Source organism: Pseudonaja textilis, chromosome 1 (genome assembly GCF_049901715.1).
Source record: "Pseudonaja textilis isolate UNSWEBS1 chromosome 1, rPseTex1.2, whole genome shotgun sequence".
NCBI lineage: Eukaryota > Metazoa > Chordata > Lepidosauria > Squamata > Elapidae > Pseudonaja > Pseudonaja textilis.
Window position 1 is genome coordinate 262,695,078 of NC_141990.1, and position 241,434 is coordinate 262,936,511.

The 241,434-nt window shown below is 38.4% G+C and overlaps 1 protein-coding gene across 12 annotated transcripts; it reads right to left on the reverse strand.

Moving 5' to 3' along the window:
• Positions 1–1,363: 1,363 nt before the first annotated feature.
• On the reverse strand, positions 1,364–148,657 carry PHF21A (PHD finger protein 21A). Of its 12 annotated transcripts, none has more exons than XM_026707580.2 (18): positions 148,205–148,657; positions 83,160–83,201; positions 82,430–82,584; positions 74,743–74,775; positions 73,007–73,072; positions 30,395–30,580; positions 25,101–25,352; positions 23,855–23,944; positions 21,937–22,236; positions 20,472–20,570; positions 15,761–15,812; positions 14,776–14,855; positions 14,160–14,220; positions 11,261–11,421; positions 7,012–7,167; positions 4,967–5,042; positions 4,579–4,682; positions 1,364–2,926 (listed from the first exon to the last, which is right to left on the reverse strand). In XM_026707580.2, the coding sequence occupies exons 3-18, from the start codon at positions 82,481–82,483 to the stop codon at positions 2,669–2,671; spliced, it is 2,028 nt and encodes a 675-aa protein (XP_026563365.1). In that variant the 5' UTR covers positions 82,484–82,584; positions 83,160–83,201; positions 148,205–148,657; the 3' UTR covers positions 1,364–2,668. The 12 variants fall into 12 exon arrangements, with proteins under 12 accessions (XP_026563365.1, XP_026563382.1, XP_026563399.1 ...); XM_026707597.2 differs by having other exon boundaries at positions 23,855–23,941; positions 148,205–148,649; XM_026707614.2 differs by lacking the exon at positions 11,261–11,421 and adding an exon at positions 11,473–11,495 and having other exon boundaries at positions 23,855–23,941; positions 148,205–148,649.
• Positions 148,658–241,434: the final 92,777 nt, after the last annotated feature.

Genomic DNA, 241,434 nt, shown 5'->3' on the forward strand with positions numbered 1-241,434 from the left:
CTGAGGCACTGACTCAAAATTTTGTTATTCACGATTTACAGCATCTAAAGGAAGAGAATAACTTGCCGTGGGGGGATCCCTGTTTCAGCCTTTGTCACATTTAGCAGGAAGAGTAGTTCTGCCTTTATTCCACTTCCCTCTGAAGGACAGAAGGTGACCATGGATACCAAACTCCAACCAATTCAAAGTGAACTCAGGGACCCAGCAAATGGGAATAAAGTAACTAATATTTAAGATCTTGTTTGCTACTATCAGCAGAGAAAACTGGGCAATTTCACTCATTCCTTTTTCTCTAAAAGGTGTCTTTAACACAGGGCTAAAAACTTGCAACCTGTAAAGTCAAATTCAACTCATCACACGTGTAATCTCGCTTGCTAAAACATCCCAGGCAGGCAACAATAGGAAATGGGTTTATTAAATGGTTGGCTTACTAAAACACAAAATTTACAATATTTGCTCTGTGTATTCTTGTGATGATACTGTATACTCAGAGCAACTGTCAATCTGACTGAGTGTCTGTCTTTCATTTATACCCATTAATGACATATAATCTTTGGAAATATGCTAGCTTCACTACAAAATATCAAGAGTTGACATTTAACCCTGACATTTTCAAATGTAAAGCAAGTTCTGTTTGACGGGATTTTTTTTTCTTATTTTTTACTAATTAACTTGAGAATGAACCATCAGTTGCTAGGCCCTAAAAGCAAGAAGCCTAACTAAAAATGACTGAAACCTCAGGGATAAGAATGGAAGCCACAAAAAAAACAGAACAGCCACAATAACTAGCAAACTTGAAATGAGTATACAAATAAAGTGCATAATGATGCATAGATCTTTAATGTAGAATAAGCGCACCTGTATCATTAATGATTAGCAGAAATAAAGAGTTCTGCTAACATGTATCCAGATAACGTTTGGGCCAACATTGTCATGATTTAGTGACATGAGTTTTGCCACAAAAAACACGTTGGGTGATTGCACTGATATATACAAAACTGGCTATTTCAGGCTTACAGATTTGATGTCCAGCATCAGCCTTTCGATCATTGCAGGATTAGTTTGACAATTATCTTAAAAAGTAAGATAAGAAGTGTTATCCATCAGCTTAGGTGCTATATTGCAATAGAATAAAAATGATTAATGCTGTCAATGCTATTCTCTGTGCTTTTACAGAGAAGAGATCCCCTTAGTGTAAAAAAATGGTTTCAGCTCAGATTCAGTTTAATCGTGAAGGCTGTTTCAATGGCATGACAACATCAAGATATCCACTCCAAGGCATTTTCAAACTGAAACCACAGCATTATGGCAATACCAGAAATAAAATCTGTTTGTTTAAAAAAAAAAATCTAAGTACACAGAATTTACTCCAGTTCTGACACCTTTTTAATAGAAATCACTTGTTTAGGAAACAAATAGCACTTTTGTAATTTTTTACAATGTTTCTTACCTTGATCTTATTTTAAGTAACACTAGGAAGACCTCAATATCTTTTTTCTTTTTTTAATTTAAAAAAAGTTATTTTTCCCCAGATACAAAGATTTGCCCTTGCATAAAAAACAGTGCCCAAAACGATGACACACGGACTCACAAAGACTCACTGTATCTCACTGACACTATTACTTCTAATCTATACCATGCAAGGTCCCATCTACCTTTTTATTGGACTGTCAGCCTGAAAAAAAGAGTTTTTCTATTCCTTATATTTGTAACCAAAAGAGAAAGGAACAAAGGAAACAGGCATTTTACCTATTTGGGCAATACATTAGGGACATGTGCTGTGCTGTTTGGGATACTGCTTTTGCTGGACAAATGTACCAAAAAGAGAAAAAAAATTCTTTTCACTCATGGCCTGCTTTACAAAAATGCAGGCTGATCATGTTAGTCTCCTTCCAAGCTACCTCAGTAAAAGCTTCCTTCTTAACGTAGCAACTAAATCAACAATGCATTTCATTTGCATTTGAATATATTTTCTGAATACATTAAGAGAGAGAAAGAAGGGGGTGGGGGGTGGGGGGACAACCCAAAGTTGCCAGTCTTGTAATCTTCAGCCTTTTGGATACTTCCTGAAAAATCCTTTGTTGTGTTTTCTGTAAAAACAGTTGTAAATACTGCTTACTGGATAAGTTTTTCTCCCCTTCCCCATCCCCTTTTAGGATACTAGGATTTGTTAATTCTTATTTTTGCATTTTTGGTTTAGTAATATGGACAATTTAGAAACAGGAAAAGCTCACAGGCTCTTTGGATTTGAAGTTCCCCTAGCTAAACAAAAACTGGTCTATAGATAAGGTCTGAAACCTGCTCCTCCCTGCTCCCTGCCCCCAAATAAAAATAAAAAAACAAACCTATAGTGGCTGTGGAGGCTGCTGCAGGCACACTCTGGTGTAAAATATAGAGAGTAAATATCTTATTTAACTTGGCATGGTGCTGGCTAAGAACCTCCAGCTGGCACTATTCATGTAACATGGTCCAAACTTTGCACGTACACACAGAATAAGAAGGATCAATTGGCAAACTTAGTGCCGCCCGGCACGAGCATCTTCGCACTCTTTCTGGAACTAAAGAGTTTCTTGTACTTTCCAGAAGAAATCCATTTCCTTTTCTAGAGGGTCTCTTATGTTCTTCTGCTTTGCTGCCATCTCCTCTGGCTCCTTCTTATTGTGCTCTGTTATTTAGTCTCATTGCCCTTCTTACAGTTCACCATGCAGCTCTGGGAGGGGGAAGATGCTGGGGTGGAGGAGGTGGCAGCTGTCACATTACTGGCGGAGTCCATGCCATTGGAGATGGCTGCTGAACTGCCTTCAGAGTTTATGGATTTGGAAAGGTTGATGCCTTGGATGAGGTGAATTAACTGTTTTACCTTCTCCAGTGAACTGTGCATTTCCTTCTGTTTTGCCAGGATTGTGTTCTTCATTTCCATACATTTCTGAAGTGAATCAGAACATAAATCTTAGTGAGTACACTGATGAAAAAGCCTGCACTAGTACAAAAAAAGAAAGCCAAATGTGGAAGTGGTATGCAGAACTAACTGCATTTAGCTCAAACGGACTTACATTACAGAAAGATCTTTAAAAAAAACATTTTTGTTTGTATGTGGCTCTGTGTACATTTGATTTAAAGCTATGTTTATGCAGCACTATAGATATCAATAGAAAAAATACCATATTTAGTAATGTGAAATAATCAATCCTGGAATCTCAATTTTAAAAAGCAAGATGAACACTGAATTCTTCCCTTTGAATGGCTGAAATTTCTTTCTATCTATCGATGGCATATTTCTGATTTACCATATACACACCTTGATCCCACAGGAACAATCTCTGCAAGAAAATAAATTTCTATACAAAAGCTGCAAAGGTAGTATATGATTCATATTTCTATATTATGTCTAATCATTAGATGAACAGCTATCTGTTTTGGAGGGAAGAAGAGGTACAATCTAAATTTGGGTGGCTAGTACAAACATATTTTGTAGTATATCTCTGATTTAGAACATAAACTGATTTATTTCTCACAAGTTTCATGGAAAGGGAAATAACAAAACTGAAGACTTGGGCTGCTAGCAACTGCAAACAGATTCTATCTATCTGTCTGTCTATCTATCTATCTATCTATCTATCTATCTATCTATCTATCTATCTATCTATCATCTATCATCAAACTCATTGTAATTGCCTATCCCCTGTACCAGAACCCTGGGCATCTCACAGAATTTAAACATTTTAGCTTCAGACCATTGGAAGACTTGAAAAATCAGGTACAGCCTGTCATGAAGAAAATCTATGTGAATGCTAGGAGTCAACAATGACTTGATGGTACATAACTAATCCATTAATTTAACCAGAGTCTAATCAAGGTTCTTGTATGTGAAACCAATGTGTTTTCTTGAAATGGACTTCAAGATATTTTAAAATAATACAGACTATGATTTTCTTTGAGCCTATGAACTTCTTGTTAGCTAAATACATATCTTGCCTCTTCTCCAGGAACTGAAAGCAGCTTACATGAATTTTCCCTTTCATTTAGTATACAATGGTTTTCACTTGCACAATTAAGAGATTTAATATAGATAAAAACTGAAACTGAAAAACGTAAAACAGAATTTGAAACTGAATTGTATACAAATAATGAACGTGTTTGTTGAAATGTATAAATTTGGCTGAGTTTGAAAGAAAATAACAAATTAAAAGATGTGAGTTACCGAACACCCAAAATGTGATCAGGTTTGAAATGAGGGATCCTTGGTGTTCTCTAAGTTTTGTGTTCTTGCAGACATTTCATTACCCGAACTAGGTAACATCATCCATGCTAGTAGGGAGTGGGGGTTTGCTGTCATTTATTATTCTAGTGACTTGTCCTGTCAGTATTGGTAGGAGTGGTCTTGGTGAGGTTTTGGTTGGGCTGTTTAGTGTTAGCTTGTTTGGCAGTTCCTTGTTTGGGTTATTGCTCAGAGAGCATCAAGGACTCTTCATCTCTAGATTGATATGGGATAAAAATGAATAAACCCTCTTTTCATGGTTCTTAGTGAAAAGAAAGGTAGTACAAATAAATGACCACCTGGCAACGGTTAATACTTACTGTTATAGAATTGCTGAGTTGTTTGACTTTCTGTTCTAATTGTTCTCTTTCCTGCTTTAAATCTGAACTCCATTTTAGTAATTTCTGTTTTTCTTCTTCTTTTGCTGCGGAAGAGAGATTATTATTTGTACTATATAAATGTGCACTCTTATCGTTTTTTACACTGGACTACAAGCATTAAATGGTGGTGAGTGTGATGCTGCATTATTCCTGATATTGCAGACCGATTCACTAAAAAGATAATCCCAAATTGTCCTGCTAATTTGATTACTAGGGTTATCAAGCATTTGGTTATTGATTTGATTATTTTTATTTAATAACTGAATAGAACAAACATTCTGGTCATTTTTCAAAAAAAAAAAATCAAACCAAGGATTACTTAACTTACCTGTTTTGTATGCAATATATGAATGAACAATTGCTAAAGTCCCTGGCCATGGAATTGCTTCTTCTTTCTTAAGCATCTGCAAGAAAGGAGGGTGGACATTTGGCCGTCATAGTCTACTTCTAGGGAAGATTTAATATAGCACCTCAAACCATTTTCAATATGTACATTCATAGTTGTCTTCTTAGAATTGTTGTATAAAATTAAACAACTTTAATTTCTTATAGGATTTATTTCTAGGCCCAAGACAAGTAGTTGGATTGGGATGGCCGGAAGTTGAGGGTTCACTAAAGAAAAGAAATGAGCAAGGGTACCTGTAAGCACTAAAAGCATCTGGTTGCATAGTGGATGTAAATTCTGCGAAAGAATGCACAATTCACAAACTAAATAAATGTACTAAAATGATCTATTATTGTGTTTTGAAGAAAATAAAGGGATAGAAGATATAGTCTTGCTGCTATGAAGTTGTTAAAGAAGCTTAGATTATTGCCACTGCCCCTAAATAAAGACACATATTTTAAATACTTTGAATTATAAAACAGTCCGAAAGTAACAAAACAGTAACAGGTGGGCAGGAATTGTGTTAGTAAACATTAACCCCTAAGCGTGATAGTGAAAAGCATGCTTTGTATGACTCAACAACTGCTCTGCCAAGGAAGATAGTTTTTCCCCAAAAAACAAGTAAATAAATGCAACTGGGAGTATTGGTTAAATTTCTTAATAAAGCATTTAGGTGGAAAAAGACATCAACATTCTCCCCAAGCTAGTAATCATTTCATTTACCACATGCAAAAAAACTCCTCCACAGGCTTCTGGAAAAGGCCTTAAATAAAACACTCTTTTGTATTTTACCTCCCACAAAAGAGGCCAGCTAAATCACAGCCTCAGCAATTTCCAGTGAATCTAGAAATCTTTCCTGCTGTGAATTATATAACAACCAAACTGGAATGAAAAGGCAACATATCTGATCTTACATTTTCAGTAAAGAGGACACTGACTTTCTGACTCACAAACTGCCGTTTTAAGTAGCTCAAATACCAAATGCACTGGATTTTCAGAAAGTAAGTAGCATTACAATATATAAAAATGCCTTTTGTCAGGGCACTACATCTGACCCCTGTCCTCATCACATCCTGTGGAAAATAATTTGGCAGTCATTCAGGGAAGGGTGGCTTTCATTGCTGTGATACCAGCTTTTGGAAAACCATCTCCCTAGCCATAAAGCAAGGAATTACCTCACAACATATTTTTTTCATTTAATAGTTGCTTGTATTTTTAAAATCTACTATTATTTGTTATGTTTACTGAGTTTTATGCTATTGTGTACATATTTTAACCTGCGTATATTGCCTGGATGTTTAGTGCACACAGACACTATTAAAATTTATAAATGAATTGCGATGCATTTCTTAAACTGAAGTAGCAAATAGAGAAGGGAGTTTAGACACATCTGGATATCACAATCACTCTTTATTAATCTTCTTTATCCCATAATAGGATTTATATTTGCTTGCAACTATTTCTCTGCAAAGCCAAATACCATATGAAAGACGGGAAAAACAAAACAAAATCGAGAAATGTTTGGGGAAGTATTGGACATTTTGGTATGTGCATCTCCCATAAATGATCTTTGTTGTTAGATTATTGGTATGTTTGATTATATAGTTTTCCTACTGGCTTGAAAATAATGGATTTTATGACATAAAAATGAAAATATTAATTTGGGTGGGCAGGGGAGAAACACTTTTGGACAATGATGCAAAAGATAATTTATAGGTAAAAAAAACAGATTTGATCAATGTTTCTGACTTTGCCTTTGAGAACTAACCACAGTACTTATGTTATGACATAACAATGGCAGAAAAATACCCTATAATGTAGAAAACAGAGGCAAAATTCATTCAATTTAGCAATGCCTACTGATTTGTAGATAAGCTATGTATTATAGGCCAGTTCCTCTTACTCTACGTAAATCAAATGAAAACTTGTTTTTATCTGCTACAGACAACCTTCTTTGGTGCCTACTCTTTTGTGTGAAAGAACAATACCTGGTCTTGACATTTGGGGCAAATCCACATGCCCTTAGGAATTGTTTTCAGAGGTGGGTCTAGACAGTCCAAGTGATATACACGTGAACATGTATCACACATAAGTAGCTGGCCACTTTTCCTGCATACACTGCAAAAATCTTCATGGATATCACCCTATAAAAAAAGGAAAACAGGGAGAAAGGTTTTTTTAAAAAATATTTTCAATCTACATTAAATACATTAAATGAAAATAAAGTTTATGCATGAGAGAATCCTATATAAGACAGAAAACTACCCAAAGTATAATTTGTTCCATTTTCACCATAAAAATTATTAAGAAAATCTGTTACATCACTTAAGATACACCACATTTTCTAGTAGACTTGTAAAGCAAGAACATTATTTCTTTTGTTGCTAAGTAAATAAATTTAGCGTCAGGGTGAAATTCCATCAACTACAATTTTAAAGTATTGTAGTAGCAGTACATCAATGTAATATTAGTACCCGGATGATACTATTAATACTACTACAAAAATATTTCTTTTTTAAAGAATGAGGGAATATGTAATTTGCATACTAGAAGAATACATTTGCATTCATCCAATATGTTAGTTGCCTTCTCCTTCTTCAACCCTCCTCTGTTCTTCCATTATTTCTGACCCACCATCATCTGTTCACATCACATGCCCAAAGTACAGTTTGAGTGTTTCTGCTTGCTGGTTACTATAGAGAGTTGTTTTTATTTGGTCTGAGAGTGTTTGGCATTGTTGAAAGAACAACTATATATCTGTTGGTGTTTCCCACTGTTGTATTTATTTTAATTCATTAAAATAGCACATTACAATGTTGGCTTCTGACTTAAAAATATACTGCAGCAAAGTGGTACAAAGAGTACATGGTGATGTCAGTGTAACTCATTTAGAGCAGTTGCCATCAATCTTTTGGGCACCAGGATCTGTGGAGAAAGGTTTTTCTGTGGACTAGAGGGGGGTATGGTTTTGTGTGCTGCCTGAATCCCATGGATGGGGCTTCGCATGTTTGCATGGCCCATTTTTTGGCATGCCACGGACCAATGGCAGTCTATGGACCAGGGATTGGGGGCCTCTGATGTAGAGAAGCCATTTTATATAGTCACACAGGTAAGATTTTTGATGGAGGGGAACAAAATGACAATATTTCCGCTAAGTAGTATGTTAAACTGGATGGATGTGATCTGAAATAAGATGATAAGATCTGAATTATTTGAATTTGAATTATCTGAAATACAACTATATATAACTGGCTACAGAACAATGGCAAAAACATAGTGGACTGCAATATTGACTTAACTTATGAGGGTAAGCATAATTTAATTCTAATTTTTACCCCAGCCTTTCCTGTGAGAATTGTAGACAATCTAATAATCTAATAACAGAATATATTAAGTGCTCTGGCTTCACTTACATCAATATTCTGAAAATCAAATGTTTTCAGTTTCTACTTAAAGTATGGGACTTCCTTTTTCTCTTTTTGGCAGTCCTGTACATATCCTCCAACTTTTGAAGCAGAAGGGTTTTCATAAGACTGCAAAGGGAAAGGGAATCTATTCTACCCCTAAACTCATTTGCCTGAAGGTGTGTTTATGAATTCAGTCAAAGGACAGATCTATCTGTTTCTAGTTTAATTGATCTGAGACTTCTATGATAAATACATCTCAGCTGAAAAATGTGAAGCTGTTAGAGTTACTGATTTTGTGTTAATTGACCTTTACATCACAGACATTTTCATTTTAGCATATTGTACTAATAAAGTACAATAAAGATAAAGATTGAAAGAAGTCAAAGTAACAAGATCAGAAGAAGAAAAGATATTACTATAATATTCTTTTTGATGAGCTGAAGGCAATTCTGAAAAGTTGTTACAACTGAATCCCACTTTCTAAAACTCTTCAAATTTAGAAGTAAATAGTAAGATCTGTAAAAGTAGCCTATTCTCTCTAAAATCTGATATTCCGTAGGAACTTGAAGAGAGGTAAATAAGATGATCTACACTTGCAAACTGGTTCTGAATTATCTAAGTTATTTCACGTTAGCCTTAAAACAACGGTAAGCTACCTTTATTATGAGTAATGTATTAAATAATGACAGAATATCAACCATTTGGGAGATGGTATTACTCCCAAGTACTGGCTAATGCTTAAACTTTCTAACTGCATGAAAATCAATGCTTCATACTCTGGAGGTAACATCATTAATTTCCAGCATGAGTATGCTATCTTGACATATGAATTATCCTTGATGGTTCCACAAGTACAATATATCAAATGAGTGATGACTTCCTAGGGCTCAATTTAAGGAAGAAATATTCAGGGTGAGAGTTTCAAAGTTTAAAAAAACCTCTCAGGCCCATTCCTGATCTCCTCCAATCCCAATTTTAGCCGATTGAGCACAATTGAGCCCAAAATTTCCATTGCTAAGCACAACAGTTGTTATGCGAGTTTTGTCCCATTTTACAACTTTTCTTGCCACATTTGTTAAGTGACTCACTGCAGTTCTGGTGTGCCAGAATTTAATTTTATTTGAAGTAATGATAAAAGTGAGTTATATTTACTTTTTCCACATGTGAAATTTGCATTTATGTATATTTAAATTACAAAATGGACTACAAAATATAAATAGTATGTGATATTTGTTATATCCTATTCTCTATCAATATTATTGAAGTGAAGACCAAATATTTGTATGTTGAAATGTGTTAAAAATCAAGCTTCAGTAAAGTGTACTTATTTTTTCACATGACTATAAAACCTGCATTAGCTATTATTAGTACTATAAAGACATTATTGTATCACTTGAAGATTCAACACCACTTATAATGTAAATTTTTAGGACTCTAGTGGACAGTTACAATGCCTCCAGTCTGAAATGTGGTTAACAGAAGATGCAAACAGAACACACAAAACTGCTTTGTAAATACATAACAAACTCAGTCTAGGTGATGATGAAATAAAATAGGAACTGCATCGCTATAAAAAGTTCAAACTATTATCCAAAAACAATGGCAAAAAATTCACTGCTTTATTCAAAGCAGAAAATCTCAGGTAAGCATGCCATCTTTTCTTAATCTGTTACAATGTTAAGAAATATCATGTATGTATACATATAAGTCTTTATCAGATTTTCTTCTGTTTGTTCAAATTAATTTTCAGTATTGCCTTTTGGCAATTTAGAAGATTCCATCAATAATAACATTTGTTTAGACTTTCAACATGAAAAATATATTCTCTTTAGGATTCCATCTTAACTTTATCTTTTGTCCTATCTCATGATGCAGAGAATATGTCATTTAGTTGTTGACTTGGCTATTGCTGCTGCCACAGCAATGAAGATTTGTATGCTACAGAATTTCAAGCTGCTTATTTACTGAGTTAGATATACAGAAATATTCTCAAGACATATGATATAAAACGTAACTTATGCTTATTTAAGTGGCATATATCCATTATTTGGAATTTTGCAGCAACAAATAACTTATTTAAATTGGAAAAAACAAAGTAATAGAAAAGTAATGAAATCCGATTAAACATACGAATCCACAACTTCCAGTTCTAAGTTATTATCATGAGAACAAATGATAATAACTTAGAACTGGAAGTTGTGGATTCGTATGTTTAATATATCTATCTATCTATCTATCTATCTATCTATCTATCTATCTATCTATCTATCTATCTATCTATCTATATCTATCAGTGAAGGGTTAGAACAATTTTTACACAACAAAGCTATATCAAACAAAGGACCAATTTTACAGAACGCTCTGTACCACTGAAGGCTAAAGTAAGAGAGCAGAATCCATTATCCAGGAGTCTGTAAGGCACAAGATGTTGCCAACAGCCATTGAAACTACATGATTTGGTGAAGCCTGAGGAATTAATTCATCCCATTCCTGATGAATAATACTTATCATGATTTTATGATCTGAATATGACCAAAGAACCTTGATTTCTTTCCTGCCACTCCACTGCTAAAACATGCACACCAATGCATCAATCTCTCTGTGCATCTGAAAAGATGAACAGAGGGGAAATATCCTACAGATACTAGGACAGTATAGAATCCATCCACTCTAGGAAATGTGGCAAGGAGAGGGAAATAGTTATAGACTATGCAGAGTCCAGAAGAGGAGTTTTGGTGCAATTTAAAGTATTTCTTAAGAAAATGACTTCTGGAGCTTCTGCGCAGTAGCTTTGCTTCAAATGGTGTATAATTCAGCAAGAATTACTTACGTCCATGGAGCTGGGGCTGGGTAAGGATACAGGCTGAACAGTTGCAGGGAAAGTAAATGTCTCTGTCTTTTCATTTTCAGGGGAATCAGGATGACTGGACAGAGGGGATGTGGGGGTGAGAGCCCCAAATCCCAGCACAGTGTTGTATTTAGGTGGACGACCTACATATTAACAGAAGGAAACAAAAAGGGGAGGAAAATAATCTTACATACCTTTTGACATTGCTCCTCATTGGCTAGCATGAAAAAGGAAGCGATGAGGTACAGAGAGGTAGTTAGTATAATAGTCACAAGTGAAAGGAAGCCAAGATTCTCACATTAATTTTAAGACATTTACAAGAATAATTTCAAAAAGGATACTATGAGAAAAAACCCTGCAGTTTCTCAGAAAGGTAAAAGTTGCTACTCCTAACAATGGTATGTCATTTCAGTCTTAATGTTTTGAGTGTTCTATCTTTCCTTCCATATCAAGCCCCCAATTGACTTCTACCAAAAGTTGCCATGATCCATTACCCCTTAGATTGACTGAAATATCTTCATAATCCTTAAAACAGTACCTAGTAATACTTCATACATTTTCTAAGTCTCATTTCCTCTTTTTCTTAGAAATCTGAAATACTGAGATACCATTTGGAGGCTATCCATAACATTTTCATTTAGGCAATGATATTTATATTAGATCTGGAAAATATTTTGGTTTATTAAGGAATATTTTTAAAAATTATACAGCATTGAATCTAGACCAATCATAAATGTAAAGAGCACTTTTTTATTCATAAAATAACTATGACATAAAATTGCCTAGTAAATTATTATTCTAAAGTGAACTGTTATTCTAATTGAAAATATAACCCTATAGTTTTTTTTATAATAGTTTTCTGATGATTGATAAACAAAATTACAGACAAAAGACGGAAGCATGGAATTAAGCATTCATAGGTAACTTTTTAAAATTAAGCTGTACCAAACAGGTAGAGTGGTAGAAACAAATATAAAGGTTTCTTTTATATGATCAAGAACAAAAAGCCAAAAGCAATGGGAAAAATATCAATTCTACTTTACTTATAATGACATATTTTGGAAAAGAAAAAAAATTTCACAGTGGAACCTGCAATTGACTTTGAAACCTTTTAATCACTTATTTTCATATATTCAGTACATTCAAGTACACTATTAGAAGCACAATATCTCAAGTTCATCAATACACATTTTAATTACAAAATATTGTTTTAAAATTACAACTTGTATTTCAAGTTATCAATTTTATTTTTAAATAAGCTCAGTAGCAAAGGAATTATTAAAAAGCATTAACAGAATCAAATGTTATTTGATATTACATAATGCTCACTCAGCTCTATTGTGTAACTAATAAAGCACCCATCACACTGGATTACACTGGATTACATCAGCAGTATTTTATATCCAAAACAAAATCTAAATGCTTGAAGAAGCTTTTTCGGGCAAATTATCTTTTGAATTTTATAAATTCAAATTGGGAATGAGAATAACAAATATCTGGGAGGTAGCTACTTTCATGCTCACTCTTAACTCCTGTATTGAACCTGCCTACACAGGAAATCAGTCTTTAAAGAAAAGAGTTTGGGGTTTTAACTGTCAGAATGGGAGTAGTTTGTCTCATAAAGTAAAGGTATTAAAAAAAATATCTGCCAACACTGAAATGCCATTGTAAAAATTTATAATTATCCCTGTACCTGAAATACTGTGTATAGTTCTAATTATTATATTTGAAAAAGGTTATAATAAAAGTGGGAAAAGTATAGAAAAGGACAACTAAAATTATCAAGATGCTCAAGCACCTTTCTTCTTTGAAAAAAGTATAATATTTCAATTATTTTTAGCTCAGAATAAGGTAACTAAAGAGTGATATGACTGAGATGCATACAATCATGCTTGGCATAGAAAAATAAGGTATTTTTTTCTTTTTCTCAAAACTGGGAAACTTTTAGACTTAAGACACCAGAAATTGATTCCACTTTCTGTTTAGCATGATTACATCATCACTCATCTCAATTTTCATTTTTCTTTATGACCATATGAGACAATTTATTCACCAAATTATTCCATTATTCACCGTTTTCATAAATCCTCTCGACCTTGTTTTCTGTGGTTCCTTATATTAACCTCTTATTTTTTGCTAAATCCTTTATTTCTTCTTTGGTTCAATGCTATTTCTACTTTTTGCCTTTATTAAGAATTATAACCTTGGCTTTGACTAGAGTTGTTCTAATGCACATGTTATGTCATATGTATGTAATTATTTTAACAAGGAAACAAAAATACTGTCCTTCATAGAGCATGAGAGCTTTATTTTTTTCAGTTTTGTATTATTTTTTTTAAACGACTTATTGGTATTTGTGTTTGTGCTGTTAAGTATTGTGCTGTTAAATATATCAAGGTTTAGCAAATATCTATAGTATTTATATCTTTTTCCTATGCTGGGTATTTTGACTAAACAATGATTTGTAGGAAATATTGCTGCAATTCCTAAAGGTCAGCTAAGGAAATTTACAATGGACAAAAAGTACTTCTTCATACAGTCCAAAATTAATCTATGGAATTCATTATCAAAATATACAGTTAAGGATGCTAACTTGGGTAGTGTGAAAACAACTACTGTATTAATTTTGAAAATTCTACACTACATCTGTGTAAGGTAAAGGATACCCCCAAATATTAATTGAAAAAGAATAGCAGGAGGGGGGAATGTCTCCATATTCTTTTATGTGACTACTATGGAAGCATGTAGGTGGCCACTGTGAGAAACAAAATCCTAGATTATGACGGGACTTGTCAGAAAGCAGAAAAGCTATTCTTCTGTTTATATGATTATTTAACGTATTTGATTCACATATCATCCCTTCTCTTAATTAGAAATTTACCTCGTTTACGTGTCCCAGGATGCATTGTGCTGTTCAGATATGTGACCGCGCTCTTCTTGCGCTTTGTAAAAAATAGGAACAAAGTAATAAAGACTTTTTGTTAATTGAAATCTATAGAATCACTGATGCATATCCATATGTAACATAAACAAACATGCTTCACTACTAAAAATCATTTCTAGATTTGAGCAAGCTTTCAGTATTTTAAAGAATGCATTCATCATTGTTGTTAACTAGAACACCTACTCCAGAGAACTTGAACTTTCATGAAATCACCGACAGGCCATAACAGACCTTTTTCCACTAGCAACAAGACAATGATTTGATGCTAAATCTTCATCATTCAACAACTAGTCTATAACTTCTAGAAATATATCAGAGCAACTCAGGACTGTCTACATAGTTTTCTAGTGTCTTTGAGGGTGGGTATAGTTGAACTATTAGGCAAATGCTGTGGGTCATGGAAGGGCAATTGAGTCCTGGCAAGCAGAGCAACCCAAAACCACCCTGCTCCTCGCAGATGCAGTAAGGACAGCCATCATTCCTAGAAGTCATTTGCTAAACAGGCTCTTTTCAATCAGATTCTATTTCTAATGTATAAATAAGAGATTGCTACCTCAGGCTCAAAAACAGCTCCACTGTAAACTGGATTTGCTGTGGTTCTTCGTTTTCTTTCTTGTCTTTTACTTTGTATTTCTTGAGGAAAGAAATAATTTGGTTAGAAAATAAAAGCATTTCCAAGCACACAAGATTTTGTTTTAGAGTCTGAGAAACCAGGAGTCAGAATCTATCATTTCTGATCATCCTTGCACAAAGATAATCCAAAAGAAACAGCTGTATTACATAAAAATAGATTGAAAATATATCAGTACATGACACCAATTCAACTTAAAAGATTACAGCCCACATCTTCAGAAATCTAATTTTATATTTTTTATCAACTAATGAATCAAGAGAAATTTTCAAGTGATAATTAGTGCAAGATTCATTATAGTGTATGAATTTTTACCATGAATATTGCAGATTAATGATGACAAAAAGCATTAAAGTCAAAATCAACAGCTGCAGAGAAATGTAAAGACCTATTTAGTTGCTCAATGTATATTGCAACTCTTTTCCATGCTGTAAGTCTGTGACAGGTTACAAATCTATAAGGATTACTTTTTTAAAAAAAGTGCAAACACGTTCATAGAAAAATGCATCAATATATATATATATACGTATATAAACACTATCATTTAAGAGTAAATGAAATTATTTGTTAAAATATTTAATAAGTCTTAAAGAAACCCCTTTTATCAAACATATCTAAAACCTGATTAAGATTTAGTTATTAAATCAGTTTTTTAAAAATATATGTTGCATGCCAAAAGATAATAACTTTCTATTTTTAATCATGAGAAAATACATTTTATCATGTTTGAGATTTTCTTAGAATATGTTAAGCACTAGTTCTTTCTAGGTAGTATAAAACTTTTATTTTGTCTACACTCAAACTAAATCCCAAACATTTCTTTGAAAATAAACCCAATAATGTGAAATGAAACTTAACAGGTCTTGATTTTAAAAAAAGCAATGAAAAGGCTTGATTATCTTTTTACCTTCCAGATGATCATGCGTAACAAGTCCAAGAGAAACCATAAAGGCAAGTTTCTGAATTAAGAGAAACAAAAAATTGAAATCACACAGTATTACAGAAAATTAAATTAGCTAACAGTCATTTCTTAATACAAATGATTCAACAATATGCATCAACTCTTAAGTAATTTGGGACTCAGTGGTTTTGGCTGAGTTGTTTTTTCAAGATAGGTCTGGACAATTATCTTCTTCAATCTTTCTTTCTAATCATGAATTTGATTCTACCAGCTTTCAACTAAATCATAGTCTTCCAACATTCTAATTATTCTAACTTGTGTCCCACACTTTGTGTATTTGTGTAATGAAGCTGGAATACTTGGTCATACAACTTGATCTATTCCTTCTGGTATTTACATGCTCATTTTTAATACCACTACACTCTGCACTTCCTTACCAGCATCATACTATTTTCAATTATGTCCTCTCCTTCCCTATAGGATCCAGTCCTCCTGACCAAGGTCTCTTTCAAACTTATCCTCCCAGTTCTTATAACATGCAGCCTATCTTTTTGCCAGGAATCTGAAATAATGCATTCTAATATCAAAGAAACAGAAGTTTTCTCGTTGGTACCTAATCAGTATACTTAATTGTTCCTTTGGAGAATTCTCTTTCTACGCTATGTCCTTTTATAGGAAAGAAGGAAGAGAACACAAACTGAGCCCCAAGTAATGTTACTTTCCTATCCAGTGCTTGCAGTGATTCAAGATTGTATTTGGCTATGTATTTGTTCCCAAACAGATCAGAGGGAAGGGATATTTATCAATGGATTGGGAAGCTTTTTGTCACATTCCAAATGTGTGCCCAGAAAAGCATCACACTCCTCTTGACAGACTGGCTGGTTAACAGAGTACCACCACCATTTGTTTCCTGATCCCAGGGAAGAGGATGGCATCCTTCCTTTTGCAGAACCTGTAGCAACCCCTTCTTCAGTTCCTCAGATTTATGGTAGCTGCATTTCTTTCAATACAGAAATATAATAAACGGTGAAATTTTGGAATCTATTCTACAACTTTAAATTTTAAAAGCCAGATTGTTTTCCAATCCTCCCGTTTTGCTTTCTCTATTTTCCAGGGGGGTTCTTAATTCAGCTGTCTTTCCACAAGCACTTCCTGTGACCTATTTATGAACTCCCTATCTCCCCTGATAAGCTGGGAAGTGAAAATTTTATCTATAGTTCTTTCAACCTCTCTTCCGGGATGGTAATCTTTTTGCATTTGTAGCACTGGAGCTCTTGCCTTCAGAAAAGAAAACAAATATGGCACATCTCATACTGATCACAACAGTAATTTTCTGCCTTCCTATTCCTCTGATGAAAAAAAGAACAAACAACACACACCTCCTTGGTTCCAACACGCATCCTCCTTGGTTCCTATACAGGAATTCCCCCACCAATCTCCTGCCTGTCTGTTGCTGAGGAGCTGGCTTCCCCACAAACTTCCTCACAACTAGATCAACAGCAAGAAATGTCCAATCATGTCCAATTAGCAATCAGTAGACCAATGGACTATGAGAAAAAGAGTCAGCAGGAGCACCGAAGTGCTTTCAGAAGTCCAGTTGCCTTTTGAAAAGCAGCTTTGAAACAGCAATGACCTGGATGATTGAGAATCTCCACAGACAGTTAGCAGATGCAATCAATCACCAGCCTTTATCTTTTCTGGCTTTTTCTCTTTTATTCTGTCTCTCCTGTCTCTTCCCTATCTTTAGTCAAACTTAAATAGGCAAGCTCCTATTTATTTACTCAGTAAACTCACTCTCTAGGGAGCTGGCTTCCTTACATGTCATCTGAAGCTGCCCCAAATCACTCTCCGTAAAATATGTTACTATTCGAATTATACTATATTTTACATCCGTCTTGGGAATAAAGTAACAAGTAACACATTTCCCCAATTTATCCTAAGAAAAGCTGGGATAAAATGATATCTATAAAACAACATAAAATAATTTCAAAAATTAGAGTTAATATAAATGATAATGCTTTTTTAATTAATCAAAACTGTCACTATCAGAAATGTGTAGGAATTAACACCATAGTAGCATATAGTTCTTAAAATGTTGGGTTTGAATATGGTAATTTGAATCTTTGTGGAATTAAGTTCCTTAATAAAAGACATTCAAAATAACATAATTCCTGATAAAGCAGGAACACACATAGCCACATTGTTAATAGATTATTTTAAAGGTATTCCTTTAAAAGTATTCTTTTAAAGTCTTCAAGTCTATGTTTGCTTATTTATTTGTCACATGCAATATCCATCTTCCTTTCAGGAGCTCAAAATAATATACACAGTTCTCTTTTCTCCAATATTCCCCATGATAATCCTGTGAGATAGGCTAGACAAGATAATTACTAGGTCAAACTCAGTAAGAATCTGTCCCTGAGGGCAAAGTAGCACCAGTTTTACCCACACTACACAAATTCTCTGCGTTGTGAAGTATGCCTGGCAATTTCTCTCACTCTCTTACCCAGGGATACCGAGATACAACTGATGGATGCCATTTCCTGCTTTCCATGGTGACTATGGAACTGTCTATGGGACTTTGCATTACTAACCCAGGGCATACAGTTAGCATTACCACTGATTTTTCAGCCCTTTGAGTTAAGTAACATTTAGAAAATCCAATCATCGTAGGTAGGTCATATTTCTGGCAACTACCCTCCCTTGGAAGAATAGATATCCTATTAAAACAGTCCACTCCAAAAGATTTATGAAATTTGAGGAATTCCTCAAAATTCTGGGGAAGTTTCTAGCAGTTTGGATTGGTGATCATGTCAAAGGTCTTCATATAACTGTGAAACAAATGAAAAAAGACACCTCATCAACATCCCAAACATGAATCTAAGGTTATGGCAATTGAAGGGCAGTTCAAGAAAAAAAAAAAAATTGGCTGAAACACATTGTTGAAGTTGTGCAGGGAATTTGTAGTAGAGCATGGCAGTAACGATTAAATAATGGTGAAAATAGTAAAGAAAACTTATTTTATTAAGTCCATCATGTCCTCAACTAACTATCCACTGTTCCCTACCCCACCCCCAACTACAATAAAGCTTACTGTCATTTGCTCCTGTAATTCATTGAAGACCTGAGTGACACATTGGCTAGATATTTTAAAAATTGATTCTTTATACTAATAAAGAGTCAATTCAAAAACTCAAGAGTGCACACATTTCTTCAAACCACATCGACATCTGGTGAATTAGTATCTTTTCCAAGAAAAGTTTACAATATTTTTTCCTAACAATTGTGACATGATGTATCCCAAATTCTTCACAAAATTCCAGGATTTTTAAAATACAATTTATCAAAAAAACCTGGCATTTTAAAACTTTAACTCCCTTGCTGAAACCTTACTAATAATATTAAGAATATTCCACCACCATGGAATTATCAGAGACATGTCCAACACATATTTTTAACAGGTCTTCAAATATACTGCATATCCAATCTAGAAAAATAGATAACAACTACTTTTGAGATTTGCTGAGTTATCCCATACATGTGAAGAATGTTTTGATGAATTAATATTCTGTAAAGATTATGAGGCACATTTAACATCTTTTTAAAGTTGAGATGGCTGATTTCTTAAAATTGGAGTCTTTTATTTTTTATTCCAGATTTTTTAAAAATTCAATTTCTATATTATTCAATTGTTGGTTAACTTCTAAAAATAAATATTTTTGTTATAAGTTTAATATTTTATTTATACTTGCCATTTTAGTCTTTTTGGGCAGGTTGCATTCTTTTTATACTTCTCAGTTATAGAAATATGATTAATAATGAAATCCTTAATAATATGATCTTAACCCCATTTCAGCTAATATTTTCCAAAACTAAAATTAAACGTACAAGTACTTTCATCCACCATTTCTAAATAGGTATCAGTCCATAAAATCCTTCCTTCCTTCCCTTCCCTTCCTTCCCTAATCAACCAACCAACCATCCAACCAATCAACCAACCAAGCATAATATATATGTCACTTCAGAGAAAGTATTAGTATAATATTAAAAACAAAAATAAGTATCCTTTTTATAAAAAGATCAAATGTGAATCTCCTTCTCAATAAAATGCAAATAAATCTGGCTGCCGTTAATACTTGGAAATACACCTCAGTTCTGATTAAAAGTAGAACCTGCCAGGATTTAAAAGAAGCCAATAATAACTTCATGGTGGTAGCCATAGTATCTTAAGTATGGTGGCATACATTTTATTTTTATTTTTTTTAAAAAAGGTAATACATTTGCTCAATGCTACAATTAAAATTCTGCAAAATAAGAAGCCCCATTTTCATGTGTAATTAGAATTTCAAAGAAAGAACTTGGAGGCGGACCATTTTATTAAAATGTCATCAGAAGCTTATTGATTTGTTTAAAATATCTAGTTGGAATTAATACAGAGACATCTCTCTTAAATTTGTAAACTAATCTTGAAATTAAATTCATTTTCACCACATTTATTCTTCCCCATAAATTCATAAGTATTTTTAACTGTTAATATTACTGTTAATCTGAATTATACCATCGGTTGTAGTAATATATACCTCAAAGGCATTGTGGAAGCATTATTTTCAGATATTTAAGAGATTTCAGACAATAAACAAAACCCAAGTTTTTGCATATTAGCAACTGGTAATATATCAGATTATTTTCCAGAAAATAATATTTTAACTAGTGGTACCTGTGGGTTTTCTTCTCGTTTTGGCTTGGGAGGTGCAGGAGAGGTAACAGTATGAATCTCTGTTGGCTTCTCCTCCGTTTCTACTTGGGGCTTGACTGTCTGAAATAGAAATAACTGAATATATACTCCTTGATTTAGCATAAAACAAAACAAAACAAAAAAGCAATGCCTTTCATTAACCAGAATGACAACAATGAGGAGAAACCCTTAATTATGTGAAAATATCCCAAACAATAATTAGTTTTTCAGAAGACCACGCCCCCAAACTCCAATACTTAAGTAAAAGACCTGGGAAGCAGAACTATAGATGAGTTGGTATTTTAAAGAATGATCTCCTGAAAAGCTTGCTTAGACACCATTTTGTTAAGAACAAGCACTCCTCTTTGGGCTTTAGTATTAACATGAAATGTGCTTGAAAATTAGTTCTCCATGATTCCTGAAAGAGTGGGTTTTCCTGAAGTATACACAGTATATGGCAGAATCCTTTGCATCATAAGTTCCTCCACAATGACACAATAATCACTTTATGACATGGATGTGAAGTCATAAAATATTACCAATCATTTCCAAGGTGACAAAGATAATTTCAGTCCGCTATATGAGCAATACATGGAATATGGATATGGATTGGTTTGTTCTTAATAGTAAGCCACATTGTTGTTTGTTCCTTTTTGGTTTACTATGCCATACAAACTAATGTGCTATAGAGTTTTCAATAAAACATAGTTAAAATCTGGCTTATAATTATGGGTGAATATTGGCTATGTCTGAAACATCTGTATGAACTGGAGTTTATTCTAATGGTCTGGTTTGGCATGACTGTAAAACAATTGGAAACATTTGGTGCTATTTACTGAATAAGTCAATCATGGTTAAAGATATTAAAAATACAAGTTTCAAGTCTCAGTTAACACTAACAGTGGTTCTTTGTTAGTTCAAAATGGAAGGAAACACTACCCCTTCCCTTCTTTGCAAAGTACTAATTTGGCATATGCTGGTTTTGTATTTGTATTTTACTGTGACATATATGTTACACCTTCCTAAAAGAGATAAAAAGTAGATCATTTTTCTCATACAACAATGGAAAATTTGTCAAGCTTAAAAGCAACATTTGAGAATTCAAATTAGCAGGCTTCAAAATCAGCCATAAAAAGATGTGCTGCCAGGAAAATGATGATTACTTCTATTATGTTAGGGAAATACTCTTTCAACTATCCAGGTTGCAAAATATTTAAACAGCATTGAATAACCAATGATAAATTAGAGGTTGTTGTAAAATTGTTACCCTCATTTTGAAGTTAGATTAATTAGAAATGTTAGCAACATAATGGAAATTTTTTTTTTTTTGCTGAAAATGAAAATTGTATACTTAGGCAAAAAAAAAAAAACCCAAGCAAATGATAATAACTCTGATGGACTGTAAATAAAAATACAGACCGACCAAATAGCATTCCTCTAGCTGTACCTGCTTCTCAACATTTGGTTTGCTGATCTGTAGAGTCTGAGGTCCAGCAAGCCTGGCACCTGGGGCTGCTATAACAATGCTGGTGAGTTGTGCCATTGGAAAAGTTTTGGCTATGGTTGCTGTTTGCCCATTCACAACACGAACTGGGTGTATGGAATTCTGTGTAGAGGGTAAGGAGGTGGGGGTGAACTTTGTGGTCAACATCACAGGCCTCTGAATAAGTTGAGGAGCAGCAAGCATAGGAGGAGGTGGGGCTGGAGCTATAGGTATGTTATTCTGGGCAACTGGTTTTGGTCGAACCTAGAGAGAGATAGGCAGACAGAGGTATCAGACTATGTCCTACAAACATGACTTAGCAGACAACAGTATTTGTATTACATTAAGATACACATTAGCACAAAGCTACTTAATTTGAAATCTGTTTCAAACTTGGTTGATTCCAAATATAATGGCTGTAAATTGTACCAAAAACTGTTCCTTGTCTCTGCATCAGGAAGCTTCATATACTTATTATTCAGACTAAAGGGATAATATTACTTTATAAATTAGCTTATAATAAAAATTAGAGTGGTCATCTGATTTTTCAAGTCCTGATATGGTAGCATAGAATATCTTGAATTTCCAATGCTGTATTCTTTAAGAATATTAACAGTAAGAGGAATTATCTATGCAAAATAAATATCAATTAAATGCAGCTGCATTTATATTAACCCTACATCTCTTCATTAATTGAGAGAATTTATACATAGTTATTATTTTAAATGTTGAATCTAACATATTAGGATGTTAGATATATATCTTAACTTTATGCTTCAGAGATGGAAAACTGGTTCTCTAAACAGCAGGGAATGGAGCTGAAGGTGACAAATATAACATCAGGAGATATAAGAATCATTTATTGAAAGAAACAGTATTAGACATTCAAAGCACGGCATACAAGTTGTTATACATATGGCTACCAGTCGTGGAATGAAAAATTCAGGACAACTGTTACATTGCATCAAAACAATAAGAAAACTCTAGCTTTCTGCTGCAATCTAACAATCATCTAGATTTCTATATTACTTTTGCACATTTGCCTTTAAATAGTTGGGAGATAATCTATTTCAGAAAAAATTTTGCTCAACCAATCTTCCCATGACAAATTTGATCCTTTCTAGAAAACAGTAAGAGCAAATTGCACTAATTAAACTACAAACTCATCACAGTGGCAACAACTGGGTGGCAAACACCTTATTGGTTATACATTAGTATAATGAAAAGAAACCAAATTAAAAACACATGATGAATACAGAGAAGCAATTGGGGGCAATTGGGTACAGCTCAGCAACAAAAAGTTAATTCTATTCACAGTCTCAGCTAACTTTCTGACCTCCGAGCCAGGGAGAACTGCCAGATCTTAAGGGGTTTTTGAATGCCAGCAAGATTAGGGACAAAGTGATCTTGGGTGGGAAGGATAGGTTCTGAGCCAGAAAAGGCACAGTTCTGGTACCACCAGGTGACATTTTAATTGATAAGGCCTGAAGCATACCTCTCTTGTCAGTCCTTATGAAGTGTGCAGAAACAATTAGAACAAAACACTCCCATAAGATGGCAGAAAGGAGCTTTAATATAAAAGGATGGAGCTTTAATATAAAAAGGAACTCTTTGGGCAGAATTTATTGCTGAATACCATGTCTGAACTGCAAAAAGCCAACTCAGCAATAGATTGTAGCTACAATGCTAATTCACTGCTATCACCTCACAATCTGAATGGCACTCCTGGTCATTCAGATTCTTGTGGCCTGGATTTGACAACCCTAATTCTTATTAAATGTGTGAAATATCTAATGTTGTCTTTTTAAACCTCAAATCAAAGTCGTATCTCACTGAGTTTTACACAGTTTGGTTAGTTGGCGTCTATTCTGAACAGACTCACCTGTGGAAGAAAATTTGGACGAGGAGTAAGTCTGGGAGGAGGGATGAACTGTGGCACTTTGATAGGTTGAGGAGCTGTAGCTTGAACCTGCTAAACAACAGGAATGAGCTCAGGTGGTGATAAAACTAAAGCAGCTTTAAGCAAAGTATAGGTACGATCAATTATTTAAAAGTTTTATAACGGTTACCAGTTTTTCCAATATGAACTGATTCTGAAGAATGAAACTGTCTTTCTTATTTAGGAAGTATAAAGCTGGCCTTTTGCTGGTCTCATAAATATATAAACCTATGTTATCACTGTAAGACTGTACCAGTCATCTGAATCTTTTGAATTTTTATACATTACAGGTTGTTCTCCAGAATACAGTATCAGTCTTCTTACCCATTCAAATTGTATTTCACAAGATGTTTAAATATGTTAAGAACATAAGCATTCATATTCAAAGTATCCCAAACCACTGCTTTGCACAATGAATTATTTTTCCTTATTGTCCAGAAACACAATAATTTATTACTAGAATACGAAGGCTGTAAGTAGATTTACTTACAGCTGCATTTCTGGATTAATTCTCAAATGTTAACATTCAGATGCCTCGTATATTTAATAGTATACTGATAATCACTGTTATATTTCTAATCCAAATTGTATCTGTTTAAATAGCTGACTTCACATTTAAAATTAAATTTTACATTTTAATAGGTTTCAATTGTTTGACATTTTATAAACTGATCCTTGATCAAAATAATGCTTGTAATTGTTATAGAGTGAAAAAATGCTGGCAAGAACTCATTGTGCAAGGTACCATTTTATGGACCCAGTGGCAGTAATATTTAATGAAGTTAAACAAGCAATGAAATTGAAAAAAGTAAACTATGTCAGAAGTTATACCATTCAAATAAAGCGTCCCCAAGCATAAACTTCTACAATCAAAATTAAGGAATCTCTGTCCTTTTAGCAAGGAGATTAAGAATCATATAGAAACAATTTGATATCTTATTATTGGAACATATGTTAAGGATACATAATTGTGTAGTACTGTAATAATATTAATCAGCATTGGAATAGTAATTAAAATTGAATATTTCTAAAATAAGTGTGTTATCTAATTGTAATTTAAGCAAAGCATCAAAATATAAAGTATATTCTCCAAGTATGTAAATAATACACTCTATTCTCTGGTATACATAATTTCATATTATGATAAAATAAAGAATGGTTCAAGTGCTGAGCTACCCAGCTTGCTTACCAATGTGACTGTATTTTTTGCCACTATTTGTACTGCCTCTGTTCCTGGACCAGTGACCTTATTTGTTGTCTGGAGGTTGACAGGCGTGTTCTGTGCATCAGTGCTAAGGACAGTTTTCTGGCTGCTGTTGATGGCAGTCACCATGGCAATTGTAGGTCTTTGACCCACAACAGAGGCAGGCATGGTTGCTGTTGCTTTCAGAACAAGAGGTAGTGTCTTGGTGGTGATCATAGAAGCTGTAGTTACAGTTTTCTAGAGAAATAGAAAACATATTTTTTTCTGGAACACTGCACCATCCACTGAGAAAAAATTATTATTGAGAACTGTGAGAAAATAGAAGCAATACAGCACAATGGAGAAATTGTGGAAAATTTAAACATTGATATCCTTCTCCTGGAATCAATACATTTATTAATACTTTATAGCAAATCTCATATATACTTGACAACTAATCATACAGAAATATTAGGTCATGATTTGATCAGAGTTGATGAAATATGCAGAACAGTAATCAAGTTTTTGTATGCATCCTTCAATTTTTGCCTTTCCGCTCCTTGGAATATATCCTTACTATAATCTCTAGACTTTTTGAAAAGTGTGTCTCTTCTTAACTATTTATATTAGCAATATCCATAACGTTCAGTGCACAAGCTATCCTGTATATGGAACAGGTAGAACTGGGTGGTCCATGTTTGGAACAAAACATAGGTATTTTATCCAGACATGGACCCAGAACATATGTGTTCCAGACATAGGGCCTCTAGAATAAGATACAGAAGAGAAAAATGAAGCCATCAGTGTGTGGCAGCTAAGCAGAGATAAAGGTAAGGAAGGTGATGGGAATATCCAGAGAGGGTAGCAGGGCTAGTTGAGTATCTGTATCACATTCTTGAGTTCAAATTTGGCAATGACGGCTACAGGGAAGGAGAAAATGGGAAAGCCAGGTGAGGGACAAGTGGCCTGATCATAATAGGATGACAGCAGCTGCAGGGATGGAAACCAATGGGAAAAGGAGCAAAAAGTGGAATGGACCAGTCACTTATGCTGTGTTCAAATATAAAATGGTAGCAGGGAGTTGGGCTATGAAGATCCCTAGGTAAACTAGTACCTAGGCCATGAGGAGAAGAGAAGAGAGGGGTGAGCTATGTCAGTCTTGCTCTATTCCTAGAACTTTCTGGACTATTCTTGAAAAAAAAATCCAAAAATAACCAAAATGTTACACCTTTCCAGTTATTCTAGAGTGTGATGTACCTAGGACAATCCAGTCAAGCATTTATGACACATAATTTCTAATTTTGTGCAAACCTCTACCAATAGGCTTAATGCAACAAATATAGGTGTAAATGTGTATATGGAAATGTCACTGTATCTGTAGAATGTCGTAAAACTGTATTTGTTTTGAACCAATTTTTCAGTTCAAAGTTGGTTCAAGTAGAGTTAATAGGTGAAATTCAGACAAGAAATTCCCCCAAAATTAAAAGGTCATTATCATATATGATTTTCGGAAACTCCTAGTCATTGAGAATTGAAAAACAACAGCAAATATCATATGGGCATTTTCACTGGTGAAGTATTTTTATTTTAGCAGAAGTTTCTAAGTAAGTATCTAGTATTAGATTTATTGCTGCAGTATTATATTTTCAGTTGGGATAGGATTATTTTATCAAAGGGAAGCTGTTAAAGTTCTGAAGTTTGCAGACAGTACAACGGTCATTGGCCTCATTCAAGATGGTGATGGGAGGTTGAACAACTGGCCCTGCTGTGCAGCCGTAACAATCTGGAGCTAAATATGCTTAAAACTGTAAAGATGATAGTGGATTTTAGGAGGAACCCTTCTATTTTAACCCCTTCGTATGTTATGCTACAATTAACTAGAACTGGGACTTTCAAGATTTCTCACACCTATGCACAGAAATCCATAACTTTGCATTCCACTAAAATTTTGCTTTTCTCTAAAAACAGGTGCACACTTTTTCATATAGCATTCACATCAGATGTACCAGATTCCACTTATTATGCTTAATCTGATTTGTATAATTTAAATCATGTGTTCTTAATTAGCTACATCACAACATTAGAACCCAGATTTTTGGAAGCAATATGCTGACTATGTAAACCGCTTAGAGGGGGCTGTAAAGCACTGTGAAGTGGTAAATAAGTCTAAGTGCTATTGCTATTAATTATAAGTGGATCCTAGAGAGTAATATCCAAATGTAAGGAATCATTCCTTCCTAGAATTTGAAAAAGAAAATACTATTGGCATTTACTAGTCAAGGTTTTAGTAGCAATTATTAATACTTTAATATTTTAACATCAGCAAACTATGAATTTTCAGTACAGTCACAGTATTACAATTAAGAATTTTACAAATGTTGTAATTTTTCCTACTAGTGTTTCCTTCCAGTGCCTTTTAATAATTGTGCGCATCTTTAAAATACTCTAAAATTCTTTGCTAAGGCTACACCATACAAGTAGTTTCATAATGTTGTGAAAGAACTGATTTAATTCTCCCAAAAGACTTAAAAGTTTTAAAGAATAATTTGAGAAGCCCTGTGATGTATCAGAATTAAGTCCATATGCAATTTAGATAACAATTTTATTTCTTGGATTTTGATTAATTTAGTTTTGCTCTTATTAAACAAATATGTTTATAAGTTTAAGACTTTTAAAGAAGGTCTGCAACAGAATAATAAAAGAAAAAAATGTAGCAATTTTAAGGCAAGTTCACTAGAGGGCTCTTTAGTTTTAAATAACTTGTTTAAGCACATATTAGCTGAAAGTTAAACTACAAGGCAGAGTAAAGTTATTACAACTGTAATCTTTTAATAGTTACAGTTTTTAATACTAACTAATATAAACTATGTACGATTATTCAAAATGAACTTAAACAATGAAATTTCTATGTTTTACTTAATGTCAATTACTTTCAACAGCATATTAATCAAAACAGTCAGAAGAGCATCAGATAAATCTGCAATTAAAATTTCAAACCTGAAGTTAGTCTAACCAGTAAAATATCCACTTCATAGTAAAGGATTTCTAGAATTAAAGTTTGTGAATTAAATAGTATTTTTTTCTTGGTTTACCAACAGTGTATTATTTGACTATTTTTTTCCAATAATTTAATGGGACACTGATATGCTGTTACCAAAGGAATAATTACCATAAATTCAAGTCCTGCCTTATCCATGAAAGCCAATTGGGTGACTTTGGGCCAGTCACTCTCTTTCAGTGCAACCCACCTCACAAGGTTGCTGTTGTGAGGAAAATAGAGAAGGAAATTGTGTTGGATATGTTTCCTGCCTTGAGTTGATAATAATAATAATAAAGGCAGGATATGAATAAATAAAAACATTTTAATTTTTCTTATATTCCAATTGGCCAACAGTCAAGAACAGTCTTTCTATTTTACTAATGATAATGATAACTTTCCAGATATCAGAGTCTGAATTAGGGATATTTTATATGCAAATTATCCTTTATTATAAGTAGCAGAATAAATAAAGTTACACAGCTGAATGGAACAACTGGTTGCCCCCAGCCAGCTCTCCATGGGCAACTCACCACAGGACAACTCACTATGGGAGAATGCTGGAGGTGAGGGGAATCTCCTCCTCCTCGCTCTCCCTCTCTCTTCCTTGATCTGGCTTACCACCCCCACCAATACCTCCTGAATTCTGTAGCAAAAACTCCTGTGTACCAAAGTGTGTCTCTTTCCCAAGTGATCTTTTTTCTTCCCCTTGCTGCTTTGTCCTCCCCGATTTTTCCCTCCAGTCTGAGCTAATATTGGAGAATACTAGAGAACTATTGGAGGAGGAGGAAGTTTCCCTTGCCTCCTGCATTCTCCCATGGTGAGCAAGTTGTCCCATGGTGAGGTGGCTAAGGTGAAGTGACGGAAGGTGAAATGACGGCAGCGAGCTAACAGCAGTGAACCAGCGGTTGCAAGTTGTCCTGAACCCATTACATATAGGGCTTCTGATATTTGCAGCTTACTCTATTTAATACTATTTGCAATACATCAGGGCCATTAAAAAAACTACAACTCCTTTGAGGTTCAATTCATTGCCTTTTACCATGACTACTTAGAGAGCAAAATAATTTTTAGTCAAGCATTGTCTTTAGCATTCTAAATTCTTATGTTATTTTGGTAAGAATAGAGAATTTTAATCCAAAACTACTTTGTACCATTACATCTTCATTATAATGTATTATTTTAACCAAGTTCTTTAATTCCAAGCTATATATACTTGAGGATAGAAATGCATGTATTTCCTGTTGACATAATCTTCTCAACTTTTATCACACAATAAATTTGCCAAAAATGTTTCTTTATGAAAATTCTTAATTTACTTTATTTAGTTCACAAACCTGCCTTCACCAATTTGACTACAGTTCATTCATAAAATTTGTACTACTCTTATTGTAATATTAGATATTGGTTCAAAACTGAATTTCAAGAGAAGAAAACACTTGTCTTTATTGCTTACATAAAATCGGTGTCAGAGTATGCAATGAGAAAATGTAATCCTCAGTTTGAGAAGTTATAGTATTGAATGTGTCAACATTTTATTAAAAATGAATGTAAAGGTCAGAATTACTACATGTCCACCATTTAGACACACAATCTTTTATTGGGCAAGGCAAAAGAAACTGCTTTCCACTATGTTATTTATAGTCACTTTTGGAATAAATGTTTCTCCGCCATTTATGAATGGCAATTAACATCATTCAACCTATAAATGGTAGAACTTCTTCTAACCAATAGCAACAAGAAGGTTTTTCATGCAGAGGTTACATTTTGCAGCAGCATTTGTAAGATTGATGGGTAACTACTTTAGTTTATATAATTTAGATTTATTAGAAAATATATGGTTGCTTATAAGTTGAAATCATAAAATTATTCTGCATATATCTTTATTTACAATTAATTATACATTATTTCTGTATTTTAATTGCCATCCACTGAAATAAATAACCTGAACTGATCAAAAATCTCTAAATAGTTCAAGATCCCTGGATGTCATCTGAAATAAAACCAAATAGAAACAAGATCAGTATTAGTCAAAGATAGAGAGGAAAATGACAGAAGATAAGGACCTTTGCTTTTACTTAAAGATTTCTGATAGCATTACCTGATCCTATAAACATTCACTCACTCCCCCAGGTCAAAATGATTTAGTTTCTAGTAAATGTTTCCTCATCATCACCTAGACTAACATTGATTTTATACAGTGATGAATTTCAGCCTAAGAAATAGCTTTCCAAAAACACAGTCATTAATTCAAACACTTTACCTGTGATCCAAGCAGGTTTGGAGAGGGTGCAGTGGTCTGCTGCTGTGGCTGCTGTGGCTGCTGCTGTAGAGGCTGTGATGTTTGTATTTTATTTTCTGTCTGTGCCAATGGCTGTATTTGAAACTTACTATCAGGCTGTTCCTGCTTTACCATTAAATTCTTCCGCAGTTGTTCAACGACTCTTTTCTAGCAAGAGAATACAAACAAAAATAGTATCATATATACTTTTTGCATTACACTAAAATACATTTCAATATTTCGTTTCAAAAACAGATAGAAATAATGTAATTGGTTGTAAGATGAACTTTGTTTTAAGGTTCTATTTTAAAAAGTCAGTTTTGTATTCATATTATTAAGTTCATTTTAATTACTATTATATGTATGTATGTGTATCTGATTGTATTACCACTGTTTATTTTTATCGCTGTTTGTTAAACTCACTATCTTTAAAACATTTGATTGAATAAATTTCATACTAAATAAAAATAAAGGAAGCAAATTCATTTTTGAGAAATCAGCAAATTTAAGGAAGGATAACATATCAGTAAAATCAAAAGTTGTGGGCAATTTAATATTCAATACTACCAGCCTGCCTTCAATCAAGGACCTGTATACTTCACGAGTCAAAAAGAAGGCTGTGAAAATATTTACAGACCCCTCACATCCTGGTCATAAACTGTTTCAACTCCTTCCCTCAAAAAGACACTGTAGAGCAGTGGTCCCCAACCTTTTTGTACCAGGGACCAGTTTCACGCAGAAACACTTTTTCAAGGACCGGCGGGGGGACGACACTTTTTCAAGGAGGGGGGGGGGAGGAGTCCGAGTTTGGTGGTTTGCTTGCAGACGCTTCATTACCTGACTAGATAACATCTGATGTTGTTACCTAGTCAGGTAATAAAACGTCTGCCAGCAAACCACCAAGTTCAGGGAGGCTCAGGACAAGTCCCTGCAGGATGGCTGAGAAGCCCCGTCTCTCAGCCCTGCCTCCCTCAGCCTCATCCCTCAGGTGTCTCCCTCCCTCCCTCAGCCTTATCCCTCAGGTTGCCTCGTTCCTCTCTCAGTCGCTCTCTCGCTCCTCCACCAGCCCAGGAAGAAACTGCTTCAAAGAAGCCAGCAGGGTGGCTTTTCCTGTCGCCGCAGCTCCTCCGAAGCGCCCGTTCACCCCCACCCCACCGCCCGCGGTTCAATCCAGTGCTCCGTTCTGCCTGCCTGCCTTCATTTCTGGTTGTTTCGGAGCAGCTTCGGCTGAGTAAAAGAGGCGAGTAGTTATTATTCTCAGCCAAAGCTACTCCGAAACAACCAGAAACGAAGGCAGGCAGGCAGGCAGAACGAAGCACTGGATTGAACCGCGGGCGGCAGGGTGGGGGTGAACGGGTGCTTCGGAGGAGCTGCGCCGACAGGAAAAGCCACCCTGCTGGCTTCTTTGAAGCAGTTTCTTCCTGGGCTGGTGGAGGACCGAGAGAGTGACTGAGAGAGGAACAAGGTGGGAGGAAACCGAAGCCGCTGAGCCGGAGAGCAGGACAGGCTTTGGTTGCTTTCTCCCTCCCCTTCTTTCATTTGTGTCCTTGATCCCTGATCCCAGCAGCATTCACCGAAGGTGAAAAAAACCGCCATTTTTATTTTATTTTTATTTTCTTTGCGGCCCGGTACCAAATGATCCACGGACCGGTACCGGTCCGCGGCCTGGTGGTTGGGGACCCCTGCTGTAGAGCACTGCACACCAGAATAACTAGACACAAGGACAGTTTTTCCCCAAACGCCATCACTCTGCTAAACAAATAATTCCCTCAACACTGATCAACTATTTACAAAGTCTGCACTACTATTACTATTAATCTTCTCATCACTCCTTATCACCCATCCCCTCCCACTTGTAATTGTATTAGTGTAACTTTGTCGCTTGTATCCTTACGATTTATATTGACTGTTTCCTAGTATGATTTGATTGCTTATTGTACCCTATGACTATCATTAAGTGTTGTACTTTATGATTCTTGACTCTTGAAGAATGTATCTTTTCTTTTATGTATACTGAAAGCATTTGCACCAAGACAAATTCCTTGTGTCCAATCACACTTGGTCAATAAAGAATTCAATTCAATTCAATTCAGACAGCTCTCCCCCAGAAACTATTGCTCTTTCACAGCTCAGACAAAAATATGGAGCCGAATGAGGGCATTCATCATTCAAACCTTTCACAAACTTTTATAACAAATCAGTTAAGTGTTATAAGCAACAACAGTCTTGGGTTATCATAATATCTAATTCCTGCATTACGGGAACTCTGTGTATTGCTAATATAACAGAATGTTCTTTCCCAGTTTGGGGTGACCTCCAATCCTATAATCAAAACTATTCATGATGTTCTGATCTTTATTCCACCAAGACTTTTCCACATGCATAGAAGTGGTGCATGTTTTAGACTGCATCACATTTTCTCGAGTTTAATTATTTCTGTCCTTTTTAAGCTTGAAGAACATTAACAATCATTAAAATTTCCACTGATTTTGTTAGCCCCTTTTCCATCCAAAGATAGGTCATTTGTGGTATTCTGATAGAAATTACAGTTCTATCGTTCATTTCACACAAACTTTATTTTTTGTTTTCTGTGAGGGTAATACTTTGTACAGTAATTCTTACAAGCCAATAGACACATGTCATTTATTTTTATCAACTCAAGTTCTAAATGTATTTGCCCAGAGATCAGGACAATGAAGTCCCATATTCTTTATTTAGGCATTCAAATACTGATGCATTGTTTACTGTTTCTTTCTGAAGTACAAAATGATGATTCAGCAAGTATAAGCAGGAATAGAAGGATCATTTTTCAGGAAGCAGAGTACCATAAGGAAAATAACAGAACAGAAGCCAATTATACATGCCAAACTATTACTCTTAATTATTCACAGCAGAAGAATATATGCTAGTTTATCTGGCTAGAGACTAGTATTCAAGAGATGCTAGGCTTGAACGTTCCCAAGCTAGACTGTAATAAAAAGAATCAATCAATCAGAAGAGAGGTTAGGAAGAAGAAAAGTCAAGTATGCGGTTTCAATTTTACAATTCTTTCTGGCTTTCTTCCTCAAGAAACGTATGGATTAAAAACAAGCAGGAGTGGGCTGCTGGGGGTTCACAAGAGCCTCTAGCTAAAATTCTGCACAGTTCGGAGAACCTCTAAATCCCATTCCTGGCTGGCTCCGCCCCGCCCAGGAGTCCCCACACAGCCCATTTTGGATGCAGGGTGCGCATGGAGGCTTGGGGAGGGTGAAAAATGGGCCTCATAGAAGTTCAAGAAGGCTGGAAATGGGCCCATTTCCAGCTTCCAGAGAATCTACGGAGCTCAGGGAGATTGTTTTTGCCCTCCCAGAGGCTCGAGGAAAACCTCTGGAGCCCAGGGAGGGCAAAAGCAACCCCTCACTGTGGTGCAGGAGGCCACGCCTAACATAGCCACGCCCAGCCAGCAACCGGGAAGAGAATCTGTTGCTAAAATTTTTGAAGCTCACCCCTGAAAACAGGGATGAAATTTCTGTAAGCTTTCAGTTTTTTGAAAATAGGTTTTACCTACATTGTGAGAAAAAAGATGTTGTTCTCCGTTGCTCTTTTTGTCTTTTTTAAAAAGTTTTTTTAAAAAATTGGTAAAATACACTTCCTACTGTCTTCCATTTATAAAAGGCCAGATACACAAATGCAAAAATTGAGTTTATTTTAATTACTTCATCAAATTAATGTAGTTACGCAACAAGTCTATAATCCAAGAAATAGTGTTTATGTATATATGTACAATGAGCCTGGTGGTGCAGTGGTTAGAATGTAGTATTGCAGTCTGTCTCTGCCCACTGTCACGAATTCGATCCTGAGAGGCTCGAGGTTGACTCAGTCTTCCATCCTTCTGAGGTCAGTAAAATGAGGACCCAGATTGTTGGGGGCAATATGCTGACTCTGTAAACCACTTAGCGAGTACTGTAAAGCACTGTGAAACAATTTATAAGTCTAAGTGCGATTGCTATTGGTATATATACACCCAGATTTTATTGATGGTCAGTAGAAATTTTAACTATCTGAACTTTTATTCCAAGGAAACTAAATGATCTTATAATTATTAGAAATTCTGAAACCATATTTCTAAAAGTGATATTGCTTATACCGGTATTCATCTTCAATTTCAGCAATTAAGAATATAACTAACACCAGAAAAGAGCATCATGAGAATACTATAAAACAAATGTCTGCAACACTATATAGTCCAACTAGGTATTTATAGGATTGTCTACTCCAACGAGAACTGGCCCAACAAATCAGATCAACTCGAAAACTTATTAATCCCACATTATTAGTGGTCTGAGGAACTGAAGCCAGAAAGTATTGTGCTTCAGTGGCAGTGCTAATACTCTGAAACAACTTGGCAGAGATAAAGATGGCCCCCTCCTCCTTGCTGATTTACAGAACTTAGCAAAGGCAGAATTTGGAGAGCCTTCCCCTGGTTTTATTATGCCATCTTTAACTTTTATTTAATTGTTTGGCTAATGTTATTGTTACTCTTTTGATGGAAGGTTTGTATATTGGATGTTTTAACTAGTTTTATTTTCAATATAAGCTGTTAAAGCTAGAGTAGAATAGAAATATGTAAAATAAAAATACATAAATAATTCAATGCAAGTATACTGTTCAACTTGTACAGATGTCCTACAAAAAGTCTGCAACCCAGGTCAAAAATGAGATTCAAAGCTTTGCTAGTACAAGCACAAATGCACAATCTGCTTTATTATTTCAGTAAAAATATCCTTCAAGTCAAGCTCAATTCCTATAGCTACATAGACAGAGACTTGGTAATTCCATCCAGTCTTCTTGGGGTCATTACTCTTAATAAAGTAATTCTATTTACCTATGGATTTGACTGAATCTATTACATATTTCTAATGCAAATGTACATCCTATTTTGCCTTTTGGGGAGGATGTATTTACAATCTCAGTTTCTGATATTTGTTTCTAGTTTTATCCAAGCTGCTGTTTATATATTTGTTGTTATGCTATTTAGGTTGTGTTTTTCTATTGTTAGAATCATGTCACTAAAAAGATCAATCATACAAATCAAAATATATAAAAAGGAGTACTGCATTCTTTGTAATCCTGTATCTAATATTTTGCCAGGAGTATTGGTCCATTTTTTAACTTAACCAGTTACTGTGGATCCATTTCCTCTAATATATCTTTGACATATTATAAATCAATCATTTTCTGTTTTGGTAAGCATTTCCACTTTCAATCACTTTTTTCCAAGTTGAAGCATCACCACAACACTTATCTATATCATCCTGCCATCCCACTCCATTAAGGATCATTCATACTTTCCTTAAATCTAGAAGCTCTATGCAATTATGCTTTGGCTCTGGATACAGAAAATATATTGTATTTTTCACACTTTCCTCCAAAAAAGTGGGTGAAAATGTCTGCTGTTGATTGGCTGATCAGTCTTCCAGAATACCGCCAATCAGCTGTTCTAGGTGACGGGGATCACCACCGATCACCACTACTGCCAATCGCCGCCAATAGGCAGTTGCGAAAGGCAACGGCGAATGGGCAAAGGTGAATGGCGAAGGCAGCGGCAATCCCCTCCGCCTAGAACAGCTGATTGATTATATTCTGGGAGGCCGATCCAACCGCCAATCAGTGTTCCCTGGAGGCAGCAGCAGCTCAGCTCAGTTGACCGGTGGGAGGCACAACAGAGCGGACCCCTGATGAGACACGTGCTGGGGCTGCAATAACATGCTGAAGCTGATCAGGCTGTTTGCTGCAATGACACTAGCCAGATGAATACTGGAGGGATGCTGGGAGGCAGAGGTAGATTTTTTTTTTCTTGTTTTCTTCCTCTGAAGCTAGTGTGTGTCTTATGGTCCGGAGCGTCTTATAATGCAAAAGATACGGTACTTCAAGACATGTGATACAGCCATGATTTATAATGATCAAAGAATTATAATTATATCCTATGGAAATTAATAATTGCACACAATAGCTAAGGAATATAGCAGAGCTATCCTGAATTTATTTGTATATTTACAGAACTGCCCATCCCACAGTATTGAGCGCTTAATGACTGTTTTCATTTTATCTTTTATTTTGAAGGATTTAACATATTTTTTTATCCTTATTCTGCCCACTTTTTGTCAACAGAGCCATTTTTGCAGGTAGGCCTTCAGCACTAAACAAGACTTGCTTTGATTCTCAAAGGCTGCTAGTCTTATGATTAAGCATTACGTTCTGTTCAGTGGTATTCATAGGGATAGGGAGAAACCTTCACGTTAGCTCCTGGGGAGTGGCACTGTTGCCACTTTACTGTTGCCACTAATACCTAATCTACGAAGTCATGGACACTGTGTCTTGGAAGAATGAATGGCTTTCTCAGCTAGAACTGTCATAAGGAGGAAGTATTGATTTCATTTGACATCTGATGGAGCAAAATGTTTCTGAATGCCAACATTGATCATATAAAAAAAATGTCTTAAAAGTAATATAATATGGAATTGCCAATGTAAGAACTTTACTTCACATACTCTTGTAAAAAAATAAATACTACATAGCAGAATGCAAACTTTCCTATCAAGTCCACCAATAGCTCATAGAACAATTGTTTGACAGTTTGACTGTGACAATTATAGACTGTGGAACCTCTGCACTAGGGCTTAAAAAAGATCAAGTGCTTGTCACTCTCATAGCAGGTATAGTGAGATAGAATGTGTGAACAGTCTATTTTTCTTTATAATTACACTCCATTAACCTTCTACATGAGAGTTCCCTTGTGCTTTCATACCAACAGCACCAACTGCCCATTTCTGATAAGGTTGTATGGAGTTTGCAAGAATGGGAAATATAACAAAAAAAAAATCACTTCAATACTGAACATAGGCTAAGCACAATTCTATAATTTAACAGCAGATGCGCTCATCTTAGAAAAGATTTAAGGGAATCTTCTGCTACCTACTTTTCTGTAAAACCTCAATACATATAAAACAAAATATAAAATAAAATTACCTGTCATATTGAAATAATGACTGTGATCCATTTTCATTGCAGAATCCTTCCCAAAAGCCCATTCAGCATGATCACAGCCATTTATACAAGAAAAGCAACAAAGGATACGAGGACACAATAGAGAATAGTTCATATACACAATAATAAAACAACCCTGGTTAAATGCTATTTTTTTCTTGATGCTAATCTACCTATAATACTCAGGTTTCTTGTAAATGAAACAATATTTATTTTGATTTCAAATCACCAACACCCCTTTGGTAATACTCTAAATAAAACTGGAGCAAAGTAATTTCCCAATCAACCTTTTTAAAAACAGAAAGACAATATTCTCTGAATGAATGTATGTCCCGTTTAGAACATGGGAAACATAAATAAGTTTTCCAAGCTCTTTAAATCAAGTATGGCTAGATCCTCAACAAGTCCTGCTTTACTCCTTACTGTGTCAGTGGGGAGAGGACGTTCCTGGGGGGATGAGCAAAGGAATCAGGAATATTTACCAAGAGTTTTTTATTCCCAAGGCATGAAGGTCATCATAGCTACCTACCTTAAGCAAGCAGGTACCTATATTAGGCAGTAGAATTATAGGTAGATACAAGAAGCAGATAGCATTAATGGCAATGGCATCAATTCATGCCAAATGGGAAAAGGCATTAGTAAACTACTACTGTATATTATTTTACCCCAAAACACATGGATTTCTAATATAAAATAATTGACAATGTAGTGCCAGGTGACCAATCTCCCATGTTTAATGGCATTCAACATGCTATTGACCAAGACCTGAGCAACTTTTGCAGTACTGATGCTGTTTTTGACATGGCTAGATTAAAGCCTTCTGTATGATGTTGCCATACAGGGAAAAAAATCCAAAGCTGAAAAGATAGATTTATATAAGAACATGGAATATAAGAATAACTCAGAACAATAAAATATGAAATGAAATAACTACAAATTGATATCTTAGGCATCATTGAATTGAGATGGACCAGGAATGGACACTTTAAAGTCAGATCACACTGTTTATTACATGTGACATGAAAATTAAAAAAGGAAAACCGTTTTTATAGTTAGGAGGGGCACAACAAGAACAATACTTAGCTACAATACAATCAATGACCAAATAAGATTGATTAGACTATGAGGACAATCCTTTAATACGGAAATCATTCAATTTTATGCTCCAATCACCAATGCAGAAGAGGAAGTTGATGCATTTTATTATCAAGTTCAATTTGAAATCAACAGAATATGCAAGTTCATTGAAGATCGAAATGCCAAAGTTGGAAACATTAAAGAGAAAAATGTTGCTGGATCTGAATGATCTAGGAAACCAAAAAATAAAAACAAAACACCAACTTACCATTTCTGCCATTACAATGATTCCTTTATAGTTAACGCTGTCTTCAAATATTAAAAAAAAAACACTTCTGTATATGGACATCAACATATGAAGTACATAGAAGGCAAACTGACTATAGATGTTACTCGGCAACCATACTGGGACCAGCAATTCTGTTGTTAAGTCCCACGAGAGCTAAGTAGAATATCATGACTGCAACAGGCTTACAATCTTATTTCTCCTTTGGTTGTTAAAACAAAGCAGTCATTAAATGAGCTATCACAGGGACTGTCATGTGCAATTTTGCTCCTGCGTTCTACCCAACTTTCTCTCCCTGCCACCCCAATCCAGATCCAATAGGACCTGCAGTACTTGGGCCTGCTTCCCATTCCTCCTAGAACAGCCACCATTTTCCGCACTCTAACAATTCCTTATAGAAAATGGTGGCTGCTTTCGGACCTTTCTGTTCTGATTAGCAGGCTGTTGGGAGACTGCAAACCTCTCCTGGCTCAAGCTAGGCTTTGGGAAGCCAGCACCTGCATGTGAAAGTGGCAGCTTCAGGAAGAGCTTCCCAAACCTTCCCTATGTTTTAACCTCCTCCCTTGCTCAGAACATCACATTTCTTCTACTAAAATAAAAAAGCTGGGAGGGACATATTTCTTGATCTTTTCCCCTGCTCCCAAATTAGATAACAGAACTAAACTCCACACCTATGCCCTCCAATCTCTATCTCTTTAAACCTTATCTTAACTCCAGGCTGAAGTGTAGACAAATGGAAGCAAGAAAGCAAGGAAAATCTTTCTGTGGCTTTTTGCCCCGAGCAGCTGCAGAAAAAAATTCATCTCGAAAAGTTTAGCAGGCTACAACATATGTGCAGCAAAATGAAAGGCACTGTGACCTCGCAAAGCTGCTTTGCTGTTTCTGTGATTGCCTGAAGGACCCATCTAGGACTCTTCTTACAATGTCATTCGTCATAGATTACCAATAGAGAATATCTTTTTAAAACTGTTAATTGAAAGGACAACTATCAGGTATTTAACTTCATTCTGACAGAAAAACAATGCCTTGCTGATAATTTCTGTGAAGCCAATGTGTTATAGAATACAATAGTCTGAAGCTACTATGGCTACATTTTTAAAGAGTTTTTTTTTTCTTGTACGTATGTGTAGAAAAGCAGCAATCAGTATGAGATGTATATTCACTTGTTTGCCAGTGTCTAGCAGGCAGTATTTCTGCAATGTATTTCTATTTTGCCTTCCCTTAAGAAATCCCAAGGTTACACCAAAATATGCATACCTTTATAGGCACTAAAAGAGACTTCCAGGCATATGATTAATGGTGATCTATATAGAATCTCAGTTTAGCTGACAATTGTCTTTTCTTTTTCCTTAAACTAACTTTAAAGCATATCAGACAAAAGATGCTGAAAATGGGGAATAAACCCCCTTTACAAAAGACAGAGGAATTATATCCAAATCCCAAAGGATAAAGTAACTTTAACCCTAAATTTCTTTAATGTGTAGTTCATATTTCTTGGGGATAGGACATATCTAGAAGCCCGTCTAATGAATACAGCACTTTTGCCTCCTTTTGTGAAACGAAGCAACATTTAGATAAGACCAATACTGTTTAATTAGACCCAGAACACACAATCTGTAACCAAATCATGTTACTTTTCCCTTTACAGCATTTCCCCAATATTCCTTCAGCAAACATGGTAGATTTCCTTATCATCTTTTGCTTAGATACCAAAATTCTCTTCTTTTTACAATCGTTTTTTAAATAATTTATTTTGGCTCACCTCACATTTATGCAGTGCTCTATTACCAATACTCCTCACTTCTTATTACACTGATAAGATTATGTTTTCTAATCTTCAAAACAGTACAAGGTACTTGCCTTAGGCAAGATTCCACCTTTTTCAACATCTACATTAAATCAGTTTGTAAAATTATCCTGAGATTTTGGCTGAAGTACAATCAATATCCTTATAACGCATGGCTCTATTTCACATTGTTATTTGCACATCTCAAGGAAGTACGGAATTCATGAACCAACATCTAGGGACTATTTTATGATGGATAGGGTCAATGGAAAAGTGACAGAGCAACTGATATGAAGAATTACTCTAGACAACTAAATCACTAAACTATTATTCTAAACAAAACTTTACTTTTAAATAAAAGTTTAAAACCTTAGAATTGCTAACTAACCGGCTGCAAATTCTGGAAGAGGGCAAATGATGGAAGCAGCACTGTGCTGCATTGCAAGCTGTGTTCTTTTTGTGTATATGACATCATACTCACGTACAAAAGAGGAGAAACTTGCACTGCAACACTGCTTTTGTTATTTCAGCAGAAGTGAGGGATTCTGCAGATGTCTAACGGGGAATCTCACGTATCTCTTGTGATCAGGTGCACTTTTCATATCTCACCTGTGGCCCTTTCCTCAGTTATTTGTGTACTAGTAATCATGCTAGACTAGTGAAAGACTCTACACAGGACTGATTTTGAAGAAGTGGTGCAGTAAAAAAGCCGCAGTGCCATACAACAATAGTGTTGCTGGTTGTGTATTGTCCAGTAGACATCTGAATATAATTCAAAGTGTGCACTTATAAACTGATAAAACCTTTTAGGATTTGGCACATATGTATCCCTAACTCTGTTTCAGCAAGAACCAATCCATACAGTGTATTCAGCCCCAAGGGGCTTTCTAAGAATTTTCCACAAAGAAGGGGGAGGGTTGGACAGAGAGAGAAAGCACACAATTTTTCCTGTAATACACCCTCTTGTGTGGAAAACCTAACCTCTAGAGATACAGAAACTATAATCTCTTATAGTATTTTGGAGGGCAGTCAAAACAAGTCTTCCACAAAACATTTGACACCTGAATAATATAGGAATTGTTCTAACATCAGGATTATGTTGTTTCTTTTTCAGAGGAAGTGTTTTAATGCTTTGTTTTTTATAATCTTATGTTGTAATCTGCCTGTATGGACTCACTAATCTAGAAATATTGTAATACTTTTTCAATTATACAGAATATGACCTATATGTTAGAGGCAAAGAAGTGTATTTTCCACAGAAAATCCTATGCAAATAAATATGATTTCAACTAGGGTATTCATCTCAATATCACCAGTCTTCCTAAAAATTTAATCTATACTATATGATGTGAAAGTAATAAATCTAACTTGGTTTGAGGTCTGAAACATCCATTGTAAAAAAAAATCCCTAAAAGCTTTGATTTGTAGATAAAAAATATTTTTATTCCTATATTGGAAACTACGTTGGACAACAGGCAATGTAATAATATGCAACTACAATGTAATTTCACTCTTTTAATTTTATTTTTAATTACCTGAAGGGCAGACATCATACAACTTTAAAACTGCCAAATGTGCAAAAAATGGAACATTTTAATCACAGAAAACTTTCTGGCCCATCTCTCCAGCTGGTGTTTGAGTTGAAAATGTCCAGTACCAATTTAAGAATGCTGTTTCTTACCTTTAAAGACTTAAATGGGTTGGGGTCCAGAAACACTTTTCACTTTATCAACTTGGCCACTTTTTAAGATCAGGAGCAGAAGCTTTCCCCTATATCCTTGTGTGAGGTAATTCCACTGTTTTAAAACAAGACAGATAAGTTTTTCTACAAAGGCATATTTATGGAATGCTTGCCATGTGAAATATGTTGAGTTGCATTTCTGAGAAGTTTTAAGAAATTCATAAAGACCTATTAAGACAATTTCCCCTGAGCATATTCCACTTTCTACTTTAATTAGATGGTTTTTAGTATGTTGGAGGATTGCTTTTAGTTTTATTATATATTGATCTTTGTATTTTTAGGTTTCTGTTTAGAAATACTTTAAAGAACAAGCTGATTTAAAAAAACAGCAGTTAAGATTGTCTTCCTTCATCTAGAGCAGGGGTTCCCAAACTTGCAACTTTAAAACTTGTGGACTTCAACTCCCAGAATTCTCCACCTAGCTATGAGGACCCAGATTGCTGATGGCTATGCTGGCTGGAGAATTCTGGGAATCGAAGTCCACAAGTCTTAAAGTTGCCAAGTTTGGAGACCTCTGACCTAGAGGGAAGAAATGTGTGAAACCTGAAGAAAAAGCTCTATAAAAGACATAAGGTATTTTAAAAACCAATCAATACACACTCAAGAAAAAAGAGTTTTTCATTTCCACTGCAGACTTGCATACTTTGCAATGCTAGGTCATCCAAAAGACCCCACTATTCCAAAACATGTCAGGTGTGGACAGCCGTTATCAAAACACTATCCAGCTCTCTATTAAGAGAACTATATGACCAACACAGAAATTAGTGATCATCTGGCTCCCCACACAAAGTTAAGAATCCCTTATCTTCATACACTGTGCTGGCTCAGCATACTGTTTTGGAGATGAGCAAGCTGTTTAGAAAAGACATTTTTAGTCTATATTAGCAATTCACTTTAAAAAGCACAAAGGCAGCTGAGTCAGTCAGCATTCACTCGTAAGTTACAGCAATTCTCTATCATGGAGACCAAACCTTAATATTCTCTAAAATAATGCTGAATCCACAGACATATACAAAGATGGGAAGTTGCATAGTATCTTGTGATTACATCTATCAGGTGGACAGTCTTTTGAATGATTACAGTAAGAATATTTTCTGTTGTTAACATAGTGAAGAAGCTTTTTTTCCCTAAAGAATGCACTAGGAATGCATAAACACTAATTAAATTCACTTAATTTTCAACAATAAAATTGCTCCCACATTTTACTGCAGGATAGCTGATACAGAATACTTTAAGCCAGCTTTCTCTGGTGTAATATTCTATAGAAGTGCTTCATGTTACTTATCAATAAGTATCATAGAATTATAAAGTGGGCAGGGTCACTTAGATGACAGAGTCTAACCCTCTGATTAATGAATTATAACGGGCATTAAATTCATTATTTATTGCTATGATCTATTATACTGCTTCACTCATATCAAATCTAATCAGCCAGCAAGTTACATGGTAAAGGTTACATAAGAAAAAAAAAGAACAAGAGTATCTTCTAATACAGTGTAATATCCATCATCCTACATTTATCTCAGAACTGTAAAAATAAAATTCAAAGCACTCCCAGAGTAGCCAAGTCTTTAAAAGTCTCCAGAAGAATCTTTGAGAATTAGCATTCTACAGGAGGGGAGGTCCTGGAAAGAATGGGTGCTTCAGTATTTTTTTTACTTGAATATCCACATAGTAGGGATTATCTGGAGACCCAGTATTTATGCAACAGGGAGGCATATTCTATCAGATACAGCCAGTATTATAAACCAGCCCCATAAATAACACATCAAAATAAACTAGTAGATAATCCAATGTCATAGCTGTAGCATCATGTGATGTTATCAAGCCTACCGTTACAAGCACACAAGCAGCCACATTTTTCAACAGCCTAATTTTATGAGCCGTGTTGGTGTAGTGGTTAGAATGCAGTATTGCAGGCTAACCCACTGCTCACTGCCAGGATTTCGATTCTGATTGGCTCAAGGTTGACTCAGCCTTCCATCTTTCTGAGGTAGGTAAAATGAGGACCCAGATTGTTGGTGGCAATATGCTGAGTCTGTAAACCGCGTAGAGAACAACGTAAAGCCCTGTGAAGCAGTCGGTATATAAGTGCCTTTGCTATTTCTAGGTGGTCTTCAAGAACAATCCCATTTATAGTAGATCTAGTTACAATAATCTAAATGGGAGTTGATAATGACAAGAATTACTTTTCTCAGTGCATCTCATTCAAGGCATTGACATACCAACTAAAGCTGGCAAGGGCCACAACTGTTACCCACTCTTCTAGGTGAAGCCATGAATGCAGGAGAACATCAAGATTTGCTCTTTTAGGAAGCTCAATCCCATCTGCGCATCAAGTCCAAATTAAACTGAGTCTGAACTTGTTTTTCTCGATCCAGAGAGGACTTGTTTAAAGACTGGAATGCCAAAGTTAGAAATAGTAAAGAGGATAATATAATCCAAATGTATAGCTTAGGAAACAGAAATGAAGCTACAAAACAATTATCAGTTTCTGTCAATCCTATGGTTTCATCATTTTAACACTGTTTTCCAACAACTAAAACACTGCCTGTATGCATGGACATCAGTAAATGGGATGTACAAAAATCGGATTGATTATATTATTGGTATAAAAAAATAAAAAATCTAAGTTACAACACCAAAGATGTCACTACAGATTGACCATGGAACAACTCACAATCTGCTCATATATAAATTCCAAGCTAGAGAGGAAGAATAAAGCCAACCAGTTTCCATGAAATGATTCTGATCATATACCACAATTTTTAAGGAGAACATTTGAGTTGTTTCAATTACTGAATGACTATATATAGCAGCATTATATATACTTGCATAATTATTGATATACCACTATAGGAATCATGGAATAAAATCAAACAATTTGTTAGGGATGAATGTGAAAAGAGGATAACAAACACCAATAGATAAAAGAGAGCAAATAATGGAACTTGCTAAGAAGAGAAATCAAAGTCAAGAAAGGCAGCGATCTTAGGATATAACTTAACAAAGCATTTCAGAGACCCATTAAAACAGAAGAAAACCACTATTACAACTTCAGTAAAAATGAAAACCAGAATATAAGAGCAATTCTGCTGGGTTAAAACAAAACAATTTGATGTTACACAAATTCTCGCAGCAGCCTAGCAAATTGTAATATTCCTGGCTCCACCCATGTTGGACTGATCTCAATGAAAACACAAGCAAACTTTTGAAAAATTGGAAAGATTAACTACAAAGTACACTCTCTTAAGCTCATAAGCGCCAACACTGTTAAATTGTCTCAAATAAAATGAAAAATGTTTTTAAATTACCGTTGTCTTTCAAAATACGCTTACACGCTAAGATGCCAACTTTCCTTCCATTTGTCTCCCAGAAGCAAGCAGATGACAGTAGTGTGCCCAGTGTTGACCACACTGCACTATATTTATTTGGGTTAAGCCTCCACCTAACAAAATAAAGAAAAGCTGCTATACAGTAGGTGAGCAAATGGTAACTTAATCTACACACATGAAATCACCTGATTTCCCATCAGTAGAACATATATTGCCAAATATAGAAAATAATTGTACTTTTGATTGTATCCATCAATATAGAAGTTGTGTGATCTCTCACTGGATATATAGATCAGGAAACTAAACGACCATGCATAGATGATACTTGTTAACACTGGCTTACAGAATAATTTTAAATGTAGAGTGTATATTTCATAGGATAATCTTTATTTCCCAGTACATTTAAGTTAACCCCCTTTATGTAAAGATATATATATAAGTAGTTTATTATCTGCAACCATGTTTATAAAGTGGAAAACTGTGAACTGATAAAAAGAAGGGAGTTGTAGGAGAAAAAATTAAGATGTAATTTTTTTTTCTTCCATTCAATCTCCAGCAATCTCCAATTATTGGAGACTGCTTAGACCAGCCTCTGACATTTTCCTATAAATGTTTTTCAGAAATTGTTTGCCATCATCTCCTTTCTAGGGCTGAGAGAAAGTGTGTCTAGTCTAAGGTCACCCAGCTGGTTTATGCCTAAAGTGGAACGACCGAAGAACTCACGGTTTCTCAGTTTCTAGTCTGATAACTACTATATCAAAATGATTCTCAAGGTATAAACAATTTGTGTTATTATCTATCTTTTGTTCATTGGCAAAAGGGGGGAATGGGGGGGGGGGGCTGAGAAACACAGTAGGTTTCAACAAATATTAAGCAAGTGGTTTATGTGTTGGGGCTTTCTTTCCTCTCCTCTCCAGTTCCCATATAGAAAATCATATTTAGTAGCAGTATAGTGCAGATGTTGTTGATATATGATCAATAGCATTATATCACTGGATATACTAACCTAACATAATCTTTTGTCCATGAATTATTACAAACTTGCAAAGAAACTATGAAAAATGTTCAGAAATAGTTGCTGAGATTGCCATCTAGTGGGTTTTTAAAAGATTTTCAATCAAATCATGTAAATTACTAAAGAAGAATGAAAAATACTAAAGATTGAATCTCTTTCATTATGCTATTATATTTCCATCAGAATTAAGTTGCTGTGATGAATGCTGTATTAAAACAAAATATTCCTAAAAGAGAGAAAACAAACTCTTTGGAAAAGGTTAATCATTTCATATGAGTTATAATATGGCCAGCAACAGTTACACCAAATCAGGTACATATGCTGCTTGGATGAGCAGTGAAACATTTCAAACCAACCAAAAATAAGTCCAGTTGCCATGACTCAATTTCCAAACAACTCGACTTGGTTGACTAAGAATTTTCTTCTTTTTTTAGTACAGTATATTTTTATTATTATTATTCATGAATATTTTGAATACAGTGTATTGTCAGGGCATATCATTTACAGAAGAACGAAGAAAAAAATGAACAGAAATATTAATACATACAGGTGAAACTCAAAAAATTAGAATATCGTGCAAAATTTCATTTATTTTAGTAATGCAACTTAAAAGGTGAAACTAATATATGAGATAGACTCATTACATGCAAAGCAAGATAGTTCAAGTTGTGATTTGTGATAATTGAGATGATTATGGCTTACAGCTCATGAAAACCCCAAATCCACAATCTCAGAAAATTAGAATATTACATGCAATCAATAAAACAAGGATTATACATAGACCAATATCGGACCTCTGAAAAGTATAAGCATGCATATGTACTCAGTACTTGGTTTGGGCCCCTTTTGCAACAATTACTGCCTCAATGCAGCGTGGCATGGAAGCTATCAGCCTGTGGCACTGCTGAGGTGTTATGGAAGACCAGGATGCTTCAATAGCGGCCTTCAGCTCTTCTGCATTGTTCTGTCTCATGTCTCTCATCTTTCTCTTGGCAATGCCACATAGATTCTCTATGGGGTTCAGGTCAGGCGAGTTTGCTGGCCAATTAAGCACAGTAATCCTACGGTCATTGAACCAGGTTATGGTGCTTTTGGCAGTGTGGACAGGTGCCAAGTCCTGCTGGAAAATGAAGTCAGCATCCCCATAAAGCTCATCTGAGGAAGAAAACATGAAGTGCTCCAAAATCTCCTGGTAGATGGCTGAGTTGACCCTGGACTTAATGAAGCACAATGGACCAACACCAGCAGATGACATGGCTCCCCAAATCAACACAGACTGTGGAAATTTCACACTGGATTTCAAGCATCTTGCAGTGTGTGCCTCTCCATTCTTTCTCCAGACTCTGGGTCCTTGGTTTCCAAATAAGATGCAAAAGTTGCTCTCATCAGAAAAGAGGACTTTGGAACACTGAGCAACAGACCAGTTTTTCTTTAGTCCAGGTAAGATGCTTCTGCCGTTGTTTGTTGTTCAGGAGTGGCCTGACAAGACGAATATGACATTTGAAGCCGATGTCTAGGATCTGTCTGTGTGTGGTAGGTCTTGATGCACTGACTCCAGCCGCAGTCCACTCCTTATGAAAGTCCCCAACACTTTTGAATAGCCTTTTCCTGACAATCCTCTCCAGGCTGCGGTCATTCCTGCTGCTTGTGCACCTTTTTCTTCCACACTTTTCCCTTCCACATAACTTTCTATTAATGTGCTTTGATAAAGCACTTTGGGAACATCCAACTTCTTTTGCAATTATCTTTTGAGGCTTTCCCTCCTTGTGGAGGGTGTCAATGATGGTTTTCTGCACAACTGTCAGGTCAGCAGTCTTTCCCATGATTGGGATCCCTGCTGAACCAGACTGAGAGACCATTTAAAGGCACAGGAACCCTTTGCAGATGTTATGGCTTAATTAGCTGATTAGAGTGGGACACTTTGAGCCTAGAATATTGAACCTTTTCACAATATTCTAATTTTCTGAGATTGTGGATTTGGGGTTTTCATGAGCCATAATCATCTCAATTATGACACATCATGGCTTGAATTATCTTGCTTTGCATGTAATGAGTCTATCTCATATATTAGTTTCGCTTTTTAAGTTGCATTACTGAAATAAATGAACTTTTGCACGATATTCTAATTCATTGACATCATCCAGTTATTACCTTTACTTAATAATGTTATTTTTTAAAAACTATCATTCATACAATTAAATTATGGGATATTGTATCTTTGTGTGAAAAACCAATACTTATATATACCAAAATAACTGTTCCATTATTTTTCTGAGGTTTTGGTAACTGAAAATGGACCGAAACAATAAAACTGAAGTCCAGTAAAATATATTTAAAATGCATGCCAGGAATTATTCAAACAATTTCTTAAAATGTGACAATCATAGTTCTCAGAAAACTTCTGTGAAAGGATGAGAACAGAGGGAGCAACTAAGCATATCCATTGCCTATAATGTTAAAATGGGTTATATTTTAGAGCTGATGCAAAGTATACTGAGAGTAGCTTTTTCAATTCAGCGAGCAACATGATAATTAAAATGTAAAATTATAACAACCCCACAGTGCAATAAAACTGCAACTCAGCACACACTACCCCAACCTAAAATAAAGGCCTCATACAACTGGACAACATGCATGATTGATGAAATGATTTGGAACTTGACCTTCAGTATTCATTGTGAAGTATGCTACAAGGTATTTTAATCCCAGATGGACAACTCCTTCCAATCTGCAATTTGGGAATAATGAATACTGGAATTTTATTTGCAGAGTTAATTTCACAAATGTTTAATACTAAGAATTTATTTAAACCATGAACATGTTGGCATCAAATATTCTGGGGTGAGGGGAGGGGGAAGAGAAAAGATGAGCTGCATTTAGATCTTTACTAAACAACTTATGATTTGTTGGTTCATCATTTCAGAAATATTTCCTTACCTGATTCCTTAATGCCTTCAACAAAGCTAGAGCTTCTAATATATTGCCTTCAGTGGAAAAGCCGAGATATATTCAGAGATATATCTACCTTCAAAATAACCCATATTGAACTGTACAAAGAGTCAAACCTCAACACAGAAAATATTTTATAATGTTTGGGTATCATATCACAAACTGTTTTTATAATAATATTTATGTATTAAAATGTTATGAAATCTGCCAAATTTCAATTCCTCAGGAGTCATCAGTCCTGGATTTTGGACACATTCTGTAAGTTTAGCCCATTTAAGATAACTTGGTTGAAAATGTTTTGCCCTATAGTGCATCATTTCACCCAATTAAAGGTTACAACAATCAAATTTTTAATTAAGTATAGACTTTCCCAACTATGCCATATCCTTCCTCCCAAGGTATATTTTTTAAAATATTTCTAAATATGAAATAGAAAAGCAATTAAGCAGCAAAGGCAAAAACCCTTTAAAATATTTTAAAGTTTGTAACTATTTTAAACATCTGAATAAGCAAGAGTGCTTTTGTGTAATGGTAAAACAATTACTATAAAGTTCCAGGCTTTGCTTTCTTTTGTTTCTTTTTACATAATTTACCACTGCCTAGGAGTCCTCTGGAAAAAGCTCTTGGCCAAAGATAAAAGCATACACAAATTGGTGTAAACAACTTTGTACAAAAATAAATACGTACAAACAGACAAACATATATAAAGTGGGTGTGGTTTTGCTTCCCCCTCTATGAGTATATGGAGAACTGTATTATTAGTGCATGTGACATTTTTTGATCACTCATGAGATTCAGTTTATCATCATAAAATAGAACTAAGGAAAAATTTATGTCAGTTAGAACAATTAATCAATGGAGCAAATTGCCTCCAGAAGTTGCGGATGCTCCATCACTGGAGGTTTTTAAGAAGAAACTGGACAGCCATTTGTCTGAAACAGTATAAGGGTTCCTGTTTGAGCTTGGAGCAGAGGACCTCTAAGGTCCCTTCCAACTCTGTTATTCTGTCTAAGATGTGGGTCATGTTCACATAAAGGTCTGAGAATTTTAAAATGAAACACAACATGAAACTGAAAACAAAAAACAAGTTAGGTAATTGATGGGTTTTTCAATAGTCAAAATACAAGGTTTACTTTCTTTAAGTTCAAGCTTAAAGACTATCCCATTACAAATTATTTATTTTACAGGAAATTGTTGATGCCGAACCATGGCAGAGTTAAGTTTCCCTTGCAAGATCAGCATGTTTTTATTGTCTCAGGTTAAAATTTTAATAGGATATTTTCATTGCTGAAGATTTTTTTTTTCAATTTCTCATTTATAGCATACTGACAAATATTAATGACAAACTAGTTCATAAAAACCAGGGGTGTCCAACCTTGGCAACTTTAAGACTTGTGGACTTCAACTCCCAGAATTCCTCAGCCAGCAAAGCTTCCCTGATAAAAACCTTTTTATCCCTGATAAAAACCTTTCTGAATACTGAGAGTTTTGTAATAGTTTATTGACAACAAATGTCCATTTTCTTTTACTCTCTAATTTGGGATATTATGAATACAAATATTACAAGATATTAAAATCAGATGTCGCATTCAATAACATGCAATCTTAAATAAGGTAAATAAATGCAACATATGCAACTCTTCTAATTCATACAGCATTTCAAATCCAAACTGAATTGTAATCCTTCCTACTAAAGGAAATGATTTAGCAATTACTCAACTGACTGAATTGCTGTGCCCTCCAGTATAAATGACCACTTATTTCAGATTCAGCTTTCAACAAGTGGCCATTGAAGTAAGTAAACACTTATTGGTTCTATAAATAACAGGCATGTTGACATGCAAATCTTATGATAACCATCTGCCTGCAGTAAAACAAGGCATGAATTATCATAATTTCACTAAAGCTGCATGCCTTATTACAAATACCCACATCAAAAGTTGCCCAATTTGAATAGCAAATTTGTTTGAATATAGCAACGGTAAGAAAGGAATACCTACAACACCAGTCCTCAAAATGCCAGCCATTCCCAGTATCCTGCGGCCATAAGATTTCAATCTGCATGCTAGGCACCTGGCTTATAATGGTTGCAGCATCCCAGTGTCATGCAATCGCCATCTGTCACCTTTCTTGCCTACTTCCTACAAACAAAGTCAATGGGGAAGCTGGCAGTAAATCATTTACACCTTCCTCTGCCTAGCAGCAGCAGCCGAACACCCAAACAGGTGCATTTACCCCATACTTTGTGGGCCACTCATGCACTTGTTCCCATCCAGCAGCAACTCCCTCCAGCCCCACCGTGCCTTATCTGCCTGCTGGTGAATTGCCTGGAATTTGCTAAATGTCCCATGATCCTCACGTAACAAAGGCAATGGGGACTGTGGGCAATGCCATCATGTGACATCACGCTTTACAACCGCACTGCTTAGTAATGGAAATTCCACTCTCAATTCCACTCATTAACTGAGAACTACCAAGAACTATCTGGGTACCTATCTTCTGCTATCTGTAATTTTTAAAAGTAGTAATATGCACAACTGTTCCAATCTAAAATATTACACAAGGCGCTTGCATGAGTATCAATAGATTGTCAATTCTAGCAGCATTAATAGCAGCCTCTGACCACTCAATTTTTCATGCGTCTTTTGTTCATGTATATAATAAGGTTTTTGTATGTATTTTTTTCTGTTGTAGTAGATAGAGTATCCATAACAAACACAATTACACCTACTTGTATTCAGATAAGTTCGACATCAGTCTTTTTGTGTTTTATGTACCCATACAGATCTTGGAGGTCTTTTAATCCAACTCCCTACCCAAAGCAGGACTCTTTATCCCAGTATTTCTAAAACTTGCTGGATTTCAACTGCCAGAATTCCTCAGCCAGTAATGCTGGCTGGGGAATTCTGGGAAGTCCACCCTTCTTAAAGTTGCCAAAGGTTGAGAAACACTGTCTTATACTATTCTGGACAAATGACTGTCCAATGTTTTTTGAAAATCTCCAATGATGGAGCACCCACAACTCCAGGAGGCAAGTTGTTTCACTGACTGTTGTCAGGAAATCTCTCCTTATTTCCAGGTTAAATTCCCCTCTGACAAGCTTCCACCACTGCTTCTTGTCCTCAGTGCTCTGGAGAATAAATTGATGTCTTCTTCCCTGTGACAGCCCTTCAAGTATTGGAAGGTTGCTACCATGTCTCCCCTTCATTAGACTAAACATACCCAGTTCCATTAGTTGCTCAACATATGATTTAGCTTCGAGAACCCTTATCATCTTTATTGCTCTTCCCTGCACTCTCTCTAAGGCATCTTTTTTAAATCATGATGACCAGAACCGGACATAGTATTCCATATGTATTCTCACCAGTGTAGTATAAAGTAGTACTATCACGTCCCATGATCTTGATACCAACCCTCTGTTGATGCAACATAGAATTGTGCTGACTCTTTTGGCAGCTGCAGCATGCTGCTGACTCATAATTAAGCAGTGATCCTGCCTTACATTTCTGGCCACTGAACTGCACCTTGTTGAATAAGGGCCAATGTACAAGTCTGTCAGGCTCCTTCTGAATCTTGAGTCTATTTTCCAAAGTGTCGGCAATTCCCGCCAACTTGGTGTGTTGTCTGCAAATTTGATCAGTTCCCTATCTAACTCCTCACCTAGATCATTTATGAAGATGTTGAACAGCACTGGGCCCAAGACAGAATTTTGAGGTACCCCATTGCATGCTTCCCTCCACATAGATGTAGCTCCATTGAGGCTACATGCTGAATGCGGTTGGTCAGCCAACTGCAAATTCACCTGGTGCTGGTACTGTATATTCGACATTGTTCTATCTTATCAAGAAATAGATTGTAGTCTACTTTGTTAAATGTCTTACTGAAATCCAAGTATACTATATCCACAGTATTTCTCTAATCCACTAATTTAGTCACTTTGTCAAAGAAGGCAATATGGTTTATCTGACATTATCTGTTTTTAAACCCAGTCTTATTTTACTGAACGCTTGCCTTCTATTATTGTTTTCATACACAACTAGGTCCTTGCAGTTCTTTTCTATCACATTAAAAGCACCCAAAGTAAAACAAACAAAAATAAGATTTTTGTTAAAATGTACACACTTTATTTAATGATTAAATGTTTTTTATGCCATCAAGTTGTTTTCATTTACTTCTAGTGACCACATAGTTTTTCTCCATGGAGATCTATCCTTTACCTGGTATTTAATATATTCTAATGGTGCACTCCTCACCACTATAACTGGGTGAAAAAGCTATAAAGAAGCTAAATTGCTCTGGGACTTTAGAAGTTAAACAGACAGGCGCCTGTCACATAACACCCTAGACCAAGGGTGTCAAACTCGATTTCATTGTGGGCTGCATCAGGGTTGTATTTGACCCTGGGTGGGCTAGGGTAGGTATGGCAAGGGTGGGTGTGGCTACCTTGTCATTCGTGTTGGGGCACCTGTGATAGCCTGAGTGCTCTGCGAGTGAAAACGGGTTCCCGAGATCTGTTTTCAGCTGTGAAGACCTCCTACAACCCTCTGCCAGTGAAAACAGAGCTTGGGAATGCTGTCCGTGGCCCTCATGAGCTCTGTTTTCAGCTGCAATGGCCTCCTGCAACCTTCTGCCAGCGAAAACGAGCTCCTTTTCTGCTGGCAGAGGCAGTAACAAGCTGTTTACTGGGTGGCCCTGCGGGCTAGATCTAAGCCCCCTGCAGGCCAGATCCTGAGCCTTGACTTAGACTTAACAACTGTTGATAAGATAGATACAAAAGTCTGGATAGTGGACTTGGCAGTCTGGAGACAACAGAAGAGAAGAGAAGAGAAGAGAAAGAATTGGAGAAGAAAACAAAATACAAAGAACTGCAAATAGAAATAGAACTACCGTGTTTTCCCGAAAGTAAGACCCAACCAGAAAATAAGCCATAGCAAGATTTCGCAGGATGCTTGTAAAATAAGCTCTACACCAAAAATAAACCCCAGTTAAGATCATCGGCCAGATGCATTTACTACTGTATTTCCCCCAAAATAAGACATCATCTGAAAATATGCATCATTTGGAGCAAAAATTAATATAAGACCCAGTCTTATTTTCGGGAAAACATGGGTACCAATTGTAAAAGGTACCTTGGGTGCGATCCCAAAACATCTGGAGCACAACTTGGACACCAAATTCACCATCAGTCAATTACAAAATACATCTTCACTCAGAACAGCTTACATCCTGCAATAATATCAGTAACACCATCAAACATCCAGATCTACCTATCCTAGGTCCTTGGAAATGACTCGATAGGTAGACAAAACCATAATAATAAAAATATAGTCAATTTGATTTCTATATACTCCATCAGTTGAAGTCCATGTATAAAGGAATCATTTTGGTTAAAATAGCTATGAAGAAATAACTGGAGTAGCAGAAATTGATTAAATTGATTCATTGCAAAATGAAACCAACTATCTTCAATAGTGAATCAATTTTGATTGCAATATTTTATACAATGAAACACAAATACTAAATTAATTAGCATTCAATTTTCTATTTGAGAATATCTTTTCTCCACTTTTCTATATAACATTCTTTCCATGAAAATATTTAATAACTGGTTCATACAAGAATCTTAGTTCTCGAACAAAGTGGTCATTAAGCAATCTCATAAGTCATGAAGTGATCAGATTGCAGGAAACCTCAAAAAGATGGGGAAGGCCCTAGAAGGCTGAGTGCAGGCTGCATGCTAGTTGGGAGGTGCTGCATGCAGTGTGAGTGCAGGGAGGTTGGGAAAAGAACCCACAGCTGCCCGTCTAACCCAACAGCATGGTGAAAATGTGCCATGGCCTGGGAACCGTCAAATGCTCAGCAAGCCCCAAGAGCAAGGACCCCCCTCCACAAAGGACCAAATACGAGGAACACAGGAAGCAGGTAGGCCACAGGGATGGGGCAGCCTTTAAAGCCACTGAACTCTTGTCTTTCACCAAGCATGGAAACTGCAACCAAATCACCCTGCCAGTAGCTTCCCTCATAAACACCACTTATGTTTTAACCCCATCTCAGGGTCTTCAGCCCTACCTGGCTGCAATTGTTGGGGACTTTGGCCAATGGGGGAGAGATAGGCAGGTAGAAGGAATCGTAGCACTCCATGGATGCTCGTACAAGTATACGGACTGTCAAATGCCTGAATTTCAAGGACTACATGTACTTTAGAATGCTCCTGTTCTGAAATTTTGCTTCCAATCAAGTATAGCTTTTTTCTCTCCTAAACAAAGTAAAACTATGTATTTTACTAAATTACCATGAAAACCAAGTGAAACGGCAACATTTTCATTGTAATATTCTAAAATGTCTAGCTTTTTTTTTCTATGACACTGGACAACAAAGATTTGGTTCCTGGACACCATTTGGGTGCTAATCACAAAAGTAGTCTATAGTTTAACTTATCATGTACCATTTTATAGAAATCATCTGGTTTTGCAGTGTACAACCTTCAACATCTATTAGCTATGCTGCACACATGAAAGGAACATACAAAAAGATGGAACGGTTGTTGAAGTATATCCAGTACATCAAGTACAAGTGGAATATTTGTGGAGATCTAAAAGTGATGGCTCTAATGCTTGAAATGCAGGTCAGATATATTAAGTATTATTGTTACATATGTGAATAGGACATCTGTGCAAGAGAGCCACATTACATTAAAAAAAAGGCACTCTGAAAACATTGGACAGGACAGAAATATGTGGCACATGAATCACTTCTTGAAACAACAAAGGTATTTGCCTCCATGTCATATAAAACTTGGATTGATAAAAATGTTCTGAAAGGTATGAACAAGGAAGTTGAAGGTTTTCTTATTTGTGACAGAAGTTTCGAAGAATAATGTCGTAAAGATTAATGAAGACATTTTTGTTGATCTACAGAACAGATATATCACCAATGACAAGCTGTTCAAAGATCTGTTAGTGGGGCTAGAGAAAATAATCTGGAAAGCATTCAAGGATGTCATTGAGAATTTTCTTGGCAACTACAGAGCACCAAACTACATTCAGCTGGTTGATCAACTTATCACAGCATGCAAGACCTTGAAGTGCAACGTGTCACTGAAGATTCATTTTCTGCATTCACATTCTTTCCCAAAAATCTAGGAGTAGTCAGTGACAAACATGTGAAAGCTGTCACCAGGGTATTTCTATAATGAAAAACATTATTGTGGCAACTGATCCATCAATTCTGGGTAACAATTGTTGGAGACCGCAGTGAGATGCATTGGACATCGAGTACTAAAAAAAAAATCAGCAACCAAACACTTTTGGCTCTACTGAACTCATGCAGTACACCAAAAATATTATGAAATTAAATACATTATAGTCTTTAAACGTTAATATTTCTTAAGATTTCTTTTTCAAATCTTTGGAAAAATTTCTCCAGTGTCATAATATTTAAGTAATGAATGTTACTTTTCAATGTAATTTTATAAAGATATAAACAACACAGACTGATATGATCAAACTACACAGTATTTTCTTTAAATTTATAAAGAGCACAAGCTTGTCAAGAAACAGTAAAATAATGCAAATGATGAAGCAGGTGAGGTTTTCAACAAGACATTTTATTAAAAATTTCATATGTTAATTAAAAGTCCCAGCACTTAACATAAGCTGCCAAACATTTGTCAAAACAAATTTCTTATTTTACACTAAAGGGTGTAAAAAAATTCAGTAAAAATTCCAGAATAAAACACATCACAGCAACTGGAATTGGGAAAAAATGCAATACATTCAATCAGGGAAGTTGTCCAGTATTCATCTAAAAAGAGAGAAGTCTCTATGTGGTAGAGCAAATCCAAAGTCCATTTTTGACAAATCAAATAAATTCAGAGCAATACAATGGATATTTATCTACAGATAAATAATAAAACCAATCTTTACATTCACCAGCTAGTGAATTTTTAGAGCAAAAAGATGAGTGAAAATAGTTTAGATTAATTTGAAACAAATTAGTCCATACAAGGTGGGGAGATTTTAAGAGAAATTCTTGTCCAATATTTGATTTTAAAAGAAAATAAAGCAATCTCTACAAGATATGATAAAAAGTAGTAGTTTCGTCTTTAAGACTTAGTAGCAAGTCTACAGCTAAGATCAGTAAAAAAAAGAGAGAGATGACTTGATACTACCTAGAGGTGTCCTAGACAGCCTAGTCCTCTGGGAGGACAAGACTGCTGATTCTCATCTATATAGTCATTTTGAAAATGTGTATGTATGTGTTTGAATACATACACCCACACATCCACATAAACACCCACATACACACTGCACTTTTATATTACTATATTCAAGGACACATAAAACAATCCAAGCATTTTATTTTGACAACAGATAATTCCAAGCATATACCAAGCATATTCAACACATAACTGTCAGATCATAAGCAAAGCACTGAAAATATGATTTTAAAAAAATTCAAATTCATATTTAAAAAATTCACCTACTTTTAAAAATATTCTCTTCCCAATGCTTATTTTTGGTTCCCCATAATTCCCCTTTGGGAAATGGGACACACCAGCAACAGTTTTTATCTTCCTTGTGTTTTCAGAGAGGCTTCTATTATAACAAGTAATATTACTTATTACAGTACCTAGTATTTATTACATATTTACAAACTTATTATTATAGTATACTTCGGCATTTAGTCATGCCATCCACATGACCACAGAGATGTCTTCAGAAAGCGCCGGTTCTTCGGCTTTGTAACAGAGATGAGCATCGCCCCCAAAGCCAGAAACAACTAGCATGTATGTGTGAGCGGAACCTTTACCTTTATCATACTATACTATTACTATACACTACACTATACACTACACTACACTAACATGTATGTCTACCAAGCAATGTGTGTTTATTTCTAAACAATCTATTCTTTATTGCTTGAATCTTCATTGCTTTGAGTCAATATGTAGTCACCTTTAAATTGGCTTCTGTTGCTATCAGTTGCTTTGCTAAACTGTTGCCGAGGCTTTAGCAAGGCAGTTTCTCAGCCTGGGCTGAGAAGAGAAAAGGTGCTTTACCAGCTCCTGGCTGGCTGTACAGATAGATCTCAACTTACAGTCACTTAACGACTGTTTGAAGTTGTCATAATGAGCTCACATTCAGAATCAAAGGAGGGGAGTGATGATGAGCAGCCAATGCCAGAGCCAGCTTCAGAAGTACTGACAGACAAGCAGCCAGCTCCAATGCCATCAGACAAATTGCCGTCTAATATACAGGGGCAACTAAGGAGATAGGATAAAATCACAGAAATATGCCAGCATTCTCTAAAAAGATGAGTGTGGAATTACTGCCTGCTCCCAACACAAGGCTGCGGGCTGCAAAGAGAGTAGAGCAAAGGGACTCTGTGAGACTGTTGTTCATGCAGAAGGAATCTCACCCAGCTAAATGGGTTAGAGAGGGTCTGCTTCTATTAAAACAGAACAAAAATTTCAAGCTCTCTACTGGCAACAACCAGCCATTAAGTCCATTCCATATGCCTTGGCTTGGAACTTCGTAATCCTATTTTGAATCTGGACTGCTGACAAATCTGTTACAAACTTGGACCTTCAGACTCCACCTGATACTTTCTTTTACATGCCGCTTCATTTTGGAAGACGTGCAAGCCAAATTTGCTATATCTGGGAAGGGGAGGCAAGGGAACAGTAACTTGCCTCTATACTGCAAATGTGTATGTTGGCAAGACTAGTTTAGTACAGAGAACAAAACCATCCCTTTGTGTATTTGTATGTGATTGTCCTGGGATAAGACAAAAGTTACACACAACAGTCTATTAATTTATAATTCATACATTTCTGGTCCCCCACCCCCCGCATAATTACATTTCAAGCACCTGTTTCAGCATCCCACAATTGTGATTTATAAAAATTTGCCATTTTCTGACAGAAAAGAGTGACTTGCTTTACAACTTAATAAAAGAGTCATAAAATTGAGTCTGATCCCTTGGTGGCCCACTTAACAATCACAACAACTTATGACTAACATTCCGGGCTCAGCTGTGGTTTTAAGTTGAGGACTACCTGTCAGCTGTTGGAGTAGTGAAGCTGCTGGGTTTTGCTTCTCCTATCAGCTGGTTTAATTAAGTCCAAATCTGCTCCTCCTTTACCCTCAGTTGCCTGTTGAGCTGACAAATGCTCCAGTCCTTCAACTGCAAATTCTTCCTTTCTGCTCCCCTGCACAACACAAATCTTCCTCCACATACCTAGATTCTGTCATTCCCAGCATTTTCCTTTTATCATTGGAAACCAGATGTGATGCAATGCTCTTTGTAATGCCTAAAAGTCCCAGGGGAGAAAACAAAGCAGGAAGAGCTCATACTGGCCACTGCAAACTTTTATTTCCACATCCTATCATGAAAAACAATGAAAGCTATATAATCTTGTGTAATAAGTACCTTGCTGCAGCTCACTGATATACCTGCAGTTTTCATAGCTTTTTTAAATACAATGGATTCAGTAAGAAGTCTTCAAAAGATATGACTATTCTTAACTTATGACTATGTGCACCTGATTTCAGAAGGTTACTGGTAGAACACTGTATCTTTTGTCTTCTTTAGTATAAGTTTTCAAAATCCTCAGTAGAAGTTCATGTTTTCTGTAAAAACAGTTTCATTTTCTTGTCTCTTAAATGTGAACAGAAAGTATTTGGGAATAATGCAGTGGGCAAATCGCTTATATCAGTTTGGAATTGGTGAGAAAAAACAAATAGTCAAAATCTTGCAAGTTTTCAGCAATTTTATCACAAAAGATTTTAAAATTTCTCTGATATTTTGGAATTCTTTTCTGAAATCACATGTGAAAAAAATCAGACTTCACAAACTCGCAAGATTTCAACAATTTAAATTTTTTATTATTTAATCTGATTTTTTAAATCTATATTTATTAGCTGATCAATTCCAATGGACTATTAAGTTCCCTATCTTCCTGTATTAATCGATTTTGATATGCTAACTATTTATTTTTGCCTGATATTTCTTTTTTATAAAATGCTTCCTGTGCTGAGACCTATAAAGCTATTTTCAGGCACAATATTCTTAATTTGGCATTCCTCCCATGATGTTTTAAAATTTATATTAAGTTTACCATACCATAAAAATCCATGCCAACCAAATCTCAGTTATGTTCTAATTCTAGCATTATTTCATTTCTCAGTAAAACTCCTTTTTTTACTCAGACAAAAAAGCAGGCTGCAAAATACAATTTAAAATCAAGTAATCCTAATCCTCCTTTTTCTTCTACATCTTGAAGAAATGTATATATTTAACCGTTGATTTTTTTTTACCTTGCTATATAAATCTAGGCATACATTTTTGCCATTGTTTAAAAGGTGTGTCATTTTTCAAAACAGATATTGTTTGAAACAGAAACATTCTAGGTAATACATTCATTTTTATCACAGAAATTCTTCCAAACAATGATAAATTTAATTTTCCATCTTCAAATTACCCTACTTTGGACACATTAAGATCAAACCCCCTGGAGAAGGCTCTAATGCTAGGAAAGGTGCAAGGAAACAACATAGATGGACTCAGTTATAGTGGCAATAGGTGCATGATTGGAAGTTCTAAAGAACCAAGTTAGGGACAGATCATCATGGAGAAATATCTACGTTGTTCCCACAAATAGATACTGTTTGGATAGCACATAATCAATCAATTGATCAATCTATCAATCAATACTACCAAATTGACTAGGCTTCAAAATTGATATTAATATATTTTCAGCTCTAAAAGCCATTTGTTTCACAACTAACATACCTTTCGTTTAGAAATTCAAAAATAAATATTTTAACCTCACACAATAGCCTTATAAGCAATGACAGGCCTAAACTTCCTAGTAAGGGTTATCATCATTTAGATATATAAACCTGGGTCTTCTTATTCCTAGGCTAAAACTTAAAGTGTCATACACAGTAGAACACTTACAGAGCCTCTGCTGCTATCTTCTCCTACTGGAACAGACTAAAAAATTAATGTACAAATTCATTCTGTGCTCTTCTAGACTTCAAAGGACCAACAGTTCTACATTTAAATATTTGTTGTATATTAGATAGTGCATCAGTACATAATGTCCCATTTCTTTCCCAAAGGAATTACAGCTAGTACTTGCAAAACTTCAGACACTTAAAACAACTGTGCTAGCTCAGAGTCGGAAGTAACAGTTGCAGGAAACTGCAATTGGTCAGGGATGATAAGTGTCAAATTACAAAGTTATCTTAAATTTGTACATAGAATTTTACATTGAAAAACTGCAAAAGAAATGGGCCAAACTAAGGAACATTTCTATTTTCTGAGGAATCCCTCTCCATTTTAACATTATTTAACTCTTTCTCAAAAAGTTTTGCCTCATTGGCAATCAACAAGTCCATTTATAATACACTGCTCAAAAAAATAAAGGGAACACTTAAACAACACAATGTAACTCCAAGTCAATCACACTTCTGTGAAATCAAATTGTCCACTTAGGCAGCAACACTGGTTGACAATCAATTTCACATGCTGTTGTGCAAATGGAATAGACAACAGGTGGAAAGCATAGGCAGTTAGCAAGACATCCCCAATAAAGGAGTGGTTCTGCAGGTAGAGACCACAGACCACTTCTCAGTTCCTATGCTTTCTGGCTGATGGTTTGGTCACTTTTGAATGCTGGTGGTGCTGTCACTGTAGTGGTAGCATGAGACGGAGTCTACAACCCACACAAGTGGCTCAGGTAGTGCAGCTCATCCAGGATGGCACATCAATGCGAGCTGTGGCAAGAAGGTTTGCTGTGTCTGTCAGGGTAGTATCCAGAGCATGGAGGCGCTTCCAGGAGACATGCCAGTACATCAGGAGACGTGGAGGAAGCCGTAGGAGGGCAACAACCCAGCACCGGGACCGCTACCTCCACCTTTGTGCAAGGAGGGACAGGAGCAACACTGCCAGAGCCCTGCAAAATGGCCTCTAGCGGGCCACAAATGTGCATGTGGCTGCTCAAATGGTCAGGAACAGACTCCATGAGGGTGGTATGAGGGCCCGACGTCCACAGGTGGGGGTTGTGCTGACAGCCCAACACCGTGCAGGACGTTTGGCATTTGCCAGAGAATACCAAGATTGGCAAATTCGCCACTGGCACCCTGTGCTCTTCACAGATGAAAGCAGGTTCACACTGAGCACATGACAGACATGACAGGGTCTGGAGACACCGTGGAGAACGTTCTGCTGCCTGCAACATCCTCCAGCATAACCGGTTTGGCAGTGGGTCAGTAATGGTATGGGGTGGCATTTCTTTAGGGGGCCGTACAGCCCTCCATGTGCTCGCCAAAGGTAGCCTGACTGCCATTAGGTATCGAGATGAGATCCTCAGACCCCTTGTGAGACCATATGCTGGTGTGGTTGGCCCTGGGTTCCTCCTAATGCAAGACAATGCTATACCTCATGTGGCTGGAGTGTGTCAGCAGTTTCTGCAAGACGAAGGCATTGATGCTATGGACTGGCCCTCCCGTTCCCCAGACCTGAATCCAATTGAGCACATCTGGGACATCATGTCTCGCTCCATCCACCAATGCCACGTTGCACCACAGACTGTCCAGGAGTTGGGGAATGCTTTAGTCCAGGTGTGGAAGGAGATCCCTCAGGAGACCATCTGCCACCTCATCAGGAGCATGCCGAGGCGTTGTAGGGAGGTCATAAAGGCAAGTGGAGGCTACACACACTACTGAGCCTCATTTTAACTTGTTTTAAGGACATGACATCAAAGTTGGATCAGCCTCTAGTGTTTTTTTCCACTTTAATTTTGAGTGTAACTCCAAATCCAGACCTCCATCGGTTGCTAAATTTGATTTCCATTGATAATTTTTGTGTGATTTTGTTGTCAGCACATTCAACTATGTAATGAACAAAGTATTTCATAAGAATATTTCATTCATTCAGATCTAGGATGTCTTATTTTTGTGTTTATTTTTTTGAGCAGTGTATATTCCAAAGCATAGGTTCTGGCCATTATTTATATCACCAACATCTATGTTATGAAAGATATGCCAAATATTCTTTATTTTACAACAATCTGTTTTAAAGTCCACTACTCCTAAATGAAGAAAAATGGCTTTTACAAATTGTTATGCTCTTGTAAAAATGAAAATAATGCTAGCTAGGACCAAAAGGAATTTTTGAATGTTTATTTATAAGGAAAAAAACATTTATTAAAACAATTTTTAATTGTTGTTGAAAACAACAATTTATAAGGAGAACATTTAATTTGCAAGCAAAAATCTGTTCTATTGAGAGAATATTAAGTTTTAGACATAGCTCAATATAGACATGCTTCCCTGAATTTTGTGCTTTCCCATATACAGATGAAAGCAAAATGCTTAATGTCACACTTCTTTCATTATTCTTTAAATTTTCTCCTGAACTATAGGGAAGGAAAAATCTAATAAAAATGATAATCCTTTAAACTGTAAAGAAAAGTACAATAAAAAATATTCTTCACTTGCAGAATGTCGTATAGGTCAGTGACCCATGTAAACCAATTGTGTATAGAACTTATTCTCATGATCTCTCCAGAATAAATGTGTCAAAGTATCTTCTATGTATTTTAGTTTGAAAACATATATTGTTACATTATATTCTAAAGAAAGTTGCCCACCCGCCGCTCATAATTAATATAAGGGCAGAAAGATATTTGTTGACTTATTCCATCACTGCCCGGGGTTGGGGACTGCTTCAAACAATTTATAAAAACCAAAATAGCAATGTAAATACAGACATAAAACAAAAGCCATAAATTATGAAAGCACTAAAACCATAACAAGAAGAAAAAAACTCAATTTCTCTATCTCTTTGTTTTTCCATTTATAATATGCTTATATTTATGAGCCAGCTTAAAAATTATCTATATGAAAGGAAAGAAAAGGAAGTAAAATAAAAAAATAGAAGTAAAAATAAAATTATACTACTACTTGTAAAACATTCTTTGGGAGCATAATTTACAATGTAATTTGATTTCCAGCAACTTTACCAATATTTGCAGTAAAGTAGAGTGTTTTTAATTAATATCTAAAATAAAGCACAATTTATAATAATAACGAAAAGGATTTCTTCCACCAACCTCTACAAAAGGAAGGGTAAACACAAGGCAAAAACTTGGGACAAATAAAAAATGAATACCTTTGAAACGTTACAAGTTGAAGGTTGTCAAATTGTTATAAATTCTCCTATCACATCAATTACTCCAGATAAATATTGTGACAAAAGAAACACTTTTGTTTTAACAAAAGTAACTTTTTATATGTAGGCAAAACTTTTTCAACATAAATTTAAAATCACAAATATAATTACAGATTGGAAATACATTTTGGAAGAAAAGTGATTAATTGTAGATAATTTTTTTCATGCTATCAATTCAATTCTCACAGAAATTTCACAGGTGTCAATAACAAAGCACTAGTGCTCCCTTTTTACAGTACCAATAAACAAATGAATGTATTTTCTTGCTCTCTCCAATTATACTGTTTATTGGTGAAAACAGAACAAAACCCACTCCTTGGAACAGGCAGGCAATCAAGGAGAAAGAATCCAAAAAAGTAAATATTGTAATAAATGCGGAGTGTTTCATTATTCTCTATGTAACACTTTTTTCATAATCAGAGAGAACAAAATTAGTTGTTACATGAATCGTTGCAGTTGTTGACTTGGTAACATGGTTTCCCCATTGACTTTTTGTTTGTCAGAAGGCCACAACATGACCTTTGGACACAGCAATGGTCATAAATATGAACCAGTTGCCAAGCATCTAAATTCTGAATATGTGATTATGGGGATGCTGCAAAGTTCGTAACTGTGGAAAATGGTGATAAGTCACTTTTTTCAATGCCATTATTAACTTTGGTCACTAAATGAACTGTTGTTAAGTCGAGGGCTACCTGTATTGCAAAAAGGTACTAGTGCTTTACTATTTACCACTGCCTATCTTTGTTCTACATTTTACCCACAGCAATTAGATCATTTGTTTTTCTGTATACTTTTGACTAGTTTTTTTTTAAGACTACTTCATAGTGACTCTTTCATCTACAGTCAGTAAATTTTTATTGTAACTTTAATGTTGCCTTTTTCATTTTGCCAAGGATTCGGAGAAAGCATTTTTCTGGGTGGTTCCAGTGCAATGGGCTTCTCTCCATTTTTCCTTGTAAAGCTTCTCTAGAGAACCATAGCACATAGTATTTATTAGGAATAATAAAGTGTTGGTCTTCTGGTCTTGATTCAGTAATTCTGTGGCCCATGTTACACCATTGCTTCACAAGCTACAATGGCTGCCAGCTTGTTTCCAGGTGCAAGTCAAGGTGTCGGTTATTACCCTTAAAATAGGGGAGGGATTCAATTTTTTTAACAATCAGTTCTGTGGGTGTGGCTTAGGTAGTGGGCATGGCTTAGGTGGTGGGCATGGCTTAGGTAGTCATGTGACTGGGTGGACATGGCTTGGTGGTCATAAGTCGTAAGTGTGAAAAATGGTCATAAGTAACTTTTTTCAGTTCCGTTGTAACTTTGAATGCAAAGTACCAGCAAAGGAGGGGAAAAAAACTCCAGAGACGTTCCTGAGACAGGAACTCTAGTCCTGCCAAGAATGTAATAAGGGTCAACGGAGAGGCAGTTTCTGTAAGCAACACCAGAATGTTTCCTTCCTGCCTTCCTTACAGGATTAGGCCACTAATTTCTTCTAACAAACGGTTCTCCAAACTGCTTAGAATGTTAACAACTGGTTCCAGTGAATAGATGCGAACCGGTAGAATCCTACCCCTGCCTTAAAGCCCTACATAGCATTGGTCGAGGTTACTTGAGGAACCATCTCACTACATTGGGACTGGCCTGCCCCATCTGCACCAGCCAAGGAGGCATACTATAAGCCCTATTGGTTAAGGAATTCTAGCTGGTGGGATCCAGGAGAAGGGCCTTCTCTGCTGTGGCTTCTAACCTCTGGAATATCCTACCCCTTGAAGTGAGAGATTGGCTCCCATCCTTTTTACCTTCCATAAGGGCCTGAAGACTTGGCTCTCCCAGATGGCTTGGAGCCCCAATGGCAGAGCATCATGCTAGAGGTGGTTGATGAATTAAGAGACAACCCCACGTCTCCTCCTGCACATCCTGCTTCTTCTTTATTTTTTTAACTGTAATTCTATTTTTGATTGCTATTTCCATTTTTATTGTTTTAGAAATATTTATCTTTTATTATTTTAACACTTTTCATGCTGAAAGCCACTCAAACTTGCTTTGAAACAAGATGGGTAGCAAATGGTTTAATTTTTTAAAAATTATAAAGTTAATGTTCATGATAGGCACTCTTCCTCTATCTTCTTGTCTTCAGTGTTTTTTTCCATTAACGAGAGGCTGCTCTAGCCTGAGTCTATGAACACAACTTAAAAGGATCTAGCTGCTTGGCACTCCTAAGAGAGGGAGAAGGGAAGTAATAGGATCTTTTTCTCTTCTTCCCCATTCTTCTTTCAGCATCATTCCTTTTTGGGATGCAGCTACACATATAAGCTTCTTGCTCTTTCAGTGCTTCCTCCACACGCATGTCCCAATCAATTCAAATGACCAACTACCTAATCCAATATCTAGAATATTCATATGGTTAGTCTGGGCTAGTTACATAGGCTTCACTGATATTTTGTTGAAAATACTACCCTACCCGCTATCCCACTATCTCTTAACTTCTTTGGATTTCTTTGTTTTCTTCTTTCTTCTCTTGCTTTCTTCTTGCAGACTCTTCTCTCCCCCTACCCTTTTTCTTGACCTGCCACCATCAGGCCACACTTTGAATCTCAACTGCCAACAACACTCTAAGGTAATCATGTTCCTTCTTTATAGGATCTGACTCTTCTCTTTACTTAGTTATACATGACAACAGGGTAACAGCTTACATGTAGAACTTGAGCAACGCATCAGGTGGTTTGAGAGACAGCTTTGCTGTTATAGCCATCTTCTTGTGCAAAGCTGGCTTTAAAACATGTTTCAGCTTGAGATAAAGGATCAAATGGAACTTCTATCTGATTTCATGAGCACATTTCAGTTCAAACAACAATTAGGACAGGACCATATCTTTTACCATACTGGAGGTAAGCAACATAGCTTAGGGTAGTGGCCTCAAACCTTTACAGCTTGGCAAACTGGGGAAGGGGATGAGGTGGGAGAAAGGAACCGGCCCATGTGAGTAGCATGTCAGCCTGTTGTTCTGGCAGCCCAGGTTCAAATAGGCCCCAGCCTGGTAGTGGGTGGTGGCCTAGGGGTTGGGAACCTCTAGCTTAGGGGATATAGAGTTGGCAGCAAAACACACAAGGTGCAGTTCTTACCCAACACACTACTTGTTGTTATATTAACTCATATATCTCAAGTAAATGACATAGCTGGCCCTGAGAACTGTAAAGGGGTTCAAATACTACGTTTTAAGTTATATATAAAGAAGTACTGAGTTTGGTGTAGCAATTAAGCCATCAGGCTAGAAATTGGGAGACTGAGTTCTTGTCCCACCGTAGGTACCTTAGGCACAAAGATAACTGGGTAACATTGAGCTAGTCACTTAAATTATTTTAATCCCTTTAAAATACCTGTGATTTTAATTTATTTTTATTCTAGGGACAAACCTTTTTTTAAAAAAAATAACTTTTTGTAGAAAGACATGTAAGGTTCATCAGTTGAAACTGCAGGTACATGAGCCCTATTTCTGTCAAGTTCATTATGAAATATAGGTCAATATATCACTTCATAATCTCTTTTTCTTATTTTGTCAATATAATATTAACACTATGAAGTATTTTCCAAATAAAAAGAGCTTGTATACAAAGTTCTATGCAGAACATTCAATACTTGTAATCAATTTCAATTGTAATTCAATCAAAAGCACAAGCTACATTGTTTTTATCTGACAGTCTTTGTCTCTCTCTCTCTCTCTCTCACACACACACACACACATATATAAAAGATTAATAGTTAAAAATGAATATTTTCCAAAAGTTCACAAATAAAAAAATGTTATACAGTCTTTGTTATAGAATGTAGCTCCCTAAAATGAAGGATCTCTGATACAAAATAAGGAAAACACCATATATCTATTTTAACAAAATTATAAATACCATCACAATGCAAAGGTCTATTTTCTTTATTTATGTAAAGAATAATTGCAAATTCATCTATTAGCATATGAAACGTTTCTGAATATTAGAAAACCTTGTGGCTAACCAAGGAATTGATTAATTTAAAATAGTTCACTGTATTAATGTGAGAAATGTAAGTTACTGATGGGATTTGCCATGAAAGCACAATTAGTTCCTATCTTACAGATTATTCATTGCAACCTGATCATTTTTTTTCTTTTTTTCTCAGAAAAAGAAGATAAGAGGTTGCAATTTCTCTAAAATATGAAAATTAGCCCCCCTTAAACAATTAGATAATATAGTTCATGATACAAAGCTAATAAAACTTTTACTGAAAATCAGAAACGAAACTTTCATTTTTATTGACCATGCCACTATGAATGAGAAAATTTATACACCAGTTACTTCAGCACTGATCTAGCATCAGATCAGGGCTGCATAGGAAATCTTCTAGCATTAAAGTAAGATTTCAAATGGTAAAGTTCAATTCAATAGCCAACTAAATTGGACAATAAATGAGTCGCAATAATTAAAATTTTCTTTTAAATGTAAAAATTGTACAATTGTACACATGTTCAAATGTAACAATTCAAGCAGAAGCTAATATATTAAAATACGATAACAATACCAATATTTTAAATATGATAAATGTATACATACATAGTTTGAAGTCAAATTTTATATTGCATTATACCTGTTTTTCAGATAGGAAATTATTATTAACATTGAGGTATACTCCCTGATGCATAGTTCTGTTTGCTGTATATACAAAGCTGTATACATGGTTTACCATTTTGTTTGCATTTTTTGAAGATTATGTGCAATTTCCAATAAAATTACTTATAATTTAAAATAATAAATTATTAAATAAATTATTTTTTATTTTATTACACCTAACATTAGAATCACCCAAACTATTAAAAGCCACAATAAAAATGTTCTTCCTGCATCAATTCAGAAAATTCAGACTGCCCTAGGAGCTGATGATACAGTTCTACAGAAGAATGATTGAATCTGTAATTTGTACTTCTATAACTGTCTGGTTTGCTACAGCAATCAGATATTTTTATTTATTTTTATTTATTTGTCAAAAGCTTACAATATAACAGAAACAAGAATAAACATAAGTTTAAATCCAAGAAATAGGAACTAATAATTGGGGACAGTAGGACAGGGACAGTAGGCACGATTGTGCGCTTATGCACGCCCCTTACAGACCTCTTAGGAATGGGATGAAGTCAACAGAAGTTAGTTTGAGGGCAAAGGAGTGGGGGTTTGAGCAGGTGACAACAGAATCAGGTAGTGAGTTCCAGACATTGAGCACTCTGTTGCTGAAATCATGCTTCCTGCAATCGAGTTTGGAGTGGTTTACATTTAGTTTATATCTGTTGTGCGCTCCAGAGTTGTTGTTAAATAGGACGGGTATAGACTTCAATAGATAGTTAGGACTGCAGAAAAAAAAACATCTGCAACCAATCTGCCTTCCATTGAGGACCAGTATACAGCAAAGTTCAAAAATGGGCTGAGAAAATATCTACAGACACCGCACATCCCAGTCATAAACTGTTTCAAACTTTCCCCTCAGGAACTGGTATAGAGCATTGCATGCCAAAACAACTAAACATAAGGACAGCTTTTTCATATATATATATATATATATATATATATATATATATATATATATATATATATATAGATCTTTGGTTGTTGGGTTTTCTCCGCTGAAGATTGAGTATCTAGGCAACGTTTGATGAAGTCTCATTCATCATCTTCAGGCTTCTGTTTTGGCTCTTGCTTCTCAGAGTGAGAAGCAAGAGCCAAGACAGAAGCCTGAAGATGATGAATGAGACTTCATCAAACGTTGCTCTAGATACTTCGAATCTTACGCGAGAAAACCCAACAACCAAAGATCCACATACAAATACCCGCGAGAACCTCAGAATATATATATATATGGTATTCAGCTTTGTTCAGGTATTTTCCCACATCATTATCGTTGCGCTTTTAAAGTTGTAGCAATGTTTCGGCAGAATCTCATCTGCCATCATCAGGCTTCTGCATTGTGTTCGTCTGTACAAGAAACCTGATGATGGCAGATGAGATTCTGCCGAAACGTCGCCACAACTTTAAAAGCATAACTACAATGACGTGGGAAAATACCCGAACAAAGCTGAATGCCATATATATATATAATATATAATATATAATATATAATATATAATATATAATATATATTATATTATATATATATATATATATATATATATATATATATATATATATATATATATATATATATATATATATATATATATATGTGTGTGTGGTGGATCTTTGTTTGTTCGGGTTTTCTCCCGCGTAAGATTCGAAGTATCTAGGCAACGTTTCGATGACATCTCAAACCGACACCCACTATGAAGATGCAGCACAACCACGAACTCGAAGCCAAACAGCAAGATCACAGCTCACCAACTCAAATCCCCCAGCAACTAAGACTAACCTGAGCACAACCAAGCCCCCACCTGAACAGAACACGCCTCCAACCAATCAGAACACGGCCAACCCCCCAACCAATCAGAACACAGCCAAACCCCCTACCAATGAGAACACCCCCCCACCCAATCAGAACACAGCCAAGCCCCCACCCAATCTAGTCCCACCCCCACTAGCAGTTAAAAGGAAGAAGCAGCTGCAATCTCACATCACTCTGAGAAGCAAGAGCCGAAGACAGAAGCCTGAAGATGATGAATGAGACTTCATCGAAACGTTGCCTAGATACTTCGAATCTTACGCGGGAGAAAACCTGAACAACCAAAGATCCACATACAAATACCCGCGAGAACCTCAGAAATAAATAAATATATATATATATATATATATATCCTCCTCATCTTTTCTAGGTTTTCCTATTGGTATTTTATGATTATATTAACTTGTTTGTACATACACTTATTATTTATTGTACATGTTCTTTATATGTACACTGTTTATATCATGTTTGTATGTATAATGACAGCTTATGTACCAGAGACAAATTCCTCTGGTGTCCAATCACACTTGGCCAATAAATTACTGTATTCTATTCTATTCACCAGAAAACTTCTTGCAGCTTAGTTACACAGAGCTAATACAATATATTTGGTAGCAATATCAGGTTTAGTAATATTTACAGAAAAATAAATGCAGATAAGGTGACTCAACTTCTAAAATTATCTAATAATAAATAAATATAAAAATAATTTATCTTCCAGAATTGTTGGACTTTATGTATTGCTACCAAATACTATATGAATAATTCAGTCTCATTATTGCATTTCCAGCCATTTTCAGAAAAGGAATTATTTGTTTTGGCAATAAACACTAGGATAATTTATCAATGGCAAAACATCTTATATCAATTTTTCCTAATATTCATGGTAAACTTAATTTCTCTCAGTCATTGCTGCAAGTCAATTGTCCTACTTAAATCCTAAAATGTTTAACTGAATTTCTAGATTGTACTGTATTTGAATAACGACTTATAAATAAACCCCAATAAAAGTTTTTAGTTTTGCATTATAAGTTGTTCAAATTCAGTTAGGTCTCTAGGTGTACCACTGTATTTGTTTTTTTGTTTTAAATTATACTACTTATTTAAAGATATTGAATTACTTAGCTAATTCTGAAGACCCTGGAAACTTTTATTTTATTAAGGAACAGCTCTTTCATCGTATATTAAACATCTCTCCTGTAATTCATCAAATATTTTGTACATTCATATTCATTAAAATGCATACTTTTAGAGTATACACAATACCCTTTTATAACATTACAGTTATAAAGCTAGATTCCTGCACATCCCCAAATAAACTGCACTTAAAATATTGTCCCAAATGAGATTCAGTTTAGTGGACTATAAACTGGGAGACCATGAATTCCAGTCCTGCCTTAGGCACAAAAAGCAACTGGATGACTTCAATCCGGTTACTTACTCAGTCCTGAGAAACTGGCAAAAGAAAATTGCATTGACTTTTCCAAGTAGTTGCTATGAGTCAAAGACTGTAGGACTCAAAGGCATACATACATACACGATACAAATACAAAATAATTATTTCTGTTCTGGTATATACACTAAAGAAAATCTAAAATGCTAGCTTGCTGCATCTATTTTTAAAAACACACAAACTTGCTAAAGTAGTAAATGTTTGGAATCCATATCAAAGATATACCAATTCCCTACCTGTTTTTCACTCAAAGCTGTGATTTTGGCTTGGAGTTCATGAAGCTGCTTCTTCAAGTCAGCATTCTGCTTAGAAAAAAAGTATAACAACAATTCTGCTTATTAATACAGATTTGCAATAAGACTGCTTAATAAAGCAAAAATACACCAAAATAATAAATAATCTAAATGTACAAAGAACATTTGAATTTCCTGGTAGTACATTTGTTTAGTGACTCTCAGGCTAATGTCACAGTTGACAGAAGGCAAAATATGAAGTATGATTTACTGGAAACGATTCATAAGGACAAATGATCTATGAAAGCAAATATGGAAGCTCTATAGGCTATTCTTTGCAAAGAAAAAAATGAAATTATTTTAAAAGATCGTTAAAAACTATCACCCATCTCTAAATCTGATCTTCAGCCTCTGGATCTTATAATGTGCATGAGGTAAAAGCAGATATACTTCAAAAGTTTTAATTCATATACATATGAATTATAAATTCACTGAACATTATCAAGTTCCTTAAAATCAAGATTACTGGAATTTTGTTCTCTACATTTAAGGCAAGATGATAAACTCAGTAATAGTTATTAGCTATAAATCTTGAATTTTTATTTCATATTCGAACACAATTTACTAGAGTAGTGTACATGTAGACAATGCTTTGATTGAGACTATGTACAAATGTGCAGAAACTACAGTACCCAGAGCTCAGTGCTTCACCAATCACCCTATTAAATGGTTTAAACAGCCCTTTTCTATATGATAATATTGCAACTATGTGCTCTGTATTATAGGATATTTAATTTCGCTACAATTATAAAATATTCCTTCAATATTCAATGCATAAATGACTATTTTATAGGGAAATGTACAACCTGAATTACATAATCTGTCATAACTTCTATATAAAGCATAGAATAACTTTTTCAGTTTGAAAAATTATAAACAATAACACTAAACTATATAATTTGATACTACTGCTTACTTAATTCATACATAATAAAAATATAGGTTTATTCTGGAATATCAACTTATAAGCATTCACTTAGTGATCATTCAAAGTTACTGAAAACAAAAACTTATGACCAGCTTTCACACTTATGACCACTGGAACATCCCTGTGTCACATGATCAATGTTTGGGTGCTTGGCAACTGACATGTATTTATGACAGTTGCACTCTCCTGGGTCATGTGATCACCATTTGTAACCTTCCCAGATTCTCTTAATGACCAAATGATTTAATTAACAACTGCAGTGATTCACTTAACAATTGTGGCCAGGAAGATTGTAAAATGGGGCAAAACTAACTTAAGAACTATCTTGCTTAAGCAAGAGAAATGTTGGGCTCAACTGCAGTCTACCTGTAACATGACTGCATGTCAGACCTCATTCACTATTCTAGCTCCATGTTCTGTTTAATTTTACTTCTGCGTTCAAAGCAAATTATAGATTCACCCACTGATAGTGAATTATGATTTTGCTTATCTGCCAAACAAGAATTACAAACTATGAATTAAAGCAAGCATAAGTGTTAAAGCACTGGTTTAAACAAACACAAAATTAATCACAATTTTCTGAAAAGCAAAACAAAGCATCAAACATACTAATACTTATATACTAAATATGTTTTATGAATGTTTTAATTTAATTTTGAAAAGTAATTCAGGCAAACACACAAAATTGGATCTTGTATTAAACATTAATAATATCATATTCAATTAAGAGTACAAATAAAACATATTTTACCTGTGGATCCTGTTTCATTTGGGCAACCAATTTCTGAAACAGATGATAAATTTTGTTAGTACTTTCTATAATTTTCCAAGTTTCTAGTAAGATCCAGCAAAGACAAGTTTAGTGCTGCCAGTTTTTCAACAAATGTTAACACCACTGCTACATCAACTGTTATGACTACCAGTATACTTCCAAGTGCAATTCAAGGTGCTACTAGTCACCTTAAAAGCCCTTTATGGCTTGGAGTCAGGTTACTTATGGGACTATGTCTTCCCAGTTGTCTCTACCATTTCTGTCTGATCAAACAGGAGAGGCATGTGCTGGATACCATTTAAGACAGTGGTCCCCAACCTTTTTTGTACCAGGGACCAATTTCACGCAGAAACACTTTTTCAAGGACCGGGGGGGAGGGACGGGGGGGGGACACTTTTTCAAGGAGGGGGGAGGGGGAGGAGTCCGAGTTTGGTGGTTTGCTTGCAGACATTTCATTACCTGACTAGATAACATCTGATGTTGTTACCTAGTCGGGTAATAAAACGTCTGCCAGCAAACCACCAAGTTCAGGGAGCATCAATGCCTCCTCATTTCAACCCTGAGCGACAGATATTCTCTTCTATTGGGACATTTAAAACGGAGCGTTTCAGCTGCAGATTCAGGAACTGCACCGGGCTGAGGAGCGCCTTCAAAACTGAGCGCTGGGCGGCAGCAACCCGCGGCTGTCTCCGCAGCTCAGAACAAGTCCCTGCAGGATGGCTGAGAAGCCCCGCCTCTCAGCCCTGCCTCCCTCAGCCTCATCCCTCAGGTGTCTCCCTCCCTCCCTCAGCCTTATCCCTCAGGTGTCTGCCTCGTTCCTCTCTCAGTCACTCTCTTGCTCCTCCACCAGCCCAGGAAGAAACTGCTTCAAAGAAGCAGGCAGGGTGGCTTTTCCTGTCGGCGCAGCTCCTCCGAAGCGCCTGTTCACCCCAACCCTGCCGCCCACGGTTCAATCCAGTGCTCCGTTCTGCCTGCCTGCCTGCCTTCGTTTCTGGTTATTTTGGAGCAGCTTCGGCTGAGTAAAAGAGGCGAATAGTTATTATTCTCAGCCAAAGCTACTCCGAAACAACCAGAAACGAAGGCAGGCAGGCAGGCAGAACGAAGCACTGGATTGAACCGCGGGCGGCAGGGTGGGGGTGAACGGGCGCTTTGGAGGAGCTGCGCCGACAGGAAAAGCCACCCTGCCGGCTTCTTTGAAGCAGTTTCTTCCTGGGCTGGTGGAGGAGCAAGAGAGTGACTGAGAGAGAAATGAGGCAGGAGGAAACCGAAGCCACTGAGCCGGAGAGCAGGACAGGCTTTGGTTGCTTCCTCCCTCCCCTTCTTTCATTTGTGTCCTTGATCCCTGATCCCAGCAGCATTCACTGAAGGCGAAGAAAGCCGCCATTTTTATTTTATTTTTATTTTCTTTGCAGCCCGGTACAAAATCATCCACGGACCGGGACCGGTCCGCGGCCCAGTGGTTGGGGGACCCCTGATTTAAGAACTATAATCTAACAGAACCTTTCCTATTATGGCATCCATCCTTTAGAGATTGGGTTGGCCATGTCTCTGTTGGCTTGAGATAAGTCCTATCTTGAAGACTTGATTCTGTGCTCAAGCCTGTATTAACTGAAAATAATTTGTAATTTTATAATTTGTCCCAGGTTTTATATGTTTTTATTTTTTTAATATGGTTTATATTTTTAATGTTATTAGCTACCCAGAGTCATGTACAGGAAGTCCTCAACTTACAACAGTTCATATAATGACCATTCAAAGTTACAGTGGCACTTGTGACTTATCACCATATTTCACGCATATGACCACTGCAGCATCCCCACAGTCATATGATCAAACTTCAGACACTTCACATCTCATATTTATGACTGTTGCAATATCCCAGGTTTTGCAACCTTCTGACAAGCAACGTTAATGGAGAAGCCAGATTCACTTAACAACTGTGTTACTAATAACTTCTGTGATTCACTTAACAACTGTGGCAAGAAAGGCTGTAAAATGGGGCAAAACTCACTTAACAAAAGTCTCCCTTAGCAACATAAATTTGGGCTCAATTGTGGTCATAAGTCGAGGACTAATTGTAATTAAAATGAGTGGTCATAGAAGTCTATTAAAACATAATATGCCTATAAGTCCCCGCAAATTGTCTACCCCATTAAGTACAGCATTAAGGCCAGTGGTAACTAGAATAATTTAAGAGAAGTTAAAGTTGACTCTCAGTAATTATAGTCAAAGCAGGCATATTAACTTTTTTGGATCCATGGAGATTCTCTTTAGGAAAGGGCATATACTGCATCCTTCAGAAGTGATTACGAGATATTCAATGCCACTCATGCTTACAAAGTCAATAATTGCTTTGTTAGATCTTATCAGCCAAGATAGGCAAGGATCAAGTCAACAGTGTTCCACTGCCATAGACTACAATGATGTAAATGGAACTCCAAAAATCTAAAGGGCAGCATTCTAAACACTTCTTCAGTAGCAATCAAATATCAAATTTACATCGTATGGGTGGGTGACAAACAACTGACATCATCAAAGCCAGATGCAAATCTGAGTAACTATCATCCCATCACAAAGTATCCATTAATCTTGGTACACTGACATATTTCATTTACTAGAGATATAATTTAGAGGAATGCGTGCATCACTGAGTGGCAGCACTCTTTATAGAGTTGCACTTACAATCCTATGTTTTCAGTCCAAAATGTAGCCAAAATATTATAAGCCTGAACTGTGTTAGTTCACCTTCCAACTTCTTTATTATATCTCCAATAACCAAAAAACCCCTTAATTAAACATTATCACAAGTATCCGAAGTATGATTATTTTGCTGAATTAACAATTTTAAGGTCAATAGAATCTTATTTCATAGGTTTAAAACAGTCTATCATTAAATTAAAAAGATAAGGCATTCAAACTTACTTTTCTAAAGGTCACATAGATTACATGAATTTCATTTTACATGTTTCAATTTCTAATAAAGACACTGTTTTAGAAATATTCAAGTAGAAGACACAAAACCTTAATCAAAGACTGCAAGTCAGAAGTTACAACAGCATCAGGATCAAAGAATTTAAGTAAAAATGTTTATATATGTACATTTTACATATACACAGCAAAATAATAAACAAAAATCTAAAAAAAACATTATTGATCTGTCTGTGATGAAAAACTGACAACATATGCGAAGGATTAAAGGTAATGTGAGACTTTGAATGTGAGGCTTTGTTGTGTGTCTTCAACTCAAATTTATGTCAGTTCTACTTACATAGGATATTTTTCAGCTTGCTTCTGCTTAAAAATATATGGATGTGGTCCTATGATTTTGCCCACAGTGCATTCAGAAAGCATTTAGACCACCTTCACTGTTGTCAATTTTGTTATGCTACAGCCTGATTCTACAGTTGTTAAAATTCGTATTTTTCTCATTAATCTATATTCAATATCCCATAATAACAAAATTTTAGGAATGTCTGTACATTTATTAAAGAGAAAAAACTGAAATATCAAATTGGCATAAGTAATCAGACCCTTCACTCAGTACTTTGAAGAAGCACCTTTGGTAGCAATTACAGCCTTGAGTCTTTCTGGGTATGAAGCGACAAGCTCTGTACACTTGAATTGGTGGATTTTCTGCCATTCTTTCTTGCAAATCCTGTCTAACTCAGTCAAGTTGGGTGATAACCATTTTCAGGAGAGCCATTTTAAGGTCTCTCTAAGATGTTCAATAGAGTCAAGGCTCCGGCTAGGCCACTCTAGGACATTTTCAGAGTTATAACTAGCCACCCCTGTGTTGTCTTGGCTGTGATTTTAGGATCATTGTCATATTGGAGAGTGAATTTTCAGCTCAGTCTGAGATCCTGAGCACTGTGGAACAGGTTTTAATTGTGGATATCCCTGTATTTTGCTCCATTCTGCTTTCCCTCAATCCTGACCAGTCGGCCAGTCCCTGTTGCTGAAAAACACCCCAACAGCATTATGCTGCCGCCACCATGCTTCACTGTTGGGATGATACTGGGCAGATAATGAGCGGTGCCTGGTTTCCTCTAGATATAACGTTCAGAATTGAGGCCAAACAGTTCGATCTTGGTTTCATCAGACCAGACAATCTTGTTCCTCACAGTCTGAGAGTCTTTCAGGTGCTTTTTTACAAACACCAAGCTGGGTTTCATGTGTTTTGTACTAAGGAGCAGCTTTTTTCTAGCCACTCTGCCATAAAGCCCAGATTGGTGGAGGACTGTATTGATGGTTGTTCTTCTGGAACTCTGTCCCATTTCCACACAGGATCTCTGGAGCTCAATCAGTGACCGTTGGGTTCTTGGTCACTTCTCTAAGGCCCTTCCCCCCGATTGTTCAGTTTGACCAGGCAGCCAACTCTTAGAAGAGTCCTGGTTGTGCCAAACTTCCTCAATTTGAGAATTAAAGAGGCCACTGTGTTCTTAGGAGCCTTCAGTGCAGCAGAAATTTTATTGAAGTCTTCCTCAGACCTGAGCCTTGCAATAACTCTGGTCTGTGAGCTTTTGCAGGCAGTTTTTTTGACCTCATGGCTTTTGCTCTGCTACAGTATGTATTGTCAGCTGTGAGGCCTTCTACAAGGCCTTCTCTCTGCCTTTCCAAATCATGTCCAATAAATTTAATTTACCACAGGTGGACTCCAATCAATGTGTAAAAACATGTCAGCAACAATCAAGAGAAATAGGGAGCACTGGAGCTATATGTTGTTGCAAAGGGTCTGAATGCTTATGCCAATGTGATGTTTCATTTTTTTCATTTTTAATGAATTTATAGACATTTCTAAAATTCTGTTTTCACTTTGTTATGGAATACTGATTAATGAGAAAAAAATGAATTTCAACAACTGTAGAACCAGGCAGCAGCATAACAAAATTGACCAAAGTGAAGGGGGTCTGAATACTTACTGAATGCATTGTATAATCAAACCTTGATATAATCAAATTTTAAGAGCTGGAACAATTTTTCAAATGTAATCCAAGCCATATTTGACCATGAAAATGGCCATCAAAATTATTTTCAAGAAAGCATCTATCAAATCTTTTTCATTCTATGTACAGTTTTTCTGATATGCATGCCTCCTTTAAGGCAATCCGGTTTCTAAAGCATTTTCTGGAAGGTGTCTGGGCAATGTAGTTTTTTTTACTCAAAAGCCTAACAATTAAAGTTTGAGATATTTTTGTAGCAAGCTATGTATAAAGTGTGTTGCAGAAGTTTATTCTGCCCAGTTTCCATGTATTGGGAGGGCCACAAATGGCACACTGACTATAATTGATTCAATTTGATGAATTTCTTACTGTCAAATCTAGCTTTTTCGTAGATACAGTGCAACAGCTCTTATTCAGTCTTTCCATTAAATAAGATACGGATACACAGAGATACAGATTTACTAACTCACTTGAAATCAGAGCTATCATCCCAAAACAATGGATGATCTGAAAGATTGCACAATGTTCTTTAATATTATAGGAGATAAAATACAGGGCTATTTTATATGTCAAAATAGTGTCAAAATACAGAGTAATAGTTCCCTAGCACCACCTTGTGGAAACAATGATCCCAGGTTCAAATGCTACTATTGAAGGAATTCCCAATTCCCAGAAGACACTTATCAAGAAGTAAACTATACCTCAATAGGTACGAAAAGATTATCTTTTCCAAATTGATGGAAGCATTCGGCATTATGTGGCATGCCAAGGGTAAGAGTTAAAGAGTAAAGTGGACAGGATCAGAACAAAGTCAAACAAACCACAAGTTAAAGATTTGTAGATAAACAAACATTCTTTAACTGGCAATTGCCTAACCTGTATTTCAGAAAGATCTGGAAGAAAGGTATCACTATCTTAGCAGACAGCATACTTTTGCCATCACTGCCTCACAAATTCAAGTTGTTTAAACCAGTTACAAAGTTCTACAATACATTTTGTGTACATGTATTTATTAAAATACATATTTCTTTTGTCATCATTTTAAAAGTAAGTGAACATATTTAAAGCTATTTTTGAACTTTATATATACCAGTAATCGCAAATCTCAAGTACATACAATTTGGGATATTTTTAACTTTTTTAAAATTCCTAATTCTTCCAAAAAAGCCTGTTTAAACTCATGGTAAAGCACTGGACTAGAAGTGGAGGGAATTGAGTTCTAGACCGGCCTTAGGACAGAATTCTTCTCAGTTCTCAGAAGGCAATGGCAAACCATTTACAAAAATGTTGCTTAGAAAACTGTCCATGAAGTCACCAGGTGTCAACTAACTTGAAGGCATATATACACAGATGAAAAGAGCATCTCTTTTAAATAGGTTGTTTCCTACTTCTCTGCCATAAAATTTAAAGCGTTATTTGCCAATGAATTTTGGTAGTATGTGTAGAATGAGGTTCTGGGGTATTCCTAGTTTATCTTCGAAATAACTGATATCAATCTCAATTTTCTAAACTGAAAAGTTTGAAAAAATAATAGGATTGTACTCTCCCTGATTTTTCTCATTATAGGTCCGCTATCAAGAAAACTATAACAGTTTGAACAAGTGTTGGAGATAACCTAGACAATCAATAGTATCTAAAATGTCTGGAGTTAAAATGCCAATAGCCATCTTAAAAGGCGGGTAACTTAGAAATAAATACTCAAAAGTTATTAACCTATTGGAAATTAACACAAAACTGAAAGTGTTCTATCCCTCTTGTAGGAACCTCCTGAATATTCGAGCTATTTATTCACTGGCATTCAAGTATTAGCCCAGGGGCAACTTCTGTTCACTTTGGTTACCAGCATAAGCTGGAATCTCTTTAGTAGATATTAGCACTTCACCAATAATTCAAATGAACAAAGTTGAAAAAGAAATTCCTTAAAGTTCACCCTCTTAAATCTTGATAATAGAGACCAGAGTGACTTCAATGTCTTTCAATTCAAAGCCAAATTACTGTACCTTTTAGAGAAAATAAATGTTAAAATCATAGCATTATGTCCTTACAGCTTTGTAAGGAAGACAATAAGACAAAAAAGGCATACCTGTCAGTTAGTGTCTTGCAGTATCTGTATACATGCTGCTTTCAAGATCAGAGTGTAAAGTTTACAAATTTTATTAACCATTTCAGAAACTTATAGGATCCAAATTTTGTGATCAGTTTCATGAATTACATATATGTTTTTAATGTTGCATGGATTGTAAGAACTGTGTATGTTCACCTCATGTTCAATAACCATAATTTATGAGCTGAAAACAAGGAAATAGTTTGGTAATGCATGGTTTCAGAAAGTTGAAAAAAAGGTAAAGAACTCACCTGGCTTAGAAAAGAATTGGTGGAGTATTAAAAATGTTAAAAAGAGCACACTTAACTAAATTCATTTTTGTTGTATTTCTATGCTTTTTCTGTCTCTGTCTCCTGAGACCTTTAAATAATATACGTTTTAAATTTCATATGTATGTGTATGTGAAGTATATATTTTATGGAAGACCAATGAATACTTCGAGTCCCAGAAAATTGTGGACAACAAACATCAGAAATAAAAACAGACGAACACTAACCATAATGCTGAATTTAGAAATGTGCCAAAACTTACCAAGAAACTAGTATTTTTAGCCCAATCTCTTGAAATTAGAATTGTTTCTAATAAGTTTTGCAAGTGAAACAAAGGGAAAAAAGTTATTTACCTGGTGAACCTGAATTTCTACTTTCAGAGCCTCCTGTAGAGTCTGCAACTCCATTCTCTGCCTTCTCCACTTTCTTGCGCTGTTGAGGTTACCAAATCCCCACACCTTCAGATGCTTGTTTTAATGAAAAGAAAAACTTTGCTTTTACAGTAGTCCTATAAAAAAGTATTTTAATAAAAGGGGAAAAATCAACAACTTTACAGCATAATTGTTCTACAGAACACGACAACTAAGAGTCATACACTTATCTGACACTAAGTTCTAAAAGTCTGATGTAACTTATTTCATAATAAATGTCCATAAAATTGAAAATGTATATTCCTAAAATTATTTGTTAAAACAAATGACAAATACTAAATATTCACTGCATACACACACACACACACACACACACTTACTTTATATTAAATGAAAATAAGATAATACCGAGAAACTAAACCACTTCTTCCAGTAATTAATTTACAAAAGATCTGTAACATTTTTTCAGAGCCATTCTAATGGCCATAAAATATTAAAAACTACAATTAAATAATTCTGAATCTAGACCTTTTTTGCCACCTTTTAAAGTGTTATATACCAAGTTTATACTGGTGCTTTAAGATCCCCTTCTAAGAACATTATGTTCTGTAATAAATATTTCACACAATATACTTTATTTAACTGATGTCAAGCTAAAAAGTGTACATTCTAAATTAACTTGTATAGAAACTGCAAGAGTAAAGCAGCTTACCAACTTTGCTAAACAAGTATCCTCTTCAGCCCTCTAGCCCCCCTACAAAAGAGAGAGAGGAATTGATCCGTTAACAATATATCAATACTAACTTTTGAATAATAAAAATACAATTAGGAGACAACTGTCAAAAAACTTTTTATGAAATTATGAATATATATATTATATTATTATTATTATTATAGATTCTGCCGAAATGCTACTTTAAAAGCACAACTATAATGACCTGGGAAAATACCCGAACAAAGCTGAATAACATACATGTAAGTACCTGCAAAAGCTTAAGAAAACACACATACATACATACATACACACATACATACATACATACATACATATATATGACAGGAAGGAAACTTAGGAATTGGAAGAAAATGGGTGAAGTACCTTTGACAACTTTGCTATATTAGAATAGGGGTAAAATTCTTTTTCCAAATGGACAAGTATTTTAAACAGAATTCAATCCTTATTATTCCTTTTTGCCTGCTGAAAACACCTGAAAGCAAAGCCAAACTCCAAACCAGAATGAATTAATGAATTAAATATTTGTAGTATTGTTAAGTGGGCTCAATAATCTTAAGCGATAAATTTACTGAAATATCCCTTAATATCTGTAAGTAACCCAGATCTATCCAGTTTATAACCTACTTTCTAATTAATTGTTCTTGCTCCCAGAAATGGAATTCTGATTATGATGATGTGCCATCAAATCAGTGCAATCACACTGATTTTCCCCAAGAAGATCTGTCCTCAACCTGATCCTTCAGGTCATGCAGTGGTGCACCCACTGCCTCTGCAATAAAGTCCATCCGCCTTGCTGCTGACAGTCCTTTTTCTTCTTCTTTTGTTTCACCACTGAAAGCATTATAGACTTCAAGAGACAACTACTAACTCTCATAATTTTGTCCCAAATTAGGATAATTTAAACCTAGTCATTTGTGCATCAAATGAGAAATCTGGGTTGATTAATTCTATGATGTATGGTTTTTTGGCCACTAATAGTATTCTGAAGAGTGCTCTGATTTTAAAAATTTCTTTCTTCCTCAGTTCTTCTAAGTCCAATCATGGATTATCACAGGGAAAACCACTAGCACAATTTTAATTTTTATGGGGATAGACACAACATATCTGAATTATTTTCTGAGGCCTTCACTGCTGTTTATCAAATGCTATCTGTGGTGCACAGCTAATTCCATACACTGTTGACAGATTCTAAAAGACTCTTGATAGATTAAGTCATGCTGTAACTTCAGTATTTTCATTTTCAATTCTAAATTTGTTATGGTACCTGTTGTCATTAGTTTTCTTACTCTTCTTTTTCTGTAATAGTCCCATTTTATTGCCTTCCTTAATTTTCATTACTAGAGCTTCTGGATCATTTGCATTTTCAGCTACCAGAGTAGTATGAATAGCATAGTGACTGTTATTTATGTTTTTTTCTCCATTTTTAAAACCATCTACAACTTCTTCCAACCCAGCTATCCTATATATATACAGTATATACATTGCTCAAAAAAATAAAGGGAACACTTAAACAACACAGTGTAACTCCAAGTCAATCACACTTCTGTGAAATCAAATTGTCCACTTAGGCAGCAACACTGATTGACAATCAATTTCACATGCTGTTGTGCAAATGGAATAGACAACATGTGGAAAGCATAGGCAGTTAGCAAGACATCCCCAATAAAGGAGTGGTTCTGCAGGTAGAGACCACAGACCACTTCTCAGTTCCTATGCTTTCTGGCTGATGGTTTGGTCACTTTTGAATGCTGGCGGTGCTTTCACTCTAGTGGTAGCATGAGACGGAGTCTACAACCCACACAAGTGGCTCAGGTAGTGCAGCTCATCCAGGATGGCACATCAATGCGAGCTGTGGCAAGAAGGTTTGCTGTGTCTGTCAGGGTAGTATCCAGAGCATGGAGGCGCTTCCAGGAGATAGGCCAGTACATCAGGAGACGTGGAGGAAGCCGTAGGAGGGCAACAACACAGCATCAGGACCACTACCTCCGCCCTTGTGCAAGGAGGGACAGGAGGAACACCAGACCCTGCAAAATGACCTCCAGCGGGCCACAAATGTGCATGTGGCTGCTCAAATGGTCAGAAACAGACTCCATGAGGGTGGTATGAGGGCCCGACGTCCACAGGTGGGGGTTGTGCTGACAGCCCAACACCGTGCAGGACGTTTGGCATTTGCCAGAGAACACCAAGATTGGCAAATTCGCCACTGGCATCCTGTGCTCTTCACAGATGAAAGCAGATTCACACTGAGCACGTGTGACAGACGTGACAGGGTCTGCTGCCTGCAACATCCTCCAACATGACCGGTTTGGCAGTGGGTCAGTAATGGTGTGGGGTGGCATTTCTTTAGGGGGCCGCACAGCCCTCCATGTGCTTGCCAGAGGTAGCCTGACTGCCATTAGGTACCAAGATGAGATCCTCAGACCCTTTGTGAGACCATATGCTGGTGCGGTTGGCCCTGGGTTCCTCCTAATGCAAGACAATGCTAGACCTCATGTGGCTTGAGTGTGTTAGCAGTTCCTGCAAGATGAAGGCATTGATGCTATGGACTGGCCTGCTCGTTCCCCAGACCTGAATCCAATTAAGTACATCTGGGACATCATGTCTCGCTCCATCTACCAACAGGCTGTCCAGGAGTTGGGGAATGCTTTAGTCCATGTGTGGGAGGAGATCCCTGAGGAGACCATCTGCCACCTCATCAGGAGCATGCCCAGGCGTTATAGGGAGGTCATACAGGCACGTGGAGGCCACACACACACTACTGAGCCTCATTTTGACTTGTTTTAAGGACATTACATCAAAGTTGGATCAGCTTGTAGTGTTTTTTATCACTTTAATTTTTTTTTCCACTTTAATCTTGCTAACTGCCTATGCTTTCCACCTGTTGTCTATTCCATTTGCACAACAGCATGTGAAATTGATTGTCAATCAGTGTTGCTACCTAAGTGGACAGTTTGATTTCACAGAAGTGTGATTGACTTGGAGTTACATTGTGTTGTTTAAGTGTTCCCTTTATTTTTTTGAGCAGTGTACTTATTTTCAGTATTCTTTCGCTTTCTTTGAATCCTGCTAGGGACTATTTGCAGTTTGACCAAACATACTCCACTTGCTCTAACTTTAGCCAAGATCTAACAATTAATAAAGGTATTTAGTTTTTGTGAGCCTTATATTTACATTCTGGGTCTATTTTGAATAAAACGATGAATAACCACCTAAATAGTTCTACAAATACTTTTTTCTCTTTATTCCTTAACAACTCCTTGCAACTGAAGTTTGAAATTCTACACCTCGAAAACACTAGTACAAATTTGAAAAATAACAGAACATCAAACCAGGAAATATTTGAAAAGCTAAATTTTTAATTGAAACTCATTAAAATGGCATTATGCATACATCAATACCCGGGAAGATACTGAAAAAGATAATAAAAAAACAGATCTGCCAACATCTAGAAACAAGTAAAGTAATAACTAGCAGTCAGCATGTGTTTGTTAAGAACAGATCATTCCAAACCAATCTTATTTCATTCTTCAACACAGTGACTAAATTAGTAGACCAGCAAAATATTGTGGACATAACCTAGTTAGATTTCAGCAAGGCATTCAACAAAGGAGACCACAACCTACTTCTTAGTAAGCTAGAAAAAGGTGGAATAGATAGCACCACCACTAGATGGACTCGCAAATGGCTGGCAAACCATAAACGAGTAGTCCTTAATGGGTCTAAATCTACATGGAGGGAAGTAAGCAGTGGGGTGCCACAAGATTCCATCTTAGGCCCAGTACTCTTCAATATCTTCATGAACGACTTATGATGAGGGAATAGAACGGGAACTTACCAAATTTGCAGATGATACTAAGGTGGCAGAAATAGCTAACAGCCAAGAAGATAGGCTCAAGATCTAGATGGATCTTGACAGATAGAATACTGGGCCGTATCTAACAAAATGAAATTCAATGTAGAGAAAAGTAAAGCCCTACACTTAGGCAAGAAAAACCAAAAGTACACATATAGTCTGGGTGAAACCAGGCTCAATAGCAGTAACTGGAAGAGGGATCTTGGAGTCCTAGTGGACAACCAGCTAAATATGAGCCAGCAGTGTGCACCAGGAGCCAAAAAAGCTAAGGCAATCCTAAGTTGTATTAACAGAGGGATACAATCAAGATCAAGGGAAGTACTAATACCACTCTATAAGGCCTTAGTAAGACCTCACCTAGAGTACTGCATCCAGTTTTGTTCACCACATTATAAAAAAAATGTTGAGACTCTAGAAAAAGTACAGAGAAGAGCAACCAGGATGATTAGGGGACTGGAGGCTAAAACATACAATGAACGGTTGCAGGAACTGGGCTTGGCTAGTCTAGTAAAGAGAAGAACCAGGGGAGACATGATAGAGATCTTCCAATATTTGAGGGGCTGCCACAGGGAGGAGTGGGTCAAGCTATTTTCTAAAGCGCCTGTAGGCCAGACAAGGAATAATGGATGGAAACTGAACAAGGAGAGATTTAACCTGGAAATAAGAAGAAACTTTCTGACACTGAGATCAACCAACCAATGGAACAGCTTGCCCTTGGAAGTTGTGGGAGCGCCATCACTTGAGACTTTCAAGAAGAGATTGGACTGCCATTTGTCAGAAATCGTGTAGGGTCTCCTGCTTGGGCGGTGGGGTTGGACTAGATGACCTGCAAAGTTCCTTCCAACTCTGATTATCTGTTATTATGTGTTATCTGTTACATCTAAAAATGGATTATATCATCACTATTCAGTTCTATGCTAGAAGATTAAATTGTGCAAATTTGCTATTTATATTTTTAAATTACAGAAACATACGAAAATTTTTGAATTAAGTTAGGCTAAAAAACAAACTTAGCTCTTCCAAGAGTCATATAACTTCCTGCACAATTTATGTTATCCTAATTATTCCACATTCACACTAAATTATCTTAGCACACACACAAATGTAGAGTGAATTTTTTAATAAGTTGATATATTATATTTCCTATTGGAAAACCTCAATAAACATGCAGTACTACAGTGTTAAATGATTTATAATGCATATTGCCTCAAAATACAGGTACAAATCACTTACAAATTTAAAAACTAAGATTTAATTTCATACTAATCCATGAAATATACCTTGCATCTGTTAAATAATGTGTACATATTCTCCATTTCATGAAATATATAGGAATAATGTATTCCATAATTATGGACGGAAGGGACATAAAAATGAATTGAATGCCTAATATCTTCAAAGTGCTTACTATTTCTTCAAGCAATTTCTGTTATTTGTGAGCTTTAGGGAGCCACAAAAATAAAAAAATACAGTTTCTAACTCTTTTAATATCTTTTATAGTAATTTAACAGAGAATATAGCATAGCAATTTCTCTTTAAATGTGATATATGTATTCTGATTCTAAATTCTCATATTAGCTAAATTAACAATAAATACTTAAATCTAAATACTATCTAAATGTATCTAAATTCTGACTATGAAAGAGTCAAGTTGAAATACAGGTATCCCTCTTTACAACTGCCTCGATTAGAGACCATTCACAGTTATGGCAATGCTGAAAAGCTAACTTTACACCCCATGCTTGTGTTTATGACCTTCACACATCCTAAAAAACAAAGGAAAGCTTAAGTAAGATCTTAAGCACAATAATCATGGTTTGACTTAAAAATAACTTCATTTTGCCAATTTCAATGTTGGTCCCTAAATGAAGATTATTTCATTAGTAGTTTAGGTGATAGTCTAGCAACCAGGGGACTATGAGTTCTAGGTCTCTCTTAGGCAAAAGAGATAGCTAGGTGATTTTGGGCTCTCTCAGCTCAAACCATCTCTCAGGGTTGGTGCTGTGGGAAAAATATGAAGGAGGCAGGATTATTAGGCATGTTGACTGCCTTAGGTGATATAAACATACATATACTTATATATATAGACACATGCACCCAACAAAATAGGATAAAAATCAAATAATGACAAACTTATAATAATGACCCTAGAAAAATTTAGATTAGAATTTGTGTCTATGAGGATGTCTATAGCAAACCTGATGAGAAATTAAATAAAGACATAAAAAAAAAAAATCAAATGTTCTATTGTGATTTCTCAAAGACTTGACAGGGTCTTCTTCAGTCCGAACTTACTAGACATACTACATACAATAAGTTCATAAGAAATATTGAGTACTACTTATCTTCCAAAACTAAAAAAAGCTTTTCTTTTTATTATCGTCAGATCATACTTAACAAAAACATTACTCCTTTGATATGTGTAGAATCCAACACAATTTCATATAATTTAATTAAACAGCAGCAAAATGTTGCAGCAGTTTAAATGAATTTTAATTTTAATTCAACATGAAAACACACATTCCTAAGTTAACCAATTATTTTATAAACAAGCAATTTATTTTCAACAATGACTAAAATAGTTCTTAAAAATGAATTTTAATCTGAATGCCTGTAAAAAAGTAATAATTATATAACTTTAAAATAAAGATAAATCATATTAAATATGTTTATATCCATACAACATAGCTCATCAGTGGATGTTTTAAAAAGATACTTTTCATAAAGGTGGTAAATTTCTGACTGAATGATATCAGTTCAGATTATTAAAGTGAGTTTTTGCAGACTTTCCTATGAACTTTTAGTTGTATAAAAAGAATATAACATCTCAAGGAAACGGCAAAGCTAAAACTCTTCTGTCTGATATGTTAATACTCTGCAAATCGCAATTGTGATTCTTCAGATGAGCTGTTCATTATCACAATTTCATTCTACAGTAAAAAAGACTCAACTGGTTTTGCTGCAATCTTCCCCAATGAAACGATCAATAATTATGTAATGAAAAGTGAAGGGGTAAAATGGAAGTCTGAGTTTGGATAGAAAAATGGTCAGGGACTATATATAGGTAATCTCCAATTTACAACAGTTCGTTTAGTGACAGTTCAAAGTTATAATGGCATTGAAAAATGACTTATCACCATTTTCAGACTTATGACTGTTGCAGAATCCCTATGGTCAACTGATCAAAATTCAGACACTTGGCAACTGATTCATATTTATGACGGTTGCGGTGTCCTGGGGCATGGGATCACTTTATGACCTTCAGACAAGCAAAGTCCATGGGGAAGCCAGATTCACTTAACAACTGTATTACTAACTTAACAAATGCAGTGATTCACTTAACAAATGTGACAAGAAAGGTCACAAAATGGGGCAAAACTCACTGAACAAATGCCTCAGTAACAGAAATTTAGGGCTTGGTTGTGGCCGTAACTCAAGGACTACTGGTACTTTTTTAAAAATTAGTTTAGAGGAATTTCATTCTAGGATGTCAGAGAAATTTTCAAAGGAAAAAAAGGGAGGAAAAGAGGATCCAGAAAGCTTTGGACCAGAGCTGCCAAACTCGCGGCCCATGGGCCGGATGTGTCACGCACTGGCCACGCCCAATTTAGTGAAGGTGGAAAAGTCATGATACGTTATGTGACAATGCGAATTTGACAACCCTGCTTTAGACTAATTAGTCTGATATTAATACTAGGAAGATTCTAGGCCGTTTCATAAGCATGGATTCATCAATAACAAATCTTAGATTAATTGTATCTTTTCAAAGGACAATTCCTTATCAGATGATAGGAGCAGATGTAGCGTACCTTGACATCAGCAAAGCAGTCAGCAAAATTGCCAAGAATAAATAAAAACAAAAACTATGGCAAGGTAAGTCTAGTGGTTAAGTCACCAGGCTAGAAATCAGGAGAATGTGAGTTCTAGTCCCCATCTTAGGCATGAAAGCTGTGTGGATGACTTTGGACCAGACAGTCCCTCTCAACACCACCCACCTCATAGGGCTGTTCTTCTAGGAAAAATAGGAGGAAGGAATGTTAGAAATTTGCTACCTTCATTATTTATAAAAGAATAAAGGCAGGATAAAAATACTTTTAAATATGTAAAAAATAATTAAATCCATAACACATTTAATAAATTATCCCATCAGATAATGATTACCAAGATATTTAAATGAGGCTGAATGGCATGACGATTAAGCGGTGCTGTATTTGACTCAAAAACTGTACTCTGTCAGCCCTCCCAGGTAAACCAGATAGGAAACATAGGTAGTCCTCAACTTAAAAATGCAATTGGGACAAGATATGGGGTCCTAAGTTGTTCTTCTTGCGCCATATACATCATTGGATGTTGGGATATCTTGCCATCATAAAGTGGCATACACATGACCAGATCTCACATTTTTTGTGACCATCATTAAGGTAATCACTGTGGTCACTAAGCAAATATTATAGTCTTAAGTGCAAATCCATTCTTAGGAAACTGGCAAAAAAAAAACCACTGCAAATTGTGGCTATGTGCAGGATGCTGCAACAAGTTGTAAAGGAGAGCTGGTTGGCAAGTATCAGAAATGGGGTCATGTGATTGGCGAGAGGTGTGGCACATTTTACAGTGGCCAGAAGTGTTTTATGAACTTTAAAGCATCTATTCCTGGTTCAGTCTTACTTTCAAACAGTTGTTAAGTAACCTCATAAATCAAGGACTACTTGTAAATGAGCTAATTCTATTTATTGTAAATCTTATAAGACTTATAAGATCTTAATAAGACTAAAAGTACAAACTTCCCATCACTTTTAATTGTCTGATCAATTAAGAGTGGATCCTTTCTAATTTTCTTCCTCTGGCCATTAAGCCTTTGGGAGCATCCCCTTCTCTTCTCTGATTGTTTCCTAGGCAGGAATCTCTCTCCATTGTCCTCCAAGGTCATCCACCCATTCTATCATCCTTCATCAACAGATTCATCTACCTCTTCCAAGTTCCCAGGGAAAAAAGGTTGTGAGCTGTGAGAACAAAATGTAACTGTGTCACTCCCCTCTTCCCCCAGAAATTGCCACAGAGCACCCAGGGTATCCCATAAATCATCTGCTCCAGTTGAAGGATAGCTATCCCTCACTTGGGGATCTGTCATGTCTTGTACTACTTGCCTGGTGTGGAAGGAGTTGATTTATTTCCCCTACTTGCTCTCTGGTATACTCAGAGTTTCCTCCATCCCATAGAATAACTCCTCCTGTTCACCTTGGTCAGGGCTTGTCTCTGCTAAGTCTGTGACTTTGAGAATCGAATTTGTTGGAGTACTGGTAATGAAATGTTATGCCAACTGCGGTGGATGAACATGTGTTGCTGCCTGCTGTGACCTTTCAAACTCTGGGTAGCCTTTCTAGTGTATCAATGCTCGACATGCTCCCTTCTGTCTCTACAGTTTAATACCACTTCCATCTTATATTGTTCCTCTCCATCTTCTAGAATGAAAATGGGAATGAAGGAGAGGGGGATTTTTTTCACAAGCAATGGCCAATGACTACAGGATGAACTTTCACTGAGGCGGTAGAAAGGAAGTCAGCTGCCTCAGTGCCCTAGGCCTAGATGGAGTCCAGTGCAGGCAACACACTAGTGTTTCCATTCTGGCACTGAAAATCTTCCCTGCCAAAATCTTTATCCATATGTGACTGGGATTAACATTTTGAAGCTACAATTTAGCTTCCAAACTTCTGAAGAGCTACAAGAGATCAATCGGTAACATTGCGACATTATCAGATCAGCTGCAGTTGGGTGTTCAAGATTTTAGGAGTGGAGGAATCTTTGAGGGATGAAGAGATTAGCATGGAAAACTCCTACAAAATAGGCCCAGGTTTGTTCCATATACTCTATGACAGGGGTCTCCAACCTTGGCAACTTTAAGACATGTGGAAATCAACTCCAGAATTCCTCAGCCAGCTTTTTGAGGAACTCTGGGAGTTGAAGTCCACAAGTCTTAAAGTTGCCAAGGTTGGAGACCTCTGCTCTATGAAACAAAATGAGTGACTGGCTTGTTTATGACAATTCACAGTTCAACAGTGACAAAAAGTAACTTTGCAACCAGTCCTCGCATTTATGACCTTTGCAGGTCTGTAAAGCAAAGGAAAGCTGAGGTAAGATAATAAGCACAGTCATAGTTTCACTTAGCAGCCACTTTCCTTAAACAACTGAGTTGCTAATCCCAATTGTGGTCACTGATAAGGACTATCCGTAATGGTTAATACCCAGTTCAGGGCATTGTTATGCCCACAGCCAACTGCATATACACAATTCATATGTTTCAGATGCACAGTTTTCAGGGCATTCATACACTCTGCTTAATGATCCTAACTCAACATAACAGTTTAACAGGAGTAGATTTAAATCAGAAATGTTATTTATTAGATGGAAAAAAATAATGCCAGTTAAATCAAGAGCTAGCACTTTTTCCAAAAATCAATGGATCAATAATTAGAAAACACAAAAAAGAATCATATATATTTTAGCACTAGAATATAAACAAGAATAATTATTTCATTATTTTAAATGTTGCAGATATACCATACTATATTCCACAAAAGGATTGAATCAGAAAGTATGCATGAAAGTAACAGGACTAATACAAACTATGGAATTATTATTTCTTTGTTAGAAAAGTTGGAAGGAAATATACTATCCTCTGTAATGTTTTCATAGCTAACCCTGCATTGGGAATCTCCATTTAGTCCCTGAGTGTAAAAAGCAATTTAGATAGGGAGTCACCCAGGAATCCCAACAGGACATATGCCACATATAGGACCGGGAAAAAACCCCAAACAAATCATTTGAACAAAGCTGCCTAGAATCCATACTATACTTAGATATTTTATTATATACATCAACAAAGCACCTGATAAATGGTCTATGCAAGGGGAACTTGTATGCAAAAGCACTGAGAAAACATCAATACAAGAAGATTATTAGGTGGAACCATTAAGTTTCTTAAAACAAAACACTGCTTCTTAGAATACAAATGCTAAAAAATAAAAACTTTATGAGAAGAAGCCTCCATGCAGGAAAAAGTCCTATTAAGGACATAACTTACCCATTATGTTGCAGAATGCTTCTTACTATTTACTGTCTAAATACTAATATTCAGAAAAATTCCTTGATTTAAGGCTGATGAGGCAGAAATAATCTAACAGTATTAAATAGAAATATATACCGTGTTTCCCTGAAAATAAGACCCAGCCAGAAAATAAGCCCTAGCATGGTTTTTCTGGATGCTCATAATATAAACCCTACCCCCCAAAATAAACCCCAGCCAGACGGCCTTATTTTATTTTTGGTGGACTAAAATTTCAAAAGAAACCAGTAATTAAGAATGCCATAAAAATTGCTTCAGATAATTATTGGCATGTGATAACCAGAGTTTACTATAATGGAGATTTCTATAAACTTTTTCAAATCTTACATTAACATTTTTGTATTTTTAGTCAAAACACACAACACAAATACACACACACACAAATATTTAAAAGTTAGGAAATATGTTTTTCTAATACTGAAATATTTGTTTATAGTTAACATTGATCTTTTACATGCAGTTACAAGACGTTTCCATTTAACATTGTTAAAAATCCCATGAGCCTTCATTCTTCCCCCAAAGTCTCCTCATCAGAGCTGCAGGGGGTCCCATTAGACACCCTATTTTACTTCTACCTTATAAATAACATTGACTGTACACTATTTCTATGGAAACCAAGTACAATGGAACATGCTTAAATTAATACCTGTTAAATAGACAAATTTATATCTAAAAGTATTTTCTACTCCAAATAAAATTGACAGGCTAATGAGCATTCCTAAATAATCAACATGATCACCCTGATCCTAAATTACAATAGTTTTTTGTACCTAATAAATTACTAACTGTGGGTTCTATGTTGCAAAGGGACACTCATTCCCAAGTGAGGACAAGAAGTTTAAAAACACCTACAAAAAGAAACCTACAAAGAAAAAATAGTACTACATGGATCTGATAGATTGCATTTTTAAAACATTGATTTTAGTTTCTATATATGCTCATTCAATGATCTCAATATTTTGGGAAATCTTTAAAAAGCTTATCGACAAACATTGACCAAATCAATTATTATTTTTTAATTCTGGAAACTTTGGGGGTGAATACTAGCATAGGTAATTCATTGACAGATCTCAGTTGAGTTGAATTTTTGTTCATCTGTTCACATAATAAGGGTACAATTCTATTAGTCAATTTTTCTCAAGTTGTATCCCGGAAGCGAAGGACAATCTGAATAGAACTACTTCTACCAAAAGTTTTAGATAAAACCTATATTCCAACTGTATGCTCTCGATATAAATTTCCATACATGAAATTCCTCTGAGATATTTCCTACATACCATAGTCACAGTGAACATATTTTCTTGGAAAAAATAAAGGACAAACCTGAACAAGGAACAAACTTGAAAGAGGTTCATAAAAGGAAAATGTTTAAATTTATAATTTTGCTCTATAAGAGAATATTCAAGAACAAACACAAGATAATATAAATTAAATAAATATAAATAACAGTTTTATAAAATGAAGGGCTATCCCTTATAATAAAGAACACAAAATGTCAGATATAGGTTAGAAATATGAAACTTATTTTGGAATGGATATCTTGGCATCTGAATGGTCTTATAGGGATACACTCCAAACAGTAATAGAAGACCTAAGAGGAGAACTAATTTTGAAATAATTTCATTTCTATTTAAGTGTAATTAAATATATTTAATATGATTCATCCCTACTAATTAAAAGTTACAATTTGCTAGCAACTTCTACAGTTCTATAAACCTGCACTGAAATGTGTTTAAGACGTAAAAATTCATTTTAAAGAAACATTCTTATTACATCTCCAACAAAATTCTGTCCTAGACAACCTTTTCTACACATACACAAAGGAGTCATATAAATTCTATTTTTTTTTGCTGTCCTTATATAAATCATAGATTAAGAAAGAGTAAGATCCATTGATACTCTGGGTATATAAGTTAAGATACTTTCCAATTCTCTAGGCCAGGGGTTGCCAACCTTTCGGATCTCTGGGACCACCAAACTCATACTTTTAAATCCCGAGGACCACTAATACAATTTTTTTTAAGCTAATATATTTAACATAATCTTTATGTTAAATATAAATTTATTATATATATATATATATATATATATATATATATATATATATATATATATATATATATATAACACACACACACACACACACACACACACACACACAAACGTATGTAGGTAGGTAGGTAGGTAGGTCTAGGTGTGTTCGGGTCTTTTCCCGTGTAAGATTAAGAGTATCTTGGCGACGTTTTGGCGAAGTCCCACTCACCATCCTCAGGCTGATGCTTTCGGCTTCGTGCCGGGGAGGGAAAAGACCTGAACACACCTAGACCTACATACCTGTACCTATGAAAATCTACGAAAACATATATACATATATACATCTAGGAACTATATTCCTAGATGTACTAATCTACAAAAAAACAGATGGCACACTAGGACACACCATATACCAGAAGAAAACATGCACCAACCGCTACCTCAACGCCCAATCCCACCACTACCCAGCACAGATAAACTCCGTGGCCAAAACACTAATCGCCAGAACCAAATGCCTGGCAGACAAGACACACATAAAGACTGAACTATGCACCCTAACTACGTACTGACAGCTAACGGCTTCCACAAAAGCAAAACCACCAGCTTGATCCACAAAAACACACTGAGACATAATGGAGACCTAGAAGATGAACAGACCTATGGAACAGCTGTCCTGCCCTACATAAGAGGTACTACAGACAAAATCAGTGAGATACTACACAGGCATCAATCATCAAGACTGCCTTCAAAACAGCAGCCATCCTAAGAAACCCCAAAGATAAAATTGACCTGGAAAACCAAGGCATATATGAAGTCCCCTGTGCATCATGCCCTGCCACGTACATTGGACAGACCAATAGAAAAATAAGTACCCGCCTGGATGAACACAAAAATGCAGTAAAAAAAAGCTGGAACACACTTCCTCACTAGTCCAACACATGAAAGCAACAGGTCATAGCATCGACTTCAATGGCACCAAAACCCTAGCCACTATAGAAAACCCCAGCTACAGAATTATCAGAGAAGCCATAGAGATTGAAAAAAGACCTGAAAGCATGAATAGAAGAGATGATTCCACCAGACTGTCAATTATTTGGAAGCCTGCACTCACAAACAAAAAAATCTCCACACCACAAGCCAGGCAAACACCTGGGCACAGACAGATCCCCGCTGATACCTCCAGCTCAAATACACCCCAACCAGGCACCCAGATGAAACCTAGCTTCCTAATAAATGATAGCCGCCCATTTACTCGGAGCCAAGCTGCATAAAAGCCTCCAATACAGGAACACAATGTTGCCAGCCAATCAAGACAAAAAAAGCCACAAAACAAACAGAAGATATTAGAAACACCAATCAAGCAGAACACAGCAAATTCCAAGACCAATAAACACAGACCAAGACTCCCAACCAATCAGGATTAAGAAAAAACCATTCTGGCACAGCAGTACGCTAGCCCCAAATTTAAAACAGAAATGGCTGTGAAAGCCTGACTCACAGACGAACACAATAAAAAAGCCTGATGATAGCAGATGAGATTCTGCCGAAACATTGCTACAACTTTAAAAGCACAACTATAATGATGTGGGAAAATACCCGAACAAAGCTGAATACCATACATGTAAGTACCCGCGAAAACTTAAGAAAACATATATATTATTTATTTATACATACATACATATGTAGGTCTAGGTGTGTTCGGGTCTTTTCCCATGTAAGATTAAGAGTATCTTGGCGACATTTCGGTGAGGTCCCACTCGCCATCCTCATTTCCTGGGGAGGGAAAAGACCCGAACACAGCTAGACTTACATACCTGTACCCGTGAAAATCTACGAAAACATGTATGTATGTATGTATGTATGTATGTAAGTATGGTATTCAGCTTTGTTCGGGTATTTTCCCACGTCATTGTAGTTGTGCTTTTAAAGTTGTTTACTTTACTTTACAACTTTAAAAGCACAACTACAATGACGTGGGAAAATACCTGAACAAAGCTGAATACCATACATACATACATACATACATACATACATACATACATACGTGGATCTTTGGTTATTCAGGTTTTCTCCCGCGTAGAATTGGAAGTATCTAGGTGACCTTTCAATGAAGTCTCATTCATCATCTTCAGGCTTGTGTCTTCAGCTTTGTGCTTCTCAGAGTAATGTGAGCTTGCAGCTGCTTCTTCCTTTTAACTGCTAGTGGGGGTGTGACTTGATTGGGTGGGGGCTTGGCTGTGTTCTGATTGGGTGGGGGGTTGGCTGTGTTCTGATTGGCTGGGGGTGTGTTCTGTTCAGATCGGGGCTTTGTTGTGCTCAGGTTAGCCTTAGTTGCTGGGGGATTTGAGCTGGTGAGCTGTGATCCTGCTCTTTGGCTTCGTGTTCATGATCGTGCCACATCTTCATGGTGGGCGTCAGTTTGCTTCATGTATGGGTCGGAGGGGTTTGAAGTGGGTAGTGATGCAGCTGCGGTACGGCTTCTGGTCCGTGGTCGTGTCTCATCTTCTGTCTCTATGGCTTCTCTGATTATTCTGTTGTTGAAGTGTTCGGTTTTGGCGATAGTTCTGGTATGTTTAAAGTCAATCTCATGTCCTGTGGCTTTCAGGTGTTGGACCAGGGAAGAGGTCGGTTCTTCTTTTTTGATTGAGTTCTTGTGTTCTTCAATGCATGCACTTATTCTTCTGTTAGTTTGTCTGATGTATGTGGTGTGGCAGGCGGTGCAAGGGATTTCATATACTCCTTGGTTTTCTAACTCAATTTTGTCTTTAGGGTTTCTTAGGAAGGTGGATATTTTTCTGTTTGTGCAGAATGCTGTTTTAATGTTTTTGGAGGATCTTGCTGATTTTGTCTGTAGTGCCTTTTATATATGGGAGGAGGGCTTTGCCGTTCTCTTGTTCTCTGTCTTGGATTTTGGTTGGGGTTTCTTTTTGGATTAGGTGGGTAATCTTCTTTCTTTGGAATCCATTGGCTGTTGGTATGCTAGCGAGAGTGTATAGTTCAGTTTTTAGGTGTTGTTCGTCGGCTAAGCATTTTGTTCTGGAGATGAGTGTCTCGGCTACGGAATTGATCTGTGCTGGGTGGTGGTGTGAGAGTGCGTGTAGATAGCCGTTTGTATGTGTTTTCTTCTGGTAGATGGTGTGTCCTAGGGAGCCATTGGAATTTTTGTATACTAAGACATCTAGGGAGGGAAGTTGATTGTTAGCTTCTGTTTCCATGGTGAATTGTATTTTGGGGTGTAGGCTGTTGAGGTGTGTGAGGAAATTGTTCAGTTTTTCTTTCCCGTGTGGCCAGATTATGAAGGTGTCATCTACGTATCTGAGCCAGAGTTTGGGTTTGTGATCATATTTTTCTAGAGCTTGTGTTTCAAAGTGTTCCATGTAGAGGTTTGCGATGACAGGTGAGAGGGGTGACCCCATGGGTGCTCCTTCTATTTGTTTGTATTTTTGTCCATTGTAGGTGAAGTATGTATTGGATAGGCAGTGGTTGGTCAGATCTAGGATGTGCTTCGGGGGGGGGTGTATTTGTTTTGGATGGCTGTCAAGTCTTCTTTTATTGGCACTTGGGTGAAGAGGGATATGACATCGAAGCTCACTAGTAGGTCGCTGGGTTGTAAGTTTTGTTTCTTTATGATCTTGATGAACTGGAATGAGTTTCTTACATGTGAGTTGATGGATTCTGCATAGGGCTGTAGTTGTTTGGTGAGAAATTTGGCTAGGTTTTGTAGAGGTGAGCCTATGGAGCTAACTATTGGTCTAAGTGGGGTTCCTTCTTTGTGTATCTTGGGGAGACCATAAAGCTTAGGGCATCTGGATGATTTCTCTCTGGGTATGATTCTTTGCTGGATTTCTTCACTGATGGGGGAGGCTTTTATTTTGGATCTGGTGGTTTTTTCTAGGTAGGTGGTGGGATCTGTGTATGTGGGGTCTTGGAGTAGGTTGGTTAACTTGGTTTGGTAGTCAGATGTGTTCATAACCACTGTCACGTTGCCCTTGTCTGCTGGTAGGATTATTATGCTGGTGTCTTCTTTCAGGTTAAGTAATGCAGTTTGTTCTTCTTTGGATAAGTTGCTTTTGGGTGGTTTGCTAGTGCAGAGGATGTTGGTGATTTCGAGTCTGATTCTATTAGCATTATCAGGGTTGGTTTTGGTCAGGCTGGTTTCAACTCCGCATATGATGGTTTCTGTGAGGATGTGTTTGGGAGCGACAGCAAAGTTGAATCCTTTCGAAAGGACATTGGTTTCGGCTTCGGTGAGGATCTTGTCTGAGATGTTGTGCACTGTTTGTTTCATGTGTGGCTGTGGGGGGGGGGAAGAGTTTGTTTCTGGCATTGTTGTAGTTTTCTGAGTTTGTTGGTGTGTGTGTTTGTCTTGAGGGTGGTCTGTGTTTCGGCTCTCCAGACAGCAAGTTGTATGGATTTGTCCCAAAGTGCGGGGTGAATCTTGTTGCTGAGTCTGAGGTGAAGTGTGAGGAGATCTTTGCTGATTTGGTCTAGGAGGAATCTTTTTGTATGAAGTTCATTTCTAATTAGGGCCAATTCTGTTCTTTTTAGGATGCGTTTGGTGGCTGCTGTGTTGGTGTGGAATTTCAATTGGAAGCTTATGGGGATTAAATTTTGATCTCGGCAGTTGCATAGGAATGCAAGGTCACATAAAATGGAAGCTCTTTGGACTTCAAGTTTTTCATAAGTCCTGATCAGATGGTGGGTTTCCTCCCTGTAGAGGTGCAATATTTGTTTTCGCGGGTATTTGTATGTGGATCTTTGGTTATTTGTATGTGGATCTTCCTGATCACACCCAGGATGAGTGGGAAGGGTGGGAAGGAATAGAGAAGGCCCCGAGGCCACCAGCACTGGAGAGCGTTGACCCCTTCACCTCTGGTGATGGGAAGCTGGAAAAGAACCTCGGCAATTGGGTGTTTGCTGGAGATGCAATGAGGTCTACTATGGGCATGCCGAAAGGATGGTACAAATCTATTCTCACCAAACCGCTGTCCTGATGCTTCAGCTGTCCAGATCCAAAGCACAGAACCTCATGTGCAAAAAGCTGCCATAGGACTGCTCTCCTTAAGAGGCAGGCAACCCTCCTCCAAACCATTGTGAAGTCAAAACCATGTTTCAAATGGCAGCTGATGAACGTCTCCCAGCTGATCTTCGGCAGACCGAACTCTGGGTCTGCCAGGAACTCTGGGTGAGCCTTCCTGAAAGGCAAGCAGCCCCAATGTAAATTGTGCCACTTTTTTTCTGTCGCTGGCTATGCTCCCTCTTGGGGCAGGCAGTCAGGTAGTCACTGCCACGCTCACTGCTATCACTCTCTGATCTGTAAAGAGGCTTCAAAAAGTGATACAAGGCAAAATTTCGAGCTCAGTGACTCGAGCTTAAGGCTCTGGCCACTGAATGGAGAATATTATCGATGCGAAGCCTAATGTCAACAAACAGTCCTGAATAACACACACAGTGTTGAAAAAACACGTCTGTAGAGTTCCAGACTGAAGAGAAAAACTGGGGACCGTTGGAGTGCAGGAGGCATGTCCTCAGTTTAAACTATTCAGTCTAAAGAGCTAGCGGACCAGAGTGAACCCAAGCTACTAGATCCTATCGACACCATTCTGGAGAATGTGACATTTATATACATTTATATAGTTATATAAAGCTAAAATTTTCAGGGGGAAGAGCTAAAAAATTTCAGAAGAAAATAGTCTCTTGAATTACAGACCTAGTACATGGAAGTTGACAATTGTACAATGGATTCTCCATGCCCATATTATAGCTAAAAGACTGATATTGCAACATTGGAAAGACTAATATACAGCCCTGTTTACTCAATGGATTGAAGACCTGATTATACTTGCTACTTATAAGCAAACTATCTATAAATGCTGATTTTGTATGGATAAGGAAATATGGGAAATATAGGATTCATTTATATGAAGTACAGTAGGTTAAAAAAGCATGATAGCCATATTAGTGCATTAGAAAAATACACTTGTATGTGTGTATACACACAAACATACTTGAATATTTATATTAGTTATAGAATTGTAACTGTTTATTGTTCTAACAACATATACTTAATTTTTTTCTGTTGTATTTTTTCATTTATTTTGAAGCCCTTGTTATGTATATTTTATATAATGTATGCATTTTGTGTTTATTTATTTCTTTTATTTATTTATTTAAAATAATTTATTATTTTAAAATTCAAAAACTTTTATTTATCTAATGGGAAAAATAGCTAAATTGAAGGAAATATATATAGAAGTCAGATACAGTAGGTCACAAACTAATATTACTTTATCAGAGAACAACAATAATGGAGATAAGGCAATTTCCAACTCTTTTACTAGATCAATAACTTTATTAGTTCACCTGAAGAAGTACTGAAGTTACCATTTGTCAAATAAGAAATTAGTTTGAGTGGAAGAAAATAAAACTACAGTATCTTCATTCAAATATCTCCAGCAAAATTTCTGGGAAAACCAATTCTGAACGTTTATTTTCTATTCCACACGCTATCATAAGGCCAAGAAGGCAACTCTTGTTTGAACACTTAACCACCTCATCCCTCCTTCCTTCACTTTGTATGCATGTACAGTCTTAGCACATTTTACCTGATGAATAATTCTGGAGCACTCGGATTTGCAACTTTTTTTCAACCTTATCTTGGCCTAAATAGAATTATTTCCGTAATTCAATTTTTTGAAACATAATAGATTTCTTGAAGACATTTTTTTTTTAAGTCTACTTTCTCATGAACCTTTAAGTGGAGAATATTTTTTTCTGTCAAAGAAAGCATTCCTGTAAGATTAATCTATTACAGGCCACCTCATCCCTCTCTGAGCCCTTCCTTTATGTGAACCAACAAAAAAGGAGCAAACTCATGCAAAAAAACTGTTCTCTGCTAGGAACATTAGGGATTTGGATTGGTACCTGTTCTGCCATTGTCCTTTAACCAAATTAACAGCTGCACTTATACAATAAAATCCTAAAATGAGTAGATTTGCAGTGTATGGTTAGAAACAATTTAGATGTGAGCCTGAAAAATGTATTTTGATATAATCATGTGTATTTCCACTAAAAAGCATTTACATTAGGATACCTTTTCATTTTTCAAAGATAACTTGCAACCACCAAACACAACTTCTTACCATAAAATCTTGCACTAGTCTGCTATGCCGAGTAAGCATTACTTCTAGCACTAAACATATTATTATTCATTCAAGTGCAGCTTTCTAAATTTTATTCAAGAAATGGTATAACTGATTTCATAAAGATGGCATGTATGTGAAAAAAGAGAAGATTTTCCAAATTGACTCTTAGAAATCAACAGCAGAAATAATTGTTTCCCTACTGTAATATGAAAATCCAGTGAAATTGTGCACTTACATCAAGGCCACCCAAAATATTAAGCATAATCCTTCTTCATCAACTGTTGGCAGTCCCTGTTCTAAAACACGTACAAATAATAGAAGAACCCTGTGACCTAGCACACGTTGTAAGCTTCCATACCTCTCAAAATCCTTCTCTTTGTACCATTAATAATTGTTCCATTTACTCTCTGGTTTACCCCATCAATAGTTTAGAACTAAAATTTAAAAGTAAGATTTAACACTGGTTTGTAAAATTATGTTAATCATAATTGTTTAATATTTAAAGAAGAGAAATGAAGAGAAAAATTATTTAGGATAAAAAGGAAGGAACTGGGAATCAGTCATGGCTAAAAGATCAACAAATTATAAAGTTGGGAAAACAGCTTAAATTTAGTACATAGATGATTTGGCGTGATGTTGTTTATTAATATCAATATACTGTATTTTGTGGCAATGTATTTCTAAATGCAGAATATTAGAACTATTTTCAAGAATGGAAAGCATGTTTTCCTGAAAATTTCTGGTTTAAGAACTGTTACTGATTGTTTGTTTTTTGTTTTATATATACATATATATACTGGTCACTCTCAGAAATAGAAAATATATTACATATTTGATATTCTTTCTTATTAATTTCTCTTTTTGCATTCTTTAAAATGTTTTATATTTGGATAATGACCTCACTTTAAAGCAGTAAAAAAATGAAAAAGAAAAGCACACTTGGAATTAGTCTTGTGCAGATCACATGAAACATCTAACAGCTTGTTGCAATGTATTTGCCTAGCACTTTGTAGTTGATTTTGAAATCAGACATCCATTAATTCCATCTTGTCAATTTTGCAGTAATACCAATTACCACAATTCACCTTCCCCCAAAATGGGTGTCCTTGAAATGTCTGTACACCAAACTCCCAGATTTTGCAGCTGGTAAATCCACAACTGACAAAAGTAAATATCCAAGCTGGATAAGGATGTTGCAACCTGTTTGTTTAAACAAAAAAAAACTTTAATTTTTAAAAGTTTAATTTGTTGCCCAACTTCTGTCTTTATTAAATTATATTTTATTAAAATAATATACATATATAAATTATTAGATGCCTTCAACTGTACCTGTAATGAAACAGGACACAACTGTACTCATTTTAAAGTTTAATCAAGAACCTGGAACTAACCAAGAATAGGATTGTATGGAATTATGATGACAGCAGATGGAGTACAAATTAAGTCTCATACCTTTTGTTTCCTGGGCTCTAGAAGAAAAGCCAGAACTATCATGATATGCAAAATCATTAAGCATGGCATAATCGAAGGCATAATTAAAGGGGGGAAAGGGTTAAGGACTAGATTGCATTTGGATGTCATGCATTTTCTATTGAAAAAGGAGAATAAGTGAAGTCATTTAAGTAGAAATGCTATCAACCCCATGATTATTATTGAAGATAAACTTATTTGAGTCCTTAACTGAAGGCAATCTAAAATGGATTTTTGGACCTTTCCACATGAAACTTGCAATGCTATGCATTCTGCCTGCTCCACAAAGAAATGGAGCGTTAGTCTTACCTGACACGCTCCTTCTTGGTGTGCTGAGAGAGAATCCAAGGAATGGGTTAACTCTGCCTTCCTGCTCATTAGACTGAGTCAATCAATCTTTGTAGTCACGCCTCTCATGTCTATGTCCCCAGTTTTCGACGAGGATGTGCTGATTGACGTGAACGTGTTGTTTGACTTGACTACCCCTGGACTCTGGTTCACACAACCGCCGGGGTGGGTGGGGGTGGATTCTCTCTCAGCACACCAAGGACTGTATCAGGTAAGATCAACACCCCTTCTCCAGTGTGCTGAGAAGAATCTAAGGAATGGAACATACCAAAGCCCGCCCGTCCTAAGGGTGGGCAGTAGTCTGGTCCAGAGTCCCTGAGGAATTGGCCTGTCGAAGGCCGCTTCAGTAGAAGCGAACGCATCCAGTTTATAATGCCATATGAATGGGGATGGAGAAGACGTCACTACTCTGCAAATCTCAATGGGGGCCTGAGTAGCCCATGCTGCTGTGGTGGCCGCACTTCTAGTGGAGTGGGCTGTCACTCTCCGGGGCAATGGCAGAGCCTGAAGCTTATATGATTTGGCAATGATGCCCGTATCCACTGACCTATTGTTGATGCTATGACCTTATTACCCAACATGGAGGGTTGAAACAACACGAACAGGGACGCCGATCTCTGAAAGGAAGCTGTCCTCTTGATATAGATGTGGAGAGCCCTCCTGATGTCCAAGGTGTGCTATTTCCTCTCTAGGGGATGGGTTGGACTAGGGCAGAAGTTCAGTAAAACCAGTTCTTGTGCATTGTGAAATAAAGAATTGACCTTGGGAAGGAACGAAGGCTCTAACCGCAAAGTAACTCTGTTGGGATGGAAGATGCATAGATCCTCCCTTATTGAGAGGGCAGCTCAAGAAAGGAGACCTTGCAGGTGAAGAAACGAAGGCTGGCAAAGTGTAAAGGCTCAAAGGGTGAAGAAGATAGGGACTTGAGGACCGTAGGTAGTTCCCTGGTGGGATATCGGTGACCATCGGAGGCTTTAAGTCAGTCGTGCCTCTGATAAAACTGTGTACAACAGGTTGCTGTGCAAGGAACTCGTTTCCAATAAGATAACATGGATGACAAGGTGGCCGCTTGTCTGTGTATCATATTGAGCAATAGGCCCTTGCCTAGGAAGTCCAGGATTCGGACCACTGATACAGACAGGAGATCAATAGAGGTTTTGGAGTACAAGGTACAGAAGGTTTTCCAGGTGGAATTGTAGATCCTGTTGGTGGATGGCCTCCTAGAGGCTTGAATGGTCTATATCACCAAGTCAGAGAAGCTGTCCAGTTTCCAAGCCCTTCGCTCAAATGCCAAATGGTTAGTTGGAGTCATTGTGGGTGTGGGTGGAGGAGAACTCCCTGACTGAGGGAGATTTTGTCTGGTGGAATCCTCCAAGGTCTGCACACCAATAGGTTGACTAGATCAGCGAACCATGGCCTTTTGGGCCAATGGGGAGTCAAGAGTAGGATCTCCACTCTTTCTGCCAGTACTTTCCTGATTACCACTGGGATGAGAGGAAGCAGAGGAAAGGCATATACTAGACCCCAAGGCCATGGAATGTGGAGTGCATTGATCCCCTCAGCACCCAGTGTCTCGAACTGGGTATAAAATCTGTGTAGGGTTACACAAAATCTGTTTGACGGGGTGGCGAACAGATCCAGGATTGGAGAGCCAAACCTTTCAGACAGCATCCTGAGCAGGTCAAGATGCAGATGCCATTCTGCATAGTCAACTGTGGCCTGGCTGAGCCAGTCTGCCTGTACACTGAATGTTCCCGAGATAAGTTCTGCTTGCAGGGATAGAAGGTGCCATTCCGCCCAGTGTCCCAAGCATGCGGCTTCTCACATGAGGGACCTGGAGTGGAAGCCCCCTTGGCAGTTGATATGGGCCTTGGTGGCTACATTGTCTGTTAGGGTAAGTGTTGGTCAGAGATGGTGGCCTGGAACCCTCTAAGGGCTAAGATGACAGCTTTGACTTCTAGACAATTTTTGTTGTTTCCTTAGTCTTCCTGTATCCATTGGCCTTGTGCAATGAGTCTGAGTCTGCATGTGTGCTCCCCAGCCAAATGAGCTGGCATCCGTGGTGATGGTGAGATGGTTTGGCTCCTTGAATGTGCTTCCCTTGGGTGTGGTCAGGGATATCCACCACTGGAAGTACTGGAGGACTTTTGGAGGAACCCAGACTCTGGTAGTTGAATTGCTTGTCGGATTTCTGGTAAGACAAGAGGAACCACTGCAAGGCCCTGGCACATAAGTATGGAGTTGCAGGACACCATCTTGCCTGAGTTGTGAGAGGAGGGCCAGGAGCACAATCCAATTGGATTTGGTTCATCAGAGTTCTGATGCTGTCTTGGTGGACCTGGGACAGGGAGACTGTGTATGATGTCGTATCTATATATGCTCCTAGGTGTAGTATCCTGTTGGTAGGAGAGAAGTGGCTCTTGTCAGAGAATGAGAACCCATTGAGGACCCAGATCATGAAACAGAGGTCCTCTGTTGTCCGGAGATGAGAGGAATATTGGATCACTATGTCGGCCTGATAGCATTGGACGCGAAGAGAGATGGTTCTGAGGTGAACTGAGAGCGCCGTTAGGATCTCTGTGAATGTTCTGGGAATCAAAGATAGGCTGAATGGAAAGGCCCTGTACTGGTAGTGTCGGTTCACGCAGAAGAACCGTAGGAATCATTGGTGAGCCTGCAACATCAGGATGTGTAGGTATGCTTCCATTAAATCTATTGACATCAGGAAATCACCTTCCCAGATGCTTTCCAGTATGGACTAGAGGGACTGCATTTTGAACCTCTTTTAAACCAGATGCTTGTTGAGTCTTTTTAGGTCAAGAATTGCTCTCCATCACCTCAAAGCCTTTGGGACTACAAATAGGATGGAATAGAACCCCAGTTCTCTGGTGCCACACTCTTGTTCGAGTTTCTTCCGGCCCTTATTGGTGCTGGGCGTGCCTTGGTTGCTTGGGGCTGACAGGGTGGGAATGGGATCCGGGAGGAGGGAACAACAGAAAGAGGGACGGGCCCGCAGTGCCCAGCCACAGCTTTAAGAAGCTGGAATGGTGGGCTTACAAGTTCAATCACGATACAGAAAAGATATGAAAGAATGGGGAATTAGCAGACAGAAAATGAAATTAGATGAAATATTACTAGGAGCAAATGAAAAATTGATAAGGAAAATTCATAGACTTTTATTGGATTATAAATTAGAGGAGGATCAAGTAAATGAAACGAAGTTGGTTTGGGCGAAAGATATTGGATATGGTATCAAATTTGGATAAATGGCAAACCTTGTGGGAAAGAAATAAAAAAATACTGGCCACATCATATAAAGAAAATTTATACAAAATGTTTCATAGATGGCACCTCCTGCCAAAAAAATTAGCTAAGATGTATCAAAATGTATTGCCTGTTTGTTAGAAATGCACTCACTAATATGGATTATATTATCACACATGGTGGTCGTGTAGGAAAGTCCAGGAATTTTGGCATAAGATTCAGAGGTGGTTAGAAGAGATGGGTCGAGTATAAATTGGAATTTTTCCTGCTGGGAATCATTACAGAGAAATACAATAAGGAGTTGATGTATCTAATAATCATGTGATCACGGTAGCAAGGTTAGCTTATGTTCAAAAGTGGAAAGATAAAGAAATTCCTGATGAAAGCAAGGTAATTAAAAAGATATGTATATGCGTTGAAATGGACAAATTAACTCTGGAAATAAAAAATAAGGATGAGACTGAATACTACAAAGTATGGAATAAATTCTATCAATGGTGGGGGAAAAGGAAGGACTCAGAATTAAAGTAAGACAAGGTTGTTAGGATAGAAGACTAGAAATATGGAATATTGTTGAAATGTACAAATGTATGTTATATAAATATGTATTATATATTATGTACAATAGATATGTATGATAGACAGGATTGTCAAGAAGATCACACCACATTCACTATTTTTAATGCTTTATTCAATATTTTTTTTAAAAAAAGCTCAGGGCAGCAGGAAAAGGGGGCTAGCCCCACCAAACCTCACATGCCCACCCCAGGGGTCTGGCTTGGAGAAAGCTGGAGCCTCCTCACCAAAGACACTCGCCCATCAGCCGGTCTCCCCACCCCTCTCTGTACATGTGCATCTCTCTCGCACTCTCTGTCTCTGCGTCTATCTCTCTCTCTCAGAAAGCCATGGTTCGGGCTCTTGGCTATTCCTTTTTTTTCTTTCTGGAAATCCAGGTTGGCTGAGGAGCAATCACCAACCGCAGCAGAGGCTTCCCTTGGGGTGACCCTTCTCCCCACTCCTTCTCCCCTTGTGACCCCCTGGCTGGCTGTGGCAGGGCCGGGAGGGTGCACACCCTCCTCAAGCGAGCGCCAAAGCACAGCAAAGGCACGCCCGGGGTAGGGAGGCCACTCGCTTGAGGGTCTCCCTGTCTGTGTAAACGCTTCCAGTCCCACCACAGCGCTTCCAAGCCCGCCTTCAAACTCCACCAAGCATGGGTCTAAGCATTTGGCTCGTGCATCCCTCCCATCCAGTGCCACAGCGGCGGGGAAGGTGCATGCGCTGCCTACTCTGCTCTCACCAGCCGTAGAGCTACATTTGTTTGCTTACTGGCTGCCTCTGAGGTGGGAGCTACGCTCAGGCTGCCCAGGTCCCCACCACAGGGAAGAGCGTGAGAGGGAGGGGGGTATCTCCCCGACAGGATGCAGGTTGGAGTTGCCTTACTTTATGTGGATTTCCAACACTTGACTTTGCGTGCCAGCCTCCATTCCCCCTCCATAGCCCAAGTAGTTGGATTCACACAACACATGAAGCTGGGCAGGAGAGCATGAATGAATGGATGGATAGATAGGTAGATTGAGGGATGGATAGATGGAGGGATAAATAGGTAGATGGAGGAATGGAGGGATGGATGGAGGGATAGATAGATGGAGGAAGGGATAGCTGGAGGGAGAAATAGATAGATAGATGAAGGGAGGGAGGGATAGATGGATGGATGAGCTCAGGGATGCAGGAATGGAGTGATAGATAGATAGATAGATAGATAGATAGATAGATAGATAGATAGATAGATAGATAGATAGATAGAAAGAATAGAAGGATGAAGGGATAGATGGAAGGAGGAGGAGGGATAGAAGGATAGATGGATAGATAGATGGATAGGTGGAGGGAGGGATGAGACAGAAAGAGAGGGAGAGGGAGAGAGACAGACAGAGAGAGACCAGTTTCCCACAGAAAACTGGGAGCGACAAAACCTGGGTAGGCATGGCTGGCGGGCTCATGTGACTGGGTGGGAATGACATCAACTTGGCCATACCCACCTAGGTTTTGTGGCTCCCTGTGTTTTTTTCTGTGGAAAACCGGTCCAAATGGCTTTGAGTGTTTAAAGACTGCAGACCCCTGCTCTAAAGCCTCTCCAAATAGCTTGTCCCCTTTGAAAGGAACAGAAGTCAATTTCCACTTGTACTTCATGTCTGCCTGCCAGTGACAGAGCCACAGCAACTGTTGGGCTGTCAAGGATGAGGTGATGGCCCTGGAAGCAAATTTGGCTGAGTTAAGTGTGGCATCTGCAGAGAATTCTGCTGCCAGCAGCTTGTTGATGTCCTGAAGAATGTGAAGGTCGGTGGCTGGGATTCTTGTCTGCATCTGTTTGAGCCAGAGCAAGGAGGTTCTATTGAAGGAAGCAGCCATAGCCGACTTAATTACCCAAGCAGCCGCCTGATGGGCTTTGCTGAGTGTCAGTTCTGCTCTCCTGTCTTCTGCCTTTAAAGCATCCTCTGTGTCATTGGACATAATAGTGGAGGAGGCTAAGGCCACCATGGGCCCATTGATCGTTGGTATTTGTAATGCAGCCATGAGATTCACTTGTCACTCATGCTTGGGGATGGGTACGCCTCTGGTAGGGCCCATTGTTGCTGGATGATATCCAGGAACAATTTCGGGGAGGGAATTTCCTCATTATCAATGGCAGGCTCTGAGAATAACAAATTATGGGGGTCAGATAAGTCCAGGGCCGGATCTGACGCAGCTGGGTTAGCTTCTATCTAAGTCGTGGTCTTCGCTTTTTATAGAAGCATTTTAAACAAGGCAGGGCAGAAGAGCCCTATGAAGGCTGAGGGTTCTGTGGTTACCCCTTCATCTTCAGATAGCATTAACTCTTTATGCTCATCATCCAAGAAGGATTCTCAGCTATGCATGGAAAAGGTGGGGGAATGAGGCCTTAGCAGGCTTCCCCTGGTGTAAGGTGTTGCCAGGGGCTAGAGAAACTGCCTGTCAATTTTGTTGTATGCCTGCAGCAATGCCCTGAGCAATAGCTTCTGAGATTATTAATCTCATTTGTGGGGAAATCTCTGTTTCCTGTGTTTCCCTTGGGCGAAGTCCCGCTGTAGTGGTGAAGGAAGCCTCTGGGGTAGGCTTTGCTCTCTTAGGCAGCGGCTCCCATGATCCTTCCTGTGGGAGTAGATTAGAAACTGAAGGAAGGAATATCACTTTGGAATCTGTGGCTGGGAAACAATTCTTGGATGCCATCTGGTGACCAAGATTGGAAGGTCACATTGTCTGCCTAGCCTCAGACAGAGGTTGTAAAAGCTGGGGCTGCTAAGCGTGGGAACTGGCAAGTTCACCCACAGGGGAACTCTCTTGCCTGCGTCACTCTTCCTCCCTTTCTGCTTTTGCCACTTCCCTGTATAGGGCCTTTTGGTGCGTCCATGCATCCTTCTCCTTGGCCTTGGTGGCCTTTCTGAAGGAGTTCTTTTGCCCTGGCCACTGCCTCTGTAATAGCCGAATTGGGCGTGGAGGAGCATTTCTTGGGAGGGCTTGGGGATAGGTAACTTCAATTCTTCCCCACTCACACTTTCTTTACAGCTATCTCCCGCCATGAAAGGCTCCATTTTCTGGATTGGGCCCCTCAGAAAGGCAGACTGGTTTCATCTGGAAACACAGCTGCCGCAGCTGATTTAGTCACCACAAAGCTAGCATGCTCTGGAGCCCGGACAGTGACTCGAGTCCCCCCCCCCCCGCAAGCCTGTGGGATATATGAAAGACGACAAGCTGGATAATGGCAGCCATGCCAGTCAGATTGGGAAGCCTGCCTGTCATTTTGCTGTTGCTTGACCTCTTCCCGATGGTACTGAAGGGTTTCTTAAATTTTCTTGTTCTGAGATTTGAAGGAGCTGAGGAAAAAACGTCTGTCAAGCTGATGACTCAGTCAAAAACTGGCAATGTACACATAAGAAACGTGACTACAAAGATTGATTGACTCAGTTTAATGAGCAGGAAAGTAGAGTTAACCCATTCCTTGGATTCTCCTCAGCACACTGGAGAACTAGGATGGTTCTCCATTTTATTTTTCATTTGTGGTACTACAAAATAAGAAAAGCATTGAGTATTAAGTTCTATCGGGACATAGTATTGAATCTATAGGAAACAAATCAATAATAGCTTGTAGCATTTACATTTATCCTTTGCTATTGGAGAAAGAAATAAACTGGTGCTGAATATTGTTTTACAATTCTCTGATGTAAGAAACTCTTTGAAGCACCCAGTGCTCAGTAAATACCCAATGGTATTGTTTATACAAGTTAAGAGATGTGACACCCTCCACCTAAACTGCTGGTAGGCTACTGCTATTGCAGTATCACAATGAAGCTTAAAGCCCTCTTGCAACCATCAACTTAAGTTGAGAATGGATAGCATTAAAACAAATTAGTTACTTAGAGAGTAGAGATGGCTGAAAGATCTTTCTTTCCTCCCTTTGTTTCAAATAAGGTTTACTTCAGGAGTCACCAACATTTGTACCTCTGAAGATATTGGCAGATAATACTGACTTTACATCCATGTTGCTGTATTCGTGGTTCTAATCCTGGAAAAGAGCTCTAATGCATTTAGGCTGGATTCAGCTACAAAAACCATGGCCTTGTTAATCTTTTGGTGGATTGACACTATGGCTTTTTGAACGGCATCTTACTAAGAAAACATTGGGCTACCATTTGACTCCAAGAAAGAATACAGAAATCACTAATATTCCTTGGAGTAGGGAGTCTTACAGGTATTTTTTGGCCATCAGCAAAAAACTGCTATGAGGAAACATTGTCAGAGAATCCATTTCTTCCTAGTCAGATCACTTCTTTCCTATCATAAAGATTTGGAGAATAGAGCCAATAGAAGTACTTAAGGCTGGAGAACCTATATATAAGCTATAAAAAGGCAATGCCCTCACCCATAGGTAGCTGTTGTGGCTCTGAGGCTTGAGCCTGCATTGTTGGAGGAAGAGGACTCGGACAATGGGGAAGAGGAAGAATTGGGAATGCCTTCCTCCCCAGGACCTTCCTCTTCAGCAATGCCTTCCTCCCTGATTGTGCCTCAGGTGTCGGCAGATAACTGAGAGGGAAAGCCTGAGGCTAATCAGGAGAAGGAGGAGGCCATATTGGAGCAGCCTCTGACAGAAAATCAAGTAGACGAATGCTGGCTTGATGCTAGACAACGTCGCAGGAAAAAGTGTGAGCTGCAACGCAGGAAGCGGGGACGAATCAGAGACTGAACTGAGTGACTGACACACCCCACAGGGGATAAAAGTGGGTGTGTTTTCTCTCAGAGCTCCGTACGGGACAAAGTGTGAGTTTTTCTCTGGAGCTTAGGTGTATTCTGTTTATTGGGGGTCTTCGTGATTTATGGTTCTGTTATCTTGTCAGACTTGGCAGGCAGCGTGTGTGTGATACTGCCAAGAGCACTGCCTGCTTCAAAGAATTAACTCTATAGTTGCTGAATCTTCTTGCCTGCCTGTATTTTGTCAGAGTTGTGGACTTTCCATCCTCTTTGGAAAGGTGAGACATAACATTTTTGTCCCGTACCACACACGTAAACCATCTTTTGACCAAGATGGATCAACAGCAGCAGAAGCAGCAGAAGCAGCAATTTCACCAGCAGCTACAGAATGAAAACCAGGCTTTGCAACAAGTGGTACAGCTGACTAATCAACTTGCTCTGCTGCAGGCTCATGCTGCTCCTCCTGCCCCTCCCTGTCGGAAATGCCGGGTGGCTGTGCCAAATAAGTTTTCTGGGCAGCCTGAGATGTTCCCGGCTTTCATGGGACAGTGCCAATTGTTTATGGCTCTGAGGCCGGAGGATTTCCCAGATGACCGGGCTCGGGTGGGGTTTGTAATAAGCCTCCTTTCGGGCTCGGCTGCCAGATGGGCCACTCCTTTATTACTGCAGAACAGTCCGTTGTTAATGGATTATCAGGGGGTTTGGCAACATATGCGCCAAATGTACGAGGACCCCATATGGGTGCAGACGGCAGCCAGACGTCTGAAGGAACTTCGCCAGGGGAAGCGCCCCCTGCAGGAATTCATTTCAGAATTTTGGCTGATCTGTCTGGATTCTAATTGGAACGATGCAGCCTTGATGGACGCGTTTCAGGATGGCCTGTCAGAGGAGCTACAGGATGAGTTGGTTCGGGTGGAACCGGCCCCGACCCTCGATGTTCTGGTGGTGCAATGCTTGCGCATCGACGCCCCACTTTAACGGCGCAGGACTTGACGCACCGTCCAGAAGCAGCCATCCACCTCTCTGCCACAGCGCCTTGTGCAATCAGTGCCCCGGGTCACCAAAAGTGTTGTGGCTGTGACTGAGGAGCCAATGAAGCTGGGAGCGGTCCGACCTCGCCTGACAGCCCAAGAAGGCACAGGGAGACGTCGAGAAGATTTGTATTTATTGTGGGAGGCCAGGACATTTTGCTCATTCCTGTCCTATTAAGCAAAGGGGAGCACGCACGCCTCTGCCTGAATCTCGGCCTGGTCAGTCGGGAAACAGGGCAGGCCCGACCTTGGGGAAACCCTAGGTCGGGTGTGTACCAAACACCTGCCTAAGGTAGCGGAGGTGAACTCTGGGCCCCCTTGGCATCTGCTTCTGGACACTTGGGTTTTCTTGCCGACCCGGTCGAAAGGGATTCCCGCAATTGCGCTGGTGGACTTGGGGGCCACGACAAACTTTATGGACCGGGCCTTTGTGGCCCATTTTGATGTCCCCCTGGTTCCGGTGGACCCTCAGATGAGGGTTGAGACTATTGACGGGTGGGAACTTCGTGCTGGACCCATTCAATTCGCTACCCAGCCGTTCCGCCTGGTCATTGGTGATCATGAGGAGGCGATCCGCTTTTATATCACCGCGGATCTCCATCTCCCGTTAGTCCTCGGCATGGCTTGGCTTCAGATTCATGATCCTCAGGTGGCATGGTCACGGAATGCCATTTCCTTTCCAAGTTTACAGTGCGTAGACCATTTATACCACACCTGTGCTGGCCAGGACATCAACACCTCTGCTGTCTCCATACCTCCTGAACTGTCGGACTTCTTGGATGTGTTCAGTGAGAAGGAGGCAGACTGGTTACCCCCACATCGGCCTTATGATTGCCCGGTGGACCTTCTGCCCGATGTCCCACTACCCAAAGAATGTCTGTATTCCATGTCCGAGCCCAAATTGGCCGCCCTCCGTGACCTTTTGGACAAGAATTTGGCCTGAGGATTCATCTGGCCGTCGTCGTCCCCTCTCTCAGCTCCTGTTCTTTTTGTTAAGAAGAAGATGGGAGATTTAGGCTTGTGTTACAATTACCGCTGGTTGAACACCATCACGATGCGGAATAGTTACCCCTTGCCACTCATTCCAGAATTGATGGAGCGGTTGCGGGAGGCCACTGTCTTCACCAAGCTCGATCTTCGAGGGGCCTACAACCTGGTGCGGATGCGAGAGGGGGACGAATGGAAGACGGCGTTTGGCACCCAATACGGCCATTTTGAGTACACCGTGATGGCGTTTCGGTTGACCAACATCCCCGCGGTCATCCAGCACCTGATGAACGACGTGTTTTGGGACATGTTAGATCGGTTCGTGGTGGTATACCTGAACGATATTTTGATTTATTCCAGGTCCAGGGACCACCACCTTCAACACGTTCATCTGGTCTTGCAACGTCTTCGGGAGCATCAACTCTATGCGAAGCTGGAGAAATGCCTCTTCTTCCAGACTTCCATAGAGTTCCTGGGGCACATCATCTCTCCCGAAGGCATCGCCATGGACCCACGTAAAGTGAAGGCCTTGTGTAGTTGGGAACCCCCTCGTTGAGTGAAGAACTTTCAACATCTCTTGGGGTTCACTAATTATTACCGGACCTTCATCCCGGGTTTTGCCAAGCTGACGGGTCCAATAACCCAGCTCCTTTGAAAGAAGGTCCCGTTCCAGTGGGGACCCCTACAGCAACAGGCTTTTGAGGCCCTCAAGAAGGCCTTCATCGCTGAACCTGTTCTGAGGCATCCTGATCCACATCGTCCTTTTGTGGTGGAGATGGATGCGTCCAACGTGGCTATTGGGGCTGTGTTGTTGCAAGCCCCGGCGGATAACGCAACTCTTTTTCCATGTGCTTACTATTCCCGGAAACTCACTCCTTCCGAGCGCAACTACACTTTCTGGGAAAAAGAGTTGCTGGCTATCAAGGCTGCGTTTGAAACCTGGCAACATCATCTTGAGGGGGCCCGGCACAAGGTGGAGGTTTGGACGGACCATCAGAATTTGGAACACTTGTCCACGGCGAGGAAGTTGAACCAGCGGCAGATTCGGTGGGCGTTGTTTTTTGTCCGGTTCAACTTTTCTGTGACCTATATTCCCAGTGGTCACAATCAGAGAGCAGATGCTCTGTCCCGCAAACCTGAGTACCTTTGCCCCAAGAACCCCCTTCCTCCGCGGACGGTGCTGCCAGCAGAATCTTTGGCCGTAGTTCAGGAACCGGTGGATTTGCGGACTCGGGTGCAAGAGGCGCAGCGCCTGGACGCTTGGTCGCAGCAGAGGATGGGGGAGATTGGACCTGACTCCCCATGGACTTTGGATGAGGGCTTACTCCGACATTGGGGCCGGTTGTACATACCCACAGGCTGCTTCGAGCCCTTATTATGACTCAGTGTCATGACAAACCTGCTTGCTGTCAGCCATTTTGGGTTTTTTAAGACCCTTCATCTTGTCATGCGGACTTTTTGGTGGCCTCGAGTCCGGCATGATGTCCACGCCTATGTCGCGTCTTGTGTACCATGCAGGCAAGCAAAAGCCATGATGGGTGCACCTCCTGGTCTTCTTCAACCTCTGCCGACTCCGGAAAGACCATGGGGAGCAATTTCCATGGACTTCTTAACACTTTGCCCTCTTCGTCTGGATTTACGACTGTACTTGTGGTGGTCAACATGTTAACCAAAATGGCCCACGTTATCCCATGTCATAAATTACCATCGGCCTGTACTACTGCCTGGTTGTTTTTGCAGCATGTGTTTCGTCTTCATGGTCTGCCGGACAGGGTAGTTTCGGATCACTGTGTCCAATTTACCACGCAATTTTGGAAGAGCCTGATGACCGCGTTGCAGGTGCAGGTGTGCTTATCGTCGGCGCACCATCCGGAGACTGATGGTGGGACAGAGAAGGTGATAAGCATTCTCGCATAATATTTAGTGTTTTGTCAACCACCGACAGAACGATTGGGTGACTTATCTCCCTCTGGCAGAGTTTGCCTTCAATAACTCCCAGCACACCTCCACCCAAATGACACCTTTTTACGTTAATGTGGGCTTCCAACTGAGGTTTTTTCCATTGTCGCTCTTGGATTCCCCAGTTCCCAAGACACGGGAATTCTTGTCAGAACTGCATTCTGTTCAACAACTGATTAGACAGCAATTGTTACGGGCTAAGGAGGACTATAAAAGGTTCGCGAATCGCTCTCGCCAAGCGACGCCCCCGCTGGCTGTGGGAGACTGGGTGTGGTTGTCCGCGAAACATCTAAGGGTCGACCGCCCGATTAAGAAGCTGGACCATCAATTCATCGGTCCCTTTCCTATCGAGGCAGTCATCAATCCCGTAGTTTATTGGCTCACCCTACCGCGCTCCATGCGCATTCATCCTGTCTTCCACCGTTCTCTTCTGGTTCCTGACGCCCTTTCGTGTGTTCTCTGTTCTTCTGCTGCTGCGGTTCCTCCACCTGTACCCAACGCTACCGCTGCTGACGACACGGTGGTCAGCATTCGGGATTCCCGCTGGCTAAAAGGACAGTTTCAATATTTCACCAAGAAGCTGGGAGATGGACCGGAGGCCCTTTCCTGGGTGGATGCTTCCACATTCCACACCCCGGACCTTATACGGAGCTTCCATGCTCAGTTCCCTTTGAAACCACATCCTGATTGTCAGACTCAGGGGAAGGGCCCTGCAGTGAGGGATAGTGTTGTGGCTCTGAGGCTTGAGCCTGCATTGTTGGAGGAAGAGGACTCGGACGATGGGGAAGAGGAAGAATTGGGAATGCCTTCCTCCCTGATTGTGCCTCAGGTGTCGGCAGATAACTGAGAGGGAAAGCCTGAGGCTAATCAGGAGAAGGAGGAGGCCATATCGGAGCAGCCTCTAACAGAGAATCAAGTAGACAAATGCTGGCTTGATGCTAGACAACGTCGCAGGAAAAAGTGTGAGCTGCAACGCAGGAAGCGGGGACGAATCAGAAACTGAGCTGAGTGACTGACACACCCCACAGGGGATAAAAGTGGGTGTGTTTTCTCTCACAGCTCCGTACGAGACAAAGTGTGAGTTTTTCTGTGGAGCTTAGGTGTATTCTTTTTATTGGGGGCCTTCGTGATTTATGGTTCTGTTATCTTGTCGGACTTGGCAGGCAGCGTGTGATACTGCCATGAGTACTGCCTGCTTCAAAGAATTAACTCTATAGTTGCTGAATCTTCTTGCCTGCCTGTATTTTGTCAGAGTTGTGGACTTTCCATCCTCATTGGAAAAGTGAGGCATAACAGGTAGCTATGGTCAAATGTGAGAAAGAAAAAGGGACAGATATACAAAAAAAGCAATCTAGGGTTTAAGAAATCAACTGAGATACAAATGAAAAGTGCCATCATATGTGCTGAAGGTACCTTTAAGAACAACTCTATGCCAGGAGACTTGGTAGGAGTTAGACAACCCTCTCCCAGGCTTCTATAATTTTGAGACTACTAGGTGTCTAGCTGCATGAGCATAGATATGTTTTCCTGAAGGGAAACAACTTACGGAGTTGAAGGAGCACTGCAATGGGAGTGGAGAAAGCTCCACAAGAGGCCAGTTGCTTTAATAAGCAGAATTTAGAGAGGAAGCAGGCTGAGGAAAGCAGAACTATTCTCTTAGTACATTATATCACAGAGCAGAAAACATTAACAAACCCAGGGATGCCCAAAAGAAGAAATAGGAACAACTCTTAAGTGGGTATCAAAATTGGGCCTTTATTAAATCAGCATCTGGACCCAACAAAAGAACAACATACAGAGCTGAGACTCAGAGTCAATGAAAGAAACTGGTCATTTTTTATTGGGTATTGGAGAAGCTAAAACACACTATTTGAGGAAAAGGGGTGTTGGTATATTACCTGTGAACGCCCTTTCTCTTTCGACTGTGAGAGTGTCTAGTGTGGGTTGTCCTTGCCTCCTCGTCACATGACTGAGTCTGCCAAATCATTGACTTTGGCACTGTTGCTATGTTACCCCTGCTTTTAACGAAGGATTCTTGATAGATGCCATGTTCTGAAAAATATTAAAATATCCTTCTCCGCCCCCGCCAGACCTCCTCAGGGTGGGCCTAGACTTTCTCACAGTCGAACGAGAAAGGGTAATTATACCAATACCCCTTCTTCGTTAGACTGCTGAAAGAGTCAAGTGTGGGCCGGCATGTCCCTGGGAGGGTTATGTCTGGTCCTCATCCGTCTGCTCCGATACAACTCATTGGAGCACCCATCTGCCAAAGGCCGCATCCACTGAGGCCAAAGAATGCAGACGGTAATGACGAATAAACGGGGAGGGAAATGACCAGGTGACAGCCTAGCATATCTCCTCTATAGTTGCTTGAGTAGCCCAAGCTGCTGTTGTGGCTGCACTCCTTGTGAAGTGAGCCGTTAGTCTATTGGGCACAGGGAGTCCCCGAGTCTCATAAGCCGATGATATGCAGGATGGAATCCACCTGCTCATCATAGAGGGAGAAACTTTGTTTCTTAACAAGGCTGGTTAAAAGAAAACAAAAGCGATTGGACCCCCGATGCTTGATGTGTGCCTTGGCAGCCACTTTGTCCATCATTATAAGTACATGTGTCCCAATTACTCTGTTCCAAAACTATTTGAGGGCCAGATGGATAGCCCTGAGCTCCAGCCAATTGATGGGGCAAGTGCTCTCCAATTGAGACCACCGCCCCTGAGCCATCTCTGAATGAAGGTGAGCTCCCCAGCCATACCGGCTGGCTTCTGTGGTGATAGCCACTTGGCTGGGCTCCTTGAAGAGCTGCCCCATGCTGATGCTTGGTGACATCCACCACTGGAAGGACCAGAGAACTGCTCAGGGAACTGACACCCTGTGTCATGCCTGTTAGAATCTGACCTCAAGGGAGAGGAAGAGAAGCCGACAGGGAGTGGGAGTGTGGCTCTGGAAGTTATGGAGGAAACTGGGGAAGGGCACAGGTCGGCTGAGCATTCAGAGGAAGACCCAGGCCCATCCCTTCTTCATCCTAGGGCACGCAGGGAGGAGAGGATAAGGGAGAAAAGTGAATGGTGTGCTCTACAGGGGAGGAAAGGGTCTTGATCTCCTTCATGGGTTGCAGCTGTGAGGACTGTTTAAAGGGACAAACTGCGCATCGGCCAGTGCTGGAAGCAAAGCATGAAAATATTTCTAGTCTGTCAGTTCTTATCTGAGTTCTGGCATCCTTCCCAGTGTGTGTATTTCAATATCTGTGGACGTCTTCAAGCCCTTATCCTGCCTTGTCTCATTAATTCTTCAGTGTGGTTTGTGTTGTTATTTTATCTATTTATAATTTATATGTATTTTGAGTTTGAATGGAAGTTCTTCCTTTTAACAACTGTTTGTGGTGAAGTTTTTTTCTCTAGTCAATGATAATTGGACCTTTAAAGCCAAGTTGAAGGAATTAAAGGGACTTCACCTGTTTTTGTGACTTTGTTGCTTTTGTATCCCACCCTGGGTTATCACATTTTGCTTCCAGCCACCCCTTCAACTTGCTTCTGTTTTACATGGGGTGACCATGGATCAGCTCAGAGCAGACAATGCACAGATAAAGCCAGCAAGTTGTCCTTTTGACTGCACAGGTTGTGCAGATGCAAGCTGTCCGACCACGCCACAAATGCCAGGTAGTGGTCCCAGATAAATTTGATGGATCGCTGGCCCAATTTTCAGTATTTTTTGGGCAGTGCCAGCTTTATATGAGTCTTCAGCCAGAGGACTTTCCCACTGACCAGGATAAGGTGGGAGTTTTGATTGGTTTGTCAGGCTCGGCAGCACGTTGGGCGACGACGCCTCTGTTGACCCAGCCCAACCAGTTGTTGGACAATTATGCTGAGTTTTGCCATCAGTTAAAGGCCATGTTTGAGGATCCTGTTTGAGCCCAAACGGCAAACAGGCGATTGAGAGAATTGCTCACGGATTATGTTGCTAACTTTCGGGTGGTTGCCCAGGACTTGCGATGGAATGAGGCAGCACTGACAGAACTGTTCCAGAAGGCTTGTCATCGGAGCTCCTGGACAAGCTGGCACTCACTGAATACCCTCGCATCCTGCAGGAGTTCACGCATCTGTGTCTTTGTATCGATGCCAGGCTTCAGCAGAGATGGGTGTGATGACGGACGGAGATTGCATCCACTCCCAGCAAGACGGCGCCCCCGTTGGAAGTGCCTCTGGACTAGCCCATGCAGCTGGGGGCTGCACGCCCTCATCTGACCCAAGTGGAAAAGAATAGGCATCATGGTGATGGCCTATGCCTCTATTGAGGCAGTTGAGGGCTAATGTCCTGCCAAGGCACCTAAAGTCATGTCAGGAGTGGCAGGAAACGAGCATCAGCTGGCCTACGGGGGGGTCTGTAGGTCAGGCTCCAATGTCCTCAGGGTCGCCATCCTCACCATCTCCATCCCAGTTGTCCTTGGTGAAACATCTCGTGCTGTTAGCAAGCGTGTTCATGCCTAGTCAGGGAGCGATGGAAATCCATGCCTTGATAAACTCAGGGGCCACAGCCAATTTCATGGATGCTCATTTTGTCATGCAGTGTTCCATTCCCCAGCAGCAGGTATCACAGCCAGTATTGGTGGAGACAATTAATGGTCAGCCCCTTCGTTCGACGTGTGGTTGCTGCAACCAAACCCCTTTACATGTGTATTGAACAGCATATGGAGGAAGCCAGGTTCTACGTTGCCGCAGTACCTCATTTTCCGGTGGTGCTGGGTTTGGAGTGATTACGGGCTCATGATCCACAGATCATCTGGTCTTCTCAAGCAGTGCAGTTTCTTGGCAGGAAGAGTGCCACTCATTGCCTGCACACCAGTGCAGGGGGTGTGGCAACGCCCGTGGACTTGAATTTACCTGCAGAGTTGATGGACTTTGCTAACATGTTTGGGAAGAAGGCAGATCAATTGCCTCCGCATTGGTCGTATGATTGTCCAATTGGCTTGTTGCCCGATACAAACTTGCTGGTGGGTCAGAAATACTCCGTCAGAAATGAAGCTGGCCGCGTTGCAGGATTTTATTGAGAAGAATGTCCGTGAAGGGTTTATCTGGCCTTCTACCTTCCTGTTGGCTGCACCGGTGCTCTTCGTCAGGAAGAAATTGGGGGAGCTATGCTTGTGCTGTAATTACCGCAAGTTGAATGCAATTACAGTACGGAATCGGTACCTGCTCCTCTCATCCCTGAACTGATTGAGCAGCTTTGTCAAGCTAAGATCTTAATGAAATTGGACCTACATGGGGCCTACAACCTGGTTCGCATTCATGCAGGTGACGAGTGGAAGACGGCCTTCCGGACACAGTACTGTCATTTTGAGTATACTGTGATGCCTTTTGGCTTAACCAATGCTCCAGCTGCGTTTATGCATTTTATGAACGTCTTCCATGACTTATTGGATCAGTTCATGGTCATTTATCTGGTGACATTTTGATTTATTCAGCATCCCTGCAAGAACACTGGCAACAGGTGTGGCTGGTGTTGCAACGCTTGCGTGATAACCACCTGTTCGCTAAGCACGAGAAGTGTCAGTTTGCACAAACCACAATCAACTTCTTGGGTCATCGTATTTCACCTGCTGGTGTGGAAATGGACCCAGAAAAGGTCGAGTCGTTACAGGCGTGACTTTTTAATGACTTTTTAAACAATTTCTAACACTTTTAGTTCTGAGAGCTTCACAGAACACGAGTTCGATGAGTCGCTCAATCGAAAGCTGGGGTAACCACAGCAACAGTGGCAAGGTCAATGATTTGGCAGACTCAGTCATGCGACGACGAGTTGAGGACAACCCCCACTAGACTCTCGCAGCAGTCTAACAGAGAAGAGGCCTTCCCACCCTGCACAGCATCCTTTCGGTGCTCCTGGGTCCCTGGGAGCCAATGCTATTTTCACACCAATCAGGTGTTGATTTTAAAGCCAATCGCTTTTTTTCCTTTCAAAATGACTTTTACTAATTTCTGAAGCTTTCGGCTGAGAGAGCTCTCAGATCACAACTAGTTTAACAAGTCAACTGCGTAGAAAACTGAGGTAACCCTAGAAATGGTGGCAAGGTCGATGATTTGGCAGACTCAGTCATGTGACAAGGAGGCAAGGACAACCTACGCTAGACTGGATGAAGGAGTTGCTGGAACCTCTCAGCAATGCCTTGCCTCATTGCCAAAGAAAACATGGTATTATCTCTGGGCCTATTGTCTCGGGGGGAGAATCTCTGGGCGAAACCCAGCCACGATGGGAGTGAAGGAGGCCTCTGCCCTGGGCTTATGTCCCCCTTGGGACAAAATCCCAAGGATTTTAATTACCAGTATCCCAATTAGCTGGCCTGAAGCAAGGCCCTGACCTGCTCAGGTCTTGGGGAAGGAAGGCCTTATCAGGCCTCTCTGGGGACCCTGTCTGTAGGTGACTTGCTAAACTACCTTCTGATCCCCCTACTCTGGGGACTGAATCTGAATAGGCCTGAGGTTCCCCTAACTGAGAAAGGCCCTGTTCCATCAATTGTTGAAAGTTTTTGGCAAACTGTTTTTCTAGTGCTGCATGCCTCTTCCTTTCAGCTCTAAGCTCTGATTTCAAAGTTTTCTTGGGGGCCAAGGCCTTGGTCTTGATCTTCACTGCTGCCTGCCTATTGGCTGAAAGGACTCTGTCACCTTATCTTGAGGGGCCTTCTCGATACTTCAGAGCCTTGGTTGGCCTCCATGTTTGATGGTCCTGGTTGGGCTCAGTCGCTCTCCATTTCTCTAGGAAGAACACCGGAGGTGCTGTCAGTTCTCACAAGGGGTGTCTTCTGAGACGCAGGCCAAACAGGAGGGATCACTGCTTTGAGGCCCACTTAAAATGGCACCTGAAAGAACTCGATCCTAAAATGGCCACCAGCCACGAAGCCAGGAGCTTTCTTAGGAGACCTGGTTATGTGGCCTAAATCCTTGGAACCTCACTCTAAGGAATATTTGTCTAATTTGTCTGTGAGTGCTGGTAATTCTGCCTTCATACCAAGAAAGGCCCCGCGCTAGACCCCGAACATCAGCTGGGTGGCACAACTGTTATCAGGCCTAGCTCCACTGGTGGACAGCATGGGAAGCCAGCCAATTTCACTCTTCTAGTCTGCTAGCTCTTAATATCAAAGAGCTGAGTCGAAAAGCTAGGGCTCTCAGCAGAGGCTGGCTTTTTATAGTGGCAGACTCAGCTCGATGACATCAGAAGGTGGACTCATATCCCAGTGCTGGACTCTCGAAGCAGCATGGTGGAGAATGAAGAAGTTACTTGGATAAGCAGCAAACTGTTTCAAACCAGCAAGAAAAGTCTAGTTGCCATGACTCAACTTCCAGTCAGAATTGCTGAGTTTTTTACATTGCTCCATTCCTTCCAATCATGGTTCCTTTTCCCCCTCAAAAGACTGATGATCCCAGAGGCCTTAAGAAAATAAATCAAGCCATCTCTGTCATCTCTGATGTGCCTTCCAGCAATACTTGCTGGGTATGCACAAAACACATCTGCCTGGGATGATGTCTATGTATCCTGTGAGCTGCTGCTTGCAGAACTGAGCCCGGAGAATCAAGCCAATCCAAGAGCTTTCCCATGTATTCAAGAAAAGTGAACAACTTTACAGCCTTCAGTGCCCATAATAATAATAAAGAGATGTAAAAGAAAAAAGAAGTACTTGAGGAGCTGTAACAGCCAATTTAACAAAGTAGACTGTATCAAAGAACTGGGAAATTGGCTTCAAATATCACCAAGGGACTCTAGGAAAAAAATGTCTGTCTTCCAGGTAAGCAGGAAGCAATAACATAGTAGGAAAATAATTTGTATCAATACTATATTAAATCATAATCTCCCTAAGAAGTATTTATGTGTTCTGGATTATTATGGCACACAGAACATGACTAACAAAGAACAGAACATCAAAATGCTGATGTGTATCCTCTATGAGATCAGTTTCTAATATGAGTTCAGTTTCTCACTCTCAGTACAGTGTGTTTTTAATTTAAATTATTTAATTATTTATTTGGTTTATAATGGCTGCCCACTTGTGAAGTAAATCTTTTTAAAATCTTTTTAAAATTTCTCTTTGTATTTTGCAGCATCTTTGGCTTGCTACATTTTTCACAAATCTCATCTGATAAATCAATTATATATTTTGTCTTAAATTATGATTTATATCCTTATAAAGTCAAGCAAGTAGATAAAGAAGTATTTAAATATTATTTATCTATTTGCTCTGTGTGTGTGTGTGTGTATACACATTTGTATGTACTCATACACACATACATATATACTTCCCACCTTCATCACAAGTAAAACTGCTTTTGTAACTTACCACCTTTGCTTAAAACACAAATAATCTCTTCTTCCCATATCCCATCTTTTATCTATAAACAGATTAATTAAGCATCATGTCACTCCTGATGTCTGCATTGTAAGCCACCTACAGCTACTCTGAATAGCGAGATGGGCAACAAAAACAGTTAATACATGTTAATAAAAATTCATTAAGGATTACCAGAAATAACAACATACCTCTTTTATTCTTGATCAAACAAATCAACTTCGTATTCTGTCCTTTTACTAACAATATTAATCATTAGTATCTTTAAATAATGCCAGAGAGCTTTATTTATTTATTTATTCATTTTTTATATGTCCCTTCTCACAAAATTTCTCAAAACTTTTAACAAGTCCCTTTTGTAAATCTAACACAGGAAAATTATCTTGGTTTGTGTTTATCCATTTTAATTATTAAGACATGTCGGGGTTTTTTGTATGTCCAGCATAACATCTTTTTCTTTGTCATTTTTACAGAAGTCCACTTTCAATTCAGTTTTGACATTGCCAGTAGAACTTGTTTTTCTTCCATAACATCCTTTGAAATGAGTTTATCAATACAGGAAGACATTTTAAATTTAACTTCTGAGTCCATTTTTCCAAAATAACTTTTAACATATCCAATGGTTTTAGCTTCTTTCTGTAATTTCAAGTTGAGTTTGTTCTTTTCCTTTAATTGTAATCTTCTGATCCTGCTAGCGTTTAATTTTTAAAATGTTACTATGGTTAAGAAACAAAATTCAAAACAAAAGCATTTTCCCATGTGAAAACTTCTTGATAATTCCAAAAATCTTATTTCAATTTTTTTCTGTACTGTTATAATCTATAACTTTCTAAAATCAAGGTTTTAATTACTATTTTGTTTTTTATTACACACACACAATCATTTTTTTTAAAAAATTTAAACTCATAGTTAAAGCAGTTTTCATTAAGAATTGAAGGAAACTCACCCTATGCTATGTGTTAATCCAAAGGTTCTTAATCTTTCAAAAGCAATTAAAAAGCTGTTTCCAAAAATGATTAGAAAAGTGATTATCATAACTTGAATAAGATGGTTATTCCCTCATCTCACAGAACTCTAAAGCCGCTGGAGACTGCTATTTTGCAGTCTCTTTGCAAGAAGAAGCTGCCTGGAGCACTTGTGAGTGATCTCAAGTCCTCTTCTTATCCAGAGATGAATTATCAAAGAATCTGTTTACTCATTGGCTCTTCATTCTGCTGTGGTCATCAGCTCCACTTGTTGCAAAACCTCTTTCAGTCTGCCATTTCTTCCCTCAAAGTCAATTTTTGGATGATAATGCTTTTAACTTTTTGCATACATTTTTTTTATTGTATTAAACTGCATTTTTAAATGTCAATTAGTCACAGCTAGAAATTTAAATTAGACCAAACTTCCCTAATTATTGTAGAGTTTCCTTCAGATACATAGATTTCAAATCCGGATATTAATGGTCATCTGGTTGGAAATTCTTTGTGATACATGAACACCAAATAGCAGTCAGAAGACATGATGAAAACTTCTTAACTCACAACATATGGGCAGACTTAACCATCGCTTCAACTGGGAAACTGTAAGCGTCCTAAACCACCAAAAATCCAAAAATGTTAAGAGAAAGAGAGTTGGTAGACTTGCCTGAGAACGCGCCTTCTCAGATGGTGTAGACAGGATCCAGACCTGCCCATATTTATATTTCTGGCCATCATGTTGTGTATTGGACTAACTTTTAAGATATTACTAATTATGAATGTTATACAAAGATGGGACTCTTGCAGCATCTACAAGAAGGCCTCAACTTCATTCAGAACAAAGCTGCCAACACCACTCTATCTCTGAAAAATAGAGGAGCAATCTAGCAGCCGCCTATATCAGCCAAGGCTGAATAGAAGAACTGGGGACGGTGGCCCGGAAGGGGTGTGTCTTCAGTTTTTCTATTCAGTCTATAGCCGAACAGAGCTGAATACATCCCATACATGGATCCTGTCAAAACCATTCTGGAGAATTCTCAGAAGCATGGCATTCAGACAAGTCAGCCATTAACAGGAACATAGAGAAAAATAACATACGTGCCATTCAAAACATATAACCTAAAAGTTAAAAAAAATCAAAAGGACCAAAGCACCTATTTGCCTCCCATCAACACCCAGATAAACAGATTAACACCAAGATTAACAATTACACCAACAACAAAGCTATAAACAACACAATTAAGGAAATACCAACTCAGGCAAACAATAACAGTAAACAACAGCTTAACCAAGGGACCACCAACACTGACAGGGCAATTTGTATATAAACAGAGAGCAAACCCCATTCCCTTCTAGCACTGATGTTACCTAATTGGATAATGAAAAATCTGCAAGATAGCAACCAGGGTCAAGAGCACCAAGAATCCCAAATTCAAGCATGAGCTGCAGATACTCTCTTCTGTCAGTTAGCAATGGCAATTCTGGTCCCAATTTGCCATCATTAATTTAGGACTACCAAGTACATTTTAAATTTCTGTGTCAAATAAATCTTGTGTGAAATGAGTAATTAATTTCTCTAGTAAATATTTGTGTAATTTTCTAATTTGACTTTTTTTGCTATAGAGAACACAGAAGAATAATATGTAAGAAAGAAGGAAAATAAAGCAAGTTCACACTATAGAACTATAAAATTTAAACAGCTTCCATAAATTCAGAGATTAGCTAGTTAAGTTCTTCAGGCTAAACTATCAAACAAGTAAAATATAACTTCCTATATACAAGGAATGCACATTGAAACACAACAAACCTGCTGAGCTATCTATCAAAAGCTTCTCTACAAAGCTATCACTAGATATGAGTTCTCTCCACTGACATTGTTGAATATAATGAGACTTCATTCTTTGTCTGGAGTTCTGAGTAATATTTTGGCTGGTAGACCTGGTAGGTAGACCTGACAAGATGATGATTTCTCTTTTATTCACTTAAGAGTCAATTCTTTGATACGCTATTTTTATGTTTCCTTCTTTTTGTGATGACTTCTATTCCCTATAGATTGTCTCAAACCCCTATACCATTACTGATACAAGATTGTTCCTTATTAAACGAAGATTTTGACAAATTGTATTGTTTAATTTAAGATGGAGGCAACTCCCTTTACTATATAGTATACAGTCCATTTTCTTAGACAAAACTAATATAAATATTTAAATATTTATATTTAATATAAATATAAAAAGTCTACAATGTTTTAAGAAGTTAAATAGCACTCAGAACAATCTACGTTTGGACTATTTTCCAAAAATTGACCTAATTTTTATCATTAGTTCTAATAACTGGACAATAGTCTACTTGGTCTCTTTTAAAATTTACCCAATGAAAAAAGTGTTCCTCTTAGCTACAGTGTTAACTACAAATTCACACATTGTGCAAAATCTAATATACCTATCATACCATAACAGTTCAGCAGTTTAATATTTTAAATCCAAGCTGTTGCTCATATCCTAATTACAACAGCATGAATGGATCTCAAAAAACATCACTTTTTAAAAAAAAATCTACGTGCGGTTTTTCACAGAATCATTTAAGATAGTAATTTATGCTAAGATAAAATAATGCAGTTCCCAGTATATTTACTATTGATGACAATTTTCCTCCCCCAAAACTAAGCCTGACCACATAGTTTTGTACCAAAGCATGGGCATCGAGCTAATTTTTGATATATCTTTCAGCATTTAGCTGGAGTGGATTTTTTCTTATGTTTAACATTAGATATGTTTGGTATTTGTGGTTTTTTTGACATTTTTTTTTCTTTGAAGAATGGAATGGGCGTTGAGAACACCCTTTCTATCTATGCTGCTAGAGAGCCCAGGATGGGTATGATGACATCATCAAGCTGGGTCTGTCTAGTACAAAAGTAGCAGCCTGTGGGAGAAACCCCCCCAGCTTTGGCAAAGATACTTAACAGACTGTAGTGAGTGTCTCTGAAGGCCAAAAAACAATCATGAACCATAACATACTTCACCACAATCTGAAGGCAACAAGAGAGAGGCTGGGCTCTCTAGCAGCATAGATAGAAAGGGCATTCTCAGGTAAATTTACCAACGCCCATTCTCCTCCATGCTGCTGTGAGAGCCCAGGATGGGATATACCAAAGCCTTCATGTCCTCGGGAGGGTCCTCATCCAGTCTCTCACTCCGAAGTAGGCACCACTTGCTGAAGAACCTTTCTGCCAAAAGCCGCACTTGTGGAGGCGTAGGAATCCAGGCGGTAGTGTCTGATGAACGGAGACGGGGATGTCCATGTAGCCACTCTGCAAATCTCTTCTAGGGGTGCCTGGGTGGCCCAGGCAGCCGAAGTTGCAGCACTTCTAGTGGAGTGTGCTGTCAAGCCGTGTGGTACTGGCAGAGCTTTGGTTTTGTAGGCCTGTGCAATGCAAGCCCTGATCCACCTGCTTAAGGTGGCAGGAGAGGCCTTGTTCCCCCAGTGGGAAGGGGAAAAGGACATAGCCTCTGTCTTCCTAAACATTGAAGTGCATTTGATATAAATTCTAAGAGCCCTTCTAACATCTAAGGGTGTGCCACTTGTGCTCTAAGGCTTGGTGTGGACAGGAACAAAAATCAGGAACTACTATGTCTTGGGATCTGTGGAATACAGAATTTATTTTGGGTACAAAGGTAGGATCTAAACAAAGAACAACTCTATTGTCGTGAAAAGTGCAGAGGTCCTGCCCTATAGATAGAGCAGCCAACTCTTGACACCCTTCTAGCTGAAGTGATGGCCATTAAGAAAACCACCTTGAAGATCAAGAATTGGACACCTTTCTGAGGGGTTTGAAGGGAGGTTCTGTTAGGGCCTGGAGGACCTTGTGAAGGTCCCAGGATGGGAACCTGTGAACCACAGGAGGGCAGAGATTGGAAGCCCCATTTAAGAATCTCTGAACTGAAGGATGATGGGACAAGGAAGGGAAGGAATCCCAGATGATTGCAAGAGCCACTACTTGACGGCGTAAAGTGTTAGGAGCCAAACCTTTGTCAAGGCCATCCTAGAGGAAACGGAGGACCTGTGGGACCCCCACTACTGCAGGAGAGAGACCTTCCCTGTGACACCAATCATAAAAAAAACCCTCCAGGTGACGTTGTATATACGCGTCGAAGATTTACGAGACACCTGGATAGTAAGGATGACCTGCTCTGGGAGATTGGCTTCTCTTAACGGTTGCCGCTCAAGTGCCATACGGTCAATTTGAACCACTGGGGATCTGGGAGGAGCAGTGTCCCCGGATGTAGTGAGATCATGTGGTCTGGAATTCTCCAGGGAGTGGCTACAGACAGGTTCACCAGATCTGCAAATCAGGATCTCCTGGGCCAATGGGAGGCTAGGAGAATCAACTCTGCCCGTTCCTCCAACATCTTCCAAATGACCGCTGGAATGATGGGAAGAGGGGAAAAGGTGTAGAGGAGACCAGTAGGCCATCTGCTCTGAAGTGCATTGGTTCCCTCCACTCCCTGACAAGGAAACCTGGTGAAAAATCTGTTTACTTGAGCATTTTGGGGAGAGGCGAAAAAGTCTACCTCCGAGGTCTCGAACCTGAGGGAGAGATCCCTGAAAATGGACTGGGGAAGGAACCATTCTGCGTGGTTGACTGGGCTCCTGCTCACCCAATTGGCCTGGGAGTTGTCAACTTCCGAGATGTGGTCTGCTGTGATAAGACAGCAGATGTCTCTCTGCCCACCTCCCCAACCTTTCAGCTTCCCTCATGAGGGCCCTGGACCTTGTGTCCCCCTGCAGGTTGATGTGTGCCTTTGCAGCGATGTTGTCTGTCAACACTAGCACATGGGACCCCACAATCCTTTTCCTGAAATGTTTCAGGGATAGATAAATGGCTCTGAGTTCTAGCCAGTTTATGGGCCCTGTCCTGTATAACCGGGACCAGATCCCTTGAGCCATGAGACCCTCCATGTGGGCTCCCCAACTCAGAAGACTTGCATCGGTGGTGATGATCAGTCTGTCTGGTTCCTTGAATGGGAGACGCTTCGAAAGGGCTGGGGAAAGCCACCACCTGAAGGAACGGCGGACCTCTGGAGAGAGCAGGACCTTGGCAGATGTGTGGCTGGTTCCTGCTCGTTGAAAGGGGAGCTGGAACCATTGTAGAGCAGGAACCAGTGCAGCTGTGCCCACAGAACAATGCCTATGCACTGGAGGCAATGGAGAGTGGTTTGAAGATCTTGATGGGCAGAGTGGGTGGAGGATGACAGGATCAAGATGTCATCTGAGTAGCATTGGATCCTCACTGGAACAGACTGGAGCGAAGCCACCAATGCCACCAGTAACTTTGTGAAGACTCTTGGGGCAGACAAGAGCCCAAAAGGAAGGGCCCGATACTGGAAGTGGGAATTCTGGTAACAGAAACGGAGAAACTGGCAATGATGAGGCCAGATGGGAATGTGGAGGTAAGCTTCCATGAGATCAATAGAAGAGAGGAGATCGCCCTCCCGAACACTCTCCAGAATAGAATGCAGAGTGAAGTGCCTATATGGGATAAACTCATTCAGAAATTTTAGGTCAACAATGGCTTGCCACCACCCCCCGAGGCCTTAGGGACCACAAAAAGTCGAGAAACCCACATCCATGTTATAATTCAGGGACTGGTTGAATGGCCCTTATATCAACCAGGTGACTAATGGCCGATTCTATAAATGCCCTTCGTGAACTGTCCCAGGAAACGGGGCAGAGTAGAAATTTTTCTGGGGGTGGTGATAGAAATTCTAATTGTAACCGCGGCCTTACTGTATTGGGTACGCAAGCGTCTGTCGTTGATTCCTCCCATCTGGAAGCAAAGGAGGCCAAACGATGAGGGGAAGAACGAGAGATTATTTAGAGCGACGGAAGGAACGACCCCCACACCCACGAAAGGGCTGTTTACCCGCAGCTTGTTGTCTGCTGGTAGCCTCATGTCATTGATCTTGACACTGAAAATACGGTCTCTGAGGTCTGAAGAAGTGAGAAGCGTTTTTGGGCCTGAATGAGGGAGGCCGGCATGGGGTAGGGCGGAAGTCTGCCCTCTTTCCTGTTGATGAGAGGACTTTTGTCTTTTGTTTCAACAGCAAATGGGTCAAGGGCATCTCCAAACAGCTTCTCACTGGTACATGGGGCAGAAGCTAGTTTCCACTTCCGTCAAGGCTTCGCTTGCCAATTTCGTAGCCATAGCAGTCTCCTAGCTGCCGCTGATGATGCAATGGCCCTGGAAGAGAACTTGGCAACATTGAGGGTGGCATCCACCAAGAACTCAGCTGCTGCTATGATCTTATTAAGGTCTTGATGCGACCTACAGTCAGATGGAGGTATGCAACCTTGAAGTTGGTGTAGCCAGCGGATGGAAGACCTTGTAAAAAATGATGCAGCAGTCGGGAGTTCTGGTTTGTAGCACTTCGGGGCAGGCAGGAATCCGTGATCGTGCGTGGTTTCTGCCTGCGCTCGCCACTGGAGTGCCCTAAGCCACCCGGCTTTAGGGCTAGCCACCTCCGTAGAAGGTGGTGAAGATAGGGGGATCTGGCAGGGTTGAGAGAAATCGCACCTCTCTTCCCTAGCCGGCTAAACCCCCTTTTCCGAAGGCGGTAGAGCGGCAGTCCGAAATGGCCACCACAAAGAAGCGCTCAGCTGGAAAAGAAAGTGCAGGAGGAGTTAAGAAGAAGTGAAAGTTTTTTTGCTGACCGGGACAAAGCAACAACAAAGGTATCCTGGAACTTAAAATTTGCGAGAGACACATCGTTCCCAGAGATTACAAGTGGTGAATGGAAGTTAAAAGGGAAAGTTCTTTTTTTTCACTCTCCTTCCTAACATTGACAGCGAACAGAAATACATGAGAAATCAGAAAAACCCGCTTTGGCATTAATAGGTAAACTGGATAACTAAATTCTAAAGGGATAATAAGGATTTCTGAATATTTTTTTAAAAAAATTTTTTTTGCTGTAAGTGGGAAGGGAGAGGAAAAGAATTGGAGCAGGACTTGGAAGTAAGGAGGAGATTGCCTAGAATTTGAAAGAATCATTAAATACTAACAAGACTTCTAAAAGATACATTTTAACTGGAACTTTGCAACTAAACAGTAACCCCAGAAAGAGAAAGTGAAGAAAGAAGGAAGTGCTAAAAGAAACAGCTTATTTGGGCTGTTTGGTGACTTTGGGACTTCATCATAATTTGGGAAATTATCTTTGAAGGACTAAAAACACTTGGGTGGTTGTTTTGAAAAAAAAAATTCTCTCTACAATGGCATCACTTGTGGATGAATTGAAAAATGAATTCAAAAAATACAAAGAAGAGGAACAAGAAGGGAAAGACTCTTTTGGCACTCTTTTTCAATTCTTAGAAATGGCGATTTGCACCTATGAGAAACTGACTGCGCAACAAGATGATTGGGACAAAGAAGCAGCCATCTTTGATGAAAAGTAACTTTATTTGGGGAAGAAAGGGAGGAGGAGGAAAAGAAAAAGGGGACTTTAAGATTTAAAAAAACAACCAAAAAAGAGAAAAATAAGGTGAAAAGTGGACATTAGAAAACAACAGAAAGGGGGAATACAGAAGAGGAAAAGAGAGGTGGAGAGACAAGGGGGTAAAAAGGGCAGGGAGAAGAAGCAAGGGAGGAAGGGATGAGAAGCTTCAATGGTGTGGAGCAAGATGTAAAGAAACAAGATTCATTTAGGGATAATGGGTAAAATTTTAATTTAAAAAGGGATTCTGCAAAGGTACATAAGATTGTATTGTTATATTTGTACTTAGAAATAATGTCAGAAAATTGGAAACAACATGTGATCAAAAAATGAGATAAAATATTCAGTGTAATTTAGTGAATTTTTTTGTGAATAAAAGGAAGGCAATGAAATAAATGAGAGAATTGAAGTAGGAGGAAATGGGAACATTTTAATGATACAATGATTTAAAATATAAGTTATGTGAAGTGGGGGGGGAATAACTATGGAAAGTTAAGTGTTCCCATAAAAGTATGATATTTAATTGAAAAGTAATGTGTAAAATGTTTAAGATTTAAATGAATATTAATGATAGATTTGAATTGGCATGGATAGTTGTTTTAATTATATTACATACTTATAAATTTTTCTTTTTTAAAAATATGTGTAACTTTAGAATGTACTAAACAGAATCCCAATGGAAGTTATGTACTATACTAAGTGTTATAAATTTAGGGGAAAGAGTTAAAGGTGTCACACTCCAATTAGATGTACAGGAGAAATTTTGTTTAAAGAGAAAAGATAAATAGATAGCTCGAAACAGAACAGACAAAGAATAATAAGTATAATGATCTGAACTGAGATGAGATAAATAAAATAAAATTAAGAAAGTTAAAAGAGGGGAGAAGCTATATGGAAAATGGAAAATGGTAATAAGATATGGAATGGTATATAAAATGAACATGAATTTGAATTTGTGTCTGTATGAAGAGATGTAACCCGGGATCAAGCAGCTTTCAGAAAAGATGTTTTATGTTTTATGTTTTGTTTGTTTGTGTATTGTCTTCGAAAATTAATAAAATTTGTTTTTGTTTTTTTAAATGATGCAGCAGCCGAGGCCTGGATGGTCCAAGTCAAGGCTTGATGGTTACCCTTCAGTGTTTGTTTGAAGCATTTGTCCTCTGCCTTTAGTACGTCCTGAGGCTCAGTTGGAGTGCTTGAGGAGAAAGAGGCCACAACTGGGGCATCTACTGGGGGAACTGCCAGAGCCCTAGCTAAGGAAAGATCCACACTGTAGAACCGCCTATCTTGGGATAATAGGCGGGGGCCTGGAGTGGGGAAGGCAAATTGTTCCTTGAGTAAGTCAAGAAAGATGATGGGGGAAGGAAGGACCTCCAAATGAACAATGGGTTTGGAGAAGAGGGAATCCCCATGCCCCGATTGTACCACTTGAGGCTCGGGGGCAATTTCCTCTGCTGACAACTGGACTGTTACCAATGCCTTGTGTAGGAGAGGTCTGAATAAAGCGAATTTGAATACAGAAGCCGAAGGAGGCTGATCAGGCCTCAGATCTTCCTCTTCCTCCAAGAGGCTGGGGTCCCAGATTTCTCCCTCTTTCAGATCAGAATCAGGGGAGGGGCTGCACTCAGATGATTCCTCATACTCTCCCTGAGTGAGGTCCACTCCTTCCGCATAGGTAAGATGGGCCTTTTGTTCTACACAGTGAGGTAGTCCCCTTTGGGGAATCTGCGCTAGAGGAAAAGCCGGGAAAAAAGGCTGAGATCTGTCTGAAGGCCTGAAGATATGTTGAAGCCCTTCTGCCAGACCCTGTCTGATGGCTAAGGAGACTACTTCGTTGATGTCAGAAGATCTGCCACTCGATGGAGGATCCGGGGCCTGAAGACCTGCTGCTGTTGGAGTAAAAGTGGCCTCTGGTCTTGGGCCATGGATGGGATAGATGAAGAAAGATCCCAAGGAGTCTGGGCGAAGTTAGGACCTGACCTGCTCAAGTCTTGAGGTCTTGGTTGGATTTCAGGTCGCTCTGGGAACTAGGATTGGAGGTGGCTAAGAGGAGCTGAGGTATCTTTCCTCTCCCTAGAAGTAGCTGGCTGAACAACTAGAGGATCGGCTGGTTGGGAAGCTTGTTGTAGTTGATCCCTCATTTGTCAATAGTTTTGCTGAACTGCCTATCTAAGGCTGCATGCCTTCGTTTCTCTACCTTTAATTCGGCCTGGGATGTTTTCTTAGGGCCCAAAACTTTGGCCCTAATCTTGGCCGCTACCTCCCTTTGAACAGACTGGGAGTGTTGTCTCCTTCTCTTTCTTTTGCCAGCTTGGGGGCCTTGAGAAATCAGGCCTGAAGGCTGTGTGTGGGCCTTGTCTTGATCCATAGTATGCATAAACAAATGCAGAGGTGCTGGAAGCGATCCTCACTATGCGTTGTCTATGCAGTAGCCTGAATAGGAACTTATGAATAGTAGAAGCTGGCCTTTAGGGGATGATGCCACCTAAAATGGCCGCTCACTACTTTCTTTAGAAGAAGCAGCTTTCAAAATGGCCACTCGCCACGTATGGTTGAAGAAGCCTCCAAACTGGCCGCTCGCAAGAGCTACAGGCTACGCAGGGGTTAAATCGCTACTTAGCCCCTACGCAGGGCTTAAATCACTAAACAGCCCCGAATGGCAAAATCGGCAATAAAGTGAAAATTTACGATCAGCTGAGAGGTGCTGTTATCGCCCATGCGGTCTTTACGATCGTGGTGGCCAAAATCGCTGAGGGAAGACTGTGGGAGAAGATCAAGGGTTACTCCCTACTTACAGTCTCCCTCGGTTGAAGAAAACGTTGAATCCTCGGCGTTGCAGGAGAGTGGAGCCCCACTCTCCTGAAGGCACAGCTGCACCGGTTCCCCGGGAACTATGCCAATGATGAAGATAGCTTTCACTTTTGCTGCTAACTAAACTGCTTTCAGAGACACCAGCTTATGGTCATCTAAAGAAGCTGAGTCAAAGCTGGGGGGTTTCTCCCACAAGCTACTACTTTTATACTAGATGGACCCAGCTTGATGATGTCATCAGGAGGAGTCATACTCATCCTGGGCTCTCGCAGCAGCATGCAGGAGAATGCTCAATTTTGGAAAACAAATGGTCAAGGGCAGTGGTTCTCGACCTTTTCTTCACCATGGACCCTCCTTAAATACCTTTGTGATACCACAAACCACCAAGATGTAACTCAAGATTTAAATCTTAACATTTCTTCAAGACTTTGCAGATCCCCTATGACATCACACCCTCCCAGGGGTCCACAAACCATGGGTTGAGAAGCACTGGTCTATAGTTAAAGATAAATTTCTTATGATCTAAAAAATTCTTCATAAAACTTTAATTTGTCAGAGCCTTCAACGACTATTTAAGAAGAAATGGAAACTAGATTATTTATGTTGGCAACTTAAGAAATGTGAAGGCACTTTAGCCCATATGATTTTGTCTTATTTTGTTATAGATTTGTTTTGGCTTAAACTTATTACATATATTAATATGTTCTTTGGAAGAAATATTATAGATAAGGATCTTAAAGAGACATTGAATTGTATTTCTAAAATATGGAATTTGTCATCTTATGAAAAGCCTGGTTTTTTATTGAGCCTAAAGTAAGGAAGGCAATTTCTGAAAGATAAGTCCTGATTTTAAGGACTGGATCCAGGATATATATTATATTATATTATATATATAAAGTTTTCAGCAAGGCATTCGATAAAGTAGACCACAACCTACTTCTTAGTAAGCTAGAAAAAAGTGGAATAGATAGCACCAACACTAGATGGATTCCCAACTGGCTGGCAAACCGTACTCAATGAGTAGTCCTTAATGGGTCTAAGTCTACATGGAGGGAAGTAAGAAGTGGGGTGCCACAAGGTTCCGTCTTTGGCTCAGTACTCTTCAATATCTTCATGAATGACTTATGATGAGGGAATAGAAGGGGAACTTACCAAATTTGCAGATGATACTAAGCTGGCAGGAATAGCTAACACCCAAGAAGATAGGCTCAAGATCCAGATGGATCTTGACAGACTAGAACACTGGGCCATATCTAATAAAATGAAATTCAATATAGAGAAAAGTAAAATCCTACACTTAGGCAAGAAAAACCAAAAGTACACATATAGACTGGGTGAAACCAGGCTCAATAGTAACTGTGAGAGGGATCTTGGAGTCCTAGTGGACAACCAGCTAAATATGAGCCAGCAGTGTGCACCAGGAGCCAAAAAAGCGAATGCAATCCTAAACTGTATTAACAGAGGGATACAATCAAGATCAAGTGAAGTACTAATACCACTCTATAAAGCCTTAGTAAGACCACACCTAGAGTACTGCATCCAGTTTTGTTCACCACATTATAAAAAAGATGTTGAGACTCTAGAAAAAGTACAGAGAAGAGCAACCAGGATGATTAGGGGACTGGAGGCTAAAACATACAATGAACGGTTGCAGGAACTGGGCTTGGCTAGTCTAGTCTATGGATGTATAGATGTTATTACCTGTGTTATTATAAATATGTGGTGTTTAACTTTTAAACCCACTAAAAGTCTGCATTCTCTTTTACTTCACAGCATTCTCAAATATAGAGTTTTTAAGAGTTCAAGTGGAGAGCCATATGTGTTAGAGAGGGAAAGCCCAGAAAGCAAAAGAGTGTTGGACGTATATATAAAGGAGAAAAGTTAAAGAGGCTATTTTCAAATATTAAAAAGCATTAACCACAGGGGTTACAAAAAGCTGGAAGCTTTTTTCTGCCAAGGTCCTAAATATCAGCATGTTTTTCTAGTCAGATAAATACGAAAATATATTTTATTTTGTCCATTATTTCATAACTGAAAAATTAAAGTAGTTAAACTACAATCAGTTTTGCTGGTACTAAAATAACAGTGCACTGATGCAAAGTACATTAAAGTTTCCATATAATGCAATTTTCCTTTATAGAAGTAATAGACACATTTTCTGTATCAATAAAGCAAGTTTAAACATGCAGTCATTTTTGCTTAAATCTCATCTCATTTGTGATGGATGAGAGTATTAACCCATCATGCTGTTAGAGATAGGTCAAGAATCTGTGTCACCTCCTTATCTATAGAAGCTAAATATGGTCATAGATCTTTCTATGTGAATCTCTTTTATATCCCATACATGTTTTATCTCTGTCTGTATGTATAAGTATGGAATTATCTATATACTATACCTGCCATCACTGTAGTCAAACAATAATATAAGAATACCCAAATGACAAGTGTCGTGTATACATCCAGAATCAAGCATGTAAATCAATACCATACAGTTTTAATGCAAAATCTGCGTGGGCAGATCCTTCAAACAACACAATGAGAATTCAACAATTAGTGGATAAAACTGAACAAAATTATCGTTAACTACTTAGGCATATATTCATGTAGTTTTTTGTACATAATACAACTGCTTGCATGAAAAAGGAGAACTAAGGCCAGTTAATTAAGTTAACTATAATTAAGGTGTATTCAGAAGTACCCATAACAAATAAAGTTATCCTACCACCACAGCAGCCCTCTAATCTTGATTGAGAGCTTTACATCTTCAAGGGAGAGAGACCCTCAGGGGTTTCACATTTTATTCTGAGTAGAACATTATTTCTTAAAGCATTTTACAATTTGAAAATGTTTAGTTTCCACACAGGAGGTGAAGGTAAGTGACATGGCTGATAGAACAATGTGGTCCATGAAAATGACACCCAAATTCCTACCCTTCATTTTGCAGCTTTCTCTGCACACGTTTTTAGCAAATTTTACAATTACCTGTTCTAAAGGAGCAAAAATGAAAGCAATTAAAGGACTTATTCTCAAATTCCTATGTTTCCAAATCCACATGCACTTACTTTTAGAGGTGCAAGGGCTTGCCTTCAACCATATTTAGATAGATACATCACTAAATCAATCATATGTATCAAAATATGAATACAAAGGGACATTGTCTTTCCAAACAGCACTAGGTAATTATAATTAAAATAATAGTTTAGCTTTAAATTATTATCACTGCCACTTTTATCACATTTACTAAATGAAAAGCAGATCATAAACAACTACATTCTGGAATGTTCTACTTTAAAATACAATTTTTTTGAAATAATTCACGTGACTACATGCCAGAATATACAGTTCATATGACACGTGGATGCAGTCAGATGTACTTTTATTTTCCTCTCCTTACACCCAGCTTAATCTTATCCAAATTTGAGCAAAAAAAGGACAAATCATTTAATCTTACGTCTATTTAATGAATAAAATTCTGAGAATACCATTTAAGAGTCAATTGGGCAGCTGTATGGAATGGAACTAAAATTTAAAACCAACATCATAATTCCTAGTAAATTCAGAAATCAATTCTATATACCTGCTCTAAATCAAAGTTTTGATGTCCTAAAATATAAAATATTCCCATAGAAGTAATTTCTAAGTAATCTTATATATCTATGGAAATAAACATTTTAGCACAGTAACTACATTTTGACTGTTTTATCAAATATTTCAATTGATATATTACTTATATTGTAGCATCCTTAAATTAAATTATACAATGATATAATATCACTGATGAATTTCTAAGGTACTATACAGTATATTATACAAAATCACTAGTATATACTTTTAAATTTGTTCATTAAATGAAAATCATATAACATATGAAGTCTGGTTTCCATCTATTAGGACAAAAATTTCTTCAATTTAAGGTGTTTTTTGCTAAACATATCATTTATATCACTTAAAACATGTATTTTAAAGATACATATTGTTCCAATGGTAAAAACCACTTGCTTAAATTTGTCTTTCCCCTTCATCAAACGTTAAATACAAACCTGTATTTTTTCCAACAAAAAGTCATTTTGAAGTATTTACTATGAAGTTTAAGAAAGGGAAATTCTTTAAATATTTTTTTTTAAGATGACAACACCTTAAATGTATCCATCTATTTAAAATAACCTCCTTAGGGGTAGTGAAGAACCTAGAAACACTTTGTGACAATTTATGTTCAAAAGGATGACACAGTTGTCACAGCATTTCACTACAGTGGCAGTACTTAAACTCCAGCATCTGAACAATTATTTGGCAAAAAGAAGAACAGTCTATAAACTTTTGGAACATGGGAAGTACATAATAGTACATTGCAACAGTATAATATGCAAAGCTGTTAAAAGTGTAAGGGAGACATTCTATTGCACTTTCCTTTGTAGGCAGCAGAAGTATTGATGAAGCCTGCAGATGCAGCAACAGAACTGTCCATAAAAAGCCAAGACAGCTGTTGCCATGGCTACTATAAGTCAGTTTATCAGAAAAAAAATTGTGATTACTCAGAAGTTTGGGTTTAAAAGATCCTTAAGCTTGGATGGCTAATTGACTGAAGAGATCAACTATGATTCTGCATCCAAATATATTGTCTTCAAACAGCCATGGTTAACAATACTAGGATACACAGCAGGAGGAGAAAAGAATGAATCAATGCCTTTCTGCTAGTGCTCCTTCTCTTCAAGTACTGACAGTTTGTGTTCCATATGCAGTCAAAAAACAAAACACACACCATATTTTCAGTTTATGTGAGGGTTGGTGATTTTTTTTAAAAAAATATAGCCCTATTGACAGAGTCAAAAAGAGTGATTAGGCCTCATATTTTTTTCATTTTACCAGTTACATATTTCATCTTTTCTTACTGGCTTACTATTCAGTACAACAAGAGAGGTTTTCAAACCCATTTCTATTTTCATGGTGAGAACTATTTTATTCCACTGAAAGGGTAGAAATTAAACTTCCCTCACTTGTTATACATTGCTTGTTCTACTATCAACAGAGAGAAGTATAACATTATAAGTGAAATGGGAAGGTAGCAATGGTTAACATCTTGCAGCAAAATAGATGTAAGTTGTGTTGAAAGCAATGCAAAAGTCACTATGGATCCCAATCAATAAGACCTAAATAGAATTCCATACACTGTGTATGATTAGTTTTCCCTTTACTTCATATGCATTTCCCAACCACATTTTACATTTGCTAATTAGTGTCTTCTATCTTACAGAGAAGATATGGGGAACACATTGGCAAGGGGTTGGTGCATTCCTCTGGACTGCCTGCCTATGTTGTTGACAACAAATACTGCATGTATTATCTGTCTAGACTGATAAAATATTGCAACTGAGCAACTAAAACAAAGACTGTAATGGAATAAGTTTCCAACCAGTGAAGCATTTGAGTAAATGCACATTTTTACTGTCCACTCTAAGTAACTTGAATATAATATATATTATAATCCTAAAATTCCCAGCTTTCATTTCCATCATGAGATTAATTCTGGTTTTAGATAAATACTGCCAGAGTTGGTTGTAAAAGGTAATGAGGTAAAATATTAAATAGGAGGCCACTCCTCACATTTTCAAAGTTGAATATCCTATAAACAAAAGCCTATACAAAATAACGATATTAATGTGTCAAATACAGTAATTACCCTGCATTAAAAAAAACTTTTAATATTTGCTCAATATAATGTAACAATTAAGTTTTATCTGTTCTAAATATAAATGAGGTTTATAAATGCAGTTATTTCCACAAGTTCTTTTAAAAGTTTGAAATCTTACATTTAAGTCATTTCCCAGCTTTTAGTTTTAAAGAAGTAATACAAAATTAAAATTTTAGAACATATGACAAGGATAAATATTAAAACGTTCACTTCAAATTTGTTCATTAAGCATTTGTGTGTTGCCAATATCAAAAACAAATCTAGGCAACTCACACAGAAAAAAACACAATATAATGTCCCATAAAAAACACTACAAGAAATTAAATATAACAAGTGAAATGAGGGTGTAACTCTCAGAAACGCATTGGTCCTTAAGAACTTGCAAAAACACAGCAAACAGATTTTTCTTCTTAAAAGATACCCCATGAATGACACAAGTTAACAACCAGAGGATTTTTTTTTTAATACCATAACTACTGTAGAAATTTTTTTGTGAACATCTTTTCAAACATCTATGGTTCTTCAAATACTTTACTAAAATATTTGTGAGCAATAACAAAGATAAATAAAATCTACAATACTTATATAAGTTTAATAGTAAAGAAACCAGTTATTGTGCCCAGTTTAACATCCAAAGCAGTAGGATAATAACTTGGAAATTTCTTCATTCTCTGACATAGTTGGGGTCAATCTATTCCTATCACATACCCAATTATCTGCAAACATATAACTCTCTAAATAGCTACACAAAATATATCATTTCCAAAATACTTTCAGTTAGAGACAAATTAATCAATTATTTCTCCTTGCAATTTAATGCACTTTCAGGATCACCTCTCTCAACCAATCCCATGGATTCTCACAAAAGGGCCTCCAAGGTTCCCTATGCTGTGATTGTATCCTGTATTATGGAATGAACCTAACTTCCTGGCCTTCAAAAAAATAAAAACCCTCCTCTCAAAACAAGACTGTTACATAGCGCTAATGCTGTGAAGGCTACCACCGAAGTCTACAAAAGTGAGGAACATAAAAAATCATTGTAAATAAATAAAACTCTTTATCCCAAAATACCTTAATCCTTTAAATTATCCATTTATGTCAGATCATATGAGTTCAATGTAAAATGTGAAACTTGAACTAATGAAGCAGTGATCTCTCTTTGTACCATGCGTTCTTAAAAAAAGAAAACTATTCAGAAGGCTTCTACAAGACAAGAAAGAACTGGGTTCATATTCAAAATTTACATGGAACCATGTAAAATAGCAATGTAGGACCACTATAAAATTACTATCAGGTGTATTTTTATAACAGGATCATACATTTAAATGTCCAAATATTAAAATATTCTGATGAAATCAAGAATTACTGCTTTTTAAAGTTAGCTCAGATATCACAAAGATTATTAATCACATCGTTGATTTCTTGTGAAAGTTTGTCCACTGTATTATTCATTAAAAGTGAAAAGAATGAAAATGTATCTTTAAACTATATGAGTTACACTAATACTACTGCAATTCTATACATATCTACTCAGAAATTATTCCTATTGATTTCAGCAGATTTCCAGTTAAGTACATAGTTTAATAATTTTTAATTAGGACTAACATGGAATGGAATAAGCTATGCAAAGTAATACCCTGAATACTTAAGCTCCCAATAAATTTTAGTGCTGAATCTATTCCAAAAGTACTAAACAAAGTCACCCTAATTTAAATTCTCTATAGATGCCTTAAAATTAGGGTGCCAGTTCTTAGAAAAATTGTTTCCTCCTATATATGGGAATGAAACAGTAAAAATTTTCTTTAGTATTATAATCTGTTATTAATGCTACAGTATAAGAAATATATGATCCAAAAATGCAATGAAACTTTTCTATATAGAATTAACAAAAGAAAAAACTTTATCCAAACTTATATTCAAATCGCATTATTTCAATTAAATTTTAAGCATGCAATTAGATCTGATCCCACTAAAATTAAAATAAGTTTAAGAGATGGATTACATCAAAATGATTATTGGAATTTAAGAACTTTTGTTTTTACAAGAAATAAATATTGAAGTCAAAAATTGAACACTTATGCATATAAAAATGTGAAATGTTTCAATATCAAAATAACTTACAATACATACTGAAAGAGAAAATAAGCTGATTCCACGCTTAACTATTGTTTTGAATATAGTCTAGATCTGCTTCACTTAACTGGTGCTACAAATCTGTTGGAGTTCAACAGTCCTAACACCTCAGTGGGAATGGCCAGTGGGAGTCAGGTCTAGCTAGTCTAGGGGAAGCTGTTTTTTAAAACATGCCACAATATTGATACCAAGTATCACATACATTTATGTTTGCAGTGCAAAAACTTTTGTGTTCTACACCCTGTAATAAAATGTAGTAATTCATTATATTTAATTTGAAAAGATATCAACAAAAAGGTGGAAGAAAATTTTCCTCAGTTTCCTTGCATTTAAAACATGTCTATTCAGAAGACCAACCAAGGCTTATACAGAAGTACAGCCTTAAGAAAGTAAAGTTTTATCAGTTTTGAAGGCCATCATATGTAAGTAGTAAAACAGTACCCCAATTCCATTTAAAAAGTATACCTTCAATGCTGCATATTAATGTCAATAATGCCTCATATTTTCCCATAAATACTCACACTTAGACCAGTAGGCTAAGTTTTTGACAGTCATTATACCAATCAAAACTTGCCAACCACTCCCCAGCAAATGGTCCATTTTTAAAAGAAGCATAACAATGTACTATTTTCATTTCTCCAGACTACTATAGCCACTATTGTAGAAGAGATCTGAGAAGTTAAGCCTGCATTTCTCATTTAAGAACAATTATATATGCTGCTACAATGTATTTTTATTACTTTAGAGATAATACTTTCTAAAGTTTCTGACCAACATACATTACTCAAATCCATAGTAAGAATTAGAATTGTGAAGAAATTCTTAGAATGTGTAAAAATAGTGCTTTTACTTAAAATTCTTAGTAATGATTTACGTAGTAAGACAATATTTTGTGAAAAGAATTTTAAAAAATATAGTTTAAAATATATTCAAAGTTACAGATTTGCAAAGTTCCTCACATGTTTAGCAAGATCACTAGTGTTTATGACAGCTGACTTCAGTTTTCCCTGAAATACCAGCATGTTAAACAAGACTTTCAATCCCATCTCATCTTAACTTTCCATAAGAAAAGAACATTCAATATTCACTAATATACTCAGATTGTAGTGGTCACTATAGTTAAGCCATTAGAAAAGAAAAAAGAAATAGTTAGAAAGTGAAACCAGACAAGTTCTGCCAAAGGAAATGATAAATAAAATGCAAGCAGTTCTATGAAAAAGAGTTCCTAAAACTCTAATTCTCTTTCTGGTGCTGAACTTTTTATTTCAAAAGGTTGAAATTCTAAAAATACAATAGAAATTTGTTTAAGACTGGACAGCATGTATGGCAAAATACTGGCCCGTGATATTACAGAATCATATGTTAATAATGCTTGCCCTAAAGCTGTTGCTACTTTTAGTCTTACAGAATAATAGCATTTCAACAATAATGAGCTGGAACTGCACTTTTCGTGAATACTATACTATAATAATTTATTCTGATTTGCATGCCTAGGTTTACTAATTTCAAATCTAAGGTTATTCAATAGAAAAACCCATAACTTTATCATTATGTTTAGAATATTCTACCTCATATTTATACTATGTATGAAAATCTTAACTTTTTAAGATACTGTCCTTATTGAAAATATATCTGAAAAACTCAGCCAAGATCTCTGTACCATAATCATGAACATATTTTTCACTAAGCATTAATTCATCAAAATGTACAAATCATTACTTAGAGAAGTTTATTACAGACATGACACAGTAAATGGCAACAGCACATTTATTTGGGAGTTGTTTGCACCAATTTTACTAACAATTTATTCTCCACATAAATGTGTCATTTAAAATAAAGGACTTGTAACCTGCAATTTAAGTGAAATGACATCCTCACACCTTTCAGAACATCCCTGTCACTAGTAAACATCACAGATAAATGCATACTGATCATAAAGCCTCATTTTCTGTCACTTGGTTTAATTGTGTTGATCTAATTCATTTTTATATCCACAACAAAAAAGTATTGTTTAATCCTGAAAGTAACAACTGAACTGCAGACATGTAAAGTGGGGGAGGGAAAGAATCCCATCTGTAGTAAGCTCAGAATAACAAAGAAACAAACACACAGAAAAGTAACAAGATACACATGCACAAAACAAGCAGACCAAATGGCAGTCCCATACACCCCCTACTCTTTGTACCAAACACAGAGAAATGGGAGGAAAAGATAGGGAGGAGAAGAAGGTACACGTCTCCAGTCACTGCAAACATGTGCCAGAGCAGGAGTGTGAAATCCCAAAGGTGTCCTTGCACTGAGCTTTGTATCCATGCAAAATGGGCTGCCCCAGGGTGAGGGGGGCAAGAGAGACTTCAGAATAACAAGTTGCTGAAGAAACGGAATTTTCCCAGCACTACTCGGGCTACCAAGACAAATTAAAAGGCAAAAAAAAAGGGGGGGGGTGGAGGAAAAAAGAAGAAGGGAGGAGAGGAAAAACCGCCGCCGCAGCAGCTTTACTACGAAGCCTCGATCATCAAAGCAGGAGCATCTTCAAGGTAATAAAACTTCCTCGGCGGCAGCATCAGGGAGGAAGAAGAAAATGAACCCCACAGAAAAACGGCCTAGAAAAAAGATCATCCTGGGGAGGAGGAGTGGGGGAAATCGTCCTCTTCCCTTCCCCCCTTTGCAAAAATGTGTCATTTCTCTCCCCCCCACAACACACATACACACTCTCTCTCTCTCTCTCTCTCCAATGTGTCACCTAACCCCTCCCGCCCCACCACCACCTCCTCCTCCTCCTCTTACAGAAACTTACTTCAATCCTCACAGGTGACAGAGAAAGGACATGCCCCCTTCCCGCATCCCTAGGCGTTATACCTCCGGGTGAGGAGGGGGGGGGGGGGCGGGTGAATTACCCTGAAGTTGTGGCTCCTCATCTCCAAGTTGGCTCCGGAGTCTTCCATGGTGGACTCCCTCCTCCCAGCGCGCACCCACACACCATCCACCCTTTTTCTCTGTTTCTTCCCCCCCCCACGCCACCCACCCCCCGAAACTCCCGAGCCAGGCAACAGAGGACGGGGGGGGGGGGGAGAGAAAGAAAGGGGAAGGTGGGGGGGGAAAGGAGAGAGAATATCCAAAAGGTGGGATACTACACCCTGCTGGTGGTGGTGATGTTGCCGCCGAGGTGGTCTGGCTGGGGTCCCCCTGGCAGGACCTCTGTTTGAGGGGGAAAGGAGTCCTCTTCATAGGGAGAAGGCGGTGCAGCTGCTCCTCTGGGCCTCCCTGTCCCCCTCTTCTTGGCTCCTCTCTCTCTCCTCCTCCTCTCACTTTCTTTAATCTAAGCTGGGAGTGGAAGATGGTTGGTTGGTTGCTCCCTCCTCCTCCTCCTCCTCCTCCTGCTTTTCTCTTCTCTCTCTCTCCTCTGAGGGGTCCTTTTCCTTCCCCTTTCCCAGGGGGGCTCCTCCTGCAGAGGGGAGGAGGGGACAGGCAGGAAGAAAGGAACGAAGCAGAAGAGGCGCAGAAGAAGAGAAACTGTGACACAAAAACAAGCCGAGAAGCTGAACTCTTCTTCAATCCCATTCACCCGGCCCGGCCGCAGCACCCGCACGCCTGAATCCCTCCGCCACCGGCCCTCCGGTTTTTTTTTTTCTCTCCCCTCCTTTGCTTTGCTTTGCTTTGCTTTGCTTTGCTTTTGCCTGGCCTGCCAGCGGCGCGCGCTCCAGACTCCCTCGCTTGCCCGCGCGCCCCCGACACAACTCTCTCGCACACAAACGCGGCTTACTTCGGCCGCTCTCCGAAGCGAAGAAGGGAGCCGAGGTTTGGGGGACAAAAGCGGAGGCGTAGGAGGCCTCCCCTTCAACCGGGGCTCCCCACCTTATCTCCCTATGAATGAAGGAGGAGGGGGTGGCCGGCCTGCTCGGGGAGAGGAGGGGGCGCCTGAAGGCTTCTCCAGAGGGACTACTTGACGTGTCGGTGCAGCGAATTTATTTCCCTTTGCCTAAGGAACGGGCTGTGGTGCGGCACCCATTGCCTAGGGAAAAAACCCGGATGTAAAGTGAGTGAAACTAAAGTAGAGTGAAGTAGGGCAGCAAACTCTCGCAGAGCAGCGGTGGCAGGAAAAGATCACGCACCGGGGCAGGCAGAGGAGGGAGGGAGGGAAACGAACTGGGGGCAGGCGGTGGGAGCAGCGGCAGCCAGAGGAAACCAGAAGTGCGAGCATCTTTTTTTCCCCCCCTATTGCAAGTGGCTCTGCGCAGGAAGCGGATACACTAAGGAATGTGGAGAAATGCAGCCGAGCATCCTCGCTCGCTCGCCCCCCCACCCCGCCCCAATGTAAAGGATTCTGCACAGGAAGCGAATGCACCAGGGCAATAGGAAAAGAACAACAACAGCAGCAGCAGCAGCAGCGAACAAGCTGGTAGTGCCCTCGCAAACGTGCTCTTCACCCATTTGCAAAAGAATCCGTACAGGAAGTTGATGCACCAAAGGCAGGAATAATAATATTATTTTTTTTTAAAAAAAGAACAATCGCCCCAATGCAAGGGGCTTTGCACAGGAAGTGGATGCACCAAGGGCAGCGGCAACACACAGGCATCTTTAGCCTGGCGTACGGGATTTTTGCACAGGAAGCTGACATACCGGAGGAGGGAAAGGGGTGTGAGAGAGACCCAAGAATTCTCACCATCATCCCAAAGCGAGGAGCTTGGACAGGAAGTTGATGCAACAGGGCAGTAAGGGCTGCGAGGTTTGGGGAGGGGGGGGAGTAAGGAGGGAGAGAAAAATAACTATACATGCACCAGTCTAACAATGGGAAGAGCCCTTGGATTCTGCCTAGCCGAAAGAAAATATCGCTGCAATATTTAATGGAGGTCATTGTTACAAAGTTAATATATTTAGGGTGGCTGGGTAAAATTAAAGGAGAGGGCGAGTTCTTGAGTGACTTCATGATAGGCGAGCTGACCACAAACCAGCCGACCATGTTTTAATTAAATGTATTGTGTGAATTGAGCCAGTGGGGTTAGTTAATGGTTGTATTGCTTGAGCATAAGCAGTTGGGACAATTTAGCAAATCCTAGAAAGCGTCCTGTGCAAACACCAGCAAAGAGAGAAATATCTTGCTAGTGTACCAAAGTAAAAGAAAAATGTATCCTATTAGCATCTCAGGCATAACTTGATTTTAACTGTAAAATCAATATGTATGTTTACTTACTTGGTTATAAGATTCTCTTCTTACCTGTGTTTATTTTATCTGTCTTAATTTAATGGTAGGTTTTAATTGAAATTTATAATGCCTGCTTTTGTTAATAAGATTTTCTGAGCATCAGAAAACTTATGTAATTGTAACCTAAGGTTGGTTAGAAATTAACACAAAGTGAAAATAAAGTTTATCTTTGTTATCCAATGTTTTATATGTTTGAAATTTTCTCTCTGTTGGAATTGCAATAGAATTTTATCATAACTTTCTATTTATAAATATACAGTATACAAAGACTGTATACTTGTACTATATTTTGAATTAAATAATCAGATCAATTAACATTGATCAAACTAAAATTTGGATTCTAAATATATTGCTAAAATTCATGCAAAAGAAATCAGTGATATTTCATATGGTTGTGAATAAAGTATCATACACATACTGTATAATTTTTGCCAGATTGTATCAAACTATTTGCAGTACATGCAAAACTTAATGACATAGCAGATATATTTAGATTCATGATGTTAGATGCAATGTTATGGTTTGTTTTCAGTTTCAACTATGCATTGAGTTGATTATGTTCTTCACAATACTTAATAGAAAGCTAAAAGTTTAATATACTTTATATATGCAAAGCCTGGATGAGAACATTTGAAGTTTTTTGTGTGAGTGTGGTAATATATTAATGTGTTAGTCATTAACCATTTGATAATTAGATCATATAGCCATCAACTTCAAAGGCAGTAGGCCATTTAACAGCAGCTATGAGGGAGTAATAATGATTCTTGTGTTAAAGAAGCTATGGTGTATTTCCTTAAGCTGTATTCCATGGTTTATAAATCAGAATTCTTTGGTTGACAGAATACACATTATCCCAAATAAATCACTGTAGTACTTAATAAGATGCGTAAATCTCTTAAATGAGCTGGGTTCAGTTTTATAATAAACAAGGGACTAAATTTAAGTTTAGTTCACCCTTACCAAAAATGTTTCAGATACTATGCTTATCTTTATATAAGCTACAAATTGAAGAGCTGTATGGACAGGTTGAGATGATGCTACTTATATTCTCATTAAGTACTCTGGTTAACACAAAGCAAGGTTGGGCATCTCTCAAACAATTTCATTAATTTCAATACATTCTCCAAAGATTGGATCCAACCCATTGCCTTTGGGTGCTGCAGTATGGAAAGGTGCCTTGTACAAACATTTTTGAAAGTTTATGACCTCTGTTTGATCAATAAATTGTGCAGGAAACCTGGATGAATTAATTGTGCAATTAGTAACAATGCTATAATTATGAGTGAAGGATGAGAGTAACATGACAGTAATATATTTTATAATCTTGGGTTTTCTGCTGATGTTTAAAATAGTATTGTGTGGCATTCTGTGATAGTAAAGCCTCTAGCAACTGTAGGCATGTTCAGTTTTGTTCATCACAACTTTCAATTGGGCAATACAGGGGAAGCCACAGATTCTAAAGAACTGATAACCTTGGAGAATATTACTCTGTTATTTTGTATTGGTAATAAATTGGCCAATAAATGTAAAGGTTTTCTTTAAAGAAATTTTGTTAATTTTATATAATTATATTTTGTAAAGTACATAATTTTACGTTTGAATAGTACATAATAATTTACCAATTAGTATATAGATTTACGTTTTTGCTATCTCTTTATGTACTTTATGCAATAATTATTTCAGCTCTTAATATATGTGTTATGTATACACAGAGAGACACAAAGTTGTAAAGAAAACTTTTACAAAGGCCGTATAAAAATACTTTAAATAAGTAATAAGTAGCCCTTTGCTTGAAATTGATTTTAAACACTATACAGTTACAATTTTTAATCATTTTACTTTCATTTTACCCATTTTAATGGACTTGCTTAGATAAATAACTTGCTTAGATAAATAATAGAAAAGCAAGCAGAGGCAAACATGTGCTAGAATTATTTTTGTTTCTGAAGTATGTCTTTCAAATATAATTATTACATTATAGGGCCTTTATGTAGTGTACTGATTTTGTAATGCCATTCTGCATTTAGGAGGTTTTTGCAAAGTCATACTGATAATTTCTGGGGCATTTCCCAGATAAAGTGCAGGCAATATAGATGTTCAGTGTTACACTATTGATAGTTTTATTCTACCTTTTTATTAAAATCTTATGGATATATACGGGAAAACATACCTAGTCATTCCCTACCTAGATGGGTCCTATTGCCATCTTTTTTCACCGCTTCCCATGTGTTGACCACCAAACTGAGATCATATACTACACTAACCATAGTATGTTTTAATCATGGTTGAATAAGGTTTATATAACATGGTTAAAAATAAGTTTATATACTATGGTTGAGTTCATAATACAAGCTGAACAAAAAGCAAGTAACATTATGATCTTCTACTCCGTGAGCATAGAAATTCATTTTAAAAATTGCATTTCCAGACATCTTTAAGCTTGGGTGCAAAAATTTCAAAGGGGGAAGAATGTAATGTGTATTAGAAATAGAAACTGATGATGACACTCTACTGTACACAGAAATGAGAAATGTTAAATGAATGTGAATGTGTTTCCAAATTCTGCACTATCATCTTGCTTATTTAGTAATAAAATCGATTTTAACTTTGGGATGCACAGTTTTTACTGAAAAAGAAATTCTGGTTTTAGTGTGATAATCTTCGAGAAAATATGTACAAGAATTTGGAAATCTAAAAAGAAAATTGGCGTTGATTTATTTTCCATTTTTTAAATTATTGCAATATTGTATTTTGAATGCTTCATTTTATCTTTTATCCTATATTAGTCTCCAGGCCTTTAATCACTTTGGTTGCTCTTCTTTGCACTTTTTCCAACATCTCAACATCTTTTTTGTAATGTGGTGACCAAAACAATGCAGTATTCCAGTTGTGGTCTTACTAAGGCTTTATAAAGTGGAACTAATACTTCACGTGATTTTGATTCAGTGCCTCTGTTTATACAACCAAGGATTTTATTAGGTTTTTTGGCTGCTGCTGCAGACTGCTGACCCCTTTTTTATGTGATCGTCCACCAGGACTCCAAGGTCCCTGTCACAGTTACTGTTTTTGAGCCAGGTGTTGCCTAATCTGTACTTGTACCTTTGATTTTTCTTGCCCAGGAATAAAATTTTGCCTTTTTCCACATTAAATTTCATTTTGTTAGGGCCCATTGTTCAAGTCTGTCAATAACTTTTTGGATCCTGAGCCTTCTGGGGTTTTGGCTGTTCCTGCCAGCTTAGCGTCATCTGAAAATTTAATGAGTTCCCCTTCTATTCCCCCATCTAAGTCATTTATGAAAATATTAAAGAGTACTGGGCCTAAGATGGAACCTGCTTACTCTTCTCCATGTAGATGTAGTACCATTAAGGACTACTCTTTGAATATGTCAACCAATTACAAATCCATCTGGTCATGACGCTGTCTATCCCACATTTTTCTAGCATACCAGGAAGTAGGCTGTGGTCTACTTTGTCAAATGCCTTGCTGAAGACTAAATATATGATGTCCACAGATTTTGCCAGTCTAATTTAGTCACATTGTCAAAGAATGAAATAAGATTGGCAGGATCTCTTTTTAAAAAAACTCATGCTAGCTACTAGTTATAACTTTCTTTGTTTCTAGATGTTCAAAGATCTGGTTGTTGTTTTTTTCAGTATCTTCCCAGCCATTGATGTTAGTCTGATTGGTCTGTAGTTTCCTGGGTCAATTTTTTTCCTTTTTTGAAGATGGAAACCGCATCAGCTCTTTTCCAATTCTCTGGTAGTTTCCTGGTGCTCCAAGATTTTGTAAAGATAGAATTACAATGGTTCTGGGATAACATCTGCCAGCTTCTTCAGAATTCTGGCATGTTATCCATCAGGTTTCAGTGAGTTATATTTATCAAGGGCAGACAGGTGTTCTACCATTTTCTTGCTTATTTTAATTTTTATTTCTAGTCTTTTTTTACAGTTATGTTTTTGGTAGATTGGGCTATAGTATCTTTTTGTGTGAAGAAGACTGATGCAAAGAATGAGTTAATAGAATAGAATAGAATAGAATAGAATAGAATAGAATAGAATAGAATACTTTATTGGCCAGGTGTGATTGGACACACAGAATTTGTCTTGATGTAAATACTCTCAATATACATAAAAGAAAAGATACATTCATCAAGAGTGGAGAATCATAAGGTACGACACTTCAGCAGTTCTGCTATGTCTCTACTGCCTGTTACTTCATTGCCATCTCCTCTCCTTAGTTCACTGACTGTTTCCTTGACTTTTTCTTGTTATTTATATGTTGAAAAAACTTTTTTATTGTTATCTTTGACTTTTGTTGCAAGTCTTTATTCATTCTGAGCCTTTGGTTTCCTAGCTTCATCTTTACAGATTCGGGCTATCTGTTGATCTCCTCCCTCAATTTCAGTTTAAAGACCTTTTGATAAGATGAGCCAGTCGTTTTCTGAATATATACTTTCCAGTTTTTGTGTGGTTCACTCCATCCCTTGCCCGTAGCCCTTCATATAGGTGATGTAAACCATGGTTTAGGAAGCCGAAGTTCTGTTGATGACACCCATTTTTAAGCCAGTGGTTTGTTTGTAAAATCCTTTGTCCCTCATTGGATGTTGGCCTTTTGTTGGAAGTATAGATGAAGACACCACTTGTGCTCCTAATTCTTTAATTTTCTTCCCTAGCTGTTCATAATCTCTGGTTATTGTTTTCAAATTCATTGTTGTGTCTGGTCCTCACATGTAGAAGAAAGGGGTAGTAATCTGTGAGATTGATAATTTTAGTACTCAGTTACATTTTTTATTTTTGCTCCAGTGAGACTATATACCTCCCTAGATTGACTGCCTGGTCTGCAGACTGTAGTTTCTGTTCCCCTAAAAATTGAATCTCCTATCACCAATATTTTCCTTTTTTTTCCCTAGGGAAGTCTGGAATAGTTTTCTTCCTGTCAGAGGAATACTGGATTGTGTTTCTTTTTTAGAAACTATTGATGAATGCTCTTTTGTGAGTGTCTATATTTTCTTCCAGGGGGAGGCTATGAAAGCAATTGTTCAATTCCAGAGGGGTTTAATTGGAGCGGGCTAGGGTAGGTAGAAGGGGTTTTGCTCTTGGTTGTTGTTTTCTTCTAAAAGTGACATGTTTCCACCTGTCTTGTTCTTTAGGTACGTATGCAGGCTCATTTTTTTACAGAAACTGCTCCCTATCGTATTCAATTTGGGTATATTGGTTTTCTTCTTTATATTCATATAATTTTTTTAGAAGCTATTTGCTCCCTATTGTGTTTTATTTTGGTGTAGTCTTCTTGTTTAAGTTGGGATTTTTCGTTTCGTTCATTGAGTTTCAAAGTATCTAAAGTTGCCTTAGTCTAGACCCTTTACTTTTTCTTCTCTTCTCATAATTCAAGTATTTTACATTTGATACATACATAGTTTGGGTCTTCTGTGGGCATAAGCTGAAACATATGGCTCACTTTGCAAGTCACGGTAGTGTCAACTCTATTTCCATGACTTTTTTCTTTGTTTATTAAAAAAGTTAACAATTTCTGAAAATTTAAATATTTTCCCTGTTGCGAAGTTTCTGCAGTTTTAGTAGCATTACAGTCAAAAGTACTCTACTTTTCTTTAGACTGGCAGCTGTGAGCCAAACTGAGATATAAATACTGGAATGATTATAATTTGAGCTTCCTACAACTGTGGGCATTATTTTCTGAGGTATTACACAGTGACTTTTGAACTGGATTATAGTGTTGCTAAATATTTGCTTTTTTTCCTACCATACTTACAATATTCCACATAGTTATTTAGATATGCAATTATTTCTGGCACACAGATTAATTGTACTAACTGTATGCCTATCTCCATCTTAATATTTCATTTTTGATGTTCATAAACATTTTAATTATGTTTAGTTCTATTAAACTTACATGAAGTTCCAATATAGTTTTAAATGTGCTATCATAAGTATTTAAAGCTACAGAGTAAGGATCTCTCATACTGCAGATATATTTGGATTTTAGTTCCTAGCAGCCTTTACTCAAGGGCTGTGATGATGTGAAGTGATGAAATTGTACTTGATCAGCATCTGAAGGTCTATAAAGAGTGAGTAAAAAGTAAACAAAATGTTGCAAATAATGGACTTTACATATAACTTTTGTTTAAATTCCACCAGTGAAAAATTGTGAACAGTCTAGCTTTCAGTTTTAGGATGAACTTCTATCTAAAGACATATGTCTTCTATCAGAATTGGCGATGTAGGTAAGGGGGATTCTTCCATTCCGATATCATCCCTGGGATAAAGGACTTGGAGAACAGGGTAAGGTCCTGTGGCATCAGCAGAGGTTTCACATGGCTGAGATTGTACTGCACTTCCCTAAATGGAATTATATAGTAAACAACTACAAAGAGTTTCAGCACTTTTTCTTACCAAATAATGACTGCTACAATAATATAATTAACTATAGAAGCATCCAAGTCAAGGGCAGAGGCATATAATTATTCATAACTTTAACATTTTAATAGATTGGATGAAAGCCATAGTGCATAATACTGATTTACACCAAAATATCACAACTTTCTAAATTAGTTATTTTTAGATTTTATTATTAGATTATTTAAAATAGTGCCTTTATTACTTTTATAAATAACTCAAAGCAGTGAAGTTATAAAATAATACCTTCTCCTCTCATTTTCTCCACAAGCTTGTGATCTGAGTTGGGCTAGAAGAAAGTGACTGCTCCAAAGTCACCCAGCCAGGCTTCACGCCAAAGATGGGACTAGAACTCGCATTCTCCTGGTTTTAGGCCAGCACCTTAACCACGACACCAAACTGGCTCTATATAAGTATACATTATGTACAGTATATATTCTTTATTCAATAAAGTGTTCCAGATTCACATATTCTGTCAATTAGTTTGTTTGACTATGACAGTGGTAGCTATCCTTTTGGGGCTCCTGTGCCAAAAATTGTGTGCTTGCTGGCGCTCGTGTGCTCATGTGCCAGAACCCAGAAGGCAATGCGCGTTTCTCCATGGCCCCTGCACATGCACGCGCAATCCCCGCCACCCCCCCTTACCTGCATTGCACCTCACAGATGGTTTGAGGCCTTTTTCAGCCTCCCAGAGGCTTGAAAAAAGCCTCTGCAGGCCGAATAGGCCCGTTTTGTCACTTCCAGTATTACAGGAAGTGACAAAACGGGCCTATTCGGCCTGCAGATGCTTTTTTCAAGCCTCTGGGAGGCCGAAAAAGGCCTCAAACCAGCCAAAAATCAGCTGTGAGGCACACACATGTGCAGTGAGGTAAGTCTGCCTGTGACTCACATGCCGGCACAAATGGCTCTGCATGCCACCCGTGGCATGCATACCATAGGTTCCGCATCACGGGACTATGACGTAGTAGAACCTGTGAGGTAATCTCTGATTATTTAAAAGGTGTATTTTATGCCTCAGCAGGATATGCCAATGTGGCAGGTGTTTTTAGTGGCCTAGTAGAGTTACTGTTCTGCTGGCATGAGTCAGCAAATGGAGAAAGAAGAGAAGAAGCTCAATTCTGGCCTTCAATTATAACTGACCTTGTTGCACCGCCTGATCAGCTGGACCTGGCTACTAGCCAGAGATATTGTGGGGAGGTTAAAAATAGCAATCCCATTGGTCCAGCCTGGCACAATAGTGTTGGGAACTGGAGCCTTGAAAGGGCATCTGACTCCTCAATTGCTAGTGGACACGCTCCTGGTGTGATTAAAAATTGGAGAGTGAGAGGGACAGGAAAGTTTGAAAAATGCATTGAATAGTTGTCACTTTCCTCATCAGAGAGGAAGAAGAATAGTCTATGGATGGTTCCCTGGAAGAAGACAAATGAAATCCCAGACAAACAAAAATTTTACCCAAATTCCAAGATGGCTGCCCAAGTCTTTGAGAAGACCCTGAGAGAGGCTCTTCCTCCCATGAAGGAGATGCAGATGCTCTGGCTGAGCAGATCCAAGAACGGAGAGAAACTTTTGAGCACCCTGGTTGCAACTCCAGCACATTCTTTTCACTCTCTTTATAAGCCCAGAAATGGGGGCGGGAGATGGAGTCACGGGGGAGAAAGTGAAGCAGTTTGCAGGAGTGCTAGAGGGAAATAGTCTCTGGGAAAGAGATTTAGGAGTAAACCTGAGACAAGGTAAAAACAGGGATGTTGTAAATACCTGTTGTAAATTACCTGTTGTAAATAGTTTAACTGTATGAAATTTTAAAAAGCCTAAAAGTCTCCAAAATCTTGGAATCTCTGTCAATAGCATCTTCGCAACTAAAATTTACCTCCAGTTCTAAAAGAGCCATATTGTGACTCTGAAATTGCACCCAGAACAGAGCTCATTGGATATTAAGGTGCAGTTGTGTACACAGGCAGTGGTTGAATGGGAGGGAGGGAGTGCTTGCCAAGCTACTAAATCCAAACAGACCTGTTAACTATAAATTTCCTAAGGCATCTGGAGAGGGAGATCAGAACCAAAGCACGCAAGGAATAGTAGCTGCCATGTATGTCATGATAGCGCTTCAAAATTGCAATTGATGCAATTTACATAGACTTCTGTAAAGCCTTTGATTCAGTAGTACACGACAAACTACTAAAATTAAAATCTTATGGTATCTCTGGACACCTGCATAACTGGATAGAAGCATTCCTGTCAAACAGGCAACAAATGGTCAAAATTGGGAGCGTCCTATCAAATCCTGTACCTGTCAACAGTGGTGTCCCCCAAGGCAGAATTCTAGGACCAACTCTCTTCATACTCTACATAAATAACCTCTGTGATCATATCAAGAGCAACTGCGTTCTCTTCGCTGATGATGTAAAGCTATTCAACACCACTGACAATACTGCTACCCTTCAAAAAGACCTTGACTATGTGTCAGAATGGTCAAACAAATGGCAACTTCAAATCTCAACAAATAAATGGTCTTACATATTGGCAAAAAAAAATCAGAAAATAAAATGCAAGTTGAATAGTCAAGACCTTGTTGATGACCCAAACTTTGTCAAGGACCTTGGAGTACTCATCTCAAATGATCTAAGTGCTAGAGCCCGCTGTAACTGCATAGCCAAAAAGGCATTAAGAGTTGTTAACATAATCCTGCGTAGCTTTTTCTCCGGTAATATCACTCTACTAACTAGAGCATACAAAACATTTGCTAGACCAATACTTGAATACAGTTCATCAGTCTGGAACCCGCATTACATATCTGATATTAATACAATTGAGAAAGTCCAGAAATATTTCACAAGAAGAGTTCTCCACTCCTCTACTCATAGCAGAATACCTTATGCCACCAGATTTGAAATTTTAGACCTAGACAACCTAGAACTACACTGCCTTCAGTCCGACCTAAGTATAGTATATAAAATCATATATTGCAATGTCCTACTTGTCAACCATATCAACACAAGAGCAAACAATAGATACAAACTCAAGGTTAACCGCACCAAACTTGATTGCAGGAAATACAACTTCAGCAACAAAGTGGTCAATGTCTGGAATACTCTACCTGACTCTGTGGTTTCTTCCCCAAACCCCAAAAACTTTAACCTTAGACTGGCTACTATTGACCTCACCCCTTTTCTAAGAGGTCTGTAAGGGGCGTGCATAAGGGCACCAATGTGCCTACCGTCCCTGTCCTATTGTTTCTTTTTTTCTTATTTGTATCCATTTCATGTATTCATGACCATGTTTATACTTATATCTTATCTAATAATTGCTTGACAAAATAAAATAAATAAAATAAAAGAAGAAGAGACGGCAGCAAGAGACAGCAGTTTTGAGCAAGAGTGAAGGAAATGGGAAAGAAAAATAGAAATCCAGGAGACAACTTTCATGCAGCTTGTACAGAAGGTAAAAAAGGAAGAAGGTAGATTTGTAGATGAGAGAGAGGTTATGTTTATGCAGCAAACAATGATTGAAAAAATCATGGCTTTGTACAAAGTGTATATCCAGCCACTGACAACAGCAGAGATCTACACTAATCCTCATTAGATTTACAAATCAGCATCTGAAATGCAAAATACAGGTGGTGATGTGGGAAATCCTGGGGCAAGAGTAATTTATGGTGAGTACCGAGAACAGAAATCTATTGATAATCCTGTATCTGTTGAGTTCCCACTTTGAAGAAATCTGTTTATACCTGTTCTCTCAATACCCCGCTTTCCAGTTTTGACACCTGTTTTGCTGATTAAAGTTCTATATGAATTTCATTCTGGCTGTTTTATTTCAAAACTGATCTTTAACATTTTTAAATTATACCCTGCATAGGAGCAGTTGATTGAGACAATTGATTAAAAACCAAGAAAGTACTGTCAGGCCAGGTGGCACATACTGTTCAGTCTCCCAACTGAGGAAAACAGCTAAGAAGACCCAAAAGGATGACTCGGGCTGCTGCTTTATTCTAGCAAGAGCTACTGGAGTGGTTATTCAGTCCAGTGACAGGATTCATTCCATGCCAGGTCTAGAGGTCAAACTCTTTCAAGATACCTCAAAATCATTACAGTTCAGAAGGAAAAGCTTCCATATCCAACAAGAAAGGAAATACAATGGTGTGGACCCAGGTTTGATAACCTGGGAATTGTACTGAATTCATGATTGATGCGATATGGAGGAATCTGGATTTTCTTGCGTTTTTCCCCCATGCTGATTGTTTTTTTTTTTAGAGAGAAGTGATAGCTTGGGGTGGAGAAGTTGTCTCAAAAATGCAGAGAAAACATGTTGCTGGTTTATAGTATTTGTGGTCGAAGGGCACTCCAACAGACAAAAAATAGGAGTTTAAGGCTGCAGGCAACTCAATACTAACAGGAGGAGGAAAAAGAAGATAGTAGTTTCTTTAGCCTTTCATGAATTATCTTCCAAAATATGTTTTGCCAAACTTTACCCTACCCTATGACTATTATTAAGTGTTGTACTTTATGACTCTTGATGAATGTATCTTTTATGTATACTGAGAGCATTTGCACCTAGAAAAAATCCTTGTGTGTCCAATCACACTTGGCCAATAAAAGAATTCTAATTCTAATGCTAACTTTTGATCCAGATACAAGTTGGATATATTTCCCATTGTATTCAGTGCTTATTAAAGTGCAGTAGGACAGTTTTTTTCCAAGCACTTTTAGGAGGCAGTCTTATTCAGTTTTTTTTTAGACAAAGCCTCACCTAACCAGATAGAGTTTTTAAATATATATATATATATATTTATTTGGATTTCATATTTTTAACTGCCTATCTTCCTCTGAAATTGTTCTGTAAATTTTGGAATAATAAACTGGCACACTATAACTTAATTTTAGTGGCCAAAGGAATTGGTGCAATTACAGCCTCCTTTGTCCTTGAAATAACAACTCTTGTCCAACAAAAATTCCACATATGAATACTTCCAATAATAATAATAATAATAATAATAATAGACACCCTGTTGCATCCTGCTATCCTTCCACAGCAGATAACACAGAGCAACTTTGGAGGAAAGATGTCACTTACTAATTGTATGATAGGTAAGATCTATAAACTATCCAGTCCATATCTGCGCTGCAGAAATAACAAGTCATAGAATTACTTGGGAAGAAGATTGCTATGAGATCTACTTGACCTCAGGTCACAAATATTTTTCATACTGTTGTTTCCTATGGTAGAGGTTCACAGCCCACTGCAGGAGATGCCTCTTATTATTTTGCAGGTGGTATCAGAATGTTTAGTCAATCAACGTAAGTATTCTGGGATAATTTATACCAATCCTTAATTCATGAGTGGATAAATATAAATCACTTACTTTGCTGGGATGGAGGAGTATTTAATTTAAATTGCAAAAACCTAAATCCAAATAGTTTAAAAATAAGTCCGCTGCATATTAAGGTTTCAGGTACTTCCAAACAACTGAAATCATTTAAATAAAAATTGATATGTTAATACAATTACTGCTTGTTTTATTTACTATTCTAAAACAATTCTGATCACTTTTTTTAAAAAAAAATCCCATTAGTAAAATATACTATGTGCTGCTGTATAATTCACAAGCTCCAAAATGTAACTGAAGATTAAAGTTTCTAAATAAATAAGGAAAAGACCTGCCTATACTGTAGAGACATTATCCTTTTTTAAGTAATTAAAAAAATTAATTACTATAATCGGGTTACTATAAATGGTGTAGCTATGGAAGTCATTTTAAAAGAAGCTGTTCTGAATAGCACTAAAATCCAATTGGCAAAAACTTGAAAACTGATTTAGCACATTGGGAATTGGTATGTGTACACACATGTGTCCATCATGTTCTAATTGGTCAATCATTCTTACACCAGTCTCCCAGGGAGCTCTCCCAGGTCCTGTACACCTTCTCATTATTTCTTGCATGAACATAATCCTGACCAATCCTAAATGACGCTAACTCCAAATGACTCCCAGGTATGATTTTAGTTATTGCTCCTTATGTTTGAGGCAACCTAGAAAGCACAGGCACAGGATTTCAAAAAGGAAGTAACAAATATATGCACCCCACCTTTAAATAAATTTATTGTGTGGCTTTATGATATCAAAGATACAATAAAAAACATCTTTAAAAATAAAAATTCTAAAGACTAAAAGCAGCAGGATGCAAGACCTTAAAAGAGCAGAATAGAGATCTCATCAAAATAAAATATCTTAGATAAAGAGCTTTGCGAAAATAGAAACGCCTTAGCCTACAGCAAAATGCAGTTGATCATTACTGGAGGCTCAACAGTCAAGTAGATGGCACTTGGAGATAGAACCTTCTCTATAGTGGCATCTCATTTGGAGAACTTAATTTGGAGAATTGGCGATTCATGTTATTACTGCTGGAACAGATGGGCTTTGCTAGAAAATTTATTCAAGCAATAGAAGCTATATACTATAAGCAAACAGCAAAGGTAGTGATAGAGGGAGAACTGACAGACTCTTATCAATATAAGAAAAGGAACAAGACAAGGGTGCCCACTATCACCTTTGTTGTTTGTGTTAACTTTGGAAGTGCTAAACAGAAATATTAGAGATGAAAAGGATATAAAAGGAATGAAAATCAAAAAGGAAGAATTTAAGCTGCAAGCATTTGCGGATGGTCTGGTTTTCATCTTAGAAGACCCTCTTAGAAACAGCATCAGAATCGATAGAAAAGATAGAGACATGGGCTATCTTTATTTTCTGAAGTCAAGTAGATGGCACTTGGAGATAGAACCTTCTCTATAGTGGCATCTCATTTGGAGAACTTCTTTGCTGGAAACGTAACTAGCTCCTACGCTAATGGCTTTCAAGTGCCAGGAAAAAGTAATTCCATTGCGGTGTATGTGTGTGTGCATACAGGGGAGAAAGAGATCTGGTAATTTTGAAGATAAAAACAAAACAAATCATTTAGATGATGCCAGAATTTACTAAATGTTATAATTTGGGTGGGGGGGGGGAGAAAAATAATATACCAGCAACGAAAGCAAAATGCTCACAAGCAGTACAAGGAAAACTCCTTTGTTTCTTTCTACAACAATAACAAAAACCTTGTGTGTTCCACTAGGACATTGTGAATGGTGAGATAAATAAGAAAAATTGAAGTCTGAAATACATGGAAGCAAAATTGAGAGATACCTCTTTTCCAGTGGTGGGATTCAACTTTTTTTACTACCGGTTCTATGGGCGTGGCTTGGTAGACATGGCAGGGGAAGGATACTGTAAAATCTCCAGTCAGAGGTGATATTTGCCAATTTTCCAAACTATTCAAAATTTCCGCTACCAGTTCTCCAGAACTGGTCAGAACCTGCTGAATACCACCTCTGCTCTTTTCTTTGAATAAGTTTAAATCTTTATCACCAAATGAATTCCATCTCTTTTGGAGATATGGTAGCCCTACCTATGCAGGCCATGAATTAGTTGCCCTCACTACCTTCCTTATATTTAAACTGAGAAATTCAATAAATTAAGAGTCCATTCACAGCCATGGGAAATCTCGGGATGACTTCATCACAGTCATTCTCTCAGCCTAACCATCCACACAGGGTTGATGTTTAATGTGGAAAAACAGAAGGCAGAACACCATGCCAACTATCCTCCAAGAAAAGCAGGGAAATAAGAGAATATGAGAAATAAATGTACCTTTTAAATACTTGAAAGTATGTAAGAAAAGACCCGTTCCAAAATACAAAACATGGAAATATTGGATTTAAAGAAGGCGGATTTGGATTGGATGTTAGTAAAGACGTTCTAATAATAAAAACAGGTATTCCTTTTCATTGGATGAGTTGAAGAGAAAATTAGACAGCCATCTAAATGGTCATCTGCTCTAGGGTTGAATGAAAGGGATGTATCTCTACGGAATTTGTAAATAGTGAGAATATTGGCCAAACAGCACAGGAAAAGGGGAACTCTTCTATGCCAGAAAGTTGGATGTCTAACATCAAGGGAGCTTTAGAAGGGGCTCTCCTGCTGATTTTAACAGCCAGACAAATTCACAAGAGGAGAAGCAGTCTTGCTAATGGTCAGGACCTTATTTTTTTAACAGTTTAATGTTCAAGTGCCAACACCTTAAATTGCGCTCAGTAAGTAATTGGCAGCCAATCCAGTACCAGGTATTATATGAGCCCTGTACCAGTCAGCAACCTAGGTCTTGTAACAACAGCTGCAATGTCCACATAATTTTCAAAAATAATACCCATAAAGTACACAGCAGTATGGTATAGAACTGGCACAGAAAACATGGGAAACAGACAGAAATATTAAAGGGTTAATTATTTGGGAATTTTTCTTGTAAATGTGCAGCAAATTCAGGGCTTTTAAAATGGCTTCACATTAATTGGGATGACATAAATTCAAGAAATTAAAAATACAAATGACTTTACATATTTTTAAGAATGGGATATCAACATATTTGAAATATGTTGATATGTTAAAAATTATATTTAGAATGTGTTGGACTCCCATACACTATCTATTTGAAAGTATGGACATCAGATTTTCTTTATTGGGGGTGTAAAAAAATTGTGGTTCATCTGATATGCTACTTTTTTGAAATGGTATTTTAATGTGTACAAATACATTTACGAGAAAACTCTTGAAAGTTAAAGATATTAATGTGATGCTGAATTATTTCCCAAAGCTTTGCAATATGGTTGCACTGAACATGGCGGGAAGGGGAGATTTTATTGAGAAATTGGAAAGGAGATATTAAGTTAAGGAATGGATTTTGTAAATGTGTAAATTATTCATCCTGGAAAATGCTGTAATCTCTACTAATCAAAGGATGAAGCAGTATGAACTATGTTGATAGATATTTTATGATACTTTACGATAATATTTTGTATCTACAGCAATATTTTGTATTATACGACAGTATTATACGACATTTATCAATAAACCAGTGATTACTGATACATTTAATATATGTAGTGTAGTGAAGTCTGTTCATTTGGGGTTTTTTCTTCTTCTTTTAAATATTTTTTTAAAAGAAAAAAAAGAAAAAGAAAAGAAGAAATCCCCTATGGATCAAAATTCTGTAATATTTTCAAGACGGAAAATATTTTTTCTAATTTTCAAGAAATTTTCAGCAGACAAAATATTAAAAGGAGGAAGGAAGTAGCTATTCCTAACACCATATCTGCATCAATTACTGTCCTAGTGAAGATTATTGCCAAGTATACCTTTGCTGGAGTAACTCTCAGATCTGTAGATTGGCCTTACCAGATGCAGGCATAGAATTCAACTATATCTACAGTTTTCTAAGTATCTTTTAATGATCAGATAAATTAGAGTCCACTTCCATGGCCATTACCCTCCTTAGTGTATTGACAAATCCAAAGCTATTAAAAAGTAGTTCAGTTCATGTCCTTATTTCTATATCTGAGAGAAAGGCATAAGGGCATTTCTCAGAATTGACAAATCAATAGGAAATAGCACGCATACACAAAACGTAGTACACAGATTTTACAATTCCTGCCATTTAGTTGTTTTTAGGTCAGCTTTTCTCTTTTTTATATCATTTGGCTTGATTAAAGTTGCTAGAATAGCTAAATCAACATTACCAAATTGAAGGACATGCTAGAGACACTGAGTGTTCTTTCTACAGGGATGTAATATGATTATAGACTTTTGGTGAATAATGACATTCTGAAATAATTAATATGTTTTTATGTAGAAAGGAATGGACACTTGACACTGTGGACTAAAACAATTTTAAAATTCTCTAGTAGCTTTCCAGAATTAATTCAGAGCTTGATAATACTTTTGCTTAGCATATAACTCTTTTAAGAAATAAGATGGTTTTTATATTTTTTGATAGACTGAGATATTCTGAAGTTCGTTGTTTGTCTATGAGAGTACTGAATGACAAATAGTGCCACCATCTCCATAGCTAAGGATATCTTAATAATAAAATAAGCAAATAATCCTTGAAATGAGCTCTTTTACTTATCTATGTATTTCAGCTGGCACTGCCTAACCCTAAATCAACTCTTGGTAGCTCACAATATAAAAAATAAAACACAAGTACAATAAATAAAAATACCGTTAAGGAAATAAACAAATGGCAAATCCAGAAGACTAATGCCAAATATATGCATCATTTATCAAACACATGAACCCAGGAGCACAATGGCAATCAAATGACAACCAAAATAAGAGTATCACATAGGCATGCTAAGACAGGACCACTGTTTTTGTTGCATTCTGGACCAACTAAAGCTTTTGAGTGGTCTTCAAATGTAGCATTGTGTACAGTTCATTGCAGTAACCAAGTGGTGAGATGATAAAGGCATGAATATTTGTGTGGAGGATTCCCCACTCCAGAAAGGGGCATGGTGCATTAGATGGAGAAGAGCTGTGAGTCCAAGAGAACCTCTAAATTGTGGACCATCCAAAAGTAAGAATGGAAGATCCCCAAATTTACATGGTCCCAACTTGATCTTTGTATGATTGAGTTTGGGTCAGTTTCTCCTCTTTCAGGTCCATACAGCTTTCAGGTGCTGTGACAGCAAAGTGACAGTTCCACTTAGCCAACTTGAGGTTGAAAAATATACTTGTGTATCATTAGCAAACCAATGATACCAGATCTCAACTGGCAGATGGACTTACCCAATGGTTTCACATAGACATTGAACATGTTGAACTGGCACCCTACAAAGGAGAGCGATGGCTCTCCCACTGCCAACACTGACTAAACCCAGCCTCAGAGCAAGAGAACTATCTCAATATAGTTCCCTCCCAATTTCCAACCCCCAAAGCCAGTTCAGAAGGATGCCATGTTGAGAGCATCAAAGGCCATTGTTCAAAGAGCACAAAGATGAACACATCACTTCCAATCTGGCTCTACTAAAATTATCAACATGTATGACCAAGCTATCTGGTACTGAATCCTGACCTGAAACCTAACTGAAACACATCTAAAAAATTCACTTCCTCAAGAGTGGACTGCAGTGTCTCAGATAGTTGGATGGAAGAATGGTGAGGACCTCACCTCCTCACTAATTTCCAGTCACACATTTCTGTCAAGAATGAATGCACTTCTTAAAATCATCACAAAACAAAATTCTCACTTTGTCTTTTCAAACAATCCTTTCAGCCTCTTCATTTCAGTCAGACAAACACCCACAAAGACACCCATAGATTAGCAAAAGGCTGAATTGTGATGGCACCAAGCCTGGTTTGCATGACAAACGGGGTAAGACAGTCAGATTTAACTTCATTATTACTTATAACATATTAGGGCCAGCATTGTCACATTGCAGCAAAATTCCATTCTTGTTTTTCAAGCTCTGCTTAATCGTTCTTTCAAAGTTTTGAGTTTGCACTGCACTGGTCTGAATTAATAATTATGTTAGGTTTAAGGAAGCCAATATGAATAATATCATCTAGGTGCCAAAAATATGTAACCATGAATTTTCTCGCCAAAACCTAGATTTTGACTTTTTTTTAAATGAAACTTTGGTGATAGTCCATGCTGATACCTAGTTTTTGGATCATAATGATGAGACATATTTGTCAGCTGTTACAATGCTATGAAGAACTTCCTCCCTTCATTCTCATAGCATGACTACAATTGCTGGAAAATTTCAGCATTTGAATTTTCATATCTGCTGACAGCATGTGAGGAATCCGCCTTTCACAACTCTTCTAATATTGAAGAACATCCACATATTCCTGAGAATTGCCAAATTTGACAGCAATTCCCCTTGAGTGATCTGTTGATTGTCCTTAATCAGTTCATCTACTTTTCTTATGTGAAACTCATTAGCTGCTATCAAATGTCATTCACTTTGTTCTTGATCATACAAATTTCCTAGCTTACCATCTTTACATTTTTTGGCCGAGCAAAGTCCAATATTCATGGCAGCATACAAGAGTCATAATTATAAGTCACAAGCAATAATGGCAATTTTTAATTGGAGGGACTCTTCAGCAGTTAAAAAGAATCATTCATGATACAGTGCTTAAAGTGTATTGATCAGTTCTCACTACAGATTGAGAATTTCATGAATAAATGCAACATAATTTCAGGAATAACTGCAACATCATTTTTTTTTCACAGAAATTTCCTGCCAACTGAACTAACTTCAAAAAAGGCAACTACGATCTTATAAACAACAGTCTCTCATCCCTTGATTGGCAATTTCTATTCACTGGATATAATACTGTAGAAGACCATTACAACATATCTTTACTTGAAGTCAAAAGAGTCATCAAACTATAAGTACTATTAACAACTCCCAAAACCAGAAAAAAACAAATTACCCATAACAATAAGGAAGCTTCAATCCAAAAAGAAATCACTTTGGTGGAAAAACAAATCTGGTCACGTTGTCAACTTCAAAAGCCAATACAAAAATTTATGCCACCAGATAAAAACTGAATGCACCAATTATCACATTAAACAAGAAGAAAGCCTTCTACGCACCAATTCCACCTGCACTTTCTAAAATTTTGTAAACAACAAACTAAAAGACTCAAGGTCCATCCCACCCCTGAAAGGACCTAATGGTAAATACTACAACAACGACACTATTAAAGCCAACCTCTTTAACACATTCTTTGGCTCAGTATTTGTAAAAAGCAATGTATCGTGCCCAGTATTTCTTAGTTGAACCACAGACAACTACAGTGATCTAATACATATCGATTTTACAGAGGACAGTGTTGAAAAAGCACTACGCAATCTAAAACCATCTCTGTCTATTGGACTGGACGGAATATGTGCCTACTTCTTAAAAAAGCTATCCACTGCCATAGCCGAACCTCTAAGCATAATCTTTGCAAAATCGTTCAGGACCAGCTCCTTGCCAAAGTATGGTCACAAGCCACGGTCATCCCCATCTTCAAAAAGGGAGACCCCAGCCTAATTGAAAATTACAGACCAATCTCTTTATGCTGCATCACCTGTAAAGTCATGGGATCAATTATTAACCAATCCATTATCCTCCACTTAGAGACAAACAACCTACTCTCTAATAAACAATTTGGTTTCAGGAAAAAACTATCCTGTAATCTGCAACTCTTAGACTGCAAAAACATATGGACTACACAACTCGATCAGGGCAAAGCAATAGACACAATCTGCATAGACTTCTGTAAAGCCTTTGATTCAGTGGTACACGACAAACTACTCCTAAAACTAAAATCTTATAGTATCTCTGCACACCTGCATAACTGGATAGAAGCATTCCTGTCAAATAGACAACAAATGGTCAAAATTGGGAGCGTCCTATCAAATTTTGTACCTGTCAACAGTGGTGTCCCCCAAGGCAGTGTTCTAGGACCAACTCTTTTCATACTCTACATAAATGACCTCTGTGATCATATCAAGAGCAACTGTGTTCTCTTCGCTGATGATGTAAAACTATTCAACACCACTAACAATACTGCTACCCTTCAAAAAGACCTTGACTATGTATCAGAATGGTCAAACAAATGGCAACTTCAAATCTCTTCAGATCTTCAAATAAATGCTCTGTCCTACATATTGGCAAAAAAATAATAATCAGAAAATAAAATACAGACTGGATAGTCAAGACCTTGTTGATGATCCAAACTCTGTCAAGGATCTTGGAGTACTCATCTCTAATGACCTAAGTGCTAGAGCCCACTGTAACTACATAGCCAAAAAGGCATTAAGAGTTGTTAACCTAATCTTACATAGCTTTTTCTCTGCTAATATTATACTAATAACTAGAGCATACAAAACATTTGCTATCTGATATTAACACAGTTGAGAAAGTCCAGAAATATTTCACAAGAAGAGTTCTCTACTCCTCTATTCGTTGCAGAATACCTTATGCCACCAGACTCAAAATTCTAGACCTAGAAAACTAGAACTACGCTGCCTTCGGTCCAATCTAAGTATAGTATATAAAATCATACATTGCAATGTCCTACTTGTCAATGAATACTTCAGTTTCAACCATAACAACACAAGAACAAACAATAGATACAAACTCAAGGTTAATCGCACCAAACTTGATTGCAGGAAATACGACTTCAGCAACAGAGTGGTCAATATCTGGAATATTCTACCTGACTCTGTGGTTTTTTCCCCAAACCCCAAAAACTTTAACCTTAGACTGCCTACTATTGATCTCACCCCTTTCCTAAGAGGTCTGTAGGGGGGCGTGCATACGCGCACCAACGTGCCTACCATCCCTGTCCTATTGTTTTTTTTTAATTTTTCTTATATGTACCCATGTATTCATAACTATGTTTTTACTTATACCTATTATCTTCTAAGCAATTGACAAAATAAATAAAATAAAAAATAAATAAAAACAATAGATGCTAAGACCATGTCAGAGTATTGAGCACAGCAGTACTGCCATCTTTTGACAATGAATAATATTCAAGGAATTATTTTTATGTCAACAATAGCATATTATAATAATGAACATAGCTAATGTAATCTCATGGGTCAACTTTCACAAACATTCTGACTATTCAGGAAGCAAAAATATTTACAAAAAAATCATAATAAACCAAATCCTGGAAAGGGAAGGTTGAGGATAAAGTTTCGTTCTCTGAGCTTGTGGGTCGGTTTCCAAATGTTTCATCACCAGGCTAGGTAACATCTTCAGAAGAGTTTAGGGGATGTCTGTGTCAGTGTTCTTTAGGGGACACTAACATCCCCTAAACTCCACTGAAGATGTTATCTAGCCTGGTGATGAAACAATCAGAAACCAACCCTCAAGCTTGGAAACGAACCTGTGCCCCACCCGACACCTGAGCTACAGATATTTGCCACTGTTACACAGGGAAAGTTGTCAGACACAGGTTTTAGGAACAAAATTAGCTTGAGCAGCCAGCCGAGAAATAAAAAGGATTCTCAAAGATTATAAAATATAAGATAGGGTATGGCAGTGAGAATAAAATCTAAAAGATTCACCTAATGCTTAAAATCAGGAGGAGCTATCTGTTGGAGGATGATTGAGGAGCTAGCCATGAGGGAAGGGAGCTGAATGAACAAAAATGACCTGGAGCCCTCAAAGAAAAGAATAAAATAGGTTTAGATCAAAACTTAAAATGAAGGTGGGAGAGAGGTGGGGAAAGGAGGACAGAAAAAGAAGGGAGAGTTAGAAAACTAGGGACCAGGAATTTGTAAGCTACAGAAAAATATGATTGCAAAGCTAATAATGTAGGTGCTCCTGGTGCTAACTATGACTCCCAATATTCCCCACTGTTCATCATGCTAGTTGGGAGTAATAGGAGCTGGAATGGTTGCAGTGACGAGGAATTTGAAAAATACCAATTCCTTCACTGCATTTTAAAGATGTGCAAAACATGGCAGCTTGTACCGAGTGCGAAACAGGAGGAAAGAAAAGTTTCCACGGCAGGGTAATAGTCCAGCTTCTAGCTCTAGTAAGCTCAGTGTTTTTAATCACACCTTCAGTGTGATCCCGGATGTGCCATAGCTGGATGAGAAATACATAGATTAGGGAAGAGGAGGAGGAGGAGAATTGCACATGGGAATGGTTTCAGAGCCGAGGTGGTATTCAGCAGGTTCTGACCAGTTCTGGAGAACCGGTAGCAGAAATTTTGAGTAGTTCAGAGAACCAGCAAATCCCACCACCGACTGGAGATTTTACAGTATCCTTCCCCTGCCACGCCCACCAAGCCACACCCACAGAACCAGTAGTAAAATCAATTTGAATCCCACCACTGTTTTGGAGCAATGCGCAGAGAGCACGGAGAGACCAGTATGCAGGGGGAAATGACTGACATCAAGATAGCATTTTGAAATCAACACCCTATTTTTACTATAGCCTTCTAGTAAAATGTGCAAGTGCATATATTACTTAATTGTGAAGTGCCAACTTTATTAGGAATACTGACTAGCCATGAAATATTTGGCTTATGTGATTCATATACAAATGACACATCTAACTCCCACCTTCATAATCCAAAGAGTAGAGCAGGCCTTCAGGAAAAAAAAGAAGCTGGTTACTCTTATGCAAATTAGCTTGGTCAAATTAGCTTGAGTCAGCACAATAAAATAGTATTTGCAATGATAATCCATTTCAGATTTATAGATTTCTATAGGAAACCATCAGTCCCCTTCTACACGCTCTCCTCAGCCAGCACTTTTGTCCGTAATCGTGCCAATCCCCTTATAAACCACTGCTGCCCATATTTTAAAAGATCATCGGCAGATGTATTTTGTTTCCAAATATGTAAATTTTTGGAAGACTGTAGTCTGAGATACATGAATCACAATTGCACAATGTCATATATGACTCAGTAATGACTTTTCTTCAAGAATGGTTTGTCTCTCTTCCTGATTTCCTTAGGTTCTTCTATGTGTTTGAACATGATGGAGTAGATTAAAAACTGGGATAGTGAATTCTTCCTTAAATATACAAGATAGCTGAAGCGTATATGTCAGTTCCATGCAATGGTTTACTGTACATAGATCTGCAATAAAGTATTGTGGATTGGAATGCCAGCCAGCTAATAAAGCCCTTGTTCAGAACAATCAGTTCCGTTCCTCTCCTTCCGAGTATAAAAATGAATAATGTCAGACAAATCTTGATAGATCAAACTTTGCTCTTTTAAAATCAAATGGGACTCGGTTGGATTTTTTTTCAGTGATTTTTCACTGAAAGAGTGCTAACAACCAGATGACTGCAAGGAATATAAATCCTTCCATTCCCCACCATTCAGTCAGAACTGAAGAAGCTTCTTGGGTGAGAAGCGAAACATCTTTAAGGAAAAACAAAGGAAGTCAAACTGCCTCTTGGGAAAAAAAAGCACCTTTTGGGACACCCATGATCTGGAGGACTGAGAATCTCCACAGACACTTTTCACTTTTATGCTTCACTGGCTCAATAATGCTAATGCTTTGAAGAAGATCCCTGGTCATCACTTAAGAATGAATATAGGGTCACGTCTTCTACGGCTGATTCCTTGAATAGCTTTTTTAAGCTGGTCATTTACAGTATAAAGACATTTTTTAAGTCTACGTGACAATAGTTGAAGTTTCCCATTATTATTACTCTTCTTTTGCACATAGTTCTTTCACTTTATTTTTCACCTGAGATGAATATGATAAAGAACAAAACTAAATTATAAAGGAGGCCGGCTGTGTGAAAAACTCTACACTGTATACAGAAACACATACCCAGCATTCAGTGGTTTGTCAGAGGAAAAAAAAAATACTAGGATGCTGCAGACTTAAATCTGATCATGATTATACTTTGAATTATGAACCTGAACTTTGGAGGTAAAATAATCACTTAACGCCTCAACATAAAACTCTGTGTCTTCTGAACAAATCAGAGTCACCTTGAAAGCGACTATTTTCATACTTTTCACCACCCACAGTTACCTTTAGCATATTAGCACACTTAATGTTTTAATGTAATTATTGTATCCCTATTAAATATATTAATTAATCAGTGCATTAATTATATCAAAGCATAGTTAGTTGATCAAAAGAATCCCTATGGATGACTTTAGGCTACTGTCTCTCAGCCACTGTGATTTATCTGTGGAATGAGCTTAGCCATAGTTACTTAGGCTCTGGAAATCTCACTTTATAAATTCATGCAAATTATGTGTTAACAGAATAACAGAGTTGGAAGGGACCTTAGAGGTCTTCTAGTCTAACCCCCTGCTCAGGCAGGAAACCCAGTACGTTTTCAGAAAAATGCTTGTCCAATCTCTTCTGGTTATGGTGTGGCTTGGTGGGCATGGTGTGGCTTGGTCAGCATGGCAGAGAAAGGATACTGCAAAAATCTCTATACTGCAAAATCCCCATTCCTTCCCCACTCCTGGGGGAAGGTTACTGCAAAATCCCATTCCCTCCCCACCCCCCTAAGCTGCTTTCCAGCTCCGTTCTCCTGTGCAGGGCAACAAAAGAAGACCCAGCTGGGACTCGGGAGGCAGAGAATTGATGGGGGTGGGGCTAGTCAGAGGTGGTATTTGCCGGTTTTCCAAACTACTCAATATTTCTGCTACCATTTTTTCCAGAACTGGTCAGAACCTTCTGAATACCATCTCTGAACTATGGTTTGAAAACATCCATGAATCCAACACAAGGCTGCAAGGTTTGGGAGGACTTTGAATTTGCTTCAGCAATACTGGCAGTTCTTGGAAGGGTTCACTTCCCATACTGGGCAGGGTTTTAGTGGCTTCTTAGATGCTTTTCAATGTCTCAGATTTGGGAACTTGGAAGTTTTAAAATTTGTCACTGCTGGGGGAATGTTATTATTTTGATTGATTGACTGGAATTTCTTGGGGAAAGGCTGGAATAGAAAATAGAGAAAGAATTTCCTAGTAAAATCCTTTTCAATGGAAATCTTGGCATAATAATATTGTAAGTGCGCGTGGCATATGTGACCCGAGACAGAAGTTCCAAAAATCTCAGTCATGGTGACCACCATGGCTGACTAACATAATATGTGAAGCACCAAAAAAATAATAATTTTAGAGACTAGTAACTTTTATGAGGTTATTTGTAACATCAGGATAGTTTACATCGATATCCATTGAAATTACCTCTGGAACCTTTGTTCTACTATTTTTCATATAAATTACAATAAGCTTGGTTTTATTTTATTTTATTATTTTTTGTTCTTATTTATATTTGTTGTAGTTCCCCACTCCAGTAGACTCTGGAGTGATCATCACTTTGAGAACCATACATTAGTGATAGCTAGTTGATGCTAATTCTTTCATATTAAAATAAGTTTGTTTCCAAGATTATCTTACTTAATTTGGAAAGTATTTCCTACTCACAGAAAAGTGATCACACAATCTGGGCTTAAGAACCACATGAGAAAACAGAAATAAAATTCAATTATTTGATATTGACCTTCAGGGGGGAAAAAAGATAATGACCTGAAAACATATTTTCTAATCAACCATGAAATACTTACAGAAAAGAAATACAAAAGCTTGGAATGGCCTTTACAATCTTCAGACTTGAATCTTATTGAAAATCAGTGGGGAGATCTCAGACTTGGAGTATATACAAGGAAGCCTAAATATTTTTGAGCTAGAACGTTTTTTCCATAAGAACAGGGGGAAAATATATATAAAAAATATAACTCTTAACTGGCTACAGGAAATGTTTGGAAGATGTTTTGCCAGCTGTTACAAAGTGACTAAAAGGCTGTCCAAATTTCTGCACCTGACGTATTCATTGTTCTCTTATTTTGAAACTGTAAATAGCTTCACATAAAGAGTACATTGAAATAGCAACATGTAAAATTGCAACAAACCGTCATGTTTAACTTGGCATCTTGCAGAGATCTTGTCTTTTTTATTCAGTTAAAGATTCATTAAAATAAAGCACTTGAGCAAGAATATTTAAACTTTCGCATGAAACTATAGCTTGCTTCCAAGAAAATTTTCGGTTATTACCTAGAAACGCTAAATAGTTTGGGAGCAGGACAGGATGTTCTGAATTACTGTTTCACGAATATTCTTTTCTATATAGTGGTTTCCAGGGTAGGGAAATCATTCTCCACAAGCTTGATTGATCTCTTTCCTATTAGCATGTGCATATGCTATTAAGAGCTTTTCCTTTTGTGTATATTCAGTTTATCTGATTCAGTTGTTTTGAAAGAGCCCGGGAGGGATAATATTAAATGTTAGTAGTGTTATTGTTCTTTGTTTCTAGTGACTGAATATTCTAGATTGATTTAGGTTGTATTGTGCAATTTTCTTTATGTAAATAAATCTTTGATTACCACACATGCACCATTATCTTTTCCCACACAGGTGAAAACATGAATGAGGTTGACTTTTATTTTTATTAAATATAAACAATATCAGATTCTTTGCCATTAGACCCCTCTATTTAGTAACCTGCTTCAGTCTAAACTTTTTTTTTTTTTGCTGTTCAGTTTCCGAGAAATTAATTATTTTAATTTCTTTAAGAACAAATTAATGTTCTATAGTTTACATATATGTTTAAACATTGATTATAGATCACTAATGCAGCAATTTCTATCAGTTCTGAATAAGGAGGGAATTCAAATAAGGGGAACTTAGGTGATTAAGAGTTCAATACAATGCAAACTTGAAACCAGTGGAATTTACTTTCAAGAAAAATGTTGTCGTGATATACCATTTTTTCATAATTCTACAAAACTATGTTCCTGAATAATTATATATATATATAAATCTCCTGACATCTAAGCCAAAATCTAAAAATAGAGGGTTAAAATTCATCCCTATCTCCCACTCCTAACCTTAACCCATTGAGCTAACCTTCAGAATAATTGTGTTTGCTAGCTTCTAGCCTTTCTAGAAAGCTGGTGAACATGATTATTCTTGTGAAAACAACATTGGCTGTATAAAGCCCTCACAAATATATATATATATATGTGAGTGATGGGGTTATTTCTAGAGGTTTACCATTCTTAAATCTGCATCACAATATGTCTGAGATCTGCCTTTCTTGTTGAGCATCAAAGGATCCCAGCCACAATATAAATGGAGTATGCTGCAGTCACTAAAATACAATTAGAGAAGGTATCTAAAAGGCTACTACTCTGAAGCAAAGAAAACAGCCATGTAGTGAAAATACTGGTACATCACTCCTTCCTGTTGCCTTCAGCCTAACAAAACACCACATTTTTATAAGAAAACATTTAGGACAAGAAAAATACCACTAAAAGAGAATTGAAAACTTTGTGACCCTTTGCAAGTTAAATAAGAATCTTTAAACCCTACAGTATTTTATGCATTATGACAGTCCAAAATCACAGAAGTATGCCAGTTCTTGGTCCTTTGAGCTTCTAATCATGGTTAGTTCACACACATAAGATTGACTCACGATTTCCCCATTTATTACTCATGATAACTTGAACCTGGATGTTTGCATTCCTTCTCTTTAAAATGCATTGTGCCAAAGACTGGATTTTAGTGGTTTAATTTCTGAAGATTCAATTTCCTTCACATTGCAATTGTCAAACCGTACACTTCCAAGAGTGAAGCTTCAACTGTTCCATACTTCTATCTGTTCAGAAATAACTAAACAAAGGCAGAATATCAGCTCATTTAACATATTTTAACATAATTATAGAAAGCCACTTTGGTATAGTGATTAAGACACCCAGCTAGAAACAGGGTGGCTATGAGGTCTCATCCCACTATAGGTTCAAAGTCAATTGTGTGGTCTTGGGCCATTAACTGTCCCAGGCTTAGGGAACAAGCAATGGCAACAAAATTTTTGCAAAAAAAACCCAAAACAAGCTTGCAAGGACCTGTCCAGACTGTTTCCAGGAATCAGTTCTGACTCAAAGGCACCAAAAATAAATATGTAATTATGGTTTTTTACTTTCTTCATCTAAGAGCTCATTGCTCTTACTTATTTTATATTCTACTGCATTCCATGCCAATGAAATAACACTGCAAAAGATACACAATTGTGGCATCATAAAACAGTAATAAATCAAACATCAAAACTAGCATAAGTTTTTGATGGTGGCTGCAGTGCTAAGCCTCCATCATTTGAAAGAAAGAATATCTCAGGCTTTGCCTAATTCACAAGCTTACATATCTGAACACAGGCGATTTTAGAAAACATTTCTTTAAAGGCAGAATTACAACCAATTTTATTTATAGAACAGCTCTCCATCCCCCAATGATTTATAAGATCAAGTTCTAGCTCAGGAATATTAAAGTGAACCTGATGTTATATTTAACAATTTTTCTGTAGAAAAACCACATTTGAAAGGCAACAGTTTTCAGTAGAAAAGTAGCAGATTTTTATTGTCCACCATTTTCCAAGATTTTTTTCTGCACAGATCCATACATGTATAGATAGTCCCTACAGGCTGATTAATGGTAAAAGAAGAAAGAGAAGTTGCAATCAAGAAAGAATCCAGAATGGAGTGCTTAGGCATTAAATTGCTGCTCCATATGTTTGTTTGTTTTTGCTCCAAATTACATCTTCTGAGTCCACTTTCCTTCAAATGAGACAGATCATTTTGCCTTCAAGATTCTGGCAATATAAGGGGAATGACATATATACTTTATAAACTCAGGAATTACCACAGAAAATCATTTGCATCCTACTGTTATTTGAACATTCAACATGCAAGGGAAATATTGTCAGCATATCATGGAAGGAAGGAAGGAAGGAAGGAAGGAAGGAAGGAAGGAAGGAAGTAGGTAGGTTGGTTCTCAGACTCTCAGATAATTAGATAAAAATCTTAAGCAGAATTCTTATAAATTTTTTATTTTTATTTATGTCACTTACTAGATCCATTCTAATCTGGGCTACAAAAGAGAGATTTAGTCTTGGTCAGCCTGTTGTATGCCCTTTATCAGGAGAGGGAGAGCAGAGGAAGAATGACTCCGTTGATTTTATTTGATCTATTAAATCTGTTGTGGCAACTTTTGATACCATGAACATGAAATTCTGGATTAGCTTTGTGGTTACATCTGTTTGTAGGGAATCTGCTTCTTTACTGTCATTCTCAGATTCTGTTGCTATTTAATATTTTTTATGAAACTGTTAGGGTGATCAGTAGAACATTGGAGAAGAGATTTCAGCTCTAATTCTTTGTTACCATTAAATCAAAAGAGTCGCCTAATTTAAGATATTACATATAATGTACTGATGGATTGGATGTGGGCAGGTAAACAGAATCCTGGTTAGATTAAAGCCCTGGGAGTCCGTCCTCTGATGTGGAGATCGAGGAGAATTGCATGGAATGGTAGTACATTGAAGGTGGAATGGTAGTACATTGAAGAAGATGGTTCACAATTTAGGGGTGTTCCCAGACCTATCATTGGAGATCAGAAGCTTGGAGCTCCTACTATTGGTTGAGGTGATTTACACATTGATGATCCCAGAATTATACATCTCTTTTAAAAATCTCTTTTTATGCAATGTCAATACTTCCTAATATTTGTTCTTCAGTTATTTGGTTTTATTCCCTGTAGTGAGTGTTTATATGACTATGACCATAAATTGTTATGTTTTTCATGAATGTTGTAAAGTACTTCGATTTCCCCCCTATTAAATAGTTATTACAAAAAAATACTTTTAATAAACTGGGAACTGTGCAGTTTAGCTAAGGTTGTGGCTTTTGCCGGTTTTCTGGGAAAATCATTAACTTGATATTCTGGTTTACCATAAATATAGCAGGCATTTTTCTGCACTATAGTCTTTTTTTTAGGTTTATTTTTCCCTCTCTTTCTCTCTTATCCTATCTGGGCTTTTGTTTTTTCTCTCTTTTGGAACTTTTGCTAAACTCAAAATTTTCCCAGCATGTTTCTTCTACTAGCATTCTTGCTTTCGCTTAACATGATGGTGCATTTGAATGTAGAACCTGACTGGAGTTGGTAGGAGATGCATTAAAAGTTTAAAGACTATCTCTTCTGCCACTTCTGGATTGGTTTTTAAGTGGGTTGCAGTTGTTTGATTCTTAAGTCCATGAACCTGACACATACTTCTATAATCCTTCAGAAGTCATTTCTGAATCTCTATTGGTATGCATACTTGATTACATCATAGTGGTGCAGAAAATGATTTTCCTTCCACGTTTTTATACTGCCCTGCCTATCTATGTCTGTATCTTTCAACATGGATTAACTTCTGAAAACGCAGTCTGCATCTCTCTCTTTCTCTCTCTCGTGATCTTTGAACATTCTTTGGGTTCTGTCTTTCTACGGCTTCTTTCTTCCTGAACCATCTGCCCAGAATGTTCCTTTTCCTTCTGTGGCTCTTTGCCAATCCACCCCACTTCTGGAAAAGCTTGCGTTGCAGTGTGCAGAAAAACTATGGGCTTCCATTATCAACTGGAGGAAGCTCCTGATCAGCTGTAGACTTGGCACCAGGTCTGTTATTCCCCCAATGATTGCTTTTATCTCTTTCTATCTCTGGTAGAAAGTATTTTGTCAGGCTTGAGATTTTCTCTTTCCCCAATGAATGCAGAAAGGGTTTTGCTAGCCATTGCCTGAACACCAGGGGCTCTCATCATGGGTGGGATTCAAAAATCCCAGCAACTGGTTCACTGCCCGGTTGCTGGGTGGGCGTTGCCATGGTGGGCATGGCCTACCAGAACTTCCTGTTTCTGGCTTCCGGTGGGCCTCCAGAGCACAGGAGAAGCCATTTTTTCCCTGCCAAGGGCCCGGATGCTTCCCCCGGGTCTCTGGGAGGGCGAAAACAGCCTCCCCCAGCTTCTAGAGGCCCTCTAGAAGCCAGAAACAGGCCCGTTCCAAACTTCCAGAAGGCCCATTCCCCCCCGCTCCCAGAGCCTCCATTCGGACACTGCACTTACCTCCATATAAAATGGGCCACGTGTAGACTCCTGGGAGGGGAGGCGTGGGCAGGGCCAGCTGGTCAGTTGAAATAACCAGATGTAACTTTAACATCCGGTTTATCCGAACCAGTCCGAAATGGCAGAATCCCACCCCGGCTTTCACCTTCAAAACTACTCCCTCTGCCATACTTGTGTTTATTGTTCCATCCTTGCTTGCTAAAGATACAAGATCGCAGTCCAAAGGTTACCTCTTTCTGCCATCGTCATGCTCCTTCATTCACAAGAAATTGCTGTTTATTGTGGTGTTTGAGCCTTGGTGGTGTAGTGGTTAGAATCTCGTATTGCAGGCTATCTCTGTCCACAGCCAGGAGTGTGATCCCAGGGTTGACTCAGCCTTCCATCCTTCCGAGGTGGGTAAAATGAGGACCCAGATTGTTGGGGGAAATATGCTGACTCTGTAAACTGCTAAGAGAGGTCTGTAAAGCACTATGAAGTGGTATATAAGTCTAAGTATTATTGCTATCTGCTCAGTCTACACAACTGCCACCATGTTCTCATGAGCTCTCAGGACTAATAAACAAAGTAGCACACAAGGACTTTATTGTGATACATTCCAATGTTTTTAAATTCCTAGCATAAACAGAAAGATATTAGTTTCTTTGAATGACTTTTCCCAGTCAGATATTAAACAAGCAGAATCAACTAATGTGGGTGTTTCTAAGATAAATGAACCAACTCCCAGAATACCCCAGCTAGCCAGGAAATTCTGGGAGTTAAAATCCATACATCTTAAACTTGCAAAGTTTGAAAAGCAGTGGCCTAATGCATTCAAAAAACATTCAGTTCTTCCCTTCCTCCTTTGCCTACATTCAAACAAGTTTGAAATATAATGAATTACTTTATGACCTACTACTTGCTAGACAGTTCAAACATGAATTGTCTTGTCTCCCTGCTGTTTCTACTATTACTATTAAAAAAAATAAGCTTGCCTATTCTATAATATAGTTACAAGTACATTACTAAAGAGTTAATCAAGGGCTTGAGTTAAACATAACTGGCCATCTCTCACAGGTAGCAACATTTGGGTTCTCTTCCTGAGGTCTCCAGTTCAATTCTTCTTCTCCCTCTGGAAATTTGTATGGGATAGATAGTCCCCATTGCTCCCTTGTCTTCAGGGGTGGGATTCTACTGGTTCTGTCCGGCTCTGTAGAACTGGTAGCTCTGAAGAGCAGCAGACATAGAACCAGTTCTATGTCTGCTGCTGTTTTGGCCCACTGCCCGCCCAGGCTCTTACCTGACCTTTATTTCCTGCTTTTTCAATTTCAGCTGCCATGCGAGGCACAGCTGCGGTTGAAAAAGCAGGAAAAAAGTGCTTTTCCAAATGCTGCTTCCCTGCACGCAGCGCTGCTCAGCTGTCCAGGCAGCAAGCTGACGAAGATTTACATGCGCTTGCAGCTTGCAGGGAAGCAGATCGTAAATCACCGAACCGGTAGTTAACCCTGTCAGATCCCACCCCTGCTTGTCTTCCTCGCAATGCAATACTCCTATGGTGTCTTTGAGTTTTCTGGGAAACTACATCTGTTCAACAAACTGAATTTGTCCAATTTCATCTTTGTTTTTTAGTTATCTTTCCTTCTGTCTCTCATTTTCCTTCTTTCTCCACTCAATTCTAAACACTCCTGCTTCTTAGACTATTACAATCTTCTTCCTCCACAAAGACTTTCGGTTTGCAAAGCCTCCTATCTGGTTCACTGCAATGCAAACTTTAGAGGTTTTTTAAATGATACAGATCATCGGCAGAAGGGAATACTGAGGGTTGAACCGTGGGGTCTTTGGTGCTTTCTGAGCTTGGTCGTTTGCTTGCAGATAGGCCGCTGATGAAGTTACCTAGTTAAGTAATGAAACATCTGCAAGAAAACACTCAAGTTCAGAGAGCATCCAGGAGCCCTCATTTATGGATTATGTGGTGTCTGATATTTATACTGAATTTATTTCGTGTGTATTTCTTTTGCCATACTGAATTGGCCTGTTCATTATTTCATTACTTTTGGCTAAAATAGTTTTACACTGGAGCTTTCCGTGTTTATGCTGTTTGGCATCTTACACATTTCTTTTGTGAGACAATTTCCAAACTGTTCTGGAAGAAATCAGTCCAGAGATTGCTTTGCATATCAATTACAGTAGTGCTCAGTTAGGTTTCAGTTTGTTTTTATTGAACTGCTGTTCTTCTGAGAGGTGAAGCAAGTACAAGAAAGTGCAGGACGAGATAAAGGAGTGCTGATTTTCCTGCAATAGAAAGCATTTACAGGAATAATGTAAGATAAATCTAGGAGTCAGAGGGTCCCCAAGGAGCAAGCAAGATAAGGGGCCAATCTGAGCTTTTATTTTATCCTGGTTTCCGTGACATCTGGCTTTTTCAGTCAGCCCTTGGTATAGCAATCTATTCTTCTGGTGCTCTATCTCCCTTAGTACTTTTTTTTCCTTTCAGACCAATATCACTTTTTTCGATGATTGTGTTTTCTATGTGATGCTGAGTTATGTGTATTCCTGTGCAATAGCATTACTTACTACTGATGGAAATTGTTTAACTGAGTTCTTCATTAACTGCAGTGGGATCAGAGAAGGATGTTGCAGCAAGGAAAACTACAGCAAGGAGAGGCGTCTATTTTTTAACTTGCACTCCTGCACAACTGTATATTCAGTTGCAAGCTTTAGAAATGAAACAATAGAATGATCTCCTACTTGTCTTCTGGCTTCAACAAGGTTAAAAAAAAAGTTAAAACAGGCATGACCTTTCAAATCTTCTGCAATTAAGCCAAAATGCATTTGATATTTTGCTTTAGATGTACAACATACCACCATACTGTATCAATTCATAATAAATTGTTTGCCTGTTTGTTTATTAAATTTTTATGCCCATCTGACTCCCAACAGCTCTGAGTGGTGCACAACAATATACATGCCGATCAGGCAATCATTGAATATGAAAAAAAACCCAAAACCATCAGTTCAGTGATGCTTCAAAGGTAAAGAGGGTCCAATGTTTTATTATGCCATGAAAATATTTGCATGCATTGCATTAACATGTATGCAGATGAGCATCTGAGCTGTGCTGGGACTGCAAAAGTTGAGGAAGGACAAGTCTATTGGAAAGGCTTTTAAAAATTATTTTATGCCTAATTGTATTAGGAAGCACTGTGATGCTGTATTTGAAAGGCAGTGTGTAAATTAACCCTCATTCACCATTTTCCTAGCATAATCCCATTAGCTTCCAAGCTGCTATTTGCACTGGGAATAATATCTACACTGCATCGATAACTTCTCAGAACTGCATTATACAATCATGGCATGGTAAGTGTGCAGGGCCTTTTCCACTTAATTGGCCTTTCCAGGGTATGGGACTCCAAATGACAGAGAAGACAGTCAACACACATCACATTCCTGAGGGCTTAGTAATTCACATTTGAAGTTTACATCAGCTGATGTGCCATCATCCTGGCTTTCATGAGTCATGCAGATTTGTGTTGGTAACTGAGACTGAACATATGATTGCACCCGGAAATCTGGATGATGATTCAATGAAAAACATTACAGAAATCAACCTTAGGACATGATGCTGCGAAATATTGTCCATATATACGCTGCTGCTGGGCTTTTTCAGATAACATGGTGGTAAAGGTATTTTAATAAAATGCAAGCCATGAAAAGAATCAAAACATATAAAATGAGTTGTATAGTAAATAGTAGCTTTCCATTGTATGTGTTATATTTGAAAGTATTTCAAGAAGTGGTTCATTCAGCTGTCTTACTTAAAAGCTCATTTGGAGTTGTGTATTTTAAATTAGCACATTGAAAAATATTCTTATTTCAGTTTATCAAGATAATGAGAGAACCTAAAATACAGGTTGTTCAGACCCCATGAGAATGTAGTTCTGAAATTACTCTTATTTGCATGTATATTCAGACATTAATTCACATCATTCCATGATATTTTCTTATAGTCCATAGTACATTTATTTTTTATGCAAGTTCAGTTTGAATTTTTTCAATTTACAGATACTTTGGGAGTGCTGATGCAGGTCATATCACTTGTGATGGAGATGAGAGGATAAAATAATGAATAAATTGCTAGAAAATATACTTAATGAAGGGTTTTTTTTTATTAAAAAAAGCTCATGGCTTAGCTGGTACTGACCACTGCTAGTTCTGATGGTCATATCTCAATAATGGAGAATTTCCAGGCTGTCTGGTACAAGAGGAGCATTTTGAGATCAACCTAAGATCAGGCCTTCAGAGGATTTAGGATCTAATAGGCTATGATAAGAACTGATCATAGCCATACTATCCATGGGACAATATATGCTAGGTCAGTGGGGGCAAACACATTGTTGTCACATGACATCATCACATGTTCTGAGTGAGATGCAGATTATCAAAAATAACCCTGCTCAAACACTGTGTGTTTTCTCAAACACTGTGTGTTTTCTCAAACACTGTGTGTGTCATGATCCTGGTGGAGACTGACTCTGAGAGAGAGGAGGAACAGCCGACAGGGAGTGGAAGTGTGGCTCCGGAGGTTGTGGAGGAGGCTGGGGAAGGGTAGAGGCCAGCTGAGCAGTCAAAGGAAGACCCAGGCCCATCCCCTCTCCATCCTAAGGCATGCAGGGAGGAGAGGATAAGGGAGAGACATGGACTACTCAGGAAGAGAGGGCCTTGATCCTCTTCATGGGCTGCAGCTTTGACAACTGAATAAGAGGTCAGACTATGGGTGAACGCTGGAAACAAAGTGTGGAAAGATCTCTAGTTTATGGTTCCCCTCTGAGTGTGGCGTCCTTCCCAGTGTGTGTAATCTGTGGATGTCTTCCAGCCCTTATCTTGCCTGGTTTGTGTTGCTTTCTTCTTGTAACTGCTTGTGTGGGAGTTTTTGTCTTCCGTAAAAATTATTTGGAGCTTGGAAGCAAAGTGAAGGAATAAAAGGGGATTCACCTGTTTTCTGCGACTGTGTTTGCTTTGTATCCCACCCTGGGTCATCACAGTGTGGCATGCCCATACTTACATACAAACAGCTGCCTAACCTGAAGCAAATCACAAACAACAAGAAACAACAAACTTTATCCAGATCACTACTTTTGTCCTACATCTACATCAGTGGTTCCCAAAGTGGGTGGTACTGCCCCCTTGGGGGCGATGGGATGCCTTGGGGGGGTGCTAAGAGGCAAGGTGTCTGGCAGGGGGCACTAAGAGGCAAGTGGGGGTGCTGGAGGAGTCCAACCACACCAAAAAAAAAACCACGGCGGTTGGAGGTTTTTTGCAGCCACGGGATCAGCACAGCGCTGCAGGTGGGATTCATCCTTCCCATCCCGAGAGCGCTGATAGTTTCCAGATGTCTGCTGGTGGGAGGTATCATCCTGTTTATTCATGTTATGGGGTTGTTTCTCTATTTTGATGGCTTCCCTGATTATTCTCTTGTTGAAGTGTTCAGTATTGGAGATTAAAAACTAGCCCTTATCAACAAATGAGTCCCAGCCACGAAAACCAACACCGGACCCAAAACAACACATGATGCCACCACCAATCTCCCTCACCAGACTAAAACCCAAACCCACCCCTTAGACAAAAGGCAACCACTGTCCAGAAACTAGACCATGGCTGCATCACCAGCTGCCACACACCCCAACCCCCAAACCAAGCCAACAGACACACGCCATGAACACATAGCCAGGCCTCAAACTTGGAGCCAAATCAAAACCTGGAGCATCACATCACAGCCACCCACTCAGGATATCACATCATGGAACTCAGGAGGCTACACCACAAAACCTCAGGATGTTACAACACAGCCAACAACCCAGGAGATTACAGCACAAGACCCAGGATGTCAAAACAATAGAACTCAGAAGGTCATCACACAGCCCATTACCCAGGTCGTTACAACACAGGAGGCTGAGAAACACACAGCCAATACCTCAGCCACACATGTTCTTACGAAAAAGCCAGCCAATCTGCAAACATCAACTCCATCAACCAATCAAGAAATGACAACAAGAGGAGGGCGGAGCTGGTGTCGCGACAATACAGCATGCAATCTTGAAGATCCAAGATCGCTGCCGATATCTTTGCTTCTGGATGGTCCAAACGGATCTAAACCATCCCAAAGAGATGGTGAATGTAAAGAGCACATCCTGTCGATCCTAGGGATATCTCAAAGTCCCTGGTAGATCCAGGAGAAGCTCTTTTTGCCAGCGGCAAAGAGGCAGCCATTAAAGCTGCTGAAGTTGGGACAGCTCCAAAATGGAAGAGAATGGAAAGAGAAAGTGTGCCGGTTTGGTGAGAGTTTTTCCTTTATTTTAAGACTTGAAATAACACTCTAAGGAAAAGAAAGAATTTGTAAAATCTAAGACAGAAGTGGTTAAGTAGCCATTTTAAACAGGAAGTCAAAATTAATATTTCTTTTTTTATTGCTGGACTTTCAATGTATGATTTTTTACTTTTAAACTGGACTGGTTTTCTTTTTTACCTTACTTTTTCTTTTTTGTCTTTTTCCCTTTTTTGGCCTTATAATATTTTATGCTAGAGATTACCTTTCAGCTTTTTTTTCTTTTAAGTCTTTTCTTCATTTTTAAATAATTTTTTTTATTACATTTTGTTTGGAAAAGGAGGGGGTGAAAGTAGAGGAAAATTTGTAACACTGTCAACTAGAGGCATAGAAATATTGTTTCCTTTTTCTTCCTCTTTGACCAGACAAAGCTGAGAAAGAACTGAGGCTTCTTTTCAAGGACTTTGAGCCTGTTTGATAAGATAGAGGGGAGAGTGTTATTGCAGGTGTTCCTCTGGGTTTCTATCAGTGGCTGGAGTCTGGTATTTTGAGATGAAGAAATAAAAATTAAAAAGGAAAGACCAGTCCAGTTTAAAAGTTAAAAAGTTTTAACAAAATCCAAAGTTCCAATAAAAAGAAAGAAAAAACCTTCAGGTTTAATTTGTGCTTAGTCTCACCACTTAAGCGCTTTTATCTTCACTTTTAAATTTAATTTTTAGTCTTTTAAGGTGTTCTCTCCAGAAAAAAATAAATAGAAAATTATCTCACCAAACTGACACACTTTCTTTCCAACTTTCTTCCGTTCCGGAGCTGTCCCAGCTTCAGCAGCTTTAATGGTAGCCTCTCCACCGTGGGGAAAAAGGGGGCTTCTCCTGGATCTACTGGGAACTTTGTGATGTCCCTGGGATCAACAGGATGTGCCCTCTTCTGTCACCATCTCTACGAGACGGTTTAAGTCCATTGGGACCGTCCTGTAATGGAGATATCAGCAGCAATCTTAGAGCTTAAAGATCGCATGCTGTACCGCTGTGACGCCAGTTCCACCCTCCGTTGATCAATCCTTATTAGTCTACTATTTTTGATAGTTATTTGGACCTTTGGCCTTTTGGAATTTGGTTTTTTTTGTTTTTTGCTTTTGGAGTCTATTTTTTATTTTTGCATCTTATTTTAAAAGGAAAATCTTAGTATTAATTTTTTCTTTTTAAGGGAGTAGTCTTTTTTCCCTTTTTTTCTCTCCCTTCCCATCTTTTTATCCACCCCCTATATTGGTTTTTTCTGTGACTCTTTTTTTTCCTTTTTATACTTTAGATTTTTTAATTGGATTAAGGTGTTGAAGAACCTGAAGAACTTTCTTTCTTTCTTTCTTTTCTTGCTACCCACAATACTTAACAATCTTTCCTTTTTTGGTTTATGGTTTTTTCTTCTTTTTTTGGATTTTTCCTGCTATTTAACTAATTGATTGGATTAAGGTGTAGAAGAACCTGAAGAAACTTTTCTTTTACTCTGCTTCCTTTTTTACTTCACTATTTTACTTGGAATTACAATTGGCCATTATACAAACGGATTAAGGTCTAGAAGAACCTGAAGATTTTGAATTGTTTGAAATGAGCAGGAAACTAACAGCAGCTGGTTCTTCAATTCCTACTTCTTCCTCTTCACCATCTGGAGGACAACACTCAATACAGACAATGTTACAACAAGAAAAAGAACAGGAAAAGGTGACGCTGGAGATGATAATGCAAGGAATTCAAAACATACAAAAACAGAGAATATTGAAAAGAGAACAGAGAAAGCTGATGAAAAGGTGGAGAATATTTAACAAATACTAATGAAGTATGATGAGAGATTCCCAAAAATTGAAGAAGAAGATGTACAAAGAGATAAGAAGATTGGAGATATTGATGGCAGATTAACTGTGGTTGAACAAGATAAAAGTGGGATGCTGAGATGGGAGATGGACAGATCAGAATTTTATCTTAGATTCCAAAACATAGTGGAAGAAAAGGGACAAAACTTGACAGAGATAATGACAGAAATCTTGGCTGAAGCTCTGGAAATAACTAAAGAGAAGATGGTGGATGGAATAGATGAGGTCTTTCGAGTTTTCACAAGGTAGGCAATGAGAAATAGTATACCAAGAGAAGTTCACATTAGATTTACAAAGAAAACTATTAAAACGCAAATACTGCAGGTGGCAAGAGAGAAAACATTGAAATATAAAGATAAGGAGATTGTGGTACTGAATCAAGTACCCAGAAGAGTGAGAGAGATGAGAAGAGAGTATCGATTCCTGACTAAAATACTACTCAAAAAAGAGGTGAACTATACCAGAAAGTTGATACCAGAAAGTTTAATGTTTACATGGCAGGAACAGAGACACAGAATTGACTCAATTGAGAAAGCAGAATTATTTTATATGGAATACTTCAGAGGGAAAAAGGAGGAGACAGAAAAAGAAGTGTCATTAATTGATTTTCCAAGAGGACTGTCAGGCAGCGATTGAATTAGAAGAAGGTGCAGCAGGCAGAAAAGTGGAAGCTAGAGAACGAGAACCAAGATCTACTAGAGCTGCAAAACCTACTTATAAAGTATTCTCATGGAAAAGAAAAAAATGATTACCATTAATATAAATGGACTTAATTCAGCTGTTAAAAGAAGGAAAACTTTCCATAAATTAGAGAAATTAAAATTTGATATAATCTGCCTACAAGAAGTACATATTAAAAAGCAATATGAACAATTGTTGATATAGCCAAAGCTAGGGAAAATATTTACTTCTTTGACACAATGCAAGAAAAGAGGAGTGGTCATATACATCAAAGATACTATTCCAGCGAAATTGATCCATACGGATGATGATGGAAGACTCTTAAAGGTTAAAATAATGGGCAATAATATAAAAACACTTCAGGACAGCAATCTATGCCCTGAATGAAAATCAAGAAGAATTTTATAGAAAATTACATATGAAAATAATTGAACTGGACTATGTCAATATTTGTATGATGGGAGACTTCAATGGAATAGTAGACAATAAATTGGACTATACAACACAGAAAAAAGCAAAGCAAAGCAGAAAGACTCTCCCTAGATCTTTTTTTAAAATGATAAATGAAATAAATTTAAAAGATGCATGGAGAGAAAGAAACGCTAAGACCAAACAATATACCTTCTATTCAAACAGACATTCATCATGGTCCAGAATAGATATGATATGGATGTCAACAGAATTGATCGCTAATCTCCAAGAAATAGATATTGAAACAAGTACCTGGGCAGATCATAATCCAATGACAATTAAATGGAAAGGACAAAGAAGAAGATCTAGATGGACATTAAATAACACTATACTAAAAGAAAAAGACTTTACACAGAGAATGGAGAAAGAACTGGCTTTTTTCTTTAAAGAAAACAAAAAAGAAGACACATCAATGCAGAATGTATGGGATACAATGAAGGCATATGACAGAGGCTTGATAATAGACTACACAAGGAAAAGAAATATTATGAAAAGATTAAGTTAAAAAAAGATTAAAAAGAAAAATTAAGACATTAGAGGATGAGTATAAAGGACCTGAAAAAGAGTTACAGAAAATGCCACAGAAAAAGGACATTAAGTTAAAAATGGATACAATTAAACATAAAATGGGATTAATGGAAAAAGAAGAATTAGCACAGAAAATCAGAAGTGTGAAGCAAAACTATTTTGAAGCTACAAATAAACCAGGTAGATGGTTAGCATATAAACTGAGAAAGGAGAGAGAATCAAGGAAAATATTGCAACTAATAGATGATCAAGGCCAAGCTTGCTATGGAAGTAAAGAGAAGAAGAAAATCATATGAAATTATTATGGGAAACTATACTCACAAGAGAATATTGATGATGAAAAAGCTAAACAGTACTTACAGAATGCTAACCTACCCCAGATACCTAAAGAAACTGAAATAATGTTAGAAAGCAATGTAACAATGATGGAGTTAACTGAAGCACTTAAGAAGCAAAATAATGGAAAGGCACCAGGTCCAGATGGACTCCAGCGGAATTTTATAAGACATTACAAGAATTGTGGAATCTCCCATTGTTAGAAGTCATGAATGAAGTTATGTCAAAGAAGAGGATACCCAAATCATGGTCAGAAGCTTATATTAAACTTGTCCCAAAAGAGGACACCGACCCACTACAAATCAAAAATTATAGACCTATTTTTCTACTAAACTCAGATTATAAAATTTTTGCTTCAATATTGGCAGAAAGACTCAAAAAATATTTAAATAACTTTATTCATCCCGATCAAAATGGATTCCTGCCAAAGAGACAAATCAAAGACAATATGAGAATAATTTTGGATACTTTGTACTATTATGGGCACATTCTGAAAAACAAATGGCTTTGATATTCTTAGATGCACAGAAGACTTTTGACAATGTGAATTGGCAATTTATGTTACTATAGCTGGAACAGATGGACATTCATCCATGCAATAGAAGCTATATATCATAAGCAAACAGCAAAGGTAATGATAGAGGGAGAATTGACAGATTCTATTGACATAAGAAAAGCAACAAGACAAGGTTGCCCAATGTCATCTCTGTTGTTTGTGTTAACTTTGAAAGTGCTAAACAGAAACATTAGAGAAGAAAAGGATATAAAAGGGATGAAAATTAAAAAACAAGAATTTAAATTGCAATCATTTGCGGATGATCTGGTTTTCATTTTAGAAGATCCATTAGAAATAGCATTAAAACTGACAGAAAAGATAGAGGTCTACGGAAAGGTAGCTGGTTTGAAAATAAATAAAGATAAAACAAAGATTTTGACAAAGAATATGTTATTAAGACAAAAGGAAGAATTGGCGGATGTTTTGAAAATTCAGGTCACAAATAAGATCAAGTATTTGGGGATACATTTGACAGCAAGATGTAGCATACTTAAAGCGAATAATTATACTAAACGCAAGCAACAGATAGCGACAGATTTGGCAAAATGGGAAAACTTACAATTACCATTAATAGAGAGAATATCAACAATCATATTACCCAGAATTTTATATTTGTTTCAAACAATTCCAATTAGGCTTGGAAAAGATTACTTTGAAGATTTAAATAAAATTGTGTTGAAATATATATAGCAGGGTAAGAAAGCAAGAATAAAACTAAAACTCTTGCAAGAAGCTAGAATAAGAGGAGGATTTGGTTTGCCTAATTGGAAGTTGTACTAGCAAACTACAAAACTGATGTGGGTTAAGGAATGGGTAACATTAAGAAATTGTTGACATTAGAAGAACATGATCTGTTGTTGGGTGGCATGCCTTCCTATGGTATAAAGGAACTAAAATACACGGGTACTTTAGAAAACATTATATAAGGGAGGCTCTGTGGTTAAATTGGGAGAAGATTAAAAGGCAATGTTATTTGAAAATTCCAGTCTGGTTATCGACTATTGAAGCATTTTCTTATCCTATAATATATAAAAAGGAACAAACTGTTAGATATGGTGAAATATTGAATGAAAAGGGTGAACTTAAATCTATGCAAAAACTAGAGGAACAAGGTATAAAGATGAATTGGTTTTCATATGCGCAAATACGTTCTAGATATGATAAAGATTTTAAAACAGAAGGTTTCTATGATAAGTTGACTGATTTAGACAAGATCTTGACAGGTACTGATGAAAAGGTGATTTAAAAATTGTATGGACATTTATTAGGCTAGAAATTAAGCTAGAAGAAGAACAAGTCAAAGAAACAATGATTACTTGGGGAAAAATTTTTGGATATGGGATTGATTTAGAGAAATGGCAAAAATTGTGGTCTCAAAATTATAAAATGACAATGTCAAGAGCATATAAAGAAAATTTGTATAAGATGTTTTGCAGGTGGCATCTACCCACAACAAGAATAGCAAGAATGTTCAAGAACAAATCTGAAAAATGTTGGGAATGTCATTAGATATCTGGCTCATATTACCATACGTGGTGGACGTATGTGGATGCTAAAAGATATTGGACTAAAATCCACACATGGTTGGAAAAAATGACAAAAAACATATAGACTTGAAACCAGAGATATTTTTATTGGGAATTTTACCCGAAACATACAGTAAGGAATTGAAATATTTGATTGTAAATGAATTAACAGTGGCTAGAAACTGTATTTGCTAAAAACTGGAAAAATTAGAAAATACCAACGCAGGAGGAAGTTATTAAGAAAAAAATGGAATGCGCTGAAATGAGTAGATTGACATTTGAAATCAGAGAACAGGAAGATAAACAATTTTATAAGATATGGGATTTATTTTATCAATGGTTAGACAATAAAACATGGTAATGAAATATGTAGATTTTTAAAATATAAAGAATATATAAAGATGTACTATTTTTAGCATAATCATAATATAATTATAGGAGAGATTTGGGATGATAATATGAATTGTCATGAAATAAATCAATTAAAATATCAATTATCTCGCAAAACATGAATGAATAATGGTATAGTCAAATGATTGATTAATAATGATATCAATGTATTTAGGAATATTTGATAGATAATATGAGAATATATACAAGTAATTGTAACTATGAAATGGAGGCACAAAACAATTTGTAAACCAACCGACACACTGTATGTACATATGTGGAAGATGGCTTGATGATTTTATGTTGTGTTTGTTTATGTTTGTCTAAAAAATAATAAAACTTTTTCAAAAAAAAAAAGAAATGACAACACAACAGTATTTATAGAGACAGCAGCTCAGATCACGCTTTGCTTGCACAAGCACAAAGCCGAAAGCACCAGCCTGAACATGGCAAGTGGGACCTCATCGAAACGTCGCCAAGATACTCTCAATGTTACACAGGAAAAGACCCAAACACGCCAAGACCTGCTATCTACCTACCTACCTACCTATACATCCATCCAAAAGGTCTGCCTGCCTGCCTGCCTGCCTACCTATCCATCCATCCAAAAGGTTTGCCAGCCTAACTGCCTACCTACCTAACTATCCATACATTCATCCAAAAGGTCTGCCTGCCTGCCTACCTACCTACCTATCTACCAATATACCTACCTACCTGTCTCTCTCTCTTTCTCTCTCTATCCATCCATCCATGTTCAAAGCACTGGCCCCACAGGTACATTGGGAAAGCAGAGCAAAGCCAGTTTGGGAGGGAGGGAGGGAGGGGGAGAGAGAGAGAGAGAGAAACCTGATGCATCAGATTGAAATGAGGCCTAGTTTAGACTGAGGCCCTTTTCCACACTGAAACCTCTTTGGCTTCTATTAAAGGTTTTGTGGATGAAACATGGTCAAGACTATCAGGAAGCTCTCACATTTTGTTGAGGCTTTAAACAGGATCCATTGGACCAGATCTCCACCCTAAAAAATTACTTTTCCCCAATGTATTACAGTGCCAATTCTGAAGAAGGCAAAACCAAAATGTACTGGTAAATTACAAGGAGAACACACACACTCCCTTCTAACCCTGCTGGAGCAGGTGATTGGACTAGAATAGTTATCTCATTATCTTTCTCCTCCCTCCCTCCCTCCTTCTTTATTTATTTTTCTTTCTGTCCCTTCCTTCTACCCCCCCCTTCTTTGTCTGTCCCTTTATCGTTCTTTCCCTTTTCTCTTTCTTTTCTTCCTTCTCTCTTTCTCTCTCTCAAGCTCACCCTATTGACTTGGTGCACCGCTTTGCTCGGACTTGCTTGGGCAGGTCCCTCCAGTGCAGTGGGCTCAATGGGGTGGACCTGTGGGGCCGGCATCTAGAACGTTGCAGTGGCGGCATGTTTGAAAAGTAGAGCAAAGCCAGGTAATTCTTGCTGCAAAGAATCACAAAGCTTCTGGGCTGTGCACAAGAAGGGACACACATGTCAATGCAATTCAGCAACATAAAATAAAGAAATACAAATAAAACAAATCAACAAGAATCGGCAAAGCATCTCTGATTAGATTCTATTCACTACTAGAATGTAATCAGAGATGCTTTGCCAATTCTCGTTCAATGACCTACTCCAGCAGGGTTAGAATGTGTGTGTGTGTGTGTGTGTGTGTGTGTGTGTATGGCTGTCAAAACACCAAAAACGGGTCAAGTAGCTCTGGAGACACCAGTCATAAATTAGAACACTTGCTAAACAACCGGCCATTAAGTGAGGACCACTTGTATTTGGTTTGCCAGTTACCTGGCCATGCCCACCCAGTCACATGACCACCAAACCACACCTACCCAGACCAGCAAGCCACGCCCAGCCAGCAAGCCACACCCAGCCAGTCACGTGACCAACAAGCCACGCCCTCAAATTAAGTCACGCCTATGGAAATTTGAATCCCACCACGGGGTGGGGAGCACCGAGGATGAGTTTGTAGCACCGTGGGGGGTGGGGTTGGACTGAAAAAGTTTGGGAACCACTGATCTACATCAACACAAGATTCAAGGCAACCTCAGATGCTTCTTCTAATGTGATATACACATTCTTCTAATGTGATATCCTCTGCAAGCAATGCCTTCTATATTCTGGGTAAGACAAGTGGGACAAAATTTGTGCAACAGAATTTGATTAGGTGCCATCAAGTCATTGTCAATACTTAGCAATCACAAAGATAACTTTCTTCTGAAATAATCTATCATCAACCTGTCCTTCAGACATATCTACTGCAATTGAGTTCATCCACTTTGCTGTTGGTTATTCTCTTCTTCCCTTTCCTTCATGCAAAAGAATGAATTTACATGCCTTAAAAGATTTCAGGCTCTCTCAAAAGCTTTTGACAAACACAATAGCTAATTAACACAGTGAAATTATTAATTGATAAGGTACCTATAATCTCTCTCACACTTAACCTCTATCTTCCACAACCAATCTGTCTTCCACACTGTTGCCTTCCCCTACGTCATTCCAACTTAAATCCCACATCAGTCTAGCCACTTTATGTGCCAGAGGAAATGAGCTGCAGCTCACAAAAGCTTAGGCCTTTTAATAAAATTTGGTAGATAGGAAAGGTGCTACCAGCCTTCTGATTTTTGGCTATCACAATCTAGCACAATTCTTCTCCTATAATACAGGCTAAGATAAAATAGGCTAAGAAGTAAATGGAAACAGAATATAGACGATAGAGGGAAAAGTTGGAGAATCAATATGTTTGGCTCAGAGAACAGAAGACTAATATTGGTGATTAGCAGTTTTCCAGGATAAATGATTTTAAATTAAACAGTGCAAATGATAGGCTTAACTAGAACAAAAATCTTGTTCAACTTTGATACATTGCTGACCAGTTCTGTAGATGTGTTGCAAAGTCTTCACTTATTTTTATTTTTCCTTTTGTGGGAATGCACAATTGTGATCCTTTTGGTTTTTCCATTATAGTGTGTATGCATATTTACAAGCATCCATACAAACACTACCATGAATGGCTTGTAACTAGATACTATAGTCCTACTAAAACAGATTCTGAGACCATTGAGAGTAACATATATATGCATAATAAATGCATATTTTAGAACAGCAAAAGTATGCATTTTGACCATCAAAGCATGTTTTTTCAGGCAAAATGATTAAAGACGAGGGAAAATGACAGTAAATAAGGGAAGAAAAGTGGTTGCTATTTAAGTCAAGTCTGTACAATGACATTACAATCTTAGTTGGTATGTGGGAGGACTTTGTAGACATGCAAATCAGCTCCTGAAGTTGATAGGTTTGCATTAAATACTCAGAAACAGTCACCCCCCCCCCAATTTAGACCCACTGCATTGCTGACAATTCTGAAAATGGGTGTCTTTACTTCTGGAGGATAACATGGGGGGGGGGCTGCTCTGAAAGCAAATAATTGTTGATTTTTAATTAATGAGTAGATAAATGCTAGATGTGAATATCAATAGTATATTTATCATGTACTACCCTGCTGCATTTTGAGCCAGCTGCAATTTCTGGAGCATTTTCAAGAGCCATCCCACAAAGAAGGGGTAAAAATAATTCAACATTGAGGTTATCTGTATATGGAAAATGGTGGGGTGGTGGTGTTTTATCTAAGTAGGGAGACAAAAAGTAAAAAGAACTCGGAGACATAATGACCATTTTTCCAGGAACTTCTTTTTTTTTTTTTGGACTTTGGAAGCTAGATCTATTAATTTTCTTCTGCCTATTTGTAAAGCAAGTCTCCTTAGGAGGAGTTCATTTCAACCCCAGGGTTTCAAACTATCTCTCCTTAATAATCCATCCCTAATTGGGGTTAGCTGTTCATATTAAGCTATCCCTTTGACTCTATCAAGCAGGCTGATTGAAAAGGATCTGTGATGTTTTTTAAAATTTGTTGTGAGCCAAAGAAAAGTGGCAGTTTGGTCAATTACACAAGGGTAAAATGTTAATCTCAAAGGTAAGATAAAGTAGGAAGCTCAATTACTAAAGTTGAATCTCCTTGTAAGTAGGTTAATATAGGCTTTTTCCTGCACCTTTCTTGGCTGATAATTTTGTTCAAAGCCATCTTGATCACATTAATGGTGGGCATAGGTACTATCTGTTAGGATGCTATGCTATTCCCCAATCATCAGTGAAGATAAACATATGACTGCAATAATGGATTTATATCACTATATAGTATTTCAAGGCAAATCTGGAGCAAACAAACCCAAAGAAAAGAGCTGCAAAACCATAACATGCCTGTAACAGCTATTTAAAATCTTGACATTCTCAGTTGGAGGGTATCTAAAAGGCAGGACACGAAGAAGACACAATAGCTTGAAACTGCAATGGGCATAAAAGGGATTTGCACTTTCACACTGATAGAGGGCAATTAGATGTCTAATAAGGCTTCAGTATAATTTGCAATTAATGTTCTTATCTAGCTAAGCCATATCATGTGACAGAGACTATAGCTGTGCCCAGGCCTAGCCGTTTAGTTAAGTCATGCAAAGGTGAGCCACTGAGATATACTCCTGAGTCCTGCTCTGGGAAAGTGACTATCTTGTGTATTGCTGATGTTCCCTCATGACAATCTCATGATGCTGCTGATGTTAGAATTAATTGACTTTATAATATATGCATGTATTATGTTCATTTCAGGTGGAAGGAATATGCTTCTTTAACATAGTTGGAAACATCAGTGAAGTGTCAAGAGAAGAGCAGGGGAAAAATATGGCCAAGGGCTTGCAAAGAAGAGATGGTCTATCATTGTGGGAAGTGGTGGGTTAAAAAATTGAACCAATGTTCCAGTTAGAGATAATTATGGAGTCCAACAGTCCTTTGCAATGTGAAGCTTTATTAATACCAAACCTGAATTATGATGCAAGATTTTACTTTGACTGATGTTGGCAAATTTGACATATATTCTGTGCCACTGGTTAATTTGCTACTGGAGACAGCGGGCAAACCAGATGCATTTATTCTTGAACTTACTAAGACATATTCTTTTGCTTGCCACTTGTAGAGGTTTTTCTTTTTAAATAGCAGTTGACACCTAAGATGTCAATGAGCATAAAGGGAATGTAACGGGTTGTGATGTATTATTACAACTAATTTAGTTTGAGGTTTGTTTCTGTGCTCAAATAAACCTGTGGTCCTTAAAAGTTTTATCAAACTTTTAGTTGTATTCATGCAACAGTAACCAGGTTATTCAATCCATTTTCTGAAATTATGGAATATATTAAACCATAAACTAACCACACAGGAGGAATGTACATAACACTGTAAGCCTCCCCCGCCCAATTGTAGTAAAAAATAAATGAACTTTGCACATTTAATTAATTCAAGCTCCTTGTTCTTTACCTGACCTGATTAATGGTGTTCTGTAATTGCAGATCCAAACTTACAGAACTGTCTTTTCCAATCCATTCTAACTGATCATTAGAGGTATGTAGTATTCAGACCCAAACCAGGCAAAAATGCTTTAGATCCAGACTTTATATCTATCTTCCAATAACTCTTTTTTTCTGGACAGAAAAAAATCCCTCTTGTATTTTGAATCATTTCATCATTTGTTTCATAGAATATCCAAAACTGGAAAAGTCTAAGAGAAGAAAGATTTTTTTAAATACACTTAATTAATGCACTTTGGCATTTTATTACAAGTTCAGGTCTGTTAAGTTGGAACTTGAACAATTAAATGCTGAAATGTAATATTTATTCATTGATGTTCATATTTAGAACATTTATAGGGAACAAGGAGGAAAACAATACTGCATAATTATGTATCTACAATAAAGATTCCTTAGATATAATTCGAATGACTTGGGAGCAATCTATTTTCAATTTTTGGATTTTTAAATCCAGTTTTATCATTTCAAGATGAGATGATGAAAAGAATGAAAGTTTAAAATTAAACACTCTGCCAAAGATTTCTCCAGCTCATCTGAACCCATAAAGTTGTAGAAAGAATTAGATATAGTTCTATGAAACAAATAAATCCCTTACAGAATATTTTTTCTTAAATATAAAGAAAGCTTGGCCTCTATTTTGTTAGGATTAGATAATTTTTTGAAAATGCAATCCTTATCATTTTATGAAGCCTGTGTAACAATTATTCTGAAACTGGATAAGCTTGTACCTTTGTTAAATGTAGATGCAAATAATTTGACTGCAATTTAAGCATGTAATATGTCAGAAAGTATGGCAATTTATAACATCCTGCAGAGTCTGGTTTTGTGAAAATGGATTAAGCTGATAATAACCTTAGCTTACTTGTGGATAATTTAGCAATTCAATTTGAAAATCTGGAATACTGAGAATTTGCTATACTGGCTTTGTTAGACACAGAAAAAAACTTGTGATGTGATACAATTATTTTTTTTGAATATGTTTTCTTTATCTTTTATTTCTTGCACTGACATGCATTATTTTAGCCGTACTTCTTGAGTTGTTATACATAAAATTATTTCCCCACCAATTAAGATGAATCATGGAACCCATCAAGATCCTTTAAATTTAATTTTATTCCTTTGCCATGCCTTAATAGATAGTCTGGTAACATTCATAGCTACAGGTGCCTGGAATTGAATGCATTGTTAGGTATAAATATAATGCTTTGGGTTTTATCAATTATTCTTCGATCTCTTTACAAAGTTTTACGATTTACCAATATGACAATTTTTCTGGCTATACAACAATCTGGAACAAATCAAGTATACTGCTAATTAGTCATAAAATTTCAACAGAAATATGTACAATGGAGATCTAGTGTTTTAAGTACTGAACTAAGAGTAGAAAACCAAGGTTCTAGTCCTCTTTTACATGCTGATGGAATTAGCACCTGGAAGAGCAAAGGAGGACTTTTGCAATACACAGCTTTCCCAGAGAGAGGGCCAGATTATTGATAGCATGGTCCCACGTTGGATGGGGAAGGGAGAAAAGAGGTTCATGGTAACTGCACCCTAGACTTTCTTAGGATGTCTTTAGCAGGTTAGAAGGTTATAGCTTTAGTATGGCAAGATTCTGCCCATTAGATGTAAGCAAATAAAGGATTGAACTTGACTGAATGTCACTATTCCTCTCTGGGCTTGAGCCTGATATCATGAAAATTGGTTGGATAATTTGGGGCCAATTACTCTCTCTCAGCTCTAGACGAGAAAGTTGAAAAACACTATTGCTTTAAACAGTGACTGATTAAAACCCATAATGAAATTTTTTTCAAAGAAAAAGACCTTCAACTTTAGAGGATTGATTCAAGCTATCAATAACAATAATGATAAAATATACAAAGTGAGGTTTTGGATTATCTTAAATATGGTGAATAATTATTTCAGGAAAAGTATCTTTGTTACTATAAGTGAATATTTAAGGAAAAAATGAATTAATTAGGAAACTAATAGAGATTTGAAAATATCAATTTATGGGGAAAAATAAATGTTACAAAAATCAATCTAACTTCATGATTAGTTCATATTTTAGAGACATATCTATGTTAATTATACTTAGTTTCATTATAAACTGATAACCTAATTATTTTATGTTTATAGAATGATCAGACTCCAATAGTCCTTGTTACCCATATGAACATGGGAGCTTTGATTGTCCAGACTTTTAATTGTATCACTGGGCCTAAGTATTAATTTGGGAGGGGGGCAATTAAATGAAAATGAAATTGGATTTATTCCACTGTGAACTCACTACATAGTTATGCTTTAGAATCTCTGAAATCCTGGCAAATTAGATTAAGAATTTACTTGCATTTCCAGTATTAAAAGTATTAACTGTTTGTTCTGTTCTCAGTTTGGGCCTGATATTTAAGCAGCCTTGCAAACTCCTAGAATTTTAAGTATATTAGACAGAAGTGGGGTTTTTTTTTAATACAGATTCACCCATAGTTCAGTTTTATCAACAACTGAATGATCTTTAAAATATTAATAACATAAGAATTACAGAATAAAGAACTGGAAATTCTAATTCCAACACGTCAGTGGTCTCTGATTTTTGGACATCTTACATCTTTTTGTTATAATCTTAAACTCATAATTTTTGGTATTGGACTCCTCGATACATTTTTTAAAAGTGTGTCTTTTTTTTATGCACTATACAAAAAGTTAAGGCACCTGATTTGATTATACCATGTGATTGATCCATAGTAGCCTTAATATGGTGACTGGCAGCAGAGTTTCAGTAACGTGGTTGTTGAGTGGCGCTGTTCTTGCAGTTTTAATATAGAACAAGATTAGGAAAGTGGTTAGTGGGTGCCTGGCTTCTTTTCCTTCCTACTGCTTCACGAAAACAACTACCAATTGCTCTCCTGTATGCATAATGGCAAGGTTGGGTGAGTGTAGATGGGTACCTAGAAGAGAAAGCTTTGGCACCATTCAAATTGCCCAGGTGACAAGTTGGAAGTGCAGAGGTGGTCCAGTGGTGGGATTCAATTTTTTTTTACTACCAGTTCTGTGGGCATGGCTTGGTGGGTGTGGCTTGGTGGGCATGGCAGAGGAAGGAACTGCAAAATCCCCATTCCCTCCCCAGCCCACTAACCAGCTCCATTCTCCTGTGCAGGGGAGGGCAACAAAAGAAGACCCAGCCAATCAGCTGGGACTCAGGAGGCAGAGAATAGATGGGGGCAGGGCCAGTCAGAGGTAGTATTTGCCGGTTCTCCGAACTTCTCAAAATTTCCGCTACCAGTTCTCCAGAACTGGTCAGAACCTGCTGAATACCACCTCGACCTGTAACCTGTCAATTGACCATTTTTAAACATATCTCTGCCTACATCCCAAAATAACCCCAGTGATAGATCAGAGGCTTGGAGCAGCTCTACAATGCCAACCTGTCACTTGTGCCAAAAGAGGAAAGGGACCAATTTTTTTCTATAATGCTTCACTCTCGGTCCCATGACATGAGCTTCTTTGTGCACCAAAGAGGGTGCAAGAGTCTACAGAAAACCAAAGATTGGAGAGAAAGACTCAAGTAACACATCAGATGGAATTAATCAAGATTCCATTTACAGAATGTAAATGTCAGGTTAGTTCCTTCTTAAAAGGTGCAAATTAATTTCAGTGGAATTTTATATGATCATTGGAATTTCCCCTAAAGAATTTATAGGAAGATGTTCACAAATATAATGGTCAGATTAAGTTATGAGCAAAAGACGGGATATTTCTCAAAAACTCAGTGGCTTGTAAACTACTGGTACTTACTATAAGGATAAATATGCTTACCATAAACGCAGATGCCTAGTCTGAAAGAGATGAAGCCATGATAAACTTTAAAAATATTCTATCTTGGTACACAAATTATATTAGCAGTTATAATAGCAATTGTTCAAAAGTTCAAGGACTTACAAGATATGGTACCGGTATTGTGGTGATAGAAAAGAATATTTGTAGCTCAGGGTTGAACTGCAGGTCCTTGATGCTCTCTGAGCTTGGTTGTTTTCTTGCAGATTTTTCATTACTAAACTAGGTAATATCATCAAGAACTAGCAGTGAGAGGGGTTTGCTCTCATTTTATATACTAGTGGCTTGCCCGATCGGTGATGGTGAAATTGATCTTGGTGGTTCCTTGATTGGACTGTTGTGTACTGTTAGCTTGTTTAGCAATTCCCTGGCTGTGATATTGTTTGCTTCTTGATTGTTGGTCTAATGTTAATCTTGGAATTAGTCTCTGCAAATCTGGGTATTGATGGAGAAGCAACGTTTTGGCTTTTTGTTTCCCGTTTGGCTTTTGGCTTGTCTCTGGGGAATGGTATGTAGATGCTATTTATGCATATGCGCCTGTTGATGGCTGATTTGTCTGAATGCCAGGCTTCCAGGAATTCTCTAGCATTTTTGCACTTGGCTTAGTCTAGGGTGCTCACAATTTCCCAGTTGAAACTCTGATTAAGTCTGGCCATGTGTTGAGAGATTAAAGAGTTTTCATCGTATCTGCTAGTTGGTATTCATGGATGCGCTTCTGTTAGTATTCTACTGGTTTGTCCTAAATAGTAGCAGTTCTTACACCTGGGGTGCCAAACTCAATTTCACTGAGGGCCACATCAAAGTTGTGTTTGATGTCGGGGGGGCTGGGGGGGCATAGCCAGGATGGGTGTGGCCAGCTCAACATCACTTGTGTCAGGGGCACCTATGACGGCCCAAGTGCTCTGCCAGTGAAAACTGAGCTCCATTTTCACTGGCAGAGGCACCATGAACAGGTCCTTCACTGTTTCCAAGGTGGCCCCACAGGCCAAATCAAAGCACCTTGAGTTTGACACCCCTGCCTTACACTTTATGCCGGGTCATATTACTTAGGATGTTTTGGAAGGCTTTTGTTGGTTTGTGTGCTACAGTGATGCCAGGTAATTGTAATAGTGTGTTGGTAGTTTCTGACATTATTTCGATGTATGGCACTATGATCCTTTTCACAGCTTGTGCTGGTTCTGCTATGTTGGGTTGAATGGTCAAGCGTTATACAGACAAATTACACAGAATTGGCCAGGCATTACACAGACGAATGTTCAACACTAAGCTGCCTGAGGTATAGGTTGGGGATTGGCCAAAGACAATGTCATGAGGATATGCTTTTTTTAAAAAAATTGAAAGGTGTCTTTAGAATATTAGAGGACAACACCTTGGTTAGGGTATTTGAGGAGGATATCTTGCCCACTTCTCACTTTTCTTTTATTCCATTCTGCTCTTGGAGACTGCCTGGACAAGTTCCTGCAGTTTTGTTAGCAAATTTTTTTTAGAAGTTATTTGCCATTGCCTCCTTCCTAGAGCTGAAAGAAAACGACTGGCCCAAGGCCACCCAAAAGGCTTTGTGCCTAAGACGGAACTAAAACTTACAGTCTCCTGGATTCTAGTCTGATATCTTAATAATAATCGGAATAGAGCTGGACCTTGGAGTCTTCTATAGTCCAGGGGGTCTCCAGCCTATGTGCTGCAGCCCACTATCAGGCCATGGCCTAGTTGCAACTGGGCTGGGTGAGTGGTGAGCTGGCACTCGAGCAAGTGGTGGAGCTCGTAGTCTCGCTCAGGGGAGTGGCGGACAAATGAAGCTCACACAAATCCCCTCCTCTCCTGCGCTAGGTCGCCAACCCGGACAGTTTGGGGGATGCTGTTCTACTCCAACCCTCTGCTCAAACAGGAAGTTTCTCCTTCATTTCAGGTTGCTTCTCTCCTGGATATCTTAACCACTATACCGAATTGCCTCTCTTTACTGGTATCTGAAAGTTGCCCAGATTTGTTTTTGTCAGATATGTTACTTGTAGGTTTGGGGATCTAATTCCTGGCAAGCTCTGAAAAGCTTTAAATGTTTCCAAAGAGGCTTAGATTATACCTAACAAGTGGGAATGAACAACTGGGCAAGAGCAGGATTCCTATAATTGCAGGTAAAATAGTTGATACAACCAGGTTTAGAGCATTCTTGCTTTAAAGGCCTGGATTGTTTTTTTATATTGCTTCTTGACTTTTCAGGCTTAGGATAACCATGCTAACTGCCACATCAGACTGTTGCAAAGCAAGGCAGTGAGGCTTCCTGTTATGTCCTGAGGACTCTAGGAGTTCTCACTCAGGTCCACTCACTTGTGTGGGCGTTATTTCCCCCATTCCCATTGGTCAGTTCTCCACAGCAGCCAGCTATAAAAGCAGGCTGCGGGGTCCAACTGGCCGCTGATTGCTGCGAGCCAGTTCCAGGCTTGGCAAGCACGGTCAGCCCTTTATTTGTAAATAAAGTACTGTTGCACTCATGCTCTGGTTCAGCCTCTCATTGCTCAAACTTAACACTGGCGACGAGGGTGGGATGGCTACCAGAAGCACCTTGCAACCGCTGAGTCACTAGCCACCGATCTACAGCCCAGAGAGAGCGATCGGTTGGCAACAGGGAAACGCTGATCCGCAGCCAGAGAGAGCGGTCAGCTAGCGAAACGAGCGATCAAAGAGCAAACGCAGATCCGCAGCCAGAGAAAGCGGTCTGAGTCAAATAGTTAGAAGCGTCTGTAGCCGCTTGTTAGCCTCGCTACGGGAAAGTGAAGCGCTGCGAGCCGCAGCCGCTCTGCATTTGGCGCGAAATTCAAACGGGTGTCATTTGAATTTCGGGCCAGTAGGAATCACAGCACAGCGCTGTAGAGAGTCACTAACGCCCACTTTTGGCGCGAATCAAGACACCTCCAACGGCTAGCAGCCAACGTGGTAACCCAGAGAGAGAGAAAGAGAGGGTAGCAAAAACCTCTCCAGAGCTGATATCACTTGTAACTCACGAGCGTCGTAGTCCCAGAGAGATTTCTCCCGCAGGTAGCCCAGCCGTTCCAGCACCATGAGTTCCAATCCAGTATTCCCGGCGTTTAAACCAGACGAAGAGAAGTGGGAATCGTATAAGAACCGTTTCAATCATTACATCGATGCGGTCGGCCTGTCGGATGCGGGAGAGCATCGGAAAAATCCTATTTCCTAATCTACTGCGGAGCCACCGCTTACGATACCGCTGCAGCACTCGTGGCGCCGAGAGAATTAAAAACGCCCGTGGTCCGAGTTGCTTGAGGTCCTCACAAACCACTACGCTCCCAGACCGTCACAAATCGCCAGGAGGTTCACGTTCCGAATGAGGAAGCAATCAAGTAAGGAGACCATCAACCAATATATGGCCGCCTCAGAACAGCAGCCCTGCACTGCGGGTTTGGAACATACCTAGAGGACATGCTCCTCGATCAATTGGTTTGTGGGGTCAAGGATCTCAACCTACAGAGGCGACTGCTTGCTAAGAAAGACCTCAACCTCGCGCAAGCGGTAGAGGAGGCCCTAGCAGCCGAGCTAGCTACGAACTCAGCCACCGAAATTCAGGGCCCAAGCGCCAAGCTAGCAGCGTTCCCAGTCCATTCGAAGAGGTGGAAGCGGAGGAAGGCCACAACGATGAGAACGATGTCCATCGCCTCACCAATGACAGACGGTCGCAGGTAGGGGCCAAACAAGAATACACCGGTCCACCCAAGCACATCACCCTGTGCCTAGCCTGTGGGGATCACATCAAAGGGCCACCTGCAAGTTTAAAGGAGCCGTTTGCAACAACTGCCATAAGAGGGGCACATTGCGAGAGTCTGCCAAGCCCCCAAAGCGCTGCACAAAGACCCCGTCCTCGCACTCGGGACCACAGAGGCAAGTATTAAACTGTCGCACGCACCGCCTTGCCAGGCGTACTTGCCACTCTGTTAGTAAAATTTCTCTCTCCGTTTCCCTAGAAGGTAAACCGTGCCACATGGAGGTTGACACAGGGTCAGCGCTCTCAATAATCTCATGGAACACCCTCAAGAGACTCCACCCCAGCCTATCTACTACCCGGCTCCAGAGATGCCAGTTCGGTCTGAAGGACTACCAGGGAAGGCCATTCCGTGATCGGCAGAGGCAAGTTCTTTGTCAGTTTTAGAGCTTTTAAAGGCCACCTACCTCTAGTGGTAGTTAACGGCAACCTACCCACCTTATTGGGGCTCGATTGGTTTCCCCACCTCGGCCTAGGGTTAACAGGAGTCCATGCTGTCTCAACCTCAGACACTGACTCCTTATTCGCTGACTACGCAGATGTGTTCAGCGAGGAGCTGGGTGTTATAATGGAACCCCCATCTCGCTTCACCGTTGACCCCCAGGCAGCCCCAATCAGATTAAAACCACGTAGAGTTCCATTTGCTATTCGACCAAAACTAGACGCTGAATTGGATAAACTACTAAAACAAGGGGTCATTGAGCCAACAGATTTCGCCAAGTGGGAGACGCCCATTGTCACTCCCCTAAAAAGATGGTAGCCTGAGAATTTGCTCGGACTACAAGACAACAATCAATAAATATTTACAAGTTAGCGCCTATCCTGTGCCCGTCATTCAGCATTTATTGCATACATTCGAACCGGGCAGTATTTTTGCTAAATTGGACATGTCTCAAGCATATCAACAATTCCCTGTTGATAACCAAACAGCGGAACTTCAGACCATCGTCACTCACAGGGTGCCTTCCGATGCAAGCGCCTCCAATTTGGCGTAAGTGTTGCCCGGGCATTTTTCAATCCCTCATGGAGCGGATTTTACAGGGCCTCCTGGTGTAGTACCCTACTGACGACATCTTGGTCTCGGCCAGGGACAGACCCCAACTCTTCCAGAGAGTGCGAGCAGTGTTAGAGAGGTTCAGACAGCATGGCCTCAAGTTAAAAAAAGAAAAATGCGCCATTGCCACTAGACAGGTGGACTTTCTGGGTTATAAAATTGACGCCTCTGGCATTCACCCCCTGGAGTCCAAGGTCAGGGCGATCCACGAAGCTCCCACACCAACCTCCAAAACGGAGCTACAAGCTTTCTTGGGACTCCTAAACTTTTATGCATCCTTCTTGCCCCATAAAGCCTCAGTAGCCGAACCCCTACACAGATTACTAGACAAAAAGTCACCGTGGCACTGGGGGCACAAAGAAGACCAGGCGTTTAACGCCATCAAATCACTACTTACGTCAGAGGCAGTGCTCATCCAATTCGACCCCAACCTTCCTTTAGTACTGGCAGCAGACGCATCCCCTTTTGGAATTGGGGCGGTCCTTAGTCACCGACTCGCCAATGGCGCCGAGGCCCCCATCGCTTTTTTCTCCAGGACGCTCTCGGCCACGGAGCGAAATTACAGCCAAATAGACAAGGAAGCCCTAGCAGCTGTTGCAGCCGTGAAAAAGTTTCACGAATTCCTTTTGGCCACTTTTTAACTGGTCACCGACCATAAACCCCTCCTGGGCCTACTGGCCGGCGACAAGCAGACACCTCAAGTCCTCTCCTCGGATGACACGGTGGACGCTTTTCTAGCGGCCTACTCATACAAACTTATCCACCGCCCGGGCAAAACTCTATCCCACGCTGACGCACTCAGTCGCTGCCCCTTACCCGCTCCGGCTGAAGACCCAGCTCCTGTCAATGCCATTTTTGAAATCACCCAGTTGGACCTGCCCATCACTGCCCTTGACATCGCCGCCAAAACCAAGGCAGACCAAACGCCGCCCAGGTGCTCGACTGGGTGAGGAGGGTGGCCGGGAGGCAATGTTGATAACAAATTCGCACCCTTTAAGACTCGCATGCAGGAGCTGTCCAGTTTGCAGGGTTGTCTACTGTGGGGCACTCGAGTGATCATTCCGACCTCGCTGCACTCCGAGTCCTGGAGGCGTTGCACGAGGACACCCCGGCATTGTGAGAATGAAGGCGTTGGCACGCAGCTACGTATGGTGGCCGGGTCTAGACGAGGACATTGTCAAGTGGGTAAGTTCCTGCAGCATTTGCCAGGAATCCCGTCCTGCTCCCCCATCGCCACTCCTACCAGATGGGAGCGCCAGCGCCCTTGGTCGAGAATCCATATCAATCTGGCCGGCCCTGCATGGAAAGATGTTCCTAGTGGTCGTGGGACGCTTATTCCAAGTGGATAGACGTGGTGCAGCTATCCACAACAACCACACTAGCAATCACCAACGTGTTAACGCGCCTGTTCGTTACCCATGGACTACCCGACTCCTTGGTCTCCGATAATGGCCCACAGTTCGCATCAGTAGAATTCAGCCGTTTTGCAGCCAACCTAGGCATTCGCCACATTTTAACAGCCCCATTCCACCCTGCGAGTAATGGGTTGGCTGAAAGGGCCGTCAGGACCACCAAAGAGGCCCTCGCTAGGTTTGGCAGAGATGACTGGCACCACAAACTCACGGTTCCTGATGAGCCAGCACTCAACCCCTGTGCAGTCACCAATAAGTCCCCAGCGGAACTTCTGATGGGCCGACGCCTGAGGACTGTATTGGATAGACTGCACCCACAATACTGCCCTGACTCTCCCCTCGCTTCCACTTCGGGGTTAGACATTTTATGTTACAGGAGCCGATATTCGCCAGGAATTTCGCTGGGGACCCACTTTGGATTCCGGGCGAAGTCATCGCCGTCACCGGGCCGAGATCATATAGAGTCAGGCTGGAGGACGGTCGCGTCTGGAGGAGACACATAGACCAACTCAGAAGGCGCCTCAGCAACCTCGCAAACAAGGATCCAGAGTCTCCAGTCGAAGGGGAACCGTCCCATCCGCCACCCAGCCACATCGCACCCAGTGACCAGTCTGCGCCAGCGGTCGCCCGGTCAGCCCCAACCCGGACAACAGCGCCCAGAGAGTTGATCAACCGGATCCAACCCACGAGAGTTTGACTCCAGAAACCAACCCGGTGGTTTCCAAGGATGTCCAGTCCAGAGAGAGTGTTGGTGACACTATGCCCGCTCAACCGTCACAGACTGATGCCGAACAGTCAGACAATGTTCCCGAGTTGCGCCGCTCCGGGCGCCAACACAAACCCCCATCTACCTCAAGGACTATGCGTGTTCGCATCTGGGGGAAGGGGTGTTATGTCCTGAGGACTCTAGGAGTTCTCACTCAGGTCCACTCACTTGTGTGGGCGTTATTTCCCCATTCCCATTGGTCAGTTCTCCACAGCAGCCAGCTATAAAAGCAGGCTGCGGGGTCCAACTGGCCGCTGATTGCTGCGAGCCAGTTCCAGGCTTGGCAAGCACGGTCAGCCCTTTATTTGTAAATAAAGTACTGTTGCACTCATGCTCTGGTTCAGCCTCTCATTGCTCAAACTTAACACTTCCCACTTGTTTCTGTAAATTGTATCTGATACAGGGAATAGCACTGCGTGTGCAAGTGCATTTGTTTGCATGCCTGTATTTGCAATGCATCTCTCTTTCTCTCTCTCTCTCTTGGAATGAGACAGTCACAGTATTCTTTAGCTACAGCTCAGACACAGATAATGAGCTTTTGTAGAAGAAGCAGCGCATTGGTGGAGAAAATGAGAAGGCGGGAAGGAGAAAGAGAAGCGTAACTTTCTTGCCCTGCAAAGCCTGATTTTAAAAAGCAACAACAATCCAGGCTTTGGCTGAATCGGAGAAATAGCAAGTTAGAGGGAAGAAAAGCTAACCGAGGATGTTCCGCTGCTTGTGTCGCCATATCTGCTCTTTTGGCACCCTCTATTGGCTCCTGCTGGGAACAAATACTGAGAGGAACAAATACACTATAAACACAGGATGAAGAAGGCTTGAATCTGGGGTGTTAAAGGCTTGTTCCGCTTATCTAAGGCCAAGGTGCAAAAGTTAATCCACTTCCAAATTTACATAAGATAAAGGGAGGGTGAACAGCATTTAGAATCCCACTTTTCCTCCTCCTAAGTTGTTTGTTCTATGCATGGAAGTAAACAATTTTTCCCTAATGGAAGAAAGGGTACCAGGAAGATCCTGAACATTCCTGTTGCGAATTGAATCATACCCCACTGACTGCTTCCCATGAATTTAGCATTCCTCCAACCTTGCTACTTCTGGTTTCAAAACTCTGAAGCAGGACATTTCAGTATGCCAGAGAAGAACAGCTCATTGACACTGGGAAATGCAAAGCATCCCTTCATTATGCAGCACTCATGTTCCTGTGACAGCTTACTTGTAGTTAATCAACCACAGTTTGTTTACACAGTTTGTTTGCAGGACATACTGAGCTATTAACAAGTTGCATAAGTTGGTCTTTCACTGTATACTAGACTAAAATGTGTGCAACTTGTTTTTTGTTTGATGAGCATACCTGAGCAGAGAAAACTTGCATGCATACATTACTTCTCTATATTTTGTTTTCTTTGGAAGAAAGCCATTATTGGGATGCTACTTTTTAATTTATAAAGATATGCAGGTTGGAAGTAGCTGAAAACAGCACTTAAGCAGTTCCACAAACAAATGCTTCTAATGATTTCTGAAGGGATCTCCCACTAAGATAAACATAGAAGCAAATTCAGGTCTCTTCTAATGTCTCTAAAACCTGTGGTCTATCATCCTTCCTTTCATTTGAGACAGAGAGTGAAGAAGAATTCTGGATCTCTGGCTCTCTCTCCTAACCAGGGGTGGGATTCAAATTTCTTAACAACCGGTTCTGTGGGTGTGGTCTAATTTATGGGTGTGGCTTGGTGGTCACATGACTGGGTGGGCGTGACTTGTATGTAAATATTATAAATATTTATATAAATATTGAACTTTTTATAAAAGAAGAGCAACTTTTACCCAAAATCAGACAAAGCAGGCAGGCAGATTGAGTTGCTCACAGAATCAGAGCCACTCACAGATCTACCTTTTTGCAATCTGCTGCCTGAGTCTGTTACATAAAATTTGCTAGCAAGCAAACTCACAAAATTAACTCACAAGACATCATGTATACAAATATTGAATTTTTTATTTAAAAAAGAGCAACTCTTACCCCAAATCAGGCAAAGCAGGCAGGCAGACTGAGTTGCTTACAGAATCACTCACAGATCTACCTTTCTGCAATCTGCTGCCTGAGTCTGCATTGAAAAATAGAAGCTTCAGTCCTAAGGAAGGTTCGGCTCTGCTCTCAGGCCACTTCTCCCCCCACCACCTCAGTCCCCTGAATACCACCCCTGATTGGGACTCAGAGAAGTTCCCTGGGTGAAGGTGAAACTGTACAACAGCAATTTAGATCAGTTAGAAAGCAAGAAATCTGATAATTTCCTTCTTTCTAGCTAATCTAAATCGTGTGGCACAGCTGATAGAACAGCTGATTGTTGGGGGGGAAAGGAAAAATAGCAACTTATCAAAAATTAGGCAAAGGCACAATGCAGGCAAGTTGGATGGTGTGCATGTGAGCTAAGGAGTGACAGGGTGGGGTGGGGAAGGGAGGGGAGGGTGGGGAGGGGAGGGGAGGCCAGTGGAACAATTTGCTGGTTCTCCAAACTGCGCAGAATCGTAACAACCTGTTCTATAGAATGGTAGAATTCCACCCCTGCTCCTAACTATCACTAAGGCTTATTGTGCTGTCTTAGTTTCATGGTGGAGGCACTAAGTTGATTTTTTAGCTGTATTGTTCCTTTTTAAAAAAATTAATTAAGATGTAGGCTAGGTGGTGCCTCAGGACAATCCACAGAAACAGCAAAATTTTAGTCCCTGTTCATCTGATATGCTAAACTGGATCTAGGAAGTGAACATGTCATGTGAACAGAAAAGCTTGATTGGTAGTATAGTCTGGATTTAGTTCAAAACAGCCATATCCATATGCATAGGGATGAAATTATTAAATAAATCATTAACCTTCTTTTCCTGCTGCTGTGATGCAGACGTAATCCTACAACAATCCCATAAGATCTGCTCCCTTACTGGACACGCTTAATTTTCACACATTGAAACTGACCTATATCTGCCATACAGGGACAGAAAAGTCCAGGTTGAGTAAGGCTAGCCTAGTTCTGGCACTGACCTCACTGCAGATTTTGGTTTCACATTTAAATTTGAAAAGAAACAGAAAGATGGGTGCTGTGTCATGTATGGAGGATTATGAGCACAGGAATGAGACTTTTCCCTGTAAAAAGCAACTGACCAGGACATAATTTTCCCTTTCTAATTAGCCTGTAGAAAAATGGATTATTTGGCTTCACTGGATTATGAATACTGGGAATGTTCCAGTCTGAGCCATGGCAATGAAGGCTGAACTCACAAATCCTGTGCTGAATTCTTGGAAGACATGGGGTATACATCCCATTAATGCATTAATCAATATTATGAATGAATACTCCAATCACCAAGAAGGCCAATAAGTAACCAAACTATCTACCATGTTTCTCACAAAATAAGGCCGGGCCTTATTTTTTTTGGCGCCCCGAAAAAACATCTAGGACGTCTTTTCGGGGGTGAATTAATTTCTCTCCCCCCCGCACACCAGCGCCATCTCCAACAACAGTTTCTGAGTCACTCCCGCTTTTCCCCCGTCCCCGTAACAAAGGAAAAAAAACATTTTGAGGTACCTGGGAGCACCACGTGCTGCATTTTGGTTTAATCCCAAGCGGCTGGGTGGGCGTGAGAAGAGCTGAGCGAGTGTCTCTGCTGCTGCTAGCTTTGGTGCTCCAGCCTCGGGCTCTGCAAGTTTGCAAAAGTCCCGGTGTGCAGCCCGTTCCTGCATTCCAAGCGCCCAGGCCAAGCTGCAGCTGTCCCTCTCTTGCCAGCGCCATCTCCAATAACAGCGGCAGCAGTGGTGGGAACCATGGAAGTTACGGAGGCGGCTTCCCCACCTGAGAAGCGGCTGAAATGCTTCCATGGTTCCTGCCACTGCTGCCGCTGTTATTGGAGACGGCACTGGCAAGAGAGGGACAGCTGCAGCTTGGCCTGGGCGCTTGGAATGCAGGAACAGGCTGCGCACCAGGACTTTTGCAAACTTGCAGAGCCCAAGGCTGGAGCACCAAGGGTAGCAGCAGCAGAGGCGCTTGCTCGGCTCTTCTCACACCCACCCAGCCGCTTGGGATTAAACCAAAACGCAGTGCACGGCACTCCCAGGTACCTCAAAATGTTTTTTTTTTTCTGTTTATACGGGGACGGGGGAAAAGCAGGAATGACTCAGATGCTGTTGTTGGAGACGGTGCTGGCGAGAGAGGCGCCACCACCGGTGGGAACTGTGGAAGCTATGGAGGCCTGAGAAGCAGCTGAAATGCTGCCGGACATCCACGCTGACGCCGCCCGCCTGCTGACCCAGGTAAGGGAGGGGGTAAGGGAGCCCTCTGTGCTCCACCATGATTGGCTGTTAGGACCGGCTGATGGTGAGGCGTAGCTGCCCGCAGGGCACACCCCCCGCCTTCCCCCCCACCAAATTTCGCATGTTTTAAACTAGGCCTAAATTTGGGGGGAGAGGCATAATTTCATTTTATGCCTAGAAAACATGCTGGGTCTTCCTATTGGGGGGGCATATTGTTGGAGAAACATGGTAATTTAATTGGAAAGCTGCCTTTTAAAACCCCCTCTCTCCCTCCCCCCCTCCCCCTCCCTCTTTTTTTGTCACTGTTCTGGAACTGCTGCCTCTTGATGCCAGAAGAAAACTGAGATCCTGATGTCACAAAGATTACGGCTATTGTCTTTTTTTAGAGGAAGGAAAATAGCTTAATAATGGAATATAAACATTATATGCAAAGTTTCCAGATTTAGTTCCTGGTTAATGAAGAGGAAAAAATCAACAATGAATGTAAAAGATCTCTAATTAGCAGTCCCTATCAATTAAATAAACAGAATGATACCAGATGCTTCCAACCTCAGCTCATGTGAAATAGTTCCAATGTATCTTACATTATTAAAACTTTTAGTTATTTTAATTCTTGATAGCTGATAATTCTTATGATATTTATTCTTTAGAATCTCCTAAAAATCTTAATTGTTATTTTTTTAAAGGGTTCATAATTTACAATCTGCCCTGTACATGCATCCCTTCCATGCACTAGAACAAGCAGTATACGCATGCCCAAACCATTTTTTTTTTTAAAAAAAAACCCTTTTCTGTTTGTAGCATCTCCATTTCTGGCACTTGAAGAACATGAGGATACAAGCCAAGGAAAGTAGAGTTGAAGGTCTTCAAGCAGAGCCAAGAAAATGTGAAGTTCCCCTGAGGTTTTTTTTCAGTGGATGTTATCAAGCCTTAAAGGCAAACATCTACGAAGTGTGTTGGCTTGAACTGTGGTTTATTCCCAGGACTCCACAACAAGACTATCTATAGGTAAGTAGGTTACTCTCACCCCTACTGTTCTTCCTAGATGCTTCTTTGTCACCTGTCTCCAACAGGCTCATAGAGCTACAAAACTGTAAAAAGATGACAATGATAACAATTTCTCGCATAGTTCAAGCATATGACAAAGGCCCCTGGGAGCCACTCTGATGGATTTTCAACTCTTTGAGCAGTCCTAAATCAGTGATGTAATGGGGAGGTTACTGCATTGTCAAAATGCCCATACATTACTTCATCTGTATACTTCCACTTTTGAGCCTTGGAAATCCTCCTGAGGTTTTTTTTTTTACTGCCGTGATAATATAGGAGCTTTACCTCTCTAAATATCACAGCTTTCTGAAGTAGTAACTGTAAATGGCTGAGCACATTCCTTCAGCATGATATGCTTGCAAAAAATATGTTTACAAAATCGGTAGCCCTTCTCTTTGTTTTAAATGTACTACTAGGCCAGGTTCTATCAAGGATACTTCGTTGTTTCCCTGTCTGATTATCCCAATATAGGGAAAGTCATTTTTAATGCCATTATGCGTATCATCCATCTGCCGCTTGTTCTTCTGCAAAATTGCTATTTCTGCTGAAATTCTAAGATGAGTTTTCTTTGGCAAAATTCTGTTAAATGGGTGAACCCATTGTGTACTTTTCATCAGGGACATAAGCTCATTGATTCATGCTTTGTCCAGCCAGCAGAGGGCAATTTTCCTATACTTCTGCATTAACTAGAGAGTCCACCTAATTATACCATTGTCTGTCAAGAAAATATTATTGTCACAAATGTATCTGTATAAATTAAGTTGTCAGCTGGGAGGTGGTATGGAGTGTTCCCACATATACGTTGACTGTGTGCAACTACAAGTTGGACATAAAAATGGATTGTGGGGGCAATATTTATACACTGTCCAACTTATAACAATAATGGAGTTCATATTCTTGCTGTTTATTACTTATAACTTCTTTCCTAAGGTAGGGTGAGTTTAGGACACCCTAGTTCATATTTTTCCTAATTCTAAAAGTGCTGTAGGTGCTTCCATTTATCTAGATATCTAACCTCACCTAAGATATTCTACACAATGGGGTGCATTTATCTCCTGGTACCTTCTGTATTCACTGAATTTCAGCTCCCAGTATGAACAAAGTATGTGCACTTTGATCCAAGCATAAGTGTAAGATTTCACTCTCAAAACTCAAACCTACTCTGGATTCTGAGCTAGTAGACAAGGCAAGTACAGAGGGCTTATATCGATGCCCTCACCAAATTGTGTGTCTATGTGTGTGTGTGTGTGGGGGGGGTATAACCTCCTAAAAGTCTTGGACATATTTAAAGATTGCTTCATATTTAAAAACTGTGTACATCTTTCTTGTTTTTGGTTGAACTGTCCATTGGAAAACATCCTGCTTGTTTTGTATTGTTTTTAATCCTGTTCCTTGCTCCTGATATTCTGGTTTGGTAAGGGCCACCACTGGGGGAACCATAGCTATTATACAAAATAAGAGTTGGGAGGGACCTTGGAGGTCATCTAGTCCAATCCCCTGCTCAAGCAAGAGACCCTACAGCATTTCAGACAAATGGCTGTCCAATCTCTCCAATGATGGGGCATACCAACTTTTGGAGGCAAGCCATTCCACAGGTTGATTCTTCTAACTGACAGGAAATTTCTCCTTATTTCTAGTTTGGATCTCTCCTTGATTAGTTTCCATCCGTTGCTTCTTGTCCTGTCTTCAGGTGCTTTGGAAAATAGGTTGACTCCTGTTCTCCCCTATGGACAGACGGGAGACAGTGCTTATGTTATCAATGAAAGGACAACCTTCAGCAGGGGTTTTGGAATCCATTGGGGTTTTTGTTTTTTTTGAAAATTTTATTTGGGTTTTCACAAAAACAAAATACAAATAAAACATCTTTTTTTGAAAATAGCATGGTCCCAGGTTATCACTTCTTCATACAGACACAAAACTAAATTTCATGCTCATTTTTATATTCTGTTCCATATCTTATTGCCATTTTATATTTTCTACATAGTTTTTCCCCTCTTCTAATTTTCTCAACTTTGTTTTAATTATCTCAATTCAAATCATTATATTTATACTTTTATCTGTCCTGTTACAATTTCACATTATCTTTTCTTATTAAGCAAATTTTTCCCTGTAGTTACCAATTAGAGTATGACATCTTTATATCTTTTAATTTTATCCATTCAAGCTCTTATTTAAGCTTCAGTGTATAGCTTTAAGATTATAGCATTCAATATAATACATAACTTCCAATTGAATTCTGCTTGGTACATTCTTAAAATAGACACTATATTCTTAAAAAGAAAAATTATTTATAAAAACAAATATATATATATATATATATATATATATATATATATATATATATATATATATATATTTGTTTTCTGAGGTTCTCATGGGTATTTGTATGTGGATCTTTGGTTGTTCGGGTTTTCTCCCGCGTAAGATTCGAAGTATCTAGGCAACGTTTCGATGAAGTCTCATTCATCATCTTCAGGCTTCTGTCTCCGGCTCTGTGCTTCTCAGAGTGATGTGAGATTGCAGCTGCTTCTTCCTTTTAACTGCTAGTGGGGGTGGGACTTGATTGGGTGGGGGCTTGGCTGTGTTCTGATTGGGTGGGGGTGTGTTCTCATTGGTAGGGGGTTTGGCTGTGTTCTGATTGGTTGGGGGGTTAGTAATGGCCAGCTGGGGAGGAGAGATGTGGCTCTCCTCAACCCTGCAGGCAGTCTTCCCCCTCTTCACCACCTCTACGGAGTGGCTTAGCTCCAAAACCAGCTGGCTCGGGGCGCTCCAGTGGTGAGCATGGATCAAAGCCTCGGAGAGACGAGGTTTTGGTCTGTCGCCGAAGAAGCTCAAAGCAGAAGTTTGGAATCCATTCTTGTGGACCAAGAATGGTAAATAGTAAAATGGTCAAATGCACTGTCCTACCATCTGTCATGCAAAGTTCTCCCAGGTAGCAAAACTGAGTGCTGAGTAGTCATGATGGAGACTGAAATTTAGCACAAGTAGTCCTTGACTTATGACCACAACTGAGCCCAAAATTTCTGTTGCTAAGTGAGAAATTTGTTAAGTGAGTTTTGCTCTATTTTATGACTTTTCTTGCCACATTTGTTAAGTGAATCATTGCAGTTGTTAAATTAGTAACATGGTTGTTAAGTAAATCTGGTTTCCCCATTGACTTTGCTTGTCAGAAGGTCACAAAAGTGGATCCCATGACCCTGAGACACTGCAACCATCATAAATGTGACTCAGTTGTCAAGCATCTGAATTTTAAAACATTTAATCAAGTGGGTGGTCATAAGTAACTTTTTTCAGTGCTATTGTAACTTCAAATGGTCATTAAGTGAACTGTTGTAAGTCAAGGACACCTGTACAAGTGAAGATGTTGGCAAGGTGGTCCAAATAAGAAGCACACTCAGAAGTACTTGCTCTAATTTTATTATAAGGTTACGTTAACACAATCTTGCAAAGCTGAAAATATATCTCTACCCCTTTGCCTTTACGGTCCAAGAAACTAAGGAGGGTGCCGCCTGAATCATTTGCCGTGTCCCCTTGGCTTTCTCCTGTCTCCCAAGGCCATTCCAACATTCAATTACAAAAGACCACTAAGCCAGTAAACTCTGACCTAAAGCATCACAGTCTGTGATATAGTAACATAAAAAAATAATACTACTGAAAAAATAACACTCTCATAAATCCATGTACCTTACTGGAGGCTAGCATTTAGAAGTGGAATCCAAGCATTGTGTGGAATGCTTGCCATCAGTAAATAGATGAATCCAGTTTCTAATGAGTTAACCAATTTGTTAAAAATTACATTACTAGCCAGGTGGAAGTGAAGAGTACTGCCCCTTCATAAAAATTTGCTTAGCTGTTAATCTTTAGGAGGCAGCAATCAGTGTTTGTAATCAAACAGGGCTACAGCTAACACAGCTCCCTGACCATGTTTCTCTGAAAATAAGACCAGGTTTTATATTAATTTTTGCTCCAAAAGACACAGAGGGTTTATTTCCCACTTAGGTCTTATTATTTGGGAAATAATAATAACTGGGGCTTATTTTGGGGTAGAACTTGTATTACAAACATCCTAAAAATCATGCTAGGGCTTATTTTCCAGTTGGGTCTTATTTTCGGGAAAACAGGATATGACAACACACAAGCTGTGCCTGCCAAAAGTGTTGCAACTAGCATCCTTGCATCCAGTCAGTATGGCCATCAGGCCCAGCTGTAGGAGGATCAAGAGTCCCTACAGTTCAGCATTTGTTAAGGGGCAAATATGTTAGGCCTAGTTAAGAAAGCAGGCGTCTTTTCAGTGCTGCTGTTTTCTTACCTAAGATTGTCTCATTCTGATAACCATTGCTCTGGAGAGGGGGTGTGTGGAAATGAATAAACAAACACCCCATCCCTGTATGGCATAGCATCCATGCTTTCTTCCCCATCTTCTGAAGTCAAATAGCATTCAGGTTGCCAGGCTGGGAGAAAGCTCCGCCCAAGAATGTAGAGGTCCTTTGCCAGTCAGTTACCAGTATAAAGAGCAGATGGACACAGTTCAGGGCCAGCTATACCATTAGGCAGAATGAAATGAAGGCTGTAAGCCGCAGGTGTTGGGGAGAGGAGTGCCACAAAAAGCTGGTGCAGCTGACAGAGGCTTCTCAGCCATGTGGCTTACCTGTTGCCCTCAGGTACAAAAGAAGATATTAGCCTGACAGCAATATTGAAGGAAAGTTCAAAGGCCAATCAAATTTGTTTCTGTATATAGAAGCTAAAGTGGCACACTATTAGACAGCTTAGGCTGGTTAGCTTAATACTAAACCAAAGGCAGTTTTATATTGCAGCCAGTATACAATACAACCATTTTCTCCCCCTTGGCAATTTTCGGCATGATGGCTTTCAGTTCCCAGAATTTTTAGCCTGCACAGGGCTAGGTACATGTGAGGAAAGCTATTATACCGGCTGGGTTTTAAATGACATTTTTAAAAATTTCCTCTTTAGTAAGAAATTTAGAGGTAATGAGAAGCAGCCTTCCTAAATCTGATTACCTCGAGATATTGAAATTCTGAAACCCATTGTTTCAGGCCAGCCTGGCCACTGGATGCAATCCAACACACATCTTCAAAGGAGTTTAGGATATGTCAGTGTCATTCCCTAAACTGAAGATGTTACCTAGCCTGGTAACAAAACATTCCCACTTGGAGAACCAACCTTCACCCTCATCCCACACCAGAGGCGGCATTCAGCAAGGCTCTAATCAGTTCTGGAGAACCGTTAGCGGAAATTTTGAGTAGTTTGGAGAACCGGTAAATGCCACCTCTGACTGTCCCTGTTCCCATCTATTCTCTGCCTCCCAAGTCCCAACTGATTGGCTGGGTCTTCTTTGGTTGCCCTGCACAGGAGAACAGAGCTGGAAAGCAGGTTAGTGGGGTGGGGAGGAAATGAGATTTTGCAGGAATCTTCCCCCAAGAATGGGGAGGGAATGGGGATTTTGCAGTATCCTTCCCCTGCCACGCCCACCATGCCCCACCCATAGTAAAAAAAATGAATCCCACCACTGTCCTGCACCTGAGCAACAGATATTTGCCACTACTGCAAAGTGAGTTTTTTCCTTGTAACCATAGTTTTATGTAAAAGGAAATCTAATTAAAACTGATTCCCACACCTCCACCTGCTTCCTTTCTTCCTGAAGTGTATATACACTATGTAAGAAATTCCGAACTGAGGCGCCTGAGGGTATGGCAAGGGTGCTGCTTTGCTTTCAAAGACAATCCAGTGAATGAAATGAGCTTCATACAACTTCACTTCACCTCCTCATTTGGATGATGATAGACGTTGCCAGAAGGTATGTTATTTTAAAGACTTCTGTGGCTCGTATATCTTCACAACTCTGAAAAAAGAAACCAGACACTGCAAGCTAGATGTATAACACACACACACACACACACACACACACACACACACTTTTTCTATTGCAGAACCAATAGGGTAGGGTGGGGAACTACAGGGTCTATAACAAAAAGAAATGATTTCAACATTCAATCCATTTTTTAGGATCACAGATTCCCAACACTAACATAAAAGCCTTCTTTAGGTTAATTATTAGGCTATCCATTCTGTCTAGTTCAGTGGTGGCTAACTTTTTTGGGCTCCTGTGCCCAAAATTGTGCGCACACTTGCACACTTGCACTTGTGTGTCAGCACCCAGAAGGCAATGCGCCTCCCTCCTGCTCCCTATGCATGCATGCGCAATCCCCCACCCACCTACCCACCACTGTCCCCTTATGTGCACTGTGCCTCACAGCTGATTTTCAATGGGTTTGAGACCTTTTTCGGCCTCCCAAAGGCTTGAGGAAGGTTTCTGCAGGCTTCTGCAGGCTTTGCAGGCCAAAAACTAGGCCCGTTTCATCACTTCTGGTATTTTTGGAAAAACAGGAAGTGATGAAACAGGACTAGTTTTCGGCCTGCAAAGCCTGCAGAAGCCTTCCTTAAACCTTTGGGAGGCTGAAAAAGGCCTCAAACCCACCGAAAATCACCTGTGAGGCATGCACATGCGCAGTGAGGTAAGTTTGCCTGCAGCTCACATGCCGGCACAAATGGCTCTGCGTGCCACCTGTGGCATGCATGCCATAGGTTCTCCATCACGGGTTTAGTTGGTCCTCTGGCAACACTGGAGTCCAACATGCTCTTTCTGCCTGGATGGAGGTATTGGTATTTGTTACCTACTCCAGAGGTATTGAGTTATCATGGCTAAAGGCAAACTAACTGGAAATTTGGAATGTTGTGGTCCAATGTTTCTGCTGGGCCCTGGTGTGAAAAAAGTTCCAACAATTTTATCCATGCAATATAAATAAGCTATTTTCAGTTTCAGATCCTTTTAAAATTGTAGTTAACTTTCTTGCAAAGATGAGTTGTCCAGCATATCAGTCACTGAGTAATATGCTACAGTGCAATTAGAAATGCAGGGTAGATAAAAATCTACATTCGATACTGGGCTGCCCACAAATATCTTTGTTTGCTTTGCCCATTTTAAATATAGCCATAAAAATTCTGCTTGGAAAGAAAGCGTTCCTGGGAAGAGATTTTCAGCAGAAAAATTGCCACAAGGAAAGTGAAATTTGTGAAATTTCTTTGAATATTTTTCTGCCTTCTTCATATATGGCCAATATAGGCAAAAATGGAATTAGATCACAAACAAATCTTACAAAGATCTCTAGAACAGATAAAACAAATACAATCAGGTGTTTATAATCTCATAAGAGATATGTTACATTGGACTTACTCTCTAATAAGTGTCTAAACAGTAATAATTTTGCCTTTCTTTGGGATCTAGGCCAAAGAGATAGTGTGGAGTAACAATGGAGTAATAAACTGATTCCTATGCCTAAAGAGAACACAATAAAAAACTTAAACATTTTTTAAAATGCTTAATGTACGATGACATAAGCTTTTATGCAATTGAATCTACTTTATCAGATCTGTAATGTGTTAGCCAGAATTGCTTTTAAAACTAGGAGGAGGGGGTGAAAAATAATAAATAATCCAAGGAAAATAATGTAGAAAATATAGATATTGGCCATGTTTTTAGTATAGTTACCATTTGTTATATGAGAAACAAGATAGACCATAATTTAGCATGATGATAGTTTACTGTATGCTTATTACTAAGTTATTCTCTACTAATTTGATTTGAGGAAAACGAGAAAAAGCAATTGTAGGGCAAATAAATTACAATATCATATGTTCCTAAGCTTCTGCATATTCAGAGATACTTTTCAGCAATGTTTGTGACAAAATGGATAGCATGATTTCTCACTAGTTTATTGCCATTGCAAAGTTTATTTCACCATTGGCTGTATATGCATTGCATGAATGCATGGCTTTCTCAATTAGCCCAATTATCTGGGGCAGCACAAAACCATAAACTAGTCATTAGTTCACTGCATATGGCACCTCAAATTAGCTAAACTTTTTAAAGCTTGGCATAACACCCTGCTAATTGCTCTGCTAATTTTCTTACAAAATCCTGCTCACAGCAAGCACATTCTATCACAAAATTTTGCCTAGAAGGCTAGAATTGGGGAACTTTTTCAAAGAAACCAGCATTAAAACTCCCAAAGCTGGTTCTGATGGATACAGAAAGACCAAATAGTAATTAGTGCTGGTTGATGCAACACTAGTGAATTCGTTCATCCATTCTTAGTTCCAGAAGCCATTGATACCTTACAAGAGGTTGAATATGCCTTCTACTGCCGCGGCTTGCTGCACTTTCTAAGAGTAGGTTAGAACAGCTGAGCAGGAGGTTCTCCTGATAGCTTTCCAAGCAATTGCTCCAGATGTTAAATCTCTTTTGGTCCAATCTGAAGTTGCTAAAGCTGTACTGTCCTCCGGACAGGCTGTTGAGAAGATGTGGATTCCGAAAGGCGAATGGGCAATTGATTCTTCTGTCCTTTCCACTTGAATTTGATGCCACGAAAATGTTGTATTTACATTTGTTCTCTTAACCTCTTTCTGCCTCTTGTTGTTAGCTAGTGAATGAATGTCACATAATTGCAGCTGTGCTCTTTCAGATGGCCTATCCCATAAATGACACTCGAGCAGTGTAAAAGGGCTTGATTACTTGCTTCATCAAGGAAGTCATTGTCAATTGATACTCTCTTCAGGGCTCTCTGTGGTCTACACTGTCATAGCCAGTGGAAGCTGTAAGCAATCAGGCACATTCACTTTTTATACGATTTTCTTAGAGCGAAAATCATAGAATGTTGTGGCAGATTGGTGACACAGTTATTAATTTGGGGGGAAATCCTAAGAAATGTTCCACATCTTGTAGCTGAAAGATGGAGATAATCACTTTCAGTGCTTCTGGACATCACCTGATTTAGAGCTATACACATCAATAAAATCAAATTACTGGATGCGTGATTCAGACGTCCTACTCTGCAGAATCAGCAGAGAGAAGAATATTTGATATAATAAAAATAGATTAGTGGTTTAATTTTTTTCTCTCCCGGGACCCTTCCCATTATTAAAAAAAAATGGAGTAAATCAAGAGTTTTTCTTTGAACGGGTTATATTCGTTGAAATTTACTATACTAAAAATTAAAATTGACACATTTGCTCCCGCTGCCATTTCTCAGGTTTGATGGGATTGTAATACTGCATTATTTTTCACCATAGGCCGATGAATAATTTTGATTCTGCAGACCCCTGAGAGGGTCTTGGGGGACTCCCAGGGGTCCTAGAATCACACTTTAAAAAACATTGCATTAGAAAAATGATAAAATGTCCTTTTACTCAGAGTTGATAACCCTGCACAACAGGAATTGTTGCCAGGTTATCATTTTTGGTGTTCTGTAGTTCTCATATGATGCAAGAATTTGCAATACTTGTCAGGAACACAGCCTTGCTCAAGGAAATGGTGCCTAAAGCTATTGCTTTCTTTGCTCTTTGAATGCAAGCTTTTCTCCAGATGTGCACGAAGGACAGATATGCTGGGTGGGGAAGAATATAAGGCAGGCAGATTCTTGGATGCTTTTTCTGTACTATCTGAGTTTAATTAAGCGTCTCCCTAGGCTACAGATGGCTCATTGACCCCAGAATCAGAAAAGGAACAAAGCCATCAAAATTAATTTTAAAACCTGGATTGGCATTTACAAGCATTGCACCTCTGGCTTCTATCTTTGAAGCCAATATCCAGAAAACACTAGTAGGTAGAAAATGGCACTTCGAATAAATTTAGTAAAGGCATGTGTTCTTAATGCCAGGAGATCATGTTAGGTCTTCCTGTCTTTTATGGTTATTGCAAAAATATGAGTATTTAAAAAACAAATATAAAATCAATGCTATGTTTTGCTCCAAATAACTTTCTGGGGGAAAAAAATCAGAATTATTGTTATACAGACTGATATTCATAAAGCAACCAGCTTTATCCTTTGTGTGCAGCTATATATTGTGCACACAGAGACACATGTGCCCAAACACCTATTTGTATAGAACTCTTTTCCCAATATACAAACTGTATAATCTATTGACAGAAAATATTTCCTCTAAACCAAGATACAGTAACCCTGATTGCAGACAGAAAGCAATAGGCTGACACTACAGTACTTGATTTCTAAGCAGTCACTGCAAAAAAAAAAAAAAAACCAACACTCTCATATTAAGGACTTTAAAGGATGGGCAGGGAAGGCAGAAATGCCTGCAATTTGACAGAATCCCAAGATGTACATTACCTTTATTATATTTAGGAAAAGCTCAGAATTCAGTGGCCTCCATCCTCATTTTGTTAGCTACATTTAAATTACAGGTCTTGGCTTTCTTTGAATTCAGAGTCACCATAACCTCACAAGATCATGTACGCATAAACAGGGTTAAATATAAACCATCCAGTGCAATTAAAATAATTATGGCAGTGATAAATACAGAAGAAGCAGACTAACTCTTGCAGCCCAAAATATAATGATCCTTTTTCCTTCTGTATCTCTGGTACTATCAGCCTTCTTCCCTTGTTTTCCTCTGTTTTGGTTCCTCTCTTCCACACCCACTGTTTAACCATTTATGTATAATTTTTTTTAAAAAGTACACACCTACTGGCACACAGACACACAAGCCACTAGACAGGGGCTTTTCTAAAGAATTGTAATTTGGGAGTGCAGAGCCTTTGAGGTCAGCAAGTAAATTGCAGCATTGGGACTGTGTGATCCAAGACCGAAATTATCTCCAAGTAACCATTAAAGAAAAGGGAGGGTAGCATGCGGAAATGCACTGATGGGCAATATATGCATGAAAGGGCACAGAAATCCTAGACCCAACAAATATGAGATTGTTCAGGTGGGACAGGAAAAGAAGATATACAATGCAGATAGTCCTCGACTTGCAATCACAATTGAGCCCCAAATGTATGTTGTTAAGCGAGACGGTTGTTAAATGAATTTTGCCCCATTTTGTGACCTTTCTTGCCACAGTTGTTAAGTGAATCACTGCAGTTGTTAATTTAGTAACATGGTTATTAACTTAACCCATTGACTTTGCTTGTCAGAAGTTCATAAAAGGGAATCACATGACCATGGAATACTTCAACCATCATATATATGAATCAGTTCCCAAGCATCTGAATTTTGATTGTGTGACCATGGGGATACTGCAGTATGTATGTAAGTATGAAAAATAGTAAGTCACTTTTTTCAGTGCCATTGTAACTTGGAACAGCCACTAAACTAATGGTCATAAGTCGAGGATTATCTGTAGTAAGAATCAGAATATTTATTGCTTCATCTAATTGCAGGGTGATACTTGAGTTTCCTTGCTCTTTGGCACTGCCAGGCCTTTATCCATGGACAGAAGGAACAAAATTTCCTAAAAAGCAAGAAAAGAAAGGGTAGCAAAATCAATCCTATTGATAAGGAAAATGTTGAATAAACTGATACTCATAAATGTGGTAAGGTTTAGGCAAGTAGGACTGTTAAAAAAAAGTAGCAGGCCATATTCCTCACTTATAAAGTTCTTGCCCAAAACAGTGTCACCCACAAATGATGCCGATCATTGGAAATAATGCACCCAAAAGATGCCAGGTTGGGAAAGATGAAAAGGACCTGAGAAGAACTTAGTTTCCAGTTAATGTTTCACTTGTAATGTAGAATTGGAGATCTGGGGAGACCTCAGTAGAGAACTTGTAAATAAAGCCATGACTGGAACCTCCTCTGCTTATTAATTCTGTTCTGCAAATATTTCCCTTGGTGATGATTAATACCTTTTCCTCAGGCAAGTTTTGAAACTGGATATCAATCCATGAGAATCTCCCTCTCTGTCTGTGTATGTGTCTATGTTGTCCTTCCATCTCTCATTCTTTTTGCATGTGCTTGCCAAAATAATACCTACAAAAAGTATATAATTGCCCATCCTGGAACCAGATTTTATTTTTTGATCAGCTGGAAAAAAAATGAAAAGGGATGAGTATTATTGGATGACAGGATGACAGCGAACCAAAAATACAATATTGTTGTTTGCCAATATTAGACAATATGTGGCTCGTAACAGCACAGAATATTTGATAGCCACATGTAAGGGACCAATGAAGGTTATTTAAAAATAGAAACTGTGTTTTGATCATTCATGTTCAAGAAAAATGAATTCAAGCTGGGAGAAAATGAATTGTTAGAATGCCTATAAAACTGGAGAATTCTGTGAAACTATCACTTTTTCTTGTCTGCCTCAAATGTTGTCCTATATTGTATACCTGGCATTTATTCATGGTGCAGTTTCATGAGTAAGAAATGATCAATGAACAGTTAATATTCAAAACTGCCTGGAAGCAGAAAAATATCCTTTTCTGGGGCCAGAAGTTTTAAATACAATAATTATGGGCAGATATTGCAGACTGATTAGGAAATAATGTTCTGCCCTGTTCCTATAATTTGGAGAGCATCTTCATCTACAGAATTTCACAGGTGAAAATCTTTATAACTTACTAGCCGATAACCTGGGGTTTCCTGGGTATTTATTTATCCCAATCCTATATTAGACAGGGAAATTGTATAGTCAGGACTCACACTGTTTGTACTGTCTCTCCCGCAGCATCGCAAGTCTTCTATTCCACTCCTTGGAGTTTGTTGTTTATACTGGTGTTTCGTTTTTTTTATTGCACTTGGCCAATCCTCTGACGTTTCCTTGGAGACCTGAGGTGGAGCTCCCTTGTGGAGTACTGTGAAGCCATTACCATGACATGTCCACTGTGCTGTACAGTAGAAGCCATTTTAAGCTGCGTGCACACACACACACACACACACACACTGAGACGTGTTAGAGGTGTCTTACCCCCACAGTATTTGTTTTCACAGGGTAAGTCATCTGTGCACCAAGTTTGGCAGAAATTGCACAAGGCGTTCCAGAGTTATGCTGGAACACACACACACACACACACACACACACACACACCTGTTTTTATATAGATAGATAGAAGAAGAAGATAGGTATCATGGATAATCAGTAGATCAAAAGCAGAGAGCCACAGCAGAATTTAGTAACATGGTACATAGAAACATCATTTTCATTTTAGCTCTAACATGAAGCTCACTATCAAACTTCTCTCTCAGTCTCAGAGAAAATATGTGGGCATATTTTCTATAGGATAAGGGTGTGATAAGCACCAGTAGAGGGAAGCTTTACACAAAAAGATTCAAATTTGTTCTCACTGTGAGAGCTACTAAACAGTGGAACAACCTGCAGCTTGGAGTTGTGGGTATTCCATCACCGTATAGGTGAGGAGTGTCAAACTCACATTGTCACAGCATCATCATGTAATGTATCGAGACTTTTCCCCCCCCCTTTGCTTAAACCGGGCGTTGATGTGGCCAGCGTGTGACGCATCCAGCCCGTAGGCCAGAAGTTTGACAGCAGTGCCATAGGTTTTCAAACAAAGTTGAACAGCCATTTATCTGAGGTGGTCTGAGGATTCCTGCCCCAGAGAGGGAATTGGGCTACAAGACCTCCAAGGACCCTCTAACCCTATGGTTTTATGACTTATTTCATAGAACTCTTATTAAGACTACAAAATCCAACAATACTCTTCTCAACAAAAATGGGAGATAGAAATGGGATAAACAGATCATATATGCAAAAAGCACATGGTATATAAAAAATGCTTGCCTGAAACCAAAGCAATGTAATGGCATGGTGCAAAAGAATCATTCAATCACCATGCTCCCTTGTAAGATAAACTAACTCTCCAAGTCTGCTATGTTATGTGAACAAAGAAGAGAAAGTTAGCAAAAAAAACCCTGTATTGCCAGCAAAAGCTGAAACTGGGAAGAATAACAGCATCCCAGAAGTCTATGGCCATCCATTTTGGGGCTGTTGTCAAGACAACTACAGGAACATGTCCATGAAGTCATTGAAAGTCAAGCTCAACTTGAGGGAAATTTTATGCTTCTCAGAAAATGAGCACCAGCCAGAATGGTTCTTTCTCATTTGGCTGGGAAATTCATGAACTTTACTAGCCATTTCTTACCCAGGAAAGCAGTAGAACCAAACCAAATCATTGGGCACAATTACCTTTATATTATGTGGAAAATACATCCTGCCAGTTTAACTTTCACAAATGCCTTTTTACACTGACGTTACCTTATGCATAACTGACTGAATGGGGTTTCACTAACACCATATAGTCTCTGTCGGTTGCTGCTGAAGAAGCAGCTGTTGGAAAACTCTGCATAATAGAATGCAATGGAGTCTGTCTGATGGAAGTGTGAAGAGGGCATCAAGAGCAGGCCTGAGAAGGCCCAGGCTCCTCTCCCATTAGCTATAAAACTCACAGGTTATATTTCAGCATAACCTCCCTCAAGTATGATTATGAAGATAAAATTTGGGGATGAGGAAGTGAAAATGATGCACGCTCAAATTTTCCGCAGTGAGTGATAAGATAGATAGCCAGACAGATAGATCTAGATAGAACTACATCAGTTTTCACAGAAGATGGAAGGAGGGATAATAGTATTTGAGGAACAACAATACTATACTTTTTACTTTGTTCCTAGATCAGGATCAGCATGTTATGATCTTATAGGGTTGTTTATAATTTAAAAAGAGCAGTCATAGTGAGAATTTGGTATTGTAAAATTCATCTATTTTTTTAGTCCATTCAATTCCCAGGTCTTGAGCATTAGGGTGAGTCTTTTCCATGCCCATATTCTCCACTTGTGCTAGATTTCAGCTCCCACATAATCCTAAAAAGAAAGGAAGGTAAAGTCCAATACATCCAGAGGGCATCAAGTTTTTGCTCTGAATAGTTGCTTTCATTTTGGAATTTTTCTTCATCAAAACAATATTTTGTACATAAAAGGAAATTATTTTCAGACTTATGCCAGCATTTGTCACAAAGGCCTTTACTCTGGGACCCTTCAATTTTGACTCCAGCAGAGACAGTGGGTTTTGTGTTTGTGGCATCCCCAAAAGACTATTCTTTACCCACACAAATGCCACTCGTTCAGAAGTATTGTTTGGCCTTCCTTTCCCCCTGCCCTTCTGAAACACAATTTAAAAAGTCATGATGCCGGTGTCAGTCAGAGCCTAAAACCACATTAGGAGGTTGAGCAATTTAGATTTAAAATTATTGTGGACTCACCCTTTCTGGCTTATGTGTGTGGTGTCTTTTTTGCTGACTCAACAGATGATACTAAAGTTGGAACTTTCTGTTCTTGCTTTCCTGAAACTTCTAGAAAGATGCAAGAATGTAAATATTTATGAGCGGACCAAGGTAAACAAGCCATGATCATAGGAAAATGAAAATTAACAAATTATATTTACAAATGTTTGGGTATGTGGGATATGACTTCTCATCTCAGTACCTGAGTATCCCAGCCTTGTTGAAACTGAAAATTTTGCTAGATATTCTTTCTTGTAAGAAAGAGTGTGACAAAGAAATCTTCATTTGATTTGGATTTTTCTTATTGTTTATTTATCCTATTGAGGTAATGAGGCAATCTGTCTATATCCAGGTGTTTGTGTGTCTTTCAATTTCTATTCTATACATGTACCCACCAAATAACAAAGCTCTGTACTCAAGTAGTTGCTGTAAGCAGAATCCCTTTACATGGGCTGAAAATTAACAGTATTGGCTATTATTACTGATGAAGATAAATTCCTTTCCATACAAGTACTGGTTGAAATATTAAATCAAACAGCTGTTTCTTGTCCATTTGGCGTAATTCCTTTCTGAAGCAAGATGCAAAAGGTATTGGTGTTCCCAGCTGTATTTCTTGTTCAGTTACACAACTATGCTAGAATTTCACTAATAAACACAAACGTGAGCATTGAGTTTTATTCTGCCATCTTCAGTGGTTTTGTAAAAGTTTGTTTGTAATGTTAAGCCTATCCTTCTTGAAGTAAAGTGCTTGAGGAGGATAGCATGATAACTATACTGGACAGATACTGTTGGAATAATCAACAAACCCTGAAAAGGATTCCAGCTGTGACACATCTTACAGCTTGGATTTATTCATGATTGCCTGATTTTTGTGGATCTCCACAAGAGGAAGTGTAGCAGACAGGCTGGTGAGCAAACTCTAATCTAGGCTTAGTTTCATGAGGACTTTATCCCCTCAAAGTGCTGGGCCATCTATGTTCACAGTATACTGTATAGCAGGGGTGTCAAACTGAAGGACTGTGCGGCCCTCCCAGGCTCCATTTTCACTGGCAGACGGCTGCAGGATGTCGAGGTCATGCCCACCCTGGTCACACCCACCCCAGCCACACCCACTTGGTCCCCAAGGTCAAACACAACCCTGATGTGGCCCTCAATGAAATCAAGTTTGACCCCCTTGCTGTATACCTTCAACATACATAATTAATGTAATGTTCACTTGTAGTTATCACTTCACAGGAATGATCTTTTCATTAATATAAGTTTTTAAAGAAATAGTTCTGTATAATTCAACATCTCTGAAATACTGCTTAAATCCACACTGCAATACAACTGATGCAGCAAAATGAGTTCCCAATTCCTTTTGATAAGGCTTTGCTATTCACTTACCATCAGAGCGGTACCATTGTTGATTTCCCCCTTTATGTTATGGAGTTCCACAGTAGCTATTCCTGTTTCACTTTCACTATCAGACTTGCCATCTATAGCATTGTATTAGTGCCCTTCTTTTCAAGGAATGTCTTGTTTATCTTTAGCAGTGGATTGCTTTTTATAGAATCTCTAGCGGTAGTTTCCATGGAGATAGCAATTTCAAATGTTCCCTTCAATATTATAGCTGCCTCTGTTAAGAGTCTGTTTTGAATGTTGCCTTTCTAAATTCCATAGGCTGGCCAATCTCTCACGGCATTCTTTAGAGTTTAGACCCTCATCAAATTTGCAATACTCGGACAGCTGTTTAGATTCAGCTGGTGCTTTCAAAAAACCCCACCATGTATCTAAATCCTGAAGTGCTATGTAATTTTGGCACCAAATAAATTCTTGAATTATTTTTATTAGTTCAGCAAAGCTGAATTGCAAAGGGCATTTATAGTAAATTCCTAATTTACCTGCACGCTTTGCTTCCTTTAATACTCAATGAAACAAAGTTTTTTTTTCTTAAATCCCAGCAGCTATCTTATTTGCCTCAAAAACTGGTTGAAGTCTTTGATTGTAATATTTCGCCTTCCCAGTAAAGTTAACCTTCCTGCTATGCTTTTCCCTTCTTTGTCTTTATTCACTGTGACTGATTCAGCATTATTATTATTCTTTTTTTAAAAAAAAACCTGCTGTTTTTCCCCAACTGAAGATAAGGCAAGTGCCCAGAGGCTTTTTAAAAAAAAACAATGCTACTTCATCAGCACTGACCTGTCTTTTCTCCCAACTAAACAAAAGAGACTAGAATCAGGAGGTATTGTATTTCTACTGCTACTTTTATTGAAACTTCTAGAACAACTAAGTCCAATGAGAGTACAAATACAATATATAAAGGCAGCCCAAGTTATTTAAGCAATAATTCTGGATCACAGGCAGACTTAATTATCCAGTGACAATAATATTTCAGGACAATACAGTGTGAAATGTTTGTCATCTCTATATCTCAGATCCTAAAAACATATATTTTTTACTTAATGAATCAAAAAGTGAAAAATGAAGGTTACACTCAGAAAGCATACCCATCATGGCAAAAGTTGACTGTTTTATTTTATAGCAGTTTTCAAATGCAAAATAAACAAGTAATATTACTTGTATTCAATAATATTTACACTACTTCAATATTACAAAGCAAATGGCATTCCTTGATTTTTTATTGCATTACATTGTAGAATAGCCTTAATTATTAGAAAACAGTTGCAGTACAATGTAGTATAAGTGGTGCAAATAACTCAATTATCATTGAACAGTAACTGCAATTAGCATCCTATCAGTATGCAATAATTAATATGCAAGGTTTGCTGCACCAGTGGTGACATAAAATAGGGTTTATAAGACCCTCTAGCAAAAAGAAATATTCTCCTCTAATCGAAGTTCTTAATGAATTTATTACATGGGCTTTTCCCACAGGTTAATCCAAATTGCTTTCCCATTTAAGAACGTCTGGTGCCTATAGTTCAGACATTGGCTAAAGATTGCACTGATTTTTCCATCAACCATGTGTATAATTCAGTCAAGCAATTGGGAAAGAAAAAAATCGGATGTGCTCATTGATTGCCCAAAATCATAATTTGAAGTATGGCTTTTTGAAGAACCCACACATGGACAAATTCATGCAAATGTGATAAGCCATATAAAAATGTACAGTAATGATTGTCTCAAGTGACAATCATATATTCAATGACCATTCAGAATTATGGTAGGGCCAGATGAATGGTACTTATATCCAATCCTCAAAGTTACTGCGGATGCAACACCCTTGCCATCATGTGATCAAAAATTGGGTGCTTGGCAGCCTACTTGCACTTACAGACATATTTCAGCTTCCCCTACTCGCTATCATCATCATCATCATCTTTTAACAACCCCATAATCCTAGGGATCTTGGTATATACATGGGTGTGTTGCTGCCCACAAGCATTAAATAGGAGATTCCATCTATCAGCTAATTTGTTAATCGGCTAATAAAACAGAGCATGGAACTAATTCGGTTGATTTTGATGGGAAGAAGAAGGTGTGTGTGTGTGTGTGTGTGTGTGTGTGTGTGTGTCTTGAACCCACTAACAGGGCTGTCAAACTTGAGGCCCGTCATGTGCTGGCCACGCCCATGCCTGGTTTAGCAAAGGGGGGGAAAAGCTGCGATACATCATATAAGGACGACGTGATGATGCAAGTTTGACACCCCTGCACTAACATCTATCCTTGGATCAGCTAAATCAATTTCCCATCATCTTCTGCTGCTATCCAGATGCAACAGAGTACCCACTGCTTCCATGCCTATCCAACATAGCAAACAGATTCATAAAGACATAATAAGCTGCTTTTGCTGACTGTCAAGGGACAATAATTAGAACTTGCTATAATAGTGACACTTCAAGTATGCCTGTAAAATCAGTTGCCATGGAGATGCCTATTAAAGCCTAAACTGAATGGCACTGCCTCTTGTGTTATGAATCAGGTTTCACATTATTTATATATACATCTGAAAGAGAAAAGGACACGCTACAAATCTCACCCCATACCCCATGCTGAATGAGTCAGAGACACTTCAGGCTATTATCCTCCCCACCTTACGTCAGAACTCTACATCAGAGAAAAGACCAAGTGACAGTATCAACCTATCTGAACGGAAGCGGCAGAAGATGTAAACCTTTTCCTTTGCTTCCATGGCGAATCGAGGGGAGGGAAGATTAAAGCTCAGCAAGTACATTGAATACAAATGAATATATGTCTGCCTCCTATTACTCTAGGTAAAAATTCTAAAGAGATAAAGAGAATCAATATTGTTGGCACAATGGGATATACCAGCAAGGAAATAAGAGAGAATCAAATTAGAAGTACAGAATAACAGAGTTGGAAGGGACCTTGGAGGTCTTCTAGTTCACCCCCCCTGCTCAAGTAGGAAACTATATACCACTTCAGACAAATGATTATCCAATCTCTTCTTAAAAACTTCCAGTGTTGGAGCATTTACAACTTCTGGAGGCAAGTTGTTCCACTGATTAATTGTTCTGTCAAGAAATTTCTCCTTACTTCTAAGTTGCTTCTCTCCTTGATTAATTCCCACCTCCTGCTTCTTGTCCTACCCGCAGGTGCTTTGGAGAATAGCTTGACTCCTTCTTTTCAGTGCTGTAGAATGCTGCCAAGAAACAGAAGTCCAATTAAGGCTAACATAAACCAACCCACAAATCTAGAAAAAAACAACGAGAATACAGAGCTTCACAAAGGACTCAGAGATTACTGAACTGCTTTGCTTCCTGCAAAGCTCTTCGTCATTGAGGACTGACTTTATCCCTTATGGGAGGGGCAATCACCTCCCAGCCTTACTCCCGAGTCACCCTTCTGCTTCAACTGCTCTCGCCGTCTAAAAGCTCTGCACACGCGCCCTGGGAACAGGCTCCCCGGGGTCCTCTGCTTCACTGCTGCCAGACTCAGAAGGCTCCGAAGGCAGCACCCCACTCCCAGATAGTCCTGGCCCCATCCCTGCATCGGATGCAGGACCCTCGTCCAAGTCCTTGCCAGACTCCCTAACTGGTTCCCTTTCACCTTCATTGTCCAATACTTCTGCCGTCTACACTGGCTGCCGGCAAACCACAACAGCAACAATAATGGTTTCCATTCATCTTCTTCTAGGATATTTCTCTGATTTCTCAGTATAGCCTAAAAACCATGATGTTTCCTGTGATTTCACCAGTGTACAAATCAGATCAGGTCCTGGTTAACTTTTTGAGGTCATTCAACATCAGGTAGGTGCTACTAAGTCATCCCTTGTTCCTTATGGAATATTTTAATTACAATATATTTTAATTACAATATAGTTTTTATTTTGAGATGTTATTCTTTGAATTGTTTGATGTTTTTCAAATTTAAAAGGAGCACTCTATATAAAAAAATACGGTATCTTCTATGCTGTTGAAATAAGGATTGACCACTACATTGTGATATTACAGTAGAAAAAACCATACTGCACACCCAATTTCAAGGGATGTGTAGCCTGCAAAGTAAATTATTTTTACACCTAAGACACATGGCAAATCCTGCTCAGCCAGCCTGCCTATCAATAATAATATTATATAATGTATTTCATACAATATATGCTCTCTTGTTGTGGAATTAAAAATTATTTGATAGAGCCAAGAAGAGGCACTCCTGGGTATGAAAAAGAATGGGTGAAAGGGGATAAAGGCCTGAATAAGCTAGGGATGAGATTATGGCCTTTCTATATGTTCATATATATTATTTATTGTTTCCTTTTCAGGCTGCATACGTATTGCATAAGGCAGCATTTTGTTGATACTAGTCCATTCCATGGTATAGTGTAGGTATGAATGTCTGCCCATAGGAACAAATCTGGAGCAGATGAAAAGGAGCTACTCTTTATTACTAAAAAAAAACCTACAAAGTTACAAATCTCCCAAAGTCCTTCCGTAACTGAATATAACAACTGAACACATACTGTATAGAAACTACCAATAAAGGAGAATATTTATTTCTCAGGGTTGAAATGAGAGGTCCTTGGTGCTCTCTGAGCTTGGCTGTTTTCATGCAGACATTTCATTACCCAAACTAGGTAGCATCATCAGTGCTAATAGGGAGTCAGGTTTCCTTTGAAATTGCTTGAATACTTCTCCCCATTATTACTGCATAAGCATGCATTTTCATCTGGCGAATGGATTGGGCACACTGCCGCAGACATTACATTGGGGGGGTTTCTGTTTGAAAGATGAGTTTCTAACGAAGGTTTCCTTTATTTTGTCTCTGTTTTCTCCAAGTGAAAGTCTGTAATTACTTGTCATTGGGTGAGGCTGCTATTTGAACTGGGCAGATGATGAAACAAAACAGGAGGACTGCTCTTTATTTTCCCCTCTGAAGAATTGTGTGGAGAAACCTGGTATATTTTTAAAATATTATCTGAACTTCTAAAAGGCTGATAAAAATATTCTCATCATGCCCACCCAGGAGAGGACAGTTAAACCTTCAGAGGTATGGAAATACTCCTACACGGAACCATTGAAATGTTACCCATTTAATCAAAATCAGGGACATTCTTTTTCAATACATTCCTTGGGGAAATTATTGTAGAAAGGGAAATCTGGGCAAGATAGTTAGTGAAAAGCAGCCTCTGCTGAAAGACCCAGCACAACAAAAATAATCTAGGTTGTTATGCATCTGAAATGAATAATAGTCCAGTTCCCCAAATGTATATCAAGATAACGTAACTTGCCTCATAATCTTGCATTTATCTGAGCGGGTAACCACATCAGCGAGGAGAAAATGTTATAGAAGCTTTTATTTAGGCTGGACAAACTAAACCAACAAATCCTTCAGCCCAGAAATCCAAACTCCTTTTAGAGTGCGTGGCTGTCCACTGGCTGCGATTCTCAACTTCATTTTCTTGCCCCCTCCCCAAGTTTTTAAAATATATGGTTCTGAATGCACTCTTTGTGTTCTCAGGGATCCTTATGGAATCCAAAAGGAATCTGCAGCCCTATTGGCTAGTCTATGAGTCAGTGTGCCAGGTGAACAGCGTAGCATTGTCAATAGCAGAGCCCCTGATTGGTGGGCTTTGGCAATTTTCCCATGAATGCTGGCAACACATCCTCCAGTGTTACGCTTTTGAGGCACATACTTTCTAATGATGAGCTTCCATTTATAGGCTGATATATGTATATAGAAGAAGGCTATGTGCTGACCTAGAGTAGGGTATTTGCTTTCTTAGATCCCCAAGCATTTGGCGAATAGATTACACTGCAGTTACTGACAGTTTGGCAGTTTCTGATGTTCTGATCTGGACTGTTATCAGAGACCAAAGAAGATATAACCCTTTCACATAGCTCGACTTGTGGTTTTGTTTTATTTCTGGCACAGCCTCTGGTTGTTCATTAAGATAGAGAATTCATGGAATTTCTCCATAAAGACAACAGTAATTAATGTTTTCTTCCCCCACTGCCCTATTCCTCCAAGCTAGCTATTCTCAAGGATCTGAATGAGAAATTAAGACGTATTTTGTATGTACTGTGTGCTTCCACTTGCAAACATACCAAGGGTGGGATCTACCAGTTCTGCCCGGTTCTATAGAACCAGTAGCTCTGAAGAGCAGCAGACACCCAACAGGTTCTGTTTGCTGCTATTTGGCCCACCTGCCCACCCGAGCTGTTAAATGACCTTTATTTCTTGCTTTTTTGACCTTAGCTGCTTTGCACGGCACAGCTGAGGTTGAAAAAGCAGGAAAAAAGAGGCTTTTCAAATGCTGTGCACCTACACCCTGCACTTTTCAGCTCTCCAGGCGGCACAGCCTAAGGTTGTTTTATATGTGCACGCAAAACATATTTACCGAACCAGTAGTAACACCGGTTGAATCCCACCCCTGAAACACACTAACTGCTTGTGGACTTTTTAGCTATAGCCTCTCTTTTCTATTGACAGGAAAGTATAGCGCAATACTACATTGCTCTCTTTTCCCTCTTTAATTCCTTGCTGGCTTACGATAACAAGAGTTTTGTCTACCTAACAAAGGAATAAAATGAACAAGGAAGCAGGAAATGGAAGATATTTGAATCTGGCTCTGAGTCTGAACAAAAATTTAAAACACTCGTTGGAAAAAAATCAAACACCATTTTATCAATTCCATGTTCAGCATTTGTGCATAATTCCATTTCAAATTACAGTCTTACAATCTTCAAAATCATAAACTCTTTTGTCTACTTTAAAGCTTTCTAACAACTGTATATAAGAAAACCATGGCCAACTATTTCCTTCTGCCAAACCTGGTTTTGTATCTATTCCATATTCTCAATATGGCATGTCAAACATAATGATGTTTAAAATCCACATTGACTTTGTTGTGCCGCAAATATCCATGCCACTCAAGTCTCAGGCCATGTCCTTTTAACTCCAAAAACCCTGTTTCTCAGGAGCCTCCATTATTTCATCTAAACCCAAGAGCAAGCTGCAAAATATAATTGCAAATCAAGTAGATCCGATCCTCCTTTTTCCTTTGCATCCTGTAACATCTTATATTTAACTTATGTTTTTTTTCTCCCTGCCACACAAATTTAGATTTACCTTTTTGCCGCTATTTAAATGATGCATCAGTTGTTAAAGCATACTGTCTGGAATAAAAACATCATTCTAGACAGGACAGGATTCTACTCAAGAATGACAATTGTAGTTTCTCCCAATTTAACACACCTTTTAAAGTTTCATTCCATATCTTAACATAGCCTTTTTTTAAATAAGGTACATATCATATTTATTGTACCCAGTATGATTTTTATTTTAGTTTCTTCTCAATTTTAAAACCCCCTTTATTCATCAATTCTCTCTGATCTTCTATTTTCATGTTTTTATTCATATCTTCATCTTTGGTTGTTGACCATAAAACTTATAACACACTAAATTATTTTAGTTTTCCCATTGATCTCTCAATTCCCTTAAAAAAAAATCTTGCAAAACCAATGCCAAACCATCTGCAAAATCCCTTATTCTCTCATCTTGTTCAGAATTTCAAGAACCAAAATAAACAAGAGAGGGGAGAGTGAGCATCCCTGTCTTGTTCCTTTTTGAATCTCACAAGCTCTGTTAAATCTCCATTAATAATTATTTCTGCTTTCTGTGAATTATAAATTGAACTTCCCCTATTTTATAAAGTTCTCTTTGAAGTTTGTATCTTCCAAATCTTTGAAGAGGAAAACCCAATTCAAATGATCAAAAGCCCCCTCTGCATCTAATAAAATTGATGCAGCTAATTTCACATTATGTTGCTCCAAATATTTCCAAATATCCAACACATTTCTAAGAATGTACTTTAAGTGCCTTTTAATAAAAACCCACATTGATCCTCATGAATAAATTCTTGCAAATTTATTTTTAGTCTTTCACCCAGAATCTTTGTAAACAACTTGTCTTCATTATTATACACAGTTGCCATTCTTAGGTGGAATTAATAGATTCACAAAGTTAAATATTTTACATTTTAACGACAATCTTGAGATTGCCACATGTAAATTATTTGTTTTTGTAAGACTTTAGATGAGAATTCCAAAATTCTATCAGAATGCAGTGTTCTTTATATGTAGTTCAAACATTAAGATATGTGTTTATTTGATTTTGGATCTGCACCTTTGCATGAGATTGCATGCTGTTGCTTCACTAAAAAGTTTGCCAGCATATTCTAGTTCAAATTAATTCTAAATTTTAAGCTACATCATGTACTAATTAGGTGCAGCATTGCAAATTGTATTGTATTTGTTTACCTTGCAATATGGTAGAGAAAATAATTTCTACATGCAGCGATCTGAAAAGTATACTGTACTGAACTGACTCTCAAAGTTGTTTTAAAAGTTTCCTAACTTTTTTCCTGAGCATTTTATCTAGATATTTATCCTAAAGAAGCAGTTGGCTAAGGATCTGTAATCCTGTTTATAGGAAGCCCTATAATCTTCCCTAAACTCTTAAATGCTAAGATCTATACTTAATTATAGAGTATTTAAAGAGGCTTCAGGAAATAAACTAACTTATACTGGCAGTGTAAACTCGGAACTACAGGGTTATTGATGAGCAGTTCTGGTTAGCTTTCCTTTCTAAGGTACTTTGCAAGTGTAGTCCCTTTACATTCACACATTCATACTATATTCCTTATTCTGGTTTTATCCCATCAGATCATGAGAAAGGTTTTCATTTGGAGAAAATGCAAAATTTAAATGAGTTGTATCTTCACTGAGAAAAGGGTTTTGCCTGCAAACAATGAGAAGTTCTTTAATTGTTCTTTCTCTACTGTGCTGTCCTTGGCAATAGTCTTAATGGTTCACTGCAGCTTTGGGAAACACAACAAAGACACTTTAAGAATCACTTGTTGGGGAGCAAGACAGAAGAGAGGTCACTTGAGACCTTCAAGAAGAGATTGGACTGCCATTTGTCAGAAATGGTGTAGGGTCTCCAGCTTGGGTGGAGGGGGTGTGTTGAACTAGATGACCTACAAGGTCCCTTCCAACTCTGATTATCTGTTAGACTGTTAGAGAGCCATTGCCTGAATGAATTTGATTGGCCTCAAGTAGGATGCTGGACATCCAGACTAAAAATTAAAAACGCTTTTATTATGCCATAGGTCAGGGGTCTTCAAACTTGACCACTGTAAGACTTGTGGACCTCAACCCCCAGAATTCCTCCTCCTGTCATGTTAGCTCAGGAGTTCTGGGAGTTGAAGTCCACAAGTCTTAAACTTGCCAAGTTTGAAGACCCTTGCCATAGGTTTTGATGACTTCTGCAGGTCTCAAACATCCAACTGACTTTCTCATCCTGATGGCCATCATCAGACGACTTTATGCACGTTGATTTCTTTCCTGGATTCCCAGCGCCTCCTTTCTTAACGGGGGCGTAGCTTTCATTGAATCTTCCTATATAAATCGATGAGAGGAGCGCGCCGATTGTTTCCCGGAAGAAGGCAAACGCGAAGCTTCAAAGCATCTTTTGGTCGTTGTCGTCCTCATCCTCATCCTCATCTTTTCCTGCGTTCAGACCACGCCGGTGCGTCCAAGTGCCGTTTCCTCCGCCCGCTGGGAAGTTGCTGGACTCAACCCTTAACGCTACTGAGCGTTAAAAGCGGGTCGCCGCT

Coding starts and splice junctions, on each gene's coding strand:
- PHF21A (XM_026707580.2), bottom strand. CDS start 82,483: ATGGAGTTGCAGACTCTACAGGAGGCTCTGAAAGTAGAAATTCAGGTT. Junction 20,571..21,936: donor AACCAAATGTTGAGAAGCAG/GTACAGCTAGAG, acceptor TTTCTATTTCAG/ACAGTCAAGCCCCAAGTAGA. Junction 14,856..15,760: donor TACGCATGATCATCTGGAAG/GTAAAAAGATAA, acceptor TCTTTCCTCAAG/AAATACAAAGTAAAAGACAA.